Source organism: Ptychodera flava, chromosome 21 (assembly GCF_041260155.1).
Source record: "Ptychodera flava strain L36383 chromosome 21, AS_Pfla_20210202, whole genome shotgun sequence".
NCBI lineage: Eukaryota > Metazoa > Hemichordata > Enteropneusta > Ptychoderidae > Ptychodera > Ptychodera flava.
The window spans coordinates 33040295-33261383 of record NC_091948.1 but is presented as its reverse complement, the minus strand read 5'-3'; the positions used below and the strand labels follow the sequence as shown (position 1 = coordinate 33261383).

Below are 221089 nucleotides of genomic sequence, written 5' to 3'. Positions count from 1 at the left end.
TGTATTATGATGAAACAGACAAAGAAGGGAGCATGTCGCAGAAGTTAGTCTTACAAGTTTCAAATATGACCACAACACTAGTAATTAAGCCTATCATTGTGTGAAACTGTCAAACACAAAAAAATATTTGAACTTTACACAACACATTTAATTATAGCGATGCCTTAGACTTGACAAACTGACTGAAAGTAACTTGCCTACGAGACTATAAAACGTCGATACCATTAATGTATCATTTATCGACATCATTACACTGGAAGCTTTGCTTGAAGAAAATCTTTATTTATATATTTATTACATATATAAATATCATGTTTTTGTGAACACAAAATGTGAGAGAAGAAAACATATATCCCAAATTTCTTTCACATTCATTTTTGGTATTCTGAAAACATCTCTGTTCTGTAGTTGGTAAGGATTGAAATTAAAATTTGCTTTAGGCAATAAAAATGCGAACTTAACGATTTTTCCTTATTGTTTTTCTCTATTCGGAAAATTTGAAGTGTGATTTCAAATGCAATATAATTTTTTTGATTGAAAGCATAGATAGAATAATATGCAAGTCGGCCTGTTACCTTCAACCAGAAGTCTTTAGGTTGCCAATTAATTCAAAGAGTATTAAGACCATACAGCGCAGAAGGTTTAGGAAAACTGTCAATACATTATATCTGGCAGGTCGACTGGTAGATGTTTTTAAAGGGCACAGATATAAATAACAAATATCGACCTGTTCTTTTAACATAGGTTGTTTTGGTACTTTATACTACTAGCCTTCGGTAAAGATGAGGTATTCATTGTTTGCTATTCTTTAAAGATTCATTCCCCGTATTCTACCCGTATTTTTCAAAATGATGTAATCTGATACCGCATAAACGAGCAGTGACTTCAGACTTAACATGTCAAATGGTGTAACAAAATGGCCACCTGACGAGATCTGTGGTTGGCCATATGATAAAGGGCATATAGACCGTCATTTTTGTACACTATGTTCACACTTCGAACAGTTCGATTTATGAACACCAGAGAATTGGTTCCAAATGTTACAAAGTTTACCCATAACGACCTGACAGCTATATTTGTTCACATTATCACTAATGTGAATACGCATCATATACTGTTTTGTCGATGTAAAAAGTTGAAAACAAAGCCTTTGGAGACTATTCTAACATGACGCTGAACAAGCAAATGCCTCAAGGCGACTATTCAATCTTATCTCATGCCATTTATATTTTTTTCTTCTTTCAGTGAAGGAAAATACGAGCGACGTAATGATCGTGGCTCTACGACTTGAAGACGAGTGGTGACATGGTCAAGCTTAACGAAGAAAAATATTAGGGAATAATATACTTTCTTATACATTGAAAAACAGAATTTTGTGTGCGCTAAAAGAGCGTACGGAACGCCCGTTCCATTACACGAACGGTTTCCAGGCGCCCCATCCCCTGCGGCTGTATCTGCGCGTTCACTACTGAACGGTTTCAAGGGACTCATAGGACGAGTGCCAGAACATGTCTCGCGTGCGCTCTGTACGTACGTGTGAGGTGCAAACACACTGTCCAGAACTTGCAGAAGCGCGTCCGAGATAGCATTCCACTCTTGCGCTATAAACCGGAAGAACAATTGTAGATAATGCACGAAAACGGCCACTACTCTGAAAATTTGATGCCCAGTCATGAATGTAAGATGTATAATAATAAGGTTATTATGAACATACCGCAAAGGATGCACTCTGACATTGTGATTATAATTAGTCGTTAAAGGAAGGTCACTCAATCCCAAGGATCAAATTTATTCGAGTCTGTGAGAAGATTGTGGAGGTAACACGGCCTTTTTCCCATTGAAATTGTAATCTATTACGTTTACTGGCAAGACAACCTGACGCCTGACCCATGACGACTTGGCATGGTGAGAGCTTCTCTGACTTCTCAATGTATTGACTGCACGAGACTTTAAGAGTTCTTTGGTACTACATAAACTGTATTTCTCAGTAGAGAAGCTTGACAGGTGCCATTGCCCAAGATCTCCACATGTGCTTTGCCAACAGTAAGCCTGGCAACTTTGTTTGAGTAAACAAGCAACGAACATTTAGACACCATTATATTCCAATATGGCGTCTTCCCCTGCAAACTACACAGCCATCGCTACGTTTGCATTAGCCAGACCTTTAGATTTACTGTTCGAACACATTGGTAATTTGTTTAACGCCAGTATAAACGTGAAAAGTTGTCATATTTACAGTTTATTACGGCTAAAATGAACATTTGATTGATCAAAACAGTTCTTAAGCTGTAATTATACAATTTTTTTCACCATTGCTGACAGCTAACTAGCTGATAATGTAAGCGAGTTTTTTTTTCTGATTTTCGTTCCGTACGTTTCCTAGTCTGGTTCCCTGCTCCCTTTCTACCGCTGGCTGCGCTCTGCTAACGAAAAGGGGAAGACATTATTTAAAATCCAGTAGAACCAGGTCATTTACATATTTACGCGTTTGACATGTGACGTCATTCAGTGGACAGACCTCACATGTACTATTTCCGTCAAGAAAATCGAAAATTAAAAGCCCAAAGAGAGACACAACCCACAGGTCAAAATTGTACTGTGGTTCTACAAGTTCTCCCTAAAGTAATACTACATACAGCATACTTGTAAAGTCTCTCAGAAAAGAAACGCCAAAGTTCTTGGTACGTTTACAAAGTGCAAATTTGGTGTTGGTCTCTACTGAAAACGCACGAATCAGAGTCAAGGTTTTCGCGAATCCGATGTGGCCGTTGGTGGCTTGGGTGAAAAAACTGATCCAAGTCATTGTAGCGTATTGTTTTCGATGCATTATTTGAGAGTCAGAACTCAAGTTTCTTTAAATTCAACCAGGTATTTAAACTTGCTGTCGAAAATATGTATTATTTGCATAATATTTTCATGTCCGGTCCGCCCACTGTACGACGTCACCCGTCAAAGGCGAAAATATGTAAATAACCTAGTTCTTCCGGATTGTAAATAGTGTCTTTCTAGGGACTACGGTGAAGAGCGCCCCCATGAAGCCTGGCGGATTGAACTGTAAAAGCATACAACCTAAATTAAGTCTTGCAAATACAATGATGATATAAAATTACGCTTCCTATCTGTCTTGTATGGATAAACTTTACTGAAGTAGTCATCATCGTTTCAATTTAATACTGGGAGCCTGTCTTTTGCATACGACGATTTTGACGTTATCAATATTTGGCTATACTACCTCTACATTGTCGCCCAAATGACATCGAATGCCAATGAAGTGTATTTTTGCATGTCTCGTATACAGTTTGAAGCAAACTGAAACTTTCCTTGATCGCTAAGAATTCACCTTGTTTGGATCTATAACATTATAAAACCGCTATGGAATATGGTCGAAGAAATTGACAAAGTTCACAGAACATGTACGATATTCGAAAAGCGGTCAACGCACTCCAACTCCGTATTCTACAACCACCTGTAAACAACTGCTGTCTTCAGGAAGATTAGCGCTCCATTCTTATTGAAACATCCCGAAGCTGGACGCCTCTTTGGTATCAACAGAAAGAAGGAGAAGAGGAACTGAGAACACAACAAGCGTTATCATTGGGACAAATGAACATTAACGAGACTAAGAGCTCCCCGACCTTAGCTTGATCTTATGAATTATCCTAATACCTTAAAAGTACAAGGTGTTTAAATGCGACAGAGAGAAAATGGAAGCAGCTTTACAACTAAAAAGCCTTTTGAATACTGTTTGTCATTACTCACAGAAAGTTGGTCATTATCATATGAAATTTCCAATTATGAAGTTGCGAGATATAACTGTTTTGTCTGTGAGGTAGATCTTTTACGTATAATGTAAAACGAAAGGGATGTGCTATGTTCCCCCGGCAAATATTGAAATTTCAGTTGCAGAATAAACATGGCATATACACTGTAGATCCTTCTGTTTAGACTTCTGTGATATTCATTACCTCCTTGCACAGTATTTCCATCAATTAAAATAGCGTATCATGATCTATATGCAATGAAGTGGTACGATATTTCAGCATGACGTAGATTTGTTATTCCCGCCATAAATAATGTCAGTGATTATCATATTCAACATATTTTGCGGCTTCTGTCATAATAATGATATAGAAACAAACAGGGCTAAAAGAAGTTTGCAAGTGCTCTTTATTTCCCAAAATTAAACCTAAACCCTATTCCCAGCAAACATAATAAACAAATGTTATCATTAATTTATTTTAGGTATTTTCATTACCCTGTTTACTTTGTGATAATATATGGTATGCGAATTTTATAAGATAAACCTCTATAATCCAAAACGCGAAAAAGCATGCACAAACATTCCCACTGCTCTTTTGTTTAAGTTGCCATTACTTCAACTTCGCAAAGTGTTAACATATTTTCTCTGTCAATCAGCTGAATACTAACAAAGCGTCCCTCCATCGGTGTCTCACAGCCACATCTGACGTGAATGGGGTTCTCTTTGGTCATTCTGCCGATTATCATCATCCCACAAACAGGATTTTCTTCGAAGTTTTCGCTGTTACCAACACGGACCTCGGCGTTCTTTATGCGGAAAGCTGCAAAGTCAAAGCCATTTAGTTAGTACGTGTCTTTGTTTGTTTGTTTGCCTATCGGTTTTGGGGTGACTGTGTATGAAAAGATATGTATGAAAGAAATGCTATTTCACGGTAGGGTGTATGCTCATACAAGGGCACATCCATCACTTACACACGTGCATGTATCGCATAACGTTGAACGTTGTCAGGAAATTGTAGTAATTACAGGACTAATAGCGATTTGCATGTGTTTCTCTGTACGAAGTAAATGATAAGAACAACTGGGGATGCAAAGACAGTGATGCATACGGACACGCGGCACATATATATGAGTCATCAACGAAATCTTCTTCAACGACAGTCCAAAAAGATTTCACATCATTGAACGTTACAAAAACAAAACATTATGTGTAACATGGTTAGGTAAGTGCGAATGTGGGTCTTCACAGTTTTTTGCATAGAACCCTGCTGGTTTTCGGGATTACCCCCGCTTCAAATGTACATGTGTGTGTGCGTGTGTGTGTGTGTGTGTGTGTGTGTGTGTGTGTGTGTGTGTGTGTGTGTATGTATGTATGTATGTATGTATGTATGTATGTATGTGCGCGCTTGCATGCGCGCGTGCGTATGTATGTTGCCTTATTTACATACATGTATTTTAAAAACACATCAATACAGTAATGTCTTTCACCTATCTTTCTCTATCATTAGCCCTCCCTTTGCCACATTTAACATCAAGAAATATGAAACCATATTTTTACTACTTTTTCTGAATTTCCTTTTCACCCGCCCGACAGCAAGGAACGCCAATTCAAAAGGGTGTTAATTTTTAATACCCGTTTTCATTCGCATCATTAGTATAAATTTGCATGTAGGGCACAAGAGGTTTATACATCGAGGATAAGTTTGTGGCTATTCTTGCATTCAAATTGAACTTGTCACACAATTACGTATTCTACAGCTTTTAACAAAGATATACACATTAACCAGTGTTGGTACGGTACTATTTCGAAAGACAGGATTACTTTAGGGACTGTTACTAATTTATGAATCATCTAACGACGAGCATCATTTGTCGAATCTAGGTAGCCAGAAAAGGTACCAACAAGTTCAGGCTTCCAGCATCACAGTCTACTCTTTTGAGATCTGTATACCCTAGTTATCTTTCCATACGTGAGCAAATTCCAAGAAAAGAGAACTCCCTCTTTCTTTCTGGTTAGTCACCTAAACGTTAAGATAGAGCAAAATACTTTAGTTCCTGATATACCTTCTCGACTACCCGAAGCTATATATTATACATTGCCATGTAAGTTTGTTTGGCTTGATATGCATAACGAAACATACACATTTACTGTATCAAATTCTAAGAATGTAGTGTACTATCATAGTCGAATCTATCCCTGAGTACACTTTTCATATATTTATGATACGGACAATCAAATCAGAAATATAAGCACATATAGTTTATATTATATGACAAAGAAAATTAATCGATAAGTAAGGCATTTGTCCACTAATGTCAAACGATGAAACGAACAAATTTCTGAAATTTCTTACTTTGTGGCTAAGGGAAGAGGTCATTTTCAAATAGGCGGTACCGCCAATACCTCCCGCGGTATACCTCTAACCCTGGAGGGACCGGCGGTAAGGCAGTTAGCAGCTTTTAATGAGCTTGCATGCATAATGAGACCGCGGAAAACCGCGCTACTTAGTACGTCATAAGTAAACTATTGTTTCCAAGTCTTTTGATTTTGCGGAGCGCCATTACATTTGGAAACTGAGTGAACGAAGGACAGTTGGCATCATGCATGGCCACCTGGCAGTGTCTGACTTGTAATGTCAGTACTAGAATTCCCAAGAGTGCTGTTGCTGTTGAATGATATTTTGTGTCAGTATTCAACAACACATACAGCACTATAGGCTCGTTCTAATGGTGAGAAAATTGAAACTTTAACATTTATGTCACTCTGTTCTTTTCTGTATTCGAAATACAAGATTGCAACTATGTAGCACAATCCGTACTATACACATACGATGACTTTGCGTTTGCGGCATATATTTAGTTCCTTGTATTGATAAGTGAAATTTGCCTATGTGTCACCGTCATCGGCAAGATGCGCGCAGTTGTTTTAAGATGAAAAAATGGAATAAAGATACTTGCCAACTATAACATCGAGAGTTGGTCATAGTTCTAAAATAAAAATGACATCAGAAAGAAACATGGTGTTGAAAAGTTGGACACCAATTTTTTATGTTGGTGGCAATGTAAGTATGTTTTCTATTTTTTATAGTTGAATGTCTATTTCTAGTACAGAATGATGATAATAAAAACTATGTTGAATGCTTTCTCCCATTGCCAATACCTAATTCAATAAAAATGCATACCGACTTACTAGTAATCTACTCATAATCAAACATCGAGTTAGTTATTGCAATTAGACACCAAAGTTTGGATGCGTTGTTTTGAAAAGTTTATAACCACTAAAAACTTATCACGTGGCAATAAACACGGTGAATTACATGTATTTGTGTGAATTTTTTATGATTCTTGAATCGCCAAAAGAAAACATTTATATATATACGATTATGAACAGCTGTGTGTCAGCAACTACACTTGCCTCCTGTCGCTTGGCTTTTCTCGGCATAGCAACAGCAGTTACTTGCTGGCCAAGCAAGCCAATGCGTTCATCCCACGATCCTTCGCAACAACCTACCACCAATGCGACAGTCTGCTTAAGTTTATTCCTTCAGTTTATTATTTTTTGTATTTATATGCTCATAGACTAGGAGCAAGTCTTGTTAGCAACGTGAACTTGATTTGTTTAAAGCACGGTCCCTCCACAAAAGTCCCGTTAGCTTGGCTACCACTCCCTCACGCATGGCACGTTCAATAGTGATGCTACATAAAGCAGACTTGTTATCAAAAGACCCTTGGGGTTGAAGGTCAATTTAGACGTTGCCTGAATAAAAGCATTGTTCTAAAAAGAGTGCAACCATTACGGTCCGGCAAATTGTTTGTAGACCCACAGTCCGTAGAACGTGAGACTATGTGATGATCGATTTTTGAACGTGGGATTCTCAGCAATGACGACGTCGAGTTCGGCCCTGTGACGTATTTGATTTGCATAATTTATGTCTGGTCCCACTCTCCGAAAGTCAGCAACATTTCATTGCCCATGAAAAAACATTGTGATTTTACCATATTTATTTAAATATCAGCATCCAACTTTGACGTCCCACATATTTCTGTCAGAAATAACGATATATGACGTGATGTTGAGTCTGTAAAATCACCAATATATGTCGGGCTTTTTTACTTCATTTCTCCACGCTTTTCAATTACATGACATGTCATGTATCTGGGCATGCTAGGTTCGTGAAATCGCCGAAACTTTACTCGATAAAGATCAACAATTTATGAGTACTCTCATATCAATGCTAGATCATTTATCCGTGACGTGTACACTCCCTCTGTGAAATCGTCCATCTTTTACATCTGACCATATTCCCTCTGCAATTTGGGGGATACCCATAAACAAAAACTGAAATGACGTGCCTTTTACCTTGGCGCTCCGGTACGTAAAATCGCCGAAAGAAGATTGCATTCGTAGCGAAGAACGCTGGGCAGAGTGGCTTACGCGTTCTGCGCACTTTACTTTTTGCACAGATTTGTCTCACACAACCTGCTCTAATTAACGCGGTGTATGTCCGAAACCAAACTTTCATTCATTCATTCATTCATCATTCATTCATTCACTCTAACTGAAGGTGTTTAACAGTTTGTCAAACACCAGGTGAGTATTTGTTCGTCCCTCAATGCGTCACTCTCGCCTCGTTTTTCGTTTGTCCATACAAACACGTGCGATGAGATGAATATTAAATGAGTTCATTGTCTTTAATCTTCATATTTTCGAGTGACGACCGAGAACGTGTGTCGATGTATAGCCCAGCATCTTGCCAAATCGAATTTCTGAATATCAACTTTCCGAGTTGACTGCTTTTTCGTTTCAACATATCAGAGAACGCGATATTAAACTGTTTGACTGAAGTTCACGTATTTCATTACTTGTACAAAACTCGACCGTCGCGATTTTAGAATGACGCATTCAGTTATCAGCGTGGTCACAGATTCACATCTGTTTTACGTACTCGCGAAGCCAAAACAAGTCGCTTTTAGAATTGTTCGAGTTTCGTGTCAGAATCGATTTATTTCAGTTTTTCGCCAACTGCATGCTCCTTTTTATCTTACTATTAGGAAATCGTTTTAGATACCAGATATTGTCTGATGTTATATTTAGTTTAGCCTAACGATGGGTTCTAACCTGGCACAACACAAAGTTAGCCCTGCACTATAAACTGCTGCTCTGAGGTCGGAAACCGTGTTCATGGAGCTGTCCGTTTTTAGCTCCATGCCGTGTTCAAGGTGGACTGTGGTCATACTTCAACATGCAGTACCGAACGTTAAAGCCAGCCATTTCTTCACTCGATAATCATATTTTAACTGGTACACTACAGTGCACAGTTAATACGCTAATTTGTATTGAGCAAGAAGATTATCCCCAGATTTAGTTCGGAATGACAGTTATGTAAATAAAGCCTAACGCTTACGCCGCGAACTGGCCGTTTCAGTGTTCATTTTCTTTCAATTTTCACGTCATGTATCATTTCATTCATACACAAATTCAGACAATTGTGTAAAAAGTCCTGTACTTCATTATGGGCTGGGAACTTCCACCGAAAATGTGAGCGAACCGGAATTTTAGCTGACTTTGTTCGACTCCAAGGGTCACATACACATTTCTGCGATTTTCTCCGTTCCGTTTTGGCAATGTATCGCAACTTCTGGAGAGTGTAACTTGGCGCCACGTTGTTGGATTAGCCTTATCTTTGCACAGGTTGTAGTTAGTGACTGTTTCTACAAAACCGTGTCTCAGAATTCCGATGTTCCAAAACACAAAAGATATCGGACAAACGTGGACAAAGCCGTTAATTTATTCAGAATTCACCACTTCTCACTTTCAAGGCTAATTGTAAGCCCTTTTATCGTTTAGTTTTCCAACAAATGTGTTTCCACAGGTTCTAGGGTAGTATTTTCTGTATCGATTCCATTTTGCAACACCAACGAAGAGTGCGAACGCAGTTTAAAAATTAAAACATAGCACTGACATAAAATTGAGATCAGAAGACCCCTCCTGGAATTCACATCTCCAACGCAATTTTCGTGGTTGCCAAGCAATATTTGGCCATGACCCAATTCTGAACGCGACCTGCTGAGGGGGGGGGGGGGGGGCAGTTTCGCTATTTTGCAGTACTGCAGAGAGTGCAGTGGGCTTACGTACGTACCGCTGAGCGGCGTCGCTTGGCCGAATGTGGCGATCAGTGGAGAAATGATCTGAGAAATTTTACTTTACAGTTTGCAGTAGTCCACAGACACATTTATTCAAAATCATCAAAATGCAGAGCGATTTTTATCTAAAGAAGCTATATCGTTACCAATGCGTGCAGAGCCGTAAACTACGTCAATATGTCGGTCAATTTATATTACTTTTAATTGATTATTTCATGGTGATCGCGCTAACTGGATTCGAATAACTCTATCACTCTGTAAAAAGCTACAATACTAACAACTCTTGACATAATGTTGGTGTCGTTTGATAAATGCATACACAATCTATATACAACAAAATACAACACAATCTAATAATCGAGATGTAACTGGTCGAGGAAATCGCATAGCGTACACTCTGTCTATACCCCCGTGCTCAACCAGGCATAGCATCACGACGAACGCCATATGTCACCCCGTATTCAAAAGTTAGTTTTTTTCAAACTACACGGAAATACGTCGGTGGTAGTTTGCTGGTATTTTCACTGCCTTCTTTATCAAGTGCAAGGACATTCATGCTGCTATCAAATGCGGATGAAAATTAGACGACAAACTGTCCCCCAAGGCAATGTCGATATTTGCTATCACGGAATGGTCCCATGTGCGACCCGACCTTTACTTCCGATCTCTCACAAATCGAACAATTTTGGGTGTCGTAACTTGAACCACGGTCTCTCTATGGGGACCGTGCTTGAACTTTACACTTAATATTACAATCGTGAACAATTTTTTGTGATTGGGTGTTCTGAATTGCACCTTTTTTTAGGTATTTTGGCCTTCAGTTTGCAATATTTTACAGGCGGGAATTCGAAAGTAAACATATACGCAACAGTTACAACTCACTCTGTTTATATGACCAAGATGTACGCTCTCTCTCTCTCTCTCTCTCTCTCTCTCTCTCTCTCTCTCTCTCTCTCTCAAAAATACTGCAACCTGTGTTTAGTACAGCCGTTCAGGCCATTTACCGCTGTGACCGCGGTATTACCGCGATCGTTAGGAGTAGTAGAGGTGTTAATGTTTCACCTCCAGTCCGCGGTAATGAGTTCTCATGAATATTCACGGTCTCTGAGCGGCGGTAATCCTGGCGGTAAGCGAAGTAGAGGTATACCGCGGGAGGTATCCGGCGGTACCGCCTATTTGAAAATGACCTCTTCCCTAACATTTCACAATAAGATAGTTTCTACTCACTGCAGCAGTCTTCTCTGTTGGTTATGATGATTTCGTAAATGGAGAAAATCTGACCCAAATCAACTTTCCACCATGGTTGCAGCTCTTTATTTGTCCAAGAACATGACAATCCTGCCTTTGCGTCCGGATTGTAGTCCCCGTCTACAGCTTTTTCCGGTCCTACATCCGGGCCCAGTTTCCCGGACTTTAGTGAGCTCTGCGTTGACGACTTTCCTGGGGCTACATTGCGCATATTGTCCGGAAATTCACAGGCTGTGATATTGACAAAGAAATGAAAAAATTATACACAAAATGACATACAAAAGACATTAGAGTGTCATTTCACCAAGATGTTACTTCAAAGCAAAAAGTCGATAGAAGTATCATGCCTCATATGTGGGACGTTAATGCAGGCCTGGTTACTCCAAGCTATTATTAAACTAGTACTATCAAAGAATATCACCAGAAAGGGTACGTTATGGGAGTGATATTGCCCGCTTAAAAAGAGTCCTCACACTGCAGACTACAATAGTCCCGAAACATTAAGAGAATAATTAAAATATGTTAAATAAAGCAATTAGAAAGATGACGTCTCATCGAAGCTGCATTTTAATTTTTCATTACATCACCAACATTAGATGACCATGACAAATCACTTATAGTATTAATGCCCAACCAGTTTCGCTCTAAGGTTTAGTGGTTCATATTATTAAAATTTCTATTTGAAATGAGTAAGCTTAATATGCCAAGATAATGCTTCGCTATTCACATGATATCTGTATGGTAAAAAGGTACTTACGGGGCAGTGTTGGAATATGTGTTGCTGCATTTTGGAAAAAAATCAAAGGCATGATTATCAGATATTATTGTTCCAATTGATTTATAATGAGGGTGAACAGCCTACGTTAGCTTTCCCAAGGGACCGTGAGTCGCTCATGACAGTGTACGTGTTTCCGGCTGAGGGAAATAGAGTGTATGGATGGGACCCAAGGAAATGTATGTTAATAGCTAAATATAACGGGTCAACATCACATCTTAATACATCATTTTTTACCCTGAAGAATCGAAATCTTTCCCACTCTATTACTAGTCTGGCTACAAACGACAATGCCTCTTCCGTTTATGTTTTTCAGAAGGATCGCATGCGCAGGTTACATTGCTAAACTAATCTTTTGTAACAATTGTCTGTTAGCCAGTAGGGTATTAGTCCAGGAAGTATATATCGGTACTACATTGCTTGAAACAAATCTTCCCAGTAGGAGATTGTACATTTGAATCAATAGTGGACAAAACATTTTGTAGCCCGAATCAAAAATTGTCGAGGAAGCAAAATTTTTAATTTTGCAAATTTGCATAAATTAAGGGGAGGTCAAAATTGCAAAACAAAAATTTCAAGATGTTACGATAAAAAAGAACCTTTGCAAAAGCGGTTACTTTAAACTTACTTACTTTCACCAACTTTAAATGCAACATGGAGAAGATAAAAGAACAAGAGAGATTAGTATTTGTATGGTATATTGATTGATAGAAAATATTAATTTTTCATATTTGCAACTTTCCTTTGTCCTACAAAAGTGTTGGCATGGTTCCAAGTAAACGATAGTAGAAGGAATAATACGGATTTTACACACCTTAAAATACAAACGTAGACTGTACACTTTGTTTAAATCACACATTTCAAAATTGCTAGTGGCAGTTGTACCTCGCTTTGCATGTAAGGAGTTAACTGATTACCTACGACCAGACTTCGCACCATGGGTTTGTCATTCTCCATCATTAAATAACAAAAGAATATTATGCCAGCGATGAAGAACATATAAATCCATCATTGTGGCATTGGGTTGGACTCTTTCTTAATTCTATATCCGATTCTCATATGGACGACTGCTGCTTGGTGGCGCCTTGGTGGTGCAGTCTGTTTTTTTCCCAATCGGGGTTCATTATCGGTCGCATGTATTCATTTTCACAACTTTTCATTTACAGTCATTGACAAAAAATATCGCAAAATCCATATGTTACAATAAGTATGTGTCCGAGAGTTTTCATATACAGGTCAGTACTTTTTTACTTGAACATACTTGACCAACCCTTTTAGAATCTATCATTAAATTTTGTATAGGCCATGTAATTCGTGGATTTCTAGAATAGCGGAAATGTCACCTTTCTAGAGTAGTTAAGTAAGGAGGTAGAATTGTTTCTCTTGGTTACTAACATCAGTGAGCATCCTGCGTCTTAGCAAACACTTTCTGAGTTTGCTTTTTGATTCCCGTTTTGCGTCATTTCCAAATTATAACATTTGATCACCTCAGCAAAAAATTTTATTCAAGGATCATGTCGACTAGTCCTTAGGCTGACGCGAGAAGAAAGATGGGAGGGTTGATTAATCATTCTAGGTTTTGATGATTTTTGACCATAATGTCAAGACAATTTTCCAAGAACAGGCCGGCCGAGGATAGACAGATACTATTATACTCAAACTACAATCGTTAGGATCTATTCATATGGGAACTGTCGCCCATTGCGATTATTAGGAACGATTTCGATGTAAAAGAGTACGTTACTACAACGATTTTACCCCCCCCATGCTCTCAATGAACTTCGGTTACGCCTGCATAAGTGTTTTCTCACTCTTCGAATTAAAACGTACTCTGGTCTGAGGACCCAAGTACAATCATCTTCATCCTTATTATCATCGTCGTCGTCGCCGTCATGTTTATTTTGGCTCGATGGCCTTGATAGGTATACGCCATTATTTATAGGGTCGAGTACAAGTAAATATTGATTTATTATTTTCAAATTTTAAACTGTTCAAAAGAAGGATTATCAACGGGTAGATATCACTTCACTTGTCTACACATTTCATAGGCAGCGTAACAGCGTCACAATGCATTAGCATTGACACTACCCGCTTCAAAAGACAGTTCAATCTGTCCATATTCTGCCGTCAACATCCACGACATGGCTAAGCTTAATTTGCTGACATAATGTGTAAATACTCATGTAATATGGATATGATACGAGTACTTACGTGGTTGAGTTGGAATGTGTGGAGCTGCATGGTGGAAAAAGTCATAATATTGTTCCCATCAACATATTTAATGAGGGTAACAGCTTGCGTTTGTTTTTCGAGGGATTGTGTCGTTCTTGAAAATTAGTTTTCCTGGGGTTAACGAGTTAGATAAACAGAGTGCCCAAAGAGAAGGAATTGTATATTTTCAGCGGAATAAAACCAGTTAATATCAAACTTAGGTGTATCAATGTTCCTCTTTTGTCAATCAAAGACTTGTCCGCTATCAATTGTCTTAGTTACAGAAACTGCCATCTTTTATTCAAGCTTTCGAAAAAAGGATGCGTGTATACAATATACTTCCAAAATAATCTTTGTAACAGTTTTGCGAACTTTCAACCTGAAGGGTATTATTCTCTGTTTTGTTCACTGGTAAATGATCTGTTGCATGTATTTACTTGAAAATGATGCATGCCATGTGAAAAATCATCAAAGAGAGCATAAATGAAGCGTGGTAATAAGCAATATAATAACGCGTCTTCTTATAAGCCTGCCATTCACGGGGAGAATTGACGGGACGGGGACTTGAAAATATCAAAGGCATGTTGGGGCAGCGCACTTGAAAGGATTTGTAAACTTCAACGGGGACTCGAAACAAAACTGTCTCTGATTGATATGAAATATGTGTTAGGCTGTCAATTAACATAACGTTTGGCTAATTTTTGGTGGTTTTGTTTTGTGTATCCACTGCCGCAGTTTTTTGTTCTACTTCCTAAAGTAGGATGAAAAGTCAAGCACAGCCATATGTGTACAGTCAGTATTGTTATTGCTTCAATTTAATTCAAGTCAAGACTAGTCATCATTAACAATAATTAAGGTCTTTACGCACACTACAGATATTTGAAGTTATGTCAGTGAAAATAGTTGGTAGTTTACATTGTAGACTTCAACGAGAAGTGAAATAATAATTTGGGTGAAATTCCAATATATTTGTTTTCCTCGTCTGAACTTTACAATATCCTATTTGAATACATTTGTATCAATTATCAAGCACTTATAAAAGCACAGATTTACTTAGATTAGTATTGTAAAAATACAAATAGTTTTCTCATAGGCACAAATGTATGGGCAATCAACAATTTCGATGAAAATCTAAAATCAGCTTTCTTGTATACATATGCAGTTGAAACAACCTATTCTAATCAAGTTCAAGAATGTAAACTATCATATGGTGATTTTGTAGAGAGACATGGCCATCTCTCGTACTAACTGTTAAATCAAGGTTACACCAGAGCAAGACTTGTCTCTACAGTCAAACGCTTTTTTGGCAGGTATCGCAAGCTGGTAGATACAATATCTCTCTTCGACAATTGATCGCTGATGGCATCGGTGACATTGGGCTATAGCTAGTGACCACTACCTATCTGATTTACAGATTGATATATGACGGGTGCCACATGTGGGGCAGGATGCGCTTACTATTTTCGAAACACCTGACATCACTTCTTGGTCTTTTGGCCAGAGGTCCATATATCTTTCTTTCATGAATTTGACTTTGTTATTGTACCTTCTATTTACTGTCTGTTCTGTGCTGTTTTGTGTATGTTTACAACTATTGTCTTACGAATTCCGACCTAGTGTTATTGCATTATGGATTGGTATGATTGCGATTATTTTAACACAGTGAAATATTTAACAAAAGGAAAACGAACAGGTATCTTTTGTTCTGATTGATGTACTTAATATGAAAACTTCTTTCTCCCTTTGTCAGGTTTTTAAATAAAATGTTGGGTTTTTTTATGAATAAAATTCTTGTTAACCGAAGGTGGGTTTTGCCATAACTGTGTTTCTATTGTTTCAACGATAAACGAAAGGAAAGTTAAACACTGTGCACATTCGGTTGGCTACAACTTATAAATTAGCTCTCCAGAGCTTCTCAGATGTAATTAATTTGGACAAAGCAAAAAGGCCCATTCTTCTATGCTCCTGTCCATGGTTTTGATACGGGCGTGTTTCTACCTGGTTAATTCTACTTGTAGTGATAGTTTTTAAGAAGTTATTGATTCTGTCATTCAAAAGGCTTGAGGGAAGACAGAAAAATTGATAGTCAAGTCATAGTCATAGTATGCTATGTTGACAAACTGAAATTTGAGCATAGAGAATCAAACAATAAAATATCGTCAGAAGATAAAATACTGCTGCTGTCAATTAAATATGTTAAGCTTTACGCACAAATGAGGAAATCACTGTGAGCAAAGCAGGGATTCATTAACACTTAACTTGTGGCTTGTGACAGTCTAATTGCCAAATTGAGTTTTCGATATACTGCGGTTCTTTTTGATATCAGTGATTGACACCACTTTACGTACAACAGTTCTGGATATCTTGTCATGCACAGAAAGTATGAAACACATTAACAGCTCATTCAAAAATACTATATTCACACTTCAAACTATTTTGCCAAGAGGAGGATTAGCCATTTTTTAATGTCACAAAAATAATAGCCTAGCCCTCCCCCCTCCCCGCCGAAGAAACTAGGGACTAGTCTCTTACTGGTCTATCTGACTTGTAACCAGTAAAATTCACCTCACAGATATTTGTCAATACGTACACAAAAAGGACACATAACGCTATAATTGTGTAAGTTGGTTTTTGTTCGTCCACGACTGCAAAGTGATATGGTTGCATGAAAGTCATTAAACATAGGATTCCCCAGGGTCAATCATATATCATGTCTATAATTAATGCAGGTGTGAACACTTACGTACTACAGGAGCTTCCGGTGTAGGTGGCGGGGCTTTCGTTACAGGTGCTGATGTCACCACTGATGGAAAATCAAAGTTACGCAGTAAGAATACTCGCTGATACAAACACCTATAGTAAATATATCCAGCATTAAAACGATTACGGAATCAATTTCAGAACAGAGACGATGACTTGTCCACAAATGTTGTGAAGAGTTATTATTATTATTATTATTATTATTATTATTATTATTATTATTATTAATTTGTTTGAAATGTCCTACACACATCTCAGCATATTGTGCAAAACAATAAAAAGTCAAATAATAAAAGTACAATATAAATAACACATGAAGCTAAAAAGAGAAAACTCACTTCATAAAAATAATAACAAAGCCTTTTAAAGAAGGATGAATTAGAGATATGCGTAAGTTTCAGAGTTCAAGATAATTTCGGAAAGTTGTCGATAGGTAAAAACTAAAGCTTAAGGTTGTTGATAACTTAAAGTTCAGAACTAAAATATCTTTCCTCAAAGCACCTTCAGGATGCTTCTTGAATTGAGAAGAAAGTCTTTGTCCGTAAGGATCTGTATTCATCTTGAATATACTTATGTAAATCTGCAAAAATAACAGGCGCAGATGCTGTACTTTGTGTTGTCCCTGGACCAGACATAGCACTTGCGCCTTGTATATATATATATATATATATATATATATATATATATATATATATATATATATATATATATATATATATATATATATATATATATATATATATATTCAAAAGTAGTTAAACAGTTTAAATTCACTCGGATGGAAATAAATACAGCAATGATGTAAAGTAACGTCATGCAAGTGCAAGCAATAGATCATTATGGGTTCTCTATGATTGTGTCATATGAATGATGAAGATATGACATCAGCAGGAATAGTTTATAACAATTAATATACAGCAAAGAAATAACATCATCAAAATCTCCTAGTATATATCTATATATTTATATATATATATATATATATATATATTATATATAATATATAATATATATATATATATATATATATATATATATATATATATATATATATATATATATAGAGAGAGAGAGAGAGAGAGAGAGAGAGAGAGAGAGAGAGAGAGAGAGAGAGAGAGAGAGAGAGTAGTACCCCATACGTAGAGGCACTGTACAGGAACTGACTCATACATACCGCAATGTTCATCCGGTTGTCCAATATCACATGCTTCCCAACGAACCGAAGCATCTGTCGTGTAGCACCAAACGCCAGACCAGCCGTCTGGGTTACGACAGTAGTTGTGTTCTCCAAGTCCTGCGTTCGGGTAATTCTCTGGAGTCCTGCTGTGCGACTGCGGACTCTGTTCTGTCCATTCTTGACATGTTCTACCATTTACAGTCATCGAAACAGTTCCCCGGTAATCGCTGCCGTCAGTCTCGTGATAACATTCATTTGGTGGTCCTTAGGGAAGAAATTGGCATGATCATTTAGAATGTGTATATGATGGAAATCCCAGTATCATTATCAATCGAGGTAGCATTTATTGACTTATGTGATTTTCAAAGTTTCACTCACAAACTGTATCAATGAATGCTTTTCTAGTTATCAATCCTGAATATCTGTAAGTTTAAACATTCCTACGTTTTTTCTTGAAATGTTTTCTAATCTATTGCCGTGATAGCATAGTACCACTCAGCTAATTTGAACTCAAAAGGATTATCACATCGTCATTTCAGGAGTTTTGACCAGGCATTGTCATTTGGTGCAATACGTATTTTGCGCCCTTTAAACTCATTCTGTTCAAATTTCATAGTGTGGCCCCTTGGGTCAGCATAAGGTGAAATAAAATGACATATAAATATAATGATCCAATTCTTCTAAATTAGTTCCAATCGTGTTTCTAACATTTTGCACATGTGGGCATGTTAATCTACAGTTGCTAAATTTCAGTCGTTTTGTGTTCTAGAAGTATATTTTAGCAAACGACAACTTTAACACACCAGGGTAAACCACGTCAACATTCTATCACGGTCACCAACACTCTGCAACTTGGAGGAGGAAAGGTTTTACATATTGGACAGAACGAGATTAACATGATAGAAAGGGGTCATATAAGGGGTAGGGTCGCACCTAACATGAAAGACCACCTGAGATGTAGCCTTGAGGCTTACCCACTCCATAAAAATAATGAAAGCTCCCTTACTACACATACAGCAGGCATTGAACGTGCTGCAGAAAAATCATCCAAATTTTACATTTTGTCGAATATTTTCTTTGCAATTATTTAACAGGCACATAAAGACAGATTCACCATTACAATTCGTCTTTCCATTCTATACATCATCATATTATTGTTCAAAACCCTTCTTGTCAAACCCAATAATGCATCTGGCAGGCTAGATCGTGCAATTATTGTCATTGGCAATGAGGACGATCTTGTCATGAAGCTGCAAGAGATAAGTATCGAAAAAGGTAAGCAATGATGCAACATAATTGTGTGCAAGAGATTTTGAACATGATCTTATATCGTATGAACAAGAAATTCCTAGCAGCAAATGACGTTTTGACTTGCTCACCACAATTTTCATAAGGTTGACCAATATCACACAATTCCCAGCGACTATATGGATCTGTCGTATAGCACCAAGCACCCGACGTGCCGTCAGGGTTACGACAGTAGTTGTGTTGTCCAAGTCCTGAGTTTGGATAATTCTCTGGAGTCCTGGTATGCGAATGCGGGCTCTGATCTGTCCATTCTTGACATGTTCTACCATTTTCAGTTCTCGAAACAGTTCCACGATAATCGTTGCCATCAGTTTCATGGTAGCATTCATTCGCCGGTTCTTAATAAACACAGAACATAAATTACCAAAGTCAATGTTGAATTCAATAAGATAAGCTGAGACTCAGTATTCAAAATGATTCGGTGATGTATGAATTCTAATCTAAGTTCCATACTCTAAACAGCCATGTTAATGGGGGCTATGGTTTAATACAGTACGTTTTGATAGATATAAGAGAGAGTGACATTTTGTATATTTCTCCAATATGACGAAAAAGTACTCACGTTATAGTTCGTGCAGTAACTACTTCAAAAGACTTTCAAATATTTCTGAGAACAATGTGGAGAATGATTCACTGTATATTTCCTCTTTATATGTATTTAAAATCGCAACGCAATTTCTAGCTACAATTAAACGATGTTAAAACGGAATTATCTGTGAACTAGCAATTAATTGTGACATCTAAAGAATGAACATTTTTAAGCACGATTTTGAATTATGAATTGTTCAGCTTGCAACTACCGTTTAGTATTTCCAAATGAAGAGAACGTAACTATTGAGAAAAGAGGTTAATTCCATTTGCCTCAATTGAAGAAAAGTACAATAATTTTGCATATAAGACATTGTGCCGATAGTTACCACAATTTTCTTCTGGTTGACCAATATCACACAATTCCCAACGAACAGAAGAATCTCTCGTGTAGCACCAAGCACCAGACGTGTCATCAGGGTTACGGCAGTAGTTATGTTCTCCAAGTCCTGCATTAGGATAATTCTCTGGAGTCCTGGTATGAGAATGCGGACTCTGTTCTGTCCACTCTTGACAAGTTCTGCCGTTTTCAGTTCTTGAAACAGTTCCACGATAATCGTTGCCGTCACTTTCATGATAGCATTCACTAGCTGACACTTTAGGGAATAAAAACATCAGTTATTGGCATCGACGCTGAATCTGAGATATGATAAAAATTTTAAAAATTATACCGTCAATGGAATGGTAGAAGATAATAACAATACTCTTAAAACGATTGGAACTTATTTGCGATAGTTGGATTTTCATATTTTTCAAATTTCTCAAAACTGTTAGGTGCGCTATAGCTGGATATCTCAATATTACAAATTACTCATAAAAACAAGTGTACAACGAATAAAGAAAAGCGGATGAGCTTACACTTGCAGATTTAAAAGACATTACTGCACCATCAAATTATCCTAAGTTAGTTCCAATCGTGTATTTTCCTTCGCTGAACGAAGAAAAATATTAGGGAATAATATACTTATCACATGCACAAGCCAAGAATTCGTTATTTTTCGCAAAGTAAAGATGTTTTCGGTGACGATCCGCGTTTAAACTTTTGAACTACTTTAGGAATAATATCAATACGCCGTGGGCAAGTTATCAATCATTTCCAGGGTGTTCACGTTATCGTTTATGGAGCAAATGCCAGACGACCTCTCGGTCTACACATACCTTCCGCAAAGTTGTACACTATTTCAAAGATAGCATAGGCCTAGAAATTTACCGCAGACAAAGATCCACTATATTTCGGAACGAAAATCGACTGAATCTTGACGGCGCGAGCACTGTGTAACGTCGCGCCTGACCCTGGTTACCATGGAACCCACGCTAACGGGACCAGCTTCGAGTTCGTCGTTTCCGCAAATAATTCACGTAATTCCCTAGGAATATACAGGCGGTACACTATTGTGATTTCATTGCTCTGATTATTATTGTCGTAGTCTATGAAAATATCGATTTCATTACATGAGTTTTGGAGGCCTGGACACTGCACTTGAGCCCTTGTTGCAGTGGAAGCCGTATGTCTACCGCATGAAACTGAAAGCACACAGTACGTCGAAGTTCAGGCGTCGGCGGGGTCTATACAAATACGAACCCCCATATTGGCGAAAAAACTAAAACACAAGGACTCAAAATTTGCCCATTGGCTGTATTTAGTCAGACTCGACATCATGACTAATGTTTACGACATTTCTCACGTCAGACACATTTTGATCGCGGGAGAAATACCGGCCGCCATGCTGTTTGTTTACATTGACGAGCACACCGAAGAAGAACGCAAAAAGGTCCGACGCACCGAAATTGATGACATAGTCGCGGGTTGTCGTGACGAAGACCCACCAGAGAATAAATCCCGTATTTTTTGTTCGAAGACGACAAACTTGGCTTGTGCATGTGATAACAATGCTTGTCGATGAACTTTCTTGTATTTGCGACAAAAGCTTCATCAATGAAATCTATTTTCACTAGACATAAAATTGCTACATGTAGCGTATATAAGAAACAGTTTCAATTCTACGTTTTGTTCGAGGCGCATGCTATCTCCTTTGTATTTATTGCCTCGGTAAAATATCCTTTGTATTTATTGCCTCGCTAAATTCTCTTTTGTATTTATTCCCTCGGTAAATTATCCTTTGTATTTATTCAAGCTCCCTGGGTCAACTAAGGGAGATTATCTCTATAGTTTCATCTTTACATCTCTCTGTTTTTCTGAAATTTTCACAATGTGAATGTTGTTAGGTTTTATAATATATGTATGAGGATGTGTTAAGGCACATAAACTCATTATTGAAAGAAGGAGTCAAAATCTCAAAGTAATTATTGACCATAGGCATCGACGAACAAGATCATTTATTGTATAAACGCCAAAACAGATTTCTAGACACAAATGATGTGTAGACTTGCTCACCACAATTTTCATCCGGTTGTCCAACATCACATAATTCCCAGCGATTATTCGGATCTGTCGTGTAGCACCAAGCACCAGACGTGCCGTCAGGGTTACGACAGTAGTTGTGTTCTCCAAGTCCTGCATTAGGATAGTTCTCTGGAGTCCTTGTGTGCGAATGCGGACTCTGTTCTGTCCATTCCTGGCATGTTCTACCATTTTCAGTTCTCGAAACAGTTCCACGGTAATCATATGCATCGATTGCATGATAACATTCATTGGCTGCCTCTAAAAGACACAAAATACAAGTTAGCAATGTCCTCGTATAATTCTATATGGCAAGCTAAGTATTCGAAATGATTTTGTGTGAGTATATGTCCTCAAGTTGATTTACATACTCTAAATTACAATGATTTAACACAGTACGTTTTATGTAAGTCTACAGAAAGTGGCGAAGTGATATGTATGTTTCTCTAATATAATAACGCACAAACTGGTCATAGGTTTGTTCCCGAAGTAACTGTGTTCGAAAAACATGCAGTATGTCGCTTAAAAGTGCAACATAAAATATTTCTGAGGACAATGTGAAGAGTGAGCTGCCTTTAAATGATGTCGAAACCGAGTTGCAAATGAATATTAGTGCACTCGAAATAATAAAACGATTTTTATTAAGAACAATTTTAAATGTTGACATTTCCCCATTTTAATTATACAAAAATACATGTTGGTTTTAAACAAGTGTGTTAAGCTAGTACTCACGACAATTTTCCTCTGGTTGTCCAATATCACACAGCTCCCAACGAACAGAAGAATCTGTCGTGTAGCACCAAGCACCCGACGTATCATCAGGGTTACGACAGTAGTTATGTTCTCCAAGTCCTGCGTCAGGATAGTTCTCTGGAGTCCTGCTGTGCGAATGTGGACTCTGCTCTGTCCATTCTTGGCATGTATTCCCATTAACAGTCATCGAAACAGTTCCACGATAATCGTTGCCGTCACTTTCATGATAGCATTCACTAGCTGGCACTTTAGGGAAAAATATCAGTTATTGGTATCGACACCTAATCCTTGATATGTTGAAAACTTTAAAATTAATACTTATACATTAGTGTGTTTGTGACAGAGGATACGTAAGATGACATTTATTGTGACTACCCAAGCAATTTTATCACGTAATCACACTCGAGGAATCACATGAGATAACATTGGATATGTGTAGCTTAAGTGTGCTGCGAACATCTGCTGGTTTTCGCTCCAGTGATTTTCTATTTCATCATATACCCATGCCCATATCGCTCCATCCTGGTGCCGTTTACCATAAAATATTAGCCATGATGTTTTGCGAAAAACGTCATCAGTTTTGGAGTGTTCCCGATCTTCATTTGGAATTTGATAGTAATCAAAGTAAACAAACGAAATGACTGCCGCTCTCCGCCTACGATGCAATTTGGCGACAAAAATCCGAAGGGCTTTGAGGATCAAGGATATTTCGGATAGCTAAATAAGGCAATAACATGTTGAATCTTGTAATGATTTCCCATGGATATGTCATTAAAATTGTTGTAATTTTTTAGAAAAACTCTAACAAGCATTCCTACTGTTCATCGCACGCTATGGTCTTGCCCTCATGACAATATGGGTGCTTAGAATTCTCAAGACAGTAATAATTGAGCAAGGTCCTTATGGCTGTGGTGTAAAGAAGGGAACGTTTTGTCCATTTGCCTCGTTTATCAAACATAGAGGCAGATTTCAAGCCGAGGCATTTTGGTAAACAAAGTTGATTCCAGATGTCAGGCCATAATGTCTTTACGCGTATATCAAATTCATGAGGCTGACCCAGTATTGATAATGTGCTTCCATATTTAATTGTCGAATTTCTACTTTTATCTCGTGGAGATCTGACCCTGATTTGTTTCATACAGACGTATTTCCGATAAAATTGCATTCTAATCATATGTACGTTTTACCCACTTTTAGACACTTTAGATGATGTACAGATAAAATAGCGAGGAATATATGGCAACTGGTATTTGGTTGCACCAGTTTAGCTGTTAAACCATGGCTTACATTGCTATCGCAAAAGTTAGATACGTGTAATTAATGCATAGATTAGATTAGGGCAGGTTGCAAGAACATTCTAAGCCAGATAACCTCAAGGTCAAAACCCTTCAAATACAACCCTTTTCAGAATTAGAGCGCGAAGCCACTGCAGTGAACTGCAATAAAACTGCTTACACTAATTAGTTTCAGCTGTAGCCGTGGCCACTTTGGTGTTGAACAAGGCTACTTGACGAAGACCAAAAAGTCTGCTTGTACAAAGGCAAAACTAGCTCTGTCTGAGGCTCGAGTTGTAAATGAGAGTTTACGATTGGCACCCTGTGTTCAAGATTAAGATACAATGTAACATTACCATGCACTGGTCCATGTACAAATCTTTTTTATTTCAACTTCCCCAGACAAACTGTCTGCATGGGACATACAATGTTGTCGACTTTGCCAGCTGGCTACAGCTGAAACTAATTAGTGTGAGCAGTTTTATTGCAGTTCACTGCAGCGGCTTCGCGCTCTAATTCTGAAAAGGGTTGTAGCTACTAAATTTACGAGCATAGAGACTTACGAACAAGATATTTTATTAATGAACTGTTTTTTTAGAAACGAATAACGTTTCGACTTGCTCACCGCAATTTTCATCTGGTTGTCCAATATCACACAATTCCCAACGAACAGAAGAATCTGTCGTGTAGCACCAAGCACCGGACGTGCCATCAGGGTTACGACAGTAGTTATGTTCTCCAAGTCCTGCGTTTGGATAATTTTCTGGGGTCCTTGTATGCGAATGCGGACTCTGTTCTGTCCATTCTTGACATGTATACCCACTTACAGTAGTTGAAACAGTGCCACGATAATCGTACCCGTCAACAGCATGATAGCATTCACTGGCTGGTAAAACGTAACATTAAAAATATTTATTTAGTTTATAAATGGAAATTTTAATTAATCTGATGACTGTTTTTTTGAGAGAGTTTTTCAATTTGAAAGCTCGGGAATTCAAAATCTTTGTCGGTGTAGATATCTCGTTGTTTGATGAGAACGCTGAATTTTGCAATCTGACACGCTTTAGGGTAATTTTAGTGCGATTATCTTTTGAAAGGTGATCGAGAAACGACTGTTTGCGATCTAGATTTAGCTATTTATCAAACGCTTTGGCAACCCTGATAATAATCTCCGCGATAAATACCTAATGCAATTTTTGTATTGATTCTTTAACGAGATCTAAAAACTGTAAAGGAGCGTTCAGTTATTATAGATTGGGTTGGACCGGCAAAGTCTTCTCGCGCCTTCGTCAAAATAGCAAAACCCAGTGGACTCTAACCACTCAGACAACGTTTGCTGACCCCTTAGAAAATAATAAAAATTTGACTACCCCCGCTATTGCCAGAGGAAATTTGATATTTTGGTATTTAAATAGTTTTGCTCTTTGTGTAAACGTCACTGTAACTCTCACTTTTGACAGTTTTTTGTTCTCCTGTTGTTTTATCAACTACAGTTTTTGATCTGCTTCCTAAAAAATACCCAACATTAATACAACTTGTCACTGGGTCATATAAAAAAATATTGTTGACTTATTATTGTTATAATAATAAATTAAATAATTAAATAATTATTGTTGAATAATTGTTAATTGAATAAGTCTGGAGCTGAACTTGGTTATGAACAGTAACATTACAGGATACAGATATACAGCCGATGTCAACATTCAAGCTGATAATTTAGTATTTCAATTTTACATGGGAAGTATACATAGAAACTGTTGCTGACATGTGTAACAAAACCCTGAAAAACAAATGTCAAAAATTACAGTTATTAGGCCATTACTTACACATATTTTGTGATGAGCATTGCTTGGCGTGGAATCACTGTTTGTTGATATATTTATTGACAGTAAATTCTAATCTAGAAATCTATTCAATGGCTTACAATATAATGACCACTTCCTGTACTCACAGATATCATTTCCATTTACAAGAATACTAAGAACTTTATATGTTTTTTGTAGTATCGGCTCATTTATTCGTAAGGCCTCATGATATAGTTCATTTTGTTCTTAATACTTATTGTGATTGTTCATTTTTAAACGTCAAATAATATATTTTAGTAAATGCCAACTATGAAGTAAACATAATTTGAATCAAGTATAAAATGTTTTGCGCAAACATGGCCCGGGTGTAGTATGCGTTTTATGCAAAGCCCCGCCCTCATTAGAAATTTCATTTGTATTGATTAATGATTAGTAAAAGTAAAGGATAAAATAGAATTCATCGTTACTTGCTATATAGGTTTTTACGACCACTAAGCCCTATTTACCCTCTGATGAACACACTTCACACATGTATGTCAGACTCTGTGCCGGTATAGTTTTTTTGTTTAAGGTGTAAAATGCTTGACATAAATTGGCAATTTTTACCATGATAGCAACCCATTGTGTTTAATAAGGGACGTATTGTGCCATTATTATGGTTGCAATTGTAACTGCATTGCCTAACTTCCAACTGCAATCTGAAAACTAGCGTTCCGTCTAAAAATGGCAATTTTAGTATCAAGCGATTGACAGAGAGGGCGCTTTCTAAAATTCAATCCTAGTATTCTTTGCGTATGTCTTCGTTCATATGCTCGACAGTTTTCTCTCTTTTTATATTTTGTTGGCGTGATAGTAGCAATATTTTCTATAAGAGATCTAGACAGGGTGGATAGTAATACTTACTCGGTAAGAAAATACATTTACTTTATTAATGGCATGTTATAAAATAACACTTTGTACATTTCATATCTGTTTATTTACGAGCAATAAAGAAACATTACGGCGCCCATGAATTTAGTAGAGTACATTTCGGGTTGCTTGCAAAGTATATTGTGAACCTGCGCCTGCGTAGTCAGTGTGTGGCTGGCGGGACTACTATGCTATAAAAATGTCCCAACAATGTATTAGGAGGCCTTTGGTATTGACACATCAATGAAACTTTTGCAATACATGTATTATCCTAATGGACCTAACTTTGATAAAGATCCATCATACAGTAAATATAATCTATGTCAACCATGTTATGTTATGTGTCATATGGCGTTTAAGAAATAGGTTCAGCCATATCTAGTGGGTAAACACTTTCTAAATTGTTATTGAAGGAAGTGGATATAGACACTTCCTATAAATGTTGTACAGTAAATTTGTCAACCTAAACAGGTCTTTCTAAATTTGATTAATATATATTATGATGTACAAGCAATATGTGTCAAGCAAAGCATATTTTCTATTATTTTGGCCCCGATGAATAGGTAGGGGCTAAGCCATGCATTGCAGGTAAACAGTTCCGAAAAATTTTATTTCAAGGCTGTTACTATTGAAACTTGAATTATTATGTACTGCATTGTTTATTCTCTGTAGATATTACTCTGATGCAGGTCAACCAACAACCAACCTCGTCAACGTACGGACACATCACTCGAATACAATGTAATATCGACCAAACTTCTTGTAGTAACACCTAAGGGACTGGTCAGTTTCTTCGGCCGGGGATGGGGGACGGCGGATATTCTATGCAGAAATCAAAAGCGGCTGAACCTTCCCCCTCATTTTCGACCTCCGAAAACAGGATGACCCCCCGAGACCAAAGTAAGACAAAATGTAAAATTGATACAATATATATATATATATATATATATATATATATATATATATATATATATATATATATATAATAACAAAATTACTTCAAGTACAAAGCAATTATATCTGTTTCTTAAGTTTCCTGCATTCTGCAATCATCAGACAGATGAAGTGAAAGGATTCTTAGCTCGACAGTCTTATATATGTATTATCGGGACGTACCATTCTATTTGTAGGTGGTGTTAACATTTGATAAATAATATTTGTTTTGGAGGCGACATTTTGAAACAAACTCCGAGCGTCAGTTTAATAGCGTAGATTTATCAGCGTTCATAATGTGTAGCTATTCTGATATTCTGATCGCTTGCTTATGTTACAGTAACTTGATGCTTTGTCAATGATTGGCCACGAAATGTCAAAGACCTGGATATTTTGTCTTAAGGACCAACTGCACTTGGACAACTCAGTTCAGTGACGATATCTTTCGTTACGGAACGATTGCATGTGATCAGCGAAGTACGGAGTTTGGCTTTATCAAGGAAGTATAAGACGAGAGTTTACTGGCGAAGCGTCATGCGGGTCTAAGTGTACTCCTCGATCCGAGCCGCGGTACGAGACGAAGTGTATTCACAGATATATACATTACACAAGCGGTAACTACCTGGCCCGTATAACTATGAAATGGACAATATCAAATGTTTCGCTGTTCTGCTTTGTTTAATGTTAGGTTTATTGTTTTATTCCATTTAATATTACGCAAATTTCACAGTATAGGGCCAATTTCAAACAGTATGAGCTAAGAACGCGATCGATCCAGCCGCAGCGATCGTGGTACTGCATCTCACTCCACGTCATTTATTAATTTTCACAGGTGCACTAATTAAGCAATAAAGCACACCCAGCGATGGTATACCACTCGATTTTGACCAGTTCACGACATATATGCAAGAGCGATAGCGAGTGCATATATGAAGCACAAATTACGAACATGTAGAGGGGTTATTTTTAAATTTAAACCGAGCAAACCAGCAAAGTGTATCAGCTTTCCAATAAAGTACTTTAGCCACAGAGAGATTAGTTAATGCTATGTTTTGGGAAGTAGGCGTTCAGCAATTTGTCTCTGTAAAATATTTGCGTTAATAACTATGTCCCGGTTTTGTACTTATTGGCAGTTGGCATTCGATGGTGCCTCAATAATTATATTGACCTCAAACAAAATGTACAGCTTTACTTTAACAAAGAATCCAAGGCATTGTATCCTGACTCTGTGTAAGAGCTTCTATTGATACATCAAGTACGTGCAAAGCTTTAGCGTTATACACAAGAGCGCCAGACGTAAACTAAAGTACTTAATACTGCGCGGAAATGCTTTTGTAAGAGAGTGTTAAATTGCATCAGTAAATTTTAAAACTGATACAGTTTGACTTCTCAGACGAAATAATACCTTCCCGAAACAAGGTTTAAATTCAATTTATTTCCGTTCAGGGCCTCGGCCCAGTTACAAATGTGTGTAGCCTAAGCAGTTCTACCTGTATCATCTAAACGTTTAAGCATATTGTAACAAACTTTAGCGAATCTAGCCTCATTCATTTCAAGCAATTGTAACCAAAAGTAACACAACTTTTAAAATAAAAACAGCATAATGGTAACCTCCCACACTCCCCTAGAAAAGCTTGATAATTTGCATTTACCATTAACTCTAATAAAAATTTACAAGACTTTAATTGAACACGCTCAATACACTATGAAAATTCAAATCAGCACACTTCGCTTCCGTAACAAACAGCAGGAACAATTATTTCATCAAATAGCTTGAAAGTGCTTGCAATGGACATTCCCCAAAGTTTACGAATCATTGAATGAAATGAGTAGAGACAGTTTAAACCTTTTGCAGCAAGATTTCTTTTTTCAGGGGACCAGGATAACCTAGAGGAAAATATCAATCCAAAATAATTGTAATTGTTTCACAGTTTCGATTTTTTCGCCATTAAAACTCCACTTCTCATAGGCTCTCAAGCACCCTCCATTACGAAAAACAGTAATTTTTGATTTAGACAGGTATACTTCCATCGCCCAGTGTTCATGAAATTTCTCTAGTTGGTTTAATTTGCGTTGTAGTAGGATTGGCGAGTCAGCTGCATCAGAAACATCATCTGCGTACATGAGAATGCCTAGAGATGGGATTTATATAAATGCCTCCTGCAGATTGGTTATTCATATAGTTTGCCGACTCATTTATAAATAGTGAAAATAAAAAAAATGACTGAGAATGCAACCTTACCTTGTACCAACCTCACAATTAAAATATTCAATGAGGCCTTGTAACATCTTATAGAAGATTTGCCCTTCGAGTACATAGAACGTAATGCATTCAACACTTTTCCGTGTATCCCATACGAAATCAGTCTGTGCCACAACATGTCGTGATTGATTCTGTCAAAAGCTTTTGAGAAGTCGACAAAAACTACGTAAAAACGACCTCCTCCGATAGAAATATACTTTTTTACAAAAGCTTGCAAACAGAAAATTTGGTCGATTTTGGAGTAACCTTTCCTGGACCATGCTTGTGCTTCAGTAATAATATTGTTTTCAGATGTCCCATTTGACAAGTCGAATGTTCAAAATTTTTGTGAAGAATTTGCTGCATACAGGATAACAAGGAAATGCCCCTGTAGTTATTTACGTCTTTTGTAGACCCTTTCTTATGCAAAGAACAAATGATCCCCTTACACCATTATTCGGGGTAAACACCAGAGACAAGTATGATATTGAAAAGTTGACAAAGCAATGGAACTAAAATCTTTACAGAGTGTTTAAATATTTCTGCAACGAAATCACATGGACCAGAAATCTTTTGATCACTTGTAATACTTCGGTCTCTGAAATTACTCTATTTACAGCTGCTGGAGAATTTTCAACGCATAATAAAGATTTCCGATCGTGGTTATGTAAATCCCTCTGAACGGATGCACTGAACCCGTGATCGCTACTTGATTATTTTCTTCAACATGCAACAGTTGTTTAAAATAATCAAACCATTTAGAAGGAGGTATAGTTGACTGAGTCATACAAGAGTAACCACGCAACTTCTTTACAGTACACCAAAAACCCTGGGAATTTTTGCACTGCTCAACAAGTAAATTTTTTTGTTCATTCTGGTACATGTTAAGTTTGGTTTTGCACAGACTTTTAAACTGATTTCTAGCAAATCTGTAAAGTAAGGTGCGGTGTTTTATCACTCTGCAAATTTGTAATAACTGAGTCAGCTATATCCAGTTTCCATTAATATTTATAATAAGGTGAAACACTATTGTTCCTGCTAGTGTCGAGATCTATGTCAGTATTTAGACAAAAAGATAACTCACACTGAACGGGAAAACAGTCTGAAAAATCCTTCCCGAAACAAAAAAAATTGAAACGGTTGAATAATAAAGTATATTCTGTATTACTGTTCTTGTGTGAGTCAAGTGATGTATACTTACATAAAGAGAGAGAGAGAGAGAGAGAGAGAGAGAGAGAGAGAGAGAGAGAGAGAGAGAGTTTATAAACATTTCACCATATGGCGGAATATGCACCAGCTTAACGTACTTTTCTACATGTAGACACATAAGTCTGCATGATTTTAACAAAGACATAACAATATGTGCTTGCGCACAGAACAATAACAGCATAATTAATTACGGTCGATTCAGTGTCAATTATAAAAAAGAAAGATTTATCATGGTAATAAATATCTTACCTGATTCCGAAAAATCAACCACGATGAATAAAGTTGTCAATAGTATCGCGATCATGGTAATGCTCAACTTCCAACGAAGCACTGTACAAGAAACAGCTCACTATTCTCTTTATATTTTGTGGTTGTTACCGTAAAAGACACGTTGACATGCAGCCATTGGTTCGTACAAGAATAAATGAGATTAGCTCCCACTATTGGTCACTTCACATAAAATAATTATAATATATGAGAATGGTGAGTAACTGAACACCGAATATGCTCACTGTCATGCAACAGGTACTTTTTATGGCATCACGTTTTAGCGATTCGAAATTCAGTAGTCAAAGTCCCGCTCGGAAAGTCGTATCATTGAACTCTCTTCGGGAATCGAGAAAATACGATAACTGAAGATATCAGAATGAACATATCCGAATCATCGATATATGTTACTCAATTACCGATATTTGAAATTCCGAATGGTAGCCATCACTGTGTTCACTCTAGGGAGAAGATGAAGATTTTCGATTTCCGAAAAACTAAGGCGGTTCAAGTTTTTCTTTCTCTTATGGCTTCAAAACGAGCCCCCAAAAGTGGTAGACAAAAAGAAAATTGGAAAGTTCGAGAGACCAAATATCAGTCCCCGCGGCGCATTCTACCCTACACTACAATGCTGCTATTACTAACACTTGTCGGACAGACATGACGTGTTAGGAATCAATCACTTAATGACATGTTTACATGCTATAAAGCTAAAATCCGCCAACCTTCCCTAACACTGATGATGGGTAGTACCCTACTTCTACGATAAACACGATTGGAACTAATTTGGGATAATTGGATTTTCATATTTTTCAAATTTCTAGAAAATGTTAGGTGCCCTATAGCTGAATGTTGCAATATTACAATTTACTCATAAAAACAAGTGTGTAACTTAAAAAGAAAAGCAGGTGAGCTTACATTTGCAGATCAAATAGACATTACTTCACCTTCCAATTATCCAGAAGTAGTTCCAATTGTGTTGATAATGCTAATGCAAATTATTTCGTCATTAAAACCGAATTTTCGTTTGATAGAGTAGTGTAATGTTGTCAAGCGTTCGCTTTCAATTGCTGTTTAATATTGTTTGTGGGAGAAAGATGGTCAAGTTAAGTTCAAATGTTACTCCCATACGGAAAGAGTGGCTAGAGTATTTATTTTAGCCACAATTTCTTAGGACGAACTTGACAGTCTTGCTAAAAAGTTAATCGGCACATCTGTTCAGGACTAAACTACTACTATATAATGGCTTATACGATGACCGTCATTTACTTATTAAATTTGTGAAAGTAGCTCAGTTTTGCTTGTTCAGGAAAGTTATTTCTTAACAAAAATAGTATATTTATAATGGGAAGCTCGATTCGAAGGTAAAGTCTGCGTTACTATCCGTGGACTTGTATGTATGCATAAGAGCTGTTCAACTCATGTAACAGCCAAATCAAAGGTTTATCACTTGTCCTTAGCGTAATGGTATATTTGCAAGGTAGAATTTTGTAGAGCTACATACGTTTTACCTCGCACTTATTGACCCCTTCAAGATTTTTGTATAGAGCGGTTCCCATGCTCGGCCACTAGGACCGGTTTCAGACTTAGCCTGTTGGCAACTCAGCAGCTCCATTGATTCCATCACAGTCTTTTTCATTTCCTGTGAATATCTGTTTTCTTCTTGAACGCCTTGTACATCTGGGTGTTTTGTCACACTTCATTCATTCATTTAGTTCTCATTGTTCGGCTTGTATATTAGAGACAGAATATATAATGAGAGAGAGAGAGAGAGAGAGAGAGAGAGAGAGAGAGAGAGAGAGAGAGAGAGAGAGAGAGAGAGAGAGAGAGAGAGAGAGAGAGATACTCTATGTAATGCAAGGCAAACTGACAACAGCAGACAGCCGGATAGGGAGGATGAGGCAAAGGTGAGACCATGAGCGCCTGACGCGTGGAATTATATCAACCATAACTGTTGATTCTGAGGTGTGTATTCTACCTTAGTAAAGGCAAATTGTGGTGTTTTGTGCTACCAGCACAAATTTCGAACATATAGAGGGGTTATTTTTAAATTAAAACCGAGCAAACCAGCATAGTCTATCGGCTTTCCATCAAAGTACTTTAGCCACAGAGAGAATAGTAAATGCTATTTTCTGGGAAGTAGGCGTTGAACGATTTCTCTTAGTTAAATATTTGCCTCATGTACTATGTCTAGGTTTTGTCTGTATTGACGGTTGGAATTTGATCCGGCATCAAATACTTCTGTTGACCTCAAACAAAATATACAACTTTACTTAACAAAGAGCCCAAGGCATTGTAAAGTGAATGTACATCATAGCACGTGCAAAGTCATAAAATTATATACTGGAGAGCTAGGCAAAAAACCGAAATACTTGAGACCGCGCGAAATTAGTTTTCTAATAGAGTGTTGAAGTGCATCAGTAAATTGTTAAACTGATAGAGTTTGACTTTTTAGACGAAATAATGCCTTCCCGAAACGTAACAAATATGGAGCTGGCTGCATTTTAGGGACTGGACACAAATTATATTGGGGGATGGGCTGGTGTTTTTTGGGGGTGGGTCGCCATTTTTCGCGCAAGCATTTTTGAAGGGTCATAAAATTTTGTGCAAGCCTAAGGGGAGGGTCATCTTTTTTATGCATCAAAGCTGAAATTGCATGTGCACGTATTGAAGAATATGGAATACTTAAAAAAGAAAAAATAACTCCTGGCACTTTTATTTTCTGTCATTTCCATTTTCGGCGCGCCCTTCGGGCGCAAGTTTAAACAATGTATTGATGATCCAAGCAGCCATATTGATTTCAGTGGTCATGATTTCTACTTATCCAACTCCTCTATTGTGCATATAAACTGTCCCCTATAATGACGCATTCAATACCAATTGGGAGATCACTTATTTGATATCATTCTCCCATTGATAATTCATTGGGTATAAGTCGGTGTCAAATGTTCATGTCGCTGTATGTACATTTCTTATTTTTTGAGGACATTGACAGAATACAAACTATTCAGAATAATGCAAAATGTCATCAATAACAACTGGAAGCCTAAGGTCGAACAACTACTAAATGACAAGTTAGGGTCAGATAACCCATGAGTTATTTGTAGTTTCCTCATAGCCTACAATGTATAGTGAATCAACATTTCGGTGAAATTCGAAAATCAAATTTCTTGCACAACCATTGACTTGAAACCACTCTAGTCTAGTCATGAACATTAATACTAATAATTAGGTGTACATAAATGCACAGACTTACCTAGTTTTGTATTGGAAAAAATATTCATAGTTTCATCCACAGTCCCTCTATCCATAGAGTGGATAGAGGGACTGTGTTTCATCATAGGCTGCCATGCATAGTGAATCGACATTTAAATGAAATTCCCAAATCAAATTTCTTGCACAACCATTGACTTGAAACCACTCTTATCTACTCATGAACGTTAACATCAATAAACAAGTGTACAAAAATGCACAGATTTACCTAGTTTTGTATTGGAAAAAAATTATTCATACTTTCATCATAGACGGCCATGTATAGTGAATCGACATTTCAGTGATATGCCAAAATAAACTTTCTCGCACAACCATTGACTTGAAACCACTCTAGTCTAATCATGAGCATTAATACCAATAATTGAGTGTACATAAATGGACAGATTTTCCTATTTTTGTATTGGATAAAAATTATTCATACGGTTTCATCACAGACTGCCATATATAATGAATCAACATTTCGGTGAAATTCAAAAATCAAATTTCTTGCACATACATGGACTTGTAACCACTCTAGTTTAATCAAGAACATAAATATCAATAATCAAGCATACATAAATACACATATTTGCCAAGTTTTGTATTTAAAAAAATAATAGTTTCGTCATGGACATAAATTTATAATGGATCAACATTTTATGCGAAATTCCAAAAACAAAGTTCTTGTACACAGATGCACGTGTTACCACCCTCTTCTAATCAAGTACAATTATATCAAGTATTCAGGGTTCATATATGCACAATTAGTGCATATTTTTAATTGTGAAAAATTTTTTACAGTTTTGTCATAGACTCCCATGTATAGTGGATCAACATTAAGCAAAATTCAAAAATCAAATAACTTGTTCACATGAGCACTTGTAAACAACCCATGCTAGTCAAGTATATTTATATCAGTTATTAAACATTTATAGATGAACAGATATTGCTAGTTTTATATTGGAAAATACAGGTTCATAGTTTTCTGGTACTCGACTACCATGTATAGTGAATCAACATTATCGATGAAATCTAAAAATTACATTTTTTGTACACGCATGCACTTTTTACCTGCAATTCAAGCAAAGTACATTTACATGAATCATCACACACACATGATTTGATATTTTTTGAACAAGGCGTTATATCGGCCACATTTTGCCTTCCTGTTGGAGAAGACTTCAAAAGTATAGCAAGTCAGAAGGAGGTCTTGAACACATTGCGGGTTTGTTGGGGGTGGTATTGAGTAACAGGGGAGAGTCACTTATTTTCATACACGGATAAGGGGGAGGGTCACTAATTTTTGTGCATGAACTTTTGAAGGGTCACTATTTTTGATGCAGCGGTGTTTCTAAAAACACCGGCCCACCCCCCCCCCCTGTAATTTATGTCCAGTCCCTTAGAGTATATTCTGTACAACCGTTGTGTATGGGACAAGTTTATCTGATGTAACAGCCAATCCACAGATCTATTACTCGTTGCCAGCGTGTCGTTGCAAAGTCAATTTACTGAATTTATAGGCATGACTCCTAGCACGGATCGTGCCACGCCGATCTGTGTTGGGAATATCTGGCATATTGAAGTTTGCAGTTGTAAGTGCTGTTTCACAAGGCGATTCAAATTACATCTATGTGTCATTTTACGACAAAGTATGTCAAGCAGTCAATGTTGTGTAATGAGCTTACATTTTTGTTGTGGAAACTCGAAATATTTGTTACAGCCTCGCACCTGTAGCAGAGTTGCTTTGGAAGAGAGGAATGAAACATTTAGAGAGACAAAAGTGATTATACATAAGAGAAAGTTAATACACAAAGAGTAATTTAAGCGTCCAAAACTCCAAGTTATTTCACCACTTTTGTTTTTTCACATTTTACCTATGTGATGTTAGTCTCTCTATGGTGTCTATAAAACAAAGGGGGCTAACTTACAGTGACATCGTTATAGTTTGTATGGTTACGTTACGTGATATGTGTCTAATGCTCAGTTGGGCGAAAAATGTTTTTTATATTTGTTTTAAAAGATCTTTGGTGTTTCCAGCTAATTTGATACACAATTGGGTGTGATCTGGTATTAATCCAAGTAAATTATTTACGATGAGTTAATAATGGACGTGTTGGTGATTGGTGCATGACCAACAGTGTTTGGAGTTGGCAATAACTGATCAGCTTTTGACGCATGTGACTTGCATAATTAATGCAAGTGTGCATATAATTGCTTGTTCAGAAGCCATATTCTTACAATGACAGTATTATACGTCAGGAATCTTCTTACGGATATCAATTAAGGTCCCATATGACAAATCCCAAGGTTGTTGTATTTGCTTGACTGTTAAGCTTCAACTCTCGTCACTGTCTACTTGGTTTGCAGACTGATAAAATGAAGAATAAACTTTCTTGAACATAATATTTATATAACATTTTGACCTCCGTTAAAACAACTGTCATAATAGTACTTGTTTATCAAATCTTTACCGCCATGAATTCCTTAGATAAAAACCGACGTACCATTTGTGGTGCAATTTTTTTCTTTATTGTATTCAATATCTGTATCATTGAGTAGACACCAGTGAAAGTTATAAACCCATTATACAGCTAACGTTTTCATAGAGTAACAAAATTCAGGACACTAGTTCAGAGGTGATATCTGCTTTTGTGATCGTGTGTACAGAATATCGCGAACACATTCGATCGAGCGTCTACTTCCCTCAGCGTGGAGCCAGGCTACACCATCGCTAATTTTAACTAAAAATTACGTGATTTGCAATGCCAAACGACAAAATGGAAACAAGCACGCATGGAGTATACGCAGCTGCATGCACATGAGTGCACTGACTATCATAATGTATTAAGAAACAGGTCTTGAAGCATCGGAAACATACTAAAACGTGTTACAGAAAGATTTCAATTCTTCGTAATATTGAAATCAGATCATGTGACTAATATTCTGATAATTCGAGTGTGACATGATATATTGAAGGAGAATGTAGAAATACAAGTATAAATAAAATGATAACAAGTTTTCAGCGTAGAAGAAGAACATATTCTCTTTGGTATTTAGGGGTAAATGAACCCTTTGTCTCGGGCTAAACATTCGGTGTATCTTTCATTAAAAAATAGATCTCGGTGGTTTATCGTACCTGCAGAACTTTCAAATAGAGAGATCTTTGAAGGACGAACCACACCACTCACTTCCAAATATAGTGCTACAATGAAATATAACAGAATGGATGCAATGTAAGGTTGTCAAGAAGCGAATAAATCTTTTTAATTTTTTATTAAATTGTTTTTCTTTCTAACTAAAAGCGTTTCAGTATTTGTCTCGATGCAAGTATTTGTTATCGGAAACCAATGCCTCTAGCAGTGACATGTGTATTTCGTGAGTGAAGAAGAATTAAATTTAAATTGTTCATACCATAAAGAGTATTCCAATGTATATTGCAAATTTTCATCCTGCAATTGGCGACGTCAATACAAAATCATTCCCATCAGGGTCTCCCTGGTAGTTTATGCTCGTATTCTTGAGATTAGGCACCGTAAAATAAATTCTTTGTTTGCCGACCGCGTGCGAGTAGGTTTTTTGTACGAAATCTGAAAAACAAACACAGATCGTCTGCTAGAAAATACGGCGCGTTGTGCCCTTCCTTTGTCCGCAATGACACATTCAGAGGGCCATCACTCAGCAGTTTACTAATTGTCGCAAAACGCAGATGTCATACGATCGTTTAAATACAAATCAGACTACGTATCGTAAAAGGGTACATTGACCGCTGTACGTAAAGTGTACATCTGGACTTCCTGTTGTGGAGGACAAGCGTACTATACGATCGATAGATCATTTCAAAAGTTGATTTCTCCCTTAAAGTTTTAGTGTCGGCGGCAGGGCATGAAATTGTTTTGGTCTCCATAAAAAGTGTATCGAAAACAATTCTTAACTGGTTTAGCGTCAAATAAGCAACGGAACTGATATTCCATCAGCTTTTCAGCGATCCGCAATTGATCACGATATTGGATCTGCACCGGGGCAGGCAGGCAGGTACTTTGAAATAGTCGTTGTTGAATGCTCCAAATATTCGTACCCAGTTGAAATTGCTTTTACTTTGAACAGTTTTTCTTAAATATTTGTCCTCATTTTCCTCAAGAACGATGAAAATATTATAATAAAACATGCTGTTGTTACAATGCATACTGAAAGTCACACAAATTCAGATGAAGGCTCAGACTTTTCCGATCGGTATCCGATGTCGCGCACGTGCAGCTATATTTAATAACACATCTGACATCGCCATCAGTAGGCTAAAAAAGAAGTTGATACACAGAATTCAGAATAAATAGCCAAAAGTTACAGCTAATGGAGCATTTAAATCATCAGGAACTGGCTCGGGACTTGTTTTATTTAAAACTTTGGACACTCAAAAAGGAGGATTTACAACCAAGTTTCAACTATTAATAAAAGGTTTAGCATTTGTTTTCTGAGTGACAACTACATACTTTGTTATACCCAGTAATTTTAGCACTTTTATATTCGGAAATTTTCTGGTTTTGAAAGAACACGTTTAGTTCTACCCCACATGTTACAACATTTTGAATTCATTGTGTACAGGTTGTCAAAGCAACTATTACTAGTCGTTTTCTCGTGTTTTTATCTCGTTATACCGTCTCGGCCTACTTTTACTCACGGGCTCATCTTGGCTTGCCGAGAGGTACTTGGAATCTTCAAATCACTATATGAGATGTTGAGAGTTCGTTGGTACTACATCTACTTTACGTAGACAAGCTTGACAGATGCAATTGCCCAAGATACGCTCTTCTGTCTACATGCCTTGGACGTATCTTTGGTCGTTCTGTCCTCCTGCCTGTCTATTGTATTGTTCTCTCTTGTCCTTTGTATTCCCTTTCCCGTACTATTTAAGAATCGGGTTTTAAAGTTATTCTTAAGGCGTTTTTTTCTGTGTGTGTGTTTTTTTGGCTTGCAGGTAGGTTTTTTAAAAATCCAAGGACGGAAAACAAAGAATTTATTTTACAGCGTACATGTTCAACTTTAAACGTATACTGTTGTCTGGTATTCGCACGCAGGCTTAATTGATGACATATAAGCATGCTCCCTGTACATAATCGTTAATGCTTACTACTACATGAAATCAATTGCTAAGAAAACTCTTAGCCGATGTGAACAAATGCTCTTGTTTTTTGTTTCCTTGTTTATCACCTGACGCGTTATACTGAAATACGGAGATTACAGTGCATCGCGCACTTCATTGTTCAGAAAAATAGAATATGTGGCCATAAATTAAGTGACTTTTTTGTATATGTATGAAATTCGGTATCAAGTGGTATGCCGAGTATTTTGAACGCTCTGAAAGGTAGACAGACCAGGAGAAGTTTATACATGAACAAATATTTACGAAAATTAATGGGAGTATGAATATAACTGGAGATACAGGGAAAAATAATGTACTGGCGATAGTGCCCTCAGAATTGTTAAACACACTGCGTGACGTGTCATGCCTGCCCATCGTAAGGATGACAACATTCACATACTTGTGAACACACACAGATGCTTACTTTGAATGACGTATGATGAAACAGACAAAGCAAAGAAGAGAACCTGTCGCAGAAGTTTGAAATCATATAAATGCAAACTTAACGATTCTGCCTAATCTTTTCTCTCTATTCAGAAAAATTGAAGTGCAATTTCAAGTGTTATATAAATTTTTGATTGAAAGCATCCATAGAATTATTTGTAAGTCGGCCTGTTATCTTCAACCAGGATTCTTGAGGTTGTCAATTAATTCAAATAGTAAAACATTCAGTACATTGTATCTGTCAGGTCAACTGGTAGATATTTCAGAAACACGGATCTAAACAGGAAGGATCAACCTGCTCTTTTAAAATAGCTTTTTGTTTGGTACTGTACACTACTAACCTTCGGTGAAGATAAGATATGTTGCTGTTTGCTATTCTTAAAAGTTTCATTTCCCGCATACTACCCGTATTTTTTTAAATTATGTACGATGGTACCGTATGCACAGTGTCATTCAAAGCAGGAATGCAAAAGTTTTTTTCATTTATTTACCAGATGTTAAGCATTTTCAGCATTTGCTCATTAACATACAAACGAATATTGCCTGAAAAAAAAAAGTGGTGAACGAAAGTTAACACGGTGGCTTCAGACTTAAAATAGTAACAAAAGGACCACCTAGAAACTTTTGTAAAGAATATCTGATTTCAATAAGATACACGGTTGACCATATATACATATATATATATATATATATATATATATATATATATATATATATATATATATATATATATATATATGTATATATATGTATATGTGTGTGTGTGTGTGTGTGTGTGTGTGTGTGTGTGTGCGTGTGTGCGTGTGTGTACGACAACAAACCAACCAAGTCATGTAACTGCCGCAAAAAAGAAGATTGCCCATTGTCCGGAAACTGTCTCACGCCCTCAGTAGTATGCAAAGCCACTGTAAATACAAGCAATGATACAAAGCACTATATCGGACTCACGGACTCAGCTTTCAAAACAAGATATACATATCACAAATATACTTTCAAAACATCAAAACACAGGAACAGCACGGAACTCTCAAAATACATATGGACCCTCAAGGACAGCAACACAAAATACAACGTCACATGGTCTATCATTGACAAAGCCCAGCCTTACTCAACCAAGACAAAATGCTGTAACCTCTGCATCACGGAGAAATTTCACATTATCAACTCAGACAAGTCAACACTGCTAAAAAACGTACAAAATTTCTTTCGAAATGTAGACACAAAAGCAAATTCCTTCTCATTAACACTTGAACGCGCCAGAACAACCGCCTCGTTTGCATACACACCTGACCCTATATATAGGTAACAACGAGCCCGCCTGCATCACTCCTGACGAAACACACACACACACACACACACACACACACACACACACACACACACACATATATATATATATATATACATAAGTATATATACGTATACAGACACAGACAGACAGACACACACACAGACACACACACATATAGTATAAATCACTTTTTATTTCATAATCAATAAAAAGAAGATACACAAAAAACCCAGGTCCTCAGCCGAATATGAGAAAGGCAAAATGTTCCTCGAACTGGCAAGAGGCAGGGCAAACAAAACAATACAATAACAATGAAGAACATAACGTAAAACATCTTGCCAAAGAAAAAAAAACAATAAAAAATTTGACAAGGAAAAACCTGCGCAAAACAAAAGCAAATCTGTGTAATACAGATGAACATATAGATTGGTTGGTAAATATACATTATACAATACTATTTAGTAGTACTTTTGGAAGAAGACAATATTGAAGCCTCACACCATGATGGTTCATCTTTGGCATGAAATAGGCAATAGCTTGAGATAAGGCATAGTTTACTTATCACATGCACAAGCCAAGTTTGTCGTCTCCGAACAAAAAATACGGGATTTATTCTCTGGTCGTTCTACGTCACGACAACCCGCGTCTATGTCATCAATTTTGGTGCGTCGGACCTTTTTTTTGTCGATCTTCGGTGTGCTCGTAAATATGTAAACAAACAACATGGCGGCCGATGTTTCTCCCACGATCAAAAGTCATGTAATGAAATCGATATTTTCACAGACTACGACATTACTAATCCGAATAATGTAAACACAAGAGTGTACCGCCTGTATATTCTGAAGGAATTACGTGAATAATTTGCGGAAACAACGAACTCGAAGCTGGTCGCGTATTCTCGACCGCGGGTCATCCGGGTACTTGCGGTTTTTTACGTCATTTTTGCGTCACGGCGCCGTGGTGAAGTTCGAATATTTCAACCACAAAACCAATATTCAAAGTGTCAATACACATAAATGACATAACTTTTAGTTCTGCTTTTTTCCACACAATTTCTGTATCATTCGCTCTTCTGTATCGTCTGATCTCTCATTCACCGCGCTCGTATGTTTTTCACCTACTGACGTCACTCCGCGGTCGCGTATACTGTGGGCTCCATACGCATTGCAAACAGGGTCAAGCCCGACGTTTACAGTGTTCGTCGATATTTGTTCCCGAAAAATAGCGTATCTTCGTCGTTGATAAATTTCTAGGACTATGCTATCTTTGAAATAGAGTATAACTTTGCGGAAGGTAGCCTACGTGTAGACCGAGAGCTGTCATTTGCTCCACACACGAACGAACGTGAGCGCTAATGCACACGACGGACGACTGGAAATGATTGACAACTTGTGCACGGCGTACTGATATTTATTCCTAAAGTAGTTCAAACGTTTAAACGCGGAATCGTCATGGAAAACTTGGCTTGTGCATATGATAAGTATATTATTCCCTAATATTTTTCTTCGTTCAGCTCGGAAAATACTCGTGACGTAATGACCGTGTCACCACTCGTCTCCGACTCGTGGTGACACGGTCATTACGTCACTCGTATTTTCCTTCGCTGAACGAAGAAAAATATTAGGGAATAATATCTAATGATATCACGTATCACGGTTTTATGCTGTTTACTTAATTTCAGTGCCTTAAGAAGTTGTAGAAGTCTGAGTTTATTGTCTGTCGTTATTTGTCCTCTCGACCCGACTTCAAAACAAGTGAGTTCAGTCTAATAACCTTGAGCTTGTAAAGAGTTAACAAGATGTGAATATTTCATGCATTTGTCATTATGACGTCTCTCGATATTAAATTCAAATGGTGCTGTCAGTTCAAAAATGATCATTCTTTTTACATTACTAAACAGAATAACAAGATCAGGACGGTCAGGTGTACATAAAACATTGTGCGGGATGGTACCTTTTGTATGACCTGGTAAATCGGCGTAAATAGATAATGTGTCCATAACTGATGAAGCACAAATTTGAAAAATATAATTCAGAATATTATTATGTCGCCACGTGTATCTATTCTGTTCAAGCATGATTTTGCAGCCATTCAGAACATGATGAAGGGTTTGGGTATTACCGCAAAGTTTACACTTTGAGGAAATTTTCTTACCCAATCTATGTAGATTATTGAACGTTGGAAGACAGTCAATAGCTGCTCTGACTGCGAAGCTGAGGATTTTTTTTGGCATGTTATAGATAATGCTTCTCCATGTAATGTCAGACTTTTCTTCTGCAAGAAGCGCCAGGAATTTTCCCTGAACAACCAGAGATTTTATTTTATCCATCCAATGACACTGATATTTTGTTGTAACGATTTGTTTGATGTTTTCCTTCACATAGTCCCACTTACTTATATATATATATATATATATATATATATATATATATATATATATATATATATATATATATATATATATATATATATATATATATATATATATATATATATATATATATTATACAAATGTCATTGTCGGAATTTCCATTGCTTTATTTCCAAAAACTACTTCAAGCAGAACATTTTAAAATAAAACAAATTACTTAAAGTACAAAGTAAGTATCTCGCAATCTCAGACTGACTTTTCCTTCCGTCTTTACACTCCTTTACATGGATTGGACGTACAATTATACTATGGTCTAAGATGGTGTTGAAATTCGAGAAATGATGTTATTTCGGAAAGCTGGTCTTACGGACCTAGTCAGCCGTCGTGGATTATTTAGACTACTCCAGAGGATAGGCTGTCCACCAAAGCTACTCAGCATCATCAGGTCTTTCCATTCCAACATGAAAAGCACCGTTAGCTTTGATGGAGATACATCTAAACCTTTTCCTATCTTGAGCGGAGTAAAACAGGGCTGTGTCCTAGCCCCAACTCTCTTTGGCATATTCTTTTCACTTCTCCTGACCCATGCCTTTCAATCCTCTACTGATGGTGTCTATATCCACACTCGTCACGATGGTAAACTATACAATCTGGCCCGTCTGCGTGCAAAGACTAGAATAACGCGTGTCCTTATCAGGGAGATGTTATTTGCAGATGATGCTGCCCTTGCAAGTCATACACAAGATGGCCTACAGTGTCTCATGGGTCAATTCTCCAATGCATGCAGAGACTTTGCCTTAACCATCAGCATCTAGAAAACTGAGGTGATGGCCCAGAACACCCAAAACCCTCCCTCTATATTGGTCAATGATTCTATGCTCTCTGTAGTTGACAGCTTCAGATATCTGGGATCTCTCATTACCAACAACCAGTCTCTGGATGCTGAGATCAATGGCAGGATTGGTAGAGCACCCACTGTGATGTCCAAACTGAACAAGAGAATCTGGGATAACAAAAACCTGACTACCAACACGAAGCTGAAGGTTTACCAGGCATGTGTCTTAAGCACCCTTCTCTATGGCAGTGAAACGTTGACAACATATACCAGACAAGAGAAAAAGCTGAATGCCTATCACATGAGATGTCTTCGCAGGATATTGGGCATCACGTGGAAAGACATGGTCACCAACTCTGAGGTTCTTAGACGCTCAGGGTCTAGTACCATATTTGCAATGGTGAGCGAGCGCCGTCTGAGATGGCTCGGTCATGTGTGTTGCATGGATAAAGGTCGCATTCCCAAGGATCTACTGCATGGTCAGCTTGAATGCGGATCACGTCCAAGAGGCCGTCCCCACTTGAGATACAAAGATACATGCAAAAGGGACCTTAGGTCTGCGCACATTGAGGTAGAGTCATGGGAGGACATTGCATCAGATCGTTCATCATGGAGACATGTTGTGAAAGCAGGGGTGAAAAGAGCAGATGAGGATCGTTTCCAATCATGGGCACAAAAACGCAAGAAGAGAAAAGTATTAACCACACCCAAAAGCACAGATTTTATCTGCAACAATTGTAACAAGGACTGCCACTCACGGATAGGTCTCCACAGCCATAGTAGACACTGTTCCAGCTCAACATGACTCAATCCATCGTCTCTCGAGACGGACGGAGGCCAATGAGTCTTACGGACAGACATTTGAATGTTAGCCTGATAAAAAAGCTACTGGCCGTCTAACATTTTACATGTTTTATTGCCAGATGCTGCTTTCTCTTTAAATTAGAAGTGACCTTTGTTTTGATTAATCCTAGCTCCTCTGATCAACGCTTGAGAAGATTCTGATCTCATCAAAGTGTGATTTTGACCTATAAAAGAACAGCGCACTACGAAAAGATGATGTATCGTAATTTTCAAAGGCCAGTATGCGGACTTGCCTTCTCTGATCAAAATAAGCTACATAATTCAAGTGCGCATGATATTTAGAAACTCACCTAAACCCCAAATATACTAATCATATTGTGACGATAGGAGTGTGAGTAGTTGTCCTCGACCGACTGACATCAAACATCACTCTGACAAAGGACCGACCTCGCCATTCTGTAAAATATCTGATCATGCAGAGTGAGACATTGAGTACAGAGGTTTTCTGCTACTTTTCAAAATTGAGGTCTTCTAAGTTATGGCTAGATTTTAGACATACTAATCATTAACATTTACAACTCATCATAAATAATTTGCTGGGATTTATCACGGATCACATCAATTATATATCAAAATTGAATGAAACGCCAAAGTTCTTTTAAGATAAACATAAAACATAAACCTTCCACACTATCCGGGCACACACTTGTAAAAAGACTAACGTTAAATTACAACTTATAAACCGTAACGATATAGTAATACGATATCGCTGGCAGCTAGCTCCACTTACTTGTTATAAACCACGACTGCCATTTCGACACAAGCAGCACACTCATGAAATGTGAAGGATCGAAAATTGTGAAACTTTGCTTTTTGTGTGCTTATCTTAAATAGAGTACATTTCGTCGCTCTATATGTTTTATTCCTCTCTCCCGAAACATGTTTGGTCAGTTATTAGGTCTGAGGCTGTAAGGAATATTTCAGGTTTCAATAGTCAGCTAAACTGCAGTCAGACTGAAGTATACTGACTACTTGACGGTCTTTGATATCAAATGACTCAAAAGATGCAATTTGAAACTCTGTAGAAAAAAATACATATAATCGCAACGTTAAGCAAACAGAGATCGACGTGGTACGACTAAAGGTAGGGGCTACGACTATAAATATCCTTTAATTAACTTTTCAAGGTCGCGTTGACAGCGAGTTGTACATCTATGGATTGATTGGCAAGAGCTACACCAGACCAGTTGATGTATAGAATAAACTGTTTCGTGAAAGTACACTGTTTCCGTGTTTGTTTGTATGTACTATTATTTCCTCTAAATAGTCAAACTGTGACAATTTCACGATCTCCTTAATAATTTCTCACCGTCATGGAAAGGCATTGCCGCTAGGCATTTAGTATTTAGCCTAAGCCTAGAGCTCAAGTGCACCATGTTATGGATATGACTTGTTGTAACACAAAAATCATTTGACGCCGGTTTCCAAAGGCATAGCATTTACCAGTTTGCCTTTCGCTGCAGTACTATGTTTGAAAGCCGATGTAGTTGCCGGTTTGCTCTGTTTTAAAATAACCTCGCATTTGTATTTTGTGCTGGTAGCACAACATACCTACACTTAACATCCTTTTGACATATTGTGAGGTGGCCAATTCGGCGAATTCTCCTAAATTTCCTTTACTACAATTTGGTAACTTTATCATCAGTTTGCAATTAAACTTCATCATACTTCGTCGAGTATCTCCTGTTGTCACTAATTTTGAAAAGTTCATTAAATATACACATTATCTATCAAGTTGACTGACATTTCAACTTTCATCAGTTTTGGTCAAATTCTTAGAGGTCAATGTGCCTTGTTAAAATTTAAAGTTTCAATTAACTGACTTGAGAATGAAAAGCTTCTATCACTAGTGCAATATCATTGTCTCATCAATATCCATGTAAGTTTCATAAACGTTGGTGAAGTCCTTCAAGTCTTATGTTGCTAATTAGGAAAGTTCTTAAAATATATACAATCAGCAAGTACCTGATCTCAAAATGGTAAACATTTTCATTAATATCAAAGTATCTTTCATGTACATAACAAATTTCGTCAATTTTGGTGGAGTCAGTCCAGATTTATATCCTTAGTAATGAAAGTTAGTTAAATATGCAGATTAGGTATTCACTTTCATTTAACCGCTTATATCGTTCATAGTTGATTTATCATTGCGTAATTAGCATTTGTAGCAAACCTCATCAAATTTTGCGCAGCTATTCTCAATGAATTTCCGTTTTTTGGCATAAAATATGCTAGCTATACCTCCCAACAACTTAAAGTTTTTGCTAATCCAAAAAAGAATCTATGTACCAGATTTCATTTCAATCCTATTAGCGCACAGTAAGTGAGGCTTCCCACTATGCTCCATGATCTGTACACATGGAGATCACTCACTGAATTTAAGCAAATTTCTTCTGTACACAGAACAACTCGGTCAATATTTCGAAATTCTGGCAACATAGTTCTGATCATAATAATTTTCTGATTTCTGGCTTTGAATAATGAGAAGATAAACCCCTTTTCCGCGGAGGAGATAGCAATTTTGTAATTTTGTCGACATAGACTTTTGACAGCCATACACAATATTTTCAAGGAAACTAAGGGAATAAGTTGCATCTGTGTTGGCAAAAGAAAGGATATTGATTTTTTTTTATGTTCGTAAAAAACGAAATTTGCATGTCTGACAGGTGGTATGATGAGACCATCTTAGTTGCTGAGAACTTTATCTTGACAAGTGTATAATTTTTAGCACCTCCAAACATTAACTTCTCATTCAATTTACACTTAAATTGTAAACATTATCAATAATTTTGGAACATAGTCTTGACAATTAATCCTGAACTTAAATTGTAAGTTAAAAATTGTTAAGAAACTGATAAAATTGAAAAGCCTTTAGCAAAAAATATCTGAGTGAACAAATCAAGGGAATTGTGGGTAGCCTCACTTACTGTGTAGCGGTTCTTAAGATTTGGTGCCAAGAGACAGACAGAGAGGCAGGCACACAGATATATTCCGACAGACAGACAGACATCGAAGTGACATTCGCTGACTTGTGTGATTATGTTAGCTAAAAAGATAACGCGTTTACATTTTGCCTTCATTGTCTTCATTGTTCAGGAAAGTTACCTTTAGTAATTTTCACTGAACGCAAATTGTTACCTCAGAAACTCGCACATTAACTAGTATTTCTTAATAAGTCCAAACAAATACGATGTATTTCCTGTGTGTCCATCGAGCCATTTCAGTTGCAATGCGCAACTCAAACGTGATGGCGAAAGTGGAGCTGTTGTGATTGTGTGTGAAGTGACTTTGAAACAACTAAATTCATTGAAATATCCCCCCATGTTGGGAGGCGGCTGTTACTACGTACATTGCTCGATACCGTTACTAAATCGCTCGATACCAGCTCGAATACCAAGCCGTTCTTTATACACGTACACTGCATAAATATTAGGCATACCTAGGCGACCATCCTTGAAACTATCAACTACATTTTTGCAGGCAATCTTATCAGGTCCCTTCCTTTAAAAACTAAAAACGAGCTTATCTCTTTATTTCAGATGGTCAACGCATGGCTATGTCAAGTTAAAAATGTATAAAAAACGAGATATACCCCAAGAATTAATAATTTGAACGTTTCCTAAAAGTGTTAAGTAGAATTTAAGGAAATTATTTAATAATTTTCCGTAGGCTTTGCCATGTTCAGTCTGCCAGCACTACTTCTATCATTTGAGATAATGATACGTACTGCCTTCATTGGGCCATCATGGCACTTCACCCCTGACGGTTTTGAGGTACACTTACGATACTTTCTCAAGCATAAGGCCTCACGATACTGTCTCATGATGGCAAAGGAAATTTCCAATTCCTCAAAATAAGGCAAATTGTACAGCCATGAGAGAGAGTTTCCCTAAATCCACTTAGTACTTTTCCCAAATAACCACTAGCGCCGTGCCGCTGCCATTTAAATGCGTTCAGAAGGGATAACTGCTACAGCTATTGTCTGTACTTTTAAATTTTACTAGACCACAGTTTATGTAATATCTTAGATATTTACATACTATATGAATAACTTTGTTTAATTTAGCAACTCCGAATGTCGAAATGCCATAAGCGCCACTCTGAAGTGGAGGCAAGAACTGTGTTGTACAGAATGTGTACAACATGAATGATGCTGATTTAAAATAAATTACATCATAGTAAATATAAATCGACAAGAGGATACGGCTACAGCTTTACAGTGGAAGAAACTTTAATATCAGTATTTCATCTTAACACTTGAAAAAGTCTATTTTATAAAACCGTCGTGTTCCTTATATGATATATATTGTAACACCTATACGACCATGATGGTCGTTTTGCGCCTCAGCTAGTAATGCGTTTGAGTTAAGTTTGAAGTAAGCCTTTTGCCCACAGACAGGGGGTCTGTCATGTTGTGCGCTGCTGCTACTGCAGCGCGATAGAGAGCGTGCACTTCTGAAACTCAAGAGACGCGCCCATGTTTTGCCATATAAGTAAAGCAAGTTATCTCTCTAATGCGTCTAATGGTTGTCTCGATAAACTATGCCCTCTTCATATTAAAATGAGCTTCACAGGTGTAAGCCTTTTAGGAGACTTCGTCCGTGGTTAATAATTGCACTAGATTATGCAAAAACTAGGACAAGGCGGCATCATGCTGCCTGTCGCGTAGCAACCATACTTACTTTGTGTGCTCTCAGGGCAGAAATACAGCTTCACGCAAATCAAAACATAACACGCCGGCAGTTTCACAAACACTTCCTCCAATGACGAACTTGTAAATGACGATATGACGGACCATAAATCATTGAGTAAAATCTAACGGTATCGATAAAAGACTTTAAAATTTGGTTCAAACACACTCATTATATATTCATAAAACGTGAGAAGGAATTTTTAAAATTGCAAAACTCACCTCCCCGAAACTTAAAACTTTCCCGTATTAGCCAGCTTGCCGATTCCGCTCAGCACCACTCGACAACAACAACACGAACTTTGCCAATCATACTTTCACTTAAAAATTGGCGAAAATCCGGAAACTACCCAAGGGTGCATGGTCGGCAGTCTCCGGAAAAGAGAGTCGAAAGGTACCTGAGGCGAGGCGTCCATGGAGGGGTTACGTAACCGCTTCACACCTTGAATTATACCCGTTGCTAATCTGTCTTTCTATTTGTCTGTCTTATGTCAGCGTCAGAGAAGTCACATTTAGTGATTTATTTTGTCTTTAAAATCATTCTAAAACGTACCTGTTGATACTGAAACAGAAGCCGCCTCAATTGAACCCTTGTCCAACAAAAAGGTTTGAAACATTAGAAAGCAAGCAGTCTTGTGGCATTATATCTTTGAATAACGACAGATAGCGCCCCGCTGTGTTATGTAGAAGATGACTATTTGTTACACATGGGTTGATGAGGAAGGTGGAAATCTTTAATAATAATTTCAGGATGGCCTGAACAAAAATCGCACAAATAGCTGCTGAAATACAAAATTGAAGATTTCATTATAGTAATTTAAATATATCAAACTGAGATCATCCCTAGGTTATCAAAGCTATCAGTTTTGAGAAGCAAGTTTCTGACGAAAACCGGCAAAATTGCTTTACCCCCCTCCCAAGAAAAACTAAATGGGGATTTTATCATAATTTTAATATATATGTGAGTTGATCATTCCTATGAAACTGTATACCAAATATCACAGCTATAAACGGGAAGTTTTGGTAAAAAAAGATTGAAAATGACAAAATAGCCTTCAATGACAAATTTGAATATTTCATCACAATCTGAACAAATTAAAATAAATTCATGCCTACGGACCCGTGCAACAAAGCTGTCGAGCCAGCTGTTAATTAAAGCCCCCACTCAATTATTAGATTTATCTAATGTAAATATTTACTTGATAAAATATTCAATGGATAACAAAAGAATGACAAACTGTTAATGGGCTGTTGACACATTTGCTAATGCGAGAACCTGGGATTGAGAAGGGCGCCTAAGTAGAAGATATATTGTCTTAAATAAGCAAAATTTGCCTCACAAATACAAACGTTCATATTTCATCACAATATAAACAAATCTAATTAAGATCGTCCGTGGGACCTTTTATCCATGTATTAAAGTATTCAAGAAACTAGACCAGCCTATTTGAAGAAGAAGCGCGGAATCTGAAAAGTGAACCGACACCGAACGATTTATGCCGAACAACGGACGCTGGACGACGCCACACATCCACCTATGAGATAAACTCCATGTTGTTGACAGCAGAGATAAAAGTGTCCCTGTGAGCTGAGTTTGTCAAATAGAAAGAAAATCATTTTTGAATATGCACTTGTCTCTGTTGGTAAGGTAATAGTGGAAAATCAAAGTTCCTATTGGAAGATGCAGTTATCTCTGTTTGTAAGGTAATAGTTGGAAATCATTTTGTGTGAAATATGATATTAAGTCCTCATGAAAACTATGTGTTGAAAGGCGGAGCCTCCCTTTAAAAGGGCGCCAACCTATGGCGGCGTTCATTGTGTAAGTGGACACCAAACAAGCAATACGCGAGTACACGCTCCAGAAAATGCCACTTTTTAGTTTTTTCCGACCGCAAAAACGCTGACAGACTGCCAAGCGGTCAGCGCAAAGCTGCTGCCGATCGAACTCTGTGGTTATATTCAAATTCTAACATGACTGGAATACGTTTTTTTAGGAAATTCGAGCGTTGGTGCTGGAGAAGCAATGAACGTTGCCGATTTGAACCGACCGTCAATCAAACGGTTGCATAAGCTCTGTTTGCAGGATTGACAAAAGGTGCAAAAAGATTAAGATCACTTCGTGTAATTAATGTTATAGATATCAAACATCGTACTTGCCAAGTGTTTGACTAGGAGGAGAACTCCACTAAAGCGAGAACCTGGGATTTAAAAGTGCGGCTTTAAAGTGGCCAACAAATAACTCGATTTTAATGTGTAGTGTTCCAAATTTTTTTATCAGGGGTTACGCCATCTCCTAACCTGACATGATATTGAGTCTTCATGAAAACAGTTTGTTTAAAGGGGCCAACGGATAACTCGATTTTAATGTCCAGTAAAATTCTAAATTGTCATTATCAGCGCGCCATCTCCTAACCTTGTACAATCTTAGAAATGTCAGCTGAGAAAATGTGTAGATGTACAAAACTAACAAAAAAGAAAATGTAAACTGAGTTTGAAGCCAGTGAGCATGATCGACCCTGAATCTGTGTACTGTATACACCTACAGACACTCCACTTTGTGCAAGCATGTTTAACACAAAAAATGAGCAGAAGATTCATGATTCGATTTTAATTAAAAACGCTGTATTTACGAAGGAAATGAAAAGAAATTGAATTCCTACCATCAATATCGAACATCAACATACAAATGACATTGTTGAACTCTATTCATATTGTTTATAAATGAATATTGTACTTCTAGCGAATATACCGTCTTTTTGTCTGTGAGATACTGATACCATGCAACTCTTCTGCTGCAACAGGCGTTTATGTCGATGCACGAATATTCCAGTTTTTATGCTTGGCATTCCAGCGTGTTTAAGCTTTTTGAATGACATCATATTGAAAATTGATGTTTCAAGTTTGATAGAGATGGTAAGGATGCAAATCCTTTTCATTTGCTTCAAAAATACATCACATTTTAGTTCCAAATGGAACCATGAAAGTAGTCTGCTCATGTTTTGTGTTCAACGTTCAATGCATTGCTAAGTGCGTTTATATGTATACTGTATACAGATTCAGGGTCGATCATGCCGGACACGCTCACTGGCTTCAAACTCAATTTACGTTTTATTTTTTATTCATTTTCTATATCTACAAACTCACTGACATTGCCAAAACTACAAAATAAAAGCAATGATGTACCGCCTTCCGGTCCATATGGACTCAAGGAAACTTTGCACTCCAAAATAATGTACTCGGCTTCGAAGTACAGTACAAGAAGTTAACCTGGATTCAATAGAACAACATTTAGTACATTATACGAGAAAAGTTGAAAAAAGCTGTCTCCATTTTAGACGGTTATTGAAGTTGACCTTCAACTGCATGCAACAGTGCGATCGAGCAAGGAATTGAACGTTTCACTTAGGCATGTCCAGACACTTGACTTAATTCTCAGCTAATTCTAAAACCTAGAAATGTTCGTCCAATGTAATACAATTAATAACATGAGCTTGTACGATAGCATTATTCAAAATTTGACTGGCCATGTAGCGTAGCAGCATAAGTCTGTAAATCGAAAGACAGCGAGCCACCCAAAACTGACCGTTTCGCAAGGCCGAAGGCGGAGGGAAACAACGAGTTTTTTGGAGTGACTCACGGACCAAAGAGGATACAGACGTGTTGTAACCATCATGGCCTGTCAGTATGTGTTTTATAACACACCTCATTCACATTCATGCATAATATCGTACCGTACACAGAACTGAAGTTGAAGTGGTTCGACAAGAACAAAGTTTTTCCCGGCAGCATCGCAATACTTCTACAAAACATTTGGAGGGTCTATGCGCAAAACGTTCAATGCACGTGTTATTATCGTTTTCGTCCGTATCGAGTCCTTGTTGGAAGCAGAAGTGGTCAGTTCTTATTAAGAAAGAATAAAGCGAGAAATTGCTCGACAATAGTTTCTCTCGGCTACAGATGACATCTCCGTTTAGGCCTATAGGTAAGTGGGCATCAGTTGTAGGAACTGATGCCTGGCAGGCAACGGTTTTGACAACTAATGTCTGAATATGTTGTTTACGTGGATCAGCACAAAAGAACGCACCTGAGGTGACTATGATTTGACGAATCAGAACAAAGACTGCGGATGAGATGTGTCATCATACGATTTGTTGCCTGCTCTCAGCCGGGCAAATGCTCATGATGGTGATATTGATGACAGCCTCGCCAGCGGTATTATCGATATCACGTATTATCGATATTACAGCCCAGAACACCATCCCTTGAGCTGGCAACAAACGGTAATCTTAAGCTTGCTAGCTTATTTGTTATTTATATATAGCTTATCTGGGAAAGTATTAGAGACGGGTATAAATGTTTTGAACGGGTAATTGATGAATTACCACATGTCCCATTTCCACGTATATTACGAGTAGACTACTACGTGCAGCGGTTGGTACCTCGAATTACTCGCATCCATTGTAAAATAAATTCACTTAGTCTATTTATTCTTTGTTTCAAATAATTCACTTTAAAGTTTATTTCCAAAGCATCAATGACAAGTTTCATCGACCTTATAGGTGATATATTCATGGCAATATATAAACATTGTGTTTCAATGCTACCAGGGAACTTCCTACATGAAAATTAAAATCATACTCTAGAATTTACGACTGCATTCAACCTAAACATTCTCTAAATCGCCAAAACCTCAACTTCACATAATGACAAAGAACTCTTTTTGCTAACCAGCTGAATGCTTACAAAACGTCCCTTAATCGGAGAATCAAGACTGCAAAGGATGTGAATAGGGTTCTGTTTAGCCATCTTGCCGAGTCTCCTGCTTCCACAAACAGGGTTGTCTTCAAAGTTTTCGCTATTACCAACACGGACTTGGGCTTTTTTAGGTCATTCTCTGTGATAAATGAAACAAATTATGCAAGTCATTTATTTTCGTTTTCGTTTTTGTATGCTGTGGTGCTAGCCATCTTATAATCCTTCAGAGATCGAGCACTGTGCACCCCTATCGCCTACCACTATACGGCTGAAAGGTGCTAAGTATGCAAAATCAGCAATGCAAATTGATGATCAGATCAGTCGGCGCAGTGACAGGTGTAAATACAACAGGATAGGTAACTTCAAAGAGAAAATTATTACACACAAACATATATGTGTGTATGTGTGTGCATGCCAGCAATCCTTCTTAATTTCTAAGACTTCTTAGAATGAGTATAAAAACCGACATACGGACGAATAAGCTGTCCACTTACTGCAACAGTCGTCTCTGTTTGTAATGACAACTTCGTAGATAGAGAACGTTTGGCCCAAGTCAACTTTCCACCATGGTTGGAATTCTTCACCGGTAAGTGAGCACGACCTGCCTTCTTTGGCGTTGCGATTGTAGTTCCCATCAACAGCCTTTTCTGGTCCCACGTGTAGACTTAGTTTTCCAGACTTGACTGAACTCTGCGTTGATAGCTTTCCTGCAGCCACATTTTTAATTTTAACAGGGTATTCAGAGGCTGTTGTGTTGTAAAAAAGACAGTAGAATTTACAAATTTCCACCGAAGTATACGTTAAAAATGGTAAAATTCCAAGTGATCTGAAAGCTATGGAAAATATTTGAAACACTGTCTTACTTGAGCAATGAATAACTTACTGAATATTCATTGTTAAATTGATATATTCAAAGTCTTTAGATTTTCAGATTACTTTCATCCATGTCGAAAGAGTGGATTAAGAAACATATTACTTCAGATTTTAGAGACGTTAGAAAAATTGAAGACAACAATAGCGCAAGTTTTTATGTGTGATCAATGACATGTCGAACATAAAAAACACTTTCTTCTCGAACAATAGCCACTGCACAAAACACATCACTTCTCGCTCAAATAAGAACGTCGTCAGAATCTAAAATCTTCGCCATTAGATAAAAATGCAAGTACAAAAATCACGCACATCACTACTTCTTATAAGGAAAAATGATTCATGTATGTTATGAAAACCTTAACTTGAATCTGGATTCATATATTCCCTTCCAGGGATATGGAAATCATTCTGCATTACACAGATTATTAAGTCATGATAACGAAACCTCAACACAGTTGAATGCTGAATCCGAATCTTTCATACTCTCGTGTCAAATACCATAATTGAGAAAGGAATACTTACGTTGTTCTGTTGAAATAATTTTAGCTGCATTTTGAAAACAAATGAAAACGTGATTCATTTTATAATGTATTCAATACTCACTACTTTACTTCTATTGGGCACGTGTACCTGTGATTTGTATGTGGCACTTCTATTGGGCACGTGTACCCGTGACAATTACTCTAAATCTTTACAGAATGAAACGAAAGAAATTTCTTGGAGATTTCTGTTGTGATTTCTGGTAAACCAATGGAAGGGGCGTCAGTTTCTACAAATCAAAAGCGTATTATAGCTGAATCTACACGGTTCTTTTGAAACATGTTCATTGAAAATTCTTTGCAATTTACTATAGATTGAATCTCTCAGAATAATTCCACGATAAGAAATGCAAAACTTCCTACTTGACAAGTATTGCAGAGAACGTATGGTGCAATGAATGTTAAGTAACTTAAAAATAAAAGGAAAGTTACTCACTCGCAGCCTGTACTGTAAAGACAAGTATAGAAATGGAAATAGATGAAACATTTATGTCACTTCTTCATGGCAATATCTAGATACATTAACTTGTACATTTCACATACAGACATTTTCATTATTTGCTATGCACTATAAATATGGACTTCTGGATCTATGTTAATATCAGTGGCAATATTGCACATCCTTTTCCCTATCCCAGATGCATTTCGAGAAGGAAGGAGAACTACTGCAACTCGTGTAAGATTAATAATTTCTACTATAATGCTCTAATCTCCATATCTGACAAATCTTCTCAAAAATGTTATGGCAAATAATTTTAGTCAATCTTGGGATAGCTCATATAAACCAGGAGGTCTACAACGAAAGTAAAATTGAAAGCTAAATATGCATTACGTTCTTTTGCGGCATTTGATATCACAAGAATGTGATACATAAAAACATGAATACTATGTCTGATCCACTAAATGAAAAGAAAATGTCACTTCACTATAGTTATTTCATTTCTGCTGTCAAATAGGAAATGGTGCACTTCAATGCATAACATTTACCTTTTATAGGTTCAAGTGTTGGTGTTGTCACCTCTGATACTGCTAATGGATCGCCAGCTATAGGAAAAACCAAAGATTTGCGTTAGCATTAATTGATCAAGAGAAAAATAAACGAAAGCATCAAGAAAATCTAACTGGGACTTACAGACACAACATTCAAACACAATTTCTATTGCCAGTCCAGCGTGACTGCCTCACATTTATGACAATTACGTCAAAAACGTTTATATTCAGCCTTCAGCCCCTCAAATAAATTAATATCACCTGTTGGCACTTGGCTCATATAGGAACGTAAGCTAGTCTGCCATTTTACAGGTAATATTCACCGTTAGACATTTCAGAAAACACATTATTACTTCTTTAGAGCAAAAATTGTTCGTGTATGTTGAGTAGACCTCTGAATGTGGATTTACATATTGCATTGCAGGGAAACAGTCTTGTCAAATCATTCTGCATTTTAAGGATAATTTAGTCATAATAATAATATCATATTAACTTTCATCTATGATGGATTCTTGAATAGTCTCGCTTCATAGGTTACAATGGAGAAAGCAATAGTTCTGTGGTTCTGTTGGAAAAATTGTGTTTTGAAAAAAGATAAGAAAGAGATACTGTATTGAATGTTAATTGTTTCACTTTCATCAGTTACATGTACCTATGAATTGAATGTGGCGATAATTACTCTCACTATTTTCAGAAGCTAATGGAAACAATTTTGAAGAGATTTCTCTTGTCATTCAAAAGACAAGATTACAGGGATTTGAAATTTTTCCCATCACAACCATAATACAGTTGAATCTACGTTGTGTCTTGGAACGACTTTATTGATGAAGAAATGTCTTTGATAGATCTGCACATAAAAGAGACAGTAACAATATATCATCTAAAACGAAAAGCTTCGTGTAATTTATACAAACCTTTTAGATTAATCAGAATTAATATATTGCTGTCCAGGATATATCAGTTTAAAGATTGGGGGCTTTCATCACAATAGGTAAGGAACGTTTGAGAAGCATATACTATGTAAATGTGCTATCTTAGAAAGAGGAGTTTCATTGAGTCTACTCAAGACAAACTTTCCACTTTGATAACGTAGTAGTAAAAATCGTGTGTTTTAGTAAAAACTATGAAAAGTTTGATATATTTACAATTTCGACTCCGGAAAACGGTTCATACGTTCATGGGGTGCTGATTCAAACAGGTCGAATTTGTTGTCAACAATAGTAAATTAAAGTCAATTTTTTCTGAAGAATATCATTTTTTTCGCAATGTGGCATATAGAAGCCTATTCCGTGAATAAGTTTGTGATTGTTCAAGAAAACAACCAGTCTGTTTGGTTCTAATTACAAAATCGCCATTTTGACCAAATTTGGTTAAAATGGTTAATACTAGTCAAATGATTGAATAAAAAGCGATTTGTTCAAATTCTGGGTTCTGAATTTCTTTAAACACGTTTAAAATATAATTGTATGACAAGTATTTTACTGATTGTCGGGAATGACAAAGGTGCCATCTGCCGGACAATTGACAAATTTGGTGAAAAATTGTTAAATGGAACCTTATAAATTTAAGTTGTAAAAGATCAAAATGTTTTTTAAAGAACCATTATGATATTCGTAGCGCTGATGTCGTAAATGTTTGTAACAAGAATCTATATTAGTCATAAATATATAAATGAAATCGGCTGAAGTTACAGGTGCATATGTTTCTGTTTAGCGACTTGCAGTCTTGATTGACACGGAGCCAATGGCAATGTAGTAACATATACGCAATACATACAATGCAAAATATATTAATGCCATGACGACTTAAGAATTTCCACGTCTGTGCAAGCCATAAACAGAAGCCGTTTACGTTCAGGCACTTGGAGGGAAACGCCTACATACCATCATTTTCACCTGGTTGACCAATATCACATAATTCCCAACGAGCAAAAGCATCGGTAGTATAGCACCAAGCACCAGACACGCCGTCAGGGTTACGACAGTAGTTGTGTTCTCCAAGCCCTGAGTTCGGATGATTCTCTGGAGTCCTGCTGTGCGAATGCGGGTTTTGTTCTGTCCATTGTTGACATGTTCTACCATTTATAGTTGTTGAAACAGTTCCACGGTAGTCGCTGCCGTCGGTTTCATAGTAAACTTCATTAGGCGTTCCTTGGTAGATGAAATGCATTGGTCAAGAATATATATGTTGAATTAGCCGATAACGATGAAATTTACAAAATGTGATGTCTTCTGTAATCAATCACCATTGTCAAGATACGTTCACAAGCACCCCGGGAATGAGGATGGAGATGAGACAGGTTATACTTAAAAAAACGGATGAACTGACTACTGAAGTCTAGTATATTCTCGATGTCAGAATATCTTTGCCCGACGTCCGAGTATATTTTACTCGTAAAAAGATAACGAAAACGTCGTCATAAGGAACTTGTCGACAGGTTTTCGTTCAGAAAAATAATCGCAATCATACCAATCCATAATCCAATAACACTAGGTCAAAATTTGTAAGACAATAGTTGTAAACATAGACACAAAACAGCACAGAACAGACAGTAAATAGACGGTACACAAACAAAGTCAAATTCAAGGAAGAAAGATATATGGACCTCTGGCCAAAAGACCAAGAAGTGATGTCAGGTGTTTCGAAAATAGTAAGCGCATTCTGCCCCACATGTGGCACCCGCCATATATCAATCTGTAAGTCAGATAGGTAGTGGTCACTAACTAAGGCCCCATGTCACCGATGCCATCAGTGATCATTTGTCGGAGAGAGATATCGTATTTATCAACACTAGTACAGAAAATTGCGAGAAATTTACGAGAAATGGACACTTTCTCGCTTTTTGCGAGAAGTAAGCGAGAATACATAACTTTCTCGCAATAACTTAGCGAGAATTTAATTTTCTCGCAAACAGCTGGCGAGAACTGTGTTTTCTCGCTCCGCATCTGCGAGAAACTGAATTCTCGCAATCAGTCAGCGAGAAATTTGTTTTCTCGCTTTGCATCTGCGAGAAATTGTATTCTTCTGTGTAAGCATTTCACACATATTTCACAATTTCTCGCAGATGCAGAGCGAGAAAACATAGTTCTCGCTGATTGATTGCAAGAATTCAGTTTCTCGCAGATGCATGCGAGAAAGCACAGTTCTCGCTTACTTCTCGCAATACAGCGAGAAAGTGTCCATTTCTCGCAAATTTCTCGCAAATTTCTGTACTAGTGCAACCAGCTTGCGATACCTGCCAAAAAAGCGTTTGAATGTAGAGACAAGTCTTGCTCTGGTGTAACCTTGATTTAACAGTTTGAAAGAGAGATGGCCATGTCTCTCTACAAAATCACCATATAAACTGCATGCTCTTGCATATCGAATAAGCTTGGAAATGTATACCCCATAAGCAGGTGAGAGTGGAATATTACTGATGAGGTGTTGAAAGTTAATTATACTAAAGTTGAAATCATCTCTCTTGTCATATAGCCTAGTAGAAAGGTGACCATTAGAGTCAAATTCAAGTAAAATGTCCAGATATGAAGCAGAAGAGGCCGTTTCTGTAGTCTCTTTAATCTCCAATTCTGGAGGATAAATCATAGCGAGATATTACTGAATTCAGAGTTATTCAATGAAATAACATCGTCTATGTATCTAAATGTAAGGTTGAAAGTACGAGCTACAGAGCATTTTTCTGCTTGATAAGGTTCTGGATAAATTCTTGCCTCGTATGAGAACAGAAATAAGTCGGCAAGTAAGGGAGCACAGTTAGTGCCCATGGGAATTCCTATACACTGTTGGAAAATGTGTCCTCAAAATTCAACAAATATGTTGTCAATGAGGAAATCAAGCATACTGATAATGTCTTTCTCGGTATAAAACATTTTAGCGTTAGTAATATTTTTAACAAAATATGTAGAATTATACCCTAATACCACATATTTGTAACGGCGTGAACCGTTTTTGTAGAAAAATGCTTGGTTGATGATGTTTTTCAAGCGTTCTTTCAATTTATCATGTGGTATTGTGGTATACAATGTGGAAAAATCGAAAGTTTTAATAGATGTTATTTTTGAAACAGATCTTGATTTCAAATTTTCCAAGAGTTCCTTCGAATTTTTTAATATACACATTTGATTTATACCACTCCGAGAAAAGACAACATCACGGTATGATTGAAGTCCCCGTTTAACAGTACAAAGAACAGAAGTCAGTATCTTCGATAACTCTGTTGTTGAACATTTTGAAGATCAGAGCCTATAGTGCTACCATGTAATCGTAATTGACAATGCACTGTGTAAGCCAACAACTACATTATCGTTACATATGCTAACACGAATAATTCATAATTAAAGGCTTGATTTCAGGACGACTTCAGAAAATCAAGCACCAAACGTATTGACGCTACGAGGACTTCAGGAATCCAATCTGCTTGCCGCTTGTAAGCAGCACTCCTTTACATTGAGTTACTAAACTGGAAACTCGTACATACCACCCTTTTCAGCTGGTTCACCAATAACACAATATTCCCAACGAACCGAATCATCAGTAGTGTAGTGATTGACAGAAAGAGCGTACTTGAAAAATGATAACACTATCAAATTCCAGTACCATAATGGACTTTTACCAATAGTAAGTTACACAAAATTATCCGCACTTATGTACGTACTGTTCATATATGAGGTATTTTCCTACCGGTAAAGGTAAGTGGATCACGTTTATTTGCTCTAGTCACTCAACAGAACATTACCTGTTTAACAGCATTGCAAGCATAGAGATCATGATTGCAATAACCCTATTATCCAGTGAGCCACAACCACCATCAATGCCACCACAACTGCCATCTGTATCATCATCATCATCATCATCATCATCATCATCATCATCATCTCATCATCTGTATCATCATCATCATCATCATCATCATCATCATCATCATCATCTCACTCTTTCCCAGGGTTAAAGGCATAATGATACATGAGATTTCTGCACATATGTAATTTTTCAAAAGTCTAAACAAACACATCTTTCCCTGTAACCCAATCATCTGCGAGCAGTATGTTGGCTATTTACCTCTGATTGCATTACCATACTTTGTATTATAGGGTTATACACAAAATACGGCCCTCGTCCATACAGGGCCGTATTTTGTGTATAACCCTATTATTATACACCTCCCTCCATTAAAGCCTGGCTCGAAATTGAACGGGATTAGGATTAGTGCCAAGTTTGGCTGGGCGTTTTGGGGCATGGCTCTGCATAATGAGTCTGTTGGCAACGGTTGCGATCGTTCGCATTATCTGCGTAATCTGTTTGCTCTCAAATCACACTCAGGCTTGGGTACGTACAGCCTTCGTTTCCAGGTTCGTTTCAGTTATGCCATGCATAGACCCTCGAGTTTTTCTCGAGAGTCTATGTGCCATGGTAATTAAGAAAGAAAGAAAAACTAGGAAGGAAAAGGAACATGTCAGGAAAATGGTAGTAGGAAATAGGTAAACGGCGACGTCATGACCGATCGCAAAAAATAAAGGAAATTCACGGAAGGGTCGAAACTTCCTTGAATCTCATGTATCACGATATCTGTAATAGCGATCGCGGTCAGTTGCTCGGTTGCTTGGCGGCGGGGTGATATCGAAAATTATCACGAGTTATGTTTATTTTCGGAGCAATTGCAAGTTTTACTCGAAACGTTTGTTGACCTTCGACTGGAATCAATGACAGACTGGGTTCCTCTCCGTCTTTCTTTCTACCTCCATGGTTATTGAAGGAATTACATGTAAAGTCCAGCTTTTGCCGAAATATTATAACGATGTAGCGCGGAATCAATGAGCTCTGCTCAGACACGCGTATCCTAAAGCGTTACAAGATGGTTGACGGCACTTACTTGCTCATCTTGAACTGAAAGATTGAATGTTTCAACTGTTCAAATATCTTACAATTTTTGTTAAATTCTCATCACAGAAGTCCAAATGTAACTGGGATAATCGGTATGTCAAAACCTTACTAGTACCAGCCCTCCGAACACGACATGTCATTTCCACGTGTAAAAACACGTGTACATACGGCCGTTTTCGGGGCCAGCATATATATCCAAAACAACTGTTCAGTACCGTCACGTTGGGCCGTAGATTTGGAAGGGGGAAGTTGTTAAAAACGTGGATCTCTTCGACTGACAATAATTAAATTGATCATGGAGGCTACCGCCATGTTTTGATGGTTATTTTCGATGCCATTCTCAGTGCAAACTACGGACTCTGCTTACACGCTTTTCCCTAGAAAACATCGTACTACGGGTGAGCTTACTGACTAGTCCTCTTGCTAAGTCACGTCTGAAAATGGTTCACTTTCGTGATGTTGATGGCAACACAAAGTTTTCATCCTTCGCCCGCTGATATAACTCTAAGTTTACATATAGTTTGTTTACATCGTAATTGTTCTCGTATGCACAGCAAATGTTTGACCAGTTTACGCCTCTGCCCGTCACCGAATGATTGACAATTGTTTGAATCATGGAACGACTGTCTCCTGAGGGCCATTCCCTTTGTTCAGAAAGCGATTTTTCCCCTAATCGTCGTAGTTTTAAAAAACTTTGTGAAACTTTGCAGATACCTGTATGGCGTAGGTGTTTATGAAACAGTCTATGTTCATGGTATGCCAATAAGATATGTTTGAGAATCGTCTAGGCCGATTTTCACGGAGCGGTCTACCTAGCTATTGCCAGTTGTCACTCAAGCGCCATTATGAATTTTCAATAAGTTAGGGGCCTTTTATATCCCGCACACCGGTTTAAGCGTACGTATAAACTTATTCTATGGTAAATTTTGAGGGATGCGGCACGCGCGATATGAGTGGAACGCGCGCGATCTACTGCTCTGTAGTACAAGTCCCTTGCGTTGGCACGAAGCCAATTAATTTTCAGTGCAGTACAAGCAAACTTCGCTGAATGTATACAATTTAATTAGTTTTTTAATATAAAAATGAATTGCATTTAGACTCAGTTTTGTGTTTAGCGTGTTTAGACCTTATACTACGAATACATTTTGGTGGAAGTTGTTATTATGTCTATAACTCACCGTAAAATAGTTTGTTTACATCCTATCAAGGTCAAAGGTCAAACAGGTGCGTCGCGCGTCTCCCGTATTCGGGACTCCGCGTACTATACAATATACGGAGGGTTATTGGACGGTCAAACTCCCATAGGTTACGGCAGTAGGTGTATAATAATATATATTATGCAGTCATGTACAGTTTTTTCGACACATTCAGGAAAGACATTGTCTCAGCTGTTGGTTCTCTTAGGGACCGAGCACAATTAACGGCAGGGGGGGGGGCCGGAAGAGAAAATGGGGGGGGCCACGAAAAAAAAAATGAGTGTTCTTGGGGTGGGCCATGAAAATTCCAGGGAAAGTAAGGGGTGGGCCACCAAAATTTTTTACACCATGACAGACAGAGAATATTTTTCAGCATTTTTATTCCTTGTTGAAGCTGGAGTTCCTTGTTAAACTTCTTGTAGCATGATGAAATACCAAGTCTTAAACCTCACAATGCAGTTGTTATGTGTAAAATGAGCAATATTGTTATTGAAAATTGACTTCATTTGTCAACAGTAATAATTGTTGGTAATGATACAGAGGCTAGGTTGAAACTGGTTATTTCATCATACTATAGGAATCCCTTATAGAACAGGAATGCTTGTCAGTACCATGTGAAATTTGCATTCACATGGCTAGTTGGCATGGCTAAATGCATGTGCATAGGGAATAGGTAGTTAGGCAGTCCATATTCATTTCAGAAGCACAGGGGTAACATGTGTATAGGCCGAAATATTTAAAAGAGCTAGCCATTCACATACATGTGAACGAATGGTTATTTTGAATCCACCCACATGTATGTGAATGAGTGGTTATTTTGAATGCACATATGAATGACAGGGTCATCCTGGCAGAAAAAGAGCACCATGAAAAGTACTGATTTGACACCCGATTTTACTTATTTTGATGTTGCCGTTATGAATTGGTAAACATTGTTACATTTGCATGTTTGCAAGGTGTAAGCAAACATCAAATAAGTGAAATCAAATTCCAGTGAAATCAAATACTTTACACAGGCTCTTTCGGTGAATTATATGATACAATTGGTTGGAGATGTAATTTAACCATATTTGGCCTAAAACTAAGACAGGCCAAACAGAGTTAAAAGCAACTCTGACTCACCTGAACACAGCAAACACAAGCAGACTCACCTTTCCAAACGTTCAAAATAAAAAGCACAAAACATATCTGTAAGTCTGATGACCAATTTAATAAATTTTTGGCTTCAACAAATTTCATAGACACAGTGAAAAGTGATTTAGTCAAAGATTAGTTTTTAAAAGAGTTCATTTAACTCTGGCCAAGTCTCGTCTTTCATGTCCTATTTTGTTTTGAAATTTGACATTGAAGACTTCTTTACGTAAGTCATGATTATTCTTGCCAAATTTCTCTTGGGCCTTGGCTGACATGCACACTGAAATGAAACAGAAAGAAGAGAATGAACTTAGCAACATTTATTAAGACGACAACTTTACAATAAAGTTTCAGAACATGTGTGTAATTTGTTACATACACATAGAGGAATGTTTTACATACATCTTCGCGAGTGCAAAATTAATACATTGAAAGTGTAACATATATGTCTAGAAATGTATTGGGCTTGTGTACGTTGTATTGACTTGACTAGTTGCCACAGCCACTATTCTGATTAATTTATGTACATCTTTACAAAGTGAGGGCATCACAATTCATAATTTGAATCAATACAAGAAAGTATGTTAATACATGAGGCAAACAAGTTATTGAACTCATTAAAAATTACAGCTGCTGTCCCTTGAAAATTAAGACGTATCACATTTCTTAATATTTTTTCTGTCTTTCAATACAAGGCTTCTTACCTGGCAATATCATATTAACAATGGATTTTAAAAGTAAACATGTACAAAAGAAGTAAAAATGCAAGTAAGACCGGGTGGTACAAACAATCATAAGTTTACATAGCCATGTTCATCCTACGATCTACCGGTAGTTTGGTTTTCTTTTAATATTTTCATTTCGCCTATTTTTTTATAGCAGTGTTTTTGCACTGAGTGAGACCATGGACGCAAACTAAGCTTAGGCGTTGTTCAAGCCCAGCTTTGTTTTGCGTTAATGGCCACACTGTACACCTCCCTCCGCCTGTCCAGATACGTACTTTCTTTTCACCCCTAAAGCTCAGGTTAAAAATGTCGGGCCATATACAAAACCAAGCTTCCCAGGAAAACATCAATGTGCAGAGAAAAGCCTCTCTATAAGGCATACTAATTTCGTAATTGCCCTTAAAATATGCATTTCAAATACTTACCGGATGAATGGAAAATTATCGTCCACGACGACTTGCTATCTTGGTCACTGCATCCAACACTGTCGCGGGGAAATACACTTTACCTTCATGCCAACTGAAACATTACCACTTAGACCTAACTCACTTGCTGTTTTGACTCAAAATGTGTCGTCACTGGGGGAAGAAATGACCGAGAAATCAGCCATAATTCGTAAGATTCAGCTGGTCTGAACAGCCATTACTTCAAAAAAATCTGCGCAATCTCATTTGAGAGATGCAATGTGATCGTGTGGGAACACAAAGCATTGGTCAAATTCGAAAGGTCAAGGGTCGTGATCGTCGCAAAATTTTGACATTTCAAGTACGCGTAAACTGTTCTTTTAGATTTTTCTAATAAGCAAAAATTGACTTTATATGAATAGATCAGTTAAAATACGGACGTCCAACACACTAAGTGAACCCTGTTGCAATTCTGATCAGCCTCGTTAAATCCAAGCATACTCATTTACGGGACCCTTACGTTCATACCCTGTTGCGTCCCGTCCACTCTTCCAACACAACTCTTTCCAAAGTCACGACATCATACATCGTCAGAACCGTTAGTCCATCCGGCTCGACTTTTGAACGGTTTGGGGATGAACAGTACCTGTACTGCGTTTCCATTAAGTTTTATGTAAGTTGTAATCGCGAAAGTTTGACAATGGCAGATGCAGAACCGTCGCAAGTGTGTTCGTCGTTGTGTGATGATCTGACGTACATGTACATGACTGCACATCATAGCCAGTTGCTGACGGACGTACGCGAAAACGTGGACCGTATGAGAAAAATTTAATGACAGATCCAACCATATTACGTCTGGAAATGTGAGTACCTTTCAATAGAATGCAGGTTACGATCATATGGAATATTTAGCGGTGAACATGTGTTTATTATTGCACATTTTGAAAATAAAAATAAACGATGTTTAAAATTTGATCTGTGCTGATTTAATTTAGAGGCTGCTCACAGACGTTTGCAGCCATCTGCATGACTTCCCTCTTGTCATATTCATTGGTTTATACTGAAAATCCCTGGTCTCGTTTTTTTGAATGGAGATGAATGAAACCAATGCTAATTATATTTAAGGGATAGGCTGTAACTTCATAATTTTGGCAGAAATTGTGTTCTTCGTACATCGACTACAGGTTTTTCTCCTTTTTCAAAGTCATGTTAGCCAGTATTGCTAATGTTATTCTATTTTCTAAAACACGTTCAAATATCCAGTCTTCACAACCTGTATTACGTATAGTCAGCATTGTTATTGTTGGTAAACACATTTTGGTCTGGACTAAACTTCAATTGAACACAATAACAGTGAACTTTTATAATATACATGCACACAAAGTGTATGTTGGTTGTATTGATAATATCAACGAGCTAATTCAACTTAAATTTGTGAACCAATGAAATAAGTGCAGTTGATACATAACAACAATATTAATAAAATCAAAAAATTACAGCTTTATACTGTCACTTTAAAATGGCAAACCGTTGCTTCTGTAGCCACTAAATATTTAAGTCTATGAACAATTTAACTGGTAAATGTGACCCATGTGGCATTTCTATAGTGCAAACATGAGTAACTTCACCTGAAAACTTAACCCAAGTAAAATCAACTCTACACATGAGTGTAGAGTTGGGATAGGCTGTAACTTCATAAATTAAATAGACAATAGGGATGTGAAAACATGAGAATTGATAACAAGTCAGTCCTTGGAGTTTATTAATGCATGTCTAAATTTTTACCGCCACATGTGTAAGCTACCATTCAATCCATTGACAATCTTCCCTTCTATCATGAATTCAATAGGACTGCTAATGAATGGTTACTTCACATGGCTGAGTCTGATTTCACATTCATAGCCAGTGATGAATGTTCAAATTTTAACATGTCATATTTCCAATACTGGCATGTGGCAGGTTGGACTGCTATGGACTGCCTAGTTTTCCTCAAATAGGCAGTTCAGAACTAGAATACGTAGTGGACACACAGGAAAAAAATACTGAAAAAAAGGAGGAAAAAATAGCATTAATGGGTCTTTTATAGTTAGCCCATGAAGGACTATTTCAATGGCAGACTGTCATTACAGTGGAGTAACATTGAATATCTTGGGTAGTCATAGAAAGGCAGACACTGGGTTGTGGAAAGTGCATTGAAATCACAACGGTCATGTTATACATTTTTCCCCAACATCTGAAAACATCATACAGATACTCAGTTGAAGTAAAGTTATTTTATTTGTTTATTATTTATATATTTATTTATTTGTTTATTATTTATTTCAAGAATGCAAGAATGTTGTTTTCACTAAAGCATATATTAAAAGTTATAAGGATTATATATATGTGTACAACTTTGTACCGATGTAATCTTTCTTTTTTGGGAGGGGGGGGGGCCACAAAAATTTTGTTGCCGGTGATGGGGGGGGCCACTAAAATTTTTGCGTGTGTTTGGGGGGGGGGGCTGTAAAAAATATATGCACCACATATTTTCTCTTCCAGCCCCCCTGCCGTTAATTGTGCTCGTTCTCTTAGATCTATTTCGCCTTAGTTTACAATCAAATGTGACATATGCTTTGCAGCGTACAAATAACTTAAAACGTGCAGTCTGTCATAGCCTAAATAGGCTGAGTATGTGATTTGCTTGTGTTTGATGTTTTTCAAAGGCGGAAGTCCAAGTTGTCGTCAGTTGATATGGTAACAGGAAATTTGATGTCCCCGATGGGTGACTGGGTGTTGTATGCTGTGAATTCGAATGCGATCTATAATTAACCGTCATTTGAGTATTGTGACAGTGAACACAGAACACAAAAGGTATAATTAGGGAGCTTCCACTTACCATGAAATGTATGAATGGAATGATTGAGGGGGATAATATTAACTCTGTGATGAATGCAAATGCGGAATGTTTTGTTTACAGTATAAATAAAGGTTTTCTAAGCAGTCTTTTTAGAATTACCATAGCTGTCGCGCAGAAGATGAGTCAACAGTTTACGAAGACTTGTTTACCATGATAGTTATGACGATAAAGATGATTATGATTGTTATGTAGCAATAATTATGACGAAACTTATTATGATCATAGCACTCTAAATATAATTATCCTTAATAGTGACGTTAATATAGACTGCAGATAATCCATAGACAAGGACAATCATAGTGATTGAGACACTGTGATGGAGACACTTAGATAACAAATATTGGTCATTATTACACCTCACGTATTATCCAGATAATGTAATTGGCTGAGCCTCGCTCACGTGATATAGAACAAAAAGTGATAGAACATGGCTTAGGTGATATAGCCCTGTCGCGTGCGCTGATATAGCCCTGTCGCGTGCAGTGATATAGCCCGCTACCACGTTCTGGAATACCTCGCGTCCTTTCTGCGCGTACCACATCATCGCGTACATTTGCTTGGAATTTTCTGTAAAGCAATGGCTTTTGAAAAGGTACAAGAAATTAGCTGGACCTGAAGTAGAGGACATTTAGTACATAAATGATTAAACGAGAAAAGCTTTAACAACACTGTCTTTGTTTTTATAGACGTTAATTTAAGTTGACCTTCAACTTCATGTAGCATTACGATCAAGCAACAAATAGAACGCTCCACTGTAGAGGGTCTCGATCGACTGCATTCTAAGCAAAGTTTCGAAAACAACAGTGTTTGTTCGGTGTAATAAAATTAATAACACACGCAAGCACGGGCAAGATCACGATTCGTAGCCTGCCCTCGGGCTGATGCTCATGACGGTAATATTGATTATCATATACCTAGATTCACGTACCCGTGTAAACCTATGGGAAAAGGCGCTGTTACAGGTGTGTAATAAGTTGCCGTATCACGCCCAGGCACACTTTGCCCAAATAAGGTAGTGTGCGCGCTTTTTCGAACTTTTTCGTTGTCGTTGCTACGCGCGTTGCTATCCACGTACATTCCATTCGAAAGCACATCAGCGCGAGATTCGAACCCGTTTCTATGCGCTTCGCTCGTAGTTTTGAAGCAAATTGTAGACAGTTCGAATCTTATTCCGATCAAAATTGGTTTAAAAGAAGTGCTTGATAGTCTCCTATCAATGTTTTGCTGAGAAAGTGTATTTTAACGAGCAGGATCAACTACTCATCTGTGCTCATTCTGTAGTGACATTGGCGATCGCATAGAACAAGCTGGTGACGCGTTCCACAACAGAACAAATGACAACATCGTACATATTAATCCGCAAAGTTGCGTGGCTCATGTTTTTTTTTAATTTACGCCCATAACTTTAACAAAATTTTATTGATAAATACTGAAACATATCACAACCGTTCAATAAGGTATATGATAAAACCTTTACGGCCCAGATACGGGTTTTGCGGACCTCGGTCGTACGACGTACGGGCCCTCGCACGCTCGGGCCCTTCCGCCGTACAACCTCGGTCCGCAAAACCCGTATCAGGGCCGTAAAGATTATGATACCCTCGCCTTCGGCTCGGGCATCTTCAATATTACCGTCATAAGCATCATCCCTTTGGAGGGTAACAAATCGTGATCTTGCACTTGCTGGCGTGTGTTATTATTCAATTATATCGTACAAGTATCTCGATGGTGCAAATACAGTGATCTGATTGGTCGAGACGCGAAAAAAACCGTGGTATATTGGCGATATACCACGGCTGGCATGCGCACTAGCTCTTGGCTTGAGGAAAAGTCCTTTTTTGACGTTCTATGCCAGAATTCAATATACTTTTATGATATTATAGCAATAAATCACACCCAGCGACGGTATACCACTCGCTATCGCTCGTGCATATATGTCGTGAACTGGTCAAAATCTCGTGGTATACCATCGCTGGGTGTACTTTATTGCTAAAGTAAAACCATCAGTCAGAATTGCATGATTTGGAATTTCGGTTCCAACAATATTCGAAGTTTTCCTTTAAAAACAAAAAACAAAATTACTTTTGCTGGTAATCGATCTAAATATCTAACAGTTTTAGCATTCCTGCATTCAATATTAAAGGTTTGCAAACGTAATAGAGTGTAAGCATCTAAAAAGTATGCGTATAATAAAATTTGTAACATAACCAAACATTGAAGGGACTTGATCACTTAGCCAAATATGTGTTTTGCACCCTTTATAATGCTTATATACAAATTCCAAAGCGTTGCATCCTTGACCCGCATCGTTCGCAAATACGTTGATATAAGATCCCTACCCACGCGTTTTTATCATGTTCATTGTTACCTTGAGAGACCAGGCAGACGAAATGGCAAGTTATATCCAAGGGGAGGGTCGAAATCTGAAATACATATATAGTTCAGTTGTACTTTACGCGAATGTAATAGTTAATTATACTAAGCGTACCAAAGTCATACTTCGAATCTTCATGCTGAATTAATTGCCAAATATTGACTGCTTTATTTATTCTTCAACACGGTAAATTTTCGTCAACATACATACATACATACATACATGCATGCATGCATGCATGCATACATACATACATACATACATACATACATACATACATACATACATACATACATACATACGCACATACATACATATAGACAGACAGACGGACGGACAGACGAACAAACTGACTGCCGACATACCATATAAGCTCTCATTGGTATACATAAATGTATCAAATTAGAGCTAAAAATTAAATCAAAAGGTTTTTCTTTTCAAGTTTGTCATTGTCTGTCCTCGGCGCACCCAGTCGTCAGGTGAATTAGTTGAATGAAATACATCAAACAGGGCATGGCCCGGGGATTAATAATGTATTATATGCACGACCAATTAATGTGTTGGCACTTACCTACTACAGGAGCTTCGGTGGGAGCTTGAGCTTTCGTCATAGCTGATCGCATTGGTTCTGTCGGAAAGATCACAGTTACGCTGTCAGAATTCTCCAGTGATAAAGGAATCCACTTGTGGAATTAATGTGCGCAGAGACAAGCGACCTATCGGCCGATAGAGATTCACTGTATTATGTAGAGACTAACTATTTCAATATTTTTGACACATCTTGTGATGAAAGTGGAAATCGTTGATAGCTCATTTCAGGGTTGTCTAACAAAAATGGCAAAAAGCTGTCAAAAGAAATACACAATTCAAGATTTCATCATAATTTGAACATTTCACATTGAGATAATCTCTAAGAACATACACAATATCAAAGCTATATATCAGGCAATTGCATTTTGACAAATTACAAAATCTACGATTTCATCATAATTTCAATACATTGGGCCCAGGGTACCGAGGTCCTACGTACATCCTAACGGTTCATTATTGAACATGAATTAACACTGTATAATGGCACAAAATCAAATTTCTTTGAAAGAAATGAATTTCACCGACAAAATGAAATTAATTTAAACTGGTTGATAAATGCACTACTATAGCAAACACTTATCGTAACTGTCAGGAGTTTTAAATATGAATATTAAAGTTTAGAGTCTAGGATTCAAAGCCTTTGATATGTTTGATGTATTAGAATGAAAGGTCATTAAATTTGCCCAGGCTGAATGACAGAAAGATTAATACTTTCGTGGCTGACTTTGACTTTGATTGAGATCATCCCTAAGAACATGTGTACCAAATAACAAAACTATCAGACGAGTAGTTTTTTGGGAATAAATGTTTCAATGAAAAACGGAGAAAATCGCACCCAAAATCAAAAAAAATTAATCACAATTAACGTTTGCACATTTCTGCACAATTTAAACGAATCTGAAATAGGTCACCCCTAGAGACCTATACTCCAAATATCAAAGCTATCTGACAAGCAGTTTTGAAGATTTTTAAAGATTGTTTGGCCAAAACTGAAAAACTGCCTTCAAAATAAAAATCTGCATATTTCATCACCCTTTTGAACAAAGCTGGATAACGTGTTCCCTAGGGACTTGTATGCCAAATAATTAAGCTGTCGGATCAGCCTTGAAAGAGAAGAAGAGTTTTGCCGATAATTAGCCTCACAAACACATATTTGCATATAACTTGAACAAATCTGATTGAAGTAATCCCTTTGGACCTGTACTCAAACTGGGATCGGACTGGCCGTTTTGAAGGAGGAGGTTAGAATGTAAAAAGTTGAAGGATTCCGGACACCAGATACATGGTCATAGAACAACTTTTACTTCTTAGAGTACTTCCTGGGCTTTTAAAAAGGGAACACGATTTTCCAGTGTAGCAAGTTTCTGCATTTGGGCACAGGGCTGAAAAACACTTTAAACTGTTCAACATTCTAATTTATAACGATGATGTTTATACTAGATATTTAGTTTTTTCTTAACTGCATTGTTTCTGGTATGATTTTTCAGTAAACCAATCTCAAGTAAAAATGTCAACTTCGGAAACTACGTTGAGATATGAATATCTATATAGTCAATTTTTTCTTCATTATTGAAGTCATTTCTCACGTGTTATTTGTGATATTATGTATGAGGAAGCATTGATAAATACAATGTTGGGTAATCTACGGCAATTAAATGATTTTATTAAATAAACCATGAACCAGCAATATTCATGATATGATTCGATATTCCAATATAAGCCTTCTATTTTAAAATTAAGAATGAATTTAATACGATATTAGTCAAGTCCTGAGAGAAAAGGACGCTAATTTGACAACATAAAGAGGCATATATGTGTCAGTTTAGTATTGCGAATGAGTGTACTTACTTTTTTTATGATTACGACACTGATATTGTTCGAGCACCTATTCTGGATCAATCGACCTTTATGATATGCTAACCTGACATGTTATATATATATATATATATATATATATATATATATATATATATATATATATATATATATATATATATATATATATATATATATATATATATATAAATGCGAACTTTTATCCCTCGGTAAATAACTGAAGCTTAAAGTGAGCTGATAAATTTTAATTTAAAAGAGGAAAATATTATTTTAAAAAAATTCAGTATATTCTTGAAGTGACAGTGAATTCATCCATAAAAATCATTATAATTTATAAAAATGTATTATAAATACATTGATGTATTAAATAACAACATCAGAATTTCAGCGCCCGTGCAGCCGATAAACAATAAACATTTACGTTCACGCATTTTAAGGGAAACGCTTACATACCACCTTTTTTATCGGGTTTCCCAATATCACATAATTCCCAACGAACTGAAGCATCTGTCGTGTAGCACCAAACGGTGGACGTGCCGTCAGGGTTACGACAGTAGTTGTGTTGTCCAAGTCCTGAGTTTGGGTAATTCTCTGGAGTCCTGCTGTGTGAATGCGGGCTTTGTTCTGTCCACTCCTGACATATTCTACCATTTATAGTTGTTGCAACAGGTCCACGGTAATCACTGCCGTCAGTTTCATAATAAACTTCATTAGGTGGTCCTTGGGAGATGAAACGCAGTAGTCATGAATATCGATGAGGAATATGATATTATGAAAATTGTAAAATTTCATGGTTACTCTTAACCGCAAAGACAAGACGTCCACTCTAAGGCTGCGTTCGCAAACAGCTCTGAAGAGGGGTTAGGAGATTTGACATGGTGTATTTGATAGGCGATCTAACGACCGATAGTCCTCTGCAATGTTATGTAGTATTCTCTACATAACATTGCAGAGGACTATCAATGTTTTGGTTGTTAACAATGGCTTGTTTTCTTTGTAATATTTTTTTCCAGCTAGCTCTTCTGTAACTTTTCATTGCATTTCGAGTGTCCTGTGGAGTTTGATGTTCCTCTGAATAAATCTGATGAAGGTCATCTCTTGGGACCGGTAATCCACATATTAGAGGAATTTTACTGCCAACCCCCCACACAAGACGACGGACAACGCCACATGTCCGCCTATTAGATAAGCCTCGTGTCATTGACAGTGAAGCTAAAGAGTTGACGGACGCAACACATCCGCCTATCACAAAAGTTCTGCTATGCTGACAGCGGAGCTAAACATAACTGAGAAACTGCAAGAGTGTAATTAAACATATAACGCTGTTGACTTGAAGTACTAAAACGAAACAAAAAGTCGCCGAAAGTAAGTTTTACAATCATATATGCTATTAAGTATACACCGCACAAAAGGTACTTCCATACCGTAAGTGTAAATCACATTCAACTCTTCCATTCACACAAAGTGAATGTTACTTGTTGCTAAGTAGTGTAAGTATATTTATTAAGATTACAATGACCCTCCTGTCCAGTACACAATGTTTGGAAATGCTCGCCAATATGCAGTGATTTCAACCAGACACCTTAAACTCTGGGTATATGTTTAGCTGTTAGAATGATTAACTAAAATGTTAATTCTCTCGGATTACGTGGATACCCCTTCTACATAGCCGAATTTGACGACAGGGTAACGAAATTGAAATGCACATATTGACTTGCTAGTTGGATATTAGCTGACCGAATAGTTACTTGTGGGCCATGCCTTTGAGCCTATAGAAACGGAAGACATTAGCATATCAATATAAATTCTAGATTGTTCTTAAATGTTCTAAAAAGAATAATTTGGTATAAATACGGAACGGTACAGAGTTTTGTCAGACTGTTTTTCTTTCAGTGGCTGGTATACCAACAACTAGCTGTGAATACGCAGTGGTAGTTTTGGCCATGGCATATCGATCGATCTCACTCGGGTAAAGGGTCATCGCAACACAACTGTAGCGATAACCCTTGACCTGAGTGCGATCGATATGCCTTGCATATCACTGCTGCGTAATCACAGCTAACACATGTCTTTTAGTAGACACAATCTCATGTAAAAATCAGTTAAACATCGTAGAGTATACAATGTATTGTTTCAGCATATGAGAGGTCTTTTTTATTTTAATCAGTTGATGACAAGAAGAAGCAAATATTTTGTAAGAGTATTGAAAAGAGGTACTGTATATGAAAGTCTCCCCTTTTTCTTAATCTGATCAGCCCCTTGTCTTTCATTTAAAGTATCATCTCGCCATATTACCTATTGTTGCATTATTTTCAGGATGCAAAACGTTGGATTTAACTGAAAATCGAAGAGTTGTTACAGAAGCTGGTGATACAAATAATGAAGAAGATGAGTGTCCAGGTAGCTGTCTGGAAACAAGCTATCAGTTCATCTCTTATGTAAATTTAAACTTGTAAGGGGCAGTAACTCAATTTTGATAAGTTTATGTATTTTTGTTCTGAATTATCTAAGGTTTGGTGGCATGCTAAAATCAGCTAAATGTTGCGGGAGAATAAGGTTTCACGGATGTGTAGTCTCCCTTATCAGATGCAAGGGTGGAAAGAAAAATTAAAGCTGAAAGCGACAGAAAATTCAGAGTAGAAATGTCCACTCTGAATTTCTGAATTTCTGAATTTTCTGAAATTTTCACTGTTAATTTTCTGTCACCTTCTGCTTCAATTTGTAACAGGATGATTGCAGAAGTCACTATGATGATATATTTATAATTAAGTTCGCAGATGACTCTGCCATAATCAGTCTACTCCAAAATAATGAAAGAAATCATGGGCCAGTGGTTGATGACTTTGTAGAGTGGTGTAAAAGTTCTTTTCTCGAACTGAACATTGATAAGACCAACGATTTGTGTATAGATTTCAGGAAAGACGCACCATTAGCTGATGTAACAATTATTAATGGTAAAGAAGTGGAAATTGTTGAAAAATACAACTATCTGGGTTCGATTTGGATAATAAGCTGCGATGGGAGGATAACATTAATATGATTTTATGTAAATGCCAGCAGCGTCTGTTCTTCTTGAGGAAATTGAATTTCTTCAAAGTTGACAGAAGAATGCTTGTGCTTTTTTACAGATCATGTATTGAAAGTGTCTTAAGTTTTTAACTCATTTGCTGGTTCGGAAACCTCACTGTACAGTGCAAGAACAAACTTGGTAGAATAGTAAACATCTGTAGTAAAATAATTGGAGTGCAACAAACTAATCTCAGTACATTGTATAAAAAACAAGTTTTACACAAAGCCAATTCTATAGTCAGGAATAATCACCACCCACTTTACAAGGAATTCGATATTTTACCATCTCGCCGGCGTTATAGGGTTCCAATAACTAGAACAAATAGATCAAAACATTCGTTCATTCCCACTGCAATTTCTGTACTGAATCAAAACAGAAACGACTAGTCATCTCTGCTTTTAATGTGTTTTAACGTCACTGACGTTTTTTAAATATTTTATACATGTCTTATCTGTGTAACTTTTTGACTTGTCCGCTATCGTACAAAGAATTGCCCATGTTTTGGGATAATAAAGAGCTATTGTATTGTATTGTATTGTATCTGATGAAGGAGACTTCACGTCTTTGTAAGCTTATGCGCCTGTAACATTTAATTGATCATAGCCTGCTACCAAACCTAAGATTATTTTGGATTGTATCTCAACACGTCTGTTGTTCTTAGCAACTGGTTTTTAGCTATGCTGTCAGCTAAATAGGTGGATGTGTAGCATTGTCCTCAAATTTGTAAATCCCAAGGTTTCTCTTCAAAACAGCCCTTACCAATCCTTTAATATTTGGATTACAGGTCCCTAGGGATTACCCTAATCAGATATGTTCAAATTATGATGGAATATTCAAATTTTTTGAGGCTAATTTTGCTAAATTTTCGCAAAAATCTTCCCTTTTACTGACGTCTTCAATATTTGGTAAACATGCCCTTAAGAATGAGTGACCTTAGTCAAATTTGTGCTAGTTGTGATGAAATATTCAAATTTTTATATTTTAAAGCAATTTTTGTCATTTTCGGTCAAAACAACTATAAAAAATCGTCTTCAAAGCTGCTAATTGAACAGCTTTGATATTTAGGACATAGATCACTACTGATAGTCTTTTTCAGATTGTTCAAATTATGCAGAAATTTGCAACTTTGTATTTTTAAGACATTAAAGATATTTCAGACATTTTCAAGACGTAAGGGATTACCAGAATGTGATATATTCAAGTAATGATAAAATCTATATATTTTTTATTTTAAGGGTTATTTTTACCATTTTTGGTTAAAAAATTGTATAAAAATGAAGAGCTGTGTACACCAGAATTTGAAAGTTCTTTACGAATATGTTTTTAATTTCTGAGAAGTAGATTTTTGAAATGTCACCGATTTACTTCAGGGTTTATTTTAAAGATATTATAAGGGAGCATTCGTTATTTACGGGGGGCGGTGGACTTTGAGCGACAAATGAAACGTAAAAAGCGACCCCCCCCCTCCAAATCAAATTTCTAAAATTGACCCCCCCCTCAATTCATCAATTGTAAATGTGACCCCCCCCCCCCCCATGAAAAAAAAATTTCATCAGATTTGATTCATTAACCCTCTGCACCCTTTGGCCCCGGGCTGCAAAAGTTTCCTCACATACTAGAGAATCAACATTTCTGGTGAAATGCCAAAATCAAATTTTTTGCACTCACATGAACTTTTAATCGCTCCAGTCTAATCAAGTACACTAATATCAATAATCAAGAGTACATAAATACACAGATTTACCAAGTTTTATATTGGAAAAAAATTTCTTCATAGTTTCCATATAGACAAGATAGTGAATCAACATTTCGGTGACATTCCAAAATCAAATTTCTTGCACAAACATCCACTTGTTACCACCCTAGTCTAATAAAGTACATTAATATCAATAATCAAGCGTACATAAATACACAGATTTAACTAGTTTTATATTGGGAAAAAATTATTCATAGTTTCCTCTGACAAGATAGTGAATTAACAATTCGGTGAAATTCCAAAATCAACTTTCTTGCTTACAAATGCACTGGTAACTACCCTAGTCTTATCAAGTACATTAATATCAATAATCTATAAGAGTCCATAAATACACAGATTTAGCTAGTTTTGTATTTAAAAGAAATTATTCATAGCTTCTCATAGACTATGTATGGAGGACCTGTGTATTTTCTATTTTGCCTGGGAGTTCTTGTGTGTTATCACTGTATACCTAGGGAGTCCAAGACAGGAACTTTCCAGAGAGTGTATTACGTTGCATACTGCACTGGCACTTGAAGGTTTGAGTGTTAGCGTGTGCTTTTTAAGTCGGATATTTCTCTATTTTGAGTCTTACTGAAGTCAGCAGATATGTAAAGAAACCGGTGAGTGGCAGAGATCGAATTTTATGCGGATCGGACTGTTTATTTAAACCCTACGCCATCCTCTACTTTAGTCGATGGAACGAACATTGCTCACACAAGTGAAAGCCGTGCCGTATATTTGCAATATACGCACTGCACGCTGAGATGATAATATCACCACAAGTTGAAAGCTGATCTTTCTGCAGCAAATTGTGTGTTAACTGTGAACTTTATTCCGTTTATGAGTTCAGTCAGATGTCTGAGATTGTCATGAGAACAACATTTATGATCGTTCCACTGAACTTTTGTCGATGCGCGGAGTTAACAGAGGAAGACTTCAGATTAGTTCGGCATGTCCCGAGCGGAAGTGTAAACAAAGATCTAAGATGGCTGCTCCCGTGGTAGCTGAACTGGACGCTGCTTAGCAGTGAATTGCATGTGTTGTCGCCGACTTTCATGTGCAGACATTACACGGGACTTACAATTGTGCTCATCATCGAACATTAGTTAAAGTCGCGTGTGAACTATTTGTGTTTCCCAGTCGCGTGGTCAAGTCTGAGGTACCTCTGCGGTAACGTTAAGTTTTCCATAGAAATTGTTAAGCATTTAGAAAAGGTTTGAACAGAGTTTTTGTTCTGAAAGTGTGTTCGACTCCTGCCGTCAGGAGGTCGATCAGTACGGTTACTGTTATCATGGAGTAATATTTGTAGTTTTGAAGTACGGTTTTGCTATTTTATATGTAGACCCCGATATTTGACACAATATAGTAAAATACAGAAGTTGTTTGTTACATTGTATGACTGTGTGTTGGTTCCTCATTTCATGCCCCATGCTGTGTAGCCCTGCGTACAGGTGTGTGCACGTGTGTTCCCAGCATTATATGGCCTCTACCAAAGCCCTGCAATGGTCTTTGAACAGACTTGAGGTCTCTGCGGCCTGGATCTGGACCGCAATGAAGACTAAACGGTCGTTTTGGCCGAAAGTCTGTTCTATTGGGGCAAAATCCTTTCCCTGCCTACCTTTACCACCTAACCAATCCCAGAAAAGATGCGATTGACTTCTAACGTCCAAAACCGCTCATTTTCTGAAACATAACATACTCGACAAGTTGTTTACCCATGGAGATCCCCATTTTGAATCTCGCTGCAGAGACCCCAGTTATCTCCACAGACCGTTGGAGGGCTGTGGTGGAGGCCGTATACGCCAGGAGCACACAGACCTGTACTCAGGGCTACATGCTCTGTTGCTGCTCTAGAGAGGTTAACGCCAGTCTCGGACTTGTTAGCCCTGCTAGAGAAATAAATTTGGCTGAGCTTTGGTCGGTTATTATTCTGCCGTCTCAAAACATCGGTTACACCAGCAACATTTCGGTGAAATTCCAAAGTCAATCTTGTTTTCCATAACTCAATACAAACCTTTGTAAAATTTGCCCCCCCCCCCTTCAATCATTGATTGTAAAATTTGACCCCCCCCCTAAAAAGCGGTTTTGTAAAAGTCAACCCCCCCTGATTTCCACCAGCCCCCCTCCCCGTAAATAACGAATGCTCCCTAAACAAACAGACCTTTTTGTTTATGAAGGACTTTGTTGGACAAGGAAATGGGTTTTATCCTGCCAAGGAACCACTTTTCCCACTGTCTGCATGTTGTGCCTTACTGTGACACTTTGACAACTTGACATGTTGCGTTTACTTTAGTGTGGACAACTATATACCATGTGCACTAGAGAAGCCTGGACTTACTCTTTTTTTCAAAATTTACAACTGTCTATACAAGAAAAAATGTCTTTAAGAAACCATCTTGCAAAAATGGAGTATGCATTTCATACATATACGCGTTTTCAACACAATAAGAAAGCCAAATTTTGAGCTTTTACAGATGATTTTTGCACGTTTTAAACAAGTATGAACATAAATCGTAATCCACAATATTTAAGTAAAACATGTTTTGTCATAACTTTGTTCATATTTTAAACGATCTACAGTGTTTATGGGGAATTTTTATTGCTTATGTTTTGATAGGATGTATTAACACCGTTGGTGTTTTCCTCTGACAAACTTTACATACAAAGTGGCAATGTTTATTTGCCAATTTTACAGTAAATTATTGTATTTTACTCTAGAAATGTTTTGTGTATTTTTAGAATAAAATAATTTTACTGTATATCAGTGGTCTGTAATGTTATTTCAAGAACGCCCAAAATTAATGGTGTTCAACAAGCGCGCATCATGTGTTCTAGCCTTTAACACACTCATCGTTGAACGGCGTCCATGCGTTCAAAAAGTGTTACAGCCCTTTGAACGCGTAAATGAGTTCAATTTTTGAACACATTTCATGTGCAACGTGTGTTCAGTCATGGAACACCATGGTGTTCAATATAATGTCTGATGGACACGTAGCGTTCAAAATCTGCACACGTGTGTTCAAAAATTGAACGTTGGTTGAACACGTAGTGTTAAATTTCTGAACGTCTGGACGCGTTCAAAAAGCGTTACAAAAAGGCGTTTAATTGGTGTTCTATCATTGAACACTTAATTTTACAGTGTAGGCTTGTGGTTGAGGTGGTTACTACGGTAAAGCTGGCAACCCGGGCAGGCTACACTACATACCGCGTCGCATCAAAGTTTGGTATGTTTACAAAATACTTGCTTATTTATTAATGATGGATGTGTGAATGTTTGTCAGTTCAAAAATTTGAAAATGCGAAAGGTATTCTGTTTGATAATATACTTTACATAAACAGCAAGTGAATGGTCATGGACAGTTAACGTGCTTTGAGTGGATATTGTGTGGTGGTGATGTTTCGATTGTCTGAGCTTCTAGACAACGCTACAGCTTTTCCAGAGTTGATTTCTTTATCAGTAACTCATGATCTCGCCTACCTGATAGTTACGCTGAAAGTGTTGACAACACCTCGATTTAGACAATATGTCTTGTTCGTCTAATGTCAACGCCAACCTCTGTAACCTAAATGATTATTATGTGATTTTGCGATTCAAAGTTTGCATTGTAGTACATTTCACATTAAAAGATTTCTCACAAATTCCATACCAAAAATTCTAATTGAACCCAATCTCATAGAGTATATTATAAAAGGGATTTTGAAGTAAACTTAAATGTCATCTCAGTCATCTCTTTGTCATAATCATCGTCATTAACATAGTCGCCGTAATGTTTATTTCGGCTCGATAGCCTCGATATGTGTACGCATCCATTCACAAGCGTCGAGTACAACACAAGTACAGATTAAGGAAGAAAACAGGATTGGAATGACATTTTTCTTAACTTTTTAGACAAATGTATTGCAATCATGCTACGAACTCATATACGTTCAACCCCTTCAATACCATTATCTTCTGATTTTACAGGCTATAAGTGATTACTGTATACAAAATGTGTAGAGAGCGCTTCCAAATTTATCTTTATAAAGGCTTAAATGAGGCGTCAGATTGTCTTGCCAGGAAATTTTCTTACTAGATTACAATTTCAATTGAAAACAAAAGGCTTTGACCACTCCATTATTTCCTTACAGACTAGAACAAACTTTATTCAAGGGATCAAATCCCCTACCTTATACAGTTATACGTACTGTTATCAAAAGAGTGACGCGTGTTGTAAATCGAAAGAATTGCCTTTACATCAGCATGTAGAACTGTCTCTTCGAAGAATACGTGGGTAATACATTACTTTAAATGAATCAAATACAGGGAAATATCGACTTAATTCAATTATCATCTATGAAAAAAAAACATGTTCCTTGAATGTGGACTGTAAAATTGACATAAATTACATGATTATAAATATTCAGATGCTAGAATAATTTTTTACGGTAATTGTGTCGAAAAAGTCGTCTCTACATTCATTATCGCATGATCTATCTGTGTAGCAAGCAAAACTTATCTCTGAGACATTTTGAAGGAGTTGCACAAAATGAAAACAAAACTTCTTTTACTTGTTCAGTTTATAACGGTCATTCACCACACGTAAGGTAATGTTGTTGTTGTTTACAGGGGATGCCCAGAAGGTTGATACTATTTTATATTCAAATTGATCCATGTGTAAGCACTTACCTGCCACAGAAAATTTCGTCGTGGTTGCTAGGGATTTTGTCACAAGTGGTGTCGTAGATTCTGGTGAAAGATTGAGAGTCATGCTTTACGAATACTATACTAAGCAACCAATTATGTTAATAGATTACACAAAGATACATTTGCCACAGTTAAATTCTCACACTGCTAGTTAGCGTTCGTCATATTCAACAGCTTCTTAACTGTAAACTAAATCATTTGGATTCAATAAAGGACGTGTGTGATTTCTTGTCAGGCAGTATGATAAACAAAAGATTGAAAAACAGAAACTGCATGTTATTTACATATATGACATGTTATTATTGTAAAAATCTATCCCAAATAAACTGAATTGATTCTATCGTAATTTATTGCAGTATCGATACGGTGTAAATTTCGAAATTCTGTAAATATATTCTGATATGGATATTCATGTATTCAATGAATCTTGCTTGATCGAAGGTAATTCTCACACGTTACCTGTGATATGGATTATCAGTTACCATTGTCAAATACAATACAAAGCAATAAATGGTAATTTAGTGTATTTCATGCTACTTTATAGTGAACTAGCTGAACCGGCTATATCAATCTTATCATTAGACTTGGCTACGAATGAACTTAATACTAGTCGAGTCAGGTACTGTGAGTTTTAGAATGCTGATTTTGAAAACGTATGGCAGCATATATCTAGTTGTATTTATTTGAATGATTGAATGTGCTTTTAATGATTACGTGTCCTGTGCTCCTGCAATTAATATCAAAAAATAGTTCATGTTACTACACCTATTCCAAAGGTTATTAATCTTTCAACAAAATATTTAACATGGCGGCAAAAATGCGTAACTTTAGACTATAACATTTATCGACGGGTTGGAACTAAAGTTTAACGAAGCTTATACATCTCAGTTGAAAACGAAAAATGTCTTTAGTGTATTTGTTATGTGATATCTTTTTCCATACCGATCTATATTTAATTTAGTCATAAATATACTAATGAACCGGCTAAGGAATGCAGATGTTTCCGTTTATAGTGATTGAGCAGGAACTACATATACCGATGGCAATTACCAATTGTGTTAACATACATGGCATTGAACTGCATATCATAAAAATATTGATGTCCTGACGACCTCAAAATCTAATTGCTGTGAAGTCTATGAATAGTCCCCGTTCACGTTCAGGCACTTAAAGGGAAACGCCTACTTACCACTATTTTTATCTGGTCGTCCAATGTCACATAATTCCCAACGGACTGATGGATGTGTCGTGTAGCACCAAGCACCGGACGTGCCATCGGGGTTACGACAGTAGTTGTGTTGTCCAAGTCCTGCGTTCGGAAAATTCTCTCGGGTCCTTGTATGCGAATGAGGACTTTGTTCTGTCCATTCTTGACAGGTTTTACCATGTTCAGTAGTTGAAACAGTTCCACGGTAATCGCTACCGTCATTTTCATAATACACTTCACTAAGTGGTCCTTAAGAGATATAATGCATCACTCATGAATATTGATGCGGAATATTATGTTACATCGAAAAATACAAAATTGCATGGTTATCGTTATCTAAAGGACAATTCTGAGCGAAAGTGGAAGTTTTACAAAAAAATTGCACTTTTGATCATACTGTGCACATATAATGAGTACTTAACCTGCTCCAGTCATATGAAGATATTTTTTGATGAAGATGCTTACAGTTTACGAAGAATAATTTTGAGCACCACGTTTGCCGTGTGGGTACCCCTTTTCTATACATCTGCATTTGTCGGCAGAGTAACTGAATGGCCATATATATATTGGCTGCCTATTTGGTACAAGCTGAATGTATAGCTACTTTTGGGCCCTAGTACCTAAAATGTTCGTTAGAACCAAAAGAATTGGATGTAATTGATTAAATTTAGGTTCAATGACATTGTACACAGTTCACCAGCATAATATGTTTTTTTTGACTTTCAAGCGTGTTGATTTTTGCAAGCTTTAGACAGCTATAAAATTACTTTGACAGCATTTTTCAGGACCATTTCAAGAACACATGAGGTGATTGGCCGGCACAAACCATGCAGGTAGACTAATCCCCTGAGAGCGGAAAAATTCCGCATTGCCGAATTAACGGCTTATGACTCCCCAGAGAGTAAATAAACTACCGATCAAGTAGAACAAAAGATCACAATGTTTATGAATATGACATCACCCGTGATATTTGTAGAGCAATCACCGATTGACAGTCAGTTCACACCTCAAGTAAGGTATCTTTTCATATGGAAATGATTTCGAACCTACAGCGTTTGTGCCGGGGAATCTTGGCAAGCATCTTTTAATAAATAACTGAGAATGTAGTAGTATGTAGTTATAAGTTTTTTTACATAAACTTGTACTGCAACCACCAACTTAAGAACACATGACAGTATTAGAAATAGGAGAATAGGAACGTTTAGAAATGTTGCTATAATCAGCAAATGTAAGATCATCTATTTTTGTTGTATTGCAATTTACTTGTTTTTATAACATGTTTGTAAAATTGCAACTTTCAGGTATAGGGCACCTGCCGCTTTTGATAAATTTGAACCATGTTTTCTATTACTGCCAATCGTTTTACATGTTTTAATGTTAGCCTTCTCTAGTTTCGGTTTCTTCAGCTCTTTTGTAACTATTGAATTCAGTCACAACTATGGAATCATCGTTATCATCAACATCATGCACTTAATTTTCCCAGCGTTAAAGGCATATGGATGCATAAAATTTCCCGCATCGTTTTTTTATTCATGTGTTTGTCCTGATTGTAATATAACGTATCATCTGTTACTGATTTTTATGTTACGTTTCAGGGGATTTATAGATATGGTCATGTTCATGCGTGCGTTTGCGCGCGTTCATAAGATAAGTGATTTCAGTTGAAAGTGGCAGTTCACTGTTCAAGGTGGTTTTGTTGTTTGATATAATATTTTCGGGTTACTCGTGTGCCAGCTCCAAAGTCCTGCCCTTATTCATGGCCTGAACGCTGCAGCCTGCTTACTTCCATTCTGCCGGTAACCCTTGTCACATGTTACAAAGATCGTTAAATATTTTGTCCTAATCATAAATATATGTTGCATTTCATTGGATTCCAAATTCCAAATTATCTTCGTAACATAACTTCTGTGAGTGCAAATTGCGATCAAAGTATAACATTATTTATTATATCATACCAGTACATTGATTGCGCAAAAACAGTGATCTGATTGGCCGAGACGCGTAAAGAACCGTTGTGCATCGGCGATATACCACTGCTGGCATACGCGCGAGCTCACAGCTTGAACAAATATCCTTTTTTGACGTTCCACGCCAGAATTTCATTATACTGTTATGATATAATAGCAATAAATCACACCCAGCGATGGCATACCGCCCGATTTTGACCAGTTCACTTCATATATACACTCGCCATCGCTAGTGCATGTATGTCGTGAGCTGGTCAAAATCTTGTGGTATACCATCGCTGGGTGTGCTGTATTGCTTAAATATAGGTGGGGCATGATATGAGACGACGCACTCACAAGTATTGCCGGATTGCAATGGAAGCTGTTATGCGGTCAAAATTGTATCCTTATCATATTGCAGTGATCAACGTATATCGGTTAGCCGTTTGCACCGAGAGCCCGCAATAAAAAATCAAGAAGTAAAAGAATATACATTTTTACAAAAATACCAGTGATGCTGTACGCATATAATAAGTACTATCTTATCGATGTAAACAGTAGGTATTGATGACGTTCAACTGCTCATGCCAATCGAAGGCGACGTTGCTTGTTTCAAAGTAGCGCGCATTACCATGTACAAATTCACAGACTATTGGCTTTAGCTGTAGGTATACTTGCTATTGGGGCCAGAGTATTTGGTAGAGCTTAAAAAGGCTGATTGTCTCACTAAACTTACAAATGACGTAAGAATGCCATATAATACTCAGAGAATATGTTTTTAATGACATTCAAACACGTTGATTTTTTGCTCCCCGACATCTACATTGAGCAGCTATAACAGTCTTTTGACACTTACTTCTCGGCGCTGTTGAAAAACTGTCGTTCAATAAATATAACCTTGACTGTAATTATTGTAAGATGTCTACATTGTTTTCAGGCAGTATATAAAAGCACATGATTGTTAAAACTTTGACCATTTTTAATATATAAAGTTGTTATTTTCGCAAAATATGTAATGCTTCTCAACTAATTTAATTCTGTCACGATTCATCAGAGATTAGACATCAATATTGGTGGTATGGATATTTATATATTATAATATTCTCGCATTATGCAAAAATTCGTTCACACATTTTATGATATAATTTATCAATTACCATTGACATGATAGAACGTTGGGAAAGCCATGATAATTATGTGAATTTTTCTTCTTTAATAGGGAATATCTTAACCAGTTTTGTCAATTTGATCATAATTCATTACAGATTGAACCTTATATAACGAATTAATTAAAATTTAGCTTAGTCTGGATCAAAGGGTCATTGAAAGCTTTGGGCAGTAAATTTATGTCACTGAGAAGGCTGACAAGGCAGCAACACAAGTGTAGAAGGAACATTGACCTAACATGTGTAACTTTAAATAAATGAGATACATCAGTTTTGAAATTTCATCGTTTAATATACAACTGAAGCTTCAGGAACATCATAACTTGAAGTTCAAAAGCAAGCCTTGTTTTTGGAGAACATTAAGCACAAACACATTCTTCATATAAGGATCTATCTTAGGGGCGACGTCAAAAGTTCAATGTAGGATAAAAAACTTAATTCCCTTAGTTTCTCCCAAAACCCCCCCCCCCACCCCCTAGAAACTTAATTGACTTATATTGAACCTGTTGCCAGTCTCTTTCTATGTAACGCAAAGCTAAGGATCAGTCAATTTAGGGGTGAAATAAAGTAATGCATCGTTAAAGCCCCACTAGCTGTAACTCTTGAAATTTGTTGACCTCAAATTATCTACCTATTCTCTCCTTTCTGAAATCTACCCTCTGAAGAGATATGAACTTTTACTGCATTAGGAAACCATTCCTTTCAGAAACATTTCACATGTAAATTAAAATTTTAACGGTCATTTTGATTTCCTGGCATTTTCAAAAATTGGTAATATTAAAAAGGAATCAGAACATACAGTGTCACAGTTGAAAACATCCACCCCTATGCATTACAATTTGGACTACTCTGTGCAGTTTATGTGAAGATTTCAGTGCAGATATGCATAGTATCAAGGTTTTAGCTTTTCTGCATGGGGCTGTGATTTAATGTTTGGGCGAACATTTAATCGCAGTGTAATCTTTATCTTGTTCAAAATTGCATATATAGCCCCGGCAGGTAGTTATAAGTGTGTACACAGACCTAAATGACTACATTGTCACCAACTTATTTTAGTTTGAAAGTAAAATCATAAAAATAATGCTAAAAGATAAAGCTAGTGGGGCTTAAGATTGGGAACACACTTTGTGTTTCATCAAATGTAAATACAACATACTAACAACAAACTTGAAGTTTATCAATGAATGAACAAGAACAACAACAATAAAGTCCAGGTTTCTCCTTCCAGAGGTATAAAAACTATCTCAACTGTCCTGGTGGTTGTAACAACTCAGTTCACACTACTCCATTCAGGCGGACTACACGTGCACCAGAAATGTAGCAAAATACAATTATAAATTCCTAGTGCAACCATATAGACAGTAGAGAAACTACCGTCTATGGTGCAACAGAGGCCAACAGCCTGCATTGTTTACACTAACTAGGCCAGGTGCAGCTCTGCACCGTGTTAAAACAACTAGTCGACAGTAGAGAAACTACCGTCTATGGTGCAACAGAGGCCAACAGCCTGCATATTTACAATTATAAATTCCTAGTGCAACCATATAGACAGTAGAGAAACTACCGTCTATGGTGCAACAGAGGCCAACAGCCTGCATTGTTTACACTAACTAGGCCAGGTGCAGCTCTGCACCGTGTTAAAACAACTCCCTCCGCTGGCTTCAACACGAAAGTGTGCATTTCTGCTCTATTTTTTCAAAATATTCATTCCCCTGGCAATTTTTACCTTAAATCGATTTGTAGGATAGAAACTTTTTAGGTCAAAACCCCCCCAAACTAAAACAATTAAGTTTTTTATCCTTCATTGAACTTTTGACGTCGCCCCTTAGTCATCAAGATGCAGATGTTTCTATCAGTGCCTATCATGGTACAATGTTGTCTTCATTGAGAAAGGACTACGCATGTCGCAAGCTGCATTATCGTCATATTCAATAACACGCAATATATATAATGAAAGTATTGCTGCAACATGCGATCCAGAAATGAAACCTACTGGCGACCTATAAGCAGTAGTCCTTTACATCCAGGCATTAGATTGGAAAATCATACATACCACCTTTTTCAGCTGGTCTACCAATGTCACATAATTCCCAACGAACCGATACGTCGGTAGTGTAGCACCAAGCACCGGGCGTGCCATCAGGGTTACGACAGTAGTTATGTTCTCCAAGTCCTGAGTTTGGATAATTCTTTGGAGTCCTGCTGTGCGAATGAGGGTTCTGTTCTGTCCATTCTTGACATGTTTTACCGTTTATAGTTGTTGAAACAGTTCCACGGTAGTCGCTGCCGTCATTTTTATGGTAAACTTCATTTGATGGTTCTGAGTAGATAAAATGTATTTTCCGAGAATGTGTATGCTAAATTTACTGATATATATTCAAAATTTGAAAAATAGTGATCCTGCTTACTGTAACTAAACTTGCTTCCCAGGCTACGTATACAACCCTTAATCTTTTAAACCAGTTTTCATGTAGCGAGATTGGCTAAAATGTCCTAATCCCGTAGATATCATGTGATATTGACATTCATGAAGCCAAATATTCTGGCATAATTTAAAGCATCCTTTTATTATATGATTTATCATTTATCAATGATCCATACGATCAAAGGTAATCTGTGTTAATTATGTTGGTTTACAATGAACTAGCTGAACATGCTATATCTATCTTGTTATTAAATGGTATAAATTGAACCTTCAAAATTATGAATGGATTTAATGCTAGATTAGTCTAGTACTGTTAGTCAAGAGTGCTAGTTTCGATAACAAACGGCAGAATATGTCAGTATGTTTAGCCATATGAATGATTGTATTTGCTTCTTTATGACTACTTGTTCTGTGTCATTGAAAATTGTGTTCTTGCAATCAATATAAAACATTGTTCATGTCAATTTAACAATGATACCAATTCTATGTTTACAAAAGTTAAACGAAAACAGGTAAAAGGGCAGTAAAGATGCCTTGATCAAAGCTTGACTCTTACTTATGAATATCGATGTTGAATCTATTATATTTTATGAAAGGCACTGAACGTGGGATTTCCTAGTTTTTAAACTATATTGCTTCGAAAAATGACTCATGTGTTAGGACCAAGCTACTACAGGAACTTTCTTTGTAGTTCCTCGGGCTTTCGTTATTGGTGGTGGTGTTGGTTCTGCTGAAAACAACATTTAACCGTCAGAATACTCTACATTGCTAAGAGCAAATGTTCACCTGTTTATGACAAGGATTCCAAATGAATTTCACAACTTTAATGCTAGAGCTGACAAGACAGCTACTGTAGCGTAGAGGGTGTATTTGATATGTTATGAGAAGACGTAATCACACGTAATTTTGTATTGCAAGTGTAGCCTCTATCACGTCAAAATTTTACTATAATCTTATTGCAGTGATGCAAACATATCTGAGAGCCGCTTACGCTGCCTTTTGTGCCATGCGGCGCGAGCTGGGAAAAAACACAAAATAAAAATATATACACTTTTACAAAAATGCTATCACTTGTTCATGTACTGTGCACATATAACGAATTCGTTTTCATACTGGTAAACAGTAAGTATAGATGGCGTTCAGCTGCTCTTGTCACTCGAAGACAACTTTGCTAGTATCAATGTTGTGCGCATTGGACGATAGAGAAATTTAAATGACCATGCACATCCTTATAAAACATTGTGATGATTCTGGACAATGCAGTCTTCATAACGCTCAACTAAAGCTTAAAGAGCCTGATGGATTAATGTTCGAAGTGGAAATTTTATTTTTAAAGCGTGTTTAGCATATTCGTGATGTCAGAATCTTTGCACGTCCGGATATCTTTTACTCATAAAAATACGAGTAACGTCGGCTTAAATGACTTGTCAAGATATTTCCGTTCAGAGTATATAGTGCTACAACGTATTCTTGATTAGCCATGATAATGCATGCCACAAACTGCAAGGTTGTAAACTAACACCACACATACATAATCAAAGCATTGATGTCATGAGGAATTCAGATATTCAACCTGCTTGCGGCGTATAAGCAGCACCCTTTACATTCAGGGACTAGAATGGAAAGTCGTACATACCACCTTTTCGAGCTGGTTTACCAATATCACAATATTCCCAACGAACCGAATCATCGGTAGTGTAGCACCAAGCACCATCCACGCCGTCAGGGTTACGACAGTAGTTGTGTTCTCCAAGTCCTGAGTTTGGATAATTGTCTGGAGTCCTGCTGTGGGAATGTGGATTCTGCTCTGTCCATTCTTGACATGTTCTACCATTTATAGTTGTTGAAATAGTTCCACGGTAATCGCTGCCATCAGTTTCATGATAAACTTCATTTGATGGTTCTATGTAGATAAAATGAACTGTTATTTACATCCATTCTTCGTTAACTAATGTAAATTCAATATTTGGAAATACTCATGCTTACTATAATCAGTTACCGTTTTCAGCTGACGTTCAGAAACACCTTTACAAAGGTGTATGAAATCTGTCAGGACGTACTTGAAAAAATGACGATCTGATAACTGAAATCTGTACATTTTTGAAGTGAATTCAAATAAATAACTTTATTATTATGAAAGGTACTACCGAAGGATTTGCTAATGTTATAATGAATGAAAAGTTCGGATCGATGTTTACAACATCAAGACAGTTTTCAAAGCCCTTCAAGAACAACTGATATAGCTGTCGTGAAGTAGATGATTGAATAGATCAAGAATATAACACTTGCTATTGAAATAATGATAGTGATGACTTTAAATATGACAATAATAGTATCAATCTGAATGTGCTGAAGAGTTATATTCATATAGACAGTCGGTAACCTACAAACAGGGTCAATGATACATATGGAGAAACTAATAAAACCGATACCTAAAAGCTTTGCTTATAATAACATAATCGGAAATGAAATCGAATTTAGTAGATGACTACAGGCCTTTTCACAAAAATAGGAACGCATAAGCACATAGTGCAACACATGTTTTGTGTCCTTTTAATTTCTTACCTAACAATGCTATAGTTTTGCTTCCTTAACCGTTTTTTTTTGGGGGGGGGGTTAAATATGGATGGACGTACATCCCGTCAGACGTCAAAGTTATTTAATGTTCCGGCTCTTAAAAGCCAATTCTTTGCTATCTAAATAACGTACAGATTCAAAAATTAAAGGTCTTATTTCAAGTTATCTACTAAGGCAGTATGGCAAGATTGGCCGATTTTTGTCAACTTTCTGACAAATTTGATAAGTTCAAAAATGTGAGTTCTGAAAAGTCTTTTTCTAAATAAAACGTGATGTTGATTCTAGACAATGCAGTCTTGTTGAGCCTTAAATAAGCATAAAGAACCTAATGAATTTAAATTTGATGTGAAAATTTTGTTTTAAAAGCACGTTTAGCATATCTTGATGTTAGAATCTCTTTCCCCCCCAAATGTGTTTTACTCAAAACAGTACAAATGAGGTCATTCAGAGCCCTTCGTGCTACAATGCAGTCTTATTTGGCCATGCACTACACAGTAAGTGAGGCTACCCAAAATGCTCCATGATCTGTACACACGGAGATCACTCACTGAACTGAAGCAAATTTCTTCTGTACACAGAACAACTCGGTCCATATTTCGAAATTTTGGCAACATAGTTCTGATCATCATAATTTTCTGATTTCTCACTGTGAATAATATGAAGATCAACTCGACTTTTTTCCGCGGAGGAGATAGCAATTTTATAATTTTGTCGACATAGATTTTTTACAGCCATACACATATTTTCAAGGAAACTAAGGGAATAAGTTGCATCTGTGTTGGCAAAAGAAAGGGTATTTATTTTTTTAATGTTCGTAACAAAGGAAATTTGTATGTCTGACAGTTGGTATGATTGAGACCATCTTAATTGCTGATAACTTTATCTTGACAAGTGTGCAATTTTTAGCACCTCCAAAAATCAACTTCTCATTCAATTTACTCTTTATTGTAAACACAATCAATAATTTTGCAACATAGTCCTGAACTTAAATTGCAAGTTAAAAATTGTTCAGAAACTGATAAAATTGAAAAAGCCTTTAGCAAAAAATGTCTCAGTGAACAAAACAAGGGGAATTGTTGGTAGCCTCACTTACTGTGCACTATACATGGCACAAACTACGTTGTTGTTAAATATACTAACACAAGCCGTTTATAATTAAAACATTGATACCACGAAAACTACAGAAATTCAGCCTGCATTGGCCTATGAACTACAGCCCTTTACATTCAGACACTAGAATTGAAACTAGTCCATACCGTCTTTTTTAGCTGGTTTACCGATATCACAATATTCCCAACGAACCGAATCATCGGTAGTGTAGCACCAAGCACCGTCCACGCCGTCAGGGTTACGACAGTAGTTGTGTTCTCCAAGTCCTGAGTTAGGATAATTCTCTCCAGTCCTGCTGTGCGAATGCGGGTTCTGCTCTGTCCATTCTTGACATGTTCTACCATTTATAGTTGATGAAACAATTCCACGGTAATCGCTGCCGTCACTTTCATGATAAACTTCATTTGATGGTTCTGAGTAGATGGAATGAATTGGTCATGAATATCGATGCTGAATTAACTGATTTCCATGCAATATTTTAAAAATCGTCATGCTTACTGTTATCAGCTAGCATCTTCAGGATAATTTTAGAAAAGCCTCTGGAGTTGGAGATTTGTCAGGGTGTACTTGAAAAAATGATAAACTGATAACTGAAAACTGCACATTTTGAAAGTGAATAGAGATACAGAAATTTATTATTATGAAAGTCTGACTAAAGAACTTAAGTATAATTATATTTTGCATTTCTTAATTTTATGATGACTGAGGATTCCCGAGCACTTGTTTACAATATACAGACATTTTTTTGAAAGCATTTCACGAAGAATTGGAATAATTGTCGTGCAGTAGATGATTTAACGATTTAAGAACATAACACAGGCCATGGTTATTAAATTTGAAACTAATTATGAAAACGAATGTTTTGCACAGTAATATTGATATGGACGGTCGGGTATATACAGACAGGGTCAATGATAGCTATGCAGAAGCGTACACATAACAAATATTGTAAATTGGCACGATCATTCTGAGTTGCACAACTTTGAAAGACCACTTCCTGTAATAACCGAAGTAACATTAATGAAATCTGCAATTTGCCAAGTATCAATTTCACAAAAGATCATCAAAATGATGAAAGTTTCTCGGCTTATCAACTATGATATCTATCAGCCTTAACTTTCCTACATTGAATTGGAAAGGTTTGCAAATTTATAATAATATAAAAGCTCTGCCTATAGTAACACAATCAGAAATCAAATAGAATCAAGTTGGTGACCACAGTCATTTTTTCAAAAAATGATTAGCAATGCATAATTATCTAGCGCAACACGTTTTTGTCCCTTTTTAATTACTTACATAATAATGTAATAGTTTTGCATGTTTGAATGGTATTTTGGGAAAATAATGGTACACCTAGATCCCTACAGACAAGCAATTGTATTATAGAAAGTTATTTAATGTTCGGGCTCTCAGAAGTCTATTCTGAGTGTAAAATTACAAATTCAAAAAACAAAGAGTCTAATTTTATCCTTCCAAAGGCCAAATGGCCAGGTTGATCGATTGCTTTGTCAAATATTTTAATATTATGTCAAATTCTTGAAAATGATGATTTCTTCAAAAGTGTCAGTTACGAAACTTGGTGCTTATTCTGGAAAATACATCTGGCTTACCCTAAACTAAAGCTGAAAGAATATGATAAATTTAAGTTAGAAGTGGAAATTTGTTTTTAAAGCGTGTTAATCCTATTCTTGTTATCAAGAACTCTTTGCCCCGTCTTCGTATATTTTACTCATAAAGATACGAATAAAGTCGGTTGAGGGAACCTGTCTAGATACCTCCGTTCAGAGCCTATCGTTGTACGATACAGTCTTGATTACAATGGAGTATGCATGCCACAAACTGCACTGTCGTAAATGATACTAAACACGAACTATTTACAACGATGCGTTGATGCCACGAGGACTTAAGACATTCAACCTACTTCTACATTATGATAAGCACCCTTTACATTCAGGGATGAGAACGAAAACTCACACATACCACTTTTTTCAGCTGGTTTACCAATATCACAATATTCCCAACGAACCGAAGCATCGGTTGTGTAGCACCAAGCATCGTCCACGCCGTCAGGGTTACGACAGTAGTTATGTTCTCCAAGTCCTGAGTTTGGATAATTCTCTGGAGTCCTGCTGTGGGAATGCGGGTTCTGTTCTGTCCATTCTTGACATGTTCTACCATTAATAGTTGTTGAAACAGTTCCACGGTAATCGCTGCCATCAGTTTCATGGTAAACTTCATTTGATGGTTCTTTGTTGATAAAATGCATTTGTCATGAGTATCTATGTTGAATGTACTGATGTATTTTGAAGACTTTTAAAATGATCATTTCGTAGCCAATCGTCATTCTTAAGCTACGTTATGAAAAGCCTCTTGAAAAGGTTGAAAGATTTGACAGAGTGTGTTTGAAAATTTGAAGAACTGAAAGAGGGAATTGAAATAGAAACGCTGTCTACTTTAAATACCATATTTGACGCGTACAGCACATAATTTCATTGGCAATAACGTTCTATGTTACTTTTACTTCCACACGTTATTAAGTACTTTCTCACATATGTAAAAGCAATAGACCCTTTCCTCAATGTCACCTGCAGTTTGCTTGCGCAAATGTAATAATATGCACGTCGGCAGTTTGACCTGGTTCCACTGTAGTCAAAGTCAAGCCTGTGGAACTTCATCGACAGGGATATTGTTTGTAAAGTCTACTTCTGTATGTCTGAACGATTTTTGCCGTTTAACGGAATACTAGCCCCTTTCCGGCGAGCGTTAAAATCATCACACTAATCATATCATGTATAGTGTACGTAGCACACCTCGCAAAAATGCCATTTCTGATTTTTGACAAAATCGAACCGATCCATCGCGTGATCTGCATCGTGTCTGCTTCACTTTGATGACCAAATGGTATCCATGATGATGTGCGTATTTTGACACGCGAAATGCTTTAAAGTTTGAATATTTTTTTTAATATTTTTTTTTAATGTACATATTGTATATTTCTTGTATCTCGACACTGTGTGAGAAGAGCCTTCGGCTCAACAGTCTATCGAGTTTAAATAAAGTCTAATAATAATAATAATATAATAATAATAATAAAAATTCAGATGTTACGTTTTCAAATATTAGGTTTCAGTTTGGTTGAACTGTTATAGTAAGTTCGGCTGTCAAGCTGCATCACGACAACCGTCGGTACGCAGCCGGAGCTGAGTTAACTCCTAGCCGATGACACAACGACTCAATGCCAGTTCTGAATTACGCTTGACATCTGTTTTCTGTCCTTGTCATAAGTTAGTCTTTTGTTAAAATAACATGTGTAACGTACAGAAGTTTTGGCTAAGCTTCATCAATTTTCTGAGAACATCATTCCTTTCTATTTTACATGCGTTATAACTATCTACAATGCCAGGGGTGGGGGCATTTCCTTAACTTGCCAGTGTGTATACGTACGAGCCGCCTGGGTTGGGTATTCAGCAAATTGGTGTATAATTTGGGTGTTAATCGAAATGTAAACTATGGGTTTATTTTTAGTGCAAATTCATAACAAGCAAGAACGAATTCAACCGTCCGTTCCCGTCTTGTTGGCAGCACGAATGGCTCTTAGCTGTTGTCCATGACAATCGATATCTTTTCTATGGCAGTAGGGGAACCGTAAGAGACTCAACGAGTCCCTCCAATGGGAGGGTTTCTTTGAGTCTTTCACAAGCTTTAGCCAAATTAGATGTATACTTCGTTTTAGAACGCCGTGTCAATAATTTAGTACCAGAACTCCACATATTGACAATTTTACGCCAATAGAAAACATCAAAACAAAGTGGCTCTACTACAAGTATTTATCAGATGAGAAGAACGGAAGAACGGCTTGACTTCATGTGGTGCGGAATTTAAAAAAAAAGTCAGTCAGACTGAGAATTTATTTTTTATTTCAAGAAAGATTTAGGAAAATCATGGCTTGGCCGGCAACAAAATGCGGTTATATGTTCAATTCAAAATTTCTTTCTGTTTCATGACTATCTTCTTCCGAAGCTGATGTTGATCGCCCGTCCGATCCTAAGCTTACTACCGATGTCTCACCTATAGCCTATAATACCGTCACGATGAGGTCATGTTTGTTGCCTTCAACCTTAAGACCTTAGATTTAAGAATTTCCTTGAGTTTTGTTTTACAGTTTTCTTCTGAAATACGCCGATTTCTGTCATGTGGTCACAGCTAGTCATTGGACGTCTGTGATATTTACGATGTCAGGGCGACTTCTACCGCGGGATTTGGTCAAATACCCATGCTAATGATATGGTAACGTAACTTCCATTTGAATGAGGAAAGGGTCTATTGGAAGTCATGATTAAATAACTGAAGTCACTTTAGCAGAATGTTGCTTGTTTAAAAGAAGTTTAAGCATATCAAGCAATGTCAAACAATCCTCTTGTCCAATGCAAAACTTTTGTTCATATCCAGTCTTTTCAAGCACACATGTGAAACCAAACGCTATGTGCACTGTTCAGCAGTCTAACTGGCAATTGCCATGTTAGTTTGCAGACCATGTGCGTGTATCCCTTTCTATACACCCACATTTCACGATAGAGTTAGTTAATGACCACGCACATGTTGACAGCTATTTGGCATGACCACGCCCATGTTGACAGCTATTTGGTATGAGCGGAATGTGTCGTGACTGGTAGGCCTTGTACATAAAACTTGGCTACAGAAGTTGGTGAGTTCATTAATTTAACTATGAATTATACTTAAAATACCCACGGAATACTTTGACAGCTTCTATAGAGGTTCTGTCAAGAATGTCGCACAGTATACAGTTTAGCTATTATCTCGTCTAATCTTAACAATTAAATGAGCAAATGAACAGGTTTAAAAACAAAGTGTGCATCTGCCGTAATTGTTCTATATTGCATTGATGAAAGGGGTGTTACTATTATTGGAAATAGGATTGCAAGCGTTTGCAATATCTAACCCTCGAGACTTAAGTTCACTTACTTTAAGTCTGTTTAAACACAATACGGAGGACAGCAGAGACCAGTATTCTATGGATATATATTCACAGAAATAATGAGACTGCAAGGCACACAACATATGCTGCTGGACTCAAAATGCTTATGTATAGGATAATAATACGTTATAACTGATTATATTACAACATAATTAATTTTCTAATACTAACTCATTACAGGAGCTTCTGTTTTCGGTGCTGGGTCTTCCGTCATAGGTGATGGCGCTGGTCCTGGTGACAAAGTTCAGAATATTCTACTTAGAGTACAGCCAACTATGTGGACAGTAAATAATAAAAAATCTTCACGGTGTAAAACCGTGTTAAATACCTGTGACAGAGCTATTTACGGTAAAAGTTGATAACAAGAAGACAACAAGACTTTAGCATTACGCAGAATTTTACGGTACATGTGTACTCTGTAGTGATCATCATCATCTGATCATCCCTACATAGAACACATGTTGCGTGAAACTCTGAGTAACACCAAAGTCCTGTTTTCTACTTGTTAACAAGTTTTCACCCTAAATATATAATTATATATATATATATATATATATATATATATATATATATATATATATATATATATATATATATATATATTGAAGTATACAGATGTCCTCTCTCTATCTCTCTCTCTCTCTCTCTCCCTCTCTATATATATATATATATATATATATATATATATATATATATATATATATATATATATATATATATATTGAAGTATACATATGTCCTCGTTGGAAATTACAGTGCTCAATGCTAAAGCAGAGCGTTATAAATAAACAGATTACTTCAAGTACAAAGTAATGAAATCTGTTACTTAAGTTTCATGCATCTTGCAATCCTCAGATAGAAGTGAAAGGATTACTAGCTCGACACTCTTACATATATGATTGGGACGAACCATTCTATTTGTAGGTGGTGTTAAAATTTGATAAATAATATTTGTTTTGGTGGCGACATTTTTAAACCAACTCAGAGCTTTTGTTTAACAGTGTAGATTTGTCAGCATTGATAATGTGCAGCTTTTCTGATATACAAAGATTACATCGCTTGTTCATGTTAGAGTAGCTTAATGCCTTATCAATGATTGACCATGATATGTCGAAGACTTGGCCCTTATTTCTCAAATGCCATACAAATTTTGACAACTAGGTGTCGTTTTCGTATCTCTCGTTACGGAACGATTTCATATGGTTAGTGTAGCGTCTTGAAGGTGTTATGAGTGAGGACGATGTAAACCCTCTCTCTTTTGTCCTCCGTTGATACTTTGGCCTCGTGCACCACGCTCTGAGTTGGTTTTAAAATGTTGCCACCAAAACAAATATTATTTATCGAATTTTAACACCACCTACAAAAAGAATGGTTCGTCCCAATCATATAATTATGTAAGAGTGTCGAGCTAGTAATCCTTTCACTTCTATCTGAGGATTGCAAGATGCATGAAACTTAAGTAATATATTTCATTACTTTGTACTTGAAGTAATCTGTTTAAATATATATATATATATATATATATATATATATATATATATATATATATATATATATATATATATATAAAGATATACATATATATATATGTGTCTGTGTGTGTGTGTGTGTGTGTGTGTGTGTGTGTGTGTGTGTGTGTTGTGCGTGTGTGTGTATGTGAGTGAGTGAAATATTCTGCAATTATGCAAGTTTCTTTCACACATTTTTATTATGATTTGTCGACTGGCATTAACCTGATAGAACTTGTTTGGAAATCAATAATAATGATGTTATTTACATTTTTCCTCAGTTATAAGGGAATATCTCAAGCTGCTACATTCATCTGACCAGTTTTCTTTGCCAGTTGCTCATTCTATAAAATCAGTAAATTAAATGCTAGTCAAGGATGATGGTTAAAAAGGACGACAATTTTAAAGGCATTAGGCAGCATCTTTTCCGTCACGCGCGAAGGTTCTTGAAACGTTGGTATTGGCTTATTGTTTATATAATCACTATTAAACGTCGTTCATGTTGATCTGGTTATAACACTGATTCCAGGTATATTTCAAGTGTTTAACGAGAAGGTTAACGATAAGGCAACTGTAATTCGGAAGGGCGATTGACTTTTAGAGTATGTGCAACTATAAAAGTTAGTGGTATATGGATATCTTAATTTTATGGCAATAATTAAAAAACTAAAGGTTAAGAAAAATTACCAATTTTTGTTGTTAAATGTGTTGAGTATGTTCTTCATGAGAGACCTCCCGGATCTATTTTACTCATAAAGACATTAAAGATGTACGCTAAAGGCGCTTGTCAAGATATTTCTGTTCACAGCCTATTGTGCTACAATGTAGTCGTGATTTGCAATGCACTATGCATGCCGCAAACTGAATTGTTGTTATATAAATACTAACACGAATTATTAATAATAAAGGCATTGATTCAACGAAGACTTCAAACCTTCAACCTGCTTGCGGCTTATGAGCAGCAACCCTTTTCATTTATGCAGTAGAATAGAAACTCGTACATACCACCTTTTTCAGTTGGTTTACCGATATCACAATATTCCCAACGAACTGAAGCATCCGTAGTGTAGCACCAAGCACCGTACACGCCGTCAGGGTTACGACAGTAGTTGTGTTGTCCAAGTCCAGAATTTGGATAATTCTCTGCAGTCCTGCTGTGCGAATGCGGGTTCTGCTCTGTCCATTCTTGACATGTTCTACCATTTATAGTTGTTGAAACAGTTCCACGGTAATCGCTGCCGTCAGTTTCATGGTATACTTCATTTGATGAATCTTAGTAGATAAAATGCATTTGCCATGAATATCTATGTTTCATTTACTGATCTAAATGTAAAATTTTAATAATGATCATACTTATTAATATCAAAGAAAATTAAGGAGAATATTTGTTTGTATTTGATAATTTTATAATGAATACCAATTCGGGATCGGTTTTGGACAATATATAGACATTTTGCAAAGCACTTCATGAAAAATTGCAATAGGTGTCGTGAAGTGAATGATTCAACTGTTCAAGAAAACTTTATTGATCATGGTAATAATGGTCGTGATGACGCTAAATGCAAAAAAATACTATCAATTTAAATCTACTGAATAGTAATCATATAGACGGTCAGTAACCTACAGACAGGGTTAATGATAGCTGTGAAGCCACTAATTTAACATATATTGTACGGTGACACGATCATTGTGAGTGTGTATTATTTGCGAAGACCAGTTCCTGTAATAACATAACGAACATTCATAAATGTTTTGGTTTGCAAAGGTTTTCGCCCAGTTAAAGCGATGAAATTCGTTTCTCCGCTTCGATAAAGTGTGTATGTGCGATGTATGATAGTGAGCATGCGTGCTTGAGTGCTTCACGAACTCTACAACGTGTTGAGCGGTCTCAGTCAGAAAAATGTAACAACTTAGCCGGCTATTGAACCACTCTTTTTTGGGAGTGAAGATTTAGCCGAGCGGTTCTGTCTGTGGCCTCTCAGCTAGGCGACTGATGCCGTATGTTGTGGGTTCGAATCCGATTGAAAACTAGCCCTATTTTCAAAATAAAGTCCCAAAAACTTGTTTCTTTGCTAATCAGCCCGAATATCTATCAGCTTAAACTATTCAATCGGAAAAGTTCTAAAACGTATAACCATCTAAAAGCTCTGCTTTTAATAATATCACCGGAAATGAAGTGAAATCAAGTTTTTTTACTAAAGGGCTTTTCAAAAATAAATTAAAAACGCGTAATCACTAAGCGAATCACATATTTTGTCCCTTTTATTTTCTTACATAATAATGTAATTGTTTTGCCTCCAGTATTTTGGTCAAATGAGGATGCAAGTCGCTCTCAACAGATGTGCATCTGCCGAAGACAAAGTTATTTTGTTTTCGGGCTCTGAGAAACCTATTCTATTTAAATAAAGAAAAAATTTCAAAACAGCAGCATTACTCTCCGTCAGCCCCCCCAGATGACATGGCAAGATTTGTCTATATTTTGTCAAACATTTTAATATTTGTCAAATTCCTGGAAATTCTTTGTTTAAAAATGTGAGTTCTTGGAAGGTTATTCTATATAAAACATGGTGCTGATTCCAGACAGTGCAGCCTTATTGAACCTTAACTACAGCTTAAACAACCTGATGAATTTAAGTTCCAAGAGGAAATTTTCTTTTTAAAGCGTGTTAAGCATCTTGATATCACAATATCTTTGCCCGTCCGGATATTTTTCACTTATAATGATACGAATAAAGTCGGAATATTTCCCTTCAGAGTATATCGTGCTACATCGTATTCTTGATTAGCAATGCACTATCCATGCCACAAACTGCAACGTCGTAAAATATAATAACACAAACTACTTACGAAGAAGGCATTGATGCCAAGGGGACGACAGGAAGTTAAAGTGCTTGCGGCTTATTAGCAGCAGGCCTTTACATTCAGGCACTAGAATGGGAAACTCAAACTCAAAAGGGTTTGAAGATTGGACAGTTTGTACTTGAAAAATTGAAGAGCTGAAAGTGGTTTTTGAGATAAGAAAGCTGGCGACCGCATATATGTTACTATTACAACAAAGACTTTGACCGAAAATAAAGTTCTATCTTCCCAGTGGTGTATATTATACCCACATTTTGTTAAGTACTTTCTCACATATGTAAAAGTGACAGGAGATCAAGTTAAATGGCTCGAATCACTGGAAGAGAATGTTGCTTGTTTTGTGAACACACCACTCTGCATCGATTTTAAACTAATATAGTTCTATTATCAATAAAAAGTAACCAACCACAGCAAACTACAAAACATCCCTAGAAAGCTATACAAAAATATGCTATGAATCCAAGTAAAGTAAGACATAAGTGACATGCGCCCAGGGGATTATGGTGATACCACATGAGTCTTGGCAGTCAGACAGATAGAGGATCCTTTTGGGAAAAGGTGCAAGTTGAAACCATCGATCTGCTTTAGAGGTCTTGATAGTACCGCAATACCAGAAACCTTGCAATTGGAGTACTCGGTGGTAATGTTTCCAAAATAGAGATTGTACTGCGGGTATTCGAACTGTGCGGCAGTGGTGAATTCACTGCAAAGTAAAAATCCAATGTAGGCTAGCAAGGAGAATTTAGGCGGATTCCAGCATGAGGTCGAAGTAAGGCCTGAAAACAACGTTGCTAAGGGTTTGACATATATTGCAGAGGATATCAGCGGTGATTGGCAGACGTGGTCTTGTTCTTGTCCCTTGTTAACGGTGAATACCCCTTAGTTCGTTATTTATGCATGGATACGTGTGGCCTTGCATCGATAGCAAGAGATGATGACAGTCATTCATAATATAGTCGGTTGTGCATTCCGGCTAAGTAAACTTTGGTGATGGACAGTTTCAAATGGAAGTATGTGGCGCAATGAGCAGACAAAATATATAAAGATCTCCTTCGATACGGGAGGCAGGTGAGTAGAGTCAGAAGTGACTGACTGTGCCGTTAACTGTAATCATGCATGAACCCCTGATTAGTAGAAAGGGCTGTTCTTTGGCTGAGCCACTCCTGGTTGAACTTGATTACAGCCTGGCTCAGGGAAACATTACCTCCAAGGGAACTTGGCGAGGAAACTGATCCCCCAATGGTGCATTGTCCTGGAAACGTTACATCTGAAAACGAGATAGAGAGTCAACTATTGTGTTTACCAATATCACAATATCATAATATTGGTCTTCCCAGTATGTGTCGGGCATGAAACATGAAATGATGTGATGCTACGGTAATGACCAGGCAGTGCATTAATTTCATAATCAAAAGCGAATGGGAACAATCCTTGTTGAAAAATGTGAACTGTGGTGGAGTTGTTGCCTTGGAATGCCTTTTTCAGGTAAATAGGTGGCCCAAGAGTAGATCTGCACCGACGATTGGATAGAGTTCTTGAAAAGCTATTCCACTGCTCGTGGAGCCTATGGCTGATAAAGAAGCCTCCATGCCCTATACCGCTCGACGTCAGTTTATCGGTTAATGTCCGAGGCAGTTGTCATATCAGCATTCAGGAAAATAGGAACACTGTTACAATTTGTGAGAAAGTTGTATCATATAATGAGGTCCTGCCTGCTTTTGGCAGAAATGGTTAAGTAATTGTTTAGTTTTTTGTCTAGTCTTCGAGAGCTCGATCAGCCTAGAAATGAATGTCCTGCCGGGGACAACAACTCTGCATGTAAGGTTCATGTGCCCAGGAGGCTTAAAAGCTGCCTCTTTGTGCATGACTTGTGGTTGAGGAAAGAAATCAATAGCTCGAGTGGCCTCGCGAGTTTGTCGCTTATCCTAAGGCTGACGAGCTCCCATCTTGATAGTGTTGTTACGATGGTGTTACGAAGGCACATAATTTGAATAATAGTGATGGATAAACAATATCTGTGTTAGTCATTAACATACCATTAGCATTAACCACGTGTAGAGGAACACCTGGTTTGTTTGAATATTACAAGAGGTTTTTGGCTTTTGGTTTTTGTTCAGTGTGTCTTTGTCTTGGGCTGCAGTCAAGTTGTGTGAGTTTGCGTTCGTCCAAGAAATGGAGAAGTGATTGTAATCCACGTGTAAGCTTGACGTTGAAGTTCAGCTCACCAGTCTAGGTACGTCGGGTATGTCAAGTCGGACTAAATACAACGCTGCTCTCGGACTTTGAAATGTGTGTCTGCGCCAACAACTGTAAGTGAATTGTGTATTCAACTCCTACTGGAAGGACTTTGAAAAGGAACGTCTGGAACAGTGTATGTGCCAATGCGAACTGTCATCGGTAGACTCGGACAATTTACCGCGTGTTACCGCAGACGTGTGACGAAGTTCAAGAATCGCTTCTGGACGCCCGGCAGGACCCAGGACACTTTTGGTATTTGAGTTAAGGACACTTGTCTTGTAGCAACTAAATTTGTCAGTGTTTGTACTGTATATCATTTTACTGTGGAAAATAGACTCACAGTGAGTCGTATAATTTTGGTCTATTGTGTATCATTGCTGCTGCTGTCTGAGTGTTTGTGCTGCGTTAATTTTGGTACGTAACAGTGTCCAGTATGATACCCAGATACTCTAGGACGATGGTCACACCAACAGTTTATATTTTGCAATAGGACTACTAACTAACAGTGTGAGTAGTGCCATACTTCGGTCTGCGTGTAATGCGGTAGGGTACACACTAAGGAAATCATCAAGAAGGTGGAAAATGGAAAATAGGATAGTTACCCCGGGACATTTAGTCCTCGGACATTTGCCACCTACAATTTACCCCCCCCCCCCCCTTTCCGGCTATTTACCACTGGACACCTACCACTCGGACACTTATCACAACAGATATTTACCACCCGGACAGTTACCCCTTCTCTTAAAAATTAATTTTAAATGACGGCTGATTCATTATCTTTATTTTCAAATAGTTTCAACTTTGTTTTGACTTTGTTTTAACGTACATTCTACCCGTCAAACATGAAACTGGAGATGTTTGTTACTTTCTATGCGACCCGTTTTTGACTAAAAAAGACAAGAATGGAAAAGAGACAAATATCATTAGTGGCCTAGTCTTACAGTCAAGATAGGTTTAGGGTTAACAGATAAAGTGATTCGTATTGAGACATTATTTTAGTCCGTGAATAGTTTTTATTTTAATGTCATTTATAATATTCATTTATTATATAATGAATGGTTAGACATACAGTGTCAAGTTCAAGATCAACGTTTCAACTGACTGCCGCAGACAACTCCGCATTGCATAGTGGTTAGAGTGGGGTCTCTAGTTCGGGCATCCCGGGTTCGATTCCCTGATAGAAATTTGGGTAAAAATCAGAATGAAAAGTGGCACTTGCGAGGCAAAGTAAAATCTAAATCATGTGACACCCACAGGAGACCGTACGAGGTAAGATGCATGCAGTCGTTGCGATCGTTCGGGAACCTTTTTTCATCATTTCCCATTTGACATCGTTTTTGACAAAGCAATATTGTCATTATAAATAGTATTAGGGGTAAATATCCGGTGGTAAATGTCTTTGATGGCAAATGTCTCGATGGTAAATAGTTGGTGGTAGTTAGCCGGGGGGTGGGGTAAGTGTCTGGTGGTGATTGTCCAGGCGGTATTTTTCTGGGTGGTACCAGTCCTAGATCCAGGAAAAGGGGGCTGATATCATATCATTATGCGCAATCCAAGAAATGGCTGAAGAGAGGAAATCAAAAATATGTGGTCTGGAAACGAGCCGATGGGAAGTCGCCGTTCAAGTGTATGCCGTAGCGGTGTCTTGTAGAAGGATCGATTGGTATCAAGTTAAAAGCGTGTATAATGTCAGTTTTACAGCTCCAGGATCCCTATTCCTTTCCTTGTCCTGAGAGGAGAATGGCATGCTCAATTTTGACTTACGAGATGCCGAACCATTTTGATCGATGACAACATTGATGCTGGAAATGTTTAGGTCGTTGAATAGTGAGGAAAGATCAACTATCAGCCGTTTTTTTCGAAGAATATTTCTGATCCGCCATGCCAATCAGGTTGGTCAAAAGGGCCGGCTATGCCAATACTTTTTTACAGCTATGTCGATGATTTCGGTGACAATATCTGACTGACAGTGAGCGGAAAGAAGTGTATTGTAGTTTTCCAAGCCTGAGAGCAGATCGTTTACAAAAGTACAATCTGCATGTTAGGCTAGTTGCAGGGTCAGACTAGAAAATGTCAACAGGTGTAGAATCATTTGCTGGTAGTAAGTTTTCGGGCTGCTGTTTGATAGCCAGTTGCTTGCTTGAACATTTTTTCCTGGGATTTTGAGTGTGCGATGGAGAAAAACTGGAGACAGGAAGGAGTGAAAGGGCAATTATCCATCATGCAGCCAGTAGCGGAGTTGACTTTTATATATAGTTCCTTATCCTGGTAAGGCAAGTTTTTGCCCTTTTCTATCTTGTGTTGATCGCTATGCGAGCAACGTGGTGCCGGGGAGGTTTTTTCGAACCGTATGCTAGTTGAGAACAGACATTAGTGGCATAAAACTGCCGCACAAGTTGCATACTATGGTTACCATGGCTCGAAGATCGGAGAAGATGGAGCATTAGATGTATCAATCAGAGTGACACCGATCTTCTTTATTACAATGGTTGAGTAACAGCACTGCTGCCCCTTGCCGAGAAAGTCCGATGATACTAATAGAATGCCAGGCTGCCAAAAAATCGGAACATGTCAACAACTTCATGTTGATAAGCATCCAACTCTTCGCAACAGTTAGGGTAAACTTCACACAATGTTTTTGTAAACATAGAATACGAGAATGGATTCCTTGATGGTCAGCGCTGGGGCAACCTCAAAATCAGGAAATTGCCTTTAAGTTAAGGCTTTGTCGCTGACTATGACATGTCTTTGAGCGTCAGTAAAACTATAACCTGGTATGTGGAGGCATGCGAGATTAATATTCTTAACAGAAAGGATACCTCAACGCACCGAGGGTGATACAAGCTCATTGTGTGCTACATTTTCTGACGGAGTTCTATAGCAACACAATAACTCGTTGGATGTGAAAGCGAGGCCCGGTCCATGGGCGCCGCCATCTTGCTGAAGATTGGCTTAGTGCGCAGCAGGAAGTGACGTCTAAGGTGTTTGGTGTCATTGCCCATGACGATAGGTGTTAAGTTGCTGACATTTTTTCTGAAGGCTTGAAAACATAGAAGATGGTACATTCACACAATCGTCTTGATGATTTTACTGGACACAGGGGTCGCATGAACTTGGTGTCTGCGTGGTGAACTGTTGAATGGGTTTGACTCGCTACGGTTACCAACGTCTCAAGCTGAGTGACCAGACAAGAAGTGCCTATGGCGCAAGCATAGTTGTCAAAAGCCTATAACCATCTTGTCCACTGCAAAATATTTGCCTGTGTCCAGTCTTTTCCAGCAGAAAAGTGAAACCAAAAGCTATGGGTTCATTAATCTGACTGATAAGTGTCATGCTAGTTTACAGAGCATGTATGTGCTCGTTTCTGTACATGCACGTTTGACAATAAAGTTACTATAATGGCCACACACATTTTCAACTTTTCCTTCTTTTTATCAATTTTATTCGACGCACGTCCAATTTATGCAATGTATTTGATATTAGAGGAATGTGTAATTACGGGTCGGCCGTAGTTCTACTAGTTCAAAAGAGTTGGCGAATTCATTAACATAACAATAATATTAAAATTACTACACCCAAAGAATGTTTTCGATTACATTCAGCCTATTGTTTTTTGTGTTTTAATCAGCTATTACAGTACTTTAACAGCTTCTTTGGAGGTTCTTTCAAGAATGTCACTCATTAAATAGCAGAAATACTATCTCGTCTAATCTTAACAATTAAATGAGTGAAAGGACGTCTGCCGCAACTGCTCTGTCATAAATCAGTGAGAGGGGGTCTTCTTATAACTTGAAATATGACTTAAAGCGTTTACGAGATATAACCCCCAGGATTTGAGCTAACTTACTTTTTGCCTTTTTAAATACAATAGGAAGGAGAGCAGAGACCAATATTTTATGGTTATATAAAAAAGGAAAACTGAGACTTCATAGCATATGTTTTCCTGCTCAGTCGACAATGTTTATATATATTGGGTAATAATATAATATAACATATTATATTCAAACACGATTTATGTTCAAGCACTAACCTATTTCAGGAGCCTTCGTTTTGGGTGCTGGGGCTTCCGTCATGGATGCTAGCGTAGGTTCTGGAGAAAAATCACAGTAACGCTGTCAGAATATTCTACTGTTAGGAGAAAGTACTATGTGTACAGTAAGTATGTTATAACGTTACAACGGCAATAGAATTCATTACCACCAACACCTTGTCAAAATACGACCGCAGTTTTTAGAATGTTACTGATAAATTGTTTCGGTTCAGCATCGGAAGTCTCTTCATTCTTTTCAGGAGGTATCAAAAGGTTGAGAAAACTTTAAAATGTACATCCATATATAAAGTTTATATTATTGCAAGGCATGTAATGCCTACTTAACTAAACGGATTCCATAATGACTCGCCAGAGAGTCGACATGGACTAAAAACTTCAATATTTGTGATATGGTTGTTCATATATTCCAATATTCCAGTGTTATGCAAGTCTTCTATCACGCGTTTTTAGTATGATTTATCGATTAGCATTGACTTGATAGAACATGTTGGGAAATATAGTTTGCAAAGAGACATAGCCATATCTCTAGCAAACTTTTACATCAAGAATACACCAGAGAATTACTTGTCTATTACTTGTCAAAACATTCGAACGCATTTTTGCAGTATAACAGGCTGGTTGATAAGTGTGCTATCTCTCTGATGGCATCAGTGACATTGGTCCGTAGGTGTTGACTACTACTTATTTGACTTACAGATTGATACATGGCGGTTGTCGGGATGCACTTCGAAACACCATGCATCACTTAGCATCACTTCTTGGTCTTTGCAAGAGGTCCATATATCTTTTTTTACGATTTTGACTTTGTTGTGTCTACCAGTGTTTTGCTGTCTGTTGTGTTCTGTTTTATGTCTATGTTTATTAGAGGCATCATGGGCCAGTGGCTAGAGCAGTGGACTCACGATCAAAGGATGGTGAGTTCGAGCCCTGGCATGGCTGTGGTGTTGTGTCCTTTGGCAAGGCACTTTATCCTCATTGCTTCTCCCCACCCAGGAGTGATGGGTGCCTGGTAGGACAGGGGTTGTTATGTGTGCGTTTAGCTCTGCTGCGCTTATTGGCTGCACATGTGAGCTGTTGTTTGCTCCCCAGGGAGTTGAGTGGTATCATATTAGGTCCAGTGACCAGGGGTAATATAATTGTAAAGCGCCTTGATCACATTTACTTGTGGATATGTGCGCTATATAAGAACCAAATATTATATTATTATTATTATTATTATTATTATTATTATTATTATTATTATTATTATTACAAGTTTAGGGGCTATAAGTATTATATAGAAATCTAATAACAGTTCATTGAAGCTGTGGGAATTCTGAAAAAGAGGTGTTGTTTATTTTAATTTTGTCAATAGGGGTGACTTCTAATTGTCGTACGTATATTCTCTCCGCCCAATTAGGTGTTCCTTTTGACATCACTACCCTTATGAATATTCATATACTTGCAAAAACTGACAGTCGCTGTGTCTGGCAGCGCATGCTCACAGCTGCTGAGCTGCACAGCGTAGCCTTCGAATGCAGGCCCATCGTGGCAGTCGTGGGCGTGTAGAAAACAAGGCACAGCGACTGTGGACAGTCTATGCCAGTGTAATTGGCCTTGTAAACGTATCTTCAGCGTGGCATTTGTAGTTGTGGCGAAAAAAATAAACCCTCTCTGTATACTGACGTTGTTGGTTTTATTTTGTTCATGTGCATTAACTGTAAGCAATCAAGGAAGTTTTGGGATGGAAATAGAGCAAAGGCATGAGTTTCCACGAGATCTGTGCCACAAAAATAACTTTACGCATGGGCACTCTATTGCCAGTGGTGCGTGTAGCCTGCCAATATGAGCATGCGCGATTGAGTGGAACGTGCGCATGAATGTGTAGTCTGCACACTACGTCCCGTGTTATAATCATGCCATTCAGCTTTGCATGTTGACAGAAACTGGAATTACTGCAGAGAATACTTTTCAGGACATCACATGTGAGTCTCTAAGGTAACAAGTAGGACGTGTAGGAAATTCTTTCAGAAAGTTCACGCCGCCTGTGGCCATTTTGTGGAGTATATAAGCTTATAGTTATACGTACCTGGAGCGTATACAGTATTTCTACTGTACAGTGTACATATTGCCGGATAATATGCGATGGAATTTTGCGTTTCACGTCGTTCAATCATTCAGATGGAAATGCTGCCCTTCTCCAAACTTTGAAAAAAAACAGGGTGACAGATTTGGAATGCTAACAATTGTATATCAAGAATGACGTAATTTAATGAGAAGACATTGTATTCGAGCACGGCTACAGTTTTTGATTCGAGAACTCTCATCATGATGGACCGTGGTTGTATTCAACAATCAAGAGGGCAAGGGTGAGTCGAACTTTTTCCTATGTCAATGTAGCACTTGTGCAAAAATAAGCGAATCCACAGGCCTTTAGCGAATCAATAAATGCGTTTTTCACCATGCTGAAAGGTACGGTTGAAAGATCCGTCCGTCACTTTGGGACGAGGTAGATAAATGCAGTCAACCCAGCTGGGCACATAATGTGACTTTGTTCTGGAGATTACGAAGACGACCGGCCGTACGGTGGAACTTTGCAACAAAGTTTCAATATCTGAACTGATGTACTTGAATGACAGGCACAGGAAACGATGGCCAATAAAAACACATTCTCGTTGCATTTTGATAATGTATCAATCACAATGACACAGAAATTATGCCTCCTCTCGGCAGAAGGGCCATGGCCAATTTTTAGCCCTGCTACAGTATGTCTCAGTGCTGAAAAGGCCATGTTGTTGTCAGGTTGTCATGGCGACTTTTAAAATTTGCATACAACTCTGAGAGTGAAACGGGTTGTTAATAGGTCACAGAACTTTTGAGTCCCACTGTCGTCCATTATACCTGTTTCCTTGGGTGCAAGTATACACATCAAAAGACTAGAAAATTCACTTCATGGGCAGAATCTCGTAAAGTAGCCTTTTCTTGTCTGGTTAACGAAAGCAGATACCCCTGATCTAAAATACGTATGGTTTTAAATAAAAAAAACTGTGGTTACTTAATGGTTACCATGGCAACATGAAACAAAAATGAACATGGAGTTCATGCTGTGATAAATACACTTAGGAGAGCATTTGCATAGTAACTGGGATTACTTTTAATGGAATTTGGAAAAACTTTGAAATTTTAAAATGCAAATAGGTTACTATGTAAACACAGGGCAGTAAAAATGGATATCATGTTTTGTCTTTCTAACCCAAAATAACCCTTTGGTATAATATTTCTGTTGATTACTGGATTTTTACACTGAATATTTGGTCTTTCTAACCCAAAATATCCCTTTGATATAACATATTCTGTTGTTACTGGATTTTAGGTGGAATCTTTGAAAAACTGGTAATTTTTACTCCTGAATGGTTACCATGGAAACATCTCACATTAAAATGAGTGTGATTTTTTGGTGTGCTAACAAGAAAAACCCTTATTATCAATTTATTACATCAATCAATAGTTCTTTAATAGGAATTAGGGAAAAAGTAACATTTTCAATCCAAAAATAGTTACCATGGCAACTCAAAACATTAAGATAAGTCTGGTTTTAGTGTACTCTGACCCGAACTCCCCCACTAGGTAATTTTCATATCAATCAAAGTAACTTTTTATGGGATATTAGAAAAACTGAAATTTTCAACCCCTCAAATGGTTACCATGGAAACATGGGGCACTGAAATCGATATCATATTTGGTCTTTTCGACCCAAAATACCTTTATGGTGAAATTTTCACGGAAATTGAACCTATTATTATTCGCGTTATTATTTCTATATAATACTTATATTAATTATTATTACAAGTTTAGGGGCTATAAGTATTATATAGAAATCTAAAAACAGTTCATTGAAGCTGTGGGACTTCTGAAAAAAAGGTGTTGTTACTCCTGAATGGTTGCCATGGAAACATCTCACATTAAAATGAGTGTGATTTTTTTGGTGTGCTAACCAGAAAACCCCTTATTATCAATTTTTTACATCAATTAATAATTCTTTAATAGGAATTAGGGAAAAAGTAACATTTTCAATCCCAAAATAGTTACCATGGCAACTCGAAACATTAAAATAAGTCTGGCATTTGTGTTCTCTGACCCGAACTTCCCCACTAGATAATTTTCATATCACTCAAAGTAACTTTTCATGGGATATTAGAAAAACTGAAATTTTCAACACCTAAAATGGTTACCATGGAAACATGGGGCAGTGAAATCGATATCATATTTGGTCTTTTCGACCCAAAATACCCTTATGGTGAAATTTTCACGGAAATTGAACCTATTATTATTCATGTTATTATTTCTATATAATACTTTATTAATTATTATTATTATTGTACTTGGGCCTCAGCCCAAGTACATTTGTTTTCATTCCGTGGGAAAAAACTCTGTAAGGTATAACCATTTCTGGCTGAGACCAGGGAGGGCAAAATGTCTTGGCTTCATCTTTCTTGGCATAATAAATGGCGTAATGATGTTAACTGAATGGAAGTGCTGCTCTCAGCCAGTCTTGAATAAGTGAGATGTGAATATTAATGCTTCTCTATCTGAGTTTTTGCCACAAAATCTTCTGAATATAATCAAAATGTGCATCGAAATGCAACAATTAATGCACCCTCCGTTTCCTAGGCGATGGCACTACCCTTGCTACACCCACTGGACGAGCCAAAGTGGGAGGGGTAATTTCAGTTTGGTCGAACAAGAGGGCTCGAGACCAGAATTTAACATTTCAACTTGAAACATGTTTAATCGCTGACAAGATGTGGACTAGTGTTAATCAAAGCAAAAGTGTAAAAAGGAAAGGTTTTATATCCCGGACACAATGAAAAACATTACGACTGGAAACTGTACCCCCAGTTGAGAATAGTAATGCCCACAGCGATGGAGAACACTTATCCTTGAGCTGAGAAAACCATACCATCATTTCGAAATAGAGCTGCAGATTCGAGAAGCTCGTTCAAAATAGCTAGGTACACCCCATAAAGGGGTGGTTTCGAGTTTTGAGGGCAAATTTCGCCTCCTTCATATAGAAATCGTACGTTTGTTTTTCCAGGAGAACACACCATTTGACACAAAATTTGCATGTAAAGGGGTCGCCAGTAAGCACGTGGTCAAATCTGGCATAAGAAGCAATATGAAATGTTGGGTAAAGCCAGTCCAAAATAAACTGATTTGAACTTTTGTGTTTTCTAATTTATACCACTGCAGTAACATTACCTTTTTTGACAACATCACACAATGTAATACGTTTTGAAACTGAATACTCCGACGTATTCTGTGTCTCCTTTGCTAAAAAATACGGTATGCCGATTACCATGTAAGGAGATGATGACGTCAAGACAGATTTGTAGTGCGTTTGGTCCTGGATGGTGCACGAAGTTTTGTCAAGGTAGCTTGTGTATTTATTTCCTAAATGGGAGAGATTAGGATCGATCTAAACGAAGGCCGAAGAATAGTATGATACTCTGAGCGAGCTGAACTCTAACGCGAATGGTTGGATAATTTTGAGGATGTCTAGAATGATCTCGTCTCAAATAAGATTATTTGGCGGTCAGTATTGAATTTCAACTGCGTCACAAGTTTGCGAAATGAGTATTCCGTCGAACGGTCAACGAACGATATTTTAGAAATCTGGAGACATGGCACATCGCATTTTTATTTTAGTATTTTATATTTTACAAAAGATTTAAGAAGCAATGATTTTGTCGAAAATTCTGAAAAAAATACAGGAAGATTTGATCGCGAACACATTTTCACTGGGGTCAACTAGCCCTGCGTACGATGCTGTGTGCTCCGCTACAGCTAATCGCCCCGCTCACCACAGCCCTGCAAAGACCCGTACGTTGGGTCGGTGACTTCAAATCCATTTGGGGACTTGACGTAAAAAGCCAAATTACTGCCGAAATTCAGCGTTCTTGGGCCCAAGTCGTATCCCAGCCTACCTCAGCTACTCGATCGCTTCCAAAAATGACAGTCTTTTATTCACTTCTCGTAAATAACCGTCGATGTCGGCAACTCTCTCGCTAGCCCTGCGTACGATGCTGTGTGTTAGCTGTAGCACATAGCATCGTACGCAGGGCTTGGGGTCAACATGGGGTCGCAGCCATGTTGCCTCAAAACTTATTTCTGTCTGCACTCAAAACTCAAAAATGTCGGATATGAACCTGAAAAATCGATGCAATTTTGTCAAACTTCAGCCTTTAGACAAAATTTCATCTAGGTAAGGTAAATTTACTGAAATTTGATCGACAAATAATCCTGAGCTTGAACGTGACAGCTCGCCTTCTCCGAGAAGTCAAGCATCCAGCTGCCCATACACAGTTGTCCATATGGCCAGGTTTATGAGATTGTTTTCAAGCGACGGCGGCAGACCGTACGGGGCTCTGGATATGAACCTACCGCCGGGTAGCTGTAATAACTGTTGCGTTGTTTTAGTGCCCACGGACGAAGTCCTGGGGGAGTTATAGGTTTGGTCATATCAGTCCGTCCGTCCGTCCGTCCGTTCACGCAGATATCTCAGACATGCCCTGGTCAATTTCTTTCAAACTTTGCACAAGAATAGTACCCAACCCCATACAGATGCACGTCGATTTGTTTCACAATGCGATCGAATTTGGCCGTGTTAGAGGACTTTTTAGTTTACACCTCCATAGACTCCCATGTATAAGGCAGTTCTCCATAGACTCCCATGTAAATGCATGTATAAGGCCAAGAAAAATAAAATTTAGTTTCTCATCGTATTCATATTGCCTTAAGGATGCAGTGACACAGTTTTTTGTCCCCACGGATAAAGTCCAGGGGGCTTATAGATTGGGTCATATCCGTCCGTGAGTCCATCAGTGAGTCCATCGGTTCACGCAGATATCTCAGACATTTTGACAAAATATCATGTGACCTTGGTGACCTTTGACCTCAAATATACATTATTGTCCATAACTCAGTAACCACAAGTGCTAAAACTTTCATATTTGGTATGATGGGACACCTTATGACGCCACATATTGTACCTCATTAATTATGCGCATATCTAATTTTGAGCGAGCCAATAGAGCTAGAGGTCTGATTTTTGGTATAGGCCTTTAGGGATAAGTTAACAATATAATTTGTTTGAAAAAACGTCACGTGACCTCAATGACCTTTGACCTCAAATATACATATTTGTCCACAACTCAGTAACCACAAGTGCTACATCCTTCATATTTGGTATGATAAGACACCTTATGACACCATATATTGTACCTCATTAATTATGCACATATCTAATTTTGAGCGAGCCAATAGAGCTAGAGGTCTGATTTTTGGTATATAGGAATAACTTAGCAATACAATTATTTTGACAAAATGTCACGTGACCTCAATGACCTTTGACCTCAAATATATATATTTGTCCACAACTCAGTAACCACAAGTGCTACACCCTTCATATTTGGTATGATGGGACACCTTATGACACCACATATTGTACCTCATTAATTATGCGCATATCTAATTCTGAGCAAGCCAATAGAGCTGGATGTCCGATTTTTGGTATATAGGGATAACTATAGGGTAGAAATCTAAATGTGCCCATCTAATATTAGACATCTACCATCGAGAACAAAGAAATTTGCAGTAATTTGAATATTTAAGGAGTTTAAGCAATTTCCACCATAAATAAAGAACCCCTGCCTCAAACTCCACAAAAGTTGCTAGACATATTATGCCGTTGTCATGCCATTGCTTCGTTTAATAACCAGTTAATCAAATGCCTAATTGACAGGAGGAAATTCAAGACCATATTTGAAAAGTAGTATATATTGTAATCAAAATTACTCTATCACGGCCCAAGTACTCATTGCCTTCAGCAATACTGCCTTGTTATTATTATTATTATGTTTATCAAGATTGACCGTGTATTACGAATTTGGATTATGGACGGGTAAAATGTGATTATTTTAAAATGATTTTAATTTACAGTATCTTATTTTATAACTGGATATGTGCAAAGTTATATTCATCTGACCATTAGTCTTTTGAAAAGAGTCTTCTGAAAAACGAATAAATTAAATACTAGTCAGTTACAATGGGTCAAGCATGCTGATTTTTCGGGCATATGGCATGGTTTTTCCCTCATGAAGGATGTTTGAACGTTTGCATGCATTTGCTTCATTTTAAGTATTATATTTTTTTACTGAGAAATTTGTTTCTGCAACTACAATAAAACGTCGTTCATGTTGCTCTAGTTATGATATTGATTCAAAATGCATTTCAAATGTTAAACGAGAAAGCTAGCAAGACAGCAATTGTAGTGTAGAGGGGCGATCGGCCTATTAAGTATCTGTTAACCAAACAACTGCCAAAACATGAATTCTGGATTTTTATCAAATAATAAAAAAACAAAGATTAAGTAACCTAACCGTTTGGAAACTTTGGTTTTAAAACACGTTCAGCTTATTCTTCATGTCAGAAAATCAATGCTCTTCCGGATCAATTCTACTCATAAACATACTTTAAAGTCGGTTAAAGGAACTTGTGCAGATGTTTCCGTCCAAGGGCTATCGTGGTACCATGTAATCTTGATTGAGAATGGAATATGGATACCACCAACTGCATTGTCGTTACATACATTTCCATGAACTATTTATAATATAAACATTGATGCCATGAGAGATTCAAATATTCAACCTACTTGCGGCTTATGAGACGCACCCCTTTACATACCAGCATGAGAAAAGTAAATACATACCATCTTTTACCGCTGGTTGACCAATATCACAATATTCCCAACGAACCAAAGCATCGGTAGTGTAGCACCAAGCACCCGCCACGCCATCAGGGTTACGACAGTAGTTGTGTTCTCCAAGTCCTGAGTTAGGATAATTCTCTGGAGTCCTGCCGTGCGAATGCGGACTCTGCTCTGTCCATTCTTGACATGTTCTACCATTTAAAGTTGTTGAAACAGTTCCACGGTAATCGCTGCCGTCAATTTCAAGATATGCTTCATTTGATGTTTCTTGGTAGATAAAATGCATTTGTCATAAATATCTATGCTTAATTGATATATATATATATATATATATATATATATATATATATATATATATATTCAATTATATATCTGCCGCCATTGTTCTATATAACATTGGGGAGAGGGCGTGTCACTGCTACAGGAAGAAGGATGCCAAGCGTATACGGTCTATAACCCTCGAGATTTGAGTTAACTTGCTTTCAGCCTTTTTAAATACAATAGGAAGAAGAACAAAGAGTAGTATATTATGGTTATATATTCACAGACAATAAGGAGACTTCTTGGCATACAACTTTTCCTAGAGGACGGAAAAGCTTATGCCTGGGGTAATAATGTGTTACAATATATTTTATATTAAAACACGATTTATGTCACAGCACTCACCTACTACAGGAGCTTCCGTTTTGGGTGCTAGGGCTTCCGTCGTAGGTAATGGCGTTGCTTCTGGTTGAACGAAAATCACAATAAAGCTGTCAGAATACTCTACTCTAAGGATAACTCACTGTGAGGACAGAAAATATAAACAGAGAGCTAACAAGTTTACATTTGCCATGGAATCAATTATCTTACTACTCCCTGCTAGAATATGTCATAAGCTGTTAAAATGAGACTGACATATCTATTAAGTGGATTTGCTTCTTTGTGACTACTTATAATTTGTTATTGAGAAAAACGTCCTTCATGTTATTCTGGTAATGACACTAATTCAAACTGTATTCCAAACGTTAAACGACAAATATAACAAGACATTAACTGTCGTGTAGAGATTGGCTTTTATTTGTCTAACTATAAAAGTTAACGGTATATGAATTGGGAATGTCATCAAATATTATATTATAGTTTTGTCAATAACAGTGGATTTTTTGACGTCATACCCTGATTATTTACGATAATATGTTCGATTATCACATACATAGACCCAGTTATCCCTATAGTATGACGTCACACTATAGGTATATGACTACGATGAATCCATATTTCACATGTGGTGGATATGGGACCCGGACTACTTTTAAAACATAAACAAAAAATCAGCTGTTCAGAAATTATTTTCAAATTTCTGAAATGCAAAAGTGGGAGGGTAATGAAGCACAAGGAAATATAGAGTATTAAAATATATGTGTAGAATACAAAACACCGTCGATACTAGAATGTTTATGAATTTGCGTTTCTTCGTCGTTGATTTGCGATTGAAACGTTTGATTTCTACACCACTGATATTTAATACGCTATGTTACCGGCATTTTGTGTTGTCTACCTCGTCAAAAGAGCATCTGTCGATGTCCATCAAACAACATGATTAGCATAGCCGATAACCCAAGACACGTACCAATCATCCCTGCAGCAGTAAGAATGTTTACTGAAGCAACATTGACGGGTTTCAAGTTCAACATCACGATCAATGCTGCCGTGGTAGTGAACGAATCGAGCCCCCGGGTCGAGCCGAGGAAGCGAAGGGCGTTCATCATTTCTGACAGCAATGACATGACGATACTCCGGACTCATCAGAAGAAACGCTATTGTGCTTTTTAAGAGCGACGAGTTCACGAGGTTATCAGTGCACTTAAGGTGCAAGCTATTGATTTGTCTATGCATGTTTAGTGTGCAGTGTGCAGTGTGCACCACGTTGTATTGTACCGTGTTGTTTAACTTCCGTCGTCTCCGCGTCTGAGCTCAGAAAGACTCGTTGCTCGTAGTCTTATCGATTGAGTCAGTGCCGAACACTGTTCTTCATTATATTTAAACAAGATCATTTTATTCGTAAAATATTAAACATACAATTGATGATTTCGTAACACATAATAATTGGTAATTTTAAAAATTTCATACAAACTTTGCAAAGTATAATTCTTTGAATGGTGTTCGAATATTGACAAAAATAACCCGTTCCCGGTAGCCGTATACTGCGGCTGAGAGTCGCGACGTCCCGCACCTAGTGCTTGCACGTCCAATAATTTTATGAATGAATTTTCATTCAAATTGATGTTATAGTAATTACCAAATAAATACCTTGTATTAAAAATCCATAGTCTTTCCTATTTCTGCTTGATTCGCACAGAAAAAGCCCTACTAGAGATGCTAATTATCCATAGGAGCAGCTTCGGCGTGCTCGAAGTTAACCTCGACATGTACAGCTAGCTGAGCGCAGTCAAGTCAGCTGTGACCCAGTGACGACCGCATAACACAAGCGTATGAACTCTTGTAAAATACTCCCTCTCCTTATTTCGCAGTAATTATCATTCCTGAAAGGTTTATTCACGGAAAACTGGGTCTATGCATGTGATAAATATATAATCCCCCCGTATTCCGAACTCGTGTGTCTGCGCCGCGGACTCGTGATTCCCGTAGCGGCCGTATCCCCCCTCGCCTACGGTCGGAGGGATACGGCCGCTACACGGGGAATCACTCGTCCGCGACGCAGCCACACTCGTTCGGAATACGGGGGGATTATATATAATTATCCTGCATTGTGGTCCCTATATTTGTTTTGTTCCTATCATATTTTTAAATTATGATGTTATAGTGTTGTCACCTCAACTGGAAATTGATCAAATAAGGCTATATAAAGCTCCCTCCAGGTGTATATTTGTCATATGCAAAGTTGTTCGATGTTTGGATTTTGAGAAGCCCATTCTATGTTTACAAAAGTACATATTCAAAAAGAGCAGTCTTATTTATATTACCCCCTAATGCAATGTGGTTAGATTAACCGAATTTGTCCGACATGTTAATTTTGGTCAACTTGCTGAAAACTTTCATTGCTTCAAAATGTGAGTTCTAAGACGTCTATTCTTTATAAGACGTGGTGGTGATTCTAAGCGACGCAGTCTTGTTGACAATTAACTTAAGCTTAAAAAGGTTAAGGAATTTAAGTTCAAAGTGGACATTTCATTAAAATCATGTTAAGTATATTCTTGATTCAGAATATCTTTGCCCGACGCCAAGGTATATTAAACTCGTAAAGATAACGATAGACGTCTTGATAAGGACCCTGTCAACATGTTTCCGTTCAGAGCCTATCGTGCCATATGTAATCTTGATTAACAATGCACTGTGCATGCCACAAACTATATTGTTGTTACCTATACTAACACGAACTATTTATAACTAAAGCCTTGACTTCATGAGGACTTCAGAAAATCAAGTACTAAAATGAAAACTCGTACATACCACCTTTTTCAGCTGGTTGACCAATATCACAATATTCCCAACGAACTGAAACATCAGTAGTGTAGCACCAAGCACCGTCCACGCCGTCAGGGTTACGACAGTAGTTGTGGTCTCCAAGCCCTGAGTTTGGATAATTCTCTGGAGTCCTGCTGTGCGAATGCGGACTTTGTTCTGTCCATTCTTGGCATGTTCTCCCATTTATAGTTGTTGAAACAGTTCCACGGTAGTCGCTGCCATTAGTTTCTTGATATACTTCATTTGATGTCTCTTCATAGATAAAATGCATTTGTCGTGAATATCGATGCAGAAATTACTGAATCAGATTTATATTAAAAACTTTGAGAATATGATGCCTTCTGTATCCAATTATCATTCCCAAGCTACGTTCATTAACACCTCTGTAAAGGGTCAGAGGTTAGCCAGGGTGTACTTGAAAAATTGAGGAACTCAAAGAAGTGGTCATGCTGTCGATTTGAAAGACCATATTTGACTAATACAAGAGAGAATTTTATCTAAAATAACATTTTATGTTCTCAGTTGTGTATTCTGTCCACATATTATTTAGTACTTTTCACACAAATAAAAGTAAATGGCGATTAAGTTAAATGGCTCCAGTCTCTTGAAGAGAATGTTGTTTGTTTAAAAATAGGGCAATGCATAGCGATCAAAGTCAAATAAACTTCTTGTCCTGTGCGAAATGTTTGCCTAGATCCAGTCTTTTCCAACAGCCACGTGGAACCAAACGCTTCGTTTTTAGCAATCAGACTAATAGTGTCATGATAGTTTGCAGGCCATGTGTGTGATCCTTTCTTTACATCCACATTTGACGATAGAGTTACTTAATTGGCGACACACACATAATGACTAGCTAATTGGTATGAGCGGAATGTGACTGGTGGGCTGTAGTACGTTTAACATGCCTTTAGAAGTGGTTGAGTTCATAAACATAATAATATTATACCAATTACACCCCAAGAAAGTTTTCCCATGACATTCAGTGTGTTGCTTTTTGGTACTTTAATCAGCTATTACCGTACTTTGATCGCTTCGAAAGAGGTTCTTTCGATGCCTGCAGCGCCATTCTCCTATTGTTTAGACGATACTGAAATGAACCTGTATTTTAAATAGTTACAATACGAATTATATTTTCACTGCAACCGAACTACCTAGAGCTACGCGTTCGAGTGACCTTTGTTGGTATGTTCATAAAACAGCTGAGCGATTAAGACAAAGGTCAATCCGATACGTCATTATGATTATGGTCAAAATTTGTTGTTTTGCAGTCAGTTCATGGGCATTGCACTTAGGTGCAAGTACAGTTGTAACAAAAACATACAAACGAACGCATTGAAAATTTGTTTGTTTTGCCGACACCTCTCATAATCGTTCACGGCTGGTCAAATAAAGTGCAGTGTTTACATGTCGTCTACGCTGCTGAGGATTACGGTCCCAGTTTGACAGTGCATCATTATAGAACAGCTATATACGACAAGATTCCCGTTGACGAGTTTAAGTATCTAGGTGTGAGTTATATCGTTTACAGCCATAAATGAGCCACAAAAAATCCAACCGCACTGAAAATGCTCGCGACAGATAAGGTGCACATATTATATTGCCGATTTGTATCTGTCAATGAGATTAACAGGGCATGATCGTGTCCGGTGCGGGTTTCGGATACCATGAAGGGATTGCCCGGCACAAACCATCTATCTACGCTAATCCCCTGAACGCGCAAAATTTCCGCGTTACCGAATGAATGGCTTATGATTCCCCAGAGAGTAAATAAAATACGGTCAAGTAGAACAAAAGATGAATTTGACACATATCCGTAATATTTGTAGAGCAATCACCGATTGATAGTCAGTCCACACCTCAAGTGAGGTATCTTTTAATATGGAAATGATTTCGAACCCACAGCGTTTGTGCCGAGGAATCTTGGCATGAACCATGTAAGATACTATAGAGAAAGTAAAACTTTCGTTTGGCTTGTTAAAAGAAGTTTAGTTCTAGTAACTAACAAGTAACTAAAATATACGAGCAGACGATGTAAATACCTTCGAATGTTTTATTCGTACAGCAACAAAATCACCTTTAATCCCCTCACAAATTCCTTTATAGGATGGTGAATTCGGTATGTTTGACGTCTGAGGATATGCATAATTTTTCGAGATAAAATAACTGGTACAGGTATATATCCACTGTGCATTCATAGATGTCGTAGAGCTGCTTGCTCTCAGCTGTTCATACTCGATCGAGTTTGAAATCGGAACTGTACATCCATTTTAATACATAAAGTTGTTATTGTTGCAAGACATGTAATGCCTACTGAACTTATTTGAGACATGTATTTAGAATGTGAATATTCTTGATATTGACAGTCACATACATAAATACTCTGACGTTATGCAAGACTTCGGTAACACATTTTATGGTATGATTTATCAGTTAGCAACGACTTGATGGACCTTGGGAGATCTATGATAATGATGTTCATTTACCCTGTCTTACATCTGAAGAAGCTACATTTATCTAACGATCAGTCTTTGAAAATTGCGTTTTCTAAAAACGAATGTATTAAACGCTGGATTTTAAAGACATGCAGCAGCATTTCTACGTCTCGAAGGTTGGTTCAAGGTTTGCATTGCTAGTTTTCGACTTCTAATAATTTGTTATTGTTCAATCTGTTTCTGTAATCACTATGTAACGTCGTTCTTGTTGATCTGCTTATGACACTGAATCCAGTTGCATTTCAAATATGTGACGAAAAGGCTGACGAGACAGCAAGAGTAGTGTGGAGCGGGATTTGCTTTTCACGTATGTGTAACTATAAAAGTTAGCTGTATATGGATTTCGAACTTTATAGAAATATAATTATAATATATATAATAAATATAATATAACAATTAAAGCTTAAGGAAACTGGATAATTTACGCTAAAATGCAAATTTTGTTGTTAAAGCGCGTTTAACTTATTCTCCATGTCTGAAGATATTAGTCCTTACCCATATCTGATTAACTCATACAGAAACTTATCAAGTCAGCTAAAGGAACTTGTCCAGGTTTTTCCCTTCAGTGCATACCATGGTACCATGTAGTCTTGATTGACAATGCTCTATGCATCCCGCAAACTGTTATGTCGTAACATACACTAAGTTACACAAACTGTTTATGATAAAAGCATTAATTCCACGAAGACTTAAGAGGTTCAACCTGCTTGCGGCTTCTGAGCGGCTTCCCTTTACATTCAGCGACTAGAATGGAAGTCATACATACCACCTTTTTCAGCTGGTTGACCAATATCACAATATTCCCAACGAACTGAAGCATCAGTAGTGTAGCACCAAGCACCGTCCACGCCGTCAGGGTTACGACAGTAGTTGTGGTCTCCAAGCCCTGAGTTTGGATAATTCTCTGGAGTCCTGCTGTGCGAATGCGGACTTTGTTCTGTCCATTCTTGGCATGTTCTCCCATTTATAGTTGTTGAAACAGTTCCACGGTAGTCGCTGCCGTCACTTTCATGATAAACTTCATTTGATGGTTCTTTGTAGATAAAATGCATTTGTCATGAATATATATGTTGAATTAACTGATATACGATGAAAACTTACAAAATGTGATGCCTTCTGTAACCAATCACCATTCTCAAGATACATTCACAAGCAACTCTTGAAAGTGGATGGAGATAAGACAGGGTGTACTTGAAAAATTAATGAACTGATTACCGAAGTCTGTACATTTTGAAGTGAATATAAATAAATACAGTTATTATTATGAAAGGCATGGGCAAGGACATTAAAGAGAATAATATTTTGCATTTGTTAATTTTGTGATGAATGCCAATTCTCGATCGGTGTTTTATAATACAAAGACATGCTTGAAAGCACTTGAATAAGAATTGAAATAACTGTCGTGAATTAGATGATTAAACGGTCCAAAACATAACAATGGGCATTGTAATAATTGTGATGACGCTAAATATGACGACAATAACATAAAGATAAAGGTATGGAACAGTCACATCAATATAAACGGTGAATTATATACAGGCAAGGTCAATGTTAGCTATGCAGAAGCTAATATAACAAATATTGTAAAGTGACACGATCATTCTTACTTTTCACTCTTTTGAAAGACCAGTGCATGTAATAACGTAACTAACATAAATTGAGTTTATGATTTAGACAGTTTCATTTTCAAAACAAAATCTTCAAATGAATGAATGTCTCTTTCCTTATCAATCCAAATATCTATCAGCTTAAACATTCCTCCGTTGAAAAGGTAAGGTCTGCGAACGTATAACCATCATAAAACTCTGCTTATGATAACACAATAAGTATTGAAATCAAGTAATTAGTGACCAGATATCGTTTTTCCAAAAAAAATGGAAACCTATGATCACTTAGTGCATTTTTTGTTTTGTCCCTATCATATTTTATCCTATCTTATTAATATACTGCATCTGCCGCAATTATTGCACATTACATTAGTAAGAGCGGGTGTAACTCTTACTGGAAATAGGATCTTAAGCGTTTAGATATGTAAACCTCGGGATTCGAGATAACTTACTTTCTTCCTTTTTAAATAGAGTAAGGAGAAATGCAAACAGTAGTATTTTATGGTTTTATGTTCACATATATTAAATAAATAGACTTCACGGCATACAACTTTTCCTTCTGGATCGAAGATGTCTATGTACGGGGTAACAATATATAAGAGTACAATATTATACAACTTTTCCTTCCTGGATCGAAGATGTTTATGTATGGGGTAACAATAAATAATAGTAACGTACAATACTAAAACACGATTTATTTTCTAGCACTAACCTACGAAAGGAGCTTTCGTCTTTGGTGGTAGGGCTTCTATCATAGGTGATGGTGTTGATTCTGGTGAAAAGTGAACCGTATACTTTGTGAAAAATAGAATACGCTGTCAGAATACTCTTATTAAATGAAAAGTCACTGTGTGAACAGTAAAATCGCAGAGATAAAGCAACGACATATTTCCATAAAATGCGTTATCACACCTATCCTTCTTAGAATACGCCCTCAGCTTTTAGAAAATGACTAAAAGTTGTATTCCTTCAGCACAGCAAGTCTCTCCATTCTTTTCAGGCGGCATCAAACCAACAAGATTGAAACATTTTTAAACTGTACATCCATTTTAATACATAAAATTGTTATTATCGCAAGACATGTAATTCCTAGTGAACACACTGGACTCTATTGTCCTCAGAGAATCGACATGTGCTTAGAATGTGAATATTTATATATCTGAAGTCGCATATGCCAATATTCGGACGTTATGCACGAATTCGGTCACACATTTTATGGTATGACTTATCAATTAACAATGATTTGATGGTAAGTGTTGGGGAATCTATGATAACGATTTTAATTTACCCTGTCCTATAATGGAATATCTCAAGCAGCTATATTCATCTGACCGTTAGGCTTTTGCAAATAGCGCTTTCAGAAACTCATGCATTAAATTCTAGATTTTCAAGACATGCAGCAGCATTTTACGTCACGAAGGTTTTTAAAACGCTTGCGTTTGCTTCTTTTTGACTACTAATAATTTTTTATTGTTCAATTTGTTTCTGCATTCACTATGTAAAGCCTTGATTTCAGGACGACTCAAGAAAATCAAGCATCAAAATGGAAACTCGTACATACCACCTTTTTCAGCTGGTTGACCAATATCACAATATTCCCAACGAACCGAATCATCGGTAGTGTAGCACCAAGCACCGTCCACACCGTCAGGGTTACGACAGTAGTTGTGTTCTCCAAGTCCTGAGTTTGGATAATTCACTGGCGTCCTGCTGTGCGAATGTGGACTTTGTTCTGTCCATTCTTGACATGTTCTCCCATTTATAGTTGTTGAAACAGCTCCACGGTAGTCGCTGCCATCAGTTTCATGATAAACTTCATTTGATGATTCTTGGTTGATAAAATGCATTTGACATGAATATCGATGCTCAAATTACATACAGACATAAACTTCTCTGGCAAGGGTCGAGAGTAGACAGGCTCTACTTGCAAAATTAAGAAACTCAAGTATTTCGAAATGTTAAACGAACGCTGTCGACGTCAACGACAATATTTGACTGATACAAAAGAGAATTTCACCCAAAATAACGTTGTATGTTCTCAGTTATGTATTCTGTCCAAAACTTATTTAGTACTTTCTCACACGAGTAAAAATAACTGAAGATCATATTAAATGGCTCAAGTCACTTGAAAAGAATGTTGTTTGATTACAAGTTGGGCAAGCAGAGCGATGAAAGTCCAATAAATATTTGCCCTGTGCAAAACGTTCGCCTATATCCAGTCTTTTCCAACAGACACGTGAATCTAAACCCTTTCCTGTGTCATGTTAGTTTGCAGACCATGTGTGTGCTCTTCATGTATATCACCAATTGATGATAGAGTTACTTAAATGGCAACACACACATATTGACAAGCTATTTGATATGAGCGGAATGTGTCGCGCCTGGTGGGCTGTAGTACATGAAACATGCCTTTAGAAGTGGTTGAGTTCACAAACATACCAATGATATTATACCTTGCACTCCAAAGGAAAATGTCTTCCCATATCATTCAGGATGTTGATTTTTTTTGTTGATTCAATCAGTTATTACCGTACTTTGATCGCTTCGAAAGAGGTTCTTTCAAGAATGTCACGCAGTAAATAACTTAGCTACTACCTTGTCTAATACAAAGAACGAAATGAGCAAAAGGTCAGGTCCAAAAACAAAGAGTAACTTTATGTCATTGATATACTTCATCTGCCGCAATCATTGCACATTACGTTGGTAAGAGAGGGAGTAACTCTTACTGGAAATAGGATCTTAAGCGTTTACTTTATTTAACCCTCGAGATTCGAGATGACTTACTTTCTTCTTTTTAAAATACACTTAGGAGAAATGCAAACAGTAGTATTTTATGGCTATATATTCACAGAAAATAACCAGACTTAACGGCATACAAGTTTTCCTTCTGGATCGAAGATGTTTATGTATGGGGTAACAATAAATAATAGTAACGTACAATATTAAAATACCGTAACGATTTATGTTCTAGCACTAACCTACTAAAGGAGCTTTCGTCTTTGGTGGTAGGGCTTCCGTCATAGGTGATGGTGTTGATTCTGGTGAAAAGTGAAACGTATACTTAGTGAAAAATAGAATACGGTGTGAGAATACTCTTATTAAATGAAAAGTCACTGTGTGAACAGTAAAATCGCACAAAGATAAAGCAACGATATATTTGCCATAAAATGCATTATCAAACCTATCCTTCTTACAATACGTCCTCAGCTTTAGAAAATGACTGAAAGTTGTATTCCTTCAGTACAGCAAGTCTCTTCATTCTTTTCAGGCGGCATCAAACCAACAAGATTGAAACATTTTTAAACTGTACATCCATTTTAATACATAAAATTGTTATTATCGGGAGAGATGTAATTCCTAGTGAACACACTGGACTCTATTGTCCTTCGTCGGAGAATCGACATGTGCTTAGAATGTGAACACTTATATATTTAAAGACACATATGGCAATATTCAGACGTTATGCACGACTTCAGTTACACATTTTATGGTATGACTTATCAACTAACAATGATTTGAGGGAAAGTGTTGGGGAATCTATGATAACGATGTTAATTTACCCTGTCCTATAATGGAATATCTCAAGCAGCTACATTCATCTGACCATTAGGTTTTTGCAAATAGCGCTTTACGAATGTATTAAATGCTACATTTTCAAGACATGCAGCAGCATTTTCACCTCATGAAGGTTGTTTAAACGTTTGCGTCTCTTTGACTACTAATAATTTCTTATTGTTCAATTTGTTTCTGCATTCACTATCTAACGTCGTTCTCGTTGATCTGCTTATAATACTAATACCAGATGCATTTCAAATGTGTCACAAGTGGCTGAAGAGAGAGCAAGTATAGTCAGGAGGGGGATTTGCTTTCAAGTATGTTTAATTTTAAAAGTTAGCTTTATTGATTTCGGAATTTTTTAGAAAAGTAATTAATAACGAAAGCTTCAGCAAACTGGCCAATTTACGCTTAAATTGCAAACTTTTATGTTAAAGCACGTTTAGCATAATATTCGTCTCTGAATATATTAGCCCTATCACATCTGATTAACTCACAAATAAAGTAAACAATAACAAGTCAGCTGAAGAAACTTATCCGGGTTTCTCCCTTCAGTGTTTATCATGGTACCATGTAGTCTTGATTGCTCTATACATGCTACAAACTGTTATGTCGTAACATACACTCAGTTGCATAAACTTTTTAAGGTAAACGTATTGACACCACGAGGACTTCAGAAATCCAACCTGCTTGCCTCTTTGAAGCAGCACCCCTTTAAATTGAGGTACTAAACTGGAAACTCGTACATACCACCTTTTTCAGCTGGTTGACCAATATTACAATATTCCCAACGAACCGAAGCATCGGTAGTGTAGCACCAAGCACCGTCCACACCATCAGGGTTACGACAGTAGTTGTGTTCTCCAAGTCCTGAGTTTGGATAATTCTCTGGAGTCCTGCTGTGCGAATGCGGGCTTTGTTCTGTCCATTCTTGACATGTTCTACCATTTATAGTTGTTGAAACAGTTCCACGATAGTCGCTGCCGTCACTTTCATGATAAACTTTATTTGATGGTTTTGGGGAGATAAAATGCATTTGTCATAATTATCTAATTTGAATTAACTGATATACGATGAAAACTTACAAAATGTGATGTCTCTTGTAACCAATCACCATTCTTAAGATACGTTCACAAGCATCCCAGGAAAGGGGGTGGAGATGAGACAGGTTGTACTTAAAAACGGATGAACTGATATCTGAAGTAAAGTTTATCCCCGATGTCAGAATATCTTTGCCCAACGTCAGAGTATATTTTACTCGTAAAGATAACGAAAACGTCGTCATGCGGAACTTGTCGACAGGTTTTCGTTCAGAGCCTATAGTGCTACCATGTAATCTTAATTGATAATGCACTGTGTATGCCAAAAACTACATTTTCGTTACATATGCTAACACAAACAATTGATAATAAAAGCCTTGATTTCAGGACGAATCAAGAAAATCACGCATCAAACTGGAAACTCGTACATACCACCTTTTTCAGCTGGTTGACCAATATCACAATATTCCCAACGAACCGAATCATCGGTAGTGTAGCACCAAGCACCGTCAACACCGTCAGGGTTACGACAGAAGTTGTGTTCTCCAAGTCCTGAGTTTGGATAATTCACTGGCGTCCTGCTGTGCGAATGCGGGCTTTGTTCTGTCCATTCTTGACATGTTCTACCATTTACAGTTGTTGAAACAGCTCCACGGTAGTCGCTGCCATCAGTTTCATGATAAACTTCATTTGATGATTCTTGGTAGATAAAATGCATTTGACATGAATATCGATGCTCAAATTACATATATATATATATATATATATATATATATATATATATATATATATATATATATATATATATATATATATATATATATATATATATATATATATATATATACTTGTAGTGACTTACGAACTGATGAGATGTTCAAAGTCTACCTTATTTCCAATCCCAACATTTGATTGACGGCGACGTTTCGGTATGACTAGCACACCTTTTTCAAGCACTGATGATAATAAAACCAGAACAAAGCATGGTGTAATGCGCATGTCTGCATAGCAAATCATAAAAGTCACATGAAAACGCTAATTTTAGATGCCTGATGGTTCATAGTCATTAAGTCCGTTTGGATACATTGTCCCAGCTCTTGAGATCCAAAGACTTTCCAGGTGTTTTGTAGTTTCTGGATCATTGCCACGAACAAGGCAGAGAATTGTAGCTGAAAGAGCATTGTCTAAGATGGTATGTCCGGGTATCCTAAAGTGTGGAACGACATACGGTGATCTGTCGACTTTGTTTGTTCTGATATTTGAACGGTGACCATTAAGTCTCTTGTGAAATGATTGAGATGTTTTCCCGATATATTGAATTTGACAGGTCCTACAGGTTAGAGCATATATAATTTCGCTTGATTTGCAGTTGACGTCATCCTTAATTTGAAATGAGGCACCTGTTGCTGTAGATATGAATATTTTGGTGTTTTCGATGACTGAGCACCAAGAGCATCGAGGAGTGTGACAAGGTTTACAACCCATAGTTATTTGAGCTGATTTTGCATGTCTGAGCCGATTTTGGTGGAGGATGTTCCCGATTGTCGCTGGTCTGCGAAATGCGATGATGGGTAATTCTGGCATTACTGTTTTCATACGGCTTGATGACTGTAAGATGATATATATATATATATATATATATATATATATATATATATATATATATATATATATATATATATATATATATATATATATATATATATATATATATATATATATATATATAACCGTACTCTCTGTGCCCAAGTTCAGACGTTGCCATAAAGTCATTATGCTGATAACCGGGAGGGCACATTGTATTCAATCAGTTATACCGTACTTTGATCGCTTCGAAAGAGGTTCTTTCAAGAATGTCACGCAGTAAATAACTTAGCTACTACCTTGTCTAATACAAAGAACGAAATGAGCAAAAGGTCAGGTCCAAAAACAAAGAGTAACTTTATGTCATTGATATACTTCATCTGCCGCAATCATTGCACATTACGTTGGTAAGAGAGGGAGTAACTCTTACTGGAAATAGGATCTTAAGCGTTTACTTTATTTAACCCTCGAGATTCGAGATGACTTACTTTCTTCTTTTTAAAATACACTTAGGAGAAATGCAAACAGTAGTATTTTATGGCTATATATTCACAGAAAATAACCAGACTTAACGGCATACAAGTTTTCCTTCTGGATCGAAGATGTTTATGTATGGGGTAACAATGAATAATAGTAATGTACAATATTAAAATACGATTTATGTTCTAGCACTAACCTACTAAAGGAGCTTTCGTCTTTGGTGGTAGGGCTTCCGTCATAGGTGATGGTGTTGATTCTGGTGAAAAGTGAAACGCATACTTAGTGAAAAATAGAATACGGTGTCAGAATACTCTTATTAAATGAAAAGTCACTGTGTGAACAGTAAAATTGCACAAAGATAAAGCAACGATATATTTGCCATAAAATGCATTATCAAACCTATCCTTCTTAGAATACGTCCTCAGCTTTTAGAAAATGACTGAAAGTTGTATTCCTTCAGCACATTCTTTTCGGGCGGTATCAAAACCATAAGGTTAAAACATTTTTAAAGTGTACATCCATTTTCATACGTAAAATTGTTATTATCGTAAGACATGTAATTCCAAGTGAATTCAGTTGAATCGACATGTGCTTAGAATGTGAATATTGTTATCTTGAAAGACACATGCAATATGTTGACATTGTGCAAGACTTCGGTCACACATTGATGGTATGATTTATCAATTAGCAATGAATTGATGGAAAGTGTTTAAGAATCTATAATAATGATATTAATTTACACTGTCTTATAATGGAATATGTGAAGCAGCTTCTGCAAATTGCGCTTTCTGAAACCGAATGTATTAAATGCTGGATTTTCAAGACATACGCAGCATTTTTACGTCACGAAGGTTGTTTAAACGTTTGCATTTGCTTCTCTTTAACAACTTATAATCTGTTATTGATCAATTGTTTCTGCAATAAGTATGTAACGTCTTTGACGTTGATCTGCTAGTGAAACTGATAACAGATGCATTTCGAATGTGTAAGTATAGGCTGGCGAGACAGCAAGTATTATTTTGGAGGGGGATTAGCATTTCAAGTATGTGTTAGCTGTATATAGATTCTGGAATTTTATAGAAAAATAATTAACATCGAAAGCAAACTGGCCAATTTACGCTAACAATGCAAACTTTCTTGTTAAAGCGCGTTTAGCATATTCTTCATCTCAGAAAATATTAGCCGTTCCGCATCTGATTAACTCATAAAGATACTAAACAAGGCAGCTAAAGGAACTTGTCCAGCATTATTGCTTCAGTGACTATCATTATACCATGTAGTTAGTCCTGATTGGCAATGCTCAATGATTGGCACAAACCCTTATGTTGTAACATACACTCAGTTACACAAACTGTTTATGATAAAGCATTAATGCCACGAGGACTTCAGAAATTCAACCTGCTCGCGGTTTATCAGCAGCACCCCTTTACATCCAGGCGCTAAAATGGAAACTCATACATACCCCTTTTTTCAGCTGGTTGACCAATATCACAATATTCCCAACGAACCGAATCATCGGTAGTGTAGCACCAAGCACCGTCCACACCGTCAGGGTTACGACAGAAGTTGTGTTCTCCAAGTCCTGAGTTTGGATAATTCACTGGCGTCCTGCTGTGCGAATGCGGACTTTGTTCTGTCCATTCTTGACATGTTCTACCATTTATAGTTGTTGAAACAGCTCCACGGTAGTCGCTGCCATCAGTTTCATGATAAACTTCATTTGATGATTCTTGGTAGATAAAATGCATTTGACATGAATATCGATGCTCAAATTACATACAGACATAAACTTCTCTGGCAAGGGTCGAGAGTAGACAGGCTCTACTTGCAAAATTAAGAAACTCAAGTATTTCGAAATGTTAAACGAACGCTGTCGACGTCAACGACAATATTTGACTGATACAAAAGAGAATTTCACCCAAAATAACGTTGTATGTTCTCAGTTATGTATTCTGTCCAAAACTTATTTAGTACTTTCTCACACGAGTAAAAATAACTGAAGATCATATTAAATGGCTCAAGTCACTTGAAAAGAATGTTGTTTGATTAAAAGTTGGGCAAGCAGAGCGATGAAAGTCCAATAAATATTTGCCCTGGGCAAACGTTCGCCTATATCCAGTCTTTTCCAACAGACACGTGAATCTAAACCCTTTCCTGTGTCATGTTAGTTTGCAGACCATGTGTGTGCTCTTTATGTATATCACCAATTGATGATAGAGTTACTTAAATGGCAACACACACATATTGACAAGCTATTTGATATGAGCGGAATGTGTCGCGCCTGGTGGGCTGTAGTACATGAAACATGCCTTTAGAAGTGGTTGAGTTCACAAACATACCAATGATATTATACCTTGCACTCCAAAGGAAAATGTCTTCCCATATCATTCAGGATGTTGATTTTTTTTGTTGATTCAATCAGTTATTACCGTACTTTGATCGCTTCGAAAGAGGTTCTTTCAAGAATGTCACGCAGTAAATAACTTAGCTACTACCTTGTCTAATACAAAGAACGAAATGAGCAAAAGGTCAGGTCCAAAAACAAAGAGTAACTTTATGTCATTGATATACTTCATCTGCCGCAATCATTGCACATTACGTTGGTAAGAGAGGGAGTAACTCTTACTGGAAATAGGATCTTAAGCGTTTACTTTATTTAACCCTCGAGATTCGAGATGACTTACTTTCTTCTTTTTAAAATACACTTAGGAGAAATGCAAACAGTAGTATTTTATGGCTATATATTCACAGAAAATAACCAGACTTAACGGCATACAAGTTTTCCTTCTGGATCGAAGATGTTTATGTATGGGGTAACAATAAATAATAGTAACGTACAATATTAAAATACGATTTATGTTCTAGCACTAACCTACTAAAGGAGCTTTCGTCTTTGGTGGTAGGGCTTCCGTCATAGGTGATGGTGTTGATTCTGGTGAAAAGTGAAACGTATACTTAGTGAAAAATAGAATACGGTGTGAGAATACTCTTATTAAATGAAAAGTCACTGTGTGAACAGTAAAATCGCACAAAGATAAAGCAACGATATATTTGCCATAAAATGCATTATCAAACCTATCCTTCTTACAATACGTCCTCAGCTTTAGAAAATGACTGAAAGTTGTATTCCTTCAGTACAGCAAGTCTCTTCATTCTTTTCAGGCGGCATCAAACCAACAAGATTGAAACATTTTTAAACTGTACATCCATTTTAATACATAAAATTGTTATTATCGCGAGACATGTAATTCCTAGTGAACACACTGGACTCTATTGTCCTTCGTCGGAGAATCGACATGTGCTTAGAATGTGAACACTTATATATTTAAAGACACATATGGCAATATTCAGACGTTATGCACGACTTCAGTTACACATTTTATGGTATGACTTATCAACTAACAATGATTTGAGGGAAAGTGTTGGGGAATCTATGATAACGATGTTAATTTACCCTGTCCTATAATGGAATATCTCAAGCAGCTACATTCATCTGACCGTTAGGTTTTTGCAAATAGCGCTTTACGAATGTATTAAATGCTACATTTTCAAGACATGCAGCAGCATTTTTACCTCATGAAGGTTGTTTAAACGTTTGCGTCTCTTTGACTACTAATAATTTCTTATTGTTCAATTTGTTTCTGCATTCACTATGTAACGTCGTTCCCGTTGATCTGCTTATAATACTAATACCAGATGCATTTCAAATGTGTCACAAGTGGCTGAAGAGACAGCAAGTATAGTCAGGAGGGGGATTTGCTTTCAAGTATGTTTAATTTTAAAAGTTAGCTATATATTGATTTCGGAATTTTTTAGAAAAGTAATTAATAACGAAAGCTTCAGCAAACTGGCCAATTTACGCTTAAATTGCAAACTTTTATGTTAAAGCACGTTTAGCATAATATTCGTCTCTGAATATATTAGCCCTATCACATCTGATTAACTCACAAATAAAGTAAACAATAACAAGTCAGCTGAAGAAACTTATCCGGGTTTCTCCCTTCAGTGTTTATCATGGTACCATGTAGTCTTGATTGCTCTATACATGCTACAAACTGTTATGTCGTAACATACACTCAGTTGCATAAACTTTTTAAGGTAAACGTATTGACACCACGAGGACTTCAGAAATCCAACCTGCTTGCCTCTTTGAAGCAGCACCCCTTTAAATTGAGGTACTAAACTGGAAACTCGTACATACCACCTTTTTCAGCTGGTTGACCAATATTACAATATTCCCAACGAACCGAAGCATCGGTAGTGTAGCACCAAGCACCGTCCACACCATCAGGGTTACGACAGTAGTTGTGTTCTCCAAGTCCTGAGTTTGGATAATTCTCTGGAGTCCTGCTGTGCGAATGCGGGCTTTGTTCTGTCCATTCTTGACATGTTCTACCATTTATAGTTGTTGAAACAGTTCCACGATAGTCGCTGCCGTCACTTTCATGATAAACTTTATTTGATGGTTTTGGGGAGATAAAATGCATTTGTCATAATTATCTAATTTGAATAACTGATATACGATGAAAACTTACAAAATGTGATGTCTCTTGTAACCAATCACCATTCTTAAGATACGTTCACAAGCATCCCAGGAAAGGGGGTGGAGATGAGACAGGTTGTACTTAAAAACGGATGAACTGATATCTGAAGTAAAGTTTATCCCCGATGTCAGAATATCTTTGCCAACGTCAGAGTATATTTTACTCGTAAAGATAACGAAAACTTCGCCATGCGGAACTTGTCGACAGGTTTTCGTTCAGAGCCTATAGTGCTACCATGTAATCTTAATTGATAATGCACTGTGTATGCCAAAAACTACATTTTCGTTACATATGCTAACACAAACAATTGATAATAAAAGCCTTGATTTCAGGACGAATCAAGAAAATCACGCATCAAACTGGAAACTCGTACATACCACCTTTTTCAGCTGGTTGACCAATATCACAATATTCCCAACGAACCGAATCATCGGTAGTGTAGCACCAAGCACCGTCAACACCGTCAGGGTTACGACAGAAGTTGTGTTCTCCAAGTCCTGAGTTTGGATAATTCACTGGCGTCCTGCTGTGCGAATGCGGACTTTGTTCTGTCCATTCTTGACATGTTCTACCATTTACAGTTGTTGAAACAGTTCCACGGTAGTCGCTGCCATCATTTTCATGATAAACTTCATTTGATGATTCTTGGTAGATAAAATGCATTTGACATGAATATCGATGCTCATATTACATATATATATATATATATATATATATATATATATATATATATATATACTTTGTTACGTGCAGAGAAAACGAACAAAAGGGTGAACTCAGCAGTTAACGTTTAAACAAAATTTATTACGAAAATAAAACTAATTGCTAAGTCAGGGATAGAGTACAAGCTTTAAAAGTGTACAGACTACTTATCTCAGCTGGGACGGCAAAGCTCCAGTCTCAGAGTTGTAACAGTCAGTTGGATGAATGAACAGTCCTTGCAGGCTTGAAGCTGCACAAAGTCCACAGTATAAATCCAGCGTTGACAGTGAAGGTCTTGAAAAGTCTTGAGAATGACTACTGCTGGAGTTTAGTAACACACACGAGACACGATCCCAAAAGTCTGACTGGAAGCTGTGCACGTCCCTTTTATAAAGGCATATAAGAACAATCTAGAACTTTTATTGACATGCTAATTACTGTTCTAAAATTATCTCCCTTACACAACTAATCAACTTTCCAGAACATTCCAAACATGACTAATTGAATTCAAGGTTGTGAGGTCATCAAGGGCAGTGACCTTGAGAATGTTCTAGACTAATTGAACTCAGGTCATGATGAGTGTGGGGGGAATGACCTACATAACACACCCCCTCTTCAAAAAAAGAAAATTTTTCAAAGAAAAATCTTTCTTTTACAAATGTAATCTTGAAAAAGATTTAAGTACTCAATTTTTTTTCTTACTCTAAAGTAAAACTTCTTGAAAGTGAACAACAATAAACTCTAAATACGAGAGAGACAGTCTGCAATTAAATTGTCTCTGCCTTTGATATGTCTAATGTCAAGATTAAACTCCTGTAACATTAAACTCCATCTTAGCAATCTCTGATTTTTGCCTTTAAATTTCTGCAGAAAAACAAGAGGGTTGTGATCAATATAAACCACTATTGGCTGATTTGAAGAAGTAACATAAACTTCAAAATGCTGTAAAGCTAATATCAAAGATAAACACTCTTTTTCAATTGTAGAGTAGTTTCTCTGAGATTTGTTAAATTTGTGTGAAAAGTAGCAACAGGATGTCCCATGACTATCTTCTTGCAATTTGTTGTTGGAAAACTTGAAATGGCACTGAATTTGGCATAAAGTATGCACGGCAAAGTCCGGTTATTTTTACTGAGTTCGATAAAGTCATTGTTCGGCAAATACTTGGCTTCCTCCTGGAGATATTCCGCTTTCGCAGGATTCAGTCCGTCTGGATGTTGTTCCACTGGATTACTGTCGCAGACATCTTCGTTGTGGTAGATGATGTTTGTACTCGTTGGAACATCTTGGAACAAATGTTCATGGATTGGTTCTTTCAGCTGTTGTTGTTGTTCTGGCTGGAGGTGTGCCAACTTTGTAGACTCCAGCTTCTCCAGGATTTCTGAGTTCTGAAGCTTGACCGAGCCCAGCTTTGAGTGTAGAGTATTTTCACTCAAGTCAGTTTCAGTATCACTATCTTCATAATGGCCAGAACTGACTGTACTGACAGGCTTTGTTTTAGTAGGATTATCCCTATCCAAATATGGCTTAAGCATATTTATGTGACATAGCTGTTTTTGTTTTCGCCTGTCAGGTGTTATTATGATGTAATTTAAATCACTCAATTTCTTATCAATTAGGTATGGCCCAAAGTAACGAGCATGGAGTGGTTTGCCAGGAATTGGAAGTAGAACAAGAACTTTTTGACCTGGTTCAAACTTCCGTTTTGAGGTGCTTTTATCATATCTGGTTTTCATTGACTGCTGAGATGACTCAAGATTTTCTCTGGCTAATTCACATGCTTTAGAGAGTTTTGTACGAAAATCTGACACATATTGCAAAATATTCAGACAATCATCGTCGTCAGACAGGAATTTCTCTTTAACGAGCTTAAGTGGGCCACGGACTGTATGTCCAAATACAAGCTCAAATGGGCTAAAACCAAGAGACTCCTGAATTGACTCTCTAACAGCAAAGAGCAAAAAATAAATTCCTTCATCCCACTGCTTCTCTGTGTCAAAACAGTAGGTCCTAATCATGTTTTTCAAAGTTTGATGAAATCTCTCAAGAGCACCCTGACTTTCTGGATGATAGGCGGATGACCTATACTGTTTAATGCCTAGCTGATCCATTACTTGTTGAAAAATACCAGACATAAAGTTGGAGCCTTGATCGGACTGGACACATTTAGGGAGGCCAAATAAAGTGAAAAATTTGACTAAAGCTCTCACTATAGTCTTTGTCTTTATGTTTCTCAGTGGTATGGCTTCTGGGAACCGAGTTGATGTACACATAATTGTCAACATGTACTCATTTCCTGATCTTGTTTTTGGTAGGGGCCCAACACAGTCTATTAGAATCCTACTAAATGGTTCTTGAAATGCAGGAATTGGCTGTAAAGGGGCCTTTGGAATGGTCTGATTTGGCTTTCCTACCATTTGACATGTGTGACAAGTTTTACAGAAATGTGTTACATCCTGCCTGAGATTAGGCCAATAAAAGTGACTGAGAATTTTATGATAAGTTTTCCTTACTCCCAAATGACCAGCCCAGGGCGTTTCATGGGCCAGGCACAATATTTCAGCACGATAGGGCTTTGGAATCACAATTTGATGTTTTATAGCCCAATCGTCATCAACCAAAACATCTGGAGGTCTCCATTTACGCATGAGAATACCAGATTTTGTATAATAGGAAACAGAGCTATCTGAAGTTTTACCTTCATCATCTACCCTGTCAAACAAAGACAAAATATCTGGGTCTTTGTGTTGTTCTGCAATGAGATTTGATCTAGAAAATGTCTGACTTTGGTCAGCAGAAGTTTTACTGGAAGTTTCAAATCCACGAGGGATACGGAATGCTCCGTGTCAAACACCTGACTGAGAAAGGTGTCATTTAAGTCAACATCTGTGACATTATTTTTGAGAGTATTTTGATTCTCAGAAGTTTTCTTTGACATGGCTCGAGTAATGGCACATGATGGGAAAGGCCGGGAATGTCTTCCTCTATTGGCTCTGGATTTTGATCTAAACTAGGATTATCAGTCACAAGTGGATAGTAATGACCTTGTCCCCAGCAAGGTCGTTTCCAAGAAGAAGGTGAATCCCTTCAAAAGGCAAAAAAGGCCTAATACCTAAAGTCACAGGTCCAGAAACAAAGTCCGAAGACAAATAGACATTATGGAGAGGAACAGGAATGTAGTCATTACAATCTACCCCCTTAATAAGAACTTTAGAACCTGAAAATGACTTTTCAGAAAACGGCAGGGTATCTGCCAACAAAAGAGACTGGAAGCCCCGGTATCTCTTAAAATTTTGACAGGGGTAGCGGAAGAAAAATCACTAGAAAGTGATATAAAACCATCATGAATAAATGGTTCGAAAATACCCATAATGCTATCTTGAGAAGAATTGACCTTGACCTCATTAATTGGGGATAAGAGGGGTTTAACCTCAGAAAATGTGTTGCACACATTATTAGACTCTAATTGAGTTGATGAAGAAATAAAGCCGGTGGGCTTAGATCCACTTTGACCACTTTGACCTTCACGTTTTCTTTTCAATTTGAAACACTCTGACATTAAATGGCCGTCTTTCTTACAATAATTACAAGAAAGTGTACCAAACTGTTTTTCAGAAGGAGATTGAGACTTGGGATCTGATGATGTGGGAGTGTTACTTGAACTCTGTGAACTGTTGTCATTTGATTTCCTACTGTCCTTTGAAAAATTCTTGGATGAAAAGGAGGAGTTAAATTTACCTGCATTGTTTCTGTATGAAAAGGACTGGGATGGTTTGCTGAGAAATGAAGATTTGTGGGTCAATGAATAATCATCGCCAAACGTGCAGCAACCTCCAATGTATCTGCCTTTTGTTCATTGATAAACGTCTTGATGTCACTCCGGATGCACCTTTTAAATTCCTCAATCAAAACAAGCTGTCGTAATTTGTCATAATTCTGACTGACCTTTTCAGAAGAACACCAACGATCAAACAGTTGTTCTTTTGTTCGAGCAAATTCAACATAAGTTTGATCCTTCACCTTCTCACAATCCCTAAATTTCTGACGGTAAGCTTCAGGCACCAACTCATAACCCTTGAGAATTAATTCCTTCACAGAATCATAATCTGAAGCCTGCTCTACTGACAACTGAATGTAAATTTCTCTGGCTTTACCCACCAAAGCACTCTGCAAAAGCATAGACCAGGACTCCTTAGGCCAGTTCAGACTCTGAGCAATTTTCTCAAAATGAAGGAAATATTTATCAACATCCTTTTCTTGGAAAGGGGGAACTAACCTGAAATGCTTAGTGATGTCAAACTTGTCTGAAGGGAAGAATTTTCCTGACTGTCCAAGCTCTAAACGTCTCATTTCTAACTGTAGTCGATGTTCTTCCAATTCTCTCTCCTTTTCTCTTTCCTCTCTTTCTTTATCCCTTTGTCTTTCTTCCATTTGCAATTCTTTTTCTTTCATTTCCAATTCCCTCTCTTTCTGTCTTTCTTCCATTTCTAACTGCATTTGTATTTTTTCTTTTTCTAATGCCTGTCTCTCCTTTTCCATTTGTAATTCTTTTTCTTTCATTTGTAATTCTTTTTCTTTTTCTAATGCCAATTTTTTTAGCTCGAAATCTGCCTGTATTTCTAATTCCAATTTTTTGAGTTCGAAGGAAGACTCAGGCTCATAATCTTTTAAGGCAGACTCCTCAAAATGGCCAGAATTAACAAAATGTTTTGCAATCTTGAACTGTATTTCTCGCTTGCGCATAGATCTTTTGACATCTACTTTAAGGAAATTGGCCAGTGCTATGAGGTTGTCTTTTCTGAGGGAATTAAATGTGTCCTGATCAAGGTCATCCATAAATTCGTCTGGCTTGAATTCCGCCATGATTGAATTTCGCTGAGTTCACAGTATACAGTAGTTTTGAAAAGGTAGGCAAAATGTTGTCAAACGGCTCAAAATATTCGTCTCCCGGACAAGCCCCCAATTTGTTACGTGCAGAGAAAACGAACAAAAGGGTGAACTCAGCAGTTAACGTTTAAACAAAATTTATTACGAAAATAAAACTAATTGCTAAGTCAGGGATAGAGTACAAGCTTTAAAAGTGTACAGACTACTTATCTCAGCTGGGACGGCAAAGCTCCAGTCTCAGAGTTGTAACAGTCAGTTGGATGAATGAACAGTCCTTGCAGGCTTGAAGCTGCACAAAGTCCACAGTATAAATCCAGCGTTGACAGTGAAGGTCTTGAAAAGTCTTGAGAATGACTACTGCTGGAGTTTAGTAACACACACGAGACACGATCCCAAAAGTCTGACTGGAAGCTGTGCACGTCCCTTTTATAAAGGCATATAAGAACAATCTAGAACTTTTATTGACATGCTAATTACTGTTCTAAAATTATCTCCCTTACACAACTAATCAACTTTCCAGAACATTCCAAACATGACTAATTGAATTCAAGGTTGTGAGGTCATCAAGGGCAGTGACCTTGAGAATGTTCTAGACTAATTGAACTCAGGTCATGATGAGTGTGGGGGGAATGACCTACATAACAACTTGTAGTGACTTACGAACTGATGAGATGTTCAAAGTCTACCTTTTTCCAATCCCAACATTTGATTGACGGCGACGTTTCGGTATGACTAGCACACCTTTTTCAAGCACTGATGATAATAAAACCAGAACAAAGCATGGTGTAATGCGCATGTCTGCATAGCAAATCATAAAAGTCACATGACAACGCTAATTTTGGATGCCTGATGGTTCATAGTCATTAAGTCCGTTTGGATACATTGTCCCAGCTCTTGAGATCCAAAGACTTTCCAGGTGTTTTGTAGTTTCTGGATCATTGCCACGAACAAGGCAGAGAATTGTAGCTGAAAGAGCATTGTCTAAGATGGTATGTCCGGGTATCCTAAAGTGTGGAACGACATACGGTGATCTGTCGACTTTGTTTGTTCTGATATTTGAACGGTGACCATTAAGTCTCTTGTGAAATGGTTGAGATGTTTTCCCGATATATTGAATTTGACAGGTCCTACAGGTTAGAGCATATATAATTTCGCTTGATTTGCAGTTGACGTCATCCTTAATTTGAATACAGATAGTTTTCAATGGGATTCGAACCCACAACATACGGCATCAGTCGCCTAGCTGAGAGGCCTGAGACAGAACCAGTCGGCTAAATCTCCACTCCCAAAAAGAGTGGTTCAATAGCCGGCTAAGTTGTTACATTTTTCTGACTGAGACCTTTCAACACGTTGTAGAGTTCGTGAAGCACTCACGCACGCATGCTCACTATCATACATCGCACATACACACTTTATCGAAGCGAAGAAACGATTTCATCGCTTTAACTGGGCGAACGATAACCTCGGGGACAATTCTGTCCACCAGCAGTGTTACCGACCCAGGATAGAAAATACGGATAGTTTTCAATCGGATTCGAACCCACAACATACGGCATCAGTCGCCTAGCTGAGAGGCCTGAGACAGAACCAGTCGGCTAAATCTCCACTCCCAAAACGAGTGGTTCAATAGCCGGCTAAGTTGTTACATTTTTCTGACTGAGACCTTTCAACACGTTGTAGAGTTCGTGAAGCACTCACGCACGCATGCTCACTATCATACATCGCACATACACACTTTATCGAAGCGAAGAAACGAATTTCATCGCTATAACTGGGCGAACGAAATGAGGCACCTGTTGTTGTAGATATGAATATTTTGGTGTGTTTCGATGACTAAGCAGCAAGAGCATCGAGGAGTGTGACAAGGTTTACAGCCCCAAGTTATTTGAGCTGATTTTGCATGTCTGAGCCGATTTTGGTGGAGGATGTTCCCGATTGTCGCTGGTCTGCGAAATGCGATGATGGGTAATTCTGGCATTACTGTTTTCATACGGCTTGATGACTGTAAGATGATATATATATATATATATATATATATATATATATATATATATATATATATATATATATATATATATATATATATATATATACATATATATAACCGTACTCTCTGTGCCCAAGTTCAGAGGTTGCCATAAAGCCGCTATGCTGATAACCGGGAGGGCACATTGTATGCATTATATATATATATATATATATATATATATATATATATATATATATTGAAAACTTTCAAAATGTGATGCCATCTCTGTCCAAATATCATACATTCTGAAACTTCTCTGGCAAGGGTCGAGATTAGACAGGTTCTACTTGCAAAATTAAGAAAGTCAAGTATTTCGAAATGAAAACGCTGTCGACGGCAACGACAATATTTGACTGATACAAAAGAGAATTTCACCCAAAATAACGTTGTATGTTCTCAGTTATGTATTCTGCCCACAAATTATTTAATACTTTCTCACACAAGTACAAATAACTGAAGATCATATTAAATGGCTCAAGTCACTTGAAAAGAATCTTGTTTATTTAAAAGTTGGGCAAGCAGAGCGATGAAAGTCCAATAAATATTTGCCCTGTGCAAAACGTTCGCCTATATCCAGTCTTTTCCAACAGACACGTGAATCTCAACCCTTTCCTGTGTCATGTTAGTTTGCAGACCATGTGTGTTGTCTTTATGTATATCAACAATTGATGATAGAGTTACTTATATGGAAACACACATATTGACTAGCTATTTGATATGAGCGGAATGTGTCGCGCCTGGTGGGCTGTAGTACATGAAACATGCCTTTAGAAGTGGTTGAGTTCACAAACATACCAATGATATTATGCCTTGCACTTTAAAGGAAAATGTCTCCCCATGTCATTCAGGATGTTGATTATTTTGTTGATTCAATTAGTTATTACCGTACTTTGATCGCTTCGAAAGAGGTTCTTTCAAGAATGTCACGCAGTAAATAACTTAGCTACTACCTTGTCTAATACTAAGAACGAAATGAGCAAAAGGACAGGTCCAAAAACAAAGAGTAACTTTATGTCATTGATATACTTCATCTGCCGCAATCATTCCATATTACATTGGTAAGAGTGGGAGTAACTCTTACTGGAAATAGGATCTTAAGCGTTTACGATATGTAACCCTCGAGATTCGAGATGACTTACTTTCTTCTTTTTAAAATACACTTAGGAGAAATGCAAACAGTAGTATTTTATGGCTATATATTCACAGAAAATAACCAGACTTAACGGCATACAAGTTTTCCTTCTGGATCGAAGATGTTTATGTATGGGGTAACAATGAATAATAGTAATGTACAATATTAAAATACGATTTATGTTCTAGCACTAACCTACTATAGGAGCTTTCGTCTTTGGTGGTAGGGCTTCCGTCACAGGTGATGGCGTTGGCTCTGGTGAAAAGTGAAACGCATACTTAGTGAAAAATAGAATACGGTGTCAGAATACTCTTATTAAATGAAAAGTCACTGTGTGAACAGTAAAATTGCACAAAGATAAAGCAACGATATATTTGCCATAAAATGCATTATCAAACCTATCCTTCTTAGAATACGTCCTCAGCTTTTAGAAAATGACTGAAAGTTGTATTCCTTCAGTACAGCAAGTCTCTTCACTCTTTTCAGGCGGCATAAAACCAACAAGATTGAAACATTTTTAAACTGTACATCCATTTTAATACGTAAATTGTTATTATCGTAAGACATGTAATTCCTAGTGAATTCAGTTGAATCGACATGTGCTTAGAATGAAAGACACATGCAATATTTTGACATTGTGCAAGACTTCGGTCACACATTGATGGTATGATTTATCAATTAGCAATGAATTGATGGAAAGTGTTTAAGAATCTATAATAATGATATTAATTTACACTGTCTTATAATGGAATATGTGAAGCAGCTTCTGCAAATTGCGCTTTCTGAAACCGAATGTATTAAATGCTGGATTTTCAAGACATACGCAGCATTTTTACGTCACGAAGGTTGTTTAAACGTTTGCATTTGCTTCTCTTTAACAACTTATAATCTGTTATTGATCAATTGTTTCTGCAATAAGTATGTAACGTCTTTGACGTTGATCTGCTAGTGAAACTGATAACAGATGCATTTCGAATGTGTAAGTATAGGCTGGCGAGACAGCAAGTATTATTTTGGAGGGGGATTAGCATTTCAAGTATGTGTTAGCTGTATATAGATTCTGGAATTTTATAGAAAAATAATTAACATCGAAAGCAAACTGGCCAATTTACGCTAACAATGCAAACTTTCTTGTTAAAGCGCGTTCTTCATCTCTGAAAATATTAGCCGTTCCGCATCTGATTAACTCATAAAGATACTAAACAAGGCAGCTAAAGGAACTTGTCCTGGACCAGCATTATTGCTTCAGTGACTATCATGATACCATGTAGTTAGTCCTGATTGGCAATGCTCAATGCTTTGCACAAACTCTTATGTCGTAACATACACTCAGTTACACAAACTGTTTATGATAAAGCATGAATGCCACGAGGACTTCAGAAATTCAACCTGCTCGCGGCTTATCAGCAGCACCCCTTTACATCCAGGCGCTAAAATGGAAACTCATACATACCCCTTTTTTCAGCTGGTTGACCAATATCACAATATTCCCAACGAACCGAATCATCGGTAGTGTAGCACCAAGCACCATCCACACCATCAGGGTTTCGACAGTAGTTGTGTTCTCCAAGTCCTGAGTTTGGAAAATTCTCTGGAGTCCTGCTGTGCGAATGTGGACTCTGCTCTGTCCATTCTTGACATGTTCTACCATTTACAGTTGTTGAAACAGTTCCACGGTAGTCGCTGCCATCATTTTCATGATAAACTTCATTTGATGGTTCTTGGTAGATAAAATGCATTTGTCATGAATATCTATGTTGGATTTTTGATATACTATGAAAACTTACGAAAAGGGATGCCTTCTCTAACCAATCACCATTAGCATGGTACTAATGTCGGACATTTCCATCGTTCTCCCTAAACCTGAACCACTTACCTTATCCGCCTGACCAATCGTCGAGTCTTCCCAATGCCGGGAAGTCGACTGCCGGTCGGAGGGATCAATATTTTCGTTGGTCAGAGCCATAGGAACTTAACCGCCATCTAACCCACGATTCTGCGTTCCGAACTTGCTAGCGTAGATGGAGAATTCGTTGGCTAGCGAACGCAGTGGGAGAAGAGATATTGTCCCAATCAAAATCAGACCAATTGTGACATATGTCACAAGTATTAGACCGATTACAAGCGCGGCAAAGATGGCACTTGTCGTGCAGATCGAGGTTCGACATTTCATGTCCGCAAACACCCTCGCGTCGGATTTGCAAACTCATGACGTGAATTACGAGAAAGCTGGCCGACGAAACGAAAGGAAAAAACGAGAATGGCGATTGGGAAAAAACGACAAAACAAAAGGCGGGAATAGAACCAATCGCAGGAAATACAACCAAGAACAGAGTCTTCAAAGAAGAACAAAGGCAATGTAAAGAACACAACAAACGGCACAACAATAGTGAAGATACACTTAGCTATCTAGTGAGTTCCCGAAATAAACATCGAAAAGCGATCTAGAGTGGATAAAATCCAAGCGGTATCGAGAGCTTCTTCAATACACGTCCAAGTGTAAAGAGCGCAGAGAAAAAAACTGGTGTATCGTGGGTAATTATTCATAGACCAAGGGTGGTTTGAGGCGAGATTTAAAGATCTTATCTGCGGTAAGAGAGCAGTCAGAGAAGGAGTCTACAAGTACTATGACAGAACCCCATGGCCTGTGATTGCAAGCGCGCCCGGGAAGCGCGCCGTACTAGCGGTATTTGCACGAGTGCTGCGGTGTATTCGGCGGCAGTCCTTTCACGAGCGAAACGAGTGAAAGGACAGCCGAATTCATCGCAGCACGAGTGCAAATACCGCTAGTACGGCGCGCTTGCACTCACAGGCCATGGGGTTCTGTTATTATTTCATATGTTCTATCTTTTATTTGCATCATTTATCGAGAGAATCGACGATAGTCGTGCGTACTACTTGTCTGTCAAAGCTTCACGGCGACCTTGCGGAGTTATATAACATTGACATACTGTAATGAGGAATCGAATCAGATTTCACTTTTCATTGGTCAACGCCGCCACACCCTCCATTTTGATTGGCTAAACTATTGTTTACTTGTTTATCAAGGTTGACGTAAGAGGAATGTCGGAGGGCTTGAACTCTGCTTGCGATCCCGGCTGACTCGCAGCGTGTTTGCAAAGTTATATCTGATTGGTCGATTGTCACTATTCACAGCAACTTAGGGAGTTTATTTGTATTGTTTTAATTATATTGGTAATATTCAGCCAACCAATAGGATAACAGCTTCGAAATCGCTGCAAGTCGCGATCGCTCACACATACGTAGCAACATGCCATAGATAGCCAAACGAAGATAACTTTGAACGTGGACCGCTTTTGATTTTTTCATATTTTGAGCTTGAAATTCTTCTAAATGATCGATACAAATAACAGTTCGAAGATTTTTATGGGAAATTTAAGAGTAAGATACGGCAAACGTAACTTGTCGAACGATCATATTTCAGTGTTCACCCCGCCGTGGCACACAAGCGCTTACTCAGTCTCTGTTATCAATAGCTGCAGTACAGTAGCTCGAGGTTTTGCCTGGGTATTTGGGTCGGACGGCAAAACCAGAGCTACAGATCCAACCGTCCATAGCGTGTAGGACACACAAGCACAGAATAAACTGCATGCAAAAGTGACTTTTTATTGTAAACAGGGAATGTCCGGTGAGAAAACTACTGGCAAAAACGTCTCTGAAAATGTTAACTGTTTAACTGGCTCCGCTGCGCCCGCAGTTACGTGTGTTTCGATGTTTAATGGCTGCCGTGGTACGGCGGCCACCGTGTATCTATATTGGCTCCTCTCTCCCCTTTGGAGGGAGCAGCGAATGGGGAATAGAGGGAGGGGAAAGGACTAATCCCCATGGGGCCCAATTCCCTTGATTTTCCCAAGGGTGGGGAAGGGATTGAAGGTGCGGGACCACTCCAATGAGGTCATAATACCTTGTTTTTATTTTACATTTGGTGATAATGGGGGTACAGAAAAGCGGAATAAGGAAAAGAAAAAACACATGGCTTAACATGGCTTAAATTGAGCTCCTCGAAGTTCTGCAGCCTAAGTTGCCAAGGAGAGTTTGGTAAATCTCACAGTCGCAGATTCAGGAAAGGATCGCGCCCGATGCCTTGCTTATGGGTATGGTAAGGGGATGACAAACCAATTATCTCTCTGAAGGGGGTGTGGTTACAGAGGTGAGAAGATGAAACTATAAATCCTAGAGCAGAGGGCTCTCGAAGAAAGAAAGCCGAGGGTAGTTGGAGAGGAATACGCCTGGCTGGCGACAATGACCTTGATATGTGTGGTGGCAAATGGGAAACCTTTAGAGAGAATCGCACCCAATGGATAAGCTCTAGAGAAAACAACACATCAGACTGATGAACACTCATTAAGAAAATGTGACAGATTTGCACCCACTGATCCCATTTAGAAAGTGGTGACAAAAGGTCTCCCACTCATCTAATTTCGAAAGTAGTGACAAACATGGACCAACTCACCAGGATGGCCCTCCCACAGCCCGAGCCTCTGCGACCTCTCCCTGATAAAGAGGAGATAAATGGAGATGATTTTCCCTTCAATCGTAAACGTCATGCTGTTTGGGATATGTTGTGGAGGTAGTGGATGGATTTTGCCTAAAGGCATCCTATTGGCGCTGACCGCAAGCTTTCTTGGATGGTGTGCGACCCCAGATCGGTCCCACACTGGGACCCATGGAGGGCCTGATGTTCGAGTTGGCCGTGACGGTCCGCCTTAGGCTACATGGAGTAGATGGTGACACAGAGTTCGTAGCGCCTCTGTTCTGCCACAGGCAAGAGGTGTTTTAGTTGGCTGTAATTTTTTATCGATCAATAAACAACTAAAACTTTAAAAAACCAAAACCTATAAGTTCAGAGGGATTTTTTAAAAACGTCTTTAGCATAGTCTTGAAGTGAGAATATATTCGTCTGTCAGAATATAGTCATAGAAATACTAATAAAATCGGCTACACTACAATATCGTCTTGATAGGCAAGGGGCTCCGCATACGATCAACTGCATTGTCGTCAGATACACTGACGGGAATTATATATAATAAAAGCATTGAAACCATGAGGAATTCAGAAATTAAACCTGCTTGCTGCTTACCAGCAGCCGCCCTCTACATTCAGGCACAAGAATGAAAACATACATACCACCGTTTTCAGCTGGTTGACCAATATCACAATATTCCCAACGGACTGAACCATCAGTAGTGTAGCACCAAGCACCGTCCACACCATCAGGGTTACGACAGTAGCTGTGTTCTCCAAGTCCTGAGCTTGGATAATTCTCTGGGGTCCTGCTGTGCGAATGCGGGCTTTGTTCTGTCCATTCTTGACATGTTCTACCATTTATAGTTGTTGAAATAGTTCCACGGTAATCGCTGCCATCAGTTTCATAATAAACTTCATTTAATGGTCCTTGGTAGATAAAATGAATTAGTCATGAATACAAATTATACATCTATCTATCTATCTATCTATCTACATATCTATCGATCTATCTACCTATCTATCTATCTGGCAATATATATATATATATATATATATATATATATATATATATATATTAACCCTAAGTTGAGGGCGCTCTTGAACCTTAGCTTGGAGAGATGGTGTTTTTTTTAGCTCCGGTATTTTTTCGTCTTTTTTTCACCTTTATCAGCGGTAAAGCACACAAACTTTTAAGTAACAACCAACAAAACTAATTCAATGTCATGGGGATTGGAGTTGACGCGTGGAGGGCCAAAATTGGATGGTTTTCTCATGCAAGAAGTTGGAAGTCTGTGAACATTGAATTGTACACGCCGGTTACAACGTGGTCTTCAATCAATGACCTAGGCTACAGGTTAGTTTGTTGTATCTTTGTCAGCAGTCTCCTTGTTACAGGAGCCGAACTTTTGTTGTTTGGTAATGAACAATTCCATTCTTGGCTGGAAAGTTGAGGAAAGTTAGCGAAACTGTCCGGGCTATTCAAAACCGACAAGAAGAGTTGATTGCAGAAAACAAAAAGCTGTCTGAAGGAATTGAAGAGCTCGAACGGGAGGCTGTCGGACAACGATCTCAATCCTGCCGAAATAATTTTATATTCAGGGGCTTGAAAGAGTCGAAAGGAGAAACTTGGGACGACTGTGAGAGACTGATACGCGACACAATAAAATCGAGATTGGATATTGAAAACGCAGACGACGAAAATTCCATGCAGATTGAAAGAGCTCGCAGATTGAATGTTAGAACACGTAAAGACATTCCGAGATCAATTGTTGTTAAATTGTTATCGTACAAGACGCGCACCAAAATACTACAAAAAGCCCGAGATACTATACCTAAGGATTCGGACATTAGTGTGACAGAAGACTTTCCTCCTCAAGTACGTAGAACTCGTAAGAAACTCATTCCTTTCCTTGTTAAAGCCAGAGAAGATGAAAAATTGGCCCATTTATCATACGATAAAATGATTATTGATCATAAAAAGTTCAAACTTAATGAGAAAACAAATGAATTGTATGGCTTCTAGGGGTGTGGCCAAGTCAATCTTTCTGAGAGAGAAAATTCACTTCCTAATATTTCGTCCACAAACAGTTCTGATATCATTTAACTGTAGCCTGGAATGCCAGAGGTTTTAAGAAATGTGGTCAATACTTATCACTAAAACGTTACTTTTCTAAATTCACAGTAATATGTATCACAGAAACCTGGGGCCGAATCAAATGAAGATTTTGCGGGTTGGTTGGTAACGCACACGTGTTACTCTTTATTTCGCAAACTAACTCATAGGTTTGGAAGAAACTCTGGTGGCGTTTCTGCTTTTATTTTAAAACTTTGTACACAAGTCTTTTAAAAGGAGAGAATTGTTTGTACAACAATTACAAGAGGTTTATTTCTTTATGTTCTTTTTCTTCTGTTTCACTGTAAAACAATGTCTCTCTGAGTGTACCAAGTACTGTAATGATTTAATATATGCGATGGGCTGAGGCCTTAGCATTTGCAATAAAGATTGATTGATTGATAGTAACCCTAAGTAAACCAGGACGTTCAGAGTGCATTGACAAACACCCCTGAGAGCGGTTTTGAGATCTGAGTGGTTTACTTAAAAAAACGAGGATATGAGAGAGGCTATACTTAAAAATAGTGTTACTGACACTGTGCTCACATTTTACGGAAAATACTCCTTACTACTACACACATGACATTGCACTGCTACACAATGATAACTAAGAAAATTCCACTGCAAGTGCAAATTAATCTTATACTCAGCAATATGAAATGCTTTACTTCAAAATGATCTTTGCACCCTCTTTGAAAGTGATGGGATAAACAGTTTCAGAGAAGAGTTAAAGTTAAAGTAATATGACCATTGGTTTAGACAATATTTTGACCAAAACGTCAAAAAATAGATAAAATAAAATCATTACAGATAGAAAACAACAAATATTGGCATCAAATCTGTACGTTTACGATGCTAGCATTTTTTAACAACAACACATCTGCATGCATATCATATATGGCACCACTACACTAAAGTTCAGCTTGATCCATGTAGCTGTTCTCAAGTTTTTGCTGTGGGAGGACATAAATAAATGTTCACAGATACATAATACGAGTACATACTAAAATACATGCATACACATCACATAAATACACACACAAAACACATACATACATACATACATACATACATACATACATACATACATACATACATACATACATACATACATACATACATACATACATACATACATACATACATACATACATACATACATACATACATACATACATACATACATACATACATACATACATACATACATACATACATACATACATACATACATACATACATACATACATACATACATACATACATACATACATACATACATACATACATACGTACATACGTACAAACATACATACATACATACATACATACATACATACATACATACATACATACATACATACATACATACATACATACATACATACATACATACATACATACATACATACATACATACATACATACATACATACGTACGTACGTACATACATACATACATACGTACGTACGTACAAACAGACAGACAGACAGACAGACAGACAGACAGACAGACAGACAGACAGACGTATTACATAGACTGTTTTTACAATATAACCTCCCAGTTGCCATTAATATAAGGCAAATTGGAGCTAAAAATTATGATACTGACAACTTTGACTACTGCAAAACAAAATTATATCAAATATAAAGTTCTACCAAAACGTTCGCAGTTGTGTAGATACTGTGCATATATAAATAAGTACTTTCACACACCTATAAAGGTTAGTGGAGATAAAGTTAAATGGCTTCAATCACTTTAAGAAAATGTTGCTTGTCTGCCTATATGCAGTCTTTTCCAGCAAACTAATGAAAACAAAAGGTATGTGTTCTGCAGGCAGACTGATAAATATCATGCTAGTTCTGGAAGATCTTATGAGTACCCCTTTCTGCGTGCTCGGAGAAATAATCAACTTGCTGAGCTTTTAGACAACGCCGATTTGACAAGGTCGTCTTTCTGGCACTTGTGACACTGACATTGACTGCCACGATCAGAATTCCGCTATTCCTACACATGCACGTGTAATGCACAATAGTTCCAATGGTAAAAACGACCAAGTTAAACCATTTTTCTAGAAAATTACGAGGTCACCAGAAATGTTGACGATGTACCAAATTCATCTGATTCGACTGGGAGTACTATGTGGGTTATACATTTATGGCACCGGCGACAGAATAATATTGTTAACAGGACGAGAGACTCGGAATCTAAGGGCAAGCGTGTAAAGCTCAACCACATAGCAACAAAACGAGGAGAGTCAGACAGAATAATAACTGAAAAATGTTTGGTATTGTGAAAGCAAAGTTTGAAATTGATTGTAAACAGACGAACGTTGACGACGGTGATCACTTTGTCTATGTAGGAAGGTTAGGCACTATAGGGAAAAAGTGCGTGACTAGAGCGAGAAACTGACGCTTTCTCGCAATCGGTGAGAATCTGTTCTTATTCTCACCGCTGTCGGTGAGAAAATTTTAATCTCCACTGGAGATTGGTGAGAAATGCACTCCTTGGCGAGAATCAAGTGTTAGAACAAATTCTCACCGGTGAGAATGGAAATTCTCACTAAGTACAGCGAGAATGGAAATTCACTGGCGAGAATCATCAAGACTCGCCGTTCATTGGCGAGAATCATAAAGACTCCGAACGGCGAGTCTTGATGATTCTCGCCAGTGAATTCCATTCTCGCTGTACTTAGTGAGAATTTCCATTCTCACCGGTGAGAATTTGTTCTCACACTTGATTCTCGCCAAGGAGTGCATTTCTCACCAATCTCCAGTGGAGATTAAAATGTTCTCACCGACAGCGGTGAGAATAAGAACAGATTCTCACCGATTGCGAGAAAGCGTCAGTTTCTCGCTCTAGTCACGCACTTTTTCCCTATAGGAAGGTTAGGGTAACCAATTCCGTCGGACTGGGAAGTAAAAATGGGTTATTTTATGTTAAACCTGCAGCTGTTTTACCAAGAAACAGAATCCTTCAGAACAGAGAATGACAAACACGATCTGAACTAATTTTGGAGAATTGGATCTTTTCAAATTTCTCAGAAGTGTTGGGTGCCATATAGCTGAATGTTGCAATATTGCAAATTACTCGTAAAACAAGTAAATTGCTGCGTAGAAAGAAAAGCAGATGAGCTTACATTTGCAGATTAAACCGACATTAGTTCACTTTCCAATTATTCCCAAATTAGCTTCAATCGTCTTTGACAGTAATACAACTCCCGGCCTTCTGCTTCAACTGCCTGTAACGATTACTCATAAAAACTTAAAGTCCATCATTTGCAGATAGAGTAAGCAAAGTGTACAATGTACAAGCCGAGTGCCTTATGCAACCGAAAAACCTGGAGACAGAAAGCAGAGGGAAGTAAGACAAAAAGAAAACCGAGGTCATTGATCCGATACAACCTAACCGCAACAGTAAGCAATCTGATCTGTCGAAGCAATCGATGGTTACGGAATTCGTTGCAGATTCACAGATAAGACATAAAGATACAACTACAAAGACTCGAAACAGAAAACATATCAGTACCTCGATTGCATTTTCAACGATCAACACATCTACCAGAAAGTGGTCAAGCAGAATCTGAAGAAAATAGTTCGCGGCTTCAGTACTGGCATCAAAAACTTCTGCAACAGGAGGAAAGACTAAAACCGTCAAAAGGACGAAAGACAAGTGACCTAGCGGCCGATAGAGCATCGCTGTGTTATGTAAAGACTTACTATTTGTGATATTTATGTTGATGAAAAAAGTGCCGAGCTTTGGTGGCTCACTTCAAGACGGCCGGACCAAAAATGGCAAAACTAATTGCAAAATTGGACTCTTTCATAGCACCTCACCTTTTTTTGAACCTCACCGGCTACACCTCAGACTATCATACTGCCCTCAGTAGTTGAGCTGAGCTAAGCTCAGGTCAGCAAGCCGGCCAAGCCGGCGTTCAGCTATGCTTTAGCATAGCTGGCTCGGTGAGCCTCACTTTCCAGAAAGACCATTGAGGGCGCATCACCATATGGTTGAGTACTTACAGTTAATAACACAGCCATCAAATCATCTATCTATGCTTTCTTTGAATGCCACTCTTTGACGCTATGGCTCTTGAAATGTACTGCAATTCACCTTTTCGAGAACATGGCAGTTGTACATTGGGGCAAGCGGGAATGTCATTTTTTTCCGCCGTCGTTCGCTTACAATCGTGTAAGTTGACGTTATCATAGCGGTCAACTGATAAGCCGTAATTAACCGCTCACTCAACCAGCGTGACAGCACAAATTGAGACAACGGAAGTGTAAAGAATGTCAGTTCTCCAACGAACGCATCGCGTTGTGTTAAGAATGAGCTAAGGGGTGGCCCATTTGATTTCTGGGAGGGTGATCGGATGAAACGGGTACAAAAACAATGTTTTTCCATCAATCTTGCAGGAAATTGTGTTCCAGAGGTTACCTTCAAAGACTATTTGTCAAGTGACTGGAGTCAAAGCACTTTATAACAAAAAAATCAAAAACAAATGCACTCTTTGTAAATTACAGTGTTCTTCAGGTAGTGGAGCTATTGTTGATTTTTTCAGTATAAAATGTTCAGTGTATCATCTATGTCAGGCTTGAATGTTCGAAATGACTGCGCCGTTGACAGTAACTCAGCAACAAAGTAGGAGGGGCAGTTACATGAACATTACACAAGTCTTCAAAAATCAATGTTTCATTATGGAAAACGTCGTACGAGGTGATATATTTGTGAAAGAGCGTACTTCATCCGAATGACAGAATCGAGTTAGTTTTTTGTTTGTTTTTGAAATTTGAAATAACATATAACACTGCAGCGGACGCAGCAGACGCAGGTGCTCCCCTTAGCCAATCGACATGTTCAATAGTGTCGTCCAATCAGTGCCGTGAATAGAATGGCGCATACCTGACCCTTTTCGTAGAAAGGGGGCAGGGAACCAGACTATGCGACCTACGACCCACGAAAAGGATCACATGTCGAAGTGCGCCAGAGCGCCCGCACACAACTGAATCTTTCAGTCTAGGATTATTTTATGTTTTTATTTGCCTAGTTTTATATGTATGATACTTTTTTCTTGAAAGGTTGTGGCCAGTGTTTGATCGCCCTGAGCTCATTCAAAATGCATACTAGTACTTAAAATAAAAATATTTTGGAAAATAAAAACCCCTGCCGACCTACCTACCCTATGTTAGAAAAACATGATATCGGAACAGCACAATTTAAAAGTTTATTTGTTACAATCATGATTTGTACCAACATAGTTTCCCCTGTGAAGTCTACCATATGTATAGACAAATTCCTGGACTAGTTGTAAAAATTCTGAAAACGTACTTTTAAGGACACCTTTTTCTCAATTTCCATTTTAAAGGATTAAGAAAATTGTGTTTGATTGAGAGGGGAGATACAATTTTAAAAAAATTTGTAAAATTTTCCGCTGATTGTGTCCTCAGCCATACAGAATAAAGTGATGGAAAGTAGGGAGACTAGTTGCACCTGTTTTATGACGCAAAAGGATATCGATTTTTTCCAAATAGAAAAGACAAAAGAAATTTACATGCTAACTTTTTTCAGAGAATGACCCCTTCAGTTGGTCATAACTTGCTTCCCAAAACTGTGACATTTGTAGTACCTGCAGAATGTGACTTATGGTTAATTGACGGTTTCTTTGAAACTTATACTACAATATTTCAACGTACTTTTAATAAATATAATTAATCAATTATCGTGAGACTTCACATTATTGCTTTTATACAGAACTGAAAAAGTTATAAGAAAACTAATGTCTTTGGTACAAATCAAAAAGCATCATGGCTAATTTATTGTACTGTGCCCCTTTTATCTTTCCCTGGTGTACAGTTAGGTTTTGCCAGCCAAAGATAATTAACGGTTATGTATTTGTAAACAACTAGCTAATAAACAGAATATCAGCAGTAGTACACACACATGGTTGTTGAACAGGTTTCTGTTAATTCATACCATATCTCCTATGCAGCGAATTAATTTCAACCATATTTCAAATTTCATAGAATGAATCTATGAAAGCTTGGTCATACATAATTAACAGCTATAGGTGGCAGCTCCAGACACTACTGAAGACACAGTGTACTGTCCCAGGGAACATGGAAACATTTTGACAGCCTTGAAGCATTTTTTTCTATGCCCATTGGGCAGACACTTTTTTCCTATAGATGGCCAACAAGTTGTGTTTTGCAGAAATCTTGATTTATTTCTGACTAGTAAGTTGGCGGACGTTCCATTAACTCCTTCTAAATGTTCACAATGTGTACGTTGGAGAACGAAAATGTTTCATAATTATATCAATATTATATAGTGTTATCATTATGACATCAATATGGAACGCCGTAGCTATCATAAATGCATTTTAAACATATTCTCTTTCCATTTTCAGAACTTGTTTCGCATTTTTAGAACATGTTAGGCATTACTCTCACGTCACTCTGCATTGAGATTATCATTTTAGGCATTTGCAATAACATTACTGACATTCAACTGATCGTGTAAGGCATTTCAAACAATGTTATAGGCATTGAAATTATCATTTTAGGCATTTGCAATAACATTACTGACATTCAACTGATCGTGTAAGGCATTTCAAACAATGTTATAGGCATTGAAATTATCATTTTAGGCATTTGCAATAACATTACTGACATTCAACTGATCGTGTAAGGCATTTCAAACAATGTTATAGGCATTGAAATTATCATTTTAGGCATTCGCAATAACATTACTGACATTCAACTGATTGTGTAAGGCATTTCAAACAATGTTATAGGCATTGAAATTATCATTTTAGGCATTCGCAATAACATTACTGACATTTAAATGATCGTGTTAGGCATTTCAAACAATGTTATAGACGATTAAGGTGATTGTTGAAGCACCGTCCCTCCACCCACGAGGGACGGTGGTTGAAGGCACTCGATTGTTCACTTTCGGCATTTGCAATACTGTTATAGTACTGTGCGGGCGCTGTTCTGTTATTTTAGATTGACCAACTCATTACCATGTCAATAGTAGGCTTGCACAATACAGTCAAAGTCATTCAGCTCATCGTCTTAGGCATTTTCATCATTGTAGAGCCCATTTGTGAGGGCGCTGTTCTCAACTCCGAGTCTGCGCAATAGGTCCGAATCAACAGAGAGCTCCCGCGAATTCCGCGCACTTTTAACCCTTTTACTGCTATCGTCTCCAACGGGCATTCGCATTATATTGTACGCATTGAGCTCGAACTTTTCGCCATGGCCATGAAACGAATCCTCGAACAAATGTCTCTCAGTACTTTGGCTTCGAATTTTGAAGCTGAGCGAATCGATCCAACGCTTGTTCCATCTATGAGTGAGGGCCAACTCATGCGACTGGGAGTTGGCACAATGGGTCTCCAGCTACGTCTTAAACAGTTATGCCAGGCGTATATTCAAGCAGAAACACAGGAAAGTGAAGGTGACGCCGCCGTGTAATAAAGGGAAAGTGGCTCCACACATCAGCCATCTCGTCTTGTATGTGCTTTGGTGTGTTTAGTGTCTGAGTTGTGTTTTGGCTGTTAGTGTGGAAATTACTAGTAACAAACGAGTCGTGGGCGTAGTCAGATGTGTCCTTGACAGCGGTGACTCTTTTTTTTTATCCCCACGTTTCGAAACCAGAGCGGTCTCTTCCTCAGTCGCCTAAGGTCATTATTATGGCCTGGGGGGGGGGTCGGAGGAATCTGAGGGGGTCACTCAAAAAATCGAAAGCTACAAGGGGGGGTTGCTCAAAAGTGGAGAACAAGAAAAGGGGGGCTACTCAATTTTGTTGACATGTATTAAAGCATTTAGTGGAGTTACGAATTAATACAACAATAATAGTAAAGATATGTATATTCATACCCGGTATTTGTGTACACACACACACACACACACACTTGTATATATATATATATATATATATATATATATATATATATATATATATATATATATATATATATATATATATATATATATAAATCATAATACAGGTGGTTTCAAGTAGAAACTAAAATCTCATTACACTATGTGTTTCACTTTATTGTGATCTTCAGACGAGAATGATCAGCTATTCGACGTGACAAGCCTTCTGTTAGAGGCTAGTACTGAGTACATTTTTCAGTATTTCATGATTAAAGATTGATATACTTGCCTGATCATTAATGAGAAACGTCTGCTTTCTGTATTCTACATTGTATAGGTCACCGATAGGGGAAAATGTGTAAAGCAAGCTTATTCTGATGCTATAAAGTTTAAAACCAGTTGAATGCCTTGACAACAAACCCATCTTTTATTGCATCTGTCGCCATTTTTTCGGTTTCAAAAAATATAGTTGAAATCAGTGAACTGAAATATAAGTTTTGGAATACTGTCTCAGATTTATTTTCCTTTGAGTTTTTTATACGAAAAAAATACTCCCCAAGTGCCACCAAATAACACCATTTTAACCTCTATTTTTCAAAAGCTCCAATGGCAGGAGGGGGGCCCCCTCCTGACCTCCCCCCCCGCGACCGCTTATGCGGTCTCTTGTGGTGCTTTCGCACCACATCTTCCCCCTCTTGAAAAAAATCCTACAGAATAACTGCATGTCACCAGAGCACTGGATACAGACCTGTACATCAGCCCCTGCCACAGCAATTGGAACCTCCTTCCGACAAAGACCTATACCACAGGGTTTAATCAGGGTCTGTACAGGGCCTGTCGCAGCAGCAATCCATTTTACTGTATAGATATTTAACTTTCCCAATTTTTTTTTTTTTTGGGGGGGGGAGGGGGGTCACTCAAATTTTCTGTAGCAGAGAGGGGGGTTACTCAAACACGTCATGGTTGGCAGGGGGGTTACTCGAAAATTTGGAGTTTCGAAAGCAATTCCTCCGACCCCCCCCCCAGGCCGTAAATAATGACGGCTCCCTAAGATATGTGTATATCTTTTTTGTTTTATGTCATGTCGATATTGTTGATCTCCTGTGCTTCTAGCAGTGAAGCCAGAATGCTTATGTTTGGATCGTAATGTGTTCGTTCGTTCATTGACTTGTTTCTAATGCAATGGTTTTTAGCCTTAATCAGTGTGTCGCTTATGTTCGTATTTCTTTATAAGCGATGATCGGTTGTTTAGGAAATAAATTCCTTAATGTTTCGTCCTTTTCTATGTGATCCCAGTTTTCACACAGAGCTAGTTTGATAGCTTTTGTCTTTATGTATGGGCTATATCTTGTTGTGAACACAAGTGTGTTTTTCGTTCTGTTTTCTGTTCGCTGGTGTTGTAATTGCGTAATTCTGGTGGCGAACTTTGTTTGTTATGTAATTCTAGAGATTTCATCCTGTTTGTAGCCACGTTCAAGTAATCTTGCATTGAATGAATTGACTTTAGCACTAAAGTCATTCTCATTGTTGCAAGTTCTGATGTACCTCAGTGTTTCGCCTTTGATCGGGCCTTTAAAGGTAGATTTTGGATGGCATGATGTTCTATGTAGGAATTGAAACGTATCTGTGGTTTTCGTGTGTGTTCTTATGTCCAGTATTTTCTCACTGTTATGTCGTTGACCTTTGTATACCACAAGGTCGAGATCGAGATACCACAAGATGTCCCTCAAAAGTATCAATTACGTCCCCAAGGTTATGAGAGGCAAGAATCTCCGCCATCGTCTTCATTTTGAATAGATATTAGTATCAGTTCAGTTCTAGGTCAGTACAGTGAGCTTACACTTGCTGTGAAAGCAATGCATTGTTGGAAAATAATTTATATTCTTTTCATGTGACTTACATGAGGTGATTCCTGTCACAAAATAAAGTGTCAACCATGTGAAAGCCGAAAAGAAGATATTTCATACGTTTTTTGTTAGTTGATCTGATCATTTTTCGCGAATGACTCATTTTGGTTCAGAGGTCACTCGGAAATAGAATCATTTGAGGTTAGAGGTCATCCCTCCTTGAAAAAAGATACTTCAACGGAATGTTAAAAATACCAACCATGATGTCATACTTGTATGCAAAGCTATTGCCAAGGCCTGTATTGTTAATGCCTAAGATAAATGCCGAAGTGTCTATAGTAACTTTTACATTATTACAAATACCTGTCATAATAGATGAAACGCCTTAAAAATCTCGCTGGTTCTTAAAATCATTACTTACATGACTCCAACGTTTGTAAAGTGGTAAAATAATTAATTAAAAGCCTATCAAATTGTTAAATGTTCGTAAAATGACCAAATAAATGCCTCAAAAATCAGTCACAAGTATGTAACAGTAATAAAAATGCTTACAATTTTTAAAAAATGGTTATATCAGTGTTTGAAATGCCTAAAATAACAAACTGAATGCATTTAACAGTAAACTAAATTTTCTGTAACATTTATGAAAATGCCAATATAAATAACTGAATGCCTACAAAGCTATTGTGAATGCCTATCATGATTAACTAAATGCAAATGATGTTGCTTAAAATGCCAAACATAATCAACTAAATGCGAATGATGTTTTTGCAAATGCTTAACATGATTAACTGAATGCGAATAATGTCATTGCAAATGCCTTACATGACCATCTCAATGCTTAATGCCGTAAGAGTAATGCCTAGCATGATTAACTGGATGCGTACAAACGTATTGCAAATGCCTAACATGATTTATCGAATGCCAATAACGTTATTGGAAATGTCAAAATGTTCATCTCAATGCGTAGTGACGTGGGAGTAATGCCTAGCATATTATGAAAATGCGAATCATGTTCTGAAATTGGAAAAGATAATATGCTTAAAATGCATTTATGACAGCTACGGCGTTCCATACATCAATATGATATAGACGATTTACTCTTAGTTCGCCTGTACATAAACAACACCTTTGCCCCGTGCTGCAGGGATTGATGTTGCGGAGCGCCCGCACGCGGCTAAATCTTTTATTTCAGCCAGAAACCTCCTATGTGAAACGTTTTGAAGTTTAATTCGGGTAAAATAAAGTACAAAGTGAATGCATTTGCTGTCAAGGGCTTGAGTAACAGATCAGTCCTAGGGATATTACAAACTTTAACAACTTGATATAAACGCAAAACTCTATACACTGCGTTGAAATCAAGTTCAACTGAAAATACCGAGACCTGTTTGAGGTCAGGGACACTTTTGAGGTCGTAAGAGACGTTTATCCCGCATAAGCCTAGTGTGTGATGCCTTGTATTTTCAATTGTCAGATTTCCATGTATGGAAACTACCTTTACAGCCCTCCATGTGTATACATGTGCGTTCGTGGTAGTAAACGCCATAAGTAAAATACCTTGATTGTTAATGTCGCAGATTTTAATGAGGGAAGTTGACTCAATGGATAACTAAACTGAAAATGGAATCCGTTGGTGTTATGTATTTTGTACCGAGGACAAGGAAATATTGAAAATACAAAGTCACACTTTTTAGGCCGAACAAAAAAATTGTGCTGTTCCATTGACCCGACCTACCCTATTTTTTACCTGCCGACCGTACACTTTTTAGAGCTACGTAAACACGGAAGTAAAAAAAAAGAAAGAAAAAACAGTAAAATCACGCGTTCGTTACTGCGCATTTGATTTTTGCTTGAACGAGAATGTCTTTAATTTTTTTCCCTTTTATATGTATGATACATTTTCTGGCCAGTGTTTGACCGTCCTGAACCCCTGAAAAATGTATAAAAACAAAAATATTTTGGAAAAAAAATTCCTGCCGATCTACCTACCTAAATTATGAAAACCATGTTATCGGATGAGCATAATGTATTTTTTTTGCCTTAACGATATACAGCTGTACTCAAAATTACTTAAATGCAAGATATATTTTCAATCTGTGACAAGTTGCGTCCACGGTCCACCCTCTTGATGCTGCGATACTTGATATACCACAGGTTATCGTAACGTTGCTTGGATAGTCGTTCGAGGTGGGCGGCCGCAGGTCGCCGTTTACTTGGAAAAAAAGAAAGGTCAGACATCGATTTCAGACAAGCAGCCAGAAAGAAACAAAAGAAACAATCTGGCGTCAATAAATGGTCCTCGACTATCACAAATACCTTCAAATGTTTATTGCTCCAGTATGGCCGGCCTAGAAACGTTACATGTGCCGAAATTTGGCAATATTCACTTCCTGGGGATTCCGCACACTTGCCCTGTATCCGCCATACTGAATTCGAACTACCTTACCCACAATTCAATGCGAAGTCCAATTAAGTCAGTATATACCGGGATACAGGGCAAGTGTGCGGAATCCCCAGGAAGTGAATATTGCCAAATTTCGGCACATGTAACGTTTCTAGGCCGGCCATACTGGAGCAATAAACATTTGAAGGTATTTGTGATAGTCGAGGATCATTTATTTGACGCCAGATTGTTTCTTTTGTTTCTTTCTGGCTGCTTGTCTGAAATCGATGTCTGACCTTTCTTTTTTTCCAAGTAAACGGCGACCTGCGGCCGCCCGCCTCGAACGACTATCCAAGCAACGTTACGATAACCTGTATGATATACCATGTTCTAAAACACGTGTTTTCCACATTTTCGATTCGTAATTTCGATTATTTTAATCGTAATAATGCACGAGCCTTTAGTCGTTTATCTTGAATGAAATTGACGGAAGATGCAATATATCTGACTTTTCGTAGATATTTACGGCATTGAGCTTTGAATTCAACGAGTCAAGTTGTCATTTTGTCGTGACCAATCGCGTCCAAGTAATGGAATATCTGAAATCTGTGCATGGTTGATACTTCTCAGAGTAACTATAACATCGTGTATACTGCGTTTATCCCTTCTACAATCTGCAAATGTAATATGCGAAAAGGTCATCTCATAATCGGCTCTCACATATGAGTTTGACCCAATTGGTTCCCTGACCCATTTCCCCGTAGAGGGCGTGGGGAAATATAGGGTCAGGTACCGGCTAATGTAAACATGGACGCTATTGGGTTAAAATAAAACAAGCTGTGATTGGATGAAAGTAACACTTGTAACTTTTTCTCTTGTTTCTTGGGTTTTGCACTTTCAGGCTCACTTGACACCAACTTCTTGTTAGTACCACAAAGCCGTGGAGGTAGAAAGAAAGACTTTTTACCTCCATGATTTAGCCACTGTGATTTAGCACACCTCTTGATACTTTTAGAACGTCGATATGATGCCTGGCATTTTTCACGAAATTCGGACACCATTCTATCCATCGAAATCAATCGTCGTTCACAGTTCCAACAAAGTTTGCTTTCAATTAGCTGTGATATCGCAGCAGTACTTGTGGCGTGTATCGAACGTGCTCTGGTCATTGGAGTCACGCCACAGTCGGCGATGACCTCAATGACCCTTGCGCGTTCGTTACACGCACAAGTACTGCTGCGATATCACAGCCAGCCTTCAATCACATCTATTTCCCCGTACTTCTAGATTAATCCTTTCAGTTTATGTTTCCCGTCTCGTGTGCCAATGTTTTTGGTTCGGATACCAGTGTTCGAACATAATTCTGATCCAGTCGAATTTTGACCGGCGTTTTCATGGTAGCAGCCATATTTGTTGTAGCATGTTCTGTCAGGTGACTAACCTCCGCCATCTTGAACAAAATTCTGTTCAAGATGGCTACCCGGTACCTGACCCTATATTTCCCCACGCCCTCTACCGGGGAAATGGGTCAGGGAACCAGACTAAGTTTGACCCCATTGGTTTGACCCAAGGCGTACGCCCTCTATCGTTCGTTTGATCGGGACTGACTCCAGATTGCATACAATATTTTTAAAAATGGTTGTGTTACATTTTGTTGATATGTTCAAGTGAAATGTTTCTTGATTGTTATCATTTCTTTCCCATGGTCCACTGTACGTAAGTGTGAAAAGCACCACTTGCCGTGTTTCATAAATCGAAGTCATTATTTTTAATGACGGTCCTAATGGTGCGCTAGATGAAGAAACTCCTTGAATTTCTGATACAAATTTTGATATCACCTAATGTTTACTATAACTTGTTTTGTCTTATACAATTTATGATTTAAACTACAGAGAGGAGTTTCAAATTGGGTGTAACTTTGTCATTTATCTGCCATTTTTTGCTCACGTGTGAACACGTGAGCATATGTCGCAGCGATGTCTGTCTGTCTGTGTGTCTGTGTGTCTGTGTGTCTGTCTGTCTGTCTGTCTGTTGGTCCATTTTCTCAAAAACGGCTGAACGTATTTCAGTCAAATTTGGTAGACATCTTCAGAATTCAAATGGCTAGAACTGAAAAGGTTTTGGTGGGCGTGGCTTGGATATTAATGAAGTTATGAAAGTTTTAATTTTTCTGTTACGCCGCGTATGACAAGTGAAAACAATCGACTGTTTGAGGGCGCTGTGAAATGTGCTTGTCCAGGTTGGCTACAGCTAGATAGCACTGGTTTTCAACCACGGTCCCTCCGTGTTTCAACCTCGTATTGAACATTAAAAATATGATATTTTATTACTCATTCAACTCACTATTCAAGATAAAATATCGTTTAGCAAATTAGCTTTATCCTTGGTAATTGATTGTTTCCCTCGCTGTTTGATCGCCAGAAATGAGTACATACGTTCTCTACCTAGCCTCATGGCATGGAAGTGCTGATGAATAATAACTTTGGGTCAAAGGTATTGAAGTGTCCAATCAGGTTCGTGCACAGAGTCCAAGGCCATGACCTACTTCATGTACTTCTGCACTGTTTTGAATTTGCTTCGCCAAGAAACGTGTTCGTCACTGTCCATAGAAGTATGTTTGCTCTCCTTTGAGGTTGTTTGTGAAACAAATTCCGGGATAGGCCTTGGAATGCATACGATCGGCATCGCGGCAGTGCATGTAGCTAGCCCTACGAGTATGACGAGAGTGTCGGCTTTGGCTACGCCGCCTCCCACCTCCGGTAGGCGGCGTAGCCAAAGCCGGACACTGTCGCCATACTCGTAGGGCTATGCATGTAGCGTACCATGCTTGTGTAACTGCCGAGCTCAACGTGCATTCACGGTTGATACTCGTGTACAATCATGATGTGTTCAATTCTGATGAAGATTCATAAGTCTTACTTTTGCAGTCTTTTTTCCGTACGATAATCCCGACAATACGTGTTACTGTTAGACGAGGTGGCCATTTTATGATAAGTTTCAATACTGCACAGCTACATAGCGTCACTATCGTGTGATCGAGGTACAGCGTTGTTGAACGGGATACAGAAACTCTGCAGAGGGAGAAACGATCGTTGACATGAACAGTCAATGTACTTCAGCACGTAGTCCGCAGATAGCGGATCGAGAAAATAAACGTGTCCCAGTAAATAACGGAATATTTATGTACATTAACTCGATATTAATCAAATTTCCAGCTCATCGCAAAAAAATGTATTGCAAAGATTAATTTGTCACTGACAAATACTGCACTGTATGGAAAAACAACTTCAAGTGGTATTACCCGAGACAACACTTGTGTTGTCAATTTTGATTTCATTTCATAAACTTCATACTTCATCGAGTATCGTGTATTTCAGCCTTTGTGAAGCCATTTTATTGATATTTTCAATTTTTGTCTTGGCTTTGTTGTGGAACATGTTGAATCGTCTCCGTGGACATGTAGGCAAAAGTGTGACGGGTCGAAGTGACTTGGGTACCTGGGGCCGACCAAAACCAGTGTGAATTACTGGGGTAAAAGCGGACAGCGGCCGGGATGACGTGTTCCCCAAGCGAGCTACCTTCAGAAGTCTGTTTCATCGCAAAAAACGTCAACTTTTAAAACCCGTCATTTATTTACTGATGTTATTCTCAGCATCACAAACATATACGCCTCTGCTATGTATCACAGCAAATAGTTATATTTGAGCGCCCCGTAAATGGATCCTCGTTTTTTTGCGAACCCGGAAGTGTGTCTTGCTCAATGCATTTCCTACCCACAGCGAGGGAAACTGCCCGCGTTCCCATGCTCCCATGCACCCTTTTTCAATGCCAGTGCAACGCCATCTGTGCAAAATTTGTGGTGGTATGCTCCCGTGTGATGGAAAACCTCTCTTATTCTAACAATGACGTAGTTGACTTTGGACTTCGATTTCGTAAATGTGATGTCCATGCAGTGAGTTTGGGTTGGCGCGCTTATAATGCAATCTTCGCCCGCCTGCGGTCCGATATCCCGCATTTATTAGCGATATTTATCTGTTTTGACTTGACCAAAGTTGGCAAAACTTGCTATGTACATTAAAGATACTATGATACAAGATTATTGAAAGTCATTTGACATTTTTTTCAGCCAATTCCCAATATGCATATTTAATGAACCTTCCAAATTAGGGATATATACTGGCATTTACTTGATAAAATTTGGCGAAACATGCTGTGTACATTGATCATTATACCAGGTTATAACAGTATTGAAAGTCATTTTGCATTTTCATGTCAGCTAATTCATAATTTGCATAAATAGCTAACAAGCTTTCACGGTTTGGCATATAGAGCTTGAAGGACTTGACCAAAGGTAATTACACATGCTATATTGTGATACAATGACAGTACTCAAAGAAATTAGTTATTTTATTTCAGCTAATTACATATTTGAATACTTAATGACCTTTAGAATTGATCTGTGGTGAAATTCATTGTGTTGATCATAACACTTTAAATGTAGCAAAGCATGTAGCAAAGGTTCAAACTTGCACATAAATGCAATATATAATGAAACACGTGAGCATTTTCAGTTCATATCTGGTAGTAACTTGATACAGTCTGCCAATCTATCTGATTGGCTTAAAGCAGCCACCCTCTGATTAATGCGAAATCGAATTAAGTATTCATCATGGAGATGAAAAATCTTGTTTCAGATTACACATTAAATTTGAACGAACCCACTGTGATATCGAAATTTTACAACAAACAAAACCCTGGCATTACTAGCGTATCCGAAATGAATGTGCGCGGATTCTATGACTGGCCTGGTAGTTATCATCACAACTTGCAAAGAACTTCATGAAGATGTTGCGATAGCTGAAACGAAAGTTTGCCCGTCGATACAGAAGGAACTATAACTGAGTTGCTCCGAGCAAGATGAGCGACCCAATTATCAACTTTATGAAAATCTCGCTCAGTGGCAAAAATGTACCCATCCTTTTTTTAAGGAGCATGGTCCTGTAATCTTGTCAGCTAAGATCAAACTAACTCGCACTCGCTCGCATCGGGTCAAACCAATGGAGTCAACCATATGTGATAACCGATTATGAGTTGACCTTATTGAATACAACCTTTTTAAAGTGGAGAAGGAATAAACGCAATAGGCACGATGTTATAGTTACTCTGTGAATTTTCAACAAAAGATTTCACGTTTCACATTACCTGGACGTGATTGGTCACTTCATGACTAAAACGTGACTTATTGAATTTAGAGTTGGTCCCATTGTCTTTAAATATATGAAAAGCTTACATGTCCCTTCTGTTTTATTCGCTGTAAACGATTTAAGGCTCGCGCATATCGAATAAAATAATCGTAATTACAAATCGAAAATGTCAAAACAAGGGTTTTAGAATATGGTATATCACAGTATCAGAAGGGGTAAACGCAACTTGTCACGGATTATTTTCCCCATCGATGTATATTCTTACAGATACACCGCCATTATTTTATGACGTAGCAATTTGGTAAATCAATTTATCTAGCCATACACCAATGTGCGGCGATAACTTACAAAGCAAAACTTTGTCTTCCTATCTGGAGTGGCAAGATGAGATCCAGACAAACACTACGGGTGACGAACTTCACGTTTGCAGCCATCAGTGGGCTGAGATGAACCATTTACATGTAGATTGTTTCAAAGGAATACATCAGGAGAATATACACTACAACGAGTAAAACACTATCTCTGGGACCGTTCAGTTACTATGGCCGGCAAAATCCAAAGGGGTCACCTTAAATTTGAAAACTACAAAGGGGGGAGGGGGTATTTTTCAAACTGCACATAGGGGGGTCACTTATTTTTCATATGTATCCATCCCGTCAAAAAGTAGTTTTCGTGTTCAAAAATATTGTGGGAAATAAATATGATTCACTGCATGATTTTATTCTCTGAAGTGATTTAACTGTAAATCTGAATAAAAGCATAATTATCTGTTACATGAACATCTTGTCTTGGAAACTCTGAGGCTTGTCTTATTGTAAATCAAGTTCACTGAGGGCAATGAACAATTCCTATTACTTTCATCTTAGACATATAGCAAGTTTTGTTGGGGAAATATTTAGCAATTACCTGCAGACTACCATGAAAAGTGAAATAATACTTTTAGGTGAAATTCCAATATCATAATTGTTGTCCCTATCTGAAATTTCAAACACCCTATCTAAAGCAAGTACATTTGTATCAATCATCAAACACCTATGACAGCATAGATTTAGCTAGTTTAGCATTGTTAAAAATTACTCACAGTTTTCTCATAGACTCAAGTGTATAGTGAATCAACATTTCGGTGAAATTCCAAAATCAAATTCTTCCACTGCACACACATACACTTGTACCACTCTTGTCTAATCAGTAACTTTGAAAGGAATTATCAAACGTCAATAAATACACAGATTTAGCAAGTTTTGTATTGGGAAAAATTACCAATAGTTTCCTCATAGACTAGACCATGTATAGTGAATCAATAATATCAATTAAATCCAAATATCAATTTTTTGTAGACACATCCACTTTTAATCTGCCATTGCAAGCAAAGTACATTTACATTAATCATCAACATGTGCAAGTGTACAGATAAGCTTATAGATTGTTTTATTGGAAAATCTTAAAAAAATATTTTGTCCAAAACACTCCCATGTATTATGATTTGACATTTTAGGACGAAGCACATCAGCCACATTTTGCCTTCTAATATAGTTGTTCAAAAAATGGTGGCCCTCCCAAAAGGGCATGCACGAAATTTCATGACCCTTCAAAACCTCTTGCGCAAAAATCTGCGAACCACCTGCAATATCTGACCAATCCCTTTGAGGGGGGATTTCAAAATTATTGCAAGTCAGAAGGGGAGATTTGAATGCAAACACATTGTAAGTTTGTTAGTAGGGTAATTTGAAAAAATCTTACAATCTTTTTTTATTCTATCGCACCCTCTCCAGAGGAATGTGTGTGCAGCTTTTTTGGGGGAAGGGGTCATGAGATTTTTGTCATCTTAAAAGCGGGTCATAAAATTTTTGGTGCGATGAGTAGGGGTGTTCACTTACTTTGACTGATGCACAGAAAGAATTTGCCGGCCATAATAATTAAACGTTCCCTTAAGAGATAGCATTGTATCATGTTTCAATTTTATACTTTTTTATGTCGAATGACAAACTTTCAATTAGCAAATGGTGATAATTTAAACAATCATATAGAGTACAAAATATCAATCCCCCATGACTCGAATGGATTGTTCCAACAGCGTGACCCAAGCCATGACTATCAACTTGGGTCACATACAACAGTCCGGGTCAGCTCCAAAATTGGAGACGCTATACCATAATATTTTCCCCCTCTCATTAGCCAATCAGCGGCCAGCGCGCCATCAGTAAAAATTGTATTTCCTGGCAACCTCCACATGCGTCCTTCGTTACGTACGCCATACTGTGTCGAACTCCCGCGCCGTATTCTGTCATAATGTCGAACAGTTGTGTGGCCACTCTGTCAAAACACAATTTCAAAATCGCGTACCAGTTTTATTCTGGCTAAGACAACCAAACCCATATATCGCTGTGATTCCTAGACTCTGGCTTGAGGTCCTGCGAAATATAAATCGTGTACCTACACAGATCGTTCAGAATACCCCATTTGTATCGGAGATGGCAGCGATACAAATTCTACGGTGTGGGGAACAGTACGTGTGGCCACTCTGTCAACACATTTTCAAAATCGCGTACCATTTTTAGTCTGCGTTTGACAACTACAAAACAGGTATCGTTTTAAAGCTCTGACATTGCTCTTCTTTCTTGCAAAATTTTATACGCGTACCTACACAAATAACCTTTATAACAGTATTTCTAATAGAGATGACGAACATCCACAAAATGATTCTCGGTACTTGAGCGAAATCGATAAACTGGGGGTAGAAATGAATCGTCAATATTTCGAATATTTGTTCACTAATCGGACTCCTTGTTAGACATGACCTTCTGCAGAACACGTGGATTATGTTGACTGTCGAAATTCGTCGCAATTCACAAGACAGGGCTTAATAAGCGGCCCAAACTGCCGATCACACTTGGTGGGTAATTTGTGACCCAGCGTGACCTGTACTTTATTAATGATGTAATCTGGTCGATGATTGGCTGAATGCCGGAATACATTATCATAATGAGTCTCCAATTTTGGAGCTGACCCGGACTGTACAAGGAGCGCTCCTCGACTGTGCTTGGAGAGGAACGGTGCCTCGACCATGACCATAGATCCTCTAGGAAAAAGTTCTTCTCAAGGGTCTACGCCTTGATGTAACTAATTAGTTGCTAAACTTTGAAGGGCTTCTCCAAACAAAATCACCATTGCTAGGCCGAAGTTAACATAGAAGTTAACAATAAAATATAGAGGTTGCCCCAGGGGGTTGCCCTATCGGATTATGGCCATAACGTCCTTTTGAAGGTGTCATTTTGACGCTAGTTTCATCAAGAAAGTGAACTTATAGAAGGCCTATTTCTGAAACGGTGTCAATCATAGTCGCTTGTGTTGTATGCATTAGGAGAGTAGGAAGTTGGGAAACGGAATGGCCGCCATACGTGTACGCAGAGTTCGTAGACGGATTCCCTCACAAAAAACCCACAATTAATTCAATAAACCTGCATCGATGGCTTCCGATATATCTCCAAATCTTTACCTGCTATCTGTGCATTTTTGGATGTGATCCCTTACATTCAAACTGAAACTGCCACATGCAATTATGTCATTTCAAACGTTGAAATAGCAAATACATGATATAAATCTTACCTGACTCTACAACCTCGGCCACCACGAAAAGTGTTGCCAGCAGAAACCACATGATTATTATGCACTGTAACAGACAATGCTCTCGATAGTCTTACATTTGATCGTGGTCAAATAAAATCCACAATCGCAGTCATCATTGGTTTATACGTAACTCAAAGATAAACGGACGCTACACTATTGGTCGGGAAACGAAAAATGATTATAATTTACGAAATTGAGTACCTTCATCACAGTCGCCTGTTTTCCTAAACTCCGCTATGCGCCTACGAGCCCCATAGACGTGTGGTCTATGATGAGACACGTACGCGCAGAGCGGAATTTTAGAAAACAGGTTTTTAGAAAATAGGTAGTGCAGCGTCAGCACATCATGTGAAAATGCAAGACCATGTCACTCTGAGCGCCATTCTACTGAAAATATCACAAAACGCCACATTGGAAACCGCACTGGCAAAATGCAGGGTCATACATTCCATCTCTGAATATTTTGCATTGGCAGTTTTATTTTAGGCTGCTTGTAATTTTGCAAAACAAAAGTGATTAGATCTTCTTTGTTTTGCTATCATTAGTTCAAGGATGAATTGTCATAATTTGTTATCTGTACAAAATGTGATTGTTTCGACACCCGAATCCAAGTTCACAACTTTGCAGTCAGAAAATGTTTATTCGTTTATTAACGATATCATTACAACGGTGTTGATATGGTACTGATCCCATAATGTATTGTCGACACAATAGGATCTAACATCGTCCATCATTCTTCTCTGTTGGGAATGTCATCCTTGAACCCAGGTCTATACTTCGCAATAACCAAAAATGCTACATATTGACTTTGTTTTCCGGTCGTCGACTGAAAATGTTAACATATCTGGTCTGTTGTTCTGTATGTGTATACAGTATGATCTTCAGATTGTTTTCCAGCATAGTGATCGTCTCAGTAGTGACAAGGGAGATTTGTCAGAAGATTCAGAAATCATTACTAGATTAAAGTCCAGCTCGGCAGCATTGATAACTCGCTGATTTTTGTGTGTGTTAACTTCAAAGTCACAAGCATCGAGTCCGAAGTCCAGAATTTTGTTTGGTTTCAAACCGCTCTTATCTTTCTTTTATCTGTTTTTGTAGTACATTTATGCGATCTGCGGTTCAGAGATTGTTGACACATTCCATGGGGTTTTAAACTTTTACATCCTACATTGTCCGACTGTTTCATTATTCACGATATTATATTGTGTATTACAGCGGCGAATTTCAACTTGATGAAATGGACATTGCGACGACGTCATATGAAACATGGGGGTTGCTGAAATGTCCATCTTGGTCTCAACACAGGTTTCATCTTACTTTGGTTAATATTATTTCAATCCGTTTGACTATGATATGTATTCAATGCTTATCAAGATTTATACTACAAGCCTTTTGTACATACCAGCCTCTCGTGATCGTTACCGTATTTTCCAATAATTACGAAAATGTGGTGCAATAAATGTAGATGTGGAAGGCATGTCCGACGAATTTCGAATCGCTACAGCTTCCACGGTCTATTCCCATAAGGCCTAAAAAAAAAAATTGTGTGTTTCCGGTAACCCGACCTACCCTAGTTCAAACCCCCCGACCCTAAACTTTTTTTTGGACCTTGAAAACAAATCCCGCGAGATTGTCTGGGAAAAGTTTTAAATCACGCGTGATTTCATGACGTCATTAAACAACAATAGCGACTGCTTGTGCAAGCGTGTTTTCCGTAACATGTGAGAAATGCGATCACGTTCAAGAAAAAATGTAAAAAGTGTGAGAGGCTCCCCACCTAACTCTCCAAAATGTTTTTGTGTCGAGTTCGTGTTTAATTCGTTTCAAAAATGTGTTCCTATATTCTTATCCGATTTTTTGTGTTAATGAAAATGTTTGTTTCACTTCGGATATTTGTAGGGAAGTTTGGATTAGTGTGTACGGTAATGTTTTGTTTGTGTGGGGAAAGCTTATGGCGATTGTAAAAAGTGTGAAAGAGGCTCCCCACCTAACTATCCAAAATGTTTTTGTGTCGAGTTTGTGTTTGATTCGTTTCAAAAATGTGTTCCTACATTTTTATCCGATATTTTGTGTTAATGAAAATGTTTGTTTCGCCTCGGATATTTGTAGGGAAGTTTGGATTAGTGTGTACGGTAATGTTTTGTTTGTGTGGGGAAAGCTTATGGCGAGACGCAGCCGGACCTATGGTGTTACAAAGTTGATGAGTGGCCCTTTGACGCTTGCGTTTCGAAACCCGAGTGTGGTTTCTCATCAGTCGCAATGTAGATTCTTTCGTTAGTTTGTGTTTGTGAAAGTTTATTTTAATGTATTTTAGTGGTCTTGCTCTTCGAATAGCGAGGCAAGAATATCAAAGTTTGGGTCTCGTTGTGAGTCCGTTTGGTGGTCTGGTTTGTTTGTTTTTTGTTTCTTTACTTCTGTAAATTTTGTTTTGACTTTTCAGGTTTTTGTTTCTCTTGTAAGCAATGATTGGTGATTCTGGGAATAGATTCCTTAGTGTTGAGTCCTTCTCCAGTTCAGCCAAATGTTTCAAAAGACTTCCCTTAAGATCTTTTGTTTTTATGTAAGGGCTGTATGTTGTACTGAAGATGAGTTTGTTTGTTGCTTCTTTACGTGTACTTGTACAGTTTGTTAGTGTATTACGAATACTGTGGTTTATTTTTTCTGTTATATTCGTGATTTCATTGTTTTTGTATTCTCTGTCGAGTAGTTTGTTTCTAAAGAAAGCGACTTTTTAGTAAAGTCGTCATTGTTGTTTCAAGTGCGAGCGTATCTTAGGATTTCACCTTTGATAAAGCCATTAAATGTTGCTGTCGGGTGACACGATTCTCTATGTAGAAATTGGAATGTGTCTGTTGGTTTAGTATGTGTTTTGATGTCGAGGATATTTTCTTTGTGGTATCTTGCATCTTTGAAAACTACTACATCTAGGAATGTAATTTCCTGTGTTGAGTTTTCGTATGAAAACTTAAACGTTGGGTGCATTGTGTGGATTTTTTGAATGAAGTTAGTGAGTTCGGTTTATGTTCCCAGAAAGATTGCAAAGACATCATCTCTGAATCTTTTCCAGAAGTGAATGTTGTTGTGGTTGTTTACGATTATTTTCTTTTCAAGTTCATGAAAAGCAATGTCTGCTATCTCTGGCGAGGCATTCGATCCCATGCTGCAGCCGCGGGTTTGGCGGAAATATTGCTTGTTTATAAATTCAAAACTGTTGTGTTTTAGAATTAGTGAAAGCATTTCTATTAAGTCTTCCGTGGGTGGTTTTTTGATGCCGTAATTTTTTTGAAGCGAGGTTTGTGAGTTTAATGTTTCACTGACTAGCCGAATCGCTTCGTCGTGAATTGTGTTTGTGTCCATCGACACCACGTCGAGTGTTACAAGAAATGCATGTTGGGGGAAATTTGTGTTTTCTATTTCTTGTATGAAGTTTGTTGTGTCTTTTATATTGACACTTTTGATGCTTTGCTTAGAAAGCAAATCAATAGTTTGATGAAAAGGGTCTCTATGAGTGAGAACTTAATTATACGTAAGGTGTATGATGTTGTGTACTTCACTTCTGACTTGAGGGAAAGATGGAAAAATTCAGTCTTCTAATCTTTGTTCAGAAATATGTCTTCATGGTCTAACCCATAAATGAATATTTCTTGATGTAACCTTTTTTTGCATCATTCTTTTTTCCCAATCCTGTAACCATTTATATATATGGACATGCTCATTGCCGAAATAAAGAATTAATAATAAAATAAATATTTGACGGTTGTTGCTGGACCAGTGGTTTTATGAAGTAATCCAGGAATTCTGAAATTCTGTTAGTGGGACTGGAGCAGCCACTAAATATTGGTCTCCCTGCAAACGTTGAGTTTTCAGGCGGCGGTTTGTGAATTTTAGGCAATAAGTACAAATGCGGGGTACGGATTTTTATGTTTTTTGGATCGAGATACTTATAAGTATCATGGTCGATGTGTTTGTTCTCGTACATTTTGTTTTAATAGTTCGTGTACTTTGTTTACTGTTTGTTCTGTGTCGTCTAGTTGTGTATAATACTGAGTGTTGCGTAATTGTCTTTTGCATTCGTGTATGTAATCTTTTGTGTTGACAATGACGATGCCTTGACCCTTTTCGAAGGGTATTAAAATTTTCACATTTTCTTTTTTGCAGAGAAAAAAAAATTACCAAAAAAAAATTTTTTTCCTACCTACCTACCCTATTTCTGAAGAGCATGTTACAGGAAACACACAATTTTTTTTTTTTTGCCATAAACCGAAAGGGGTGCCAGGACGAACGACGGTAAATTTCCCTCCTTTTAAACAATTCTTGATGGGAATCGAACCTGCAGTGAAGGCCTAGTGAAAACATCAGTTGTCAGTATGTAGCCTGAACTCTGCTACCCTGTGAATGTATTACCAAAACTCGACAACAAAACAGAATTCCGTCCAAGTGAGAGACGTAAACACTGACGATCCTGGGATTGACGAGTTGTCGCCGCGGCGGAGAGCGTTGATGGCAGCGATGTGGCCAAAGCATGCATGGGGCTAGTCAGGGTTCATATGGAAAACGGATCTTTCAAGATAGGCCAAGATCGTAAGCTTGCGGTCTTTTTATAGCCACAATGTCTCCTAGAATAAGAACTATTCTTTCGATCTCGCCGTTGCATTTCTTTCATAAAGACGTTTGCAAATATTCTCAACAACCCTGATTACTGTAGTAGGAAGGCTAATTGAAGGGTGAGTAGCGGTGACTTTTGATAATTGTCATCATTCAAGTTTTACCTCTTGGTCCAATAGGTTGATCCGTAGTGTCCGTTGTGCATCCACTGTCGCCTTGCATTAAATTTGCTCCTTTTCTTCAAATATCTCTCCTCGTCTATGTTAAAGTCAGTCAGGGTGTGCGTACTTTGGTTCGATGATGGTGATATTTACATATGCAATTATTTTGGGGCCAATTAACTCGTTGTTTGGTCAGACATCATTTTTGGTTACCACTTGCTTTCAATTTATTTGCCATTCAGCCTTCTACAGAGGCCCTTTTTGTTTGGCATGACAATTCCAGAACAATTTGCATATGTGTATTTCTTAAAAATAGTTTGTCAGAGTTTTGTTATATTCTACAAATTTCTTCTTCTGTGAAATGCTAATGCATTGCAATCAAATTTCTTAGGGATGACCTCATCATATTTTGAGATGAAATTTGTATATTCAGATTGTTTTGGGATTTGGCATTTTTGATAAAACTTCATTTTAAGAGATACTGCTAGTCAGTGCAAAACACCGACTAGCTAGCTCCATATCAACACCGACCAACCACTGCAAATCACCAAGGTAATATAATACTAAAATAAAACACAGTTGCAGCCAACAAACAATGCACTTTAAAGGGGTCCTTATTATGATACAAGTAATGTGACCTGACAAATTTAAGTCCAGAGGGTAATTAATTAGCTGTTCATAATTTGCCCTCCAACTGAAAATTTTTCGACTTCCCTCCTGCATGCTGCACTCAAACTTCATTTTGACCCACTCGACATATAGTTTTGCCTGTTTCCCCTTCCAATGTGAATTTTTGAAGCTCCCCTGCCCTGTGGCGAACAAAACTTGTAACTTTCCCCTGCCTTGGAAAAAAATCCCTTACAGTTTGATCATTCCCCCTGCAGACATGAAGCTCCCCTGACTTGTGATGAGAAAAGCCTGTAGATTTCCCCTGCCCTGTAAACAATTTTCCCTCTTTTTTCCCCAATCACGGTCCCCAGGCCAATCAACCGATATCTGCCCTGCCAAACAAAAAACCCCGAAAATTTGCTCCCGGCCAGCTAAAAATGTACGTCCCCTGCCCAAGCAAAAGCAAAATTTCCCCTGCCCTCAAAAATTGCTCCTGAAATAGTTTTTTCGATGAGTAGCTGGATGCACCTGTAACATTTTTGTACCGAGCGCCACCCGTAGACTGAATTTATTTTGATCAGCTTGTTGATTTTGCCAATCTAAAACATCTAAATTCCTATTGTGGATCGAAACATTCGGGGTTTTTTTCAAAAACAAACGTAACACTACTAGGTCTGAGTACGACGTGTATGTACATAGTGAGATCGGTCATGTTTTACGTACAAAGTATTATCATAACAGGGCCCATACTGTGCTCTTCCGTCACTGACGCAACGTCTGTCCTAGGGTTTAGTTAAGATGGGGACATCTCAAAGACACGAAAGTGGGAAACTTTTGACCGCCACTATCGTTTTCTTCTCGGTCCTGCTTCACAGTTGCGTTGTCGCCTGACCTGTATTATGTACATGTACGCATTGCTTGGAGTTCTGAGAAATAGCAGAGAGCGTGCAACTCATAGAGCATGTTTACCCGCTTTTTGTTTTAATATCCCTTTTCAAGCTAGATAAATCATGAATTATTTATAACCCTGGGCACTAAAACGGTTGAGGAGGACTGACTCGGAACTGTTTAGTGCAAATTTTTTATTTCTATTTTTTTTTTTTTTTCAGTCCATCATCCAACAGGTGTTAGCCCAATTACAGGATGAGGTACACATAAGCTACTAACCCAAATTGAGCAATGAGCAGTTAAGTGCCTTGGGCACAACACCGTGCTAGAGTCTTGAACTCACATCCTCCGACAGTGAGTCCATTACTCTGAACTTACCGGGTCTTGAACCAGGTCTCGCACTTACCATCCTCTGATAGCCGTTACCCTGACCACTGATCCACGGTGCCTCCAAAAGACAAAATTATATGGGAAAATGAAAAATTGCCTGAAAATCAACAGTTATCTCTGTGTTGAAGGCACTCTTTTATGTTTAAATTTATGCCCGGCCTGTGTGCTTGAATCAGATTTTATTTGTTCAAGAAACCATTTTTTGTCCATTGAATCAAAATTAAATGTGGTAAAAAAGATGAATGTCTAGTCATTTTTCCTATACGCTGAGTGCTCTCTCCAGTGGCACTGGCTCTACTGTATCGAGACAGAAGGGTGTGCCCTATATTGTAACAGTCATATTTCATCATACATCATAGTAGCAGCTGTAGATGTGCAACAAGATAGCCTTTACTGGTTAGTTTTCATTTCTAACCGAGGTTAGAGACGTGATAGATTCACGTGACCGTTTTTTTAGTAAGACTACCAATTTTACAAAGTAAATTTTTGATCTCGTGAAAACGCGTCTTCAATAGCCTCTCTTCTTGACTATCAATTTGCAGCTAGTTGATAATGATAGCGAGTTACATAACGGCTTGCTTATCCTAAGGAGTCTGCTAGAAATTTAGATTGGTAAATTAAATGCTGTGTTTGAGACAATATGCACCATTCCAGCATCACTCAGGGAAAGACAGATAATAATAATTAAGGCACCTGAACAACCTCGTGTTTACATCAATTTAGAAAAAGTTGATTTCCTTCTTTCTGCTGAATTCACAACTATTGCAGTCATGCTGCTTGTAAATAGAATAATCTGCACTGTGGCGAAGGATAAGGGAAACATGTGTTGAATTTAGAAGATGCGGTATTATGAATGATCATCAACTTGATCAGATAATGTCACTAAGAAATCTACCAAAATCATCTACACACAGGTGTTACAAAGATGGTAGGGCATTAACGGGGTGTTATTATTAACGGGAGAGGGTATGTTCATCATTACGAACAGCGCTCTCTGATTGGGTCTCAAGACACAGCGACGGGAATACTATGTAACTGGACTCGACAGTATATGGCATACTGATGGTCACTTATACGGTGCAGAATGCAATAAAGGGGATCAACTCCACACATCGTTCACATCTCGGTTGTTTGGCGTTTTCTGTATGATAGTGTGCATATTTCAGTGTATATTAGGGACCGTTCAGTTTTTACGGCCTGGGGGGCGGCAAAATCTTGTCGCCGGTGTTCAAAAAAACATAGACCCCACTGCATTTTTCGTGAAAAAAGATGACCCCCCCCCTTTTGGCACCTGAAAAAAATGATGACCCCCCCCCCCCCCCCTGGCTGAAAAATAACAAAAACCTATGTGTCACATTTACTCGCACGGTTTGGATTTGAACTCCAGTACGCGGCACACTTTATCCGCGTAGCAGAGATGCCAGTGCACAAACTTCCCAGCCACATCCATGCAAACGTCTATTAATTAGGACAACTGTAAGGCAATTTTTAACTTCATTTCCATAGACAACTTATGTCCATGGACATTGTATAAAGTGAACTTTATTGAAGTGGTTCGCCAAATGCAGCCCTCCGGTTAAGAATGTCATGGGCCATTACGTAAAGTCAACTTTATTCTAGGTTGTAAACAGTGTCATGGGCCATTACGTAAAATAAACTTTATTGGAGTGGGCCGCCAAAGGCGGGCGCCTGTTAAGAGGGTCATGGAGCATTATATAAAGTCAATTTATTGTAGTGGGCCGCTGTTACCGGCCCGCCGGTAAAGAGGGTCGATCATGGCCATTGCATGAAGTAAACCTAATTGGAGTGGGCCACCAAAGGCATCTGCCCGTTAAGAGGGTCATGGGCCATTACATTAAGTCAATTTATTGTATTGTCCCGCAGAAGGCTGCCCGCCGGTAAAGAGGGTCGATCATGGCCATGGCATAAATTGAACTTTATTGTAGGTATTATGTTTTTGAAAATGTGGTACTCCCCTTTCCTACCAGTGAAAAAGCGATGACCCCCCCCCCCTTTCGCAGATTCCAAAATTACGATGACCCCCCTGGATTTTGCCGGGCCCCCCGGCCGTAAAAACTGAACGGTCCCTTATGTTCGATTGTCTTATGTAAATAACTTATTAGCCATGGACAGATATAGCCGTAATCTCTCTGTCTAGACACAGACCCAACGCTGGAGTGGAGCGACTGTGTGACATTCACTGTGATGCCTACTCTACGTTTCGAAAACAGAGTTTTCTTCATCAGTCGCTAAAAGTTCATGATTGGTTGACTGATAATACGTGTACCATCTATACCCCCACCCCGTCTCTTGGATAGACATTTACTCCTATGCTACAGGCGGCTTGGCCACGTGAGGGACGCTTCGAGATTTACGAAGTTGCAAGATATCACGCTTATCGTATCATCAGCCATGATCATGGGTCAAAGAACTTTGTGTTGGGTTACTTTTGGTCAAACGCATTGTTATACGGAAGGCTTAACTAGTAAAATGCAATCGGAAGTTGATGTCAGCGACAATACAATACATCGAGAGGATATACCCTTACTTTCGCTCTCTAAATGCATAGAACAATAATTTTCGTATTTAATCTCATGATCGATCATTTCTACAGAAAGTGATATTGTACAAATCAAAATTTTGCGGTTTTGCAACGCTACAACAAACTGCGCAAACAATAACAGGTCGAACAGACAACAATCAACTGTTTTTAATCGTCAGAGATTTCAATATCTACGCTTTGTCGCATTAAAATACAAATGTGATGTAACCATTGTTGCCTGCCCTCAGCTTGTTTCACAGAGTACATCCATATACAATATGAAAATCGATCTTGCTTTCAGTAGTGCATGCGCACCATGTAATTTAGGCATCGTCGACTCCGTTTTTTCTGATCATAAAACTGTATAAGCAGAATTGTAATATTTGCTCACAATATTTGTACAACTTAGCAATCGCACTTGCGTTATAAATCGTAAGAAAAATTGTTGAAATCATATAACAGCGGTCAACTCCGCCCATTTGACGCTCCAGTCAAGAAAATAAGATGTATAATGACAAGGTTATAACGAAAATACCACAAAGAATGCACTCGAACTTTGGCGCCGCACATCAGCCGACGGGATACGCTTGGCCACTGTCCTCGTGCATCTTTTGCTGTTTTCGTAATAACCTCACATTATCGACTTCGTTCTTTCTGATCACAAAACTATCACAGCAGAAGTCTGCTCAGAATATTGGTTTTTCACAGCAGATTCGATACTTTCCTTCAACCAATACACACCATTTCAGGTGATAGTTCTTTTAATTCTGTTTCTTTTTTTTTCACAAATTGGCCATGATGTATCATCAAATTTCTCCAAATTATACAGTTATCTGAATTGTAACACAAAAACCTCTCATTAGGCTAATTGATAAAGAAAAAAACTTGAACAACTCGATCACTGCTCGGTTATTGTTCATTTCCGGTTTGTTCTCATTTTTTCACTGGAATATTCCGTGACATTTGTTTTCAGATTACATAAAGCGGATTTAATCAATAACAAAATCATATTCAATACGGGTTCTGGCACCGCACAATCTGTGATGGGTCGGTTTTTTACACTATCGTATTACAGGAGGGCGGGGAATCATAATACGATAGCGTAAAACGCCGACCCATCTACATCCAAATTTAATTAGATTGCGCATCGCACTGAATCAGTCACTCGATCGATAGATAAGACATTACGTCACCACAATGACCGGGGTATGTCAGACATTATTCGTCTAGAAGTTATGAATAAGATCAATAAGCGTAAAGTATTAAACTTTTTAATTATTCCAGCCTTGCCTGTGTCGGGTGTGTGCCTATTACTTTACCCTCGCTATCTCTGTATCGTATTTCAAAGAAAACCGTCCAGATCTTTTAATGACCCTCCCATATCCTCTTCATTAAAGCTCCAATAGCTACGAATTTTATGCATTATTGTCATGTTTTATTTTCAAACCAAATTTGGTGCATGTAAATGTGCTAACTGAAGGACATGTTTAGAAGCCTTACCGCTCGTCGACGTCACAATGCCTATGCGTTTCAACAATATATATATATATATATATATATATATATATATATATATATATATATATATATATATATATATATATATATATATATATATATATATATATAATGTATGGGTGAAACACACATACACATCGTGATAATATAAGAAACAAGGATGATGTCATTAACTTGAATGCAAAACACACGATGACCAACATTTTGTTGTTGTAATCTTTATTTTCTCTGTCCATGCACATTGCACATGATCAGTTTTTGAAAATGGCGGAAAATCTAAAATGATGTTAAAACTTTTACATTTACATGGCACTTTCGACATTCATGGCAGTATTATACACTTTTTCCGGCTTCAATGGGTCTAATTTAAAGAAACCTCTTGGAAACTCAGGGATATTTCCTGATCGTTTTATTACACATTCGCAGCTATTGGGGCTTTAATTTGTTGTGCCGATAACGAACGCGGAGGTTTAATTTGCCAAACCCGGAATTCGAATCGACCACGGTACAAACAAAGCCATGTGCGCAAACGCGCACAGACGTACGTGTATTTCCATACGCGTTCAGTACACATGTGGGTTTGTTTGTACCGGCATCACGTGATTATTTGGGCGTACTGAGTATGTAGAACGGCGTACGCATCGCGTCCTTTTTCTTCCGGAGTAGAACCATTTATCGCCAATTCTGTGAACACTTACAACGCTGGGTTGCCTCTGGTGCATGTATGCGGCCATTAACGTTTAAAGGCCCATGGGCTGCAACTCTGCGAAATATGTCCAACCTCAAGGTACCTCAAATTTCCTCAGACATCATTGCAATCTACAAATTGAACGGTATAGTCATTCAAGTTAACTAATCCTCAACAACATTTGCTTGTGGCAGACTAGGCAAGAAATTGAACACTGAGATGTTTGTTCATTTTAAATTTCCCACTATTTTCAAAATATTGCCATGTTAGGTGAAAAACGGAGAATTGTTTGTCAAAGTGGAGTGAATCCCTTTCCCGTCCTTTCAGTAGGTTGCACCATGTTGTATTAGTAAAGATTCAAATGTGTACATGCACCAGTTACGCTTTTTATCATGTAGTTGCAAGGAGGTGGCCATATTTGGGTGTGGCACCCATTTATTATTTGTCTTACTGAAACCTCCCCATGCAGTCCCATTCAGTGGATAATTACATTATGTAAACACCTCTCCGTAGGAACATTTTTATGAAGTAATTTTAATGTAAATATAAAACATGAAAATAATGTCAAAAGTTGCAGCCCGTGTGCCTTTAATGTCATTTGAAGTAAAGTTCGGTAGCATTTCATGAAAGTGGTAGGACCGACGTATTTTACATTTTCTACGACTGTGAGAAGCAGAATCGTAACGATGTGTTATAAGTGCAATGGGATATACAGAGGAATCGAAGGACGGTCTTTCAAGTGTTATCATCGAACGTCAGCAATTGTTGCCAACTATACTCTCCTACATTTTAGAATGCGTGAAAACCATTTTAAAGTTTTCACAGTCACAGTAACATTTACCAAACACAGTAATGTGCTGTTTTTCATACTTTTTAATATTTGAAAAACAAAACACTGATACAAAAACTACATTTTAACGTCCATGTCGTTTATTGGTTTAACGTCACCTGTATCTGCATGCCAACTTTTTTCCTTAATGGAGTATTTTAGAGGCGATGTAAAGCAGAGTACTCAAGAAATTTGGACGACTATATCAACGCAGGTTTCGGCCTTAGCCGAGCATAGCATACACTATTATCGAAGAAAGGCCCTGAACTATTGGAAAATCTAGCGTTACGAATTTTTCGTTATCCAATTACACAAAATGCTGTTATTTTGAAAGCAATATTCTCTACCTTTATTCTTCCTGTTAGTTTCAAAATTGATACCGTAATTGAACACATAGGTTTGTGTAACTAACTAATAACAATGTTGGTTAAGTATCCTTGCCTTAACATGTACCACCATAGAAGAAAAATAAAAATAAAACTCCTGGAATACCGAAAATGGTAAACATGGTTTGAACGAGAAAGCTAAAAAGTTAGATAACGATAATTTTCACTAGAGAAATACGTGCACATATGCAGATAAATCCAAATCAGCACACACCAATAAATAAGCTACATGCGTAGTGAAGAAAAAATGATAGAAAATAGACGATGAGACGATTAAAACCTTGTGATGGAGTTCGGCAGGCGAAAATGAAGCAGAAGACGAATGAGAGTAAATTGGGAAAAACTAAAACGAAGGGGGAAGGGGGAAGGGGGAATACGAAGGGTTACGATATTCTCTCTGTAAATTGTAGACGGAATTAAAGTCCTAGATATTCATACTAGGAGGAATAGTGTTGTTCGATGAGCACAGTTTCATCACATGAATGTTATTGTTTAGTGCTTACATGAAAAAATAAGGGATTCTTTTAATCTTCCCTAAATTTTTTGCAATCTTAAAATATCAAATAATTATAATAATAACAAGGCAGTATTGCTGAAGGCAATGAGTACTTGGGCCGTGATAGAGTAATTTTGAGGACAATATCTACTACTATTCAAATATGGCCTTGAATTTCCTCCTGTCAATTAGGCATTTGATTGACTGGTTATTAAACGAAGCAATGGCATGACAACGGCAAAATATGTCTAGCAACTTTTGTGGAGTTTGAGGCAGGGTTCTTTATTTATAGTGGAAATTGCTTAAACTCCTTAAATATTCAAATTACAGCAAATTTCTTTTGTGCTCGATGGTAGATGTCTAATATTTAGATGGGCATATTTAGATTTCTACCCTATAGTTATCCCTATACACCAAAAATCGGACATCCAGCTCTATTGGCTTGCTCAGAATGAGATATGCGCATAATTAATGAGGTACAATATGTGGTGTCATAAGGTGTCCCATCATACCAAATATGAAGGGTGTAGCACTTGTAGTTACTGAGTTGTGGACAAATATATATATTTGAGGTCAAAGGTCATTGAGGTCATGTGACATTTTGTCAAAATAATTGTATTGCTAAGTTATTCCTATATACCAAAAATCAGACCTCTAGCTCTATTGGCTCGCTCAAAATTAGATATGCGCATAATTAATGAGGTACAATATGTGGTGTCATAAGGTGTCTTATCATACCAAATATGAAGGATGTAGCACTTGTGGTTACTGAGTTGTGGACAAATATATATATTTGAGGTCAAAGGTCATTGAGGTCACGTCACATTTTGTCATAATAATTGTATTGCTAAGTTATTCCTATATACCAAAAATCAGACCTCTAGCTCTATTGGCTTGCTCAAAATTAGATATGCGCATAATTAATGAGGTACAATATGTGGCGTCATAAGGTGTCCCATCATACCAAATATGAAAGGTTTCGCACTTGTGGTAATGTATATTTGAGGTCAAAGGTCACCAAGGTCACATGATATTTTGTCAAATGTCTGAGATATCTGCGTGAACCGATGGACTCACTGATGGACTCACGGACGGATATGACCCAATCTATAAGCCCCCTGGACTTTATCCGTGGGGACAAAAAACTGTGTCAAGGCATCCTTTAGGCAATATGAATACGATGAGAAACTAAATTTTTATTTTTCTTGGCCTTATACATGGGAGTCTATGGAGAACTGCCTTATACATGAGAGTCTATGGAGGTGTAAACTAAAAAGTCCTCTAACACGGCCAAATTCGATCGCATTGTGAAACAAATCGACGTGCATCTTATGGGGTTGGGTACTATTCTTGTGCAAAGTTTGAAAGAAATTGACCAGGGCATGTCTGAGATATCTGCGTGAACGGACGGACGGACGGACTGACATGACCAAACCTATAACTCCCCAGGACTTCGTCCATGGGCACTAAAAACAACGCAACAGTTATTATAGCCCTGCGTACGATGCTGTGTGTTCCGCTACAGCTAATAGCCCCGCTCGAGCGGGGCTATTAGCTGTAGCGGAACACACAGCATCGTACGGGGCTATTAGCTTTAGCCGAACACACAGCATCGTACGCACGTCTACAGTTATTACAGCTACACCGGCGGTAGGTTCATATCCAGAGCCCCGTACGGTCTGCCGCCGTCGCTTGAAAACCTTACCTAGATGAAATTTTGTCTATAGGCTGAAATTGCCGAAGTTTGACAAAATTGCATCGATTTTTCAGGTTCATATCCGACATTTTTGAGTTTTGAGTGCAGACAGAAATAAGTTTTGAGGCAACATGGCTGCGACCCCATGTTGACCCCTAGCCCTGCGTACGATGCTATGTGCTACAGCTAACACACAGCATCGTACGCAGGGCTAAAAGTAGCGAGAGTTGCCGACATCGACGGTTATTTACGAGAAGTGAATAAAAGACTGTCATTTTGGAAGCGATCGAGTAGCTGAGGTAGGCTGGGATGCGACTTGGGCCCAAGAACGCTGAATTTCGGCAGTAATTTGGCTTTTTACGTCAAGTCCCAAAATGGATTTGAAGTCACCAAACCTACGTACGGGTCTTTGCAGGGCTGTGGTGAGCGGGGCGATTAGCTGTAGCGGAACACACAGCATCGTACGCAGGGCTAGTTGACCCAAGTGAAAATGTGTTCGCGATCAAATCTTCCTATATTTTTTTTCAGAATTTTCGACAAAATCATTGCTTCTTAAATCTTTTGTAAAATATAAAATACTAAAATAAAAATGCGATGTGCCATGTCTCCAGATTTCTAAAATATCGTTCGTTGACCGTTCGACGGAATACTCATTTCACAAACTTGTGACGCAGTTGAAATTCAATACTGACCGCCAAATAATCTTAATGAGACGAGATCATTCTATACATCCTCCAAATTATCCAACCATTCGCGTTAGAGTTCAGCTCGCTTAGAGTATCATAAGATTCTTCGCCTTCGTTTAGATCGATCCTAATCTCTCCCATTCAGGAAATAAATACACAAGCTACCTTGACAAAACTTCGTGCACCATCGAGGACCAACGCACTACAAATCTGTCTTGACGTCATCATCTCCTTACATGGTAATCGGCATACCGTATTTTTTAGCAAAGGAGACACAGAATACGTCGGAGTATTCAGTTTCAAAACGTATTACATTGTGTGATGTTGTCAAAAAAAGGTAATATTACTGCAGTGGTATAAATTACAAAACACAAAAGTTCAAATCAGTTTATATTGACTGGCTTTACCCAACATTTCATATTGTTTCTTATGCCAGATTTGACCACGTGCTTACTGGCGACCCCTTTACATGCAAATTTTGTGTCAAATGGTGTGTTCTGCTGGAAAAACAAACGTACGATTTCTATATGAAGGAGGCGAAATTTGCCCTCAAAACTCGAAACCACCCCTTTTATGGGGTGTACCTAGCTATTTTGAACGAGCTTCTCGAATCTGCAGCTCTATTTCGAAATGATGGTGTGGTTTTCTCAGCTCAAGGATAAGTGTTCTCCATCGCTGTGGCATTACTATTCTCAACTGGGGTACAGTTTCCAGTCGTAATGTTTTTCATTGTGTCCGGGATATAAAACCTTTCTTTTTCACACTTAATACTTTGATTAACACTAGTCCACATCTTGTCAGCGATTAAACATGTTTCAAGTTTAAATGTTAAATTCTGGTCTCGAGCCCTCTTGTTCGACCAAACTGAAATTACCCCTCCCACTTTGGCTCGTCCAGTGAGTGTAGCAAGGGTCGTGCCATCCCCTAGGAAACGGAGGGTGCATTAATTGTTACATTTTGATGCACATTTTGATTATATTCAGAAGATTTTGTGGCAAAAACTCAGATAGAGAAGCATTAATATTCACATCTCACTTATTCAAGACTGGCTGAGAGCAGCACTTCCATTCAGTTAACATCATTACGCCATTTATTATGCCAAGAAAGATGAAGCCAAGACATTTTGCCCTCCCTGGTCTCAGCCAGAAATGGTTATACCTTACAGAGTTTTTTCCCACGGAATGAAAACAAATGTACTTGGGCTGAGGCCCAAGTACAATAATAATAGTTTATTTCTCATAGGTCATAAAAAATGACAATTATTCGAACGGTACATTAAAATCTTCTGGTATATTTTTTTTCTTTTTAATCAGATATATAATATAGTTAGTACTCTACTCTTGTGGTATATTTTTCTTTTTTTCAAATAGACGTAGTTTAGAAGGGAAAAGTCTATAAAAAATTGCAGGTGATTTTTGACCAATGACAGCGCAAATTACACATTTTTTGAAATATTTGATAGAAGGGTGAGAAATTAACTGTCTAATATGAAAGATCAAGTGAACAACCATTTCTTACATTTAGTAACCGCAAGATTTCGATTTCGTGTAACTAGTATTTGATTTTCCACTTTTACAACAATAATATGGCATATTTTTAAATTACAGTACTATTATTTTCTGACAATCCGTTAATCCTGTAGTTACAGCTACAATTTCCATCAAAGAAAACCATCAGTATTTGTAAAATTTGCTGGGAGAATTTCCTGTGAAATGTTGTCAAGATAACTTCTTAAAATTGGAAAATTCACTCAACATTTCAATTTGCAGCCCGTCAACTTATCAAATCTCGATCGACTAAGCTTCCCATCTAACCCTTTACTTGTACCATAGAATTCGCTTCTACCTCCTTGTACAGTCACAAACTTTACGGTACCCCATTACGTTTGACTACAGCCTGTGTTCTCTTCTCAGTGGCTTTTTATTTTCTATTTTTTGCGTATCAGTGCCATTTCATCCTAACCGAGGAAACAATCCATCTATAGTATCAGTACTAGGGATTTCTAGCTGCCCGCTTCCCTCAATCCGCTGCGACCGTCCGTATACTATTGTTGTGTGTCTCAAAGCAGTATCATAGTATACGACCCGGGAATCATGACACCTTTTCACGCAAGCTCATTTCAGCTCTGTTCAAAGTTCAAAGATATCACCAGACATTTCATTTGACAAATGCATGCTCAAGATCATCGATTATCGACCGAAGATAGGGGTAGAATAAATTGTGATTACGGGATATGACAAGAGTATATGCCCGGAATTCATAATCTTATCGAAAATCATCTTCAAAATTAACAAAAACATTCGCATATCTCCGATCGTACATTCATTATATTTTTCATAATTTTTCGTTTTTCGTCGTAATGTACGGACGTTTAAGCTGGTATACAAGGCAAGACAAGACGCCTTTATGTTGACTTTGTCCTTGACTGTTTCACAAATAATTTATGATGTTTTGTGCCCTCAATGAAGCTTGGCAGTATTGCAGGTGATGCAATATGTTTGGAAGCGTAAAAATTCTTGTTTTCTACTCACAATTATTTTTGACCTTTTGTGTCCTTTGTGAATTTGAAGTGTAGAGTATAGACGTGTCAAGTTATCTTGTGTATTGACATTGTATATCTAAATCTCTGTGAGGAGCTTGTGAATTATTATGTAATACCACAAATAAGTAACTCGCCAATCTGAGCAGTGTCGGCACTCAAAGCTAATCAAGCCAGCCAGTGTCTGCAAGTAATCCAACATTTGTCTGCTGTGAGTCGCAAAGTCGAAATCATTTTTAAGTTTGAAGGATAACCTGGCATATACTGACAACCTGTAGTTATAAGTTTCATCGAGAGGATAGGAAGTAACTGATAAGAAATTTATCAGAGTAACAGAAAGTTCACTTGTCCCTTTCAAAGTACTCTTTTGTAAACTTATCAAGTGTCCAGATCCACATCTACTCATATCGCCAGCTTTCAATGTTCTTGCCGAGTTTAGTACACTTACAAGATTTACTTTAGTACGCAAATAACCATAAAAACATATAATTAGAAATGTGCGCCGTAATGCCCTGAACATTGTATTACTTACATTTGAGGAGAACGATACTACGGTGTTGGCATAGACTTGGTTCAAGTCGGTGAATTTCTAAAAAAATCCTTTGTAATAGTTTCTTGTGTGTCTCTCCTATTTCATACAAACCTATTTGGAATTTGGCAGCCAAGGCCAGGTTTCCTTGCGATAAATTGAACGCGTTACCTTTGAGTCTGCGCAGTAGTGAGTTAGTTTCTGCCGGATTCACACTGTGAACTCCCCTGTATAGCGTTCACCCAACTCGTTGAGTTCACCCCACTTACGCATTTCACAAGAAAACAGAACACAAATCATCGCGTTCACTCCACTCAAACAGTCACAAATCACAGACTTGAACCAAGTCTAGTGTTGGCACTGAAAATGGTAGTCACGAGCCGTAGCCGTGTTTGGCCATCTACATGCATGTTATTAGGGTATTGTATTCAATAATGCCCTTTCGTGATCATTTAAAAAACGTTTTTGTGTGTTGAATGTTTGCAGCAAAGTTCCTTGACTCCATTTGGATACATTATTTGATAATACGGAGGAGGAACCCAGGGAGTTGGAGCAATCACATCCCAAAGTAGATTAATATATGATGGTAATTTTATTCAAATTACTCCCGCAAAGCAAAAAGTCTTAATGTACGTCGAGTAGGAATTGACTACTTCCTTATTTGCAATAAAAATCAAATTTTACTCACTCGGTCCTCTATGGCTTAATAGCACGACAGGTGTCAGCTTCACGTTGCCAGGGCACCGCCATAGCTTCCAATCTTCTCTAGAGGGCATTTTGCGAGTTCGACGTACGCTTAAAAGACAGGCTGTTTTCAAGCCTTGTAATTGTACATCCTGAATGCATTCATATGATGATCTTTGTGATTAAACAGCTAATTATTTGGGTTTATTTTGTTTTCAGACAAGACGCATTGTAATCTTAATGCATCTACAGTTATGTAGATTTGTTTTATTTGTGACTATGTGGAAATAAATTTATCTTTTTCAAAAAAATAACAAAAAAACAGGCTGTAGATTTGTTTTATTTGCCACTGAGTTTGAATAAATTTATCTTTTTCAAAAAAGACAGGCTGAATTCTCCTTTGTTTAATTTTCGTATTCATCCTCAATTTAACTTTACCGAAATGAGGTAGCTCAGGGCCGCGAAGTGATTGTTTCATTAAAACCAGATCCTTAATTAACTTTCCATTGACTGTTTGTTGTTTATTATCCATTTATGATATGGTGAATTTACAAAACACTATCATGACAGCAATTTTCTTTCAATCGTCGTCAGTCCGGCATCAAATTAGTTTTTCAGTATGCAGAAGCAATGCGATTTTTTCCCTCGGTAACCAAATTTTTAAATGCGGTTCTTGCTACGTGTTGCTGATTTAATCATTTTTACCTTTGAATGTGTTCCGTGTAAGTAGCAATAAACAGCAATTTGAAATCCATGCTTCCGCCATTTGAACTTAATGTATAAGAGATAGTAGGACACGATTGGAACTAAATTTGGATGATTAGATGTGAATAATTAAAGGAAAGTGTAATGAAATAGAAAATAGAGCGATAAACAAAAATATTTTCATAAAAAAAGGATGACAATTTGATGTTTGCGAGATTGAGCTATTTCTTTCGTGCAAAATTGGAATAAAGCGCTATCATGTTTGTAATTACCGTATTGGTAAAGTTACTTTTAATCACCTTTACAGGAAAGAACGACAAAGCACACGCCCTTGATGGATTACCTTACACAACACTCGGTAATGCCAATGGTCGCGACAGAGCTGACATCAATCGTCTTGACACAGGTGAGTTCACATATTATCTATAACAGTCGTTTAGATCAAGTACAGATCTCTCCCGCGATTTTAAACAAATGATCAAGTTTCTTTCTCTCACGATAATGACAATGCAAGGATTTTTTATTATGGCCGGCATATCTTTCACAGTTTACCAAGAGAGGTCGTGCTCTTGCCTTGATAATACATCTCTAGGAAAGGGACGTTCTTGAAATTGTACCAATCTTTGCAGTGAGATTGTGTTAAGGCATATTCAACACACTGGCGAGTATTCCTTTCACTCCTTAACACGTTGATTCTCGATGATTTTGTTACCTAATTTTAAAAACACAATTGTTCGGTGATACAATCTATTTTGTGTGAATATAAATTTGATCGAATCAAATTCCTGTGATCAGAGATAAGGCACTTGTTACTATAGTGAGAAGTAAATTCCTATCTCTCATCAACGTATTTACAAATCATGTAGATATTAATTCCAGCGTCATACGTCTCTCCTTGGCAACGTATCCACGAATTAAGCTATGGCATTGTTGCCGGTAGAGTCACCCCGACTTGTGTGAGGTTTTGCATTTTAGGGCGATGGCATCAAGTTTGTTAAATGTAGCTTATTGAACTTTTACTCATTTATTCCTTGAATCACTGCATTTATTGAATCTGAAAAGATGCATATTGATTTCACGTATATGTTTCCCGTATTATTTTTTATCATTATTCTGCATGACATTTTGGATTAAGGTACCTCATTGAAATTTGGGAAGCCCAAAATATTACAGAATAAAAGAGCACTATGTCAAAAGTATTGAATATGTATCTGATACCTTGGAGTTTGTATTTCGATTAATGTGTTAAAATTGGCACTATTTGCCACTGATGACACTCCATAATCCTCTTATAGATTAAAACAAACTTGATCCTGTACACTGTTTGGCTATCCAAGATAGTGCCTCAAAGGTATTCGTTCACCATTCAGTAAACTGTTTCTCAGTTTTAAGAAGAAGAACAGCGTACAACTTTAGTGCTCGTTTGCAAAGAAGTTATGTATTGATTTATCGACTTCTGGCAAGTGACATGCGTTTTAACGGACTTCAAGCCCACTGGGCAATATTTTATAATAATTGTGCTTTATTTTACTGTTTGATGTCTTGTCATGAATGTTTTTATCTAATTTTTTACTCTTTTCTTTCTTAAGGACGTTTTTAAATGTCTGAAATAAAGTCATAATAATAATGATAGTAGGCAAACGAGAAAATCCCGATGTTAAAATTACGGACATTGTAACACATATATCGCTTGGCCGTAAAAAATTCAATAGTTTGTGGTTCACAACTTTAACTCACTGCTTACTGATTTGTGCTAAGCTGGGTTCAATTCGGTGAATTTTTAAAAATTCAACAGCTTCTCCTGTGTCTTTTCTATTTCATACAAACCTATTTGAAATATTGCTGCCCAGGTCAGATTTTCCATTGCGGTAATAGACGGATATCATAGTTCCGGTATCGCACTCACTCCACTCAGGCGTTTCATATATAAGACAAAACACAAATCGCCGCGATGACCCCACTGATACGTTCACAAATCAAAGACTCAAACCAAGTCAAATATGTTTTCACATTTTCTTGGGATTTGATACCACAGAATTTGACGAGGAATATGACAGGTGATGTCCCATGAAGTCCATCACAGACAGTCGTAGTATCTGTGAACGAGTTCGTGTCACTGAACTATTACTGGTAGGTAACTGTTGCAATGGACACACATGTATACATCACCATGAAGCCTGGTACATCAACATAAGTGATACAATCTACCATACCAAGTAAAGATGTCCTCTTATAATATTGCATTACATCAATTTATGCAACCAATATCTGGTAATAAATCAAGCAGTGATATTTAATGTTTTGCTGCACGAAACAGCGTATTTTGCTCAAAATTACTTTATTGCAAATATTCATTCTACTTTATGTAATTTGTCAAAACTAGATTTCATGCCTCGATGTGATTGCAAATCTGTTCATTGATTTGAATAGAAACATCCGGGATGTTATCGGGCCGGTGAACGATTTACTGACCGGTTTCCATGGTTACCCGGTCCAGTGAAGCCCTTCGACATTTTCGACGTCAAAGTAGACGCTTAGCGCTAGATGTAAACTATCCATGCGCGCTGCTATTTTGACTTTCGGTAAAATCTGTTTGATGCTGGTCGATGATGGTAAAATTATTTGAAAAGGCCCTGCATGTAACTAAATGTCATATAGCATATTTTTGACACTAACATGGTCATTTCAACCAAGTGTAAATTTAATCTCTACATTCAAGTTTTGTTTGCATTGTCTTATTTATTTCCTTTGCCCTCTTTGACAGAAGTTTTTGCAATCTCTTGATAAACACAATACAGTAGAAACAAATTTTTGATATCGTAAATGAATAAAATCCTCGCAGCAGATAGGGCACAGGATGTAGGACAAAACTGCACTACTGTTGTGAATTCACCCGTTATCATTACTGAAATATATATTTTAATTGACTTAGTTCAATAACCATTTGACATTTAACCATATGACCCATTAAAATTCAACAATCCTCGACCGCGGAGTGACGTCAGTAGGTCGGAAACGCACGTGAGCGAGGTGAATGACAGATCAGACGATACAGAAGAGCGAACGATACAGAAATTGTGTGGAAAAAAGCAGAACTAAAATTAATGTCATTTATGTATATTGAAACTTTGAATATTGGTTTGATGGTTGAAAAATCCGAACTTCAATTATTTGTTTTCACCGCGCTGTGACGCAAAAATGACGTAAGAACCCGCAAGTACCCGGATGGGCCGCGGTCGAGAATATTATATGGTTGGGTATTGGTGACATGGTGAGCTTTCATATCTATATTTTGTTGTTACTTAGATTTTCACTTTGTCGGTGTCACGTTTTTCAAGTGTGATGAGACAACTGATGATAATCTACCAGGGTAAACCAGGATTTGAAAGGTCTTACAGACTGTTGCTTTATCGGTACATTACACAAATACACATATTGATGTTTAACTTTTCCAAATTGCGAGGGTAGGGGGGTCAGTAAAATTTTCTGTGTTAGAGATGGGGTTACTTATAAATTCACCAGTGGGGGCTCACTCGAAATTTTGGAGTTTCAAATGTAATTCCTCCGACCCCCGGTCGTAACTGATGCTGAGAAATATTTGCAAAGGTATGTTTACTTTACCGAAACAAAACCTATACGGGCTTCATCTCCATCCCAAAACAAGACGACTCGGATAGATTATTGATGTCCAGCCTAGAACATGATAACAGACAGAAACCATTGCTACCATTAGTTGACTGTAGATTACAAATCCTACATGTCCTCTCCTAAATGTAAATTTCCAATTCTGTATTTCTTTAAGTGTCTAACCAAGCTACACATCGAAACCTTTTCAACTCTCCATCGCTTTATTCTTGTATTGAAGAGCTGAGTTTTGTTTATTTGTGAAAGTTGTCGTCCTCTCTTTGGTATATGATTGCTTTTATATCATATTATAACAGTGTATTTAAATTCTGGCTTGAAACATTTAAGAGACAAAGTCGGCCATTTTTCATGAATTTTGTTTGATGCAAGATACTGCTTATGTTGTTTGACATGTTGAAAGATACTGAATAAATGGGTGACCATGCATATATTCGACCCCGGTTTTCGACAAAGTCAATGAAACCATTGCAAGAATGAATTAATGGTCATGACCATTAATTCATTCTCGCGTTGGTTTAATGTATCGTGTCTGAAACCAGGGTCCAATGTATGCATGGTCACCCATTCATACAGTATCTTTCAGAATGTCAAACAATATACGTAATATCTCGTATCAAACAAAATTCATGAAAAATGGCCGACTTTGTCCCTTTAAGAAAAGGATTTTCCGCAAGTGAGAGCTCGCGTGTCTTCAAGCTGAACTATTCTTTTCTATCAAATGATGTCATGGGCGTATTTCGAATTTCAAGCTGACGGGCAACGTGCGCATTCCACGTCAGTATGTAGTACTACAGTGAAGATGACAATGCCATGCCATGCCTGACATATGTTACGTGTATTGCTGTAATAATTGATCAACTTCGTAGGGAATTTTAAAGACACTTTTTAGGATACCGAAGTTGTAAACAAGAGTGAAAAATCAAGAAAATTGAGTAGACTTCGACGTGAAAAAAGGGCAGATCGTCCATGTAGCCGACACGAACACGAAGTGTCTGTTACCGGCTACCAAAAACTATGAAAAATCGTAAAGAATGAGCTACAAAATCACTATCAGTTTTAAGTTGCAGGTAGAATAAGTCTGTGCCTTTGTATAAAATACTATAAAAATAGTAGAAAGTGAGCAACCAGCTGAAAGTTAGTGGAGGAGACCTTAACCGCATATCATTTGCATCTCATTGTCGGCTACATGGACTGTGTGCCGAAAAAAGGCCTGTCACCCTGTCAGCATCTGGTACCATGTTGTTTTGTCTGTCTCTTGGCAATTGCAATGTGTGGTGGATCGCATGTCCAGGTCACGTGATTGATGGTAAAGAATATCGCAGATATATAGCACTCCTATTCCTTCATCTCAACCAATCAGAACTGCATTGGCACCATCAACTTATACAACAATATATTACGTATAAAAATACTGTGCTTTGGTAGAAATAACTGAACTCTCATTATGACGTCACATCAACGGAATATCGATGATGGAATGAAATATTAGTATTTAATCGACCACGTAGCAAAGAAACATAAGAAGTACTTTCGTCTGATATAAATAGAAAACGTTAGAGAAATCAGTCAAGCTAGCCAGATGCTGCTTGATAACTCTTTCATCAGGTAATTGTGAACAATTTTGTAAATGTGACTAGGGTCAATATCGAATCATGAACTGTTGGCTTGGCATCAAATGCATGCTATCAGAATAAGTCACAGAAGATCGTTAGGCCAAAAAAAAAGAAATGTTTCTGGTCAGGTCTTTCTTTAAAAAATGGTGCGGCGATGCGCATTTTATTTTATTTTTTTATTCATTTTTTCCTCATGGGAGGAAGGAGGGTCAGTTTTATAGTTTTATCAATATAGTCACATATATACTGTTCATGCTGTCACTGATCATTCCCCCAAAGAATTTTCTCTTTCTCTTCAGCCATTTTGGTTTGGTGTCAGCCACGGCCGCCGGCCACAAACAGAAAAAAAGGGTGACGCGCTGTTGTTCAAGTGACGCGCGCGCTGACCAGAAACATTTCTTTTTTGGCCTTACTCATAGTCGAAATCTCCCACTCTCTCAAATAAAGTTCAGTCAGAGTAATCAACATTATCAGCAGGATTGTTAGATCAATCTGCAAACATTACACCAAATATGCGTGGTTCTGATGTTGACGGTATAACAATTATGCCTGATATTGTTTTGTATCAAAACGCAAATACTTTGTTGAGACGCTAAAACCTATCATCGACATGGTAGGCAAAGGAGATCTCCTTTGGATGATAATTCAATATATCTTTTTGATAACGTATTATTTACAGAAATTTGACGGAAATTCAATAACGTCGGAAATGTAACGTTTGAATTTGAACGCTGACAACATGACAAATTGACACCGGCCTACTTATTGTATGTTTGACGATACACCATCGTCGGGAAAATTTGTATCACACTGAGTGTACGGAATTAAGGAGGAAAAAGCTTCTGGTCAGAAAGCCAAGCGCCTTAGTACAGGAAAACTCCAGGTCCTTAATTTTGTGAAAGGCGTTAGCCCTTCAAACTAAGAGTATTTGAGACAAGGGGTTAAAAATTGCATTCAAAGCTTTTTGGATCTTACTTTGATGAATATTTGTAAACAATTGATACAACTTGACCAATTCCTTGAATTAACGGATAGAGACGATTACATAATTGTTTATTTTAAACTTTTTTATTTTGATGCAAACAATACAAAGAAATGTAATAAATACAATTATATTTTTGTGTAACACGTGGTAAGATGATCTGAGTCTGATCTATGCATGTCACAGTTCCCTGTAACAGGAACATACTTGTATGTTGAGACATCACCGATGATAAAGATGACCCTTTATCTTTTCATCTAATTTTTCTGTTTGTTTGTTTTTTTTAATCATAATAATAGCTGACTAGAGATGAACTGTTTACATGCTTCCTCATTTCGGTACGTCTATCCAATGTCTAAAAATATTTTTTTGCGTTGAGGAACAATGTTGCGATGAAAGCCTCAAAAGAAGAGTTTCGTAGGAAAATGTATTCAGTACCGATTTTCTGAAATGTCATTTTAGCTTCGCTTTTCAGATTTACAGCAACATGATTTTTAGATGTTTAGTGGCAAGATTTTAACTATCTGATTTGGCAGTCAAGGTTACTTATTCCCACTATGAAATAATTCATATAACTATAGAGACAGGCGATTAACGTAGAAACCGAAATGGCAAAGAATGTTTTGTGAGAGGGGGGTGGGGAATGCAATATTCATTGCAATTACCCTCACTCTGGAAGGGCAATCTAGGTCGTTCATTTCGGAGTGATGTCTTAGCGAAACCATAAACGTTTACAAACTTTTCTCATTTGTTTCTGAAAAAAAAGAAAACATCTTTGCAATATTATCAATTTCTTGAAACTTTCAAAAAGACTTGGAATAAGAAGTCATTTTAAAAATTATAATGAAAACGTTGTGTCACCGTGGTATATTTCAAGACAAGGGCTAAATTATTTTTTCATCTCTATACAACTAAGGCGAGAAAAAAATTATCTGTTCAACGGGCCCGACCGACCCATATTTGGACCACTCCACATTTTTCTTTTTTTTCCCGAAATCTTTACACATGCTGATTGTAGTGAAACTGTGGCATGTTAATACTCATGTGCGCTGATACCGATGTTCATCAGCTCAGTTTTAAACAGTCCTAAAATATTAATCCGGAAGTCAAGTAACGTGCATGGCAAGACACTCAAAAGTGATAGGGGGCCCGGGCAAGCAATGACCCCTGTTTGGGCAGTATAATAAACTATCAATCATGAATGTTAAATTTTGGTTGGAGAATGAGCCCACCCTATATTTATACCGAACATCTCTGATTCTTTTTTGATGGCAAAGCCATCAAGCCCCCTTAGCCATGCAACAGACGTTGTTAGTATATTGAGACACAATGGCTACTGCACAGATGGAAAACTGAGCAAACCAGTGTATGTACAATATTCTGATGGAGGTATTGATCACCTGACAAGAAGACTGGCAACACAGCTGTCCTTACTCAGCATGTTCATTTCCCTGGACTTAGATATGGCAGCCATAGCCAGAACATGCCCTACTCAAAGCTAGGTTAATCTTGCAGAGAGATGTATGAGTATTCTTAACCTAGCACTTCAAAATGTTGCCTTGGAAAGACTGGCAATGTCTGAAGACTATGATAAGTCCATGAAGTCAAAATCCAGTGTCAAGGATATCAGAGAAGTGGCAGAAAGGAAGTCAGAGTTTAAAGCTGCATATTCAGTCAGTATATGCAAAGTGTGATTGAACAAGTAGAGACACGGTTCTCCAGGATGAAGTTGAAAGATGAAAAGCTAGTCATCAACAAACCATCCAGTGGTGATGCAATGGAAGGAATGGCAAATTCCATGAAGCTTATTGAACAAACTCCAGTAGATGTAAACAGTATGCAGAAGAAATATCTGAAAAATCTCCAAAAGTTGGCCATAGTAAAACCAGCCACTACATATTTTAGCTAATGAAATGTATCAATCCTGAGTGCGGCTACTGTACACTCTGTCCACCCAGGTCTGACAATTTCAAGACTTGCACTGGATTCCAGATCCTGTACAGAAAACAGATGCAGATGGACAGCACTACACAGAGTTCTGTGAAATATAGGCAGATCGTCCATGTAGCCGACACGAACACGAAGTGTCTGTTACCGGCTACCAAAAACTATGAAAAATAGTAAAGAATGAGCTACAAAATCACTATCAGTTTTAAGTTGCAGGTAGAATAAGTCTGTGCCTTTGTATAAAATACTATAAAAATAGTAGAAAGTGAGCAACCAGCTGAAAGTTAGTCGAGGAGACCTTAACCGCATATCATTTGCATCTCATTGTCGGCTACATGGACTGTGTGCCGAAATATATGGCAAAGAAACTACAGACAAAGACAGACCATCCATGCAATCACATGCCATAAATGAGACTGATAAAGCCAGGAAAGATCTCTTACTCCCTGGCAAAGTCAGGTCATTCATCGAATGCGAGGAGTGTGGAAAACACACATGCATATATGCAAGAAAAAAGCTGACCAGAGATGAGATCATAGAGGTAGAGCAGGCAAAGCAGACGTACCAATACATTTGTGGAAATAGCCTGTTTCCATAGACCAGCCCCATGTATGACACTGTAGTGGTGAGAGAGGGATTACGATGTGCAAACATTGTAGAGATTGCTTACTACGCAGCCACTACTGTAAAGCTAACACCATGCTAGCGCTGTGTACACTGTTTTGGAAAGGATGCATTCCTTCGTGCTGATAATCAGTACATCAGTGGTTTGAAAGCAAAATATGCTGTTGTTCGTCCATTGTGTGGAAGCTGTAGAAGTGAAGGCAAAGAAGCTGTTGTGAGACAATCATGAACGTACTAAACAACATATCAAATATATGTTAAGTGACTAAGAAAAAGCATGAAACACTCAAAAAGTGTTTATATTATGTGTTCTGTTTAAGAAAAACAAATAAAAAATAAAAAAAATCCGACCTACCTACCCAACTTTGAAGTCATCCCGCCCGTTGAACAGCTTTTTATTTGGCCTACCCTGCAAAAACATGCTGACTCGGCAGTTTTTCCTCAGTGTTTTTGATCAACGTATTATCGTGTAACTTCATCAACTAGTCAGCACAGCCTTGACCTATTTTTCCTCTCACAATCTGACAGTCATTTGTAGGAAATTTTCTGTTACAGTATACGTAGGTAACTGCAGTAAATAGTAACTCAATCAGGTCCCTATATGTTTCAGGGCTGACAGTTGTGTCAAAGCACGATTAAGTATATCTTATCAAGAAGCAAGATTGAATTTTTTGTCTACACTACACAGACGACACAAAAATCAGAAAAATGACCGTCCAATATTTTTAACAACTTTCAGCTGTGTGCTTTGCTGGCCTCTCAGCTAGGCGACTGATGCCGTATGTTGTGGGTTCGAATCCGATTGAAAACTATCCGTATTTTCTACCCTGGGTAGGTAACACTGCTGGTGGACAGAATTGTCCCCGAGGTTATCGTTCGCCCAGTTAAAGCGATGAAATTCGTTTCTTCGCTTCGATAAAGTGTGTATGTGCGATGTATGATAGTGAGCATGCGTGCGTGAGTGCTTCACGAACTCTACAACGTGTTGAGCGGTCTCAGTCAGAAAAATGTAACAACTTAGCCGGCTATTGAACCACTCTTTTTTGGGAGTGGAGATTTAGCCGAGTGGTTCTGTCTGTGGCCTCTCAGCTAGGCGACTGATGCCGTATGTTGTGGGTTCGAATCCGATTGAAAACTATCCGTATTTTCTACCCTGGGTAGGTAACACTGCTGGTGGACAGAATTGTCCCCGAGGTTATCGTTCGCCCAGTTAAAGCGATGAAATTCGTTTCTTCGCTTCGATAAAGTGTGTATGTGCGATGTATGATAGTGAGCATGCGTGCGTGAGTGCTTCACGAACTCTACAATGTGTTGAGCGGTCTCAGTCAGAAAAATGTAACAACTTAGCCGGCTATTGAACCACTCTTTTTTGGGAGTGGAGATTTAGCCGAGTGGTTCTGTCTGTGGCCTCTCAGCTAGGCGACTGATGCCGTATGTTGTGGGTTCGAATCCGATTGAAAACTATCCGTATTTTCTACCCTGGGTAAGTAACACTGCTGGTGTCCCCGAGGTTATCGTTCGCCCAGTTAAAGCGATGAAATTCGTTTCTTCGCTTCGATAAAGTGTGTATGTGCGATGTATGATAGTGAGCATGCGTGCGTGAGTGCTTCACGCAACGTGTTGAGCGGTCTCAGTCAGAAAAATGTAACAACTTAGCCGGCTATTGAACCACTCTTTTTTGGGAGTGGAGATTTAGCCGAGTGGTTCTGTCTGTGGCCTCTCAGCTAGGCGACTGATGCCGTATGTTGTGGGTTCGAATCCGATTGAAAACTATCTGTATTATAAAGAATGGGGAAAAAGCTATTCAAGTCGAAAGACGAAAACAACTTAGCTGTATCGACTTTTGATCACATAAAAACGACTTTACCTAGATTGGATGCCTTCCAGGGCTGCGTCCGATCACAGATTTACTATAACTATCCTTACTAGAGAGAGAGAGAGAGAGAGAGAGAGAGAGAGAGAGAGAGAGAGAAATTGCTTTTATCAAATGAGCCACTTTCTGTGGTGTGTTGGCGGTTTCACAACTTTTTTTGATTGCATTGGCTTGAAATTCAATCTGTCTGGTTTCATTGTCTCCCCTCACTGATTCAGTGACTGGTTGCATCTTGGAGTTATTTATTGAGCAATGGCATAGTTCGGTACTAGTTAGGTCAATTAATTTACCGAAGTGTCGTAGTTATGCCAATTTTGTGTATTTATCTTGAGGGATGAACCGCCAGTAAACATGGTTAAGGATGAACCCACAGAACAAGTTATAACAAGGTATTTCGCAGCTGTTGTTGTAGCTACAGTTCGACGCTGCAGTTTTATGACGAGCTTTTAATGTTTAGAAGTGTTGTAAAGATTTCTGCAGTGCACAAGGTCCTCTGCAAACTCTAACATTGATTCGAAATTTGTTTTTCGCTGGGAATTACAGGGATTGAGAAACGTGCAGAATTTTGAGGAACGGCACCAGGGCCAATATGTGTGTCTACCACTTGAACTGCGACTTTCATTATGCATCGTGGACGAGTGTGCACGCTCCTGACCATCGTGAAGTGCAACTGAGTATCAGCTATGGAGCTAGGATAACTGTCACAATGAAAGTAATGGTGATCTCGTAAGGTGGAAATATCCAGCTATCTATATATGTGAATAACTAAGCTGCATCACTTTACACTTCTCCCTGTGTGGTCTGATACAATTCTATTGTTTCACACCTTGGCAATGAATAAATATAAAACGATATTTAAGAACTCAATATGACAACTGATGTAATCTATTAAGAACATGGAGGCAGTACGCAGATTTCCTCAATTAAAAAGATAAGTTACTGGCTGGATTTTTAACCGTGTAAACGAGTTACGCTATCAATTTCGTTTGTATTTCACGGAATTCTGATGTTCAGCTGGCTCGGAAGGTTATATCTTTTTGGTCAAATTTCACTATTCACAGCAACGTAGGGAGTCCATTGTGTAAAACTCAATGATAATGGTACAATTCTGTCAACCAATTGGATAACGGCTTCGTTTCAGGCTGCACCCATCGGTGTTAACTTTTCCAAAGCTTGTTTAGTACGTTCAGATTCCGCAAACATGTATTATAGTTCACCGTCTCCCTTCGGGGAATAGCTAGCGAGAGGTCGTCGGGGTACAGAAACAGTTAAGGGACCGAGCGCAATTAACGGCAGGGGGCGCGAAGAGAAAATGGGGGGCACGAAAAAAATGAGTGTTCTTGGGGTGGGCCATGAAAATTCCAGGGAAGGTAAGGGGTGGGCCACCAAAATTGTTTACACCATGACAGACAGAGAATATTTTTCAGCATTTTTGTTCCTTGTTGAAGCTGGAGTTCCTTGTTAAACTTCTTGTAGCATGATGAAATACCAAGTCTTAAACCTCACAATGCAGTTGTTATGTGTAAAATGAGCAATATTATTATTGAAAATTGACTTCATTTGTCAACAATAATAATGGTTGGTAATGATACAGAGGCTAGGTTGAAACTGGTTATTTCATCATGCTATAGGAAGAACTAGAATACGTAGTGGACACACAGGAAAAAAATACTGAAAAAGAAGAAAAAATGGCATTAATGGGTCTTTTATAGTTAGCCCATGAAGGATTATTCCAATGGCAGACTGTCATTACAGTGGAGTAACATTGAATATCTTGGGTAGTCATAGAAAGGCAGACACTGGGTTGTGGAAAGTGCATTGAAATCACAATGGTCATGTTATACATTTTCCCCCAACATCTGAAAACATCATACAGATACTCAGTTGAAGTAAAGCATAGACATACCGGTATATGAAATGCTAAACATGCATACCAGCAAACAGACTCAAAAATAATTATGCAGTTCAGTTCAGTCTTCTCAGTGACAAAATTGTCCTAAAATTCTTACTCTTTGCTGTATCATACTTTGGAAATTAAAAAGACAATGCATTCATTCTATATACCATGGGTAATATGTACATGACCCCTGTGTGACCATTTGTTCGGATGACTTTTGAGTAAAGGGTTAATTTAAAACTATATTAAACTGAAGGGGGAAAGTTACATGGAATTTTGCTCATAAAAACACTTATCTTTAGGGTTGTGCAGGAATCTGTCAAAATGTCCTCCAAATGTCTTTTGTTTTCAGGATATTCAAACTAAGCACACAACACCAATATAATAACTGAACATTCTTATATAGGGCTGGTTAAAGGTACAGTAGCTAAATTTCTTAATTTCCCTGGTATTTAGTCTCGGTATAAATTGACAGTTATTGTTCAACTCTCTAAAATATGTGGCATTGTCCAGTGTTCAGCATAGTGACAGCATACTATACATGTTCTTGATAGTCTAGATTAAAAGTCACAATATTTCAATCATAACAGAGCAATTTGCACACATTGTAATAACAAGCTGAACACTGAGTATTTAAGCATGTTTAAAGGAGTTGAAAAAGGAACTTAAATTTAAAAGACAAAAACACACTGAAGGATTATATATGTGTACAACTTTGTACCTATGTACTCTTTCTTTTGGGGAGGGGGCCACAAAAAATTTGTTGCCGATAATGGGGGGGGGGCACTTAAATTTTAGCTGGTGTTAGGGGGGGGATGTAAAAAATATATGCACCACATATTTTCTCTTCAGGCCCCCCCCCCCGGCCGATAATTGTGCTCGTTCCCTAAGCGGCTCAAAGTATTCAAAGATAATACCGTTATATACAAGTGTTGTCCCTTCCTCCTCCTGATGGGGTAGCGATGAAAACTATACTCTAAGAATTACATTGTTTTGTGAAAGTTATGGATTGGTATATGCAACCTATCACCACAAACTCGGGAACTGCTATCGTTCATTATCCCCTTCATTGTTCAATTAGTGATTGAGTAGAAGTCCCTTTACACTTTTCCGTGAATGTGTCTTCGTGATTTTACACGATGAAAATCTCTATACAGTACTTTAGTTTCAATATGTTAGATTACTTAATTACTGGGGGGAGGGGGTATGGCGTATTTAGAATACACTTTCTGCATCCTTAAAATTTGTTGTCGATCGCGACGGTGTCCGTACTTACTCTGTGGTCAGTAAATTCGCATGGCGACGGCTGATAATCCCTTATGCCTTGTTTGTCTGGATCTACAACTTCTACTAGTCGAAAGGTGGCGTAAAGGGGCCCCGTCAAAACGATACAATTTTTTTTAGATAGCCTAACATGCACTCTGTATTTCCCATTGTTGCGACATTCTGGGTTTGACCTGTCAAAGGGAACGCAGAAGAATTGTGACCTTTAACCTAACATCACCAAGTTGATATGCGACAGAGAGTATAGTAATGCGATCCAAGATTGACTGTGTGCTTGATACACAAAGGTATGGGACATTCAATTTTGAAATGCCATCCACGTACAGGTAACCTGTGAGAATATTTCCTCAATAAAGTGAATAAACTGTCACGAGTGTTTCACCGTTGACATCTCATCAACAGTCAAATTCATGAGCGGACAATTTCGTGTTGAACTTTTTACTTAAAAGAATAAAATGATGTTACGTCTTAGCATATTCCACAAACCGAGACAAAAATACGGGCATTTTGTTCAAAATTGGTATAGATATTATGAACGCTGGTGGCGCCCTTTATAATCAATATACATCATTTGGGTGGGGCAGGAGGGCATACTCCACGTCGCTGTAATCGGAAAACTTTATACGAGACCACCGTCCATCAAAATAGTGATATCAAATATTGTCCCGAAATTCGATGCTTGGCATTTGTCTCCGTAAACATGCCTCTTTAGTTGGCGCGTCGTTTCATAGATATGTTCAAGTTGATTGGTGTGTTACTCACTTCATAAATTGTACAAAAATTCGTGTTCCAAGCTATTATATTTTAACTGGTATTTAAAGAATGCAGTGTTTATTCAGGATATGACTTATGTATTTAAAAGTTGCTGACATGATGCCTCTTTCTGTGGCTGTACGTTTATACAAAGCCCATTCCAATTCGCTCTTACACTTGCGTGTAAACCAATGATCTTGTGTCCATATGCAACTACAAACGTGAAGGGTTGAATTGTAATCCAACTTTTACTACTTTACCCAATCAGATACTTAAGAACGGTGAACAATTCATATATGCTGTGGCAACGAACATCCTGATAATATGCTTTGATTAAAATAAAAGTTGTAGATGGGGTAACGTGACCTACCTTTCCAAATAAAATCATTATTATATAAACGTACTTTGTTCAGTCATAACATTTTAGTATTAGTTTAGTCATTGCTGGAAAGATAGCACAGGAACAATCGTAAAATTTATCTATAAGTCGAGCGCAAGTGGTCCTGGATCACCTATCCAGGCATATTTTCCGGAAAAGCACTTCTTTCTACATCGCACTGACCGTGTTTATTTTATACCTGTAGACCTGATGAAGTCTCTGTGTCTTATTGTACAAAGTATATCACGGCCTAATGTTTATATCTTCAACTAACTCACTGGCATATTGTGTCATGTGTCAAGCAGTGTGAGGTGTTCAATCTTCTGTCATTATCCTAATGAATGCATTCTAACCTATGCACACATTAAACATTCATGTACACCCATACAGGCACAGAAAGAGTATACTCACAAATCTCTTTCATCATCAACATCAACTTCGAAACACACGTTTCTTGATATCTAGTGACATTCAGTACTCTACAAATTCAATACCCTCAAACGGTAGATAATTTACTAACTTTAAAATTGATGCATTTACATACATTCACAAGGGTTATTTTAAATACCTGTACAATAGATTGAATACCATGCGTACTGTAAGTAGATTACATGATAGGTATTATGAGAGAGAGAGAGAGTATGAGAGAGAGGTTTATTTCACCATTACGTTCCAAGTATGTAAAGTACATCCTAATCTAACCATGAGCATTCGTTGAGTAATGTTATGCAGGGATAGAGCCATCTGTTTCTCCATTACTTGAACTCAAAAGAACCTGACGATTTTGGTGCTGAGACCAGGGTGGTATTAAGAAGAATACAAAGCCGAAGTCAGCGCAGGCAGAGGAAAAGACAATCTCAGTGGAAAGAGCTACGGCTAAGGGAGCGTTCAGTTTTTACGGCTGGGGGGGCCGGCAAAATCTTGTCGCCGGTGTTCAAAAAATATAGACCCCCCTGTATTTTTCGTGAAAAAAAGATGACCCCCTTTGTCAGACGAAAAAATTGATGACCCCCCCCCCCCCCCCCCCCCCCCCGCTTAAAAATAACTAAAACCCATACGTCAAATTTACCCGCATGGTTTGGATTTGAACTCCGGTACGCGGCGCACTTTATTCGTGTAGCAGAGATGCCAGTGCACAAACTTCTCAGCCACATCCATTGAAACGTCTGTTAATTAGGACGACTGTAAGGCAATTTTTGACTTCATTTCAATAGACAACTCATGTCCATGGACATTGTATAAAGTAAACCTTATTGGAGTGGTTCGCCAAAGGCAGCCCTCCGGTTAAAAGGGTCATGGGCCATTACGTAAAGTCAACTTTATTCTAGTGGGCCACCGGTACCACCGGTAAAGAGGGTCGATCATGGCTATTGCATAAAGTAGACTTTACTGGACAGGGCTGCTGAAGGCGCACGGCCATTAAGATTGCCGTGGGGTATTACATAAAGTCAATTTATTGGAGTGTGCCGCCGCAGGCGGCCCGCCGGTAAAGAGGGTGATCATGGCCATTGCATGAAGTAAACCTAATTGGAGTGGGCCGACAAAGGCGTCTGCCTGTTAAGAGGGTCATGGGTAATACATAATGTATATTTATTGTAGAGGGCCGCTGAAGGTGGCCCGCCGGTAAAGAGGGTCGATCATGGCAATGGCATAAAGTGAACTTTATTGTTGGTATTATGTTTATGAAAATGTGGTGACCCCCCCTTTCTTACCAGTGAAAAAGCGATGACCCCCCCTTTGCGGATTCCAAATTTTGATGACCCCCCCTGGATTTTGCCGGCCCCCCCCCGGCCGTAAAAACTGAACGGTACCTAACCTAACGAGATCACGAGGAGTTTACTGCCGAATAGTGACGACCCAATCCAAGAAAGCCGAAGCCACAATGTCTACGTTTCACAAGAATGACTCCGAACAACTGTTCCTACTCAAAATGACACTGGCAGGAGTGGAAGAAACTTACGAAGAGATACACAGACTCCTTATAATATCATCATCCATAACATGTCTCGTACTTTTTGCAGTTTTAATGGGATTTAGATAATTACGCTTCATTCACGACGTCTTGAAAGACGAAGTCAATATCACAGATATACGCTGTGTCGGCCAATCGGTGCTATATACACTGGATAACACGAAAAAACAGTAAACTTCTGATATTCGTTGAAAATCTTGTCAAAGAAATTTGAACTATGCACGATCAAATATTGTCATGAAGGATTGTCCATGAACTCGACTTCGTCCATTGACTTTCCTCCCAAAAAGACAAAGTCGAGATCCGAGATAAAAGGAAGGATAATTCAGTTAGTTAGAGAAATCCAATATCTAGTGGCAAGGACCACCCTGGTTTGACAGTTCAACATATCATGATACTGATGAGGATGTCGGTACCCTCAGTGAAAATTACAACAAGCCTAGCCTAGTGATGACAGATGACACCTGTACTAATCGCGAATTTCAATTAATCATAGACGTCAACAGATATACATGTAGCGATCCCATCAAGTTACTTCGCGTTACTGTACTCGTCGTACGCTGTATCTCGAACTTGGAAAAAGGCATCACTCAAAACCGGACTGATAAGGGACTGGTCAGTTTCAAACGCCTAATGGGGTGGATCCATGGAGGGTCATCCTGTTTTTTTACTTTGGTGATGGGGGGTCATCATGTTTTTGAAATGCTGAATAGGATGGGTGGGGTCAGTGTGTTTTTGAATTAAGACACCGGCTCACACCGGCATAAAGTGCATCGTACCAGCAACGAATTACATCATTCAGTTGCAGTGTTCGACGCGCCCTTTGGGGCGTGTAACTTTAATAAATCAGAGATATGTATCAGATTTATCTGGATGTTTAATTTTAAGTCTTTTTAGCAAAGCATCACACTAGCTACGATTTGCACCATTCATTTACAGTTTTCGGTGCGCCCTTCGGCAGCATGCTACGCAAAAGTACAAAAGGAAGACGTTACAAAGCAGACAACTCGAACTTTTCACAATAATGACGTTATTTTGCGTTATTGGGGTCCTTCGTGACAGTGAAAATTCCCGATTCTACTACCACCGAGTCAGCGGTCTACCGAACTTGTGATTTGAAACAGCACATGCACCGTGACGTGACGCGCACTTCCCCTCCCAACAACCTCGAACTGGTACCTGATCTAATACTCATATTCTCTCGCCCATGTCTCTTGTCCGGGCAGCTTAAATGCTCCCTGAAGTTAGAGGGAGACTGTAGTCGAAGTAACGGACCCGTGCGAGCGGACGATGATGTATGCTCCGCTGTTTCGGAGGGAGCGAACAGTACTAGGAGAGATCCTAAGAAGCCAACAGCTCTGTTATACAAAAGGACGGATTGTTCATTATACATTGTAACTTTTACAAATATCGAGTCTATATCATTTTTCATAAAAGATGGGATCTGTGTTCATTTCACGGATTTCAAACAACTGATATGATTCTTTACAATTATAATATAATGTTGCAATTTGTATGTCAGCCTTGATTGTTTACCTAACATGAATATACTTGAAATACATGTTTGTCCCGATAGTTGAGTTAATGAAGGTACCTGTCAATTCACCTACTGACTACATAAATTGCAAGAGTTGAGAATGCATTCGAACCGGGAAGAAATGAGGTTTCGAATATAACTTCTGAGTCAACATTGCAAAATTCGCTGCTTTGGTAATAGTACATGTATATACGGCGCTTAATTGTAATGAAACTGACTAGCCAAATCAAGTGAAAAGCCTAGTCATTATTGTTGTAAAATATAACACTTGCACTGCAAATCTCAAGCATAAGTTTCTGCCAAAAGAATACGATAAAATGAGCGTGTCCTGATGTTAATATCAATTCACAGTGTCACTTTTGTAAAATAATGCCTCTCACATTTGAAATCTTCCCGTAGAATTTGAAGATCGAATGGTGACTGTTTGTACCCGCCGGTGGTTTTGTGAAGGCCACTGCCTATATTTAATTTATGCGCCGGGCCTAGAAATGCGCCACCAGCGGCTGGATATTTTTGACGAATTTTGCTGTAAAAAATCAAATTTCGTCAACTTTGTAAGGAAAATCATAAAAGACGATATTTCTAGATCATATGTATAGTATCAGGCATGACATTAAGAGCTAGCCAAAGTTTGTGCGGTGTTTTGTAGTCATTATATCCGTTCTTGCGTTCTGAAAAATCAAGATTTTGCTGATCGTTTGTCTATACCTCTACATTTGTCCCATTTAGATCTTTCAGAGCAGCTGTCCAGAAAAAGTTTACCTGAGACACTAGTAAGGGAAAATCATAATTTGTTGCTGGGGGTGTAATGATCCGCAAAGTTCAATGGTCAGTAAATGGTTGCTCAAACTGTTCCACGGAGTCTACGCAGACGTCTCGTGGCCAACTAAATTAAGTTGTTTTTCACATTACGCTGTATGATTTATGAAATAGTTTAGCCAAATAACGCTATTATATTAGAAATCATAACGGGATATACTCATACGTGTCTCTACTTGAAGGCTGGGGAAACCATTAGCGTAAAATTCGCAATAACAACATATTTTCCTTGCTCTGTCTAATAACACTTGGATGTTGATGTAACAACTGATTTCTGGGATTTGCAATATTACATCAAGTATTTGAAAAAATTAAGAATAGTGTCATCTAATAGCAAATTAATAAGTAGACGTAACCAGAGGTTGTAGGTAGGTAGAACAGGTAGCCGGAATTACAAAGCAACGGAACAACCACCACACTGTATTCGGATTTTGGAAAATGGTTTTACTGTTTCAAGAAATGAATGCGCCAAAACAAAGAAGAGAATTATTCTCTCAAATTCAAAACTGTTTCTATTCAGATCAAAATCAACCATAGTTTGTAAAACAATGCTTATGCTAATGTCATTAACAGGTGCTCACTAGTACCGGTGAGTGAGTGTTAGAGAAGTTCAACGAAGGGTCATTCTTTGTCAGGCTTATGTAGTCAATACAGCATAACGTCCGCTTCTTGTTCCCTTTCCTACGTTTCGTGACGACATTGTCTCTGTAAAGTTTTCGGAAAATCAATTATCATTATGATCCACCATGTACTGATCTCTGATACTTTAGAAGAGAGTGAGTTTTGTTTCTCAAGGTCTACATGTATACGTTTCACGTGACGGCACCGAATGTATGGAGGACTACACAGATCAAACTAATTTCATATATATAGTGCTGGTCATTTGTTTGTTATAATCTACTGTAACTGATTCATTGCATGAAAATGCAGGACTTTGAATACTCTTGTGATTTCTACCGGACGCCACTAAAATCATATTTTAGTTCATTATGCATATTTTAGTACAAGTCGACAGCAAAGCTCTCTGATATTATAATGCAGTCGTCAGTGCAAACGTATTTGAAGTGTGTGACCAGTATGGTGAACATATTTGTTACAAAAGTGTGGACAATCGAACGAAAAATGTAAGAACTTTGGTTGTTTGACGATATGACACTAACTGTGCTAGCGTGTGATTTTAAACAATGGAAATACAGTGATGTATCTCACAAACTCAATATATCTCAATAACCTTTCGGGATGAGGACAAGAAACAGCAGTTGACATTGAAACAGAATTTGTGGAAAAATCAGCAGACGTTACAGCTACTGCTGCTAATTTATTGTGACCTACTGTACATAAGAAATGACATCGATCGACATCAAGCCGAACTATCAAACTTTAATCTGTATAATGCTGTATCTAAGGGATATTAAACTTTGACCAGAATTAAAATCTTATTCGTGTCAACATAACAGAAATTTCACTTTTAAATACAAATATCCACAAGAAATTTGTGAAATACGCATTCTTGACGTCAGCTCTTCACAACGAAATCACTATTATTCACATACTGTATGGACCATGCAACACAAGATGTACTCACCGAGGACAAAGGTGACGTCAAATTTTGTACTAATCACACAAAGTAATGATTTGTCATTAAGAATAATACACACAATTTATTGAATGTATTTTCACGATGATATCAACTTCAACCATTCATATATTACTACAATCTAACGTACTATAATAGACGATACTGGTAGAGTTCAGCAAAAAGAATTCAGCGTTCTCATGGCAGATGAATAATATCGACAAAATAGTCGGTAATCTGCGATATCAAGAAATAGTAACAAATACTAGTTTAAAGATTTAAAATGGCTATTTCGCCCAAGATACACCGTCTGAAAAAGTTACTATTTAAAGTTCGGCTTATTGTGTAAGGGATGATTTAACACTGATGTAAATACAAAAGTCAAAGAAACTGCCAAATATGCATGAAATGCATGGGTCCGAGGATGATGCTCAGTGGCAGATGTAGCTGCGGGCGGCCCTGTCGGTCCCAGCGGCATGGGAAATACATGTACCACAGGAACACTTGGTCCCCATTCATAGAATAAATTAATGTACCACAATTGGTTTATTATCCGTGTCATTCATTTTGATGGATTGCCTACAGTTATAGCTAGAGTGTAGAAATTTGGTGAGTGGAACTACCATTCAACATGATTATACTGGACCAACGAATTGCGGCAAAACAGAATACGTTATGAATCTCCTCACTGGATCATACTCAGGAAAATTTGAATATGTAATTTTCATTTGTCCGACATTTATGAATAGTAAAACGTATGATATGACAAATTACTTTTAAAGATGACGAATGTGTTTGTGTTTTCCGTCGGCTCCACGCCATGGATGATAACCTTCTTACATAAGGAATGGACCGGCACCAACACTCTCATTCTCCCCAATGACTGTACATCGTCCCAAGACATGAAGAAGTGGCGTGATGTTTTAGTCAAACTCGGCTTCATTGCTTGACATGATGGATTATCTCTTTATGTTCCGACTAAAAAATATACTAGTGTCAGTAAAGCATTCAGGGAAAACAGGGGAATTTTAGTACTTTTTATACATCCAACAAAACAGACATTGTCAACAAGACCATCATAAAAGAATAACGGAATGGAGATCTCTTAACAACAGGTCTCAAACATGATTACATGTACGTTTGCATCCAGTAAAGTTGGTTTTCGTTTACGTCACCCGTATGATATATTATCGGATATTGCCGCCATGGATCAAATCCAAGAGAATTATTATACTACAATTTATCCTAGACGACTTTCTCTCGGACTTACAACAAGTCCCCTGGAACATCATCGAATGTTTTTATGACCCTGATGACGTCATTGAAACGTGGACTCACTTATTCATGTCTGTTCTTGCCGTAGTCTGGAACCACGGAGTGATTCCTTTATTATTACAAAGCCGGACCTTTGAGTTTGCTCTATGTCATTTTACGGCGACAACAGTGCATACAACAATGCCATGCTATGCCTGACACATGTTACGTGTATGGCTGTAATAATCGATTAAATAGGGAAAATGGAAATACTTTTTTTACGATACTGAACGAAGTTTTACACAAGGGTGACAAATCAAGATAGTCGAGTTGACTTCGACGTGAAAAAGCTTTTGTTTTTTTTTGTTTTTTTTTTGTTTGTTTGTTTGTTTTGTCAACCTGTCAGCATCTGGTACCATGTTGTTTTGCCCGTCACTTGGTAATAATAATGTCGTGGATTGCATGTCAAGGTCACGTGATTAATAGTGAAGAATTCCATTGAAACCACAGAGAACACACATCAATCGTGTAAGGAACACAAGAGTAATGCAGGTACTAAATACCCATTTCTACATAACAAAACAACCATTTCTTGGTAAGGACAGGCTTTTAGGTTCTTAGCGAGTTCCTCCGTACTTACTATCAGGCTTTTTATTTTCACTTGACCCTTGTGGCAGCCTGTACTACGTTTTAACATGATGCTCTAAAGCGGCTTTCCCCTGCCTTATAGTTGAGCAACCGTGAGTGGATTTCGCCAAGATTAGATCGTCATTGTTTTCTTGTAAAAGTACCAACTGCTCTGGAATCCTGAATGGTGATAAGTATTATTTTAAGCCAAATTCACACAGTTGTAGTACAGACTCATTGCAAAGTAGTTTGATGTACGGTCACAGTACCGTAGCTTGGCGGTTTCTCTGAACAGTCACTGCGTGAGTTTGGTATAAATAGTGGTCGCCATTCAAGATTCCAGTACAGTAGGGAACTTTTGTGAGTATACAATAATGATAGAAATAATAAATTTTGACAGTATTCATCATCCTAAATTTATTATTTTTCACACTCTCGTTATGACTTATAACGCCTTATCCCCTGTGCCACTGTGCCGTAGTCTGGAACCACGGAGTGATTCCTTTATTATTACAAAGCCGGACCTTTGAGTTTGCTCTATGTCATTTTACGGCGACAAAAGATCGAAAAGATGACGAAATCCAACAAAGGAATATTTGGGATGCTCACACGACGTCTCCCTGTCAGCCTAGGACACAGGTTATCGTAATGTTGCTTGGATAGTCGTTCGAGGCGGGCGGCCGCAGGTCGCCGTTTACTTGGAAAAAATGTTTTTTCCAAGTAAACGGCGACCTGCGGCCGCCCGCCTCGAACGACTATCCAAGCAACATTACGATAACCTGTGGCCTAGGATGGGCTTGGGACTTGGAGTCAACTCGGACGGCATAATACCATACTTTCACTGTGTTTGCGCCTGCGCAAGCAACAGTTGCTTTGCCGTCTGTTACTAAAATACACGGCAGAGAGCAGAGCAATGAGTATGCGATCGATAGATTGAGCAGTGATCGATCGATCAAGCAGACTAGCAGGCTCACAAGTGTCTGTGCTATCGTTGTACTTGACATTGAACTCAGTAAGATATAAACATTTTCGCGGCAACAAACAGTACTGTTAGTGTCAGTCTAGTCAGTTTTTTTGTGAATTTCGGAGCAACTTTGACGAGCGAGATCAGACGAAATGTCGGGCGTCTGTCTGATGTCTGGAGCCGTATAAACTTAAAGGTGGATCATTTGATATCCTGGGGACTTGGAAAATTTCGGGAAATACAAAGATTCCTAGCGGTCGCCCTGGGGAAAAAATGCAGCCAAGTATGACAGAAAAAACATAAAAAGATCGCCAGCAGATATGAAGTAAAAAAATAATGTAAGGACAGTCATAACTAAATTTTTTTGCGCGACGTCTTAGAGTGTCATTTTATAATATCTTTCTTTTTTGGCGTTCCCTTCAAGCACCTTATTTTCATAACATATTTCATTGTCAGCGCACCATTTCGTCACCACATTGTCATAACGTCTGACTTTGTTACATTTCATTTCATACCCTAATTTGATTAATATTTTAACTCACAGTTTTGCTGTTGTTTTACTTGTACTAACGTTCAATTTGAAACATTAAGTAGCATTACTTGTATTCACTTGTGCTTATGCTACAGTTTCTCATCCTTAAACCTGAAAATATCTTGAATCCTCAATAGAGCTTGATAGCCGGCACCAGATATCGTGGTCCATTGTCGTTCGTTACAATGATGTACCAGGCTTATCATGATATATCAACAAAATAAATTTGTTGTACTTAAAGTGGTTCCCGCACTGACCTCAATCAATGTTTCTTGCTAGAAGTTGAACTACTCTTTTCAATTTCTAACAATTTTAAGCACAACATTTGCAATGCGATATGACGAGGGCTGGTAAGGGTGCAAGAATTTGCCATAAAATATACCTACTTATATATTGACGTCTTAATGATATCTAAAATTCACGATTTGTTTTGTCTTTCAAAGCATGTTATAGGATATACCTGTTAAGGTACAACGCACCTCGGGGACAGACATTCGGACTCTCAAACTTTTACAATTCTGTTCTGATATACCACATGTGGGGGTTCATTTTAAAGCTCTTGGTGAAAGAAAACTTTTCACCGGCTTAGTTTTTCGAAATTCAAAAATTTTTATTTCCTCCATAGAGTAACACAGGGATGGCGGCCATTTTGAATTTCTAATCTCGGTAAATCTTGGGTAATTTGTTTCTTTAGTACCAAAATTTGCACGGTGATCCCCGATTTTTATCCTTGATTTTGAAAGAGAATGACTGAAAGATTCCTTGAGGAAAGTTAGAGCAAAAGTTTAAGTCTTTCACTTCGAGGTGCATACTACCTTAATATCAAAATGGAAGTTGCATTCTAAAATGAATTCTAAAATGAACATTTTGAATCTTCACACAAACACTGTTAAATTCACTCAAATATTAAATAGCCACCAAATGTACCCATTTTAATATGTAAAATTCAAAATTTTCTGTATGAGGAGGACACACTCTCCTAACCACCTCAAGTAATTGGATTTATTATGTCATTTCAATATTATGCATTTTAAAAGTTATCGGGGATTTTTGAATTTTGGCATATGACAATAATCAAATATTACAGAAAAAAAGATAAGGTCACCAAACTTTGAACGGTAAAGACTCAATTATAAAAAACATGTGACTACATGGAATTATTTATTTCTTTAAAAAAATTGCCATCATCACACCCAAAATGTCAGAGATGAAAATTTATTTGATGGAATATTTTAACCTTCCAGTATTGTCAATTTTGAGTAGCATCTAAGTCATGTATGTCTTGAACAAATTTTTGGCAGGTCACTATGCTCAGTTTTTTACAATATGACAATTAGCCAGAATTCACAATTTGCATACTCTCTCATGATCGTCATCTTGTGTGCTCTTCGGCAGGAGCAATTGACCTGGCCAGAGTTGGATTAACTCAAGTTGGCGTAGATTGATAAATCCGAAAAGTTCACTGATGCGTTTAAAAAAAAATTAATTTAAGAACTTGCCTCAGGAATATAACTTTACAAAGTGTTGAATATCTGCGAGCCGAACGGCACGATATACGTGTTTATTTTTTATGCGCGCACATCCTTTACTGATATACGGGCTTGTGATAGTGGGGGGGGGGGGGGTTGAAAAATTTTGAATGTATTAGTAGGGTATTGAGGGGGGTCTGAAAAAAATAAGATTTCAATCGCGATTCCTCCCCCCAACTCGTTATTTGTGAACGCAGCCTTAATGCATACCACAGCGGCCGTGTAACGAACAACAAGCGACTGTGCGGGGACGGGTGCACAGTATATCGCGAGTGTGCGAGCTGGGCACGGCACCGTCGAGTTGAGGAGGCTAACGAGAAGGGAGCCCTCACATCCCTCGTTTCCGAAAACGATCTGTAGGTGCGTCGAGCTGCAGTGCAGCTGAGCTGGACAACTCACCGGATTCCCCGCGTCTGTACTGTTCGCCAGCATTGTCAAGAAGAGCAAGTAAGAGTACCCAACTGCAAACGGACAGGTGTGTTTGTTTGATTTCTCTTTTCCGGCTACCAACCGTCAAAACCATCCTTCCAAAACCTTGATAATCGCAGCAATTGCTGCTTGACAAGTTTACGACCAGGTAATTATGATGTTTTTCTTGTGTCCTCGTTTGAAGGAGTGCTTCGTTGTTGTGTGTGAGAACAGAGTGGAAAATTTATCACATCCGATATACAACCCGTACATCCGACCACAGGTGCTTGTAGCGTTGCCGTGACGGTAGATCCACAGTGGAGGGACTGTGGTGGATCGAAGGCCGAAGGCCCAGAATATGGAGCCGGGTCGGCCCAAGGCTTGGAGTGCGAGGCCGAAGGCCGAACCTAGGTACCTATCGAGGTTTGGCCATCGGACTGAGTATGGACGATCGTCCATACGAGAGCCTCAAGACGTCGTCGAAATGCTAGACTACCGTCAAGGCAGCGCTACGAGCCCCTGTGCATCCAACGAGCTACCAGTTGCTTTATCATGTGATTAGTGCTCCTTTTCAGTAGTTTGATATAAAGAGATATGTGAAGTGCTCTCATGTTCCGTGTCAGGATGACGCTCTAACGTTGTCGTTCTCATCGAGTCTTTGAGACCGGATGCTGCCGATGCCCCGTGCCTTGC

The 221089-nt window shown here is 37.8% G+C and overlaps 3 protein-coding genes and 2 long non-coding RNA genes across 5 annotated transcripts; all 5 read right to left on the bottom strand.

Annotated features, from left to right (window-relative positions):
* Positions 1-4144: 4144 nt before the first annotated feature.
* On the bottom strand, positions 4145-31823 carry LOC139122060 (apolipoprotein(a)-like). The gene is made up of 12 exons (XM_070687438.1): positions 31746-31823; positions 25024-25284; positions 23104-23370; positions 22366-22632; positions 20300-20566; positions 19454-19720; positions 18072-18338; positions 16881-16940; positions 14134-14161; positions 11909-11932; positions 11131-11382; positions 4145-4580 (listed from the first exon to the last, which is right to left on the bottom strand). Exons 1-11 carry the CDS (start codon positions 31798-31800, stop codon positions 11376-11378), a joined length of 1770 nt encoding a protein of 589 aa, XP_070543539.1. The 5' UTR covers positions 31801-31823; the 3' UTR covers positions 4145-4580; positions 11131-11375.
* Positions 31824-55181: 23358 nt separating this feature from the next.
* On the bottom strand, positions 55182-56826 carry LOC139122065 (uncharacterized). Its single transcript, XR_011549386.1, has 3 exons — positions 56798-56826; positions 55897-56148; positions 55182-55541 (listed from the first exon to the last, which is right to left on the bottom strand). It is a non-coding gene; the product is annotated as an uncharacterized lncRNA (long non-coding RNA).
* A 416-nt stretch (positions 56827-57242) lies between these two features.
* LOC139120966 (apolipoprotein(a)-like) lies at positions 57243-122900 on the bottom strand. Its single transcript, XM_070685553.1, has 17 exons — positions 122615-122900; positions 119828-119887; positions 119162-119428; positions 110395-110454; positions 102273-102539; positions 99931-99990; positions 96744-97010; positions 94910-95176; positions 92713-92979; positions 90705-90971; positions 85522-85788; positions 84315-84374; positions 75294-75560; positions 72985-73041; positions 59688-59954; positions 57802-57858; positions 57243-57262 (listed from the first exon to the last, which is right to left on the bottom strand). Exons 1-17 carry the CDS (start codon positions 122898-122900, stop codon positions 57243-57245), a joined length of 3063 nt encoding a protein of 1020 aa, XP_070541654.1.
* LOC139122064 (uncharacterized) lies at positions 66067-67833 on the bottom strand. The gene is made up of 2 exons (XR_011549385.1): positions 67162-67833; positions 66067-66291 (listed from the first exon to the last, which is right to left on the bottom strand). It is a non-coding gene; the product is annotated as an uncharacterized lncRNA (long non-coding RNA).
* Positions 122901-125858: 2958 nt separating the features above from the next.
* Positions 125859-174261, bottom strand: LOC139120965 (apolipoprotein(a)-like). Its single transcript, XM_070685552.1, has 15 exons — positions 174210-174261; positions 151830-152096; positions 148135-148401; positions 146877-146936; positions 138309-138575; positions 137589-137840; positions 136260-136319; positions 134850-135116; positions 133584-133643; positions 131756-132022; positions 131034-131285; positions 129707-129766; positions 128290-128556; positions 127441-127500; positions 125859-126154 (listed from the first exon to the last, which is right to left on the bottom strand). Exons 1-15 carry the CDS (start codon positions 174259-174261, stop codon positions 125859-125861), a joined length of 2754 nt encoding a protein of 917 aa, XP_070541653.1.
* Positions 174262-221089: the final 46828 nt, after the last annotated feature.

Excerpts from the sequence above, each read along its gene's own strand:
- LOC139122060 (XM_070687438.1), bottom strand. The coding sequence starts at position 31,800 with ATGATCGCGATACTATTGACAACTTTATTCATCGTGGTTGATTTTTCG. Across the intron at positions 22,633-23,103 it reads ACAACCAGAGGAAAATTGTC|AGGCAGCCAATGAATGTTAT; the intron begins GTGAGTACTAGC and ends TGTGTCTTTTAG. Across the intron at positions 11,933-14,133 it reads ATTCCAACTCAACCACGTAA|CAACACATATTCCAACACTG; the intron begins GTACTCGTATCA and ends TCCAAAATGCAG.
- LOC139120966 (XM_070685553.1), bottom strand. The coding sequence starts at position 122,900 with ATGCATTTTATCTATGAAGAGACATCAAATGAAGTATATCAAGAAACT. Across the intron at positions 119,888-122,614 it reads TCAACCAGCTGAAAAAGGTG|AAGCAACGCCATTACCTACG; the intron begins GTATGTACGAGT and ends TCGTTCAACCAG. Across the intron at positions 110,455-119,161 it reads TCAACCAGCGGTAAAAGATG|AACCTACGCTAGCATCCATG; the intron begins GTATGTATTTAC and ends ATTTTTCTCCAG.
- LOC139120965 (XM_070685552.1), bottom strand. The coding sequence starts at position 174,261 with ATGTGGTTTCTGCTGGCAACACTTTTCGTGGTGGCCGAGGTTGTAGAG. Across the intron at positions 133,644-134,849 it reads TCAACCAGCTGAAAAAAGGG|AATCAACACCATCACCTATG; the intron begins GTATGTATGAGT and ends ACTTTTCACCAG. Across the intron at positions 129,767-131,033 it reads TCAACCAGCTGAAAAAGGTG|AATCAACACCATCACCTATG; the intron begins GTATGTACGAGT and ends ACTTTTCACCAG.